This window comes from Cupressus sempervirens, chromosome 5 (assembly GCF_028749045.1).
Source record: "Cupressus sempervirens isolate cs-2001-9-10 chromosome 5, ASM2874904v1, whole genome shotgun sequence".
Classification (NCBI taxonomy): domain Eukaryota; kingdom Viridiplantae; phylum Streptophyta; class Pinopsida; order Cupressales; family Cupressaceae; genus Cupressus; species Cupressus sempervirens.
The window spans coordinates 984,169,769-984,458,126 of NC_143122.1; the positions used below are offsets into that span (position 1 = coordinate 984,169,769).

A 288,358-nucleotide genomic window follows, 5' to 3' on the forward strand; every position below is an offset into this window, starting at 1 on the left:
GAACCAGTTGCTTAGATAAGGTAGATCTAGATGTTATATGTATACAATTACCCCAATTAAGATATAGATGTGAAAGGAAATAAAACTTAAAGACTCGCCTTGAAATATGTAGAGGAAAAAAACATTTTAGCTCCAAAAGTCACAGATCTAAACCTATTTCTAAATATCTAATTACATATTCTTGAAGGAATTAGCAAAAGGAACAAAACTCAAAATTGTTTGTTAGGAAAGAAGAAAGGATTGGGTCAACATAGAGGAGGACGTATTCCTACAAGTTGATGTAATATGACGATACTATAACAAAATTGAACTAACTTCTCCTTGAATATTCCACAGAGTTACTTCTTGATCTACATGTGAAATTTTGCTATACTTCTACACACAAAAAAATAAAGAGTTTTGTTTACTGGGTTGGATGAGGGCTTACCTCGGTCAATCCCTAGGTTAAGGAATTAACCATAAATTGAATAATAACTGATAAAGGAAATTCTTGCATGTATTAGATCTAAATAATATCAAATGAAAGATACAGTTACCTTCAAAGATGCAATTGAATTTGATATGTGATCAAGTCTATAAATGTAATAGCCTTGACTCATAGAAACCAAAGAGGAAATCAAAGAAGCCAAAACTTCATGTATGGAAATGTATGTGACATGGGAATGGATTGGAATGATGAATCTTCTCCTTAGAGCTAAAATTCACTACCATCTTGAAGGAAGAAGCTTGATGGAAGAAGGAGATGCCTAGACTTGAATGCTTAAAGAACAAAAACACCTTGATTAAATTCCTATGGATGAGATAACTTGAGAATATGAGATATGATATGAAAATGAAGCCCCCAAACCTCCTTATATACTAGTTTTTGGGTGGAAAAACAACTCAAACCGTCTGGGGAGTAAATTAAATTAAATAAATAAATTGAGAACGTTCGGGCCTTGAACCCTGCAACCATTAGCGACTAGGTCAACCTTATCCTAGGAGAGGGGACAGGTAGGCCCTAGAATGGTCCAGAAGGCGGTCCAGTTGAAACTAAAATACAAGAAGTTGATCAGAAGATATGGTCAAAAGGGTAGTAAAATGATATCTAGAAGACTATGTCGGAAAGAAAGAGATGACAAAGAAGCATGAAATGGAAGGGAAGAGGAGAGAAAGGTACCAAAACCATGCTAAGGAGGGATAAAAAGATCTCAAAACAAAGTCCATCCATTTTAAGATGGTTTATTTAGCCCTCACTTTAGCAGGAGTATGAGGCAAGTCATACTCATGGTAAAGGAAGGAAGAGAATAAAGACAATGTCACATCGAGGTTGAAAAATCACTAAGCTCAATGACACAAGCCCCCAAACCTAGTATCCTAACTCCATTCCCATGCATAAGAGCACAAAAAAAAAGTAAAAATAAAACAAAAGGAAATCAAAGCCAAGTTAGAATATTTAGAATAACTGAGAGGGGGGGTGAATCAGTTATCCAAGGTCTAGATGTACCAATTGAACAAACAAACACTTAAACAACTTTAGATCTCATCATTCCATATCTCAGCCTCTATTATAAACTATTAGAAACATCAACTAGTTGTTCTTTGTTCTAAATATAAAAGACTTGTAGAATGTAAACATTAATCAGTAAAACACCATAACAACATCCACAAAAGTATGACACTAGGATTTAACATGGAAACCCAATTTGGGAAAACCCACCACCAACATGTCACTAATTTTCACTATTCTGAAGTGAGCTCTATTAGGAGCCAATCCTATTAAAGGTTACAAAACAAACTGTTAAATGTGACCTTGTTAAAGGATTTAATCACCCTATTAGGAGTGGCCTTATTAGGGGACTTTAGAACATCCCATTAGAATGTCACCCTGCTAAAGGATTTACATATGATTGTTAGGTCACTATAACTGTTAGGTCAACCTTGATTAAAGGATTTCAACTATTATTTACAATGTTTAGAAAGTAACAATAGGTTTTGATATATTAAGTATAACTCACTTTGTGTGTAAAGATCTTTGTTCAGTTCATAAACCGATTCATTGTCTGGCTTCCATTGTCATCTCAATCTATGATTTGCTTAGATTCACCTTTCACCCTTCACTTCTTCTTCTTCTCGACTCAATTTAGTCTTTTTCTTAGATTTGTTGGTCAATAACATCAACAAAAACTCCAACTCTCTAGAACATCTCCTCTGGAACTTATCAAAAGTTTGCCCTTGTACCTCCTTAAATAGGTACTTTTGATTTTTGCCACTTAAACATCATTGTAGATCTTAGGGTTCACTATTCAGTCCATCAAATACAATGTATCTAATTGTCATTTTGTTTATCTCTTCTTTTCTAGAAACTTCTCTTGGAATCCATCTCTTAGGTCATTTACCTAAACCTCTCCTGATATTAAATGATCCAACTCATCAATCCTTATCTTCAACATGCTTTCGATATTCCAAGAAATCAATTTAGTCAGCTAGAAATTATGATTCTTCATAAATAGTTAAAATATTGTTCCTTGTCCAACACTATGTTTTGACACTCAGTCATCACTGAGTTACTTGATCACTATTAAACTTCTTGCTCGACACATGTAATGTCACTTGGCTGATACTAATGCTCGATCAACACTGATTTTACTCGATAATTACTGTGGCTTAATTGACACTAGCATTACTCGACGTGTACATTGAAATTCTTTATTCTTCTACTCTATTGCTCAGTCAAGCCTATGCATTTGATCTATCTTTGTTCACGTTTTTAAGACTTGAGCATTACTATCTTCTCCACTTGCAACATGATTTAAACAATCACTTATCTTGTCAAATTCCAACTAATCAAATGTCCATTTGTAGTTTCCTCATCACTCAAACTTTCCTCATCATAACTCAAACTTTCCTCTAGATTCTTTTGTTATGAAAAACTTCTCAAATCCTCTCCATCAATCAAATAGATATGATATTTAGATTAGATAGCAAAATGTCTCACTAATAGGTTTGACGTCAATGACAAAATAACAATTGCTCCAATTGTAAATTCCAAAAAAGGACACAAAAGGGTTAGTAGTAAAGCCCAAATCAATTAGTTAAAGAGACTTTAGATAAGGAAATGTCTTGCTCACTAATATTGCATTTGGAAAGGTATTACATAGCATAAGAGATCACAAAGGAAAGGAAAGTGCATCACAAAGGACTATATCCTTCATGAGTTTGTCCCACCAATGTGAAAGCATTGAGAGAGAGAGAGAGAGAGAGAGAGAGAGAGAGAGAGAGAGAGAGAGAGAGAGAGAGAGAGAGAGAGAGAGAGAGAGAGAGAGAGAGAGAGAGAGAGAGATTATCTTGCCCAGTAAGATTTTATGTTCCTTATTGTGAATCACCAAGAGGGAGGATTGAATGATCTAACAAGTTTGTGTGCATGAGAAGTATCACTAATAATAGTTGAGGATTTAGCAAAAATAAAAAGCAAAAAGATTTGCTTCCTTGAGATGGAAAGATGCCACTTATGCCCATTTAGAATTTAGAAAATGCACATGTGCTACCCATATATATATATATATATATATATATATATATATATCATATGTGCTTGTGTGCGCAAAAGAGGCATGAAGCCACAATGCATAGCTTTGAGGATGACCTAGAAATCATATTGAGAGAACAAGGCTAAAGTACTCCAAGCCATAGTCAAAATCTATATTTTCTACCTCGTGGTTATCAATGGAACTATGTACAAAGAGGGTGTATATATATCCTCCTCCTTAGGATGACTATGGAGCCATAGGAATTGTAACAAAGAGAATCAAGTATAACTGCTTCTATCAACAAGGAGATATCCTTCATCAACAATGTATACTATAAACTTACCAAAGATAACTCTAATAATCTAAGTAAATAGATAAATTATGAAAGGATATATCGTTGATGAGAAGAGACCCTTGAAATGAAGAGATCTTTTATACAATACATCTACCTTCAAGAGGAGTGTCATGAACAAAGATATCGTCTCCAAGACAAAGATATGAAGGAGAACAAGAAAGCACCTATTGACCCCCCTTGTGTATAGGTGGAATAGGGATTCTCAGAAGAAGGATGACAAACTTCAAAGCACATAGTAAGGGCAAATGTTAACTATGAACATAACTTTGCAAATAAATAAAGGGTGATGATCAAGGACATACATCTCTTGTATACACAAGAGAATCATGATCAAGGCACATAAAATAATATCAAATGCCATTTTAGTAAGAAAAGTCGATCCTCAGAGAGAGAGAGAGAGAGAGAGAGAGAGAGAGAGAGAGAGTATACAAAAGGCCTTGACCCCCAAGTGTGAGACAAGAAAGAAATTACATAATAATATTATGCCACAATATCTCATGAGATATAAAGATGTATGCAACAACCAATAGTTGTGCACAAAATATCTAATATCAACAAGAAACATTATAGGAAATTGCCATACCATAGAAGAATAAAATAAGAAACATAATAGGATAGCCTACTCTAAACATCATAAGATGTTAAGACAAGATATCACATGTGGCATAAGCTAGAAATGATTACTAAATGAGAAACATTTGAATAGAAGATATCAAAAGACATTTTTTAGGAAAAAGACCCGTGATCCTACATGTGTCAAAGATTTCACGTCCAAAGATTTAAATTTTTTTCTATAAAATAATACTATATATAGGTAAATAAGTGAAAAGACAAGAAGAAGCATGTTATACCTATAAGAAGAGATAACATGAAGAAATAAGATAAAAATGTCCATCTAAGTGAGATTTTTATGATATGCATAATATAAAGATCAAGTTGTGCAACTAATCAATGGAAATATATTAAAGGATACACACCCAAGAAAGATATGATGTAGTAGTCAATGGGCCATTATAAGTTTGCATAAAAGTGGATTGATGGATTGTGAGAGGGAAAGGGCTTTATTTACAGGCCAAAGGGTAGAGAGATGGAGGGTTAGGATGCAAGGATGGAGGAATGGTGAGGGAAGGCTAGAATGCTTTGAAAGGGAAGCACATGGATTGTGCTTGTTTGGAGCCAATAGGGGAGTGACACTTGTGACAAGGAGGATGAGTGTGAGGGGATGGGATAATGGTTGGTCAAAGGGAGTAATGGGGGAGGATGAGTGAGTGGTAGGTCTATGAGATTTAGGGATAATTGGCAAAATGCATGTCAAAGAGGGGCAAAATGTACACACCTAAATCTAATTACATCACTAAGTAATCTTACTTAGTCGTCTTCTAAGAAATTATTGATTAAATATTTACTATTTAACTAATTAATCATCATCCCCTAGTTAAAAAATTAATTTAATTAACTATATTTCAATTGATAAAATTGAATGATAACCCAAAATCAATTTATCAATTAAAACCCTATTCCTCTATTAAATTAAATAAATCCTCAAATATATTTAATTTAATCCCACATCCCCCATTTTGTTAAATAAACCATTTAATAAATTATCCAAACCCCTAAAAACATCCATAAACCCTACCTTTACCCTAATACAACCCATCCACCCATACTAAGCTCACTTAGCCACCTAACTAACCCATCCCATCAAAGCTAAGACACTTGCCCCCTAACCCCATTTCTAAACTAAGTCTAATCCCCCTCCTAAACATGTGCACAACTTTAAGCAAGGGTTAAGACTTGCTAAACCAAGCCAAAGTCAAAAAGTCTCCCTTATCCTCTTCCATCCCTATCCACGAACATTTATGGCTCTTACATACCATTAATACCTCTTACATGCCATTAAAAGCCTCTTACATCCCTCTTACACACTCATCCTCCCTCATTACTCCCTTTGACCAACCATTATCCCATCCCCTCACATTCATCCTCCTTGTGACAAGTGTCACTCCCCTATTAGCTCCAAACAAGCACAATCCATGTGATCCCCTTTCAAAGCATCCTAGCCTTCCCTCACCATTCTTACATCCTTGCATATAGACCCTCCATCTCTCTACCCTTTGGCCTATAAATAAAACACTTCCCTCTCACAATCCATCAATCCCCTTTTATGCAAACTTATAATGCCCCACTAACTACTACATCATAGCCATTTTGCACCATCACCAAGCTGAAATACATCCACACCTCCATTGTTGAAACCTCCACCCATCTATACACTTGGTAAAAACCCCAACCTATTGGAAGCTTGAGCACATCATGAGCATACATCCCTTATCCTGTCAAGGACATAGCTTCATCATCATATGTTATGCCCAAGGAGCTTACCATTCTTGGTTTGCCTTCTTTTTGGTGATAACCTCGTCCTATCATAAGTGTTAACTTATTTAGTTTTGTGAATGCTTTGTTAGTTAGTATTTCAATATTATACTACTAAACTAGGTGATACATTTTGGCATGCCTGGTGGGTCCCATTCTTGGAGATTTAGGTGTCCCACCGGGTGTGCCAAAATGTATCACTTAGTTTAGTAGTGTAATATTGAAATACTAACTAATAAAGCACTCACAAAATTAAATAAGTTAACGCTTATGATAGGACGAGGTTATCACCAAAAGGAAGCAAACCAAGAATGGTAAGCTCCTTGGGCATAACCTACGATGACGAAGTTATGTCCTTGATGGGATAAGGGATGTATGCTCACGATGTGCTCAAGCTTCCAATGGGTGGGGGTTTTTACCAAGTGTGTAGATGCATGGAGGTTTCAACAATGGAGGTGTGGATGTATTTCAACATGGTGATGGTGTAAAATGGATATAATGTAGCAGTTAGTGGGGCATTATAAGTTTGCATACAAGTGGATTGATGGATTGTGAGAGGGAATGGCTTTATTTATAGGCCAAAGGGTAGAGAGATGAAGGGTTAGGATGCAAGGATGGAAGAATGGTGAGGGAAGGATAGGATGCTTTGAAAGGGGAGTGCATGGATTGTGCTTGTTTAGAGCCAGTAGGGGAGTGACACTTGTCACAAGGAGGATGAGTGTGAGGGAGTGGGATAATGGTTGGTCAAAGGGAACAATGAGGGAGGATGAGTGTGTAAGAGGTATGTAAGAGGCTTTTAATGACATGTAAGAGGTATCAATGGTATGTAAGAGCCATAAATGCTCTTGGATAGGGATGGAAGAGGACAAGGGAGAATTTTTGACTCTGGCTTGGGTTAGCAAGTCTCAACCCTTGCTTAAAGTTGTGCACATGTTTAGGAGGGGGATTATACTTAGTTTAGAAAGGGGGTTAGGGGGCAAGTGTCTTAACTTTGATGGGATGGGTTAGTTAGGTGGCTAAGTGAGGTTAGTATGGGTGAATGGGTTGGATTAAGGGTAAAGGTAGGGTTTATGGATGTTTTTAGGGGTTTGGATAATTTATTAAATGGTTTATTTAATAAAATGGGGGATGTGGGATTAAATTAAATCTATTCGAGGATTTATTTAATTTAATAGTGGAATAGGGTTTTAATTGATAAATTGATTTTGAGTTATCATTCGATTTTATCAATTGGACTATATATAATTAAATTAATTAATTAACTAGGAGATGACGACTATTTAATTAAATAATAATAAATATTTAATCAATAATGTCCTAAGAGATGACTAAAAAAAGGCCAAGGGATAACATAAAAGGCTATACCGATACTAAATATGCACCTTTCAAGAAAGTATATCTAGGTATCAAATAACTAAAATAAATCCCAATAAAAGGTGATCCTTGCCCTCCAATGAAGGTGAACAAGGAGAAAGGCCTATTGTACCAAAATAAGAGCGAGTGGAAACAATAAGGATTATAAACACTAGGTATTTTTATGAAGATGAGAATAAATATCTTGTGCATAATAAAGTTTACCATTTTCAACGTTACCATGAATATAGACAATAAATTCTATACAATCATGAAGAGAATGTTCATTAGTGTAGTAAAAAGGACATTTAAGTATAGCGACAACATTTGAAATCAATGGTTGATATTGTAAGGTTGAAGCTTGCAAAAGGTGACGGTAAACCATTAAGGCTAAAGCTTCCCTTTTATTAATAGGAGAAAAATGTGGAATTGGAAGAGGGTGTAAATAAGGTGAGGGTGAAGGAGGAGAAGAAGAAGGAACATGACCAAGAACTCAGTTATGATGTTGTGTAGGAGGGTCAATAGGGTTTTCAATATCGTGTTTATTAATAAGAAGACCTAAGCCCTTACTTCCTTACCAAGTAATAATGTTATAACCTATAGTATACGCAGAAAAAAAGGTAGAAGGAGAGACTATGGTATCAGAAGATTGCAAGAAAATGTAGTGTAAGGAGTAATTATAAGAGAAGTGTATTAGAATGTTTGGAATTATTGAGGTTGGCGGGGGGTGTGAATCAGTTATCCTTGACCCTATATGTACCAATTAAACTTTCACTACCTTCAAACAACTTATATAAATTCATAAAACCATTCAGTCCATGTAGCATATCATCAACAACTTAACATATCCATTCATCACTTAGTTTTGTGTTTAGGACATTCCAACTAACAGTAACTAGAACAATAACAAATAGCTTGCATCACACATATAACATTCACACATGTTTGACACTAGGATTTAACATGGAAACCTAATTTAGGAAAAACCACCAAGTAACATGCTACCACTTTTCACTCTTAAGAGCCAACCCTATTAAAGGTTACAAAACACACTGTTAGGTGTGACCATGCCAAATGATTTAATCACCCTGTTGGGAGTGGCATGGTTAGAGAAATTTAGATAATTCCATTAGAATGCCACCTTGATTAAAGGATTTACAAAATGATTGTTAGGTCAACCTTGATTAAAGGATTTTAACTACCAAAATGGCTAGAAGGTAACAACAGATTTGGTTTGTTAAGATACAACTCACTTTGTAAATTCAAATCTCTATTTGGCTCATTTGTTGGTTCATTGACAAGACTTCGTTATGATCTCCATCTCTAATCTGCTTAGCAACCCTTAAAGAAATCACACCACCAATCTTCTCACTTTTCCTCTGCTACTCTATTTTTCATAGATTCTCCTCAAAATCACCAATCAACAATGAACCAACCTTAGAAAACATCTCTTCTACCTCCTTATATAGGTAGCTTTGATCTTTTTCCACTTAAACATCATCGTTGATCTTAGGGTTTTGTCAAATTCAAAAAAGTTGTCAATTATTTTGTCCTTATACTCCCTTCTTGATACTTCTAGAAACTTCTCTTTAAATCCTTGCCTTTGATCACAAAAAAATCTTAATTCGTGCATTAAATACATCAACTCATCAATCCTTGTCATCCACACATTTTGACTAATCAAAAATTTCAACTATGTCAGCCTCAAACTTAATTATTTCACAAACTGTTATTTTGTTGACACTCGGTCATAACTGTGTTTTTCTGCTTGGTCAACACTATGTATCTTGGTCTCTATTGTTTTGTCTCTCTTGATCTTCACTACACTTGGTTGCCACTACATTTTTCTTCTTCAACTTTCTCGACCATAACTTTTACTTAGATATTACTCTTTACTTAGCTATCTCTTAAGTTCCTTTTTCTTTTGCTTCATTGGTCATTGACTGACCATGGTTCACTCAGTTTATTTGCATTTAACTCGACACTTCTACACTGCATATGCTTATTAAAGAATACATCATCTTGTGAAAGACTAACTGATCAAGTGCCCAATGTAATTCCAACATACTTACTCCTCTTCAATCAACAACTTCACTAGTTCATCTAGTTATATCTATTTTCCAATCCTCTTCAATCAACATATATTACACTCTACACTATTAGTAAATGTCTCTCTAGTAGGTCTGACATCAATGACAACATAACAATTGTAGTTTCCAATAATCCCCCTCTTTGGCATTGATGACAACACCTCTAGTTACCATGCAAATACAAAAGAAATTCTCATGATTTATCATTATCATCTCCCTCTATGATAATAAATATAGACTCAATTCCACACCAATTGTAATACCAATTATATTGACTCCCTCTTTCACATCTCTTCTGTACAACTGACATATCTTCTTCACTCATTCCAATATATGATGGTAAATTTTTGAATTATTTATTGGGGGAGTCAGAATAGAATTGAGAATAGGAATATGTATTCCAATTTTGGCCCAAAAATGAGCATTTGTAATTCCACCTAAATAGGTGGAATTGGAATATGTATTCCTATTCCAATTTTACATTTTCATATTTAATGAATTTTTGAAGTCCATTGGGTTGATGAAATCAAATTTGGAGCCATTCCTTGGTGTACTTCACATCCAACTAATGACAAATCTTTGTTACCGGACCACCATACATAGCTACGGCCAAAAGACAATAATAGAGGGTTCATTGACACACCACCGTGTTGATTTTTTTTCATTTCTTGTATTTGTATCCCAATTTTTGGATGAAATTCATCGATTGCAACTTTTCACACCAGGCTAAGGAAAAAGGAAGCCCTGTAGTGTTGAAGAACATATTGATGTTGTTCATTGGAGCGATGCATGTGATTCTGACGATTTAGACTTGAATGAGAAGGAATTCGATTGATTCCAAATAAAAATGAGAGATTTAAAATAAGACACATATGTGTGTCTTATTGCCCCACATGATGCAACCTTTTCTATTGTATACATTGTTTTCTTTAGCAACCACCACAAAAAATCACCGAATAGACAATAATCAAAATGAATGCAAAGTCCTTTTGGAAAGAGCAACCAACATTATTTCTGTAGACAAGTCTTGAATAACAACTGACATTGTTCAATAACAAGTAAACATTTGAAATATCATCATTAGAAGCTTCCCTTTGCAAATACACGAAAAAGACTTTGATAATAGATCAGTTACTAGCAAGAAGCTTAGATTGAGCAAAATTTGTGGGCGTCTTATGGCTAAGAAGCTTGTGTAGAGAGACTTATTAGTAATTACCAATTCGATTCAAGAACAATCAATTAATATTTTGCCTAAAAAAAATAAAATTAATTTCAACTGTAATTCCAATATTAGCTTTGTAGAACCAAACAGAGAATATGAATACATATTCTTATTTTCTATTCCAAAATAACAAACCCAATATAACAAATTCTTATTCCTCTATTCCTATTTTAGAGCCAAACAAACCCTAAACACCATAACAAAGATAAAAATAATATAGATAATCTCAAAAGGAACTAATCACAACCACACAATTTAACAAAATTAAAAAACAAATCTCCACAATGCAACTTGTTTTGATTAAATAAGGAAATATAAGTTCATTGTAGACAAAAGAATTTTTCATTTTTTCTTATACTAATGCTCTAACAAGAATCTTGGCCAAGAATTCACTATTTTATAGAGCTCTTTACTCAAAATGCAATGGATAAAACTATCAGCGAAGATGGAAAGCAATTAACATTTGGAATCGTGAAAAGTTTGCATTATGGTTCTTCTATATAGTACAAAGATCATGGAATCAATATATAAATATTATAAGGCAAAGACATCAGATTACCATCATATCTAAGTTTCCTACTCCTTAGCAAAAAAACAATAACTTTTAAAAATGTAATGATATAAAAGAGGGCTTTGACTTTTCACTGATTTAAAAAAAAAACACTTCTTAAAACAAGAGCTCTGTACGAGCTAGAGTCCCTGCCTTTTGAAATATAGAAATTTAAAAAGATTTAAATTTTGATATTATCAATTAAATTATAACAATATAAAAAATGTAAGTAATTGAAAATTAAAATTGTAAAAAATGTATTAGAAAAATGATAAATTACGGTAGATTAAAAAAGTGTTATTAAAGTTTTATTTTTGTTATTTTTTAATTGAAAAATAATTTTACTTCCAACAATATAGATACTAACTACTAATTAATAAAAAAATAGAAATTAATGTATCGAAATATATTTGACAAATAAAAAAAAATATTGTAAAAATTAGAATGAGTAAGAGGTGAATTTGACTTTATTGAGATAATTGAGGCTACAAATTAAGAGGTCAGAAAATTGTGAATGTAGTAAAATCTTTAGAAATATTGCATTACAATTTTAAAGCTTACCTATCTTTTCTATTGAATTTCACTTTATTGAGATAATTGATGTGACAAAATTGTGAATGTAGTAAACTCCTTAGAAATCTTGCACTAAAAATTTAAAACTTGGCTATCTTTCGTAAAAAATAAGAAATAGATTTGTTTGATGGTTAAAACATAATTATCAAGTAATTAAGAGTATAAAAGTTAATAACATAATTTAGTCACTAGATAGTTAAAAACATAACTAAGCATCAAACATTAATTTCATGGTTTAACCAATTTAAATAAAATTTAAATTAGTTATTTTATTAAGAGGACCACTCTTTGTTGAATATATGTTTCTTAATTTAATTATGAGGTTTTTTTTTTTCATATTTATAGTAGAAATAAGGTAAAATGATTAAACAGAACTCAAATAAGGTAAAATCATAGCCAAACAAAAAAGTTTAGAATATAAAATAGAAAAATTAATTAAAATTAATTATATAAAAGTGTTGAACATTTTTAAACTTATCGTAGAATTATTATCTTTTGAATATGTAATATTATAATGAAATGATATTTACAAATATATTATTTATACATATGTACTTCATGCACTTATAAATTGAAAACATCTAATTAAATATTAATATAAATTATATATCAATATTTTAACAAATAATTAATTTTACCACAAATGTTGGAATGGAATGATTAGTGGTACCTAAGAGTGAGCTTTGCAATTCAATACTTGCAATTCAAAAACAATACACCTAAGGCACTTCTCTAATCTTTTTTAATCAAATACATTACCAATAAAATTTAATGAAGCAATATGCATTGAGTGAAAAATAAATAGAGTTCGCATGTGGTAAAATCTCTAATCTTTTTTAATCAAATACATTACCAACAAGAGATGCAATGCATCATAGTTCCTGCCTAATGCTTAATGGTTGTAGAGGTGTAGATGAGTGAGAATAAGGTTAAATAGTTCTAAATTAACATTGTGAATGCATTAATTTTTGCCTATAAATGCACTTGTCAAAATGCACTTGTGATCTGAGAGGATGGCTCATACTTTGTTGTTAAATTCTCATCCTAGAAATGCACTTGTGATCTAATAGCATGGGCCATATTTTGTTGTTAATTTCTTGTGCTATATTATTATATCTTTGACATTTAAGCCCAAGAATAAGAGGCTAGAGTCCCCAATATGGCACTAAGTACCTAATATCATACTACGATCAATACATATGCTTTAGAAAAATTTGCACCTTCTACATTGACAACTTAAAATGTGTGTAATGAGGAAAGATATCCATACCAATATTTGAATTATAGAACTTGAAGAAGTGATGAAACATTTGGAGTATCACATCATATGTTTAAGTATGTTATGCATGCTACTAGAGAACCATAAGTAGTTGGAAAAGCTCCCCCAAATATGTATTATTCTCATCTTGATTATCAAATGGAAGTCACACTATTTTTAATCATTAGACAAAGATAAATAGCAATATAGAACAATAACAATATAAACATATATGCAGAGGAAAAAATGATAGATAATATAGAGGAAGAAGAGGAAGAGAGATAAAATAGTAAGATAGAGTGATACCAACATAAGTTGTGTGTGAGAGAGATAGAATTAAATATAATTATTTTTCTTAAGAAAACAAATAGTCAAAATAAAATCATGGTTATAATAAAAAATTAAAATATATTATATTTTAATTAATGAAACTAAGAATTTAATTTCTATATTAAAACTCACATTTGTATAATAAAAAATGAAATGTATTGAAATATTAAAATATTTTATAAGTAAAACTAATTGCTTAATTTGACACAGTTAGAGGAGGTTTACTATTTAATGTTTTGTATTTCCAATATTTTCATAAAATAAAGTAATTTTTAATTATGAAATAATATCTATATAATTTAATATGCACATTTGTAAATAATAAATAGATGTAATACATATAAATTTGATGTTGATGAATAAATATGATGTAATAAATAAGAAATAGAATATAACTATTTAATTTTAATACATAGTTTATAAAAACTTAATAATAATTTACATATCTTTTAGAATTGAATTATTTATTTTTTGTGGTTATTTCCTTTAGTATGTTTTTTAATATAAAATATAATTATTAATTTAATATTAAAATATATATTTAAGTTTTAAATATATATAAACTAAATTATAAATTGTTTAAATATAAAATATTATTAATAATGAATGATATAATTTACAAATTGTAACACTTATCAATTACACATATTACAAACACTGTTATAAAATATAATTAAAAAAAATTTGTTTAATTTATTTTTACAAAAGTAAAATAATAGTAATAATTTAACTACTTTTATTAAAAAAATCAAAATTTTAAAAAAATTAGAAATTCAAATACAAAGATATAACATATTGAAATTATATTGTTATTGAGAATTAATATTGGTTAGACATGTTGTGTGAGGTGGAAGATAAAATAATTGAAAAAAAAAAATCTTATCAACTTGTCATAAATGTGGAAAAGATAAAGTTGTAATTAATGCATTCATTAATTCAAGATGAAGTTGTTAGAAAATATTTAATTCAAGATGAAGTTGTTAGACAATATTTGTATTTTTGTTGAAGAAAATTAATTTTCTCCCCCACCAAAAATAGAAAATAGTATGGACCAATAGAATGAATGAAAAATGTGATTTATAAAATAATGAAAAATTAGAAAAAGATATAAACATTTGAAATTTCATATAATCTTTTAAATTATTTGATTTGATTGGTCAGTGTTAATGTCATATTAGCACTAACATAAATGCATAAGGATTCCCGCTATGGCAGGAACTAATAAAATTTAATGGAGCAATATGCATAGAGTGAAAAATAAATAGAGTTTTTTTTTTTTTTTTTTTTTCTTCTATTGAAAGAAGCATTTTATTAACAAAAATAAATATTTACAAATATATGACAACAGATACAATGCTGACTACTATAACAACATTAGCTATATTACAACAAATGATCATCTGAGTTAACATCAATATTGAGAATATTAAAAATGAAATAATGCAACTGCTTCCAAATCTCCATCAATGCACTTAGCAGTTCCTTCAAAGTATCAACAACCATGACTGAAGTTGCAACCAAGATGTACATATTCCAGGCTGAAAGCATAGACTTGAACACCATATTGCACAAAACTAATTTATGACAGTGTGATTAGCTCAAATTTTAAACTTTTCTTCAAAAGCACAAAGCTAATGATTTATATGTTCGAGCGACCTTTTAAGAACTATATTGGTCTAAATGGCAGCTTTCAAAGTAAGAAGCATAGGCAAGAAATCTGAAGTAACCCTCAAATACTCAATCTCAGACGAATGGAAAGTGTGAGCAAAGACAACCATACACCTTAACCGTAAAATCTACTCAAGGATAATGTGCCTAAAAGATTGAATGATAATATTAGGGGCTGGAGAAAAACCAAGTAATGCATTTTTCCAAGATTAGGTTTGAGGAAACAAAGCCAAAAAGGTGGAAAGAAGGAACCTCCAGAGTTTCTGGGCATGAGGGCAGAACCAAAATGTGTGCTTAATAGTATCTCTTTTACTGCAAAAGGGGCAGCTTGGAGGAGGGTTAATAAAAACAGAGATCGTCGCCAGTTGGAATTTTGATGTGCAAAATTTTCCACGACAACAACTGAGCCTGAGCATCAGCTTTAAACTTCCAAATAAGAGTGCTTAATCTATTCCAAGAGAATCTTTTGAGATTACACTGCCACTTAGTGTTAAGTCATTGAGAAAGTTGAATGGTAGGGATTAGCTGTTTATACATAGCTCTGAGTTGGGAACTCTGAAAAGTATGAGTGCTAGGCCATCTCCAATCCTTTAAAAAACTATCATGGCAAGGTGTGGACATGAGGCATAGCAATTTGAGGCTCAACAGTTGAAGGATTTGAAGGATTGGTCTTTTATAAGCGGAGGACAGATTGAACTGTGATTTGATTTGCTCCCATGATTTCCAATCAAACCTAAGGGGGTCCCACAAGTCACGAAACATACAAATACCTTTCTTAAACAATTGTCTTCCCTTGAGATGTTTTAAGATAGCCAGAGGGCTATTATTTTCGTGGACCTGTCGGTTTCACCAAATGGAGGAGGAAGCAAAACTTAAACCATGACTTAAAGTCTGATCATACCAACACAATTTCTTTGGAGTAATTTGCTAAGCCCTCCAAATGGAATTAAAAGGCGCTGAACCATGGGTTTGAAAATAGAGGGCCAACAACACTTTATCTTGCCAACTAACCGTGTGCCATGATTTCCCAGTAGTAGTTGTTTGAATATAGTATCAAACCAGATGTTTCCAAGGCGTATCACCTTCTAAGGCCCTTACAATTTATTTTTTGTTGAGGCAAATGCCTTGTGTGTACGGATCAATAATGCCCAAACCACCTTTGTCCCTTGGTTGGATACAATGCATCCAAGAAGTTATTGGCAAACCTTTGGTATTTCCCCATTTGTTCCAAAGAAACCTTCTAATAAGATGAGTCAATTGAGTGTAATAGGTTTGAGAGGGCAGCCAACAAGATGGGATGTAAACATGACTGGCCAACAAGATCTTATTAGCGACTTGGATTCTACCAGCCATTGATAGGAACTTATTGGTCCAATTAAGAAATTAGTTTTTTAATTTATTCATGAACCAAGACCACATCTCTTCGAGTGAAACCCCAATGCCAAAGGGAATGCCAGGATATCTAGTGATGGTTCCATGCTTAATCTCATGCCATTGACTAGGAATCCAAGGGGGTCGGGGGTTTGGACGGGTCATGATGAATTCAGTTTTATGCATGGCTAGTTTGAACTCAAAAATACTGCAAAAAAAAACCAAAACATCCAAAACATAAATCACCTCCTCTGCCAAATTCTGTATAAACATCATACTATCATCTGCAAAATGAGAATTGAGTGTTGTTGCATTGTGAGGCAATGAAATACCATTAATGAGTTTATTAGAATGAGCATGTTGAAGCAAATAACCAAGAGCATCAGCTGCGAGTGCATAGAGAAAGGGTGCAAGTGGACAACCTTGTCTGATGAATTTTTGCAATGGAAATGGCGAAGAGAGCATGCCATTGACAATGACCTGAGCTGAAGCATCATGGAAAAGCATATTGATTTGTTTGTATATTTTAGGTCCAAAACCTAACCGTTGAAGCATATTAAGGATGAAAGGCCAGCGAATGCGATCATAGGCTTTATCAAAGTCAATCTTAATAATAAGGGCGTCCTGAGTAGTTTGTTGCACCCATTCAACTGTTTCCCAAGCAAGGATTAGATTGTCAAGGATAAATCTCCCACCCAACAAGCCTGTTTGCTTCGGACGAACAATCTTTTGAGATATATATTTAATTCTGCATGCAAGAGCTTTAGCAATTATTTTATAAGAGGTGTTAAGAAGGGTGATAGGACGCCATCCATTAACAGTGTCCTCATCTTTGCCTTTGGGAATAAGTTTAATCAATCCTTGATTAATCCCTTCTCCTAATGAACCATTATCAACTCCCTCAAGGTAGAAATTATAGAAATCCTCTCGAATATGGGGCCAAAGAGTTGTAGAATTCTACAAGCAACCCATCAATTCTTAGACTTTTTTCTAAAGCCATGCTTTGGAGAGCTGCATCAATTTCCTCTATTGAGAGAAGGTGGTCAAGAAATTTGCTGTAGTCAAGATTTATTTTATGTGGAATGCACGCAGGTACACTCTCCTCAAGAAAGGGGAAAAGAATATCATCAGTTGAGTCATCGGTATTTTTAAAAAAAAATGATCATAGAAAGTATTCATAATCTCACAATGATTAGTTTGCCTCGTTCCATCAACAGACTTAATAGCTGTAATGTGTTGAGCTTTATGCTTGTGGTTAAGATATTGAAAGAAAAATTTGGAACCACGATCGCCGGAAAAAAGAAAGAAAAAAGAGAGTTCGCATGTAGGTTTCACAACTTTTTTTGGCTATGTTTTCCTTATCAGCTGATAACGATTTTTATTCATAATTGATAAATTTGGAATTAAATACATATCAAAGAGATTTGTGTGTGCAACAGAAGAAACAATTAGATGGCTGTCTGATTTATTAATGACAATTGGCATGATCTCATTCGTCACAGAAAGTTGATCCTTATCATTTGTCTATCGCATTCAATATATGTATGCATACAACTGTAGTTCTGTACAAGTTTTCACCTTTTTTTTTCATCGAAAATCCTGAAAACCCTAGCAAAATACGGTTCAGCCAATCAAAAAAAGAGAAAAAACAACTGAAAATTAATAATTAAATTATTGCACTAGAAACCTTAAGAGTATAAATATTATTTAGATGCCCAAAATTAATGAATCGAGCATCCAGAAACATTAGTTCTCTCCTTTATATAAGGCATGGAATAAAAATTAGTACATTTATATGTCCTAATTTTTTTTTCCAAATTATAGAAAAAGTCTTATGCAATTTATTTTTGAAAAATATATATCACAATTTAATTAATTATTCTCTATAATTTAATTATCTATCCTTTTAAGTAGGATGTTTTTATTTCTTTACAATCTGCCTAGGAAATTTAAACAGGGAAAACGTTTTCTTCCAAATCAATTGTGGAGCTTCCAGCGTTTTTCTAATTTGTGCTGAAAATCTGTAACTTGAATTGGACAGCGGTAACTGAAGCGTTCTCGTTATTTTTTCCCTCCTGGGTAACTGAAGTGGGTTTTTTAAGGGGTACTGTTTTTCGATAAATTTCCCCTGAACTTGTATACGCTGTTACCGAATTTATTGGAAGGGTTTTTGTATGAGATCATTGTCTGAAAATTTCATCAGAGGATTTAGGGTTTCAATTGCGTATTGAGCGGATTTATATTTGAATTGGTTGCTGGAGGTTTTCATCGAGGTTGCTTGTATAGGAAGTGGGTTTTTATCAGATGGACGTGTTGGGTAACTCTGCTTCTTCTTCTTCGTTGATAGCACAACAAACATGGGAACTGGAAAACAACATAGTGAACATGGATGTCCCCAATGCAGAGTGTGATGCCATATATAGATATGATGAGTCCAGTCAGAGCAAAGTGCAACAGGACAAGCCATGGAGCAGAGACCCACACTACTTTAAGAAGGTGAAGGTGTCTGCATTGGCTCTGTTGAAGATGGTGGTGCATTCTAGGTCAGGAGGCACCATTGAGGTCATGGGATTAATGCAGGGGAAAACGGACGGGGACACTATTATTGTGATGGATGCATTTGCTCTTCCCGTGGAGGGTACTGAAACCAGAGTCAATGCGCAGGCTGACGCTTATGAGTACATGGTGGAGTATGCCCAGACTACGAAACAGGTATGCGCGCTATTCGCGCATTCATATTTCCTTTTTCTTTACACTGTTAATTTTATTTATAGTATGCGTGTTGCTCATTGTTAAAGAAAACAATGATATTCTCGTCACATGAATAGTTTGTTTGTTGCCATTTTTTGGTCTATGTTTTAAGAGTAATTAGAATTTCGTGGAATTGATATAAAGGGTTATAGTATGTCTCTGAAGATATAGTAAGGTGCAAAAGCTTATGTGAATACCTTTTTCCTTAAATTATGAAAAATCTCAGACTAGGTTAGCAAAGGCTCAAATGCACTGATAGTTCATAGCTAGATGGCAATAAAATTTTCAAATATAGTATCTAGCATTACGAACTGTAATAGAAATGTAATATCTAAAGTCAGAGCTCATGTAGGAACTATAATTCAAATTGGGCAATTCATAGTGCAGCTTTTGTGTAATTGTAACAAACTGTTTTTTCAAGACAAAACAGGATGATCGTTTAAGAGTTTTCCCAAACAATAACTGAATTCCTATTCATGGAACATTAACTGCTTTTGATTACCAACAGTTAATTGAAATAAATAAAATAACAATTAACTGAAATAACTATATCAATGATCATTTGTAATAATTGGAATAACGATTAACTGAAAGTAACTGTAACAATGATCAACAGAAATAACTGCAGTAACGATTAATTCAAATAACTGTAACATTGATCGTTAGAAATAAATATAATAACGATTAACTATCTTTCTTTACATACAAGTAAAACAAATGCTTAACATGAAAAGAGGAAGAACATACAAGTAATATCCGGTGACTCTTTAGTTGGTTGTGCAAGCCTCGACTTTTGGTAAGAGGAGAAGCATTGATGTAGGCTTAACCTCCCAACCTCGGACCATACTTATCCCCACACAATCTATTGAATTAGAAAGGCCCTCCTTACCTTCGGATCGGGCTTGGGATACTTTTAGTCTAGCCATCTGAGCATTTCGGTGTTTAGAATGCCCGCACAGTTATGGATGGACATGTCTGAATAACTGACACCACTGACATCAAGTGATCATAGATGGCAAACATGCTTTTAAACAACCTTGGCCAAGGTTTTCTGATGGGTTCAGTGTCCCCGATCACCGCTGCTCGACTTGACAATAGGGGAACAATAAAATGGACAAGCATGAGCTATTAAGTGAAATTATTTTAAATTCATTGTATCACATCTGACTTTTATTTTTATGTCAATGCGGATTCCATCTCACCTCTTTACCCTTTTCATGGCTATACAGCCGGTGAGTCCTAGGTGCTCGGATCTCAGAGCAATCGGCTCTGTCTGTTGATTCATGAATATATATTTCCAGCTTATCACAATTTTTGATTTGAAAAATGTGTTTTTCAAGACTTGTAGAAAATATCATTTGATTTTGATTCCAGTGGCATAAATATATCATGATTTCATAACATGGTTTCTTGGCTTTTATTTGCCATAAACAAACTAACATAGAGAAGGTCAATCCTATGATGTTATGTAAAATGATTTGCATCATGTTGTAAACTGTAGCTTACTGCTGTATAATTAAAATGCAATATCAATTGATAAAGAAAACGTATAGCAATACTTGGGTTTCGGTTTACCACATAACCTGGTATAATATGGAAGGAAAGATGATGTCTTGCTGGACACTGTGATTCGACTCTTCCTTGAAATGATCTTCAGATGCCAAAAACTAGTACAAAATATGTCACGTTTTCAGCAAGAAGATTTATACAAGGCAGAAAAGAGATTGGCAATAGACGTAGAGATGTATCAGATGGTATTGCAGAGATATCGGGTGGTAGATGGAAGTTGGATGCTTGGAAAATATAGAAGTCGGGCGCTTGGTAAATAATATGTCTCCTTTGCCTCTCTCTCGACTTCTTAAATAAAAAGGTAATGTGTCTTGGCTTCCAAGAAGCCGTAACATAAAAGGAATATCTTGGCTCTTGAACGCCAAATAAAAATGCCAAGTGTTACAATCGGTTTCAAGTAAGAAAATGAAATAAAAAAGATGGAAAAAGATTTGAAATTTATAAATTGAAAATAATTATGGTTTATATCTATCTACATGCACGTAGATATAATTATGGGGTGACATCATACTATTTTAAATGAAATAATAATATTATGGTGTCATGTTATTCTTATATCTTTGTGTATGTACATAGGTATTTATTATAATTATGTGATGGAAAGGTCAGTCAAAATCTTTTGAGGTACGTATTATATTGTAATTAAATTATTTTATGTTTTAAAATGTTTGCTTAATAGCTCATGCGGATCCTTCAATTGTATCCTGAAGTTCAAGTCGCTAGGTCCTTACCAAGGCAATTTAAGGTCATACCTGTCATCCTGATGATTGGACTAAGCTAGTATCCCATACCATTGATCCCGTTTAGCAATGCTTCCCCCCTTCATTTTCTCCTGCAATCACTCGTGCAACATTTCCATGATAATAACAAGTTCCCTAATAATTTTCATATTAACATTTAAAAGAATTTAATTATTAACCATAATTCCAAATTCAAGCAATTGCTAAACATTACATTACAAATAATGGATAACGACCATCTTCATTAAACAGTTAATACAACGGGTATAAATAACTACCTACTTCACATGATTATGAAAGAGAAATCCGTTCAGTCTAACGGCTATGAATAGATTAAAATTAGGTCAAAATTTGGGATGTAACAGTAATTTTTAACACCTGATATAGAAAAGATTACTGTATTTTATTTATAACATCCATCCTAACTGAGCAACATTTTGTTTTGAAATATTGTGGATTCAAAATTTTAAAACCCATTTGAATTATAATTATAAGAAGGTTTTTGTGTGGCGGCTAGAATGGCTTCTTTTATGCATGTTATATTATTATGTATCCTTCTCATCATTTAAGTAGAATGAACAATCAGCTCTCGAGTGTCTATTGCTAAAGCAAATGCTATGGAGCTCGATAACATTATAACACATTCTACCCGGAATGAGGTTGGTTTTTTCTCACTTAATTGTTCCTATAGTAAAATTCTTATTTTAAAGCAAGGCCAGGATTTATTAGTCATACAATGTTTTCTATTCCTTGAATCTAATAATACTCAACTACAATAAAGATATTTGCCATACTCATGATTGCATTTAATAGATATTTGTATTGTCATTCACCTTTAAATACAATTATATCTGTTCCAAGCTGCATTGTCTAAAAGGCTCAGGCTAAGAGTTCTAGTTGTTTTGTGTAACTAACTGTAAAACGTTTTAGCTTCTCATCTGCAATGAATCTTATAGCTGTTAGTTGACAAAAAGCGTCTATAACAATATTAATGACAGAAGAGATTACAAATTCTGTCTGTCACAGAGGAAGACCCAGGAGATATTGAACTGTAACCTGGTTACTATGAGATATTTGATTGTCAGGGTTCAATTTTTTTTAAAACTATGCTTAGTAACTCTTTTATTTTGGGTGTCTAGACGTACAATGTCTGAAGACTATTTTCATGGTGAAAGGTACCAACTAGAAATGCTAACTAGTGATTTTACACTGCATGTGATGCAAACAGGCTGGACGAATGGAAAATGTTGTTGGTTGGTATCATTCACATCCTGGTTATGGTTGCTGGCTGTCTGGTATTGATGTGTCAACACAAATGCTAAATCAGCAGTTTCAGGAGCCTTTCTTGGCAGTAGTTATAGACCCAACAAGAACTGTATCTGCAGGAAAAGTTGAGATTGGTGCATTTCGAACATACCCACAAGGATACAAACCTCCAGATGAACCAGTCTCTGAATATCAAACAATCCCTTTAAACAAAATTGAAGATTTTGGTGTCCACTGCAAGCAGGTATTTTTGATTAGACAAAAAAAGGTTTATTATCGGAAGACTTCTTTCATATCTAGTTAACTTTGTATTTGGATGTTTCTCTTATTACGGCAACATGTTAATTAGTCGTACTCATATTATTCATATGTTAACTGATTCATGCAGTATTATGCTTTGGACATTACATACTTCAAGTCATCTCTTGATTCTCACCTCTTGGATCTATTGTGGAACAAGTATTGGGTAAACACTCTATCATCCTCTCCGCTCTTGGGGAACAGAGATTATGTTGCTGGGCAAATTTCAGATCTTGGTAAGTACATTCTGTTGGACTTATTTTTCAAGATACCTTTGCTTAGTGTCTTATGCATCTACAATTTAACACTTTTCTTTCTTACTTATGGTAGTATTTTTAAAATTTTGAGTGAAGAATATAAATAGTTGAGAGGATTTACTATTGAGATTTTTTTAGAGATCAGGATGTCCGTTGAAAATGCCAAAGAACCATTTATTTTGGATATGAACAGGGAGGCCACAAACAAAATCAATGGCATCATCAAAATTGGAAACCGGGCTTTCCGTAATCAAGATGGATCAAGCTAAAAGTATAGAAGTCAAGTGGAGAATCCTTGTTGTAGATCACTAAATTCCGATGCAACACAGTAACTAATTAACTCTCAAACTTAAGATCAGGTGGAGAATCCTTGATGGAGAATTCTGGGAACATGTATGAAATTTTCTGTGGACATGTTGGAAGGATAGTTGCAAAGGTTTAAGTAAGACCTGTGTATGAGATAATAATGTCTACTTAACAACCCCAGCTGCTAGCCCAAAACATCTTCCAAGAAAGATAACGGAAAGAATAGCTTGCTTCGACAATGCAAGATTGATTGAATATGAAATATACAATGAAATGCACTTGGTCATAAAGACAAGGTTGAGACGAGATCATATAGGATTGTGACGTGTGTCTTAACCATATGTTACGATACAACTGCCTCAAACAAATATTAGATGACCTTGGTAACTATAATTGAGAGCGATAAGATATGATAAGACCTTATCTAGACAACTAAGACTTCTAGATCAGCTAGGACCTAAGTAAACGTAATTCATGAGAAAAAGTCCTCTAATAGAAATACTGGGTACAAAACCTTATTCACATCAACACTCATGATATATACATCATTAGTTATGCTTTATTACCCTCTTCTTGGGTCTTACTTTGGAGGCTTTGTGTAGCTGTAACAGTACATTTTTGGTATTGGTTCCAATCTAGATACGTTTTACAATATTCTATGATCCAATGATACTTGATTGCCATGATGGAAGCATTATAATTTTTCTAAATTTTAAAACAATTCTTTCTTGTGCACAACAGTCATTATAAAAGAGAAGAAAAGATATTATTTTTTTAAAACGGAATAAATATATTTCAGATATTGATAAAGGGAGAAAAACTTGTAGTAAAAATCTACTCCTCAAAAGAGATAACATGAAAAGAAAAACATGGAAGGAGGATTCAAGAGACCAAGGACAACTTTCTTCACTCTAATTATCAATCATAGTTGACAAATAATGAGGTGATACAACCTACTTCTTAGTGGAATGATACTCGAAGACAAGAACACTATATTGGGTATATTTTGAATGAAATCCATGTGGATCTCGATATGTTTTGTTTGCTGATTCTGGGCATTGATAAAACCAGAGTGAAATAGGGTTTAAGTTTTAATAGACATGTTAGTAACCCACCCCCCCAAGACAACTTTCTTCACTCCAAGCATCAATAATAGTTGAAAAATAATGAGGTGATGTTGAAGGTTTAGTGAAGATGTACAATCAACTTCTTAGTGGAAAGCTACTCCAAACCAAGAAAACCATCTTGGGTATATTTTGAACAAAATCATGTAATCTCGATTTTTTTGTTTGTTGAATCTGGGCATCAATAAACTAGAGTGAAATCGGGTTTAATAGACATGTTCATACTTTGATAATGTGATTTGGTATTTGTGGAAATATAAAAATGGGTGGCGATTAATGAGTGTATATAAAATGCTTTTGCGTTGCAATTAGTCTATGATGTTTTGAAATGGACTTTGTATAAGTTGATATGGATTTCCACCTTATGCTTCAAATTCGTCTAACTACATGATGATTTCCAATTCACCTTACATGTACTTGCCTAGGTACATGGTGATTTCCACTTGAAAATGCATGCACTTGCCTAAGTCCATGGTGATTCCTACTGCACATTAGTTATATAGGGACCACCCCCTTTTTTGCCCCACGTCTCAGAGACGGGGGTGTCTCAAGGACTTGGGAACTCCATTCCCCTTCCCCAATGGCGCCACCGGATTTTGCCACCTCCACCAAGGACAGGGGACATCCCAATGTTGACTATTTTCTGATTCCCAATGTTGACTATTTTCTGATTTGATTATTTATCTTCAATATTCGATATTCCAATTCAATGCAATGTTCACGTATTTACTTTTTTACATCTTTACATCTTATATTGCAATACATCTTTTCATAACTAGCATTTTAAGTACCATATGTAGAGTATATACAACCCCCCCGTCCCCCAAGGCGGTGTAACTATGGTTGTACCTTGCTGGAGTCACCCTTGTTTGCCATTTCACATTGGTTGTACCTTGCCTAAGTCATTAGTGGTTTCCACTTGGCATATGGTTTCGTAAAAGTCAAAGGTGGTTTCCACTTTCAAGATTTTAACTTCTTCCTAAGTGTAGGGTGATTTCCGCTTAGTGTTTGATGGTTTTGCCTAAGTAGGTGGTGGTTTCCAACCCAAGATTAATAAGCAATCTCAACTACAAAACCATCCCACCTTTCATGAGGTTTTAACAAATTGCTTTGAAATGATGAAACTTGTTGGGAGATCAACTTTGTGAATATGTTTGGAGAAAAGTTTTGGTGGTTTGGAATATTGGACGGAGAGTTTGGCAGAATTAAATAAGGGGCCGGACTTAAAATTCTAAGAAGCCTCATCTTGAAAAGGCTCTCATCGAATTTATAATTGGGATCAATTTTAGCATGGGAGAAGAGTGACTTTAAATATCAATGGTGCAATTTCATTCAAACAATGTGATTTCATTGGTTGAGGGAGGCAGAGGGTAATGGTTAGTTATTCATAGGCTGCTGATTCAATTCAATCAACCATGATTTCATTTTTGGTTAAAGAGGCCTTGGTTCCAATCTAAGGTCACAACTTCCATACAAGACAAATTTATTGATGGAGAGGTTAATGGGAGTCATCCTCTTTAATGGAAATGATCAAGATTTAGTGGCAGACAATTTAAATAAATGCCAAACAATTCATTGGGCTGCTTATGAGGGGCTAAACTTTTTCGTTACCATAGTGGTCTGATTCAAATAATTGAAGAACGATTTCAACATACAAGGATCTTTGATTGAAATGCCAATGGAACAGCAACAGGTATGGTTTTAAATGCCAACGGTTTAATAAGCAATGCGATTAATCGGGGGTGTTTTTGATGGACAACAATTACAAACGGTTTTGGGATTCTACTTAAAATTAGAGGCAATCCAAAAACAGAAGATGGGCTCAACTTTTACATAAACAACAATTACAAATGGTTTTAGGATTCCACTTAAAATTAGAGGCAATCCAAAAACAGAAGATGGGCTCAACTTTTACATAAATGGGATGAGATTTTTATTTAAGAATTGATCATAAGTCTGATCAAAATTAGTGGAGAACGATTGCATTAAATAAGGATCTCCAATTTTAATGCCAATGGAACAGCAACGGATGTGGTTTTAAATGCCAACAATTTAATAAACAATGTGATTAGTCGGGGATGTTTTTGATGCACAATGATTACAAATGGTATTGGGATTCGATTTCAAATAAGAGGCAATAAAAAAATGGAAGATGGTGCTCAACTTCTACATAAATGGGATGGGAGTCTATATAAGAATGACCATAAATCTGATTAAAATAATGTTTGAATTTAATGGCAAGAGCCATAAATTTGATATAAATGAAAATCAAATCCAGCATGGGATGTTAAAGAATTTAATATTGAAGAAATTTGAAACCAATTTGAAATGCCATCAATTTAATCTTATGGAATTCAAACACATTTTAAAGGCTGATTATTTAATCTTCAATGGAATCTGAAAGCATAACAAGGTGCCACCAATTTAATCACAATCACCACACAATAGATTGAAGAGCATGAATTTATTGCTAAAAACTAGGTTGGCTACAAAGAAAGGCATGTCTATTGATGGAGTCAGAGCCTATAAATGGAAGAATGAATTCTGAAATGGATTTTAATAACCTATAAATTCAATTTCTTTCATATATAGAGCAGATTGAATCTGAGTGGGAGCAAATTTCTTCAGTGGAGTTGGGTATTTGCAATCACAAATTGCGGAGTGAAAATATAAATGTGGAGGCAATGGCATTGAAATCTGAGATGGAATTCAAAGACTTTTCAAAGACCAATTAAAATTCTAATTTGGTAGGGATATCGAAGACTTCAAGGAAACTTAATTTAGTTTCAGATTTTAGCATAAAAATCATATTAACTTGGCATCAGCAAGGCGAGGCACATAATGACGCTTGTTTAATGTTTCATATGGCATTTAAGGCTGTTATTTTCCAATTCAGAGATGACTTTTAGTTTGAATTAGTATTGGAAAAGGGGAAGCTTTGAACTTTATTGTTTTATGAGCATTATATGTTTCAGATTTAGGATCACGGCTAAGTCTGTAATAGAAGAGATACAGCCCTTAGCAAGTTTGTTAATCTTTCCTTGATCTGAATTGCAATTTACAATTCCAATGCTAATGGATGGCATTGCAAGGCAGGTTGCAAAATGATGGGAGCTAATACAAGAGAAGGTTTCAAGAAATGGGCCAAAAACCTAAGGGTGGCATTGTTGTGATGTGGAGCCTAATCAGACAGGGACGTTTGTTCGATGTAGTTTTCCCCCAAATTATTACCATAGGGGTTTAATGGCACTACCCCTTGCAAGGTCTTGTGGCAATGCCCCTGGTGCGCTCCCTGTCGCAGTACATGGTGGGTTCGAGGGGCAATGTCCCTGAAGCCAAAAATGAATCTACTATTGTAGAAGGCGCTGACTGCTGTTTTCCTATTGTACGACTTATTCTAGCCCTAATTTTGTAAGTGGCAAAAAGTTTGTATAAAATGGCTTAGGGTTAGGGATTTCATAATCTATGATGATATTGTAGCTTCTTGCAGTGGTATTGAGCTGTAGGGGATTGCAGATTGTAATCACTCAATAATAATAATAGTGGACTTGCTATTGGTGGACATAGCCCAGGGATTGGGTGAACCACGTTAAATCTTTGTGTCTGGGTTCTCTTCTGTATGATTCATTATTTTCTGATATTGGTTATATTTGCATGTAATTGTTATTTCTGTCTGTGGTTAATCCTAACAGGCATGACTATGAGATACTAGTGTTGTTTTAGATTTTTGCCTTTATAAAAGAGCTTTAAAAATGACTCGCAATGCCCAGAATTGAAAGACAAGCTCAGCTAATAGTTGGATAGATCTCCATTTGAACAGATGATCCTTTGCTGAATTTTTAGAGGTACCACTCCCTTTTATGATTAATTTTATGGGGTGTGCTTTTCACCTAAAAGTAGGAACGATAAAGCTAACACCTGAGTATAGGCGTATTGCAAATGCAGGTAACAACTTTGAACTCTATTGTTGTATGAGCGTAATACGTTTTAGATTTAGGATCATGGCTAAGTCTATAATATAAGATATACCACCACTAGTAAGTTTGTTAGACCATTTTGTTGATATGAATTAAAATACCAATGCCAACGAATGGTACAATGATGTTGATTCAAGATTTTTGACTTTCTAAAATAGCTTTAAAAATGAGTCATAATGCCCAAAATTAAAAGAAACTGAATCAACAGTTAGGTAAATCTTCGCTTGAACATATGATCTTCCTTTGAATTTTAGAGATACAATTCCCTTTTATGATATGATTATTTTTATGGGGTGTGCTTTTAACCAGAAAGCAAGAAAGACAACTAACACTTGAGGGTAGGCATACTGTAGATGCAAACAACATATATAGAAACATAGGAAAAAGAGAAAATGGCACGTAGTTTTATCTTTCCTTCTTTTTGGTTGAAAGCAATACACCCAAGGATGCGTGGTTCATACAATAAAATGATAACCCACCGAAAGCAATATTCCAAGGACTTGATCTCAATAGTAATCTTGCAATGAACACCCATGATTTCAATGTTGTTGCCAGAGGGAGAATTCACCAGCAGCTACGACCTCCTGAAGTTGTGGATGATCAAGAAGGATTTCTACGTGAATTATTTCTGGATACATGCTAGGTTGTTTCTTTCCTTGCTTCTAATGCTGCAAATTTTGAAAGTTATTATTTTGATTATGGAAGTTTAGGAAGGAAAACTTGCATTTGGATTGACCATATGAATTGCCTTAACCGTTGATCTTGCATGATAATTTTTGCCAGTTTGAAAATGGGATAGTAAGTATTTTTTTAGAGTACAAGGATGAATTTGCTAAATTGAGAACCATTACCCAAGCCTTGTTGCTCCTGAACATCTTGAGAAACCATGTTAGAACAAGTGTATATATTAGTTTGGTTTGTGTCATCCCTTCAGAATTCTCCAACATAGCTAGAGTAAATTTGTCTCAAGCCACTTGGTTCGAGAGGGTTAGAGTAGGTTTCCTTTCTGTTGGTTAGACTGGTTGTTTCCTTGTCGAGCCTAGGAGCTAATTTGTCCCCAAGTCATTTGACTTGAGATTTCTTGGAGTGGTTCGATTAGTTGCTTGGCTTAGTTTGCTTTAGAGAGTTAGTCTGTGCGTTTGTCTTGGGTCACTTGATCTAAGTAGTTCGGTAGTTTTTTTCCGTTAATTGTCTAGGCCTTCTTTAGTTTAGTTGCTTGCTTGGTTAGTTTAGGTAGAGGCATCCAAGTTCGTGAGAAAGGTGGGGGTGTTCGACAACACACTTTGTCACTTTCCCTGTGGACTTATTTGGTTCATCTCTTGGATATCTCTTTGTGAGGTTTCCTTGAATTGGAGATTGGATTCCTACTAACCTTATCTTGTAAAAAGGATTTGTACTAAATTTGAATTGGATTCATTTCTTGGGTTGGAGGCATCCATGTCTTTCGGTTACAACATATTACTCACTTTTTTCTCCGAGTTCTTTGGGGCTTCTCAAGGTGAAATTGGGATTAATAAAAATTATACACCTACTTCACCACCACTATGGCCTTCCAAACCCTCTACAAGCTTCACTATTTATAAACCAACAATATAAGATTGAAAAGAAAGATATAACATCAAGAGAGAAGAGAAAAGAAAAAAGAAAAAAAAGAAAAATGAAATGACTTGGCTTTTGGTGTGCGAATATCTCTACAGGTGCTATAAAAATAATCACTAAAGCTAGAGCAATGTTTGTGGTTGGCTACAATGGGGTTATGGATGCCTAACTAGCAATGAGGCCCTATCCAGGATGCTTTTAGAGTAAGGATATCAAAATAACTATAAGTCTGATGGATTTGAGAGTGTAAGAATTTGCCTAAGGGCAAAATTCACCCAGGAACTAAGAACTCAAACACAAGTACACAGTAGACCAAAGAGAGAAAGAGTATGATCAAAATAACAATGTATTCAATATGCCATGATTAAGAGTACACTAGGAGAGCCTGTATATAAAGGCCTCTTAGGAAGCACCTAGAATGTCTCTAGAAACAACCAGAAGATAAGACAACTAAGCACCTTATCCAACATTCTAGATGAATGGATAAGAATGACAGTGTCATATGTGTGTAGAAGATTCCTGTGTTGTAGACAACATGTGCTTAAAAGAGATGCGGACCCCCTGTGATGTCATCATGACAACACACAAGAGTGCACAAACTCCTAAGTGTCTCACAAATCAAATAACGCAAAATAATTAAATAGCGCATAAACCTAAGTAAACTTAAGTAAGTGTAATAAGTAAATACTTATTTACACCAACAGCCCCCCTTAAGTGCAATTTAGGGGAATGCTCTTAAGCTTACGAACTAGGATGAAGATGTAGAATGGGTCCCGCTACTAGGCCATTTTAGGTACCCATGTACATAATGAAGATGCAATTTCTCATAAAGCGGGGAAAGAGGGAAAACCTCATGGGAAAAACCCTCCCCCAAAAAGAGAGATAAATAAGGATGCATCGATGGATGGAGTAATCAAGACCCCCCCATTATGACATACATCCGGTATATACAAAAGAGAAGGAGAAGGACAAAACCTTTTAAGAGGAAAAAGTCCCCCCCAAAAAGGAGAAGAAGGAGATGAGATAGTCCCCCCTCCCCTTAAAAGTAGTGTGCCGATCAGTGAGAAACGCTCCTATGTAGAAGCTGATCTACGACCTCTATATGATGTTCCTCCCCTTTGGAAGAAACAATGGCAAGGGTACTTGTGAGATGCGTCCCCTGGATGGAGAAGGAATCTCTATGATGACTGGTATCTCTGAAACCTATTCAAAAGTCCCTGTGTCGATACTGATGATGGCTTCCTCCAAAACTGCTGAAGAGAAGAGCAGATCGAATGAGGAAGGAGGTAGAACATGTCTCAGGAAACCAACAGTCTTCTCAACGGATGAAGAGACCTCCTGCAGATGCTGTAAAGAAGAATCCACAATCACGCCAATTTGGAAGGATTGATCATGTAGAGCATGGAGTTGAGGGTGAGAGTGGGCCCTCGCAACAACTGTAGAAGACTCCTCAGCAAAGAGAAGCGAGAAATCATCATAAAAGTCTCCCATATCTGCTGTGTGTGACTCCAAGAATACAGTTGAAATGTCTGGCAAGAAATCATCACCTAGAAGACCATAAGTACCTAGCAGTGCTAAAGTACATGAATCTGTCACTGCGGCAAAAGATGAAGTATCCGCCTCAAATAGAAGACGAATGTCATCAAGAATATCTCCCACATCTTCAATGTGAGACTCCACGAACAACTGTGCAATGTCTGAAAGGAAGTCTTCGCATGAAGGTAGAGTAGGAAGACATAAAGTATCCTGCTGCACTAATTCGGAAGCATTTGTGGCTGAAATAGGATCAGTGGGAGCAATAGGAGCTGGAGGTGTGATCTCATCTAAAGAGGAATCAACTACAATTGGAGGAATGAGATCTTTTGGGAATGGAGGAATGTTTGGATCTCCATAGGTCTCCCAAAGATACATCCAAAAAACATATGGTTCAGATGACTTAATTTTGAACGTCTTTTGCAGAACTTTATATTCCATATGGGAGAAAAGAGTAGGAATAAGGATATTGATTTGATCAACAATATACTCAAGATCTGGCACATATGGCAGTGCATTGTGCTGAGAGAGATATCTGACCATAAGTTGACTCCATTCCTGATAGTTATCTAGGGTCAAGTAGATCAAATCTGCCTCGTCCATGATGGACCAATCAAAGAAACCTCCAAAAAAAAATAACAAAGAACCCCCCCAATGAATGATTTGAGCACTTGATAGCCACTTGCCAATTTAGGGCCAATTTTTGAAAGTAGTATTTCTGTCTACTAAACCTATAATGTGATTGCAGATCTGGAAAGTAGACAAAAAAAATGCACTTTAAAAAAAAACGGAACCTGATTTGGAGTCCAGATGAGCCCGTACCAAGCATTTTAAGTGGCAAAATTCGAGATTTTGGAGTTGCAGAAAATTTCGGAAATAGAGATCTCAAACCACCTCTACCAATGTGTAGATCATGAAATCCTACCCCAAAACAAAAAAAATTGCTCGCAAAAAGGAGTCCGTATGAGGAAGATATCGCTGTTTGAAAATCGCTGCTGTTGTTATTTTTTCTGAATCGCGGTCGCGCCTCCAAAAAACAAATCGCTCTAGATTTTGCCTTAGATGTCCAATTTGGATGAAACAAAATCTAATCTGGAGGTTTTTAGACCTTCTGAATGTGATGCAAATATCAAATATGCACCAACAAGCTTCAATCTTGACTTGCAAAAAATCTCTCTTATGGCCCTATGGCCAAAAAATTTTCAGAAAATAATGCAGAGCCAAAAAAATAGCAAAGATGCAGATGAAAAAAATGTAGATTTGAAAATTAAATATATAGATCTGAAATGATCATACCAATGCTGCAAATCGGTTCTTCGGGTGTCGATTTGCAAAAATTTTTTGCCTCACAATTGACTTTGGCTTAGGGTAGGCAGCTTTGTAGCCAATTTTCACCGATTCAGTGTTTCGGATGCAATGGTGAGGTCAGATCTGGCGCTGGACACTCCCAATTTCTGCAGTACTCCGGATTCGGGCTGAGGTGATGAAGCAAGTGTGGTCTCGAATGGCTATGTGATGAGAAAATCTCTACGCTCTGATACTATGTAAGAATTTGCCTAAGGGCAAAATTCACTCAGGAACTAAGAACTCAAACACAAGCACACAATAGACCAAAGAGAGAGAGAGTATGGTCAGAATGACAATGTATTCAATATGCCATGATTAAGAGTACACTAGGAGAGCCTGTATATAAAGGCCTCTCAGGAAGCACCTAGAATGTCTCTAGAAACAACCAGAAGATAAGACAATTAAGCACCTTATCCAACATTCTAGATGAATGGATAAGAATGACAAAGTGTCATATGTGTGTAGAAGATTCCTGTGTTGTAGACAACATGTGCTTAAGAGAGGTGCGGACCCCCTGTGATGTCATTATGACAACACACAAGAGTGCACAAACTCATAAGTGTCTCACAAATCAAATAATGCAAAATAATTAAATAATGCATAAGCCTAAGTAAACTTAAGTGTAATAAGTAAATACTTATTTACACCAATAGAGAGGTTTTCTAGGTTCTTGTCAAGCAGGAAATGAATACACCTGCACACACGTGTGTAATGAAGGATGAAGATGCTTTAGCCAAATTTCATGGTTTCTTCCATTTTGAGTGCATTTCCTAGTTGTTTGATAGGTGGAAGGGGATTTAATCAAAGGTTCTTGATTCTGCACAAGTCTTATTCTCGAAATGTTTAGGAACATCTCCTTGGGTGGGTGCTAGATGTTGTGTGGTTTTCGCACCATCGCCCCGTTGCAAATGTTGACCTCCTCTTTTTTGTTTTAGCTAGTAGTAGTTGTCTTAGGCGGTTTTGGTTGGCAACATTTTTTGAAGTCTCCAAGTCTAGGGTGAATTTGAGCAATTTTGGGTTGTTGCTTAGTGGTTTTTGCATGGGGTTTGTGCGTGCACTTCAGTGCCACTAAGAGGATTTTTTTTTGTGTGGCCTAAATCCAAGTGGAGAGTGAAATTTTAGTTTGGGAGAGATGGGTTTCTAGGTTTGGGAAGGGGCCCGAAGTTTGTGAATGAACCAACTTCTGGGGAAATTCGACCCTCTTCCAAAATTTCTTTTTCAAAAATTTCAGATCTTCTGAAATATCCCCCTTTTGTGGAAATTTTTGGTCTACTGAAATTTCCCTTTTGTGGAAACTTTGGATCTTCCAAAGGCTTCCCCTTCCTCATTTCTCCCAAGAATCTCAAGATTGGGCCTTTTATTCAGTGATAACTCAAGCATTGCAATTTTAGAACAATGGGGGGTAGAAATTAATAACTTTTTGAAAGAATTTTTCCTTTGGTAGAAATTTTGCAACTTTAGAATTTTCCACTTCAGTGGAAATTTAAGCTCAAAATTTTCCACCAGTGGAAATTTCACGTCTTTTGAAATTCCCCAACATTGAGTCTCTTAAGTTTTGCCATCCTCTTAAGGCATTAGTAGATCAATTTATGGCATGAAGGCAATATCATGAACAAGAGCAGTGCAAGGAACGTTCAAATGAAGAAATTTTAAGAACACCATGTCTGGTGGAAATTTTGCCACTTTGGAAATTTCCATTTTCCCTTCGGTGGAAAATTCGCATCTTCTGAATATTCCCCAGCCAACTATCATTCTTTGTTAATTGCCAAAACCATCCTACCTCTCATCGACAAAATAAAGAAATTTTGAGGAGAGAGAAAGTGACGAAAATTAGAAATAATAATATTAAATGGTTTTGGATTGTAATGAGATTAAAATTTGTCTCAACTTTGCAAAATGGTTGTTTTTAAATTGGGATGAATTTTGTTCATTATTGATGTGATTTTATTTTCAAATTTTTCAAAAACATAATTTTTTCTCCTATATCTTGCAAGGTGAATCTGAGAGGAGAGGCTGAATTGAAATTCATTCTTGGAAAATTAGAACGTTGTTGGTGCACACACTCTCCATCATCACGCCAACAAAAGGAGAAGCTAGAGGGCAAGGTGATGATTTGGGCCTCAAAACTTCAAGTGGGGGTACTACAAGAAGATGGTTTAAGCTTGAGGATTCGAGTGAGAAGGGAGGATTCATGGTCAAGCTATCAATCTGCAAACCCAAGTTGGAATCAAGAGCAAATTTAGGGAAGTACAGAGGATCTAGCTACATAAGGACATGTTCAAGGAGGATCAAGAGAGATCAAGTTCATGAAGACGCAAGTGATTCAAGTCAATTCCATGAGGAAATTTTGAAGGATAGAGAAAATCACAAATGTTGGGAGATACTCTATAAGCCAAGACTCTAAGCACACGATAAGGATGATGAGGTGGCAATTGTTTGTCTCCTCCAATTAGAAAATTTCAGTTTCAAGCACAGTCAATCAAATTGTGCCAAGTATCTGATTTTCTCATTGGCTATCAAAATTATTGTAATTTTCTTATTGGGCCATAAATTGGTGCCTTCATGTAATTGGTTGTAAATGGGGCAACCCTAATTAGTGTTTGTGGGAAGAAATCGATCTTGGCCCTTCATTGTAATTGAGCGATTGTGAAAGGCCAATGCCTTCTCATTTGCCATTCATTAGTTTAGGGGGTGAGATTAGAGAGCTAGGAGATTAGAGTAGGATAGCTAAGGGAGAGACTTGATGAAGTTGTTGCTACAATACTTGTCAAAGTAATTGATAATTCATTGTTGATTCTTCATGTTGAATTACTTGTTATTGCTTGGAAGTGTTGCATGGTTTCCTCAATCTTTCACTTGGAGTAGATTTATTTTCATGTTGAAGTAGTTTAGTGGAATGAAAGTTGTTGTGGATGTTTACCTATTTGACTTCAACAAATACGGGCCACTAGCCTCTTGCTGACGATAAGGATGTTTTGTGTGGTGCGCCGGTGGTTGAATGCACTTCACTTTCATTGATGTTGAATCTTTAGTTTGCATCCATTTGATGGGATTGGAGAGGAGATATTGATTTGAAAACCATTCGAGTGTTCCTTAGAAGCTTGCACTAGGTGGGTGGAGCCGCTGGCGAGATTACCTCTAGTAGAGTCCCAGTCATCCATGATTGCTTGCATTTCTAGTTAGAGATAGAAGTAGTAGTAGAAGTTAAGTTTAATTTTAAGTGGAAAGGTTAGAAGATCAAAACAGTACATTTTTATTGCACATTGTAGAGTCAAATCTTTAGAAGTGCAATAGTTGATATCCCTTGAATGAATAGTATAAGTCCCTTTGTGATAACCAGCACATCACATCATAAAACTTAGTGAAGTCCATGATTAAGAAGGAACCTTGAAGTCATTTCATGATCTTACTTTGCAAGCTTAGCATGAGAGATGACCTTATATCAAGACAAGATTGAGTGTTTAGTGTTTCTCCTTGAAACATTAAGTATTAGATTCTGCATGTTGTAGTGGAACAAAATTCACTTCAATAGATCACTAGCCTATGCTTGTGTTTTTGAATCTCTTCGTATGCCAACAATTCCTTTGTCACTTCCATTAGTACTAGCTTGTCTGGTGGGAACCTAGGGAGTTTCTTAGGACATATGGCTCCTAAAATTCGGATGTAAGTGAATTTGGGAAATTGGATATGCCATGAACCAATTGGATATACCATGAACCATGCTTCTTTACCAGATCCTTTACTTCTTTTGAGAATTTTCTTACTGGGTTTCCTTGCAGTAACCTTACTTTGTTCATGACAAAAACGTCATTACTAATTCTGAAATCACTTTGTTGTTGAGGTGCAGTTGTGGGTAGTTGTCATAAACCATGAATTCCCCTTTCTTTGTTCCTACGGGGTCTAGATATTTCCATCCAGGATATCTGTGGATCCAAGCCATCATGTAAACCAAATAGGAGGGCATGTAGAATGCGTTAGTGTTTGGTATAGTTCTCAACTGCTTATCAATGTTGTTGCTGATCATGACTGTCCAACCAAACATCCTATTCCCATTAAATATCATCTCTCTGTAGTAAGACATCCATGATTCAAAAATTGCTACTTGTGGACTGCCCATTACCCTGTTCAGTATCAAAATAAGATTTCTCACATCCTCTCTAAAATCTGTCCTTGTTAAGTTGGGAAGCTGAGAGCAATTTCGCTTAGGTTCACTGACCACTCTTTGTTGACAAGGCTGATATAATGACCGGATTTGTTCTCATACTCTTTCATGGCTTCCTTCTTTGGTTTGCAAATATCCACCTTTTGCTCTGGGATGTTGAAAGTATTTCTATCGCATCTACTGTAGAACTGCAACAGTTTCCTTTGGTGCGAGGAATTGTCTAGTGGTTGGATTGTAGTTTCTTGCCATCTCTAAGACTAACTCTGTTCATTGATGTGTAGGTTGAAAGACTACCACCTGTACAATACCATTCTTAATCATTGTCTTGATTTTATCTGTTGGGTTGACTCCATACATTCAGTCCTTTGCTAGATTCTTTTCAAATAGGCCAGGGTTCGTGTCTTCAATTCTTCAACATGTGGAGGTGAAACTGGAATCAGATGTCATTTCTTGTGTGTCAGCCTTTAGCTGTGCCAGTCTTTGTGCTTTGGTGCTTTCAATGTTCTTGGCTACATTGCCCTTTGTTATCTGCTCATTTCTTTCCTCCTTCTTCACTACTGGGTCTTTCTTTTCTTGGATTTGGCTTTGGATTTTGAATTTTAATCACCTTTCTACATGGTTAAACCCGCAACATCAACTCTTAGTCAATTTCTAGCTTTATTTTACCTGAATTAAACCAAACTCTAAAGTTAATAGCAACTGGAGTACTAAAATCAGACTTTAAAACTTATACACCGAACTTTAAAACAAGCAGATTTAGGCTTGCAATGGCATAAAAAATCTTAGAAATTTGATCAACTGTCAATCCTAGATGTCCTGTCACCATTACCATTTCTGTTTGAATCCCCGCTGTTTATGGGAAAAGATGACTACGATTATGCTACAGAATCATATAATATAATAATTTTGAAAATGACTGTAAACCTTTATAAACAGTGATATGATAATGTTGTGGAAGGATGATATATTTGAAGTCTTGAACTGATTTGATTTGATTTCAGGCCTTAAATATGTCTCAGATGATTAAGATCAGACCTGTGCTTTTTGGTAACCACTTCAATTCGCTGGTAGATGCCTGAGATCAAAGTATTAGTGATGGTAATTGCTCAGAGTAGAGTCCTGCTGGTAAATGCTAATAATGCCTGAAATTAGAGTTCAAATGTGTAATGTCCAGTTCTCTGCACTAGGCTTTCTGTTAAATTCTGTAACTTAATAATCTTACTGTTCTGATATGACAGATCGTATGGATCTTATTATAGACATGATGCCTTGGAAAAGGCATATAAATATGATAGATTGTCTTCTAGAGAACTGGCGTCTAGCTTAGGTTAATTATTGTTTGTCTAAACACCAAACAAGATTAGTTAACTTGAGTATTATCTTGTTTTAATCCTATAATAGGCGCCAATTTTAGTAAGGACAGTCATGGCCGACTAAGGGACATGTCCCTTCTAGGGGCATGTCCTTAGGTGTCATATTTATAGAGGGATGTTTGTGGATTAAGAGCACACAAAAAACATATTCAAGTCTGCTTCTTAAGCATTCACTACCTCAGCGATTTATATCAGGATTTAAATTATTACTTGCAGAACAGTTATAAGCAAAGATAGATCTCTTACTCATTAAGAAATAGATCAAGACATTCTACATTGAAGGAAAGGTATTAGATCAGACCTAATTGCAGACTTTACTGAATATTTTCATCAGAATTTGCAGAATCTTTACATGGTATCAGAGCTCTGGTAGTCGAACCTAGGCTTTACAAATTCAATTATCAGACTCCATATATATTTTGCAACTATCTTCTATCTTCAATGGCATACACAATCAGACCTGAGGACAGGTTTGATGGGAAATAGCACTTTGATGCTTGGAAATTCAGAATCATGATGATTCTTGAAGAGAATGATGTAAAACAATTTGTTGATGGAGCATCCAAACAACCTCCAGTTGAATCTCACAAATCTATCTGGAGTAGAGGAAATAGAAAAGCTATTCAAATCATTTTAGATGGAGTGAAAAATGATATCGTACCTATGCTTACAAAACATCAAACTGCCTTTGATATGATGAATGCATTACGAAATACATATGAAGTAAACAATGCAACTAGGGTTCTCGAACTAAAAAGGCAACTGAATCACATTCAGATAAAGAAAGGAGAGTTGATAAATTCTTACTTCCTAAGAGTTGTCGGAATTATAGATGAACTATCAAGTATAGGAACTAATATTAGTGACACAAAATTAACACTTATGGCTATGGATGGATTGCCAGATTCATGTTAGACATTTGCACAAGGAATAAGTGCCTGAGATAATCTTCCGGACTTCAATAGACTTAAGAATGATTGTCTTCAAGAGGAATCTAGAAAACTAAAGAAAGGAGGGAAACTGAAAACAGAAGATGAAGAACTTCATGTTCTTAATACAAACTCCTACAAAGGCAAGAAGAAGCATTTCAAAAGAAAAAAGGGAAATCAAAAGAATGGAAAACCCAAGAAAGATCTATCTAAAATAAAGTGTTTCAAATGTGAAAAATTTGAAAACTACAAATCTAATTGTCCTGAAAATTCCAAACAGCAAGCAAACTGTACAAAGGTTACCAGAGAAGAAGATACTTATGATCCTGAGAACTGTGTTTTGTATTCCTCACTATCAAATGAAATTTCAAATAAAACATGGGTAATTGATAGTGGGTCCTCTAGACATATAACGGGATGCAAAGAAACACTAGACTTTTTATTAGAGAAGGTTAACGGTGAAGTTACCATTGGTGATAACTCAGCGAACTCCGTTGAAGGAATTGGAAATTGTACTTTAAAACTAAAATAAGGAAATACTCTTTTTCTTAAAGGTGTACTCTATGTACCAAGAATTAAAAGAAACCTAATCTCAATTACAACACTTGAAGATGATGGGCATAATGTTGCATTCGTGGATGGCAAAGTATTGACTTGGGCAAAGAACTCCATCAAGAAAGCAAAGTTAATTGGTTAGAAAAAAGGATATTTGTATGAATTGAATATATAATCTAGTCGATCTATTCAAGCCTTAGTTCATGAAACTGCAGATATAAATGAAATATGGCACAGAAGATTAGGACATCTAAATTTCAAAACATTATCAACTATGGAGAAGATGGTTACTAGATTACTTAAACTAAGTAAAGGTCACCCAAGTATTTGCAAAGGGTGTGCTTTGGGTAAGAACACCATAAGTCCCTTTCATGATAGTACTAGAGAAACAAATAATGTACTAGAATTAATTCATTCAGATTTATGTGGACCTATGTCTGTTCCTTCTCTTGGAGGATTCTGGTATTATATTTTGTTCATAGATGACTTCTCTAGGAAAACATGGATTTACTTTTTAAAATGCAAGGAATCAAAAGAAATCCTACAAAGGTTTAAAGAACTCAAAACATTAACTGAAAACTTTCCAGGGCATAAAATTAAAACCCTTAGAACTGATAACGGAGGAGAATATACCTTAGATTTGTATAAAAAGTTTTGTAAAGAATCAGAGATTAAGAGGGAGTACATTGTTCCTTATAATCCAGAACAAAATGGCATAGCAGAAAGAAAAAATAGGACAATTATAGACGCTGCTAGAGCTATGATTTTTGACAAAAATCTAGAATATTGTCTTTGGGCAAAAGCCTCTTGTACTGCTGTATATATTCAAAACAGGATCCCTCACTCTTATCTTAAAGATAAAACTCCTGAAGAAGTATTTATTAAAGTAAAACCCAATATAAGTCATCTTAGAATTTTTGGGTGTCTTGTATATATCCATGTTCCAAAAGAAAAGAGAACCAAGTTAGAACCCTCTGGGAGGAAAGGTATTTTTGTAGGGTATAGTGAAACATCTGAGGCATATAGGATTTTCATACTTGGACAGAAAAATATTGAACTTAGTAGGGATGTAATCTTTTAAGAAGAGCTTGCATTCAAAAGAGCCATAAGTTCTGATGAATTTTCTCCTTTATCTAGTTCTGAAAGAAATAGTGAATCTGGGTCCCAGAGGGAGAACTTAGAAGAAATAGAAGATGAAATTCAAAATATGAATCTTGAAGAAAATTCAAAGAAAAGACCACTTTGGGCCATTAAAACAGTTGAAGCAGCTCAAGACTTCGCTGCACCTTCCAGAACAGTTAGAGAAAGCAAAAGACCTAAAAGATTCTCTAGTTATATAATAAACATGAGTGATTTATCCAAAACAGAACCTACCAATCCTTTTGATGCTATTAAACATATAGTTTGGAAAGAAGCCATGACAGAAGAATACCAATCTATTATGAAAAATGATGTTTGAGAAATTGTTCCAAGACCTGAAGGAAAATTTGTTGTTTCTTCCAAGTAGATATTTAAAATAAAGCATGCTGCTGACGGTAGTATTGAGAAGTATAAAGCCAAATTTGTAGCTAGAGGATTTTCTCAGAAAGAAAGGATTGATTATGAAGAAACCTTTGCTCCTGTTGCCAAATATACCTCCGTAAGAGCAGTCTTAGCAATTGCCGCATCAAAGGGATGGAAGGTCCATTAGATGGACGTAAAAAGAACATTCCGAAATGGAAAGATTTCAGAAGAAGTATATCTGGACCAACCTGAAGGATTTGAAACTCATGATCCTAACACTTTTGTTTGCAGGCTCAAGAAAGCTCTCTATGGGTTTAAACAGGCTCCCAAGGCCTGGTATGAAAGAATTGATAAGTACCTCACTGGCTTAGGATTCTCCAAGAATGAAGCCGATCCCAATTTATATTATAAAAGAGATAAAAATGATATGGTAATTCTGATACTGTATGTTGATGATTTACTAATAACAGGTGATGATCATCTTATAGATCAGTGCAAGAAAGATCTAACTAGAGAATTCGAGATGAAAGATTTGGGACTCCTTCATTACTTCCTAGGACTGGAAGTACGGCAGAATTTTGACAGTATCATACTTAATCAAGGGAAGTATACGTCAGACATTTTAAAGAGATTTATAATGTGGAATTGAAAACCTATGTCTTCTCCAATAGAGACTAATCTACATAAACTTAAGGAAGCAGTAGCAGAATCACCTTCCATAGATTCTACTCTTTACAGACAGATGATTGGGTCTCTTATGTACTTAGTAAATACAAGACCGGATATTTGCTATGCGGTTAATGCTTTAAGTCAGTTTATGTGTGAACCAAAGGAGATTCACATAGTTGCAGTTAAGCACATTATGAGATACTTAGTAGGCACTCTTAATCTTGGACTCAAATACGAGAAAGTTGCTTTAGACTTGCATGGATTCACTGATTCAGATTGGGGTGGAAGTGTTAAAGGCAGAAAAAGTACTTTAGAATGTTGTTTCAATTTAGGATCAGCCATGATATCTTGGATATGCAGAAAGTAGTCTTCGATAGCTTAGAGCTCCAGAGAAGCCGAATATATTGCAGCAGTGATGGCCTCTCGAGAAGCAGTTTGGCTAAGGAAGTTACTTGTAGGATCATTTGGGCAAGCCATGAACCCTACGATTATTCATTTTGATAATCAGAGTTCCATCAAGCTTTTAGTGAATCGAGTTTTCCATAATAGGTCTAAGCATATTGAAATTCCTTACCATTATGTAAGAGATATGGTAGACAGGAATTCTATAAAGTTAGAATGCATCTGCACTGTAGATCAGACAACAGATATTCTCACCAAACCTCTATCTAGAGTGAAGATAGAACACTTCAGGAGGAGACTTGGTATGGTTGAGTTGTAATCCATATGTATTCTTTTAATTATTAATAAAATATTTTATATTGTCAGGCTATTGACTGTTATGGGCTCCACCATTTGCATTCATTATTTAAGAGGTGATGGTCTCTGAGATAATGAACAATTATATAAGACATTATGAAGAGATGACGATCTCTTAGATAATGTGCTAAACAATAAAGTTCTACTGTAAGATCTAGTTGAGTTTTAGATCGTATTGTGATATGGATATTGCTATGTCTATGAGTCACAATTTGGATAAAGGAAGAATTTTAGTATTCTTCGGATTTATCCTGTATTCCAGTAGATTTTAAACTCAAGATCTTGTTGTGATATAGAAGAGTCAGTACTTATGAATCACAATTTGGATAAATGAAGAATTTAATTATTCTTCGGATTTTATCTTATATATTGCTTTCATGCAATATCATTATCACTAGTGTAAGTGATAAGTCACATCACAGGTATAGTCATATGACATAAGTATCATATGTTCTATAATACCTCGTGCTTGAGGATTCAGATAGATATAGAGTATCATTTTGTGTGCTTATTCATATTATTTGATGATGCTAGATATGTTATCTCTCAGTATGATTATCAAGTTAAGAGGGAGTGTTAAATTCTGTAACTTAATAATCTTACTGTTCTGATATGACAGATCGTATGGATCTTATTATAGACATGATGCCTTGGAAAAGGCATATAAATATGATAGATTGTCTTCTAGAGAATCAACGTCTAGCTTAGGTTAATTATTGTTTGTCTAAACACCAAACAAGGTTAGTTAACTTGAGTATTATCTTATTTTGATCCTAAAATAGGCGCCGATTTTAGTAACGATAGTCATGGCCGACTAAGGAAGGGACATGTCCCTTATAGGGGCATGTCCTTAGGCGTCATATTTATAGAGGGATGTTTGTGGATTAAGAGCACACAAAAAACAATTTTCAAGTTTGCTTCTTAAGCATTCACTACCTTAGCGATTTATATCAGGATTTAAATTATTACTTGCAGAACAGTTAGAAGCAAAGATAGATCTCTTACTCATTAAGAAATAGATCAAGACATTCTACATTGAAGGAAAGATATTAGATTAGACCTAGTTGCAGACTTTACTAAATATTTTCATCAAAATTTGTAGAATCTTTACACTTTTTGGTGCCTTGTTGGTCTATCTTTCCATCCGGATAGGCTAAAGACATTTATGTTGAGTACGCCAATCAGTCACAGGATTCTATTTGGTTTTGTTGTGGAGATATTTAAGTGTGGAGCTTCCTATAGTTAAGGCACTTTATTTTATAAAGTTGATTTATAAAGTTACTTTATGACTTAAAGTCATTTTATGATAGATGTAACTTAAGTGACTAAAGGACAAAAATGTCTTTTATCCCACATTGCCTAGTTGTGGGTATTGCCCCTCATATCGAGGTTATAAAAGCAAAGAACTACATTGGGATTCACACCATGAAATATATCAATATCTTTGGAGACAAACGTGAGTTGCTTAAATGTGACTGATTTTTTCTTAAGAACGAAACGCCTTAAGGAGAATCGAGAAGTTGGACGTAGCCCCAACATCTCCCTTTACATGCTCAGATTGGAATGAGAAGTGGCACGTTGGAGACAGTGTGAAGGTTTGAGTTTGCAACAGATAGAACACATTTAGTTGAAAGAAAAGATTGCTTGAAACTATTGGTGTACGGTTAGCAGCAACATGGATAGAAGTTGAAGCCGACAACAAGGGTGGACTATCATCCCACAGTCACGTGACAGTGGTAAGAACCACAACTTCACTTTGTCATAGCACGAGATGGAGTGAGCAGAGCGGAGGTCACCTCGCAGGCTTGGGATTTATGACAGAGCTACCACACTCCTGTGACTCTTGTTCATCACATAGCGAGGCTCTCATACCGCATCACAGGGGCATCTACAGGACAATATCCAAACGAGTGGCGGCTCAGGTGAAGTTAGGTGTGCATCGTTTGGAAAATGGCAAACATCTTTAAGGGTTACTGGACGATGGACTTCATGCAATGCAAACCAGTGTAGTTGGACCTCCACAACGACACCCTCCTGTGTTGAAATAGGGTATGTATTCCGTCTATCAGTTATTTATGACAAATCATGTATGTGCTTTGTGAAGTCATCCTTATGAGTGAGAAGTTAATACCATTGTTTTTCTTGCAAACTTGGATTAATATCGTCTACTATTGTTAAAATCTGTAATACTTATATCAATACAAAACTAACATCTCGAATCAATCGTGATGCAATTTTTTTGGAGACATTAAGTCAATGTGTTGAGTAACCATTTCTTAAATTTTTTGGATAATAACCTTAGAAAGAATACTGCAGTAGTATTATGTTCAGCACCCAGATCACACACCAACTGTTTGTTAAAATTCCACGAGTCAAAATTTGATTTCTTCAATCATATTAAGGGGGGGAATCTTATAGTGGTATTAGAGCCACAAGTCTTGCTAACTTGTGGGTAAGCTATTACATTGTAGGCTGGTTTAAACAAGGAAAATGTTAGATAAGCATGAACAGAAAACCTTATAAATTTAGTCACATCCGACCTGAACAGGTAAAATCTTCAGATCACATTGACATGGAGGACAGCTATATAGTGTGATGAGGAGTTAACATTTGGGACAAGCTTACAGTTTGAACAAGGCGAACAAGTGGAATAGGTTGAATAGGTACAAATCATTCAAATGACACATAGATAAAGATCAAGGCACATAGCTCTTAAACAACATATAGAAATAAGGGAGAGACCAACACAATACTTAAGGAAAATTCTGCATAATAATAAAACTTAAAAGATCATTCTAATGTAACATAGATAAAGATATAATTGAATATATACTTTGAAGTCTGAATATATATCCATTCGATCTTTTAAATATATATCTTTAATCTAAGCTTTCACAGATTATTACTTTATATACATATACAATCACTATGCATATATGCCTAATTCTATTCTATTAAATATTAAAGAGAATAGTCCTTAACATAATCATACCTATTCTTTAATGTGAATCTCACCTTGTTATTGACGTAACGGAACCTGATATGTAATCTCACTGTTGCTACTATTGAGGAACCAAGAATTAATAACATTGGTGGGTTTTATTGCACTTCGCACAAACCCACCGAACCCTCTCTTAATGTGTGAATGTCTCCAAATCGATACCAAATAACGTATGGAGTATTTCATTTATATATATATTTTTTGTTTGTACCCTCAGTCTCATATTAGATTTTAGATACTGTTCTTTTGGTGGGACCACATTGCCCACATGGCAGCCACATCTCGAGAGGAGGTGCTACTAAATTTGACACCGTACATGAAAGTTTGTCTCCTCCACATGGTGATATTAACCTAATTACGTGTCAGTGTATAATAAAATTCAAACCATATGAAGTTTGTTTGACACTTCCAAACCAATATGAAAGGCATTCAATTTCTGACGAAGGTTAGTACATGTGCATATACAAAAGCCAATGTGAACAACTCATCTACTTCTAGTACTTAGTTGAGGTATCCGACCATAGAGGTTTTCTGCGAGCCGTGAATCCTCTCTTTCATCTCTCACACCCACAATTCAGTCCATGGGAGGAAACTTTGCACAACCTCCCTAGGTTGCTTCTTGCCTTCAACCATGGCCAAAAGCTCGGCCAAACCATAGAGAAATTACCTCCATTTTCTTACCAGCAATTGTTAGTAGAAGGGGACTCAGATTTGGAGAGGAATGTTGATTTTGGTGTTCATTACACATGCTTATGTATAGGGCACTTCGTCTCCGGTAAGTGTGCTTCTCCGGTAAGTGTGCTTCCCAGTAAATTGACAATTCCATTCTGCAAGGTTTCTTCAAGCCTGGGAATGCCACCCAAAATATATATTCACTTCATATTTGCATGGCCTTAATAGGACATAACATCCTCATTAATATTTCGCTTCATCGATACTGTTTTGCAGGTACGGTTCATCATATAGAGCCACGACTTTTAAGAATATGAAAAGCATGGATCAGCAATAATCAAGAAGACACTAGATTCAATGAGAAATGTTTAGCATGGAACTAAGGGGAACAAGTATTGAGTGACTTAGAGAAGCGAATAAGATAATTAAGATTATATTTGATATCGATTCATAAAAGGTGCATATGCTAAGGGAAAGGCAAGTCAGCAATTAGGGATAAAACCAGAAATCATTGAAAGGAAAATAATTGCCTTAACAGTGATCCAAAAGAACCAAAAGGTGAGCTTAAGAAGGATAGTTAATGTAGAAGGATTGTTAAAGAGAATACAAGCTATAGGGGTGCAATTTAGTTAAACAAGGAGTTGTGATTGTTTATGAAGAAGCATCCCACTTTTAATCAATGTACCCCTATCACCTCCATGTAAAGACGTGAAGATACAAAAGAAGAATGTAGAAGGAAAAGGAGATAAGTGTAAGAAATTTATTTTAAAAATAAGACTAAACCGCGTGCTCAGATTGAGCGACAGACTTGGAAGTCATGGTGCACGATTCCTAAAGAGTGTAAAAACAAAAACATCATATTGTTAGAACATCACATAGGCAACAGGGTCTATATCAGAAATGGTTATAAAGAGGTTCAGTTTGGCTATAATATCAAAACATCCTTTGAGACAGGGATTAGATCATCACATAAATCAGACTAACAAGATCAGGAACATGTGATACATCCTAGCCACCATTAGAGTCAGAATTAGATCATCAGATTTTGATTAAAAAGATTAGAACTGCGATACATATATCAATTGTAGATTGCTGTAAGAGCAATTATACTTGTAATTCATACAATCCTTGAAAAAGAAATTAAGACTCATCAAGCATCTTTATTGTTTGATTGGAATGTCCATATGTTGTGTTTACCTTGCATATTGATTAGTAGGTTGCCATCTTAAGCAATTGCAATTATAATTTATTGCACCATAATACCTTCGATTCATATAGGACCTCCAATATATCTCAGATTAGATACATTTATAGTTTGACTCTGATACCATGTTAAATAACATGGATCGTCTTTAAATGTAATTATGTTGCCATTGTTATAGATCCCAATCTCTTATAAATATAAGAGTAGGAGACATGTCTCACGAAGAGACATGTCTCTATGATTAATCATTATTAGTTAATATATATGTAGTAAATATATCAACATTGTATCTTAAGATTAAATCAATCCGATTGTAGCTATAATCTTAACACATCAAAGCAAGTTAATATGTGGTTTTGATTAATTAAAAACAGGTTTTAAAGGACCCAAAACCTTTTACATAGGAACAAAATAACAAAAGTTGAAAAAATCAAAAGAACTGTGCATCAACACCAAAGAACAGAACTAGATAAAACATGTTGCCATAAAACAACCAGTAGGAAAAGATAGCAAAAAGCAAGCAAAAAGACAACACAAAACCAGCTACAAGGTGTTAAGTAAATATGTTGCCTGGTCTGCAAGAATGTTCATGTTACCCAAAACCTTTTACATAGGAACAAAATAACAAAAGCTGAAAAAACCAAAAGAACTGTGCATCAACACCGAAGAACAGAACTAGATAAAACATGTTGCCATAAAACAACCAGCATGAAAAGATAGCAAAAAGCAAACAAAAAGACAACACAAAACCAGCTATAAGGTGTTAAGTAAATATGTTGCCTGGTCTGCAAGGATGTTCATGTTATCGATGAGGCTTTCAAATTATCCATTTCTTGGGCTTCGACAACCTCTATCTTTTTTGAATTAGCCCTGATACGCTTGCTAGCTCCACGGTCATCTTTCATATCCTTGGAGCCTTGACCTTTCCCCTGTTCAAATTTGTTCAGAAGAGTATTAATGTTGTCTGCCATAGTCTTCAGAATAGAACAATTCTGATCAACCAGTTTCTTAACCATCTTCTCCATATTAACCACTCTGTTATCTAGACCATCCAACCTTTTTTGGAAATCTTTATTTAGCTGATCCAAAGCTCTGTTCTTGGCTTCCAGGGGTGGAACACGTTCCATAAGATTCTTAACCCTTCAGCATTACCAATCACCTCAAAAAGTCTATCAATATGTTGTGCCAGAGTTCTCTCCCCTCTAGTAGTTTTGTTGAGCTGATCAAACTCTCTCAAAATATCCTGGATCTGTTGCTTCAAACTACTAATGTCTATCATCATTAGCCTCAAATTACCAAAGATCCCTTTCAAAAACCCCTGGTCATCATTGTCCATGAATTAGGTAATCCTCATCCCTGCCCAGATTGTCTCTTTCATAACCAGTCTCCTCAGGTCCTTTAACATCAGCCTTCCTTTGAGAAAGTGCATTCTTCCCTTTTCTCTCCATCCTCTTAATCAGAGGTTCATCATCAGAAGGTACCTTTGAGACCCTGTCCGTATTCTTCCCCTTGTTTCTAGTACCTATACCAGCAATGCCACTTTTCCCATTACCCTCTTCCAGCTCCTCTTCAAAATCCGTATCCATCTCAAATTCAACCTCCTTAATCTTCCTTTTCTTCCTAGACGAGCTCCCAGGATCGAGCTTTTTCCTCTTCTTAACCTCAGTCTCCTTAACCTCATCCTCCGTATCCTCATCAAAGCCCTCATCCTGTTCACTCCCCTCAGTCTCACACTCCAGAGTTTTCTTACTATTAACAAGGTCTTTCCACTTTTTTGAATTTGAGGAGGTTCATAACCAGAATCATTAAGCCTTCATGACAAGCATGGTCCCCCTCATGGTCATTCTAAATTGCTAAAATTGTATTACCCAATGATTGCTTGAGGTAGAAGGAAAGATTAAGCCTAACCCTAATGCCTAAAATGGTACCCAAATATCTTAGTAAAGCCGCCATCCAAAGTTAAGTATTCAATTACTACGAACATGACAAACCTCCAGGGACGAGATATGGAACCAAGGCTAAAATAGGAATTACCAATTTTAACCACCCTGTTACGCTCTTTAACTGTATCCGCAAATTCTTCCATTGCCCGATCAAAAAGCTTCCTATCCCTATAAAAATTGATTCCCTCTGTATCAAGGCTTTTAGCTTCCGTAATGATGTCCTCTATAACCTCCATTCTCTGGTTACCCACCAAAATACTCCCATCCTTCCAGGTCTTAATAAATTGGTGGGTAATAGAAGGGTTGCTACCTTTAAGCTTCTTTAGAAAACCCATGAAATTACCCTATTCTAGATCTCCGTCTTCTTCTTACAGTCCTTGTAGCTAGCTGGTTCAACTCTCTTTCTCCTTCCTCTCATCTTCTTTAGGCTGTTACAGATCCACACTATCTTAGAATAAATGTTTATAAAGAAAAACCCGGTGTCGATATCATAGCAAAGGATATTGATAAATAAACAAACCCACAATCCATGTGGCAATGAGTGAAAAGTCCCTACCAATCTAATCATAACTTGCCACAACCCAAATCTGCCCAAATCATAATTAATCCTTATTGCCATATTCATCATTAATAAAACTTTTTTGCCTAATTCTCACCTTGTCATACTCAATCAAGGATAACCCCTCGATAGGAATATTCTTAAGGTTATTACCATTTTGAATAACACTTAACCCTTCCAAGTTTCAGTTCCAAATCATTTTTTCTTCCCATTCATTCTGAGGTTGATGCCTTTTCCCAATAGTCCTCGTATTCTCTATCACCAGATGCTTAATCTTATAGAACAATTGGATAGAATTAGTTTGCTTACTCCTAAACACCCTATCATTTCTTTCCTTCCATACCCCCTAGCAAAGAAAAGGGAGGATGAAATCCCATAACTTCATAATCAAAGTATTATGAGAGGGAGAGTTCCATCCTTTAAAAAACTCTTGAATACTAAGGGGGAAGACCCAAACCATATCCAACAAACCACAGATCCTTTCCCATAAACTTCTAGTATAAGAATAGTGAATAGTTAGAGGATTGACTGACTCTTCCACTTCCTTACAAAGATAGCACCTATTGACAAGATTCATATCTCTCTTCATCAAATTATCAATGGTAAGAATTTTATCCTGCAAAAGAATCTAGAAAAATATGTTAACCTTGGGGGTCATTTCTTTAAACCAAGCTTTAGCCTAGCAAGGCGCTTGATATTCCTCAAAAGCATTGGCATACAAAGAAGAACAAAGAACGGCCCATTGGTGTTATATTTCCATATTAAAGCATCCTCCATTGGAACTAAAAAGACAGCATTCAGGATTTTGTTGAGATCATTAAGATTGTTATCCACTCTATTGAGGTTAACCCAAGTTTCCTTTTCCCAATAATCAGCAACAAAAATTCCAAAAAGGTTCTTGCATTGATCCATAAAGCCATTCCACCTCTAATTAGAATTGAGGGTATGATCAAGAATCCAAATATCATCCCAAAAATGATTAGTCCTACCATTTCCAGCCTTCCATTTGACCTTTTTATTAATAATCTGCTTATTTTTTTGAACTTGCTTCCAGATCACAGAACCCCCTGAGAAGCCTCATTACTAAGGAAGAGGTTAAACTCTTGATTCTCCTAGATATATTTATCATTTCAAATGTCTCTCCATTCTCCCTCCTCTTGATGCCATCTCCAAATAAGCTTAGGAAGCAAAGAATCATTCATAGTAATCGCCCTTTTAAGGCCAAGTCCTCCTTTGTTGGTTGGCATGCAAACTTTATCCCAAGCAATCACGACCATTCTCTTCTTCTTTTCCATACCCGTCCATAAAAATTGTTTCTGAATTTTCTCAATAGCCAAAGCAAACTTCCTAGGAATCTTTAAAACACTCAAAAGCATACAAAGGCATATTCTGTGAAGTGGATTTAAGAACAATAACCTCACAAGCTTGGCTAAGGTGGGATCCTTTCCAACCTGCTAACTTTGAGCGGATTTTGTCACTCAAGGAACTCCGGAAAGTCTCAGAAGGGTCAAGACAGAGGGGTAAACCAAGATATGAGCTCGGAAGGGTACGAATCTCACAACCAATGATTCTTTTGATTTTATTTTTTCTATTCTCGTTAACACTGATAAAATAAATCACACTTTTATTCCAGTTTATAATTTGACTAGAAGCCTACCCATAATCCTCAAGAGCTTTCTTGATGTTTCTCACATTCCTCATAGAAGCTTCTCCCATAACAATAGAGTCATCCACAAATTGCTGATGGGAGCAAGTAAGATTCTTAGAAGAAGGTCTAAGACCAACAAATTTTCCCAAAGTAACCATTTTTTTGACATATCTACCTAAGCCTTCAGCCATGAGAACGAATAGGATAGGAGATAGCGGATCCCCTTGCCTTAACCCACAAGAGGTCCATAAGAAAGGTGTCGGAGAACTATTAACAAGAACAGAGAAGGTGGCAGAGGAAATCAGAATAAGGACCATCTCCAAAAATCTTTTATTAAACCCAAAAGCTTCCAACCCACATGTTAAAAACTTCCAGTCCACCCTATCATAGTCTTTTGATAAGTCAAGCTTGAGAAGGAACCCCTCTTTCTTAGATTTTACTAAGGGAATGGATATTTTCATGCACTGTAATGATAGAATCCAAAACTGCCTACCAGGAACAAACCCATTCTGCTATCTCAAAATCAGATCAGGTAGAAAAGATAAAATTCTGAGAGTAAGAACTTAGGAGATAACCTTGTAAAAGAGTCACAAAGACTGATTGGTCTGAAATGATCCATACAGTCAGCCCCAGGCTTTTTGGGAATCAAAGCTAGAAAGGTACCATTCAACTCCTTCAGGAGTTTTCTAGACCCAAAGAACTCTTTCACACCATTAAAAACATCCTCTTGAATGATATGCTAGTACTTATGAAAAAAGAGGGAGGGAAACCCATCCGGTCTAGGAGCTTTGTCTCCTTCAAAGGAAAATATAGCATTAGTAATTTCTTCATTGTTGGGGATAGCAGTAAGTTTTTTATTCTGTTCATCAAAATTGCTTTTTGGAATACAATCCAGAAACACCTTTTGCTTGTCCTTATCTAGATTAGGATCACCCTCCAACAAATTACTAAAAAAGTTCATGGCTTCCTTTTAATAGCTTCATCATCATCAGTAGGAACCCCATGAACACTAAGCCTAGAAATTTTATTAACCATTCTATGCTTCAAAGTAGTCATATGAAAATATTTAGTATTCCGATCCCCTACTCAAAAAAACTTTTCTAAACCACTGTCTCCAATACACCTCCTTAGTAATTATATCATGCATCTCAATCAGCTTCAACTCTTCCTCCTTCCTAGACACATTGTCATAGCCCTCAGCCTGGATGTTGTCTTGAATCTCTTTTAGTTCCTCAAGAATCCTCCTTTTGCTGTCAAAGATGTTCCCAAAGGTTTCCTTGTTCCATCTTTTGATATTCTTTTTGACATTTCTCAACTTTGTAGCAACTTTAAACATAGCTGTTCCCTCCACATGAATGCCTCACCATTCCTTAATGAGATTTTCCAGCCCAGGATATGTAGAATACCAATCCAAAGAAATGGAGGGTTGACATGTAGAATCAAAGATAGAAAATAACTTAAGATTGAATTTAAATGCACAGAGAATGTAAGAGAATTTTTACTTAACATCATAGATGGAAATACTCTCGAAGACATGCATGTAAAATTTTGTATCATGGCTTATGAATGTGAACTTTTTGACAAGCTTCCTCAAGCAGATGTATTTGCCTATTTAATTTCAAATTTTGCTTATTCACACTTCATCACTCATCAAAGCAAGTTAATATGTGTTTGTTAAATACCAATCCAAAGAAATAGAAAGGGTTGATATGTAGGATCAAAGACAGAAAATGACTTCAGTAAGTGAAGATTGAATTTAAATGCAGAGGATGGAAGAGCTTTCAAACATTGGGATAGTCTTTTGTAATAGTTTTGTGTTTCACAATCTTTGCACAAAAATGATGCCCAATAATATAAGCGATCCTTTCTACTATTTTCAAATAAAGTAGCTATTGAGAAAGAGATGTGAAGACAAAATTAAGCCAAGATATCCTAGCCTAATAGTGTGAAAAATGAAAGAGTTTTCTTAACCATAGATTCAAGTGAAGTGGATTCACAAAAGAGTGAAAAAGCTTGTAATTTGATACCAAGTGAACTTGGTGGTGAATGGATCGAAACAAGTTATGAATACCCAATGCTTCAAAGATATAGAGAGATAAGGTTTTTCTCAAGTACCTATTGAAAGATGGAAGATTAATTAAGGGATTGATAATTATCACAAGTCCGATTTATGTAAAGAGGAGACCTCTAAATATTGTGAAAGGATCACATCATGAAGGTTTGTGAGTTTGTCCCTCTCTATATACTAATTTTCATCATACAATAAATTTGGATAAGTTAGATAGTGGTTTGTATCATGAGCATTTACGAAATCGAAAGGATCGAGATAGGTCAAACAAATTTTCTCAACCTGTATAAAGACTATGAGCTCATTGAAAGAGAAGATGCCTATCAAATGAAGCAGGAGTGTATTTTCTTGAGGGCTGAATTAGTAATACAAGGCTACAAAGTTCCTTCTAAAGGTATTTACTGAGATGATACACAAGCTGTCTTATGAAATCTATTCTCTGTAATAAGTGAATAATCACATTCTTGTTATACAACAAAGTGGAGAAATCTAGACGATGGCCAGCTCCAAGAAGACCTTCAAAAAACATCTATGGCAAAGTGGGCGGAGATAGACAAAGTACTTTGTCATGATCCATGACTTGATTTTTCATCAAAGTTACATGATCCAAAATACCCTATTTATAAATGTGACTTATGTCACTTATTATAACTTATAAATTAGGACTCGGGCCTTATTTTACTAAAGGTTAAGGCTTTAGCCTGGGTTTTATAAAAGTTAAGAGTTAGTTACAAAAAGCATAGATAACTTCTAGACTAACTTTTGAAGTGGTTAGTTAGTTACATTAGGAGTATAAATACGAGGCTTTAGCAATGCAAGGGGATACTTTTGGTAAAGGGGAACACTATGGAGATTTTTCTTTAGAGACTTTTTAAATTTTTATTGTGTATAAGGTGTCTTTGAATTTGTATATCTTCAAAGATATGATGAAGAATGTATTTGGTTGTATGCCCCGAATGTGTTCATGATTTGATATTAGTAGGTTTTCGTATGTCAATGTGGTGTTCTCTTTATGTGTTGTTGGAATCTATTAATCTTTCTAATTTATGTAATTGGTCTGGCAAAATGCATTCGTTTCTTGGTATCTTGATGTGAATGTATCATAGTAACTTATCTATTTGTATGTCAAGGTTTGCTATTCTTATTTTGTGATCATTGCATTTAGGCCTAAACCCCTTTGTAATCATTATCATTTGTGAATCTCAATTAGTATTCATATGCTTACCGTTGATTGTTGTGCTATCCATTTCCTCTAGTTCTAGCTCTATTTTGTTTCCTTTTTCTACTAAAAAAATTACACACACCCCTATTATACGAGGGAGTTGCCCCTCAAACACAGAGGAAGATTGCAATCTGATAGTGATTAATTGTAATCTCTTCGAGTGTTGGCACAGTTGTCACTGCTCACACGGCAATGGGGTCAATTTTGCAGATAATTTCACAATGACAAATTTGTTTACCAACGCACAGTTCAAGTTCAATTCAAAAAGTTTATCGTGCAAAATCAACTATTGGGGCAATTAATGAAGGCCATGGTCAATCCAAATGCAAATTGACTTTTTAGATCTCCATAATCAAAATAATAACTTTAGAGAACTTTTCACATTAAAAGCAGGGAGAGAAACAACCAGTATGCCTTGAGTGGAAATTCTTGCTTAAACTCTTGCTGATCACACACCACTTCACGAGGATGAAACTGACAATGTATCCTCATGCTGGTATTGACATTGAACCTATGGAAGATCAAATAAGGATCAATCGTGAAGTCAAGTCCTTGGAATTGTTCCGCCACTTGTTTATCGTTGTGTAGCACAAACAATGCATCCTAGTGTAATCCTATCATGTTGTCTTACAAAATGATTCGTTGATGATTTGCTCCTCAAACATTTCTTCAAGTTGCTCAAATTTAATATCAAACTGTAGCACAATCCCAAAAGGCATCTTGGTCATTAATTAACATATCATGCATATTCTCACCAAAGATTCTTTGAAGAGAAGGGGCAGCATTTGTGATCAAATGACCTGTAGATTATGTCAAGTCTTCTGTAGGGTGTTAGTAGAATGACCATTGAGGGCTGGTTTTAAAGTAATTATGTAATGTTTTCAAAATGGTTAGTATCATTCCTTTTTGAAATTAGTTCTTATTTAGAAATTCCTTTTCATTTCATTGAAAATAAATTTGATTATCATTTCAATTGTTAGGGACATGTGAAGTATGATATTGTATTTGGGATCTCTTGTATATATAGCATGGAGTGGTTTCCGCAATTTATTATTTCTGTTATAATATGTGAAGTTATTATTAGTTTATACAAGTAGAAAGAACGCTATATGGTCAATACTAGTAGAATGCAATGCAAATTTACGGAGAGACCCTTGTATAAATAGGCAGGGTGTAGATGAGATGTGATCACATAACTTGAGGCAAAAGGTGAATGTGCTAATTAAATGTAGCTAATTAGATGCCGAAAGGATCCAAAAGCGAAATCAATTAGGCAATTGACTCATTTACACCAATATTATGTTCTTACATGTTTGTTTTATAATCCTCGTCAAGACATAAAAACCAAGGTCCCAACAAACGCGAAACCTCCAGGTGCACAAATGTACCCTTAACTAGTCTTATTTTTGTTTCAATCTAACCACATTGTGATCGTACTGTTGGATATATATTTTGAGTTCCACGGTATGCAAATTGTAGTACTGTTTATGTTGATGCCTTACTCAGATATCACATTATATTGACATATTTGACTTTAAATTTCTCTAATGGGATTTTTCGATGACTTGATATTTTCACTGTGAATCAGCGGAAAAGTTGGAGCAGGCAGAGAGTCAACTTGCTCATGCACGCGTGGGCTCATTTATTGTGCCTCCACAGCGCAAGAAAGAGGTACTTCCAATATTATTCATATAATATTGAACAGTTGTGTACTCCATTTCCTTTTGATATTCTGTCTTTCCATGTCTCTGGGTCGGAGTCTGTCCAAATGAGCATAATTTTTCATAGCCTAGTGCAATGCCTGTCACTAATCGTGTATAATTATTTCAGCCTTCCAAACTCAACAGAGCCAAATTCAAAAAACTCAGGTGGTTATTAAAATTTGTACTAAAATCTTAAGACCATATGCCCATTGCTTTCAGTAATGTTTCTACTAATGTGACACTACAGAAAGTAAACATATCTTTTCCAACCCTTTAACAACAACCACTTGAAAAGTATACTGTTAATATGCAATATGATAAACCTCTTAAGAGAAATTTGAATCGGAATTCATAGATTTCTGGAATTGACTGCAACATTTTCTAGCATAATGTTTTGGATCTTCCATGATCCTCCATCACTAGTATGATATTATATGAGGAAAAAGAATAAATAAATTAGTGAGAGACCCAAAGAAAGAGATCTGGGAAGTAGGGAGCTAACCACCAAGGAAGATCCCGAATTGACCGGACCAAGAAAGAGGAGTGAAAAATTATGAATGAATAAGGCCCAGAAACAGGAAAAATGGGAAGAAGAAAGAAGAAAAATTATACAAATTGAAATAAACGACTTAGTCGAAAGGGCAGTAGAGAAAGAAGTGTTGAAAACCAAGAAAAATTGAAGTCAAATATTCAATAATGAAACTAGAAAATAAAAGAAAAAATTTAATACACAACTACAAATATTATGGTCTAATCGATATATAAAGTGGTGCAAGGGGGTGAAAGATGAAATAAGATAGTATTATTTAGGCAATCTATAGGGCAATAGAGAAAAATGAATAATTGAATAGAGAAAAATGAATAATTGAATATAACTAAGATATACATGAAGAAAGGGGAATCAAAATGAAATTAAATAGTACATTTCTAGTGAGAGATATATAGTGAACAATTTATATACTAATAGAGAATAATCTATATGTTAATAGAGAAAACGAAGAATAGAATATAAGTGAATAAAACATTTAACAATAGTAAAAACTACTATATATCAAGTACATAAAGCAAAAAGAAAATATAGAATAACTTAGGCGTTTATAGCATGTAATAAAATAAAATAATAGCATGTAATAGATTGAGGATTGAGAATAGAAAAGAATAAAAAATTAGTGAGAATAGCTTTATCATTATAGAGATGGCTAAATAATAAGAATAAGAATTAAGGAGAAATGATAATGTGATTACACATTTCTGTGATTTTTTTTACTATTCTTGTTTAAAAAGTTTTTTTTTTTTTTTTTTCAAAATTGTTGAACATTTTTTTGTCTAACTTCTAAAGATGTAAATATCACATGGCTTAAAGTCAAAAAGTAATTAGTTATCTTGTGGAAAAACTTAGGCCAGAAAAATGAGATAAAAAATCTTGTATTTATTTTTCAATTTTTTTAGATTGTTAAACACGTTTTGCCTAACTTCTAAAGATGTAAATATCACATGACTTAAAGTTAAAAAGTAATTTGTTATCTTCTGAAGAAACTTAGGTGGGAAAAACTGAGGAAAAAAATCTTGTAATTATAATGCATAGTTCAGCATTCAAATACATTCAAATATAGGCTGAAGATAAAAAATGATAAGATATATTATTAATATTTTTAACATAGAAGTTAAATAATATCATTATAATTTTTTTTATTCGATATAATTATTGTATATTATAATATAATATTATTAAAAATAACCAAAGTAAAAAACTAAACATATAAATAATTATTAGAAAAGTAAATATATAAATATATTATTTAATGTTTTATTATATTGAGTGTCAAAAGTGATGAAAGTAAAATAAATTGGTGAAAATCAGATTAGTTTAATTACAGAGAAGTTAAGTCTGTAGTTGGAGTAGTACTGAGATGGGTGACCTCCTTTAAGTGTTTAATTCATTGTCGTAAAGACAAATTTCAAATATGAGTCAATGTATTTGACTCAAAAAACTATGTAGTTAATCCTGATAGCAATATTACAATTTGACTTCTTGTAGAAAAATATCTCCTACTTAATTAAAATAAATTAGTTTTCAAACAGAATTGGAAAAAAATCTAACCATAAAAAGTTGCATTGGATTTAGGACAAGATAAAGTCATTAATGCACTTACATAAATCATGCCTAAATTTTTTGTATTTTTCATCAACAGAAAATTTAATTTTTAGCCTTTCAAAAATTTTTATGGTCTACTAAAAGTAAATAAAAAATAAATTTATCATTAAATTTATATTTGTGATATGATTGATTAATTCAATTGAAGAATGAATTTTATGAATGCAATAGTATCTTAGAATAAAACTTAATAGAAAAAACTAATGGAAAGTATACTTTAAAGGTTTAAAAGGTTCTAAAAAGTGAAGGATTAGAAGTCTACAAGAGACATGAAAGAGGAAACGAGAAGGCAAGGGGGAAGCTCTATATATTTGAGGTCAAATAAAAGGGGTTGCCAGGTAGGACACAAGTGTCAACCACCATATATTCAGTGACTTCTTATTGATTATTGTATTTTTCCATATGCTATTATCACCAAAATTACTTTATATTCTATTATATTTTTTATTTTCATTTTATTTTAGTTTACTACTGATTTTTTCAATTTTTTCCTAGTTGAATTTCATATTAACTATGGTTTATGTAATATGACCCAAAATATTAATGTTAAAAAATCTTACAATTTTTAATCCGGAAATCTATGCTCTTTGATATTATAAATTATAAAAAAATCATGCCGTTAGATTGGAATCGAACTCCTGCCTATGTAATTGGTGCTTTGTAAAAGTATTAAGAATAATAATTTCATCTTAGTTATATTTTCTCAATAGCCTTAAATACATAGTATTGAAACCTTGGAAGAAAGTTACAAGATCCCTCTTAAAGTGAGTGCGAAGTTACAAAAACCTCTGTAATTTTTAATGTGTTCTCTTTACTCTTGTGGCCTGTTGTGTATCCTACGCTTTGTGTTTCTTTCTATATTCATGAATGTTATTCTTGAGTATGTTTTTCTTCACTCCGATTCTCTAAGCATGTGTCGAATTATGTACAGGAGGAATCACAACTTGCAAAGATTACACGAGACAGTGCAAAGATTACAGTTGAGCAGGTGCATGGTCTGATGTCACAGGTATGATATTTCATATTTGCTTTCATATGTCTACTATGTTGCTTTTCTACGATGGGCATACAAATGGGTGTCAATTTAGGCTCATTCTCAAAGGGACTTATATATTGTTGTATTTACTTTCAAACCAGGTTATTAAGGACACCTTGTTTAATTCAGTTCATCAGTCTGCAAGGAATGGATTGGTTTCTACTGAGGCGTCAGGCCCTGAGCCCATGATTGAAACCTGATGCATGAACAAAATGGCCATAAGTGATATTTGCATTATGTTTATGTCATTATTGACATCTCTTCTTGGCCACAAGTTGACCTGCCAGTTTTCCTTTCTCATGGCTCTCCTCTGCCAGATATTTGATTTTGCTTTATTGTATATTGGGAGAGTGGTGAAGTATCGGCAGCATAGTGGCGTCTGGGATATCGTAGGCAGAATAAGCTATCCAGATTAATTAGTTAGAAATTATATTTCATTGATTTATATGCCTACTTGGTTAATATATTTGTACTTAAGTAGCCTTGCAGCTTTGGTACTGCCATTCAACCAAATTGATGATTTGAAACTAGGATGTTCGCAAAAAATGGTTTGCAAATCTCTGTTTATAAATGGCAAACGGGACGAATGTCTATATCTTTCTGGTTGACGTGCTAGTTTTGAACTATATTTCTGCAATGTCTCGGGTGCTTTATTGTGATCCTATAGCTTGGTAACACCAAAGTAATACGTGTGTATATTTTGAGGTTGATAACAATGTTACTTTCTAAATGCATGTTATAAATAACAGGAGAAACACCAGTTGCCTTGGTAGATGTCAGTATTTAAATATATTCTTTAGCAGTAAGACGGAACTTTAGGCTGCGGTCAAATATTGAATTTCTGGCATAGTTAAACTATGTTATCAAAATACACTGTTGGATAATATACCACATTGGGATGAACTTGGGATGAACTCGGGATGATCTGAGTTCAGTTTATAGATTATGAGGGAGATATAAGAATAGTCTATGGGACAGCCTTCCGACTAAATCAGCTTTAGTAATTCAGATATATTGTTTATGAGACCTTTAACTGCTCATTGTACTCTTCGTTGAATAGATTGTGCCAAGAGCTTCCAGATATAGAGAATGGTCTATAGATGCATTACCTTTATTTTTAATACGACAGTGCATACAGCTTTGAACCTGAATTCTTATGTCAGAAGACATCACTATAGTGGTATAAGGCATAAAATTAATCAACTAAAATAATTCTATATACTTGAAATAATTTTAAAATAGTATGCAAGTGGAATACAATAATGTTAAAGAACCCTACATAAAAATTAAATTTACACCACCATATACACAATTTATATAAATGTTACGATATTTATGTTAGTTTAATGATTTGTAGATGTGTTAACTATTTGAATTTAATTCGCGCGTCTTTGTTTTTGGTAAACTATTAATATTAGTTTAAATGCAATGATTGTCTAGTGGGCCATGTTCATTCTTATTATAAAATATTACACGTGAATTGATGAAAATACAACAAATGTTTGAGTGGCTTAATGCTTTCTTGTAAATGTTAAGTTTTGTTAAACTAGTAAAATATGGATTGGTTAAGATACATTGAATGGTAAGTAAGTGAACCATGTTTATTCTTATTATAATTGGATTTTTGTGAAGCATTTCTTCCAAAAAGAAAAAATACATAATTAGCTACAATAATTCATTATATAATTTGACAGAAAATGTCGCCTAATTTTTTTAACTAATATGGTCTATCATTCACATATTCAAGTTGTTAAAATTCTAGGTTGACATTCTCACTTGATAATTTGAAGTTTGAAATCTAGCTTTTGATACCTGCCACTTAGGGCTCCTTTGGTTCATGAATTTGGACAGGAATTGGAAGGGTGCGTAAAATCAAAATTGGAAAAAATCAGAATTTGATATCCTCTTTCTACTCTCAAATTTGGGATTTAGTATTCTATCTAGATAGGTGGAATTGCTCTAATTCCCATTGTAATTCCACTTTGACAAGAAAATTGGATTACATATGAATTGAAATTAAAAACTTTTGAGATCTGATTTACATAATTTGAGAGGGAGATCATCAATCAACGTTGTCTTTGACTATCTAACTATTGTTTGGTTCAGAGAGGTGTTGATGCACAACGCTGTAAACCCAGTGTTTCTTTCCACCCTGTGCCACGGGAATGGAACAAGCCATCTCAATAAAATGGTTACTTCCCTTAAATCTCCTTTGTGCAACTTGTTATTTTGTGCAGCAGCCATGGCTGCAACCAGCTTTGTGAGCCAGGAGATGAAAGAGAGCCACACAAATGCAACTAGTTTCTTCTGTAACCCTGCATGTGATTTGTAACATCAAGGGTTCAAAACTGCTTGAAAAATTCATCAAGGTGTACAAAATATTTGTGTGATCTGCTGTCAGATTTTTTGGATTTGAACCAAACAAAGTCCAGAATACTAAATTTGGAATATCAAATATTTGAGTTTCTACCTATAAGTCCCAAACTAAATTCTAAAAATTGTCATCTCAATTACAAGTTTATGAATTTTAAATCTAGAATTCCAAATTCCAAATTCCAAATCATATTCCAACAACCAAATGGGTCCCTAGCATGTAGCTTTAATGACATTGCAAGTTATCTTTGCCAATTTCCATACGATGGACTAGTGGACTAGCATTGCAAATTGGATTAGACAAACATGCCACTCGAGTTATAAGTGCAATAATGCACATCAAAAGCTCCCATACTTCAAAAATGAAAGAGGAACTTCGGCGTCAAAAGTTGGTTAATGCATTGATTGTCTAAATTATCATTCCTTAAAGCGCTTATCATTAGTATACGTATGGACGTTATGTTTAGTACAAATCAAGGCTTCTCATATGTGAGAAGATGAAACAGGAACTTCAACTAATGTATAAAGTCATTAATGCGTGTTGAATGTTTGCGTATCATATCGTCATTATTTAAGTACTTTTCATCAAAATTACAGAGCATATAAAAATTAATGTAGTACATAACCAACCTTATTGGTTAAGCAACTTTGAAAATTTACAAATTCTTCAATTTAAGAATGACAAAAACTAGAGACTGGTGCAATCTCTGGTGTGATTAACGAAAATAAAAAGTTTTCTTTTAAGACTTGTTATTAAAATTGTAGGCCCAAGAAAAGAGTATTTTCTGCTTGATAAACACAAGCAGACCAATGTTCGCAACAAATGTAAATCAACAAACATAACTAAATGTGAATCCTGCAACATGCAAAGTTGCTATTCATAATCATTTGTTTCTTGTGTTCAATCTTGTGGGCCTGCTTGGCAACAAAAGTAGCAGAAAGTGACTAACTGCTATTGACAACAAAAAACTTAACGAAAAACTGACCAAATTAAAATTGACAACAAAATCAGTCTAGAAAACATGACCAGATCAACAGTACTAAGAAAACTGTGGCCAATAACACTGAACAGACATACACAAACTAAAGTTAAAAAAAAAATCTTGATAGATCACGAAACTGCAGCATTTTTCAAGTAACTGTTGAGCATCAAATTCCAGAGGCATTTGGAAACGATGATATGGACAAATCATGTTCTAGAGGCAGTCACTTGACAAACATTAAGGAGTACACTCAAACTACAGATTATAATACAAATATGAATTGCACTTCCATCCAACCATGTATTTTGCATGTTGTCTGTAGATTACACTACACACGAACTTCGGTAGGTCCCGCCAAAAGATACACTGTAATCCAGAATTGCACAATATGTATACAATTCAGCTAGACTCTTGAGATCTACCTGAAAAAAAAATAATTAGAACAATCAATCAGGATGGTTTGGTGCTTCAAATTCTTGAAGTTCAGCATATGTAAATTGTAGGTGTGCTATCCCCAGCAATTAAAAAAGATACAGTACTGCAGTAGCACTTAGTATTGCCTGAAGAAGTATCTATTTGTCTTTGTGCCAGTTAGTCTGTCTAGAAACTGATAGACCCTACTTCTTCCGAGCTCTGTCTTGCTTGACCCTTACAATTCTCCGAGTGCGTTTTTCAGCTCCATTATCTGCAAGTTCTTTATCAGCCCCTGAAGTAGGAGTGTCAGATATAGGAAGCTTCTGATATAAAATGCCTGCCTTGGCTTCAATCGATTCTGCATTTGATTGAGAATCAATTAGCAGAGCTGCTGATGTTCGTGAAACAGTTGATGAAGTCTGTTCAACAGAGCCTGAGACAGGGGTCCCTGATTTTTTTGAGGGCTCTTTCGAATCATTTCCGTTCATTTGCCCAACTTTTTGGCCATCCAATAAAGTAGTTCCTAAAAGAGTTGTTTGTTCAACAGACCCTGAGCAAGGGATATCTGTTGATTTTGAAGGTTCTTTTAAATTGTTTCCATTCATCTTCCCACTTTGTTGGTCATCCACCACTGTAATTTCTATTGGTGTGTTCACAGCAGCAGTTGAGCTTGTCAAGTCAATTATTTGTGTTGGTAGCCCTGATGAACTAGGCAACCCAGTAAAAGTCAAAGACCTAACACCCAAACCACATTCAATTGGCAACTTTGTCTCAGTTGTTTTATCAGTTGTAGTTTCTATAGTCTCTACTAACCTAGATGCTTGTTTGTTCTCACCATTTTCTGAACCCCCTGAACCAAGTTGAGTGCTTGTCCCAGAACTCAATGAAGGTGTACTGCTAGTTTTAAACACAGATGGAAAAGCTGTTGCAGCTGACACAGGAGTTATGCTAATACCAGACTGGGCAATCCCCGAGCTAACTTGAGTTGTTGGGATTACACCAGATGAAGTGCTGCTGCTGGATCCAAATATTGAAACATTTCCAGTGCCTGCTTGAGAGCTAATTTTGGTGAAACTGGTAAATGATGCAGGAGCTGAAGCAGATGCACCCAGCTTGCTAAGTCCAAAAGAACTCAATGAAGGACAAGAGGTTGCAACAGAACTGCTGAACAATGGAGAGCCTGTTCTCTGAAATAACGTAGAGGAACTGTTGGTAAATAATGTGGTTGAAAATGGCGAGCTTGACATAGACTTGAATGAAGCAGAAGCCCACGATGAAAAAGATGGTTTAGAATTTGAATCAGACGCTGACTGAGAGGTTGATATTGGATTACTGCTCAATGCAGACAATGGGCTTGATTCAGATGCTACAGCTGCCTCGACAGCAGCACTGGATTAGACATCAATAGTTGGAGAAAGTTAGCAGTGATAGGCTACCAAAATCAACTTATTTTCTTAAAAAACAAATCAATTATATAACCCAGTCATATAGCAGCTAACCTGAATAGCATATCTCCCTTGCTTTGAAACTTGAAATCAAACTTTGGCATGAAAGCATTAGAATTTGTACTTCCATCTGTCGCAAATGTAAAGATGGGGCCTTTACTCATGTTTCCAGAGCCAAACTCAAAAGTTGGATTTTGTTTACTGTTTTGCCCAGCTGCAAATAGAAGGGGTGTGATATTGCAAGTTAGCAGGATGAAAATATAATGTCTTTGCCAGAGGAAACATTGATATGCAACTTCAGTACAATTCCAAATCAGGAATAATGTATTAGTTATCACCATTGTTTCTATTGTCAAAAATCTAACTTGCAGAAATACTTGTTAGAGGCTCTTTCCTTAAACACTTAGTATCAAAAAATATACCATCAGATGCAAGCATTAGAGACTTTGATGTTTGGATGGCAGGGGCAATTAGATCTTCTGTAGTCTCCCAAGCCTTGTTTTCCAGCCCCTGTGTGAATACATAAGTAAAAGGAGATTAGACCCGTAAGAAATAGCATAAGTAAATTACTCATGATACCAGATAGCTTTGTTTATGTGACAAAAAAATTTCACGAGTCTTGCCTCAACAATTTTTGTATGCGAGTCGGTGGTCTTCTCTGATACAGCGGAGCTGACAAAGACAGAACTAGTGCCCTCTGAAGATACCAGTGTCGAAGGTGAATTCACAATATTCTTGCTCTTCGTAGAATTTGCATAGGCAACACTCTCAGTCACTTGATTTGCAATTTTATCTTTCACAGAGGCCAACTGTTGTTCAGAAGGCTTCAAAGGTAACTTCTCATTATTATTTTCCAGGATTTTTTGTGCTGTCAGACTTGATTGTGCAGGCACACCAGAAATTTTTGCAATACTCTCTTTATATGGTGTCGATAATGACAATACATTTCCAAATGACTTTTGACGAGTTCTTCGAACTGGTTCAGTGTTAGCATCATCCATCACAGAACTCCTTTTTAATGTCTTCTCACCACGAATAAAAAGCACTATGTTAGCATTGGTCTCACTTCAAAAATACCATTTCAAATTTCTCTTTGAAGCTGACAAGTTATAATTCAATAAATCTAGGAGACAATAAATTGAGCAAGAATGATGTCAAGTTTCACCTCATATCCACCTGTAACAGGGTGTTGATGTTGTGTGAACCTAGAAGATGTCATATCATCCTCTGCTGCATTATCTGTCCTCTGCACATGGAAGATATAATACTGTCGGGAGCAAAATTCTAAATATTTAATCATCTAGCCAAACTTAAGCAATCCTTGCACAAATTTCTGTACCTGAATAGAATGTTGTGAATAAGCACCCCAATAATATGGGGTTCGTGTTAGACCAGCTCTGGAATAAGGACTATAAGTCAATCTCTCGGTGTTGTTCCATGAACTTGAAGGTGTAGGAGTCCTATATCTTTCCTCGTGATAGCTTTTGCTACCCGACCAGAGTTCTTTTGTTGTTGGAACAAAAGAGCGATTATTACTTAGGTAACCACTTTCAGTTGATTTGCAGGGCAGCACCCACGTAGGTTGCACACCCATATAAGCTTTTGCAACATCTACAGGTGATGATGCTGCATTGTCAGCAACCTGCAAAACCCATTTATAAGGAAAAAAACTTGCATGTATAGATGCATACATAAAGTAAATACAGCCATCCATAAACAAAGGAAACTAATTTTTCCATCTGCTGGGCCTATAACATCCATAATTGTCCACTTACATCTGCTGACAAATCCAGGCCGGAAACGTTGCCACACAAAGCAACATCCCATCCACTGTTCCCCCCTTCTTCCTGTGATTTTCTTCTCTCTTCCCGCCATCTCTGTGCTTCCTCAAGTGCTTCATTCCTCAAATAATTTCCTGAGTGCTCTCTATGTCCATGCTCTTTCAAGCCAGAGCTATCAACTACCCGTGATTGTAGCAACATTGTTAAGTGTATGATCTCATCCCTGATGCAAGGCAAATGCAATAAAAAATTTCAAAAAATATCATCCTGATATATTCCATATTCATAAGCAAGGATGCATATCACCATCATTTGGGAACACAGCAAATGACTGAAATTAATTACTTTCACATTATGCCATAACTGTAGCCTGACCAAGAGATGCGAGAAACTGTTGAATGAAACAAGAACAAACACATTTGTGCAGATAAAAATTCTAAACTTCTCATGAGAAGTATTATTAGGTTGGAATATAACTTTGGACACACAGCTCTGAGATCTCTCTCCCATTTACTACATCCTAATAGATCATACCATGCCACATTTTTTAACAAAGAATGTTAATCTGATGCTTGCAAGTTACCACCATGACCAATGAAGCTAAAGATTCAAAGAATGATCTTTGCAATCTATTGTTAGAGATACTGATGCAGTCCCCATAAATCCAATCATAACAGTGATCATTATTTATAAGATGACTAAAGTAACAAAACACAACTTTTGGATTGTGAGAATTATTTTCATCAACACTTTGGTATGATGTAATAATGAACCAATGACACGAGACAAAATAAACATAAATTATGTCTTTTTTGCCACATCTTGGTATGTCTTTCATATTGTAACTTCTCTCTTGACATTGCCTCATGTATAGTTGTCATGTACCTTTTCAAAATTTTCCAAAAATAGTACTTTGGTAGTCCTAAAATAGCAAATCAGCATCAGTTGATAGTTTGGGAAACAATAATAAATCTGGTGATTGGGTTGAGATTTGAATATTATCTAAACACCTAATATGTATAAATTTACTTATTTTCCCTCTGGCATGGAGCTTTGGAAAGTCACAAGAGCTGCTATTTTGGCTTCTAATAGAAATTATAAGTTTTGCACAGTGTTGTGGAGGTTAAGAGACACTTGGATAACCTAATCAAGAGCTGAGATATTCACAAGATGTATAGTCATAACCCTGAGCAAATATAGAATAAAATGTATAACAATACATTATGGGTTGAATATTGTAGGTGACTAAATAATGCAGGGGTAAGGTTGGACCTATAAGACAGAATGGGAGTTTGAAGATTTCCAGGTGATCTAAGGGTGTGAACCAAAGGATTACCAAGTAATCTAACAGGGAAGTCAAAATTTGTGATAACAATTTCTTTCTGAGGTTATCACTGTGCTGAAAGATTTGGCACGGACAGCAGTTCTCAGTACTTAGAGCTTGCATGTAATTTGTGTAATTTGCAAGATTTAATTGATATTTCAGTTTTATGATGAAATTGTGGAGTGCCCAGACATGGTTTTCCTGTTTGACTTTGCGATTTTTAGAAAGTTCTCTTGGAGTGTAGGCAATGGTTTAGAACCTGCGATTTGGTAATGAGTGTGCTGAAGGTTGCAGAAGTTCATGGCAGCCTCGAGACCGAGAGTTTTCTGTTATTTTATGTATTTTCATGAAATTTTGTCATTAATAGAATTGATTTGAAGTTTAGTGTGTCGTTCCTAGACTTTGGTGAAGTTTGCAGTGAGTTTGTTTTCAATCTTGTTTCCATATTTGTATCAAATTTACAACAGATGCTATGTATTGTTTGCAACAGGAAATTAACTTATTTTCTCGCAGTAAATGTGAAATTATCATTTCACATCAGTATTGAAGAAGCTTCGTAAGGTTTGATGTGAAATTTGTGCTATCAGGTACACATAATTTGTGAAAAATTTGTTATATGCTTGTGGGTTTGAAGAAACTTATCAGAAAGGTTTGAGGGTTTGATTATAATATCATTCTGTATCTTGTTTACTGATTACCCCTACATTTCAAATAAATTATAACAAGATTTTGCTTGGGGATATTCAACAGACACTACTCTCTAATTAGTTAAATTGATTTCTCAAATTATATCTGAATAAAATACAAAAAGTTCACAACATATAGAAGGATCTTCAAAATTAATCAGCAAGGTACATTTTACTGTTTCTTGATTTATCATAATAAAATTAAAATATAAAAAGCTTTTTTAAGAATACAATGGTGCTATTCAGATGAGATTTCTGGACCTCAAAGAAGCTGCAACAATGATGGATTTTTTTTCGAAAAATCTAAGTCTAATTAATTAAAAGAGTTCTATGTACCGGGACATAGATTTTATTGGGCCATATTATTATTAAAAGTAAATGAGGCTTGTATGATGACCATTTAGTAAAGAGAAACAAATGGATAAACATTATGATGCCTGAAGGTGCCAACAAAACAAATAATTTAGTCTACCACACTATATTTTATTTTGCAGAATTATATTGTACCATAGAACAACCATGTTCCACTGGGTTGATGATATGTATTTTTATATAGACTAAAATATGGAAGCGTCAACATTTCTAAAATATTACATAAAAATAAAATAAAACTAGATCAAACTACAGCCGCGTCATCTTATCCATGTACATAAAAACACTTATTTATTTTGACATCCTTGAATTCAAGGCACCCATAAGGAGGAAAGTTGTCCCATGTTTCGGAGATAATCACACTTCTCGTTACTCGATTGGTTCTCTTCGCACAACAGATTCTAGTCATTGGTAAGGACTCCAGAGACGAGCACAACTTACATTGTGTAAGGCAATCATATTCTTGGACACCATTCTGGGCTACGAATGGCATCTAACCAAAGGGGTTATTATGGTTTACAAACCAGTTTGGTTCATAATATTAAGAAAATTAATGACTTTGAGAACCTTGATGTAAATGTGTCGAGAATTTATGTCGTATGTTGACTTAAGGTTTGAAAGCCAAGAATTGATGATGACTACACAAGACTCTCTCAATGGCATGTAGCGTCATCTAGATTCTATACTCAAATCATAAAGACTGCTCGAAGAGGTGAATGGGTTAATATATTAGAGTTGACTTTAAACAAGCTTCCAACTGTCTCATTATGTCGCCTTCGTAAAGCATGGACCAACACTCATATTCTTCATCTTCTTTTGTCTTTTGCTCCAACTGACAGCTGTAACTACTCTCAACATGGTACATTCATCACCAGCTTGAATTTTAACAAACATTTGGAAAGGATTATAAATATTTTGAAGGAGAAACATACATAAGTTTTCTCCTTTGTTCAATTTCAGTTCATATGTTTCTCTTGGTCTTTGCAGCGAAGATGAAGAGGATGTTAATAATAGCATTTGAATTGTTGCTGGGGCCCATTATAGCAGAATGTGGTAGGCGTGACCGTGAAAGAATCTTCTCATCAAGTAATCCGAGCAGTTTTTTGAAGGGCAACTCCCACAAGTGCAATGAGAAACACAACTTGGAATGCTGCAGGTCAGGGGTTCAATAACCACAGTTCAAATGCTCACCCCGCATGACAAAACGAACCTCCAGCCACGCAGACTTTGAATGGGTTTGAGAAGAATGATGACAGTTTGCAGATGTGTACTGGTAGAGAATCAATGGCTGACCTCCAAGAATTTGTTAATCCGAGCATTTGCCGTTCGTGCATCTTTACTGAGTGACAGATTATAGTGACCCAGAAAACAGCTCCAGGGGCATTTAGTTATTTCTTTGGACCAATACATAGTGCTTTTCACAGATTGGAGTGGCAAATGAAAACCATGAAGGTATATGCAGTGATTAAAATTGGAGCAGCAAAATCAGACTATCTACGCATAAACAGAGAAGACCCCACAACTTGTTGTGCATTGAGATTCTAAGAGATTAAAAATCGAACTTCAACTCTGTAGCACTGTGGTTATTAAATAAGTGGAAGATATCATATGTTCATGTCTTTGTTAAGGATTGTACATTTTGAAGGCCAACTGTAGAATCAAGTCATATATTTTTGCTAGAAAGCTTGAATACTCGTCTGCTGCATGCCACACATATGTTGTAGAGCATGAATCCAAGGAAGAAGGCTATGCCCCCATACACTAGCAAGTCCTTTCAATTCAACTTCATTTCTTTACAAGCATGCTAACAAGTAACAACACAAGTCTGCATCAGCTAGTGTAAATTACATAATCGAAGCATATGCAGTGGGTTGAAGTCATCAACGGTGAAGAGCATATTGTGTTGGGAAAAATGATATCGATAATCTTCCAAAATATCTGTAGGACGGTAATGATGGTAATGACACCAGCGATTATGGATTCAAATATTTCTTCAGACCACTGCCATATAAATCTAAAGGAGAATCCGCCAAGTAATTTGAATTTGACAACGATGGGTATATGCATACGACCAAGCTATCTGACAAATACTAGACTTACTCAATATCATAGAAGAACCACTAGGGGTGAGAAAGAATAGATTCTTTACGTAACATGCCCCCCTGCCCTCCTTGTAGAATGATAGGGCCCCTTATAATTTTATGGGGAATAGTAGGACCCTCAGATGGGCCCTACTTTTCTAAAAGCTATGGCCCTACTATTCGGAATTGGATTGCCGTCCACGGACCACATCTCGAAGCCCCTAATGCCCTCCCTCTTCAGACTTGTTAAGCTTAAGACCCAGTTCGCCTTATATTAGCCCAGCCCACCGTTGTTGCTTCAAGAGGCTTGTCAATGGAGATGCAGAATAAACTAAACTGACAACCTAGACAATTATGCGCAATGCTCAGCGCAGAAGTTGGGCCCAACCAACATTCTCGCCCATGAGAACCCGCAGAGCTGAACCATTAGTACGTCACATGCCCGATAGTCGGTCCATAGCAACTATGTATATCGCCATAGATATATCCACTAATCTTGTGATCCTGATCCTGTCTCGATCCCGCCATTGCCGTGTTACCAAGGGCAAGTCCATCCATCCCACCCTATAATCTATATATAATCCCGTGTTTCTGAAACTAGTCCTTCCCCATAGTGATACGGACTTGACTTAGATCTATACTATAGCAAACTTTAGACTTGACAGATTAGATCTATGTTAGTGTCGTGCTCTGTGCGCGGTCCCCGACAGTCTACCCCTTCCTTTAACTGATGGAAAGAGCAAACCCTAACAGTGGAAATTTGTTGCAAACGTAAAAGGGATGTTCTTAACCATCTGAAATAGGGAATCGCTTCCATTCAAAGTGTATTGGCTAACCATTTGGCATGGAATAAGAATGGGCGATGCTCATACATGGATCAAATCTTTGCACCTTGCAAAATGCATTTTCCTATCATTTTTCCAGAACGAACAACAATTCCAATCCCACATTGAAAGATTGGTAAGGTACAGAGTATCAATATGGAAAAGGGATTAAGTCCATACTACAAATACTTCATCTCTAGCAATCCCGTAAACAATATGGATCATTGTATTGAATAAGTTCAATAAGGTTCAATATATTAAATAATTAAACACATAAAACAAGAGGATAATTAAAATAAATGGTGTTTTAGAAAAGTCATACCTTTTCGTAAATGGCAACTCTCTTAGGTTTTAGAATAAAAATATATAACCATATTATTTGAAAAGAGTCAGAAAACATGAGATATTCGATAAGAAGCATAAAAATATTAGAAGGTGAATGAGAGCTAAAAGGAGAAATAAGGAGTAATATATTATTTGCAATTTGGTTATGTAAAATATTGTAAATAAGTAGAGATCATTTGTACCCATTTTATATATTAATGCAAGAACCCTGTTTTGCTTATTCATCTTGAAAATTGAAGTTCAGATCTTTTGTTCAGATTTTTCCTTTGTGATTATTGATTTTAAATCAATTCCTGCTAACGGTGAAGAAGTTTGATTTTAATACATATCTTTGATTATCAAAATTTGCACAAAAAATGTTGTCTATGGAAATTTTGTCTAATTGGTTTTCCGAAGAAATTAAATTCAATTAGTCTAGGATTTGTGTTGCAAATTGAAGTTTTAGCCTATAAAGTAGTAGATGGTATAGTACTGTTTATCAGTGTTGTACATAAGGATCTGAAGAACAAATCCTACTACTTTATAGGTCATCAAACATATAGTCTGAAGCCTTGAAGTTTGATATTTCCTCATATTCATAACTCATAAACATTATTCCTTCCATTCAAATAACATTAATTTCACAAAAAAATATCAAATCATTCATACAAATTTCATTGTGAACAAGTTTTAAATATTTTGCCTACCTAAGAAATCCTAAAGCTTAAATTCGCTATATAAAATCTTGGAACCATGTAATCAGGGTTTGAGGAGTAGGTCTACCCGCCTAAGTGTAGTGAAGCCTAAAGTGCATTGGAAGACTGATTGAAAAATCCTATCAGAGAAGTGACAAGCTCTTGGATTTCCAATCTGTGGTTTTGGGAACGAACATGGCCCTTTTGATTTCATTTTCTTGATTGCAGCTGTTGGGTTCATGAGTGAGAGAGTTTGTTGGCTTCGTTAGGTGATTGCGAAGTATTGAATACAGATTTGAGTGGGTTTAAGGCAGATTTCAACAAGTCTTTCAAGAAAAATCACATTTTGAGTTAGGTTTGCTGAGTTTGTTTCTATGTTTTTTAAATCCTTTTTTGTTGCATCTAAATAAATACAAAATCATTCCTAAGTAGTAAGAAATGATTTTGAATCATTAGAAGAAGATTCAATGCTATTTTTGACGAGTTTTGCTGAATCTGTCACTTTTTTTAAAGAATATCTACTTTTTTTTTTAAATAACAAATCCTAGCAGTTTGTTTAGTTGTTTCTTACATTGAATGATGTCTAAAAATATTGAAACTATTTTAGATAGTTTCTAACTTTGTTCAAGTCTTTTTCTAAAAAAAAAATTTGGTGTTTTTAATTTCTATGTGTAGGGAAGCAATTAATCATTAAATGAGCATGGCAAATTCAAAGGAAGCCTGGCCACTAACACCATGCCCTTAAAGATTTATAGGCATCTGGCCTAAAAATGCTAGAGATAAAGCATGGAGGTATGCCTATAAAGCACCGGATGAACCTTGGAAGGTGATTTGCATAAGATGCAAGAGAGTAATTTCTTTAGGCATAAATCGCCTCAAATAACATCTTGTAGGCATTAGGAAGCATTATACAAATCCATGAGACAAACATGAAGAAAAGATTAAAGGATTTCTTAATACCCTACTTACAGTTAGGGAAGAGAAAACATTGCATAGGAAGAGGGGAAGATTAACTATGAGGGCAGCCATAGCTGAAACTAAAGGTGCTCCTATTGACATTAAAGAAGAAGCAAAACTTGAGAGCATAATGGGCTCTCTTCATGGTCCACACATTTGATGAAGGGTATTCTCCTTATTAACACAAACACATACAACAAGATTGAGAAATAACAGAAAATTGCAAGAACGGGAGATCGACTTCGTATTATCTCCACAAAAATGGAATTACAATATTTAGAATATGACATGCGAAACTGCATGCGGATTTTATTTTACAATATTTTGCAAGCCAGAGCTACCATATACATCCGCAGAGTTGTCCTAGACAACCCTGTGGGCGTTCGTCATATAGGCAATTTTCCATTGCTCGAGAAGGTTCAAGGAATTTTACCCCTAAACTTTTGGGACTCCAAAATTTTTGAAAGAAATTCATTTTCATCCAATTTCAGGTGGTGCAACTTCCAACAACCATAACTTGCAGCCAGTTGCTCTAGTTGACTAATATGCCACAAACCTCTCTATAGTGTCTAACTCGCACCAGCTCTAGTCAACCAAAATTTAGCCCTTTTCGAAGCCTCTAAAGCCTTCAAAATTAAGTTCAAGGTTATTATACCATGTCGCCAATACCAAAATATTATAATAACTTCATAAATATACTTGGTCTTGCAATGAAACTTTACCGACGGTTTGATATATCCAAAGTGAACTTCCACAGAAGAAATTAGAACATTATAAGCTCAAACAACCAACTTAATAAAAGTAAGCTTCTAGAAATAACAACTTTGCACTGAAAATAACCCTTATTAAAAAAGACAAAACCAAATTTTTTTTGGGTGATGCAAAATCACCCTTACAACCTGGATGCTCTTGCATCAATATCTACTCAGCGTGTTTCTTTTGTGTTCTAATTAATTAAATCATTAGATGCATCTTCTCATTGAATTTCGCAAAAAAAAAAAAAAAACATTTCTAATTAAATTTTAGTTGTTTTTAAAGTCAAATCTATCAAATTTGCACAATCCATTTAAATTTTTTATATGAAAATTTGGATTAGATTGTGTAAGATTTTTTAACATCAACATTTCGAATCACACTACATGATCCATCATCAAGATACAAGAGATCACAAGGAGAAGAAAATTTTCTAAAAGACTTGACAAATTTTTCTTGATTTATTTTTTAGTCCAAGTTTTCCAACTCCGAATAAATCATTTTTCTATATTCCTTGTGTAACATATTGTTAAGGCGTGCTTGTCAATCAAGTCACCACTTGCATATTAATGAATCATCTCTTAGTCGATCAACATGCTCATAAGGTCACCATATAGGTCTGGAATCACCACAAATCACCATTACATACATATTACTTTTGACTTGTCGTATTTCTATCTCTCTTTATTCTTTAATTTCAAGCCTTTGTGCATTCTAAATATATAGGCATTGACCATGGAAAGCAAACATTGCAATATAAACTTAATCCTTCTTACATATCAATGTGTAATATTCTATCAAATCTTGTCCTCCATAAAGAATCCTTATCGAATCCTTCTTTGTTGAAACATAAGAATCTTGATTGAACTAATACAATGTTTGTTATATCTTCTTTCTATTGGTCATCGATCAATCTCTTTCCACAATGGCACAAATACTCTATTAGAACTCTTTGGTTAAATTTTATACATCAACACCATTTTCTAATTTGGTCATCCATTGCGACAATAATATTCATTAACTCACGAAACTAAGAACAATAAATGCCTGACTTAGAGAAGTATGCAGATATTCTTATACGCATTAGACTTCCCTATCCACAATACCATAAATTCAAGCATAAACTCCTTTTAATATGCCCTGACGAGATGTGAATATGGTTGCAACCCTCTACAATATTCTTGATGTTAATTAAATTAAACTTATTTATTTATTTATTATTAGAATATTATTATTATTATACATTATTATTTAATAATATATTATTATTAGTTATTAAATTCTCTTTTATTATTATTCTTTACTTAATAAAATCTTATTTATTTAAATAAATTCTATTTCAAAAAGGGGACATTACAGATATTGACATAACACAAAAAAAAAACCATCAAATTTAATTCAAATTGGGAACACAACAACCTCCCTAGACAATGTGGTACTATGGTAATATATGCCTTTTGTTGTGAGGTTCTCACTCCATTGCCCCAAATTCTTTGGGGACCCCCTTTTTGATCGCCTCAGCAAATTTTTGAGTTGTCCAAATATTTTCGAGTTTTGAAAATTTCACGCCTTGGCACCTTCGGGCCAAATCTGGGAGAGGCTTAGCTTATTTTCACTCGGTTTCAACTTGATTTTCCAGAGCCACCAATTTCATCCTTAGGCCGGACAAAATTTTAAAGAACAATACTTGGCAATATAAAATTGTAAATTTGTACTCACATGTTTTCTTTTGAAAATCTGGATATCACTGTGAAAATTTGAACAATCTTTCAAAAAGAAATTTTTTCTAAGACTTAAGTTTTGGAAAATCTCAAATTTTGCTTTGGTGAAAATTTTAATTTTGTTGAAATGAGGTGAAATTGCAAAATCAATTTTTGACTCTAGAGGCAATTTTATTTTTGCCAAAAAAATTCTAAATAGCATAGCAAAATCGATTTGGAGGAAAATTGCAAAAAATTGGTTTTAGTAGATTAAAATTGCCTTGAAAACTTTTTGCCTCTGATGAAATTGGTAATTTAATATTGAAAAATGGCTTTTGGTTAGCCAAAATCCAATTTTAATGACGTATTAATTACTAAATCCTCATTAAATGGAAATATTTAACATATCCAAGGCACCATTTAATTTCTTTTTACAATTTGGGGCTAATTGGCAATTTAAAAGGGCAATTTTCCTTTTGGCAAAATTAAATTTTAGCTAAATATTTAGGTGTGGGCCTTGACTTGGATTTAATTTTATTTTTTCTCTCCTCTAGGACCATGTCGGCTGGCTTAGAGGGAGTGAGAAGTTGGGTATACGAGGAGGCCTCTCTCCCACTTCTTCCTCACTTTTCATTTTTCCTCTCCATTGTTTGGCGAATTTCATTGAGGAGCACATTTTGGGTGTTTGGCGAATTTGTTTCAAGGCAGATTTCCTCCATTCCTTGGCAATTTTCCTCTTGGGACAGAATTCTCATTGCTAGAAGACTTTGAAAAGAGCAGATTTCCCCCATTGTTTGGCGATTTCTGCTAGGGCAGATCTGATTTGAGTGCCATGGGCAACTTATGTGAAGGTCTGATTTTCTCCATTTAGGACTGCACTTTTAACAAAAATCAGACTTTGGCGATTTTTGTTGGGAGAAAGGATACATGAGAAAGTCTGATTTTTGCTTTGTGGACAAGTGGTGGATAGCTTTAGATGTTTACATTTCTGATTTGCAAAGGATTTGAAGTTCTTGAGGTCTAGTCCTAATTCCGAAAAGTCATTGTATGATTATTAGTTAAGGTGAATTTTAATCATTTAGAGTTGAAAGGGGTCCTTAAGCTGACATCCTTCTTTCGTTCTAGTCTAAGGACTGCTTCCCTTGGTTCTACTTGCCTTCTGGTCCACCACTCTGCCATCCCGTAATAAGGCGACGAGTATGGAGGATGTTAGTGCAAGTAAGAATCCCAAGCGGACAAACACTAAGAAAGACAGAGAGGATATGATGCCCAAAATGCCCTTCTTCTCGAAAATGAAGCAAATAACTGACACCAATATCGGTGCAGTGGACATGATACGGATGAAGGACAGACTAAAGGAAGGACAATCCCCCTTGGCAAAGAGGATATCAATGAGATAGATTTTGGATCGAGGTTGGATGAGTTAGGAAAGGTTGCTATCAAGAAGAAGCATTTGGGCATCCCTTCCTCTCTCAATGCTTTTATTGGATTCGCGAAGGAATATGAGAAGGACCATGAAAGGATACTACATGCAGCAAGCGGCGTGGTGAAGTGAGCGGAACCCAAGGCGAAGCACACACCTTGTCCTCCTATTGAAGAAGTTAACAAAAGGCTAGCTAAGTTCATTGCCTTAGCTAAGAAAATGAAAGAAAAGGGAAGAGTTATATTAGAAGATCATTTGATGTAAGCCCAAGAGGCAAATTTCTCTTTCTTCTAGAATAGGACAAGTGTCTATTTCTGATTGACCACCATTTTGGTGCCTTCTCATTGATTGCCACTTTTGCACTTTTTTCATTGGTCCATTGACAAGGTGGTAGCTTTTCATTAGCCTATGGGGTAGCAACCCTAATTAGGGTTTTTGGGATCCAATCTGGAATGTTGATCTTGTTTTGATCTCCACCGTCCATTGTATTTTTGGCCCCTATAAGCCTATTTGCTCTCATTTGTAAAGTGTTGGAGAAATTGTTGCGAAGATAATACCAAAATTACTCTCTTTTTCATTGTTGTGACTTGCATGGTGATTAAGAACATTGGGTGTTATTTCATGTTTTCTACTTCCACATAGTTAGATTTCTTTTCAAGTTGTTGAAGTAAATTGCATTTGAAGTTGTTTAAGTGAGGTTAAAATAGATGGATAGTTGTATGGTAGCATTGGTAAATGTTTGATAGGGATCAATACTAGACCACTAGCATCCTAGCGGCTGGTTGAGAAGCCTTGCGTGGTAAACTAGTTTATTATTCTTTTGAATCATTGCACCTATGGAAGGGAGGCCACTGGTCAGCTCTCATTAGGTTCGATCCCCATCCATTTGCTAACCTTCCATTCGTAGGAGTAGGAGTAGAATAGTGAGTAGTTGGGTAGTCAAAGTTTAGAGAGAGGGAAGTTAGAGAAGTCAAGTAACAGAACACATCCATTCACCTTCCACCACCACCGCTTTCCCATCAACATCATCATTAGCAGACACATCCTCCATCATCACCACCATCAACATTATTTGCCTCCGCACATTTCACAAACCGAGCCACCATCACCTTCATCCCATCAAAGTCCAAGTCATCCTCAACAATTTGCGTAAGGCCACCTACGTGATTACCAACAAATCACATCGATAAAACTGAGCGAGAATCCAACGGTGTACGGAACATTGGAGTTATGTCCCATGAGCAATAACTTTTCAAGAGAGGAGTTGCATGTTTGATATCCCATATCGAATATTCAAATCCTAATATGTTATGTAAGTGATACAAAACTCGCATCAACATTATCTGGCGCTATAAGGAGGGCTGAAAATTTCATTTTGCGGATTTATTGGCATTCAATTATGAAGAAGAATGGTGCTCCCTAGATCAAATCAGCCTAGAGCAACTTGGAGAACACTTCAAGATCACATTGTAGCAAGTTTGTGCTCAACTGCTTGGGAGTAAAGTGAGAACACTAGGGAGTACCTGGACACCGTTGACGTACTAAATCAAGAAGAAAGAAAAGCAAGAGCTAATGAAAGGAGAATTCAAAGGAGGTTAGAATGTCAAAGAGAATAGGAAAGGAAGCTTGAGAGAGAAAGGAAAGCACAAAGACAAGCTCAAGCTATTGTTGAAGTGAACTTGAATTAGAGACAATCAAGTTGGATAGAAAGATTGGGTCTTTTTCCCCCGAAAGATTTGAGAGATTGATATCTAATAGAAGGCAGAGGATATTGAGAAATACACCACACCAAGAAGAGGACTTACTTGTGTTAGAATCTCCCAAGAAACCAAGGAATCGTCGGGTAGCTGATACCTCAAACTTAGCTAGCCCCTCAAGTAATCCACCAGTTCAGGCTCAAGTCAATCCACCAATTCAAACCCTAGTCAATCAGCCAGTTCAAGCTCAAATCAATCAACCAACGATGGCTCAACCACCATGGATCCAAAACAACGCCTCACCCCTCTTATTCCAACAATACCATGATCTACCGAAGAATCCAGCGATATTCTGCTCCATGTTTTTTGTCAATGATCGTATGGCAGAAGAGCATATCAAAGTGTTTCAAGAGGCATTGTGCAATAGAAGAATTCAAGAGGAAGATGTCGCGTGTAGGCTTTTCCCTTATTCACTAGGGGAAGAACATTATTACTGGTTTGTCAATTTACCAACATCATCAATAACGGGATGGGTTCAACTCAAAGAAGCCTTTGTTGCAAAGTTTGGTATGCTCACTACGCCATTGGAGTTACATAGAAAGTTTGTGGACATAAGGAGGCATGATAGAGAGACGATAAGTTCCTTCAATGATCGTTTCCATAAGGCTTATATGAGATTGCAAGCCCCTTACACAATGACGGAGGCTGGTGCATTGGAAGCATACTACAGTGCCTTAGACAACTAGACAGCTATGTTCACAAGAATGGCAAATCCTGCTCCCACAACGTTGACTAAGCCCTACACTAAAGCAATTGAGATAGGAAGGCAATTAGGCCAACAAGGAATGGAACCCCAAGGTGCAAGATATCCAAACAATCCGGTTCCACAGCTTGCATACCAGGCGCCCGCAAATCAGTTAGTAGTACATCTGAGGTCTCCATTATCTTAAGCACCGCCATTAGTACCAATTTATCTACAAGGTGCAAGTTCCTCCACAAGGACACAAGAAGAAAAGGATGAAATGAAAGAGTTGATTGACCAAGACAAGAAGCTGTCTCTGGAAGTCACCTATTTGAGAAACCAAAACAATCAACTCCAAAGTTCCCAAAGAAATAATCAAGGGAATAATTACCAGAATCAAGGTGGAGGTTATCAAGGAGGATATGAAAGGAACCATCAAGAAGGAGGATACCAGAGGAATTATCAAGATAGAGACTACCAACGGAATAACCAAGGTGGTAGTTATCAAGGGAACTACCAAAACAATAACTATCAAGGTAATAACCAGTCACAAGACCAAGGATACAACAATCAGTCCAACCAGAGGAGAACTTGGAATACAAGTCCAAACAATGGAAATGCGGTGTTGCCACTAGATAATCAAGTTTTAGCAGATAGCAAACCGATAGACAGGATATTCTTAGTTGAGTCCGCCATGTCCAAGTATTGCAAATTCCATGAGACTGATCAACATTTGGAGTTAGGATGTGCAGAATTCAAGAGAACATCTAACCTGTTTCAAAACATAATAGATGAATCGAATAACCAGGAAGATGTTAAGGTTACAGGGTATGAGATTGTCACTTCCCCAGGATATGATCAGTGTCTGACTTTTGAGGAGTTTTCATTCCCACCAGAATTTGAAGCTTATGAAGAACCCCAAGGGAGATTCCTCTCGAGTCAGCAAACAGACCAGTTGATGAGGTAATAGATCAAAATGGGTATAACAATGGGTCCGATTTTTCTTTCCCACCTTTGGAAGACACTGTTCTAGTTCAAGGAACAGGTGGGAACCAAACATTTCAACAACCAGCTAGCAATGCAAGGTTCTATCAGAGGAACAACAGGAGAAATGATGGACCCTTCACATCCTCCATACCCCCAAATAATTTCAATTCACCTCCACACCCTGATGCAAGTAATATACCGAATCCTTCGAGGGATGCACTCGAATACAAAAAAGGTAACCATGGCAATGGAAATGGGCAACCGAGCTTTCAACAAAATACACAGCAAAACAATCAAGGTACTCAAAGAACGCAGAATGTCTAGTCGACACAAGAAGCAAATAGAGGAAGAACTGGAAACAATGCTGTGAACAATGAAGAGTTGAAGAGGTTAGGACAAAGCGTGAAAGAGGAGATGAAGGTGGTCAAAATCAGTCTCCCTTTGTTCGAATTATTGAAGGTAGCGAAGATTAGAGACATGTTCCTTGATAGTTTGAAAGATAATAAATCACAAGGATCTTACACTCAAGGTGCAACAACACAGACTCAAGGGAGGCCTCCTAATTCGGTGCATGTAATCCAGGACGCTCCACGAGCGAATATGACAAACTCGTCTCAAGACACTCCATCCGGAGAGATAGGAAGTTCTACACAGGAGATTGCATATGGCAATATCAGCGAATTTAACAGACAACGGGGAACTCAACTAGTTTACGTGGTTCAAGGATCAACGCCAACAGAGCAACAAACTCAAAGGAGTCGAGACCCGTTAAATAATAAAGAAAAAGTGAAGAAGGAAGAGGTCGCTCAATCGACAAATTTCAGAGTGAAGCCAAAGCAAGTACATAAGACACTCGTAGTGTATTATCAAGGAAAGGATGAGCCTGCCCCATTTTTGCTATCAGTAAGGATGTTCGGGAAGTTGCTTCACAATTGCTTGATAGACTCAGGAGCATCAAGTAACGTGATGCCTTTGAACATTTGCAGAAGATTAGGAGTCACGCCTTTGGGATCAAACAGAAGAGTTACTCAATTGGATAAGACAGAAGTACCAGTAGTAGGTGAGCTACACAACATGCATATGCAGTTGGCATCTGATCCAAGAATGGAACACATGATAGACATTTCCGTGGTAGATGTGGCCGATACCTATGGAATGATCCTAGTTAGAGATTGGGCTAGAAGATTGAATGGATATATGGCAATGGACTTCTCTCCCATGTGGCTCCCATGGAAAGGACTAGCCAATCAAATCAGAATCTGAGATTGACAATCATAGAAAATGGGGAATCAAACAAAGTATTGTTTGTCGAAACAAATATGAGCACCTACAGACCAAAGAGGGCATAAGTGTTGACTATGAACATCATAAGCCAAGGGAAGGATTCCACTGAGATCCTGATTGAGTCAGATCCAAAGGCTTCATCTGATGAGGATGAAGGCATGTCTGAGAGCTTCAAGAACTTCGTGACTAGAACTGTACAACAAGGAACGAAGTCAGGGACCCGAATATCAATAGAGAACTTATTATTACCCATCTGGTGCGAAATTCACAATGCATTCCACTCGGAGTTATCTTGCTCCTTGTGTACAGTGGCCTTCGAACAAATGGAAAAGAAAATCCCAGGGGCCCTAAAACAAGAAGATCAACATGACAAACAGAAGATTGAGATTCAACAATTTGACGAGGCAAAAAGCAGCATGATGGGTGAAATGAAGAGCCAAGTTACACCACCTGATGAAGAAATAAAAGAAGATGATGAAACAGATGAGTCAAAGAATTTACAAGAGAAGTATCAAGAAAGTAATGAAGTATGGACTCTAAGGTTCGATGGCTCCAAAACCAAGCAAGGAGTCGGAGCTGGATTCGAGTTAGTCAGCCCAACAAGGGCAACTTATCTGGAAGCACACATATTGCAATTCCCATGCACCAACAACATGGCAGAATATGAAGCATTGATTCTAGACTTGTTGTGTACTATTAAGAAAGGTGCCAAAATACTTCATGTACTTGGGGACTCATATCTAATAATTGAAGAGATAAAGCAGAAATTCGCTTGCCATGACAAGAGGTTGAAGAGTTATAGAAACCGAGTTTGGGATTTGATACAAAGCTTTGATGCCTTCAACATCAAGTTCAGCTATAGAGCAAACAATCAGGTGGCAAATGCCCTCGCACAAATTGCAAGCTCACTAGCACCGATTAAGTTGGATGGCTTGAAGAAGTTTATGGTTGAATTGGCATCGGTTCCATCAGTACTAGACAATGTCAAGAATTTCCAGGTGTTCAAAGATGATAGGCATATTCTCAAATTCTTGACTAACTCAGATATCTTCACTGCACAAATCATATATGGTGAAATGGATGAAGAAGCGAAAATCGCCACAGAAGGAATTATGAGCCTAAAGACCAACACTATTCCAAAAGGAATGATTGAATTGGAAAGAATATTGAAGGCATATTATATATAACCTTAGAATTGACTTAGAGAGTTTGGATTCAAAATATGAAGGGTCAATTTAATATTACAAAGTAGACAAAAAGACAAGTAGAGATAAAAAGAAATGCCAGGAGGGAAGTTGAAGAGTCACAGCTGTGGGGTTAAAAGGAGAAGAGCCTCTTTCATTTGGGCATGCTTGGATTTATTATTTCAGATTTCAGTTTTCTCTCTCGTGAGAGTTACTCAGAAAGCTCAGCTCTCAGCTAGTATAAGGATGTAGCCCCTCGTACCGACAGACAGTGGACAAAAGCCCATTGTCTGGGGAGATCAATTCAGCTGTTTCATATGCGCTTACAGGTCCTTATTCTAGTATTCCAATCTGACTGTTAAATTGTATTTAAGATTGGATTTCTTAGTGCTGGTTATTGTATTGCTGTTGTATAATGCAATAATGTTATTTAAGGAGTTTTATGAGAGTTTTTTGGTTTTATATTGTGGGTCTATAATGCATTTTTATATGCTTGAAATTCTGAATATTATTCTGAAAATAACGGGTTTATATTTATTGGAGAATCTACTAGCTTCTATTGCTGTTCGTAATATATATGCCTATGGTCTAAGTTCTAAATATCAATTTTGAGGAAATAACAGGGTAAATATCTTGGGAATATTTCCTAGGTTTTGTATCACTGGTTTTATAATGCAACTTTATTGATGTCAGTTTTGTACCTCTACATAACATATAGGAATTGAATACTTGATACGGAATATCAAACACTCAACCCTCTCTCAAAAAGTAAATACTCATGAAGGCATGAGAAAAACTCCAATGTTCCTTACATTTGTGGATACTAACTCAGTTATATTAATGTGATTTTTTGGTTAATCACGTAGACGGCCTTACATTGTTCATTCAAGGATTGTCAAACGCTTGTTGTGACGGTGATGGGGTCTGGCTTTGTAAAGTATATGAGCACCAAATAATGTTGATGGTGATGATGGAGGGTGCGTGTTCAAATGACATGCCTTCCTAACTTTCTTCTCGATTGAACTCCAACTACTAAACTACTTGTTGCTTTACTTCTACTCCTATAAATGGAAATATTAGCAAATGGATGGGGATTAAATTTAATGAAAGGTTACCAGCGGCTCTACCTCCATAGATGGCAATGATTAAAGGAAAAAAAGACTAAATTACCACACAAGGCTTCCTAACAAGCCGTTAGGATGCTAGTGGCCTAGTTTATAGATCCCTATCAAACATCCACTAATATCACCATACAACTATCCATCTATTCTTACTCTTGCTTAAGAAACTTTCTTGAAATAAAATCTACTTTAACAACTTCAATGAAATTTAGCTCTAACTATTGCAACTAGAAACCATGCAATAACACCAAGTGTTCTTAATCACCATGCAAGTCACAACAATGATAAAGAAGCAATTTCGGTATTATCTCAAGTAACAATTTTCTTCAACCCTTTACAAATGAGAGCAAATGGCCTTATATAGGGGCCAAAATTACAACCAACAGTAGAGATTAAGATGCAAAATCAACGATCCAGATCAAATTTGAGAAACCCTAATTAGCGTTGCCACCCCATCGACCAATGAGAAGACACCACCTCATCAATGGACTAATGAAAAAAAAGGAAAAGTGGCAACCAATGAGAAGGCATCAAATGGTAGCCAATCAGAATCAAACACCTATCCTACCCAAGAAAAAGGAGACTTTGCCACTTGGACTTACATCAAATGATCCTCTAATATAATTCTACCCTTTTCTTTCATCTTTTTAGCTAAAGCAATGAACTTGGCTAGCTGCTTGTTGATTGCCTTCATGGGAGGGCAAGGTGTGTGCTTCATCTTGAACTCAGCTGAATTCATCATGTTGCTCACCGCTTGCAACGTCTTCTCATGATCCTTCTCATACTCTTTTGCATTTCCAATAAAGGCATTGAGGGGAGGCAAGGGTGCCCAAATGCCTCTTCCTAACGGCAACCATCCCCAACTCATCCAATTTCAATCCAAACTCTGTCTCATTGACGCTCTCCACTTTGATATCTTCAAAATAAATTGCAACCCCAGCATCGCTCATCATGGTTGAAATTTTAGTGTCAACGCCGGGGCTGTGCTATGCAATCCCATTCTTTATCTTTTCAAGTATCCTCAATATGATAGTCAAGGCAACAAACCAAGACTCCACCGTACTCATTCCTCCATCTACCAACTTGGTTCTCTCCAAATATCTCTCAAGTAGCTCGATAAATGCTTGTAGCTTGGGAATGGCTAAGTCCTTGACTAGAGGGAAATCCTTCCACTCCCCTTCAAATGTTTTGAATTTGTCTCTAATAGCCACCAATGACCTGAATGTCGAGATAAAGGAAGGCAAAAAATTTCGCCCATCTTGAATTATATAACTGATCCAATCTTTTACTTTGGGCAACTAAGCCGATATCTCTTCTATGTTGCTCCCGTTGTCTTCCGGAAGGCTTGCCTGATGCAACTGTTGGATAGGCTGGCAATCTCTCTAATACTTGTTTTCGGCCTCCAACTTTACAATCCTGTAGTTTGCCTTCCTCAACCTCTCTGATTGAAACCATGCCTTCCTGGATCTCACATTTCATATCATTCGTGATTCTTCCCAAGTTATGCTCTACTATCTCATACTCCTGGGCTACAATCTCATCCACTGCCTTGCTAACCTTTGATATAGCAATCTGAACTTTTCAGTGACCCTCATCATCGCTCTTGATTACCTTTGCCACCATTTTTGCAATTTGTCTTTGTTTCTCGCTAACTCCCTTTTCCACTAACCCTTGAATATCTTCAACTGTTCGGACAGTCACCACCTCCCCTCTTGGAATAAGCATTTGCCTTAGCCATAGTGGTGTGGTACATCTCCCCAAATCTGGATTCGATTCGACTAGCAAAGCATCACCAATAGCCTTGGGCACTTGGCTTATTTCCTCAATATTAATTGGCCTATCATCTTCTTTACTAGTGGCTGTCACACCATCTCCGTGTTGGTTCTCTGAGAGAGGAGAGTACTCGGTACTGTCACTATAACCACTTGATTCTGAATCGAGACTCACCTCTACCGAGACCCTTTGTCCACTTGTATTAACCTTTCGACTCCTGGCCTCAATTATGCTCTCCCTTGGCGATGCTACATTCTGTCTCTTTGCTTGAGGCTCCTGATGTTCTTTACTTTTCTTAACCTCCAAATTTCTCTTCTTGCCCTTAACTACTCTTGGTTGTTGGCTTCTGGCCCCACCTTTCTGTCCGACTGACTCCATTAGACCTTCTTCCTCCGGTTTCATCCTCTCATAAGGCGTACCTTCCGACTTTGTAATTGCCTTAACTTCTCATTGTACCACTGTGTAGATCAACTATCCTTGTAACTGCCTCTAAGTAAGGATCCTGATGATCATCCCAATTCATTGGACCCAATTCTGTTCCATCCACTGTATCATAATATTCTCTTAGCACATTTTCATCATCTTCCAATTGATTGGGGATATCAAGGCCTCTCCATCTGATTGCCCTCATCATGCCCACTAACAATCTTGAGAAAGCTAGCTTTCTCACATGAAAGTCATCCTGTGCATTGACTTAAAAATCTTCTATAGTAGGAATATGTTTGAATGTGTTTTCGTGAGATGCCTTGATAAGACCATTAGGATCGAATCCCTATCTTGCTCTATACCATCCTAGATGATATAACTCTAACTCACTCTCCGCAGCTGTAAAGGCAACAGCATTGGGGCAAGTATCATTGCCTATTCCAAATGAGAAGGTAATCCATGTCTCACCTTTGAGTTTCATCATCTTGTCATAATACTCAAGTTGCCTGGCCAACTCCATCAAAGCTATTCTGTCAGGTGGGTAGCTTGGAAGTCTCTTGGGACGAACTGTACTTCTTGTCACTCTAATATATGTGAATTGCGAAAATCGGATAAACCAACTTCCATACTTCTTAACTTTTGCTTCCACTTTCGATGAGAGCCTCCTAGTAGGTGTCCCTTGTAATATTCTTACCATCTTCATGGCAAAGGCGTCATAAAATATCTTATAATCTTTGGTGTTGTGCACATGAAGCTATGGATAACACTCATGCACCAAGCATTGCCCCAACCCATTGTCAATCACTCCTAAGGCCTTAAGTCTAGGATTTTCATATAGTCTCACAATCAAATAGAGAAGATAGGATCCCATATAGAATTGCTTTTGATTTTGCACTGCCCTAAGTTGCAACTCTAAATTTTCACTTTTAATTCTAGCCCAATCAAATTTTCTCTTTCCATTTTCAATTTCATCAATAAAATAGTACATCCAGTTCTCGAATTGCATACCTCGAGCCACGTCTATGATTCAACTCAGAAGCAAAATAAGATTGCCATCTTTGATTTGAAATCTGACTTGGTGAGCTTTGACGACTTAGTAACTCCCTTCTTGCCTTCGTATAACCAATTCTGTTTTAGATGAATGAAGTAGGCCTCCTGGTTACCCTAAAAGAACTTGGTTGTTTGATCCATCGTTACCACTGTCATGCCTCTATGCTAGGGAATATTGAATACTTCTTCGACCACTTGTCCGCTGATGTTAGCCAAGACTCTCTTATCTTCATCAAAAATGATGGACTTGGTCACAAGATCAAACTGGGATGCACACTCCATTACCAATTTTGGATAAGGCAAGGTGGGAGGGAAAGCCGCCGCATGTACAATTTTGCTCTTGTAGACTTTCTTTGCCATGGGGGATTGTCCTTCCTTCAATCTATCCCTCAACTATACCATGTTCACTGTGCCAATATTGGTATCACTTATTCACCTCACTTTTGAGAAGGTGGTCTTAAGCATCTTGTCTTCCTTGTCTTTTTTTGGTATTCGTTCCCTTTGGATTCTTGCTTGCACTAACATCCACCATCTCAAACACTTATTTATGCCCCTTTGTTCTAAATGATATGGACTACACTTATTGATCTCTAAACTTCTTTTTATCGATGAAATCTAGCTTATTTCTGCCCCTCCAAATCCTGTCTCTACACTTATCAATCTTCAAACTTCAATCCTAAGGGTGGGACTACCACTTATTTTTGCCTCTTTGTTACCTTAGGATGGATTACACTTATCAATCTCTAAACTTCAATCCTAAAGGTGGGACTACCACTTATTTTTGCCTCTTTGTTACCTTAGGATGGATTACACTTATCAATCTCCAAACTTCAATCCTAAGAGTGGGACTACCACTTATTTTTCTCTCCAAGTGTCCCATCATGAAATCTACACTTATATCTCCCAACTTCAGCCTATCAATGGAAATGATGAAGTGGTGGATGAATAGTGCAAGAAGAAGATAAGGGAAACGAACCAACAAGAACAAGGAATATAATTCGCCTTTAAAACCAATCTTCACCTCTAAAAATGAATAGAATTTTACCTTAAGTCTACCTTTACCAATAGTTGGGCCTCTGCAAGTTCAGATTAGATCTCGGAAATTTCAATCCTCTTCCAAACTATGATGCCCTAACAAATGAAATGCTTGCAAAAATCTGCCTTTTCCACTGAATCCTAACCTCCTTGCCAAAATCGCCTAATTTGAAGAAAATCGCTGCCCTAGGGCAAAAAAAAATCTGCCCTAAATCACAATTTTGGTTCTCCAAATTTTCCCAAAATTGCCAAAATTCAAACCTTAAACCACATTGCCTCTTCACCATATAAAATCGCCAAAGATGAAGAAGAAAATCGCAGCCCTTGGAGGAAAAAATCAGACTTCAAAATTGTTGCCAATCTTGCAAAAATCAGGCGTCTTCACCACAAATTCGAGCTAGGGTAGAAATCGCCCAACTTGCCAAAATTTAGATCTGCTCCTCCAAATCGCCCAACCAAAGAAGAAAAAAAATTTGCTGCCAGAGAAGGCAAAAATCAGGCCCCAAAAATCACCTTAGCTGAAAATTCGCTCATTAGAGGAAAATCGCTCCAACTTGCAAGAGGAGGTGGAAAGAATGAATGAGGAAATAAGAAGGGGGAAGCCCCTCTTATACCAAACTTTTTGCCTCTCCAAGTGGGCTGACCTGCCTGAAGGGAAAACAAAATCAAGTTAATCCTTTTTTTTATGGCCCAAATTTAAATGCAGCATTAAATTGACCTAGCCTGTAGTGCCTGCCCCTAGTTTACATTTTTGCTTTTATTGCTGAACTCTTTTAGGAAAGTTTTATGCATGATTATTAGTAGCATTGTTTATAGATTATCAAATATTGTTTTACATTCAGTTGATTATACAATGAGATTATTTGGTACTTTATACTTCATGTATGCATGATGTTTATTTATACAATGAGATTATTTGGTACTTTATACTTCATGTATGCATGATGTTTATTATAGTGTTTTCAATTATTGATGATGATTAGTTAGACGGATTATCATATATGTTCTCTTATGGATACTTACCCCATACTGCATGTGTATGGTGTGCGTGTATGTTTTCTTTATGTATGGTGTTTCTAATGTGGTTAAGGAAGGGAGTCGTAGTCACCTGCTAGTCGGAATCTACACGATGCACCACTTCCTACCATTGCCTGTTTAGCTTAGAATATTGTGTTTGTACATGCGTGGATTTTATGCAGGTTGCAGGTACCGGGTATCGGCTTTCCTAAATTGTCAGGATGAGCATACCCTATCACATTATCTCAATGGTAAGAGAGCGGCGATAAATTCTTAAGTGCAAATCCCAAACCTTTAAGCCATTTGTCCTAGATAATTAGGACAAGTATCCAAGTTGAGTGCCCTCCGAATGCGTTGAATGACATTAATTCGTGATTATAACCCTTTAGTTTTATTTTGTATGTGGTTTTCTACGATAGATTTTCGTATTTTATTTTATGAGTCTTTGGTGAATTTTCTATTAATTAAGTCTAATTAAAAAATTAAATTAATGATTTAATTTAATGAAAATTATTATGATATTTAATATTTAATTATATTTAATTAATTGAAAAATTAATTAAACGAAAAAATTAATTTTGAAGATAAAAGTTAGAAGAATGAATTTAGAATGTGTTAATATTTATTTAATTTAATAATAATATATTTAGAGTTCATTTTTAAATAAATGCTAAATAATATTATTATTTAAGTTAACAAATAGTTATCAAATTAAACTTCGAAAATAAATTAAGTGAAAATATATTAAATTATTAAAAGTTTTTAGATCGCATGATGTATGCATGAGATGAAAATATAAAAAATTAATTAAAAAGGTAAAACAAGTGAATTTAATAAAGATATTTCATGAGATTAAATTTAATAAATCAATTAAAAAAGAAGTCAAGTGAAAATTAAACAAAGTTATTTAATAATTCAATTAACGTGCATGGAGAGATAAAGAAAAGATTAAGGAAAGTTAATTTAGAGTTGAAGTTTGGTGAGTAGAGAGTTCTCCCGAGTGAACGCACAATTAGTGCCCCATGTTACGAGAGAACTCCATATCACAACTTGGGAGTTCATTTTGAGGGATCGCGAATTTTGGAGAGAGAAGGAATTTTCAAAAAGGAGAGGGTTCTGAGAAAAGGAAATTCTCTACAAACTTCTTGGGTGTAGCGGTTAGCATCAATGGCCAGGTAGACGCTTGTGTTTATTCGCTCAATTTATTACATTCTTTTGTACCTGTCTTCGTCATGACTGTGGATTGATTGTCTGTGTTTTACTGTGACAAATCTTTCAATCTTTTAATCTGAAATTTCTTATATGCATGTTGTTTTCGTTTGTATATGAGAAGATTAAAACATTAGAGCAATCTGCCATCCATAGAATTAAGATTGAGAAACTAAATCTAGGTAGGGTTTCGAAAGAAAAGAAATTCTAAAATGGGAAATTCGAATGGTTGATAATAATTCTTCTATCACACTATATTTGCAAATGATATTAAATATATATATATAAATTTATTCAGGGGGTTATTGTTTTAGAAAATTAATAAAAAATATATATATATGTTGTTTGAAATTGTTTTATAAATTTTAATAAATTTAAATTAAAAAAATAAAATAATTCATTGGGGGGAGGCGGGGCCACCACCCCCCACCTCCCAACCCCTAGCCAGCGCCAACGCCAGCCGTACCTGCTATCCCAGGCCCTGCGACAACAGGGAAGGGCTGCACGGCGATACATAAGATCCAGGGGCTTTAATAAAGCCTACAAGTTATAGTTTAAAATTGTTTAAAATTTTGATTATTATTTTATTTTTAATTATATTTAAATTCCGTTAATTTTTAATTAATGAACTTTATTAATATATATTTTTTAAATAAATAATTAATAAGTATTTTTATTAATATTATTTAATAAATAAATAATTAAATATTACTAATATGGCTCTTTTTAAGATAGGTAATTATTAATTAATTTAGTTAAATTTTATTTAATTAAGATTAATTAAGAATGGAAGATATTCGATTAAGTATTAAATTTATTTAAGTATTATAATACTAATTTTTAATAAAGTCGTAGGTTATTTCATTTGAAAATCAGCGAGTATTATTTTAATAATTTAAATAAATTATTACTCTGGATATTTTGGGAAAATTTACTTTAGTCAAATACAGGTAATTGCACAAATTATTTAAAAATAAGAATGGGTTAACTCGTAAGGTAAACTGAGAATCTCTTTTACTTGAAATGTAATTTGAAACAAACACTGAAACCTTATTGTTTAACTCAAAACTATGTGCTTTCAAATCAAACTAAACTATGAAACCTACACTTTGTTATATGTATGTTGTCTATGTTTTGGAGTTTTGGGGTTGACCTAGCTTTGACCAATTTAGGACGTTTACCAAAGGCTTGGGAGTTATGTGATTGTGATGTTATGATGTTTTGATCTCAATTCTTTTTAACCCAACCATGGTAATGTGTCTAGTATGCTTTATGATGTGTGTTGATCTATTGATTATTATTGCTTTCCAGTGTTCTTGTATGACACTAAGGTGAATGTATGATCTACTTGACTTAACCATTTTTAGTCCTCGATCAATTATATTTGAATTGCTTTCCAGTCACTTTGATAGGCCCAAAGTGTTTGTTTGCTTTGTTCTTGGTGATGTCATGTTGTGACATGTTTGACTTAACCATTTTGATTCTTCGATCAGTTATTTTTGGGATGCTTTCCAGTTGCTCATAGAGAACTAATATGTTATTGTGATTATCTTTTGATACTTTCCAGTCACTTGTATAGGACTGAAGTGATTTTATATGATTATTTGATTTGTGATTTTATGACCCTAGGGTAGGTTATCTATATGTAATGTCGGGAAGTGGCTTGCAATGGGAGTCGGAGCCCTAAGTGGTTCTCACGGTAACCAATTGTAAGTTGTTTAATAAGTGAAAACATTACACTAAACGGGAATAAAATGAAACTAATAAGAGTCTTTGTATGTTCTCGCCCATGCATGCCTCGAGTGCTAATACAGACTAGGATGGGAATAGAGAGAACACTTGGTTGCGACCTTGCATCCGTAGTATGCCTTGTCAGTACGAGAGGATACTAGTGGCCACATAGGGATCACTAGGGAGTTGGGGTCCTGAGAGATTCCCAGGGTAACTCTAGCGTGATTCGTGCGATGATACTTGCCCGCTTACATAATAGGTTTCCTACGTGTCTTTGTCTGCCTATGGGATTAGATGTCAACCTATCTTGTAACCTCTGAGTTAGAATACTTTTAAGATTTCCTGGACTTAGTTTTTTTGATGTTTGGATTGATATCCTATTTGGGACTTGAGACTATCTCCCCAACGCGGTGGGAGTGGGCCATTTAGGTTACACGCGGTCGGGTGGTAGTGCTTTTTACTCTTACCATTGAGATCCGTCTGTGGTCACCGTGGATAGAACTTCTTTGTTTGCATTTCCTTTCATTCTATCTATGTATCATTATGATGGATGGTTTCATTTATTTTATTGTACTTGTATCATGGATTCGAGGAGGATGATGCATTTCTAGTTCTACATATAGTATATTCTTTTAGCCTTTCATACCCTGTGACATGTACAGTGGATGATTGAGCATTCCGAATTTTATTGCCAAGTGGTATTCAGAACAAATGTATATTATTTAAATGGACTTTGGACTTTTAATTATTTTTTCATGAGGATGTGGTATTTGTTAGACTTAGTATTCATTAAATTAAATGTGACTTGACGTCTTGGGATCTTTAAGGAATGTAACCTATTATGTATGCTTATGGATGATTGTATGTTATTGCTTCCACTACTTTATGTTTAATGTTTATGTTATTCTTTCTTGTTAAAAAAAAAGTGTTGGCAAACGTAATAAAACTTTAGGTTAATTTTTTTGGAACCCTTGGCGGTGCGTTACATAGCCCTATAGTGAAATTGGCCCATTTAATTCCTAGTTTGATCCGAAATTGCAAAATAGTAACAGGTAAGCCTAGGAGATGTCAAACTTTTCATTTAACAATGCTTTGGTAATTAAAATATCATTAAAATCAAATTGCAAGCCAAAATCGATTTTGAATTCCAAATTACCAATTTCCCTTAAAATTTCTAAAATCCTCTAGGCAAAATTTCAACCAAATTAATGAGATTTTGCAATTCAATCCAATTTCAATCTTACAATGCAATTTCAATTTCTTAACAAAATAAATCATTTTCGTGGCAGTCGAAATTCAAGCTCTAAATCCAATTTCACTATCAAAATTTTTTATTCACCGAAAAAATTCAAGATTTTCCAAAACGACTAAGTCAAAAAAATTCATTCTGAAAATGCTCAAGCTTATACAATTATATCAAATTTTCAAAATCCATCCAAGTCCAAAATTTGCAAATTTATCCTGCCAAATATTGTTCTAACCATCAAAAAAATGTTGTTGCTGAATTATGTTTGGCCTAAGGGCAAAATTATATGTTCCGGAAAAATCAAGTTTCGCACCAGGTGAAAACAAATCAAATCCCTCTCTTGGCCCGAAGGCATCCAAGGTGTAAAATTACCAATTCAAAAACCTCTAAACAACTCCAAATTCACTAAGGCAACTGAAAAAAAAGGGGGGTCTCCAAAAATTTTGGGGCAATGGTGTGAAAACCTCACAGCAAACTTCACATTTTTATGTTTTGAATGCTATTCAGAGAAAGGGAAATCGAGTAAATATCCGGTTAGGGATATTTCATTAGATTAAGATTCTAATAAGAATCTAATGCAAGTTCCTATCATCATATTTTCCTATTCCTGAAAATTCAATAAGAGATAGTTTCTTTTCACTCCTGTCATCCCTTACCTTATTGTTTTGTTTTCACTCTTACAAGAATAATCCTTAATAAATTCTTTTCATTATGGATGTGTACTCATCAAAATACCTGTTCCAACTCTTCCACAAAGATTGACATTGTTTGCTTCGACCTTTCTTACACAGACTTACTTTGTGTCCATATTCATTTTCCATTGGACTTTTACTTGCTTATAGACCTCGAACTATGTTTCTCCATTGCCACTGCATTCAGACAGCTTTACATAATCTGACCAATCCCAGCATATGGAGACAACGATGAACTGACATTCCACAGAGATTATTCATAATCCAGCAGAGTTGAATCTGAGAATATGAATCTTGTTTCGTTTTCTATCCTGTGGTTATAATAGGGTTGCCTATATACTTGGATTAGTTTGTTTAGCCTTTAGAAACTGTAATCTAGCTATGATCTGGAAATGCGTCCAGTTTTATATTCTATGGCATGTTGTTCTTAGACAGTTGATTACTTGTTTGATGCTTGAGAATTTTTGGGATGGTATGTGACCTACATTGCTGAATCAGAATGAGTACACTGGTATGGTGTGCCATTACAACAAAAACTATTGGGAAGTAGTTAAGTCCATGCAACAAAACATACACATATCTATAAGCAAATGTATCTTCTTACATATATATATATATATATATCAAAAGATGCATGGGTCAAAGTGGACTTCGATAAAGCTTCCAGCAGAAATCCAGGACCATCAAGAGCTGGATGCATTCCCAGGATTAGTTCTGAAACACAATTGCAGGCTGCAGCAGTGGCCATAAAATTGACAGATGGAGCGAATAAAGAAGCAGAATTGCATGCAGCCATGATTGGCTTAACACTATGCAGATGCTTGGGTTATTAATGTCATTTAATATATTGACATTTCATTCTGCTATCCTGATTCTTGGAGGCAGACAAGAATTGCAACTGGTGATAGTGATCCCCAAGCATCCCATGACCAGCACGTTCATCCTATCAATGAGGAGGTGAAAGATTTGCTTAAGCCGTCTGAGAAAACTTATGCAAGAAAAAGGCTGCTCACACTGAGTAGATAGCATTCGTTAGAACTTAGTACCAATGGCTACAAGAAAACGGATAGAAACAATGGAATAGCACAAGCAAAACCTATTGGATAATAGAACTGGCCATTGCAATCACCATAATGCACCCACCTCCCATGCACTTTAGATTTTTTGTTTTAAAAGATATTTATATCGGGTGCGTCCGGCTGACTGCATAGCCAGTGCCTTGGATAATAGCAAAATGAAGGTTTGGCAATACTACAAACACTTGCCTGTGTCCTCCTTTTGCATGTTCCTAGGTTGTCTATCACTGCTAATAAAAGTACCACTTATAGCCTCAAGCTCTTGTTCATTCTATTAAGAAAAATAGAACTCTCTCAAAGACCAAAAATGTTAGTTGTTTTCCATAATGCCATTAGTATTCATGATTGCATGATAATTTGATATCAAGACATACAAAAATGTAATGAGATTTTCAACATAGAAGGTCCAAGCAAATATATGATTACAACATGTTATTAAATTTGTTGATATCAACTTTGTGGACCCAAATGTGGTGCAGAAGCACCCAATTTGAGGTGGCTCAAGGAGGTTAAGAATGATGTCACGAACAATTTTGAAGTTCGTAAGGTCATTTTTGCCATTATGTAAGGCTATACAAGCCATTGGTAATAAGTTGTCCAAATTGTGCTAGGATGGTCCTAATTGTTCAAGGGAGCCAAAATGTCCAAAAAGACCTCATGAAGGGTAAGAAGGGTTTAAAATGTTATTTAGAGTCTATTTTAGTGTGTTAAGAATGTCTATACAATAGTTTGAAGTCATCTATGTAAAAACGCAAAATTTGCCAAAAATGTTGCAGATTACAACATTTTGCAAAATTTGTTAATTGTCAAAAAGGCATAACTTCCACCCCAACCATCAATTTTTCAACTTTTGAAAGTTGTTAGAATCTTAGCTCTTTGCTATGGTACCAATGGTCTTTTCTAAATTTTCCAATTTGACTAAGAAATGCTAGCTGAAAATCGGGTTTGCTTTTTAGATTTGGAGATGTGATAACTATACAATACGAAGTTCAATTTTGTATGTATAGTCAATGAAAAGGTGTTCACCAAACTATACAATAGATCAAGTTTGGAGATGTTTTGATATGAGTTGTTCACCAGTATTTCTACTTTATCTATTCATTTGGCTTCGTTACTATAGTGCTTTGTGAGTTTGTAGCGAATCAAATATGACATGACTTGATATTTATGTCATTGAAACTAACATGTTTATCTTTGACTAGCCTTGTTTAACAAGGTTTCCATTATATTGTTGAATTTATATTTTGCATTATGAGATTTACGTCTTCTGCAATGTTGCAAGTTGTCCATGCTTATATGTTGCATATACGACTTGAATGTGGGTTGTTTACACCCATATATATTTCAATGTGGATGCAAATTCTGATTTATGCTCTGGATTGGTTACATGTTGCATTAGTTTCATTATCACTTCAAGGTGGAGAGATGGTGTTACTTGATGATGTAATACATGTTGACAATGTAATACAAAATTGCATGATGCAATGGGACTTTGATGCCAATACAATTGGTGTAGATGATGATCACATGGATGTTCCTTATGCCTTTAGGAATTTGGCATGACATGATTGGGTCTTTCAATGCGAATCTATGGTAGTGATAGTATGACAATGTTATTTCTTTTCAGATTGGAGATCATGGATTTGCTTTACCCTTTAGAACCTCTTGGTGTTTATTGTGTTGGGACCATGGATAATCTTCAATTAGATGTTTATCATGATACCATGTGTAGCTTGGTATCACAGCTCAATGAAAGCATTTGGCAATTATGTGGATTGATCATTTGATGACGAATGATCTTCTGCAGTGTTTGTTGGTGTTGCGGAAGAGCTATATTGGATCCTGTTTCATATATGCAATGAAGACTAATTAGAATCTTCGTTTCCAATAAAATAATATTGTTATGTGATTTCAAGATGTTGACATCTTGAAACCATGGAGGAGGTATTGGTTGTGATTCATTAGCATGATAGGTTCTCTTAGGAGCAAAAATGTTCATTGCAGCATAAGATCTTTTTTCGAGGATATGCTAGAAAAGGATGTCATGATCGCATTATTGTTTCTACATTTTAAGCCTTGACAATGATAATGTTGGTTCTCTTGGTTTTGAGCACATTGGTCGCTTGGGAGCTTCGTGACATGGTTACCTTGGAAAAGCATTCTCATTCCCCCCACTTTGTCTATGTGGAGGATAGTCATTTGAAAGATATTGCCATTCTATTTTCACATGCATTGTGTTTTAAGCTTTGACTTCTCATGGATATGGAAGTTGAGCTAAGGATATTTAGTTTTCAATACTTCACATAGTTTGGCATATTTATCTCCTTATGCATATGCTTTATTTCTGATTTAATACATTGATGATGGATTATGGAGATGTTTTGGGCTTATTCCCTTGGTTTTAGAATGGATTATTTGATTCATCTTCCTCTAGTTTGAGATGCATACATCTTGGTAATGGATAGATGTAGACAATGAATTTCTCTTTGGAGTTTTAACGAAGATCATACTGACACAACTCGAGCATTTAGAGGTTTGTCATTTTAGGACAAGTTACATGCATATAGCAATATTATAATGTTTCTTTAATAGTCATCTTAGTTACTCTTTAGTTTATTAAGTAATTTCATCATCCTTGTAAATCTATATAAGGAGATTTCATGTCCTTTGTTTAATACATTAACTACAAGGGCAAGGTCCTAGGCCATTTGTGTGCCCTATTTTCCATAGTATGGGCTATGGTGTTGCATATGTGTTTTTCGGCTTACCTTCTGTTTGGGTGATGGATGGGCTTTTGTTTGTGAATCTGCCAATGTGTGGCTTACTGGTTGGGATGTTTTATGTCATTGCCATAGACTCCAGAGTGGCTTTTTGAATGTACTAAAACTTTTTTGAATTAATGAAAACCTCTTTATTACCAATAAAAAAAATTTTGATTTATCATAGCATGGTATCAGAGCGAGTCAATGGGATATCATTAAATTTGACAATGGAGCACCTTCTAGTCTTGATTTTTTTCCCTTTTTTTTTCAATTTTTTTTTAAAATAAAAATTGTTGAGTTATTTTTTGAAATTTGTGGTTTGTCTTAGAAGATTTGCAAATGACCCTTAAACACCCAAAACAAGAAGACAAACTGAACTAATAGTTGAATCAATTGCAATGGTTATGTGCCAGCACTCTCCGAATTTTGATATGAAAGCTCACCTCCCTTTTTAAAAGATATTCAATGAATTAGATACAGATAATATCTTTAACATGTAGACGTGAAGGATTTTCACTTCCACTCATCCCCATGAGACGAATTTGTTTTTAGACTTGGATAAGTGTACAAAGAACTAAGAAATGACTACAAGATCACTTTATAGATTCTCCCTGTTGCAGAGAAATCGAAGGATTAAATATCTCAATCACAGAACATGAATGCACAAACTAATAAGTTCCCTTGCTTGACATGATAACAGAATTACATTTGAATAAGAAAGAGATAACCACAAGATTGATTTCAATCAGAAAGATAAACAATCAAACCACAAGATCTGGAATGTGTAACCTTCCCTTTAATTCAAATGCATAAGAGAAATAAACGTAAGATTATTTATTCCTACAGCTCTATCAAGCTACATGAACTAATCAGAAAATAAAATATATTAAATTCCCCTTTGTTGATGCAAGTTTTGTATCACTTACATAGCATATTAGTAATTGAATATCCAATATGGAGTATCAAACATACAATTCCTCTCTTGAAAAGTTATTGCTCATGGGATATAAGAATAACTCCAATGTGCCTTACTCTTGTGGATACTCGCTCAGTTTATTGATGTGATTCGTTGGTAATCATGTAGGCGACCTTATGCTATTCATTTGAGGATGACTTGGATTTTTGGTGAGATGGTGATGATTTTGTATGAGTGTCAGGTGATGGTGATGGTGATGGTGATGATGGAGGATGTAGCGCCAAAAAATGTTGACTGCGCAAGGAGGAGGCGATAATGGTTCTAATGACTTCTACCTTCCTAACTTTCTTAGAGTGAAATTTGACTACCCACCTACTCGCTATTCAACTCCTACTCCTTCAACTACTCACTATTCTACTCCTACTCCTATGAATGGAAAGGTTAGCAAATGGATGGGGATCGAATCTAATGAAAGCTAACCAGCGGCCCCACCTTCACAGATGCAATGATTCAAAGGAAAAATAAACCAGTTTGCCACACAAGGCTTCCCAACCAGTTGCTAGGATGCTAGTGGTCTAGTATTGATCCCTATCAAACATTAACTAACATCACTATACAATTAGCCATCTACTTCTACTCTAACAACATGAAGTGAAATCCTACTTTAATTTGAGAGATGAGAAGAACCATGCAATACACTAAAATGATCATGTATATCCACCATGCAAGTTACAACAATGAATAGAGAACAATTTTGATACTATTTTGGCAACAATCCTCCAACATAACTCCCTCACAAATGTTACTCTAACTATTTGGAAGTAGAAACCATGCAATAATACCAAAGGCTCTTAATCACCATGCAAGTCACAACAATGAGAAAGAAAGCGATTTTGGCATTATCTTATGCAACAATTTTCTCCAACCCTTACAAATGAGAGCAAATGGCCTTTTATAGATGCCAAAATTACAATGAACAGTAGAGATTAAAGGCAAAATCAATGACCCAGATTGAATCCTAGAAACCCTAATTAGGGTTGCCACCCCACCGGCCAATGAGAAGATGCCACCTTGTTAGTGGACCAATGAAAAAAGTGTAAAAGTGGTAACCAATGAGAAGGCACCAAAATTGCAGCCAATTAGAAATAGACACTTGTCTTATTCTAGAAGAAAGAGAAATTGCCACTTGGGCTTACATTAAATGATCTTCTAATACAAATCTCTTTCATTCTTCTAGCTAAGGCAATGAAATTAGCTAGCCTTTCATTGACTTCTTCCATGGGAGGACAAGGTGTATGCTTTATCTTGAGCTCAGCCGATTTCATCATGTTGCTTGCTGCTTGTAGTGTCTTCTCATGATCCTTCTCATATTCTTTTGCGAATCCAACAAAAACATTTAGGGAGGAAAGGGTGTTCAGATGTTTCTTCTTGATACCAACCTTTCCTAACTCCTCCAATCTCGATCCAAGCTTTGTTTCATCGATGTCCTCTTCTCTGATATCTTCAAAATCAAATGTTGCTCTAATGTCACTCATCATGGTTGTAATGGAAGTATCGACGCCTGGGTCGTGATGTGCAACAGCCTTCTGTATATCTTCTTTGCCAAAGGGGATTGTCCTTCCTTTAGTATGGCCTTTACCTGTATCATGTTTACTATACTGACATTGGTATGAGTTATTCGCTTCATTTTCGAGAAGAAAGTTGTTTTGGGCATCATATCATCTTTGTCTTTCCTACTATTTGTTCCCTTAGGATTCTTGCTTGCACTACCATCCTCCATCTCATCGCCCTATTACGAGATGGTAAAGTCGTGGACAATGAATGCAAGAAGAACCAAGGGAGACAATATCTAGACAAGAACGAAAGAAGGAAGTCAGCGTAAAGAGCCCTTTCAACTCTAAATGATTAAAAGTCACCTCTACCAATAGCCGGATCTGTTATTCACCTCATTTTCGAGAAGAAAGTTGTTTTGGGCATCATATCCTCTTTGTCTTTCTTAGTGTTTGTCCCCTTAGGATTCTTGCTTGTACTAACATCCTCCATCTCATCGCCCTATTACGGGATGGAAAAGTGGTGGACAATTAGACTAGCAGAACCATGGGAGGCAATCCTTAGACTAGAACGAAAGAAGGAAGTCAACTTAAGGACCCCTTTCAACTCGAAATGGTTTGAAATTACTTTTACCAATTGCCGGATCTTGTTTTTGGAATTTAGGATCAGACTTCGAGAATTTCAAACCCCTAGCTCTAGGAGAAAATCGCAGTCCCTCTTGAAAATCAAAATTTTATCTTCCACAAATTTTGGCTCCCACAAAATCTTGCTCCCTCAGAATTTCAAACCCCTTGCAAATCTTGAGGCCCTAGCTCTAGGAGAAAATCGTAGTCCCTCTTGAAAATCAAAATTTTATCTTCCACAAATTTCGGCTCCCACAAAATCTGGCTCCCTCAAAATTCGGCTCCCACAAAATTCGCCTTCCACAAAATTCGGCTCCCACAAAATTCGCCTTGCAAGAAGAGTGCAGATCTGCTCTTGCAAAAAAATCATCCAAGGAAAATACCAATTTGCCCTTGCAAAATTGTCCAAGGAAGAAGAAATCTACCCTTGCAAAAATCGTCCAAGGAAGAAGAAATCTGCCCTTAGCCAAAAATCGCCTAAGCACCAAAGAGGAGTGAGGAATGAGAAAAGGGGAAAGAGTTTCCTCTTATATCCAATTCCTATACTCTCCTTAGCTGGCCAATTAGGACCCTGGGAGCAAGAAAAATATTAATTAGCACACAAAACTGGCCCCCAATTAAATGCTTAGCACGAAATTAACTTTACCATGATGAAATTTACTTTTTTAAATTGCCAATTAGACCAAAATTGCAAAAAAAAAAATAATAATGCCTTGGAGATGCTAAATATTTCCATTTAATGATATTTTAGCAATTAATATGTCATTAAAATCGGATTTTGGCTCGGCAAAAGCCATTTTTCAATATTAAATTACTAATTTTATTAAAGACTCAAAAACTTTCAAGGCAAATTTAATCCATTAAAGCCAAAAGAAATTGCAATTCATTTCAAATCGATTTTGCTAAGCAATTTTAGTTTTTTTTTTTTTTTTTTTGACAAAAATAAAATTATTTCTCTAAAGTCTAAAATTGATTTTGCAATTTGCTTTCATCATAACAAAAAATAATTTTCTCACCGAAATTTTTTTCAAGATTTTCCAAAAAAAAGTTCAAATCTAACAAAATTTCATTTTTTGAAAATTATCCAAATTTACACAATTATATCCAAATTTTTAAAAGAATTTGTTTGAGTACAAATTTTACAATTTTATCCTGCCAAATGTTGTTTTTTTTTATTTTGTCCAGCCTAAGGATGAAATTGGTCGTTCTGGAAAATCAAGTTGGAACCGGGTGAAAAATAAGCTAAGCCTCTCCTCACTAGCCTGAAGGTGTCCATGGCTTAAAAAATCTCAAAAAATTAAAATTGTTGGAAAAACCAAAAATTTGCCAAGGCAATTTTTTAAAAAGGGGGTTCGCAAAGTTTTGGCGCAATGGTGTGAGAACCTAACAACACCCTTCTTCTCTACTATAAAACCATACAAGTCTCCGAAGCTACAGGACTGTTGACAGAAAAGAAGACCTTTTAATTACTTTCTTTGACATATTTAACTCCCATACTTTCTGATGGTTTCTTTTCGACTTTTAATAACTGATTTCTAAAGTTTTCCCCTTTTTCAACTTTATAGAGCTTAATGTTTTATAACACTAAGGCTTATAACAGTAATCAAGAAACTTCTCAAATTTAAAAGGGAGATATATATAAATAATTTGACTTCAAGGCACTAGTCATGGTGATGGTGTATCAATAGCTTCCAAGTGTTCCTCCACTCTGCAGTCCATATGTATAGAATCCTTACCCAACACCACTTTCTTTATAGCAGTCAAGGATAATGTTGTTCTTGAGATATCTACCCGATAGTTTTTAAACACATAACAGGACTTCTAAGAAACTTTTGCAATATACACTGAACCAGATTTGTTGCACTTGCATGTATTAATTTACCAAGATAAACATGAATATGTGATGTTCTTTGGCTCACTATTTCCACACCCACATTGAGTATGGTCTCAACTTTGCATATTGCGGGCGCATTCACATCAAATAATGCTTATGTCTCTCTGATGGACGAAAGGAAACTGACAGTGAGTGCCTCATTTCAATGTATTTCCTTCATGAACTAAATCATAAAAACACCTTTTATCATCTCATATCTTCAAAGAACATGCACCAGAGTCACAAATCATCGAACATGCCTAGAGTTTCGAGAAACATGGCATTTGGCACAATTGAAACCGAGAGATGGATGCATAGACCTAATTGGGACTTGTTCATTGTTGTTCCATTCATATATGACTATTATTATTCACAATTCTGCAATTTTTCTATGCCACAATATTCACTTCTTCATGCCTTGGGTTCTTTTGATACCGATTGTCTCAAGAAACCGTGTAGGAGTTCCTATCATCAATTTTGTCATTGGGCTTAAAGGTTTTTGAAAAGCTTGCGCTCGATATTTAAATGTCTAGGTTTGGCGCATTTGAAGCTATAGAGATGATCATCTTAACTGTGCCAGTATTTTGTCAATCAGCTCATGTGGTCCTCTATATTAAATACATTGTACATTGATTAGCCATAGCATACTATCATTATTCCTGCAAAACCACTTCTTCATTTAGCCATCTGCTAAGCTTTACGAAAGAGTGTACTTTCAATAGCTATTCATTACCACCATTGTTTTTTAAGACTTATGGTAATGTACAAGGGTTATGTATAAGGCTGAGCTGACTCAGTTATTTAACACTGTTAAATATAAGTACATTACTATTTTCATCTTGTTTTTTGCCATTGCAGGGTAGTTCTCTCCTCCCACCCTTCATCTTGACCATTCCAGTCCTTATGGGTGTTTCCTAGGAGATCCCTTGAGTAAAGTTCAGTTTTGGTATCAATTTGCATTTCTAAATCCATATTATTGTACAAGAAAACTATCATATAATCAATTATTGTACTTATCTCAGAGGCATATTGCCAACACCTCTGTATAAGTCAATGTATTTTATCAATATGCACAATAAGTACATTGTTGCTTTGAAACATCATATGCTACACAAATTTGTAAGTAACATGTGCATGGTGGAATACTTGCAGTAACACATTGACAACATATGAAGTTTACATATATGATATCATCAATCAATCCTTTTGTTAAAGCATAAATAAAGGAATAATGTAATGCACAACCTGCTACAAAGAGGTACATTGCCTTGTCCAGGTGTAGGTGGTTGTCCTCGTCCGATAGACGGAAATGAAAATATGCAAAAGTGGATGCTATGAAGGACTTGGCAAGTTTGATACCACAACACTTAGCTCTTGAAAGATATGGAGTTTGCACACAATGCTAACTGCAGTGCTCACAGTCTTTGGCTTATGATTATTACCGCAAGAAAGGAATGAAATCACAGTGCTAAAAACTAGAGGAATTGCTCGCAAGGTTATGGCGAGAAGATATAAAACAATCTGCAAGTGCATGCTCAATTACAAGAAAGCCTGAGTTGGTGGACACATAGACAAGCATCGGTTCCAAAAAGAATTATAATTTCATTGGCTCAAATAATTAAACTCCATCGATTCAAATATTTCAAAAGAACAGTTGAAAAATATAAGCCCAATGAGAAAAATAGGTAATCGCCCAAAATAAATCAAATGGGCCCTTTTTGCCATGGAACAAAAATAATGATAAAGGTTCTCCCTCCAAATGATTTTTAAAATATATCGCCATCAAGGTACCTATGCCACCTTTATTTGTACGTCGACATACGCATGCATGTGTGCATAAACCTAATCATTTATTTCTTTTGTACCATTATATTGATTTACGCAAATATATATACATGTATGTTCAAGTATAGGTATCCTGATATCACGGTGTCTATATATAAAGCATATTGGGAGGCTCCACAATATTCTTACATAGAAAGGTAACAAATTGTCCTATTAATTTAATGCTTAATGTTTTTCTTTAATTGATAAGTGTTATGAACCGACTAGTCAGCTCATGGTTGTCCCTTAGTATACCCTTGCTTGCCTAGCCATTTTTCCTTAGTTGTGGTGCTTTAGTACTCGTACATATTTGCTCAATGGTAGGTGGTGCCCCTGTGCCCAATTCCTTTCTGGCAATGCTTCCCCCCCCTTCGACGTGCTTCTGCAAGAAAATAAATTCTCCACGATAATATCATATTCCTTAATATAATCACAATTACTATAACAAGTTATTATTCATAAACCATCACAATGGTTAACCACCATATCACTTCCCATGAATTTATGATGAATAACCAACTTCCAAGATTTCAACATAACAATATAATAACATCATAATAATTAACTAACATGTCATCTTCATATGAAATTATAACGATTAACCATCTTATCATTTCACATGATCATAACTAATTTTACCTATCAACTAACTTTACATGAAACCTCACCGACTATTTTGACTATATGAATATTTTTAAATTGAGCCAAAAATTGGGATGTAACACACTACCACATGTCTAGGACATTGATCATCGTCTAACAAAATACACGACCTATTGGACAAACAATAGTTAAAAGCTGAACGACACTGGTAGGATCAAATTAGCGGAGGTACCCAGTCGGATAGACTGACAAAGAAGGGTACTGCATGGTAAGACCATTTACTCTATTATTAACTTGGTCAAATAACCCGTATGTGGCATCCACATAACACCCAATGATTCCCAACAAGCTAAAAAGGGTGGGCATTAAGTAATACATTCAAAGTAGTTTCAAATGTACGAGCATTGATATTAAGGTAATATGTATTTTACATTATGGAGACCATGAATATATTATATACGAGCATCTATTTATATTATAATATAATGTGGCAATATATATAGCATAGTAATTGATATTAATTCCACTAATGTTATTTGTAATCATTTAACTACATTGAATATTGGAATAGAATTAATTCATCATTAATTAAGTATAGAATCAAATTTCTAATGTTCTTATAATTTTAAATTATTGCAAATAATTATTTAAGGTGATTTTTTATTCCTATAAGAGCTATTTGCATTGAACTTTTCCTTTGAGAATGTTCTTAAAGGAAAAAGGAGATTGATATAAGATTTAGAGGGAGTCTGACACTTCTTCAAAGGCAACTTTAGATGAGGAGTTCAGATGATTAATATTTAGAGGATCTTTGAAAGTCCATATGTGTGATTGTATGATTTTAATGGACCTACCCCCTATGTACACCATAGAAAGTGACGACTTTCAAATGATCATTACTTCTATTTGCAAAAGTTATTGGAAGGTGACAATCTTACAATAGCTTTAATCATGATATACATTTTATGTAAATGTCGAAACAGATCATGATAAATTATATCTTGCAAATCAACAACTAAGTGTTAGAGTCATTCAATTGGCGGTCTATTAGTTGTTTGTATAGACATATCATAGGTATTTGGTAAATACCATGTGTTGGTATTCTGCAATCCATTACTCAAAGTATTTAGTGAATATCATATGTTAATATTTTGGAGGCCAATAATCAATAATATCAAAATGGTGGAGATCTTCTGATCAAAGGTATCCTTAAAATTTGTCATTCCTAATATTACCAATTCTGTAATATCTATCTTGAGTTTATCCTCCCTAGCTAAGAGGGAGTGATATTGTTTGGTAGCTTCAATTGGATAAACCCATGAGACTAATCTAAGGTTATATATATCATATGTATGTGATATAAATATTTATGTGTGTATAATCAATTGTTATATTAATTAAATAATAATGAATACTCTCCATGGCTCATCCACAATATGAGGGAGATCGCTGCCCTTGGAAAACATAAACCGAAGAGGCAATGTTAATACATTTGTAGCAATCTTTGATGAAACAACAGATTGGATCATAGCAATTGTCAATGATGTTACAGATGTGTAGATGTTTATTTGCAAGCACTCTTTGGGACGTTCTAAAAAGGAATTCTTGAAACTTTTAGGGACTAGATATTCATCATATTTCATTCTCTTGGGGAGAATGCTAAAGATGCAAGAGGCTTTTCCAATAACGGTTTTGATACTAGAATGAAATTGGTGGTCGTTGCCTAAGACAAAGCAAAGGATGAAGTTGATGGATGTAAAACAACAGTAATGTTTTCTGCAGTGATGCAAAGTATATAGTCTCCATTGTTAGCCCAATTTTCTAAGTCATTAGATATGGGGATGTCCGAGTTGTATGAGTGCATTGATTCTATGCTAGATGAAACGAGGGTTGTCCTGCAAAAGATAATCACACACATTAAAACGCTCATTCAGACAATCATTCATCGAAGATAGTGAAAGCTCAACACTCCTTTACACACAGATGCTATGCATTGAGCCCTAAGTAATACAAGCAAAGGCTTGGTACAGTTACATCCATATAAGATGCTGAAGTGAAGGCAAGGTTCACGAGAGCCATCCAAATAAAAGTTGTCCTGCAAGAGATGATCTCAAATTCAAAAGCTTATTCAGACAATGATTCATAAAAGAAAGGAAAAGCTCAACACTTCTTTACACATGGTTGCTATGCATTAAGCCCCAAGAGATACAAGCAAAGGCTTGGAAGAGTTGCACCCATATAAGATGTTGAAGTGAAAGTCAAGGTTCATGAGAGCCATTTAAAAGATGTATGATCCTGTAAGGCTGACATTATTTGTATTGAGCGGACAGAAATTGTCACTCTTAGCAAGTGGTTAAAATCCATGATGGATAAGGCAACTATGGCGCATGAGCACTCAATTTTGTGGTGGACTTGCAATGGACAAAATTCTTTGACTACCACTCTAGCCAAATAACTGCTTTCTAAAACTTCTAGTTCTTTGGCCACAAAGAAGAATTGGTCTACTTATAGCTTCATCCACTCTCTAAAAGAAACAAGCTTTCCTCCAAGAAAGTAGAGGAGCTTGTGGTTAGACATAGTGCATAGCATCTCACTGACCACAAGACACCTATGTACAAAGAGAATCCAACAACACAATAGAATGTAGAGTTAGAGGAGCCAGCACAGTTTGACAAGGACTACTACTATGCAAATAGGGTTGTTTGGTATTACTTTAGAGGAGCTTAACCATGTAGAGTCCACTTCTAGCAGTTCTAGGGATGAGGAAACTAGGGACAGACCTCATTTCACTCCATTTTGATGTCATCCTATGCGTTCTGAAATCTTGAACGCATCCTAAAATCTTGAACATAACGTTAAAAACTTATTGTCATTGTTCAATGTCAAATTGTAAAAGTTAACTTCAAAGTTTAGCAGTATTTACGTTTTACTTATTTGCTAAAGGCTCATCAGCAATTGTTACACATCATTTTATTACTGTTGTTTTTTAAGTACTAAATGTACATTAGTGTGCAACCTCTCCACCGCTCACCCCCCAACTCCCCCTCCTATAGATCCGTCACTGTCCCCCTTTTATCCCCAAATGAATGTCAAATTGTTAATGCTCACTTCAAAGTTTATTAGTATTTAAGTTTTATTAATCTTCTTAAGGTTCATTTGTAAATGTTATACATCTCTTTATTACTGTTGTTTTTCAAGTACTATATACAAAGGGAATCCAACAACACGATGGGTATGTAGAGCGAGAGGAGCCAGCGCAGCTTGACAAGGATGCTACTATTATGCAAAGAGGGTTGTTTGGTTTTACTTTAGAGGAGCTTAACCATGTAGAGCCCACTTCTAGTAGTTCAAGTGATGAGGAAACTAGATATCATCAGAGGTCTCACTTCACTCCATTTTGATATTTTGATGTCATTGTGTACACTCTGAAATTTTGAACTCTCATTGTTCAATGTCAGATTGGTAATATTCAATTCAAAGTTTAGTAGTATTTAAGTTTTACTTCTTTGCTTAAGGTACATTTGCAGTTGTTATACACCTTTTTATTACTGTAATTTTTCAAGTAATATGTACATTAGTGTGCACCCCACTCCCCCTCCCCCCACTATAGATCCTTCACCATCCCCGTCATTCCAAATTAACATCAAATTGTTAATGTTCACTTCAAAGTTTATAGTATTTAAGTTTTGCTAAATTTGCTTAAGGTTCATCTGTAATTGTTATAAATCTCTTTATTACTGTTGTTTTCCAAGTACTATATGTACATTAGTACCGCTCCCTCCCCTCCCCGCCCCCACCACATCCCCCCACTTTCCCACACTCGAAACTCATCTCCATGCCCTTTATTTTCCTTTAGAAGGAACTCCATGGAACACCAAAATAATAAAATATGATTATTGCAACCAATACTACACCCCTCCAATAATAATGCAAAGATGTACAGTCCTTTCTCATGTTTGTAGACTAAATGGAATTTTCATGAAGCAATACAAAGTAAAGCCAGCTACCTCAAAATGAAGAATGTTAAAGCTCAATTGCTCTACTTACAATGATTATACAACAAACACAAAACAAAACTGTTTGCAAGGTGTGGCAACTCTTCAACATGAAAGATTAATAATTAAATCCTGAGTTTACTAGATTCTCTCGTAGACCTGGGAATTCCTAGTTCAATTCTCTCAAAACTCTGGTCCTTGTTAGATTCTGTCAAGAGTCTGCCACAAAGGATCCAAAGCCTGCTTTCCTGGCTTCATTCAGTCTGATCCAAAGCTGCTTTCTTTGAATGATCCAGTACGCTAATAAATGTGTGAAGCTTACAATATGGCAATAATCACAACCTTGGCCTTAAACAGGCCTGTAACATTACTATTTGTGCTTCTAATTTGCAACAGCAGAATGTTGATGATTTGTTTGATAGTTTTTTATGATATTTGATCGTGATAATGTTGACATTATTGTTTTTGGACTAAGACATTAATATTGTGGTATATTTTGCTATGTTGATTTAAATATTAGCCTAGTGGTCTATAAACTTATTTGCTCTGAATGATCCAGTATGCTAATAAATGTGTGAAGCTTACAATATGGCGACAATCACAACCTTGGCCTTAAACGGGCCTGTTACATTACTATTTGTGCTTCTAATTTGCAACAGCAGAATGTTGATGGTTTGTTTGATAGTTTTTTATGATATTTGATTATGATAATGTTGACATTATTGTTTTTGGACTAAGACATTGATATTGTGGTATATTTTGCTATGTTGCTTTAATATTAGCATAGCGGTCTATAAACTTATTTGCTGCTGTATGTATATATATACATATATATATAAACAGATATTCTTGTACAGACGAACCCAAAACGAATCCGAACCCAAACACCAAAAAAAATTGAACGAATTTTGAACCGGAATTCGTACCCAAATCCAAACCAGCAACTTAGATTAAATCTTTAAAATGTAAAGTTTGGACCACAAAAAATAAAATATCAAATACTCAAATAATATCCTGTATACTTTGTGTAACTTTTTAAAATTGTTATTAGAAAACTTAAACCAAAGTTAATTAACAAGAGCTGGGACTGAGAATCTAAACTCAAATATAAAACATCATGAAAAATATAAAATACCTTGTAAACGTTTTGCTATTGACTAGATTCTCAATTTCAGTGAGTTTTGGATCAGTTTTCTCTTTGGCTACCAAAGTAGACCCCCTGCCTTGTATATCTGATTCAACTACATCATCCTGTAACAAATAAATAAAATAAAATTTTCTCTGCTGTAAAAATTAATCCATAAATAATGCCAAGTAAAGTTAATTATACTTAGAGTGCTACAACGTTTTCTTTCAAAACAAACATTTTAAAATTAAACTGGCTATACATCATGGCGATTTTCTAAGACAAATTTGAAATTTCTCATAGATATGTATTCTTACCTTAAGTACAATTGCTCCTAGAATATTTTCTTCCTGTTCCTGCTCCTCTGTACAATTGTCAATCAGTAGACACATTATAAATAAATATGATTCCAATTTTCAGTTTGTCAGTACCCAATACAGCCAAAGAATTAAATGCAGAGTTTTTAAAATCATTTCATTTTCATTTCAATAGATAGACTCAACATCATAGTGTCATGTTCAACTCTTTTAGACCAATAGCAATGAAATTTTGCACTGTGTGAGTTGGTCTATAAGATAACTTTATCCAAATGTTCTTTACTGCTACCTAAAAGCACTTTTTTCAAACAAGAAAGCATGCTAATCACTACCTCCAAGGTGTGCACAAATATAAGAAGAAACAACAAGAAATCGCCTTAAATGCTTATGCTATATTCGAGAGTCAAATACCTCATGGCTATATTGGAACTGAACCTCCATAATATATTTTACAGAATTGCCTCAATAGTTTGATGAGAATATGGAACGTCCCCCAACGTTTATTACAACTCATGGGAAGTGGCCAAATACAGAACATCAAATTTTCACAAATTACTATGTAATTCAAAAAGTTATCATAGCAACTTGGAGTGTCAATATTGTAAAAGCCCTTTAATTCTTAAGACCATCAAGCTTCAAAGAATCGTGGTGTCTCTCAAAACATACATCTCCAGAAATTTCATATAACAAACTCCAAACTGAAGGCCAGGTTGTGTCAACAAAGGTAATGGGTTGGATATAATCAGATTACAGCATGAATGGGCTAATGTATAGGGGAGTTCAATCCCTTCTCATGGCTCTCCTAGGCCAAAGTATGTATTCCGTAAGGTTACACATGGTCTATTTATAATGGAACAAATAACTACTCTTACCAAACAAACCCTTCCGTATTGCAATGAATACTCCAGAATATATCACTAGATATTCATTCAAAAGCCAGGCCAGAGTGGCTATTCCCTAAGGTTAAACACGACATAATTATAGAGAAATAACTTTAAAAACTTAACTTACCAAACAAACCCTACCCTATTTTGACGAGAGACTTCTACAAATATCATTAAGTCTTCAGGCAAGTTTCCATCATAACCTCCTTCAAGCAGAAAAAACAGAATGTTCATGCAAATCACTTCTGTTGAGATGTATACTAACGAGGACCTACTTCATACACACCTACAAAAGAAGGCACAATGCAAAGTCATGAAATGATTGGTTAACCTTTAAACTCTATTGTAATGTATTCTTGAAATACTATAGTCTATAAGCACTTGCTGAGTTGGTAGAATCATGATCCAGAAATGATGGAAATATTTTCTTCATGTATTTGGAATATGGAGTGATGGAGAAGCTGAAAACCAAAACTGCTGAATGACTGTTGAATTGCAAAATTCAAATCAAGGGTCAAACACATACCAAAACCAGAGAGCCTACAACTATAGGGGGATGAGGAAAAACATGGCTAAAGCTTGCATTCACACACGCACAGAAGCTATGCCCTATATAAACCAAATGGACATACTCAGAGATATAATAGTATCCATAATTGAAGACTACATCAACAAAGAAATATGCTTTCTGTATAATACTCAAAGCGGATTGAATCTACTACATATGCTCCTTATCGATAGCTTGTTCCGCCGTAGCCCATTGTTCCTGGTGCATGCAGAGGGCCATTCTTCTATAGTGAGGGCTCAGTCGGTGGGGTGCCCTGTTCCGGGAGAGAGCCATTAGGTGGTTACATTATTACCCAGTCCAGTATCGGTCTGATCTTGTTGGGGAAGCATCTCGCGATCAAACCACAAGGTCTCACTGCCCCACCCCCCCCCCACTCCCCAACCCCAAAACCTTGAGAAAGCATTCACATGGTTTCTATAGTCTCCAAGGTGATCAACTAATCTAGAACAACACTCAAACTCGCATATGTAGTGGGAGGAATCACATATATTCCCAAAAACATGCCAGGTACTCATGGAGACATTAATATCAAGATAGCATTACAGCTATGAAATGTGCATGCTCTTTAAACAGAGAAACTCAACGTGATATCCTCTGAAACTCATAAATACTTGCAGAGACAGGGAACACTTAGAAGAAATCGTTTGCAGTCTCATCCAACCAAATCCAGTAATGCCAAACATTTGATGAAATTTCAGCAGACGTATCCTGAAAGTTCACCCATCCCAGCATATGGTGTACACATGGCTTAGCAAATCATATCAACACAATCAGCTATTCAGTTGACACATTACTGCAGGCAGTTAAGGATTTCATAAAGATCAACGAACAATACCAGATTATATATAAACCAGTGCAGCATTAATGCCAATGAAGGGAAAGAAAATAATAATGAAAGGCTACTCTGCTACACACTAGAGGAAGTGGACTCTAATTGGGCACAGTTGAGCAACACAAAAGGAAACACAACATCAGTAGTAAAGTTTCCAACAACTTTATGTCCATAGGGTATGACTGTACACCTTCAAGTAGATCTCTGTCACAGTAATTGTTGCTATTTTTGCCACCAAGTTAAAAGCTGAGCTGAGCTACCTTCACTATGGGGTAAAATCTGTCTGGTCCAACACGTCGAGTGTGAGGCCTCGCCCCCGACCCATCATAGCATAGTGATACACTACTCTTATTTTGTTATCCGCGACTCGAGATGTCGAGACATTATCTGATGCTTAGAACATATTTTATTATTTCATGTTGTGTGATGTTATTTCCAGATATATTTGATGATTGTCATTTAATGCTCATGTATATGTATGTTGATGAAATCAGTAAAATGTGGGATTAACACATTGAGTTGGAATCTTTATGATTAAGGATATAAGTAGGATGCAAGAAAACCCTGATTTATGTATGTTTCAAATTATGTAAATTTCTGATACGTATATATGTACATGTGATTTTCGGGACTACTGATGTGTGCAATGAGTGTGTAGATATTTAGCCGAGAAACCCTACGGAGGAACAAAACTGATCTCCATGTGCTAAAATTTGGAAACCCTATTGTTCGTAATTATGTTCTTTCAGTGTCGCTTGACACTCGTAAAATGTTATGTGCTTCGGTATGTTGGTTAGGGTTAATTGTTTAACCTTTGGTTTCAAGTTAGTGTCAATTTTCTATTAGATTCTTAATGCGGGTTAGTCATCCCTAATTCGATTTAGGGCTAGATTGCAAGTTAGAGTTGTTAGATAGACCTATTTTATTTCTAGATTTTTATTTGACTCTAACCTCTTCCCTAAGGCTTTAAAACATGTTTTTATTCTAACCTAAGGGTATGGGTATGGGTATGGGTTAGGGGTCTTTTCCAACCCCTAAGACCCTAGCTTTGACTTTTGAGGGCACTCAAAAAGTCCCTTTTTGCCTTTGTGCCAAAATTGCAAGTGGTTGTCATGAGTTGTCTTACCCCACCTCCTTTTAGGGTTTAACCAAGGTGTAGGTTGAGTTAGGAGTTTCTAGTGTGGCTAGTGGGTGGAAATAGTTATTGCTCCTTTTGGGTGGTTGAGTTGGAGGCTTATTTAGAGGCCTTCCTTGGTCTAGTGGTTGGGTTACCCAATCTCTACATTTAGAGAAGACTTCTTGAAGCTTGAAGGAAGGAGGGATACTCTACTCAAATTTGTTCATTGCCATTACCTCCTTGAGAAGGTAGGAAACTCCCATCTCCCTTATTCAGTTTTTGTGTTTTGTTTCATGTTCTTGTTACCTTGTTGTTGTTTTACTATTGTATGGTTGTGGGTATGTTGGGAAGATTTGTAAACCTTGTTTCTTTTGGTTGTTTTCCTTTCTTGTTTATGTTTGCAATTTTGAGTTCCTTGCATGGGTGTTTTGGTATTACTCACCCTAGGAGAGGGCAGAAGTGACCAATTTTGGAAGAGGTCTGTTTAGTTGGACTCCAACCTGTGTAGAGTCTCTTCTCAGGATGAGAAGGGGGATAAAAGGGTAGGGTGTTATGGGCCCCTACCCGTCAGCACAAACTTGGTATGAGTATGGCAAGTTTAAATGGAAGAACAGAAGTTCTTGGTTATTGGCCCCGATTGGGCATTTGAATTGGTGTTGTGCTTGACTTCTCCAGTTGGAAGAATCCACCTCTCCCTAGTCTTGATTCACTGTGAATCTTATTGTGTAAACCATGTATGATTATGCATGCTTGATGTTCTTGTGGTTCTGCTTGGTTGTCACCCGATCAGTTATTGGTTTCTTCCATGGTTCTTGAAATAAGATTTAGAAGACATTACAAACTCCTTGTTTGGATCATGAAAAAAATTTGATAAAATTATTGAAGATTGGGATTGAGATCCTATTGTAAATTGTTTTTTTTAAACCTTATTACATATGGCAACGAAGCCGGGTTTTCTTCCTAATTCTTTCCCGGTTGAGCCTTTAATCAGGTTGATAATAAAATAAGTGATTGAGTAAATTTACTTCTCTTAAAATTTTCGTATTCCATGTTGTCATATGAATGTGTATCAAAGATAAGATGCAACAATGATGTTCAATTATACATGATACAATTTGTGATGTATGGTGTCTTTATCAAGTTTGAAATGATTTAGTTCATGGTTGATTGTGTTGAAAATAAATTTGCAAGAACATGTAGGAAGAATTATGTCAAGAGATCCAAGCTAAAATTGAAACATGATAGAGATATAACTTTGTGTATTTTGATACTCCTTTCAAAAGGAATGGAGCATTATCATTTTGATCTCTCTTATTTTCTCAAATGCCTTAAGACTAGTTTAGTCATTATGTTGATCCCTCAGTTTTATTGGATAGTTAAATGAATACGTAGATGGTTATTTCATGTAATGTGGTATTATTGAAATGCATGGTCATTTGAGGTTCATGGAAATAATGAATTAGAAATTCATAAGAGAATGCATACACCTATTGTGGTAATATAATTGCAAAAGAAAAATATACATTGAGTTTCAAGAGAGAGTCGAGAAACTATCAAATAACCCACCTACAGGATTCTGGAATTTGTATGGCAAACACATATTTAGTTGATTCTATTACAGGCTAATAAAATAATAGACTCCTCAATGAAATAATAATTTTTAAAAAAAATAACAATGCTTAAAAATATATATATATATATATATATAAGCTACTAAAGTCTTTTCTCACCATATAACTTTATGCATTAAGTCCTCCACCCGCTTGAAGCCAGCTCGTAGGAAGGTCATGATGAACCTTTCTGTATTGGTGAGGACGTCAATCTCAGGTGACGTCACCCTGTACTTGTGCAGGGGTCGATTTCCTTTTTGGAAAGCGCTGAGATTTTTAAAACAAACCATAGCATTTATGCTGAAGACATCCTTAGGGTCGATTGGTGGGAGTACCTATGTTCTAGGCGTTGTTGGAGTAGTGTCATCCTATGTGATGACGTCACCTGCCATGCTTTCCCTTTTATGGGTGCCGGTTTTGGGTTGCGTGAAGGTGTGTTTAAAGATTTAACTATGTGTTTCATCCACCTCCCTCACCAATCACCTTCTTAGGGAGCTTTTGGTTGGTGGACTTGCTGTCCCATGTACTTGGGTCAGGTCCACTTGGGTCTGCGTGTTGCAGACCCTCGGGTTGCATGGTACGCTTGGGATTCGCCCAAGCCCTTCTTGGGTGAGAGGTGTGTAGGGTGGAGAGTAGGGTTTAAGGGAAAAATAAAGGGTAGTATAGAAAGTTAGCCATAGGTGTTAGGGGTTAGTAGGTTAGGGTTAACTTGTTAGGTGTAGGTTAGTAGGTTGTTTTTTATTTATTTTAGTTTGAGTTTTTTTTTTAATGTTGTAAACTTTTGTTAGAATGTTAAGGGGTTAAGATAGTTCTAATTAGACTAAGTTAGATTTGTGTTAGTTTATGAGATGTTAATCTAATTTGCTAAAGTTCTAAGTTAGTCATAAATTGATAGAAGGATTAGATAGCTATTCATTATGTTAAGTTAGTTGTATTGCTTAAAGTTGTAATTTTTAGATATATATATTTTTTTAGTTTAGCCTTTAAATTAGTTTAGTTAGTTGTTATATAATTAAATTTAGATTAAATTGGATTTAGTTAATATTATCTAGTAGTTCTAGTTAGTAAGTAGTTATTTCCGATGAGTAAGGTTTCACTACCTAATTACAAGTAATCATGTTAGTTTATCGAGACTTGGTTAGCAATTGTTAAAATTAGATTTTAATTAAAACATTTTAAAATTAAGTAAAATGGATATTTATTTTGGAAGGTTTCAAATTTCGTAATGTAATTAGTAAATTTAATTTCGGTTAGTAAAGTTTTAAATAGGGGAAGATAGTTTGATTTTGATTTATTCATTTTTAGATATTATGGATGTGATCGTCCTCTTGGTTATAATTTTACGACATAATGTAGAGAACCTGTACTTATAATGTTATCTCGATCTCTCCAAACTTAGGGCACGTTTATTATTAATTATTGTTCAAAAAAAAAATGTGTGTGTGTGTGTCTTGCCTCATAGTTTGGGCATGACATCGAGTTTTCCAGCATCATGGGCTATCTGAGACTTTGGTGCTAAACACGCCATGTTATCTTCCCTTGTGGTTGTCCTGCGACCCCACTGTGTTGCCTAATGTTTCCCATGCTAGTGTGCGGAGTCAATGTTAAATAAAAGAGTTAATACCCCCACATTGTGATCTTATGCGGGGTCAGCATTTACCAAGATATATGAGATGGCCCGCAACCCCGCAGTGCTGCCTTATAGCTTTCCTTGATGTTTCGGATGGATGTGCAGGGAAAGTGAGGTTCGCATCCAATAGCCTTGGGCAATGTGAGAAAAATGAAATGTGCAATGTGTGTACATGGGGAACTAGGTGCCAAAAATATAAAGGAGATTCCTACTCTGCATCCCCGGAGAGAATCAACATGCCAAGAAGTGCTTCATGCAGCTGTGCCGAGTGCACAAACATGTTGTATTTTCCGTGTTCACCTTTCTTTTCGAGCAACACAATTTTATTGTTTATGGCCATGACATGGAATCATGACCGAAAATTCAATACCAAACTACTACTTTGGCTCCACAAAAACAATGCCAGCACATCGCCATGCCCATTTACTACTTGCATGATATGGATTGTCCCCTTCATCTACCAGATGCATTCTTTGGGCATTGTCTGTCACTTTATGACTCAGATACACAGAAAGATCCATTTTTTAATCTGATTTTCCTACTTGGTGTCATGCAATTCAGCTCAACCCAGGTCTGAGTTTGAACTCTAATGTTGTGATCAAAGTTAAACTAGCTCTTTAAAAGCAATTTTGTATCTTTTTAAAGGACCTTCCTGTTTCTTTTACAGATTTTGTGCTTTCATGCTATTGTAAACTTGTTTTGTCTTGTGTTTATAAAATTGCTTGTTTTACCCTTTCCACAAATATTTTGCGCAACTCTTGTGACCTTATTTAAATGTGTTTCATCTGTGTCCAAATTGTATGATTGTGATGACATATATGATAGTTTTGTTTGTGAATGTTTGTTTCCTTGCAGAGTCTTGTTAAATCTTTACCTGCATACCGCCTTAGAGGCTGATACATATAGGAATTGTGTAAGTTTGGGTAGTTTTGGTTGACATATTGTGCAGTCATGGGCAGAAGGAGATCAATGTTGTCAACTTGGAGCATCACCTCCCCTTTATTTTATTACTTACTTTCTTCCCTTTCTCTAAGCTATTAGAATAGGCTAGTAGTTTCAAGTGTTGGCTTGGTTCAACACTACACCCAGATTGCAAAGGAAGTCAGCCTTTTCAAAGATTCAGCCTCAAATGTGCAAGGTCCCACACTTAGAAGTTGTTTGCATATTTTAGAAGGTTGCTTGGGGATAACACGTCAGACAAGGGTGCAAACTTTTGTGACCACAGTACAGTAGAAGAGAAACCAAATGGACCAAAAGTTTGCATCTCTCATCGAGAACAAGGTAAGCATCCATCCAATGGTTTTGTCCACCAACAAAGTGTTTTCCTACCATGGTTCAAGAATTTGGTGTTTCAATCAAACGTTATGGTGGTTCATATTAGCTCAAGAGTAAATCCATACATTCTAAAAGTATAATAGAGTGATTTCCAAAGTTAGAACAAACTTATTGACAGGCATAAGGATTGCCATCTCAAAGAATGTAATGTCTCCTTTTTGAAATAGGATTTTAACAATAACCAATTAAAATTAAATCACAAAAAAAATAAAAAGAAAAAAGAAAAAAAAAAAGCATGCCCATAACTAAATTTAGTAAAGCTTAATGAATGGTCAAAAGGCATGAGATGAAAAGATCCGACTCCCTCAAACATGAGATACAAAAGGGAAAAGAGAACTTCATTTGAAAGGGGGTGAGGAAAGAAAAGAAAGGGGAAGAGGCGAATCAAGAAAGAATTAATAGCTAAGTTAGCCTGGGTTTCTAAGACCAGGGGCCATGGGATGAGGAAATAGGCATTTAGGACAAATTTGTTTTTCCTAGACCAAGGGACAGTAGAGGGAAGCAATGTGGGCGACTATATAAAATATATGGAAATATTAAAATATATAGGGAAATTTCAATATTCATATGAAAACATAGATAAAACATGTTTATATACATTATAGAACTTTAAAATATAAAATTCGTGTACAATTGTTTATGGGCTTTCAAGGGTTAATCAAAATAGTGATGTGAGGTCTGTTGTCTAATGAGAAAGGTTGGATAGAGGATGGGTTAAAATTAAATTTGATGGTGCGTCTAAAGTAAAACTCTAAAAATGCTGAATTTAAACAAATACCCAAAATAAATAGACTTACAAACAATATAAAAACCTTAAACGAAAAGCAGAGTCGTCTAAATAAAGACGACGACTAAAAACAGACAGGTTTAAGACAATTCAAAAGTATAACCCAAATGACCATTAACTAAGATTCTAAAATGCTGAGCTAAAATTAGCAAGAATCTAAGATAAAAAAATAGTCTAATACCCTCCCTTAACGTTCATTTTATCAACTACGCCAACTTGCCCCCTGACTTCACAACATTTATGGATTGAGAGACTTGGTAAGTATATCAACAATATGGTCCTCCATGGGGAAATACTACTACATTATTGATCCATCTTCAACAAGCTGGCGGATGTAATGATAATAAGGTCAACATGCTTTGTCCGCTCATGTAAAACTGGACTTTTGGCTAATTTCAGGACTCCCACAGAACAAAGAAGTAGGCCCTGCTTGAGGCATATGCATGTCTGCAAGCATCCATCAAAGCCAAACTGCCTCACAAACTGCCTTAAACGTACCCCGATATTCAGCTTTGGTAGAGGAAAGAGCTAAAGCCTATTGCTTCTTGCTAGTCCATGTGTACCCAAACTGAAAATATACAAAAAAGTAGACTTTATGCCGTCAACAAAACCTGCCCAATCTAAGTTTGTAAAACCAAGTTGTATGACAAAGTTATGGCTAAAAAACAAACTGCTGCTCTCTATAACAAAAAAATAGAACCAGTCAACTACAGACTCTAAGAATAATTTTAATGGTCATCTAGCCACCAGAGAATATTCTAAGAATATTCCCAGTTGCAGGAAAAAGATTCTGTCAGAAAAGCTAGGTCACGAGTATATTCCTTCTGTGTCAAAATGCACTTCAAGAATCTTTCGCCAAAAATAGTTGGATACTGCTAAAAAATTGTCAAATTGGCCGAGCATTTGGTGGGCTCGTAAAAATAAGATGATGGGTTTGGCATGCTGATGTCAATGCCTGCATGGGCAAGTGGTGTGTTAGTACATGCACCTTTTATAAAAGCAAACCTTAAAAAGGATTTCCTAAAAACTTTTTTTGAACTTTCAAAATAAGCTTTATAAAAGTTTTGAAAATCCTTGCAAAAAGTTGATGGGTGTTTTTAAAAATCACCTTTTTTTACTTGCATATTTTTATGTAGTGCATGGCCTGTTTGCTGAAGTCAGCACTGTACCCTTGCTGATGTCAGCAAAATTACTCTGTAAATTGTGCCCTCCAAAAAATTTGCTCCAAATTTGATGATGTCAGAAAATGACAAATTACATATCAATTTATGGGATTTTTTGGGTCTTTTCTGCTCAATAGCAATGTTTGTTTTGCAGCGAAGTGCCCGAACTTTTCAGCTACCCCTAGTTATCACCTTGTTTTTTGTGCCCTTAGTTGACAAAATGACAGTTCATCTTAGGGTTTTGGTACCCTGCAAACACAATCATGAGGTCCATGAAGCTCCAAATGATAGAAAAAAGAATATCCAAATCCAATTCACACAAAAAGGCAAACTTGGAGACCTTGCAATGCTCTTCAGAAAAGAAAGCCTCAAATGTTGAGAAGGGGTTTCTTGAATCCGTGCTCTAATACCTACAAACAAAAAACACCTTCCACAAGCAAGGGTAGCAAAAAAATTCAATGTGCAAGATTGCATGCTTGCATAAAGGGAATCCAGGGGCTTTGGGTGTTGGATGTGTGGCACAAGACATGGAAGGTAATGAATGCATTAGCTTTAGGTACGAGCACACTTGAGGATGGAACAAATAACAATGCAGAGATGAAGGCATCTCAATTGGCGGTCAAGCTTGCTAAGAGAATTGAGGTTGAGCAATTACACTTGGAGGGTGTTCTCAGTCAGAGCATTGTCAATGCTAGCTCAAATGGGAAGGTTCACAAATGAAAGACCAAAAAAATTGTGAACATCAGTCACCAGAAGCAAGGGCATTTCAAAACTACACATATTTTCAGTAGGAAACCACATTCAAAACACTCTTTCAGAATGGGTTATCTCCTTTCAAAAGGTGGGGGCATTTTCAAAGTTTTGAGGGGGTTCAATTTATTGGAGTAACATTGGGTAAGGGGTTCTACCAACAACACCACTACCCACTCAAACATCATCATTATGGCAAGTGGGACATGTGTATGTAGTAATCATTTGTTGGAAATGCCAACTCAAAGTTTTCAAATTGTTAACACTACAAATGCTTGACATGATGTATGCAAAAAACAAGGTAGACAAATAAGCAATTAAGAAACCTTGGTATTCATTTGATTGTGGAGTTTTGTTCAGTTAAAACACAAGCACATGAGAAGGCTTGTAAGGTGAATTTATAATCCACTGGGGGTGTATTTGAGCACAACCAGTCATTTGGTGTTTCCGGTCTAAAAGATATGTTGAGGAAGGTCGTGAGGTGGTTGTGAAAATGGAGGCCAATTTCTCTCTACACACAACAATGTTTCTTAGGGAAAACATCTAGGAGGAGAACGCTAAGTGTATTTACCTTGGCCAGCCCAAATTGTTTGGAGATAATTGATTTCTTATTTGGTGAGGAGATTTTGAACTTCGAACATAGATATAGGGTGAATATTGATACTGCATCTACTTTGCCATCATTAGCACTTGAGCTTGGCACCAAAGACAAGGTTGTTTGGGTAATAAAATCATACATCTAGCTAGAGTAGTATTAAAGTCTCAAACTAATAGTAATTATGTCGGAGCCAAGCAATTGGAGAAAGTTGGGAAACAATTAATAAAGTATTTGTTGTTATATTAATGATTATTTAGGCATATTTAGTTTATCAATTAGTTTTTAGATAACATAGAAACTTTCCTATTAGCCTTTCAAAAAAATCCTATTAATTTTAGTAATTACACATTTATGAATAATGAAATATTGCAACAAGGTCTCAGAGTGGGTCAATGGGCTTCTTTAAGATTTGGCAAATATTTTTTTTTTTAAATTTGTAGCTCTTTTCGTCTTGGAATTTATTATAGAAAATTTTTAATTGGTTTCTAACGAAAAATGACTTTGAAAATTCATAGGTGGATTCGAAGATTTTTTGATGAAAATTGCTAGCCTAGTCACGGGTTTTGGACACATGATTTCCTAGTTTGAGCAAAAGTCTACAAATTTCATGGGTTACAAGTACTTGCACATTGCTTGCATTTTCTTTTTGCCAATTGCATGTTACTTGCATGTGTTGTTTTCACACAAAGTATTTTCTTGATTTACTTGGGATGAAGTTTGGTTGCTTTCTAGGGTATTTTACTACACGAAGTCTAGTGTTTTGGCAGGTGAAGTTTTTGTGATGGGCATTCTAATTTTTTTCCTAACAATATTAGTGCTCTGGTTTTTAATAATGCTTTATCCTCCAAAACATTCTGGGTGGGTTTTTCATAATTTTTTCCTCAAAAAAATCTAGGCTGATTTTATAATTTGCCCATAAAAAATTGTTGGTTTTGTGTGATTCTTTGTCACAAAATTGTTTTTGTGAAAACGGTTTTACCATTTTCCTCAAAAACAAAGTTTTGTATTATGATTTGTGTCTCATATTTTGTGTTGGGTACTGATTGATTTTAATCCTCATAATTGTGTCTGGTTTTGTTTGATTTTTCTGCTAAAAAAAACATTCAGGATGGTTTTGACCATTTACCATTTTTTTCTATAAACAAATGATGCTTGCTTTAGCTTTAGCAATTTTTCCATAAAAGCCGTGGTTTTTTGCACTCGTTCAGGATTGCACCTTGAGTTGCTAGAGCATCAACCTTCAGTTGCTAGAGCATCAATCAGCACACGAGAGTTTGTCAATTTTTCCAAATAATCATGGTTTGGGTTTAACCAACTACTCTCAAAGAGATGTCTTTATTACCCAACATCGGGTTAGATGGATTCTTGGTCATTAATATTTTGCAGGTCTAGGGAGGGTCTCAATAGCAGCAAAATACTCTGATGAATAGGGGCCAGCCTTCTTTGTATTTGTAACCAAAAGACATTGTGTCTTCTGTGGGGCAGTTGGTAAAATGACCATTAAGTGAGGGTAATAAAGAATTTAATGTTATGTTAATGGTCATTAGGCATATCTAGTTTATTAGTTACTTTATAGATAACATAGAAATTTTTCTATTAGCCTTCTAGAAAGTTTCCATTTCGTTCTCAGTTATTCTCTACGTGAGGAGATTATGTCTCCATTTGTAATTACTCATTTATTAATAAACAATAATGAAATATTTCAACAACAATTTGAATTGTTTCTGATCTAGAGTGCCACATCCAACAAAGAGGAAAGGCGTGAAGAAGCAACAACTGGGTGAGAGTTTTTAAAAACCACCTATGGGTGAAGGAGTTGGAGAAAAGAAATTGGTGCTAAAGACTAAGGGCAAATTACGGAAGTCGTAGGCCTAGTTTCTCATAATTTGTTATTTTTGAATAGTGTTTAGATTCCTTAGTCTATATTTTCTTAGTCTGTAGAGCCCATTTTGATATTATAGTATGAGCTTAGGATTTAGAGGTGGTAGCATGTTGATCTTTGTCGGGAAAATGCTAGTTTTGCAGGTGTTCATGCCTATTTTTTTGTGTTTGCAGAATTGTAGTGGTATGGTAGATAGTTGGCAGGGTCGTAGGTCTAGGTTGAAGACATTATTAGGGCTAAGCACTCTTTTTAATGTCAAATTATATTCATAATTAATAAAATGCTTATATTTTACCAAAAAAAAAAATACCATATGTTAAATAATTTAAATTGAGATATCGCATGAGAGTGAAATTAATTAAACAAAATATCAAAACTCAAAACATTAATTTACGGAGCAGCCAATGGGCAGGTTGCCTTAAGTTTCCAAGTTTTCAAGACATACCCATTTCTGAAATGGATCAAATTATACTGTAAACACATCCCCACATAAAACTAATTAATAGTTCATAAAATAGGGAAGTGACTCCTTCAAAAGGAAAAAGTTATGAAATGTGGCGACCCTTTTGCCAATGAAGTATTAAAGAGATCATTCCAATCAATCTAGGATGACTTATCAGTCATCACTCAAGAATTCACAAAAGCAATCAATCAATCAGCAAACCACTCAGCATTCATTTGATTCACTAATATAACAAACCAGCATTGTTCATCATCAATCATTTGTCAATGTATCATCCATATAAATATCAATCATTCAACAATAATTGAACTATCAAGTCAAATCAAGTGATCAGCATAAGATTGCTCGGCATTCCATATCAAAACAATCCGCAAACTCAGCATGCATATATATATATATATATATATATATATATATATATATATATATATATATATATATATATATATATATATGTTGCTGATTGGTATGAATCATAGTGCATTGCACGATAAACTGCTTGACTTGTTAAACATTTTCATTTGATAAATGCAGATATTCTATTGCCTATAATATGTGCACAACAAGTATTGTAGTAGGCATGTAAAATGATGATAAAAGTTCCTCGAGACCTACAACCATTAAATCATCCCATTATGGAAGAGTGATAGGGCACAAGCAAGGAATGAGAGTAGCATAACGTCCATTTGAGTACTAATAACCCAAGAGGCTGTATGGCAAGTGTCATTCTATACACCACGACTTGATCGACAAGTTTGAGATGCCTTGTGCAATCCCCCAAGATACTATGTGATATGGGTGGATTATTTAGGAAGATCTTAATATATTTATATTCGATTGATTATAGTGATTATTAGGGTTCTTTGTACAACATTGTGCAATTACATATATTTGAGTGGTATATGAGTGGTGGTGGGCCAAGAGGCCGAATGACAAGTGTCATTATGTGCTCCTAGGCTTGATGGACATGCTTGAGGTACCTCGTGTGATCCCAAAGGGTACTTCATGATGCAAATGGTCTGTTGAGGAAAATCTTAAGAGAATCCTAGTTGCATATCCTATTCATTATAGTGATTAGGAATTTTTTTATAACATTGTTGAATTACACATCTCTGTTCATCTATTTTTTAAATGATGAACCTAGTTGTAGGCTCTACATCAAGACATAAAGTTGACAATCTAAATTCCTAAATACACTTACACACATCATTTGGCATTCTAGGGCAAGGTAGAATAAAGTCCCAATAGGGGACATTGTGCAAAATCTATCTATCACTAAGTACACAGTCAGTACACCTTTTGTCAATGGGATAAATAGACAAAGCCCATGGATATAAATTCTCGAGGCTCTAGTAGAACCAAGATAAGTGTGTACATACCTCGTCTTTGGTATTTGGTTTGCTTGTGCACAAGTATTGTAAGATTGGACATACATGGCCACATTTAATCTTGGAGTTGTAACCAAAAAATATATTTGTAGTATCTCAAGGATCTTCTCAACCCCAAAGTGTCCAACATGTTTTCAAGGTGATGTACGAGCGCTATACAAGATGTAATAGATCTTTGGGAAGTCATCAAATGCATATGATTTAGCCTAAGTGTCAATCACCATTATAAAACTTGATGGTTTGATATTTAAACAATGGAGAGGAAGTCTCCTTAAATAGAAAACTACAAGTCAATGTTCCTAAATGAAACAAATTTTTAACTGAATACAAAAATAGAAACTAACTAATAAAACTAAACTCACTAAAGATGACCATTAGAAACATTACATTATTATTATAGTAACCTCCCTTAATGGTCATCATACAAACTACCTACAAGACACAATCTATATGTATTTTGGTCACAAATGCATAAAGGTTGTCCGCTTCTCATCAAACACTTTTCAACATGAGCATGTTGTTGAGACCCTCACTGAATCTGCAAAACTTCTGAAAATGACAACAAGCCATCCAATTTGATATTGGGAAACAATGGTATTACAACTTGTAGTTGTGATGTGAGTAATATGCCACTACAAACATTCAAAAAAATTGAATACTTAGCATTCCAAATGAATACCACTCTAACTTTCTCTTGAATAAGGATGCTCATATGCTAGACAATGTAAATGGATTGTGCGATCAATGAGACAACCCCAAGGTACCACCCCAACTTTCGCTCAATTATAATGATGTAATATGTTGGGTGTCACAAAGGGACTTACATTATTTATTCAATGGATATCAACTTGAATTTTAAATTCTTCCAACTCACAAACTAAAAAGGCAAAGGATTCTAACTCTTAAAATGTAAGACAATGTTGATGATGGGATGAGCCTCTAACCAATCCTTGCTTCGTTATGTCAACTATGCATAGGAGGGTGTTATCCTCTAAGGATGTGGAAATAGTTTTGAGATTCTTAATACTCATTCAAATACCCTATGAAGGTGCAATCCAAATGAACATTTCCAATAGAAGTTAAATACTTGCAATTTAGGCCCAAATTAACCTTGCATTGTTACTTACAATCAACAAGAGTCAAAAGGTATGAACACTACTTCCACCACTATTCATCATTCAACAATATCTTCCATTCAACTACTTCTACTTCTATTCAACATGAAATGAAATCCTTATTCTAAATGAGGAAATGAAGAAATCATGCAATACCGCAAAACACCATAAGTAGTCTACCATGAAGACTAACAATGAATAGACAATCACTTAGCATTATGGCAACAATTTCAAATAGGCTCTCTTTACAAATGATAGGAGTGGGGTTTATATAGGAACCCCAAATGCAAGGAACGGTAAAGATTGATTTAAAATCAATGGCCCAAATTAATCATGACAAACCCTAATTAGGGCAAACCACAAATAGCTAGTAAAAACAAGGCATCAACATGTGGGTCAATGAGAAAATTACAATCAATATCCCCTCAAATATCCCCATAAGGATGAACCAATGAGAAAATAGTGTGTTCCACAAGTCCACTTGTGAATCATCCTAATTGGATGATCTTGGAGATGTCAACTTGGAGCTCTTTGATTGGTTGAATGATGATTGGACAACACCTCAACTTGCTCATCTTTGATCCTTGTTTCAATTTTGTTTCCTCGTCATCTTCTTTTAGGAGATTTACTCATTGAACTTGTGCATGAAATTGTTCTTCATATCTCCATTTTTCATGAAATGACGTGTTTCCCTGTATTGATCCTAGGGACTTGTAAATCTTCATGTCCTTGAACCCTTAATCATGGCAATATTTCTCATTTGTAGACCTTTCTTCCTTGCATAATTTGATCATCCTTGGGTGGTGAGGCTTTCTTCTCCCACTGTTTAGGACATCCTTGATACCTTGTCCCTAACACAAAATAATCAGAGTCCCTAACAACTTGTCCTTAAATTGAATCATGTTTATATGGGAAACTGACTTGAATAGGGACAAGTTGGTTTTCCTATAAGATAGTAATTTATTTAATCAAGTGGAAAGTTAACTTTCATAGGAACACATGAATGTCCTTGAATTTGAGCTTGAACTTGTCCATGGACTCCTTGTTCTTAAAATCCTTCTTGCTCTTGACTTAAGACTTGTCCCTATGTCCTTGTTCATGTTGCTATGCCAACCTTGATGTTGGGAATCATCCTTGCATATGGAAAAACTAAACCTCAAACATACTTTGGTGTACATATTTGACCATCATCACGATTTATGTGTATTGCAAAAGCCCTAAACCCTTTGTACTCTACATCTCCAATTCCTTTCTTTGGTAAATTTTCTTTACATGTCTATCTTTATATTGAATCAACTTCTCATTAAACTCGTTCATCCTCCTCCATTCCTTGTACTAATTAATTCTTCCATGGAACTTGTCCTTTTCATGATCTTCACATTCCTCTTGTCCTTGACCAAATTCCTTGAACTTGTCCATGGACACCTTGTTTTTAGATTTGGACGTGTTCTCATGTCTATCCTTAATGAAGGCATGATCTTGAATCCTCTAAGTCTCCATCATTGTTATCCCTAGACTCAAGCTTGAACTTGTCTTCCACCTTAATTTGTTCACATAATTGCAACCATCCCTACATGATTCCTGGTCAAAGTTAGCATCATTAATTGGATTAAATTAATGGACTAATTTCAGACTTTTCTAACCCTTGAATTCAATTCCAACACTTTAAAAATTACACTTATTGGCTGCAAATGAAACATGGAATTGAAAAACGTTTGAAGACAATGCCATAATAAGAAAATCGATCCTTAAAAGTTAAATGTCTTAAATTTCTACAACGAAAATAAGATCTTAAGATAATTGAAGTTGCAAAGTTCACATTTTTTTTGATGTCTTCATATTCCTCTTGTCCTTGAACAAATTCATCCATGGACACCTTGTTTTTAGACTTGGACTTGTTCTCATTTTTGTCCTTGATAAAGGCATGATCTTGAATCCTATAAGTCTCCTTCATTGCTAAATCCTTAGACTTGAGCTTAAACTTGTCTTCACCTTCATTTTCAATTCTTCGCAACTAGCCCTACATGATTCCTGGTTGAAGCTAGCAACTTACATTGAATGAAACATGGAATTGAAAAACATTTGAAAACAATGCCATAATAAGAAAATCGATCCTTAAAAGTTAAATGTCTTAAATTTCTACAAAGAAAATAAGATCTTAAGATAATTGAAGTTTCAAAGTTCAAAAATTTTTTGATGTCTTCATATTCCTCTTGTCCTTGAACAAATTCTTTGAACTTGTCCATGGACACCTTGTTTTTAGACTTGGACTTGTTCTCATGTTTGTCCTTGATAAAGGCATGATCTTGAATCCTATAAGTCTCCTTCATTGCTAAATCCTTAGACTTGAGCTTAAACTTGTCTTCACCTTCATTTTCAATTCTTCGCAACTAGCCCTACATGATTCCTAGTGGAAGCTAGCAACTTGCATTGAATTGAATAAAGGGACTAATTTCAGACCTTTCAAACCCTTAAATTCAAATCCAAAACGTAAAAAAATTACACTTATTTGCTGCAAACGAAACATGGAATTTGAATAAGTTTGAAGCTATGTTCCCCGAGGACACGGACCCGGCCTAAAACTAAGAGTTTCAGAAACGAGGACGTCCCAGGGATGGGGGGACGGGTATGGGATGTCCCCCAACCATCCCCAAAAAGGGCAAATTACTTGGGGACGGCTGGGTAAAAAAAGCGGTACAAAAAGGGGACGCCTAGACGTCCCTAGGCGTCCCCTTTCTGTACCGGGTACGGCCAGCCATCCCCAATTTTAAAACAAAAAAATTAAAAAGTGAATTTTAAAAAATAATTTTAAGGCTCCTTACTAGGTTGCCAAGGTGGGCCCCACCCCTCCAAATCTAGTAGAGGCAAAATAGGAGCAGTAGTCTGCTTCATTTTACTATGTTATGTTTTTTATGTTGAATGTTAACATGCTTACGATACATTGATACTTATTACTTTATGGCAGCCCTCTAGCCTTTGGGCGTATAGCTCTAGGTATATTTAGATTTAGATTTTCAGATTTATCATGTTTATCATTATGATATTGTTCACTGATATTGATATGCATTTTGACAATTGAGTACTGAAATCGGATATTATTTCCTAGATGGCATTCAAATGTTGTGTGTTATGGTTCTATAGTGTTTAAATGACATGCTTTGTGCTTAGTTTCACTTGAATGACATGTATATTTGCAAATTTCAACGTACATTTTAAAATTTCCTTATATATATAGCTGTCCCCCCGTCCCCAAAATCGTCAAAAAAATTTGCAGTCCCTATATCGGAAACTTGGGGGAACTAGGTTTGAAGACAATGCCATAACATGCAAATTGATCCTAAAATTTCTTGATCCTAAAATTTCTTACATTTCTACAAAGAAAATCAGGTCTTTGAAGTCACAAAGTTTAACAAAAACTTTGAAGACAAAGTCTAAAACCTATGTCTGCAACTAGATATAATCATACTTGAAAATCATGAAAAGCATACCTAATTATGACCACAAAATGGACATCCCAGACTTTCTCATTTGAACATTCATTCTGATTATTCCGAGGACTACCCTATAATAAGTCTGAAAACATCCCTAGATCAGTTGTAACACCATAATAAATGAAATTCAATGAATAAGTTCCAATAAGAGTATGGAGATTTTGTGAGTTAAACATGAGGAACGTACCTTTTTGCCATAATATGAAATTCTGGTTGTCTAAAGACAAGACTGAAACGTAACCTTTTTTGACGATTTTTCCCAAACGACAGCAATTTTGTGTAATAATGATCTCCTAACACTCAGGAATGAAGCTTGAGGTGGCTGGATGACTTGACTTTTTGGTGAAAATTGTCCCACTTAGATAAATTACAAAGTTAGGTCTGGAAACACATGCAGTCTCAGCCCAACACATGTATTCTGAAAACAACCTGCAATATATTCTGATGTACCTTGGTGGGTGGGAAATTTCTAAAAAAAAACTGCAAAAATTGACCGCCTTGAATGAAAATTCCAGTCCCAAGTCTGAAAACATTTGTATTTGCAATCAGCCTACTCCTTTGAGTGCTTGCCTTGGAACCAGTAAAGTTCTGATTTTTTCCTCCAGCATTCTGATTTTCCTTGGCCAACAGTGACACCCACGCCCAACTTGGTTCAAACTACAGCGATTTGTAGTTCGACAACTTCTTGCTTCTTTTCTTACTGCCTTCGACTTTTGGAACAGACCCCTCTTGGCTTTATATTTTTTATTGCTGTTGGAAACTATTTTTTAGAGGAATTTGGTTAAAATCTCCCCCCCCCCCACACACACACACAGCCAATGTGGGATTAAAAAATATCACCTTGAATACGACCTTGAAACTTGCACATGATATTTCACCAAGGGGGAAAACAACCAGCTTAGGGACTCCATAATCCTTCAAGTTTTCCTTGTTCCTATTTAAATAATCTTCCTCGTCCAGAGCAGGAAGAATCGACCCTCATAGGAACTAACATAATCCCAATACTTAACATTTTTGCTGCCCCAAAAGGGAAAATGACCTTCATTTTGATTAGAGAGAATTTCATGGTCATCTGGACAAAGGGAAAATGACCTTCATTCAGATTAGGGATAATTTCACATGCATCTGGACAAAGGGAAATTCATCTTCCATCAGGATTTCCTCGACTTTGGAGCTCAAAATCTTTCCAAGTATAAAATAGTGGAAAAAACATCTTCATCAGGGCAAACAGAAAAATCAACATGCATTTGGACAAGGTAAATCCCTTACAATTTTCTAGGTGTCGATCCTAAGGGGAAGATCGATCCATATCTAGACTCACGACTTTGTTCCTTGTTCTTGATATCTAGAAGGGTAAATTCAACTCTTATCTAGACAAATTAGTCCAACACTCAACTTTTTTCATCCCAGATATTTCCTCAAGATAGGAAATTCTATTTCCATCCAAGTTTCATGCATTTTTTGAGGGGAAGTTCTATTTCCATCTAGATTTTATGCATGTTTGAAGTTGAAATTCTTTTACCATCCAGATTTTATGCACTTTTGAAAGGAAAAAATAATTTTCATAAGATTTCTTCACATTTTAAATATCAAAAATCAGTTTTTATAAGGATTTTGACACCCATACACAAAAAAATGCCTTTATAATATATTTTAGACTATTTGCCTTGCCAAAACATTAATGCACCTAGGAATTTTAACTCAATTCATTGCAACTCAGCCCAATGCAACCTTAATCTCAACACTCCAATTTGTATCTACAACACCACTAATACAAAGCAAGGCAGATTTTAAATGATTGATACCATATTTCCCAACAATGGGTGCTTTCACTCCAAAAGGGCAAACTTCAGAACTCTCAAATGACGGAATTCTCCTTTAAAGGCCTCAATTCCCTAGTAGCATTTCAAAAGTAGGTTTTCAAACATGTTTTCCAAGGAAAACCTCATACTCAAAATTTGATCGTCATTCCAAATACCCTTCATGCCACTTGAAAACATTTCAAAATTGCAAATGTGGTTGTTCTTTAACAAATTCCCTTTAAATTAGAAAGCTACGTTGCAACTAGACCTGATTAGGTCTAGCTTACAATACCCTAAGCTTCCAAATCCTAAGTCTTTGACATGTCACATGGAGTCTAAAAACATCAAATTCATCAATTGGATCTATCACCATATCGCTGTTTACAAACCCCTGCATCTACCTAGTCATCTAAGCCTACTACATCGAGATATTAGGCTAGGGCCGCATCAAACTTGACCTGAACTCCATTCCCTATTATTGTCGGTAAAGTTATAAAATAGCCAATGGATAGATAAGCATGTAGTCGGATATTATTAAATAGCAAACAAGTAGAATTAATTATATCTGAATGGGCGCGACGGTTGAGTCACCCCTTCGGAATGGTATATGTACACTGTCCGGAATGGACTTTGTATCATTGTTGTAATCATCATTGGAAGTGCTATGTAATCTCTTCGGCATATATGCGAATAATAAAAGGAATATTGTTGTGTTACATGTTCTTGTCTATTGTCTATATGCATTAATAAACTATTTACCCTATACAGTAAACATTTGGCGTAGTTGCCCCATGGACCAAGAACGATGGCAGAGGAATGAAGACTAATGCCGAATTAGCTTAACAAAAATAAGAATACGCTAAAGGAAAAAGATGAAATATGCACCGCACAAGGGAATTTAATTTTGGCACAACAGGCCGAACACAGATAAAGGTTTCAACAGATTGCCAACAGATTCCGAAGCACCAAGCAATTGTTGGAAGAGACTCGACAGCGGTTGGATTTGGTGGAAGAAACAAGGGAGGCATTTCTTAACTTGTATACGGCGAGGAAAGAGAATCCAGACGAAAGGAAATTAACTCGCACGGCTCGGAGTGCCGAGGGAGCACGAGCGTGAACACTTCGTTTGCGATACACTTCCAGAACGAACAACTTCGCATAACGAAGACCCTTTTTCACCAAGTAATGCAGCTGTTGGAAATAAGACAACTATCTGAAACAGCACAAGTGTGCAAAAATGCACAACTGAGCAGAACAGCGCAGGTGTGCAAAACAGCGTGGGTGTGCAAAACAACGCGAGAGTGCAAAACAGTGCAGGCACAGAACAAGTACCTCCAACTTGAATAGTAATGGCTGGACCAAAGGAAAAATTGCCAAAGTTTGATGATGATGGAACAATCGATCCAATCAGACACTGTAAGACATGTGAAACAATTTGGATGACGAATGACATAACCGACAATTTCCAGAAACCCTAAGGGATGTAGCAATTGATTGGTTTGCCGATGTCGATCCCCAAAAATTAACTCACACAACTCAGAGTGCCGAGGGAGCACGAGCGTGAACACTTTGTCCGCAATACACTTCTGAAACGAACAACTTCGCATAATGAAGACCCTTTTTCACCAAGTAATGCAACTGTTGGAAATAAGACAACTATCTGAAACAGCACAGGTGTGCAAAAATGCACGGCTGAGCAGAACAATGCAGGTGTGCAAAACAGCGTGCAGAACAGCGCGGGTGTGCAAAACAGCGCAGGAGTGCAAAATAGCGCGGGCACACAACAAGTACCTCCAACTCGAATAGTAATGGTTGGACTAAAGGAAAAATTGCCAAAGTTTGATGATGATGGAACAATCGATCCAATCAGACACTGTAAGACATGTGAAACAATTTGGACGACGAATGGCATAACCGACAATTTCCAGCAACCCTAAGGATATAGCAATTGATTGGTTTGTCGATGTCGATCCCCAAAAATTAACTTCTTGGGCAGCAGTTAAAAAGGAGTTTATCACCAAGTTTCAATTGCTACGAGACGACAATGAGATCGTAGCAAAAATCTACACCACAAAGCAAGGGAAAAATAAAACAGTTTGTGTATATGCCAAAAAATTAAAAGAATTAATAAATAAAATGGAAAGTAAGCCAGCAGATGGGCTAAAAGAGAGATGGCTCATTGAAGGACTATGCCTGGAGTTAAGGAAGAAAATGAAGATAGTGCTGCCATTATCATCAGATGCCTCGTCTTCGGAAGGAGATAGCAGTGGTGACAAAAAGGACAATAAGAAGGTCTGAGCTCTCCAAAAGAATATGATCAGAATGATGAAGGAATTTAAAAATATAAAGAAAGAGATGAAGGGAAACAAGCTATGGTGAATAGAATGAAAGACAGCAGGTCACACGAAGGGATCCTATCCGAAAAACCAATTCTATGATATCTGTCAGATTATGGGACATTCCACAAAAGAATGCCCCTTCAATATGAAAACAAGAGGGCATCAACAAGTGCTCCCGACACAAAAGACTTCCACGTCGGGAGGGAGCAAAAACACCAGTAATGACGATGCCACTTCGAGTGGGTACAGAAATAATAGAAGAGGGCAAAACAACAATACCAATGATAATAATGAGGGAAGCAGCCGAATTCAGTACGATGTGAATGGTTGCCCGATCGTTCAATGCCGAGCATGCAATTTGTGGGGCCACTTTGCACAGAACTGTACATCAACAAACATACCAAAGTTGTTATGCAGATGGTGCGGTCCTGGAGATCATGAAGATGCCAAGTGCCTGAAATCAAGAAGGAATTTGATCAACATCGGCACGGACGAAGAAGTCTTGGCAATCACCCGTAAACAAGCAAAACTGTACCCCGACCCGACAGGAGAAAAGCAGAGAAATCACAATTGAAGGACACTACCATTACCTCAACGAGACACTGAGCAGAACAAAACATCATAAGGCAGATATTACAAATTGAAATACCAATCAAGTTAAATGATCTGATCCTCACAATGCCTCAACTATGGACAGCACTCACGAACATAGCCTCCACTGCTAAACTACCAGGAGAACATGGAAAGGAAAAGGAAAGCGAAGCAAGCGCAGCAGACCCAATACTGCTAGCCCTCACATCCGGATGCCATTTGGCGATCGTAGAGATGGGTATATTAGGAACGATCCTTTCAGACACAATTGTGGACAAAGGTTTAGGGGTAAACGTCTTACTAGAAGATACCTAGAAGAAGTTGGGACACCTGACAGATGGCCACCTACATTCCAATTACTAACAACAGACCAACATGGCATCAAATCTCTCGAGGTCCTGATGGCACAACCAGTGACTATTGGAACACAATCATTCCTACTCGATTTCGTCATCATCCCGCTGAAGAGGAGAGGATATAACACCATTCTAGGCCGAGGATGACTTATACAAGCAAAGGTTAAGCATGACTGGAAGAAGAATACACTATCAATGGAAAGCAAAGGACAAAAATTCATTACTGATTTACACACACAAATGGTGGGTGAAGAAGCTCTATCATCTGATTCTGAAGAAGAGGATGAAGGAAAGCAAAGAATGGAACCGGATAAGGAAAGAGTCCTGCGGTTAGAAGGTGGATCGACGAACGATGATTTGGATTCGGTGAACAAATTGTTTCACTGGCAGATAGAGGATTATGAGCTATTCTAAAGCTGCAACATACTAACAATAGAGGAAGGGCACAACGAAGACGGATTTCCAGAAGAATTCAAGGAAATAAAAGAAGGGGATGCACCGCTAGATGAAACACCTGCACATGTATTCAGTGAGGGAAAGCCGATAAAATATGACAAAGCCACAATACAAACCATGAATTTGAGAGATGAGGCCAAACCAAAAAACATACTGGTGGGGGATAACTAGAATCCAGTACAAAAAGTAGCGACATTTAAAATATTTCTAGAATACAAAGATGTATTTGCTTGGATATACAAGGATTCGAAAGGAGTACCGTCGAGGCTGTGTGTTCACCGCATTCCACTGGTCGAAGGTGCAGTGCCTGTACGGAAGCGACCTTACTGGATGAATAAAAATTACACGGCACAAGTTACAAAAGAAATTAACAGAATGTTGGAGGTCGGTATTATTTTTAAAGTTCAAACAAGTGAATGGGTGTCACCAATAGTAATATCCCTGAAGAAGGATACCACTCAAATCAGGATATGTGTCAACTTCAGATGTCTCAATGCAGTAACAATCAAGGACCCCTTCCCGATACCATTCACAGACAGTATATTGGAGGAGGTAGCTGGACATGAGATTTATTCATTTATGGACGGGTTCTCGAGATATAATCAAATTTGCATAACAGAAGAGGACAAACTTAAAATGACATTTGTGGTAGAAGGTGGGGTATATGCATACAACTGAATGCCATTCAGCCTATGCAATGCATCGGCTACGTTCCAAAGAATCATATTGCACATATTCGACAAAATGTCTGTCAAAAATTTCAAAGCATTCCTGGATGACTAATCTATTTTTAGCACCGAAGACAAACATCTGGTGGCATTGGGCGAATGCATGGAAAGATGTTGAAGGGTGCGACTCGCCTTAAATTCCAAAGAAATGCAGATTCATGGTTCCGCAGGGAAAATTACTAGGACATATAGTCTATAAGGAGGGATTGAAAACAAATCCAGACAAAGTCAGAGTAATAATGAAAATGCAACCATCTACAAATGAAATGGAGGTGATGTCATTCCTGGGACACATAGGATATTATAGAAGATTCATCAAGAACTTCGCCAAAGTATCATACCCGTTGGACAAATTGACATGCAAAGGGGAACCATTCAAAGAACAGGACGAGTCATTTGAAGGGTTGAAGGTACGATTGGCCACAGCACCTATATTTGTGTACCCAGATTGGAACAAGGAATTTCATGTTCACATGGATGCATCCAATTATGCAATAGGAGCAAGTTTCGCACAGACAGGTAACCAAGGGTTAGATCACCCGATGTATTTTGCTAGCCAACTACTATCAAAAGTAGAACAAAATTACAATACAATGAAACGAGAAGCCTTAGGAATGGTCTATGCAGTGCAGAAGTCCCGACATTACTTGCTGGCAACACCGTTCATGTTTTATGTAAACCATTAGGCTCTGTTGCATCTAGTAAATAAACCTATCATCCAAGGAAGAATCAGTCAGTAGCTACTTTTGTTGCAGGAATTCACCTTCAAGATCATTGTATAGCCTGGGAAGAATCATATTAGCACAAACCATCTATCACAAATTAAAACAGGGGAACCGACGAACGGAGTGAATGATGATTTTCCTGATGCATAGTTATTTCAAATTGCAGTACTACCGAAATGGTACACGAGTATTGGGGAGTACCTTTCCACGAGATAGCCACCGAAGGAGATGCCACAAAGTGAAAGGCGAAAATTAGTAATAAGGAGCCGTACATTTCAATTGATTAATGGATTACTATACAAAATGGGGCCTAATCACATCCTGCAACGGTGTCTATTAGAGGAGGAAATACCGATAGTGTTGAAAGAAGCACATGAGGGTCCAACAGGAGGACATATGGGACCTGATACCGGCAAGAAAAATATTACTGGCAGGACTATGGTGGCCAACAATGTACAACAACGCACGGGAATGGGTCGTCGGGTGTGACACTTGCCAAAGGGCGAGAAAGCCGCTAAAGAGAGACTTCATGTTGCTTAACCCCTCACATGCACAAGAATTATTCGAACGATGGGGATTGGATTTCGTGGGACCCCTAAAAGTAAGCCAAATGCACCGATGTCGATACATAGTCATAGCCACAGAGTACTTAACCAAGTGGGTAGAAGAATAGACCCTACCAGATAACTCAGCAATTAGTATAGCAAAATTCATATATGAACAAATAATCACTCGGTATGGGATTCCACTTTAGATAACAAGTGATCGTGGATGACATTTTGTCAATCACGTCATTAAACTGTTAACCACGAAATTCAAAATATATCACTCTCTATCAAGCCCATACTACCCAAGAGCAAACGGACAGGCAGAGGCTACGAACAAGATCTTGGTAGCAATCATTTACAAGTCCTATGCGGTCAAAGGCGAATACTAGGAGGAAAAACTACCGTTTGCCCTCTAGGCATATCACACGGCATACAAGGTGACAACGGGACACACACTGTTCCAATTGATGTTTGGACAAGAAGCAGTGGTACCAACAAAATTTATGGTACCGAGTCTACGGATCGCGCTAGAGAATAAGTTAGGCAACATGGAAAACCTAAGGGAAAGGTTGCATAATCTGAACAAACTCGAGGAGAAGTGACTATTGGCACAATGGGCCACAAAGGTGACATAGAACAGGTGCAAAGCGTGGCATGATAAACACCTAAAATTGAACAAGTTCCAACCAGGACAGTTGGTCTTGAAGTATGGCGGACGAAACAAGATCAAACCAGGGAAGTTTAAAGTCAAATGGGTCGAGCCATACCAAATCCGGGAAGTAGGTGATAATGGAGCAATACAGCTATGGACATTGGACGGGCAGGAAATTCAAAAAATGGTGAACAGTTCCAAGTTAAAAATATACCATCCTAGAACTGTTCTCCCGTCAACAAACAATGAGCAGTAGTTTCAAAAAAAAAAAAGCAAAATAAAAATGGAGAAGTTTTAATCACTGTACAACTCCCCAAAAAGTTGTAAGCCACCGTATGGTCCTTGTACTACCCTCACCGTACAATGGAGAAAAGGGAACGCACAACAATTTTTTGTGAATTGTACGACGTACGGAGCAAGGGGAGAAGGACAAACTAAAGACCATATGGCATACGGTGGCGAGATATTTAGGCGTCTTACGTAAGACCATACAATGGTAAGGGAAAAAGAAAAAAATTAAAAAACCGCACGTGCAAGATAGGCATGATAAGGTAACTGTACGGTGTATGGTGAAAAGGGAAGGAGTGAAGAGCGATGGCAAAGGAGGAAAAAGGTATGGTGGAAGAGAATCGTTGGGCAAAACACAAACCGTATAGTACAGCAAAGAGCAAGCGTGTGGAACAGTGAGGACTGTATGACAATTGCAGTGGAAACTTAACCGTACGAAAACCAACAACAAAACACAGAGGGAAGGCTAGGTTGATTGCCGTACGGTGTACGGCTTCAAAAGTAGAGAATTTGAACCGTACAATGTACGACTTCATAACGAAGTATTAAGCCCGTAAGGCCAGTGAGACAAACATCTTGGAATGGGACTAGTCTAGAGGGGCAAATAAGGCCGTTCGTTTCACTACTGGACAATTACAAGAGGGATCTATGAGTACAGTAGAAGCCAAAAGTCGTTCATAAAGTCTTAAAGGATGGTCGTATGTACGCCAGGGAAGGAGAAAATTTTGTGTGTACAAAAAGATAACTGACCTAACTAAGCAGAAGAACAAATGGAGTTTGTAGGAAAGAGGCAGTGGAAGAAAAACTTAAAGAGGAAGAATCTTCAACTGGTATGAAAATGTCCCGTGCAGGTAACCAGAGTGAAGGCACCAGTAGCAACAGCAAGCAGAAGCGTAAGGCGCAGGCAAATGCACCTACAACTGCTGAAATCACACCATAGAACATAGCATTCGAAGGACTGAGTGGTATGGAATGTAGGAAGTGGTGGCTGACAGTCATCCAATAAAAGCTAGCATTAGAAGGGCACAAGTGGAATGGGCAATTTGGATGCCTTTTTTTGCATCCGGGACTACAAGTGTTTCCTACACACCATGATCGAGACTTATGGCAGGGCCTCTCGAAAAAGCTCATCCCCGTGCCTGGGAAGAGACCTGGTAATCTCATCCAAAGCAGTAGATTTCACGCGTGTGTTTGGCATACCAGGGCTGCTAGGAAAAAAAGGTACAACCCAAGAAGATTAACAAAGAGGTAAAAATGTTTTTGATCAGGCTGGTATGCGGAGACATGGTTGAAGCAAAACAAGAAGTATTAGCTGAAACATCAAAAGGTAGGGGACTGAAGAAAACAAACATCTAGGAGGGCTAGTGGTGATGCCTGATGGCATCCAGGAGGGATCGTGGTGATGCCCGATGGATTTAGTCAAGAGCAAACTTACTGGATCAAGTAGAGCATCTGATATCTCCTTTCCATAGGTATCCATGATGATCGGCATAATGAATGGGAAGGTGTATGATTGGGCATTTGTGCTGGCTGAACGCACGAATGAATTTATGACAATCCAGCATAAGACATTTTATATGCCACATTATGCCATAGGCCTCTTTCTTGATGCTACAGCGCGGATGATTCCAGAAGATAGGTTGGAGGTGAGACCTGGATAGGTTGGAGGTGAGACCTGGACCACTAGCCCCTAGGGAACCTCCTATCATGCAGTGGAAACACTTAGACACAGCCAGTGGGCAAGCGGGCACTGCAGGGCAAAAGAGACCCCGGCTAGATATAGGAGGAGATATGGACAGCGGGCGGCAGGAGACATCTTCCAAGGAGAATAGCACAGGAGAGGAGGAAGGGGAAGACGAAGATGAAGAGGTCGAAATTGTCAGAGCCACCCCCTTGTTATTTCCGCGCCCTACACTGTCTGCCACTTCCTACCTAGTCCCAGCAGGTGTGCACATGGCACGTATACCAGGGTTTGGACAGACACAACAGCCAATAGTGATGACTGCAGCACCACAGCAAGTGGTTACAGTAGCTGCACGTTGGCAGCACGAGGTAAGACCTCCCCTAGTCTGACTGATCGGACCAATGGCTGGGTATGTCGTGGGATTTGCACAGGTGGCAGAACCCGTCAGCTGAGAAAGTATGCCAACTCTTGCCGAAGCACAACCAATAGCAGAAACCGTGGCACCTACAACAGAGAGTGTACCGGAGGAGAGAGAGGAGACTACCATGGAGGCACCTGAACTACCAGTACCAGCAATAGCAGAGAGCCAAAATGGGCTTGGTGTGCACTTGGATGTGGTGGGTTCGGATACAATAGTTACGGTGGATTCAACACTCTTAGCATCACTTGAGAGAGATAGGGAGAGTAGAACTCAGAGGTTGAGTACCTACTTAAGTATGCAATTCCATCATACTCCAGTACCTCGAGTGGCCCACATGTAGACACCTATGCGGGACGAAATTCCGGAGGAAAACACTCTGCAGGCACAGGAAGCGAAGCCAGTACAGGATGTAGGACCATCACATAGTGCTTTGGAGCATATGACGGAAGTAGTAGAAAAAGCTGTGGGGGTACAGCAAGAACACCCAGTGGCGTCAGAAGCAATGGAAACATTCTTTGCTGATATGGCTGCTCTAGCGACTCGAGCTCAACAGGTGGTGGCATCTGCGAAGGCGCAGGGTGTAGACTCAGTGGTGAAGGAGTTGGAGGGAGTGGTATCTTTTATGAGATCAAAATGCTCAGCTGCCTTTGCAGTTTGCTTTGAGGAGAGAGGTTGGCCAAGCGTGGAAACTGCACAAATGCGTCAGGATTGGGCCACCAAGAGGAGTCCGAGCTTGGAGAGCCGAATAGAGATATTGACTCAAGAGATTGTGCAGATATACACAGAGGCATATTACACCCTTCAGAGGAGCCAGGAAGATCAAGCAATAGTTGAGAGGAATCGAGACGAGTCAGTTGCCAGGTTAGCCACGGAAACAGGCGGCCTAGGAATCCGAGAGGGCAGCCTTGCTAGAAAAACAAAGTCGGTTAAAGCAATTGGCAGCAGAGAAAGAGAAGCTAGCAGATGAGAAAGAAAAGGAATTGGGAGAGATTGCTGGGATTATGCAGTGAGCTCTGGAGCTTCAAATGGAAGCGGAAGCCGAATTGAAAGTTCGAAAGGAGCAAGTCTACAAGCTACGGGTTGAGCTGAGTGAACTGAGAGCACGAACATCTACCACGCCAAGGACCCATCCCCCTACCTAATATTTGTGTATTGATGTAATTAGTTGTGCAATTTTCAAGTTTTTGAGTTTTGTAATTGTCGTCCGGAGAGGACTTTTCTTTTTGGGGGGGATGATGTTGTCAGTAAAGTTATAAAATAGCGGACAGGTAGATTAGCATGTAGTCGCTAATTATTATGTAGTCGACGAGTAGAATTAATTATATTCGAATGGGCGAGATGGTTGAGTCACCCTTTCGGAATGGTATATGTACACTATCCGGAATGGACTTTGGATCATTGTTGTAATCATCATTGGAAGCACTATGTAATCTCTTCCGCATATGTGCGAATAATAAAAGGAGTACTATTGTGTTACATGTTCTTATCTGTTGTCTGTATACATTAATAAACTAATTACCCCATACGGTAAACACCTGCTCTCGCAAAATCCAAAAACATTAACGACATCCTATCTAGCCTCCATTCCACCAAATTTTTAGAGTTTTCCACCAGTGGATGGGCTTTTATTCATGATTTTCTCAATCAAACCCTCAAAATCAAAGGTTTCCAGCTATTTTCAATAAATCCACTCTTAACTCCCTCCAAACTTTATGAAAATGGATCAAACCATTTGCAAATGATAGTAGATTCAATGAAACAATAAATCAAATGGGTTTCACAACACTTGCAAGTTGTACAAGGCCATACAAATCGCTGCAAACAGCTAGACAAGGGTAAAAACGCAGAAAACAAAGTGGATTTCTTCTTATTTGATCACAAAAACATCACCAACCCTTAAGGTCAATGGAAGATAGCTATTTATCAATTTCTCAACATTTCCCAATAGTTAGTAACCACATTTCAAACTAATACATGACAACATTTACAAGAAAACATTGTTTAACCATTTTAGGAACTTTTTTCAATTTTGCACAATATTGGATCCTCGCGACTTGATGGTCCAACCTAGGTGCATATCAAAAAAGTAAGTGTATCATAAGACCTTATTTCATGAAAGTTAAATAAAAAACCAACTAAATGATCACATAAGCCACTTGGATCCTACACCACCAACAACTTCATCATTTGACCACTCCTTAACTTGTTGAGCTCTGAACTACCCCTTCAACTTCTAAAGCCTAACAACTACGAGCATAAAGAGGGGGTCCTCATTTGCAATGGGATGATGGTGTGAAAACTTTTAAAGAGGAAACATTAGTAAAACCTATCCACTAATTTTTGAAGGACAAAGTTAGAAAACCGATCAACACTATTTTTTATTAGAAATAAAAAATTGAAAAACCCACTGCCATATTTTTCATGGGAAAAAGATCTAAAAAGCCACCACCATGATTTCTAGTGGAAGCAATTAAAAGGCCCATCACAAAAACATCCACATAGCAAAACACCAAACTTCACATGGTACAATACCCCATAAACAGCCAAATTTCATCACATGGCAAAACACCAAACTTCACATGGTACAATACCCCATAAACAGTCAAATTTCATCACATGGCAAAATAAGAACACACTTTGTGAGGAAAAAAATGCAAGCAACATGCAACTTACAAAAAGCACATGTAACCCAAGTAACTCTCGGTCTCCCATGAGGAATTTAGACCCAGACATGCTCTGATACCATGCTATAAAACTTGATGGTTAATATTAAACAATGGATACGAAGTCTCCTTAAATAAGAAAGGACAAAACGGTGTTTCTGAATCAAAATATTGTTAACTAAATAGGAAAATAGGAACTAATAAAATTAAACTCACTAAAGATGACCATTACAAAGATTACATTATTATTTAACTAATCACAAGTCTACATGTATTAAGCACAATGAGGAGATCTTGAACCCAAGTTGACTCAAACAATGTACCACTAAATTGGTAGGTTTTTTCGTGATTTCCTCAAAATGAAGGTTTTTGATGACTTATTTCACAAAATCATGGCTTTCCCTTTCCATCTTTGACCAAATATTTTAATATTTTTTTATAAAATCTAAAAACCATGGTTTCTCGCAAAGTGCTTTGGGTTGTACCTCGAATTTCAAGGGCAAACATTGTTCCTGCAAATGTATTCCAGTATACTAGTGTTCATGGGTGTTGCTGCATTTGATGCTTTTTGGCAAAATCGTGGTTTTTTCAAAATTGTAAAGTTTCTTGAAGTTGATCTCAATGTCTCTAGATAAAGGGAGGGACAGCTTTGTTAATTGACATCATGTTGGACAGATTATGATAAACTTTGTCACATTCAGAAGTTCTATAGGACCAAGGAGTGTCTTAGCAACAAGCTCTATTGCAAAGTGTTATGATGAGAAGGGGGAACCTTTAGATTCATTCATGGCCAAATGACCTACAAATTCAATTTTATATAGGGCAATTAGTTAATAAATTAACTGTTAAGGGAGGGTATTAAAATAATATAGTATTATTTACCTCATTATGGTCATTTAAGTCAATGTATCTTCAGATGTTCTAGGTGACTTAATGTATCTTATTGGTTAGATAGTTTAGTATATCTCTATTTTAATTGTTAGTTCTTTTAGAAATATCGTCTTTGTATTTTCTTATTTAAGAAGACTTCATCTCCTATGTAACAACTCATTCAATCAATAAATCATCATTTCAGTATTATGAACTTGATTCATATTTTCAGGCTACAGTATGTCCAAAAATCACAATGTCAAACTTAAACCAAAAAAAGGCAACTTAGTTTTTAAGTTTTCAAATATAATCTACCATGCGAGACATAACGAAAGCCAAAGATCAATTCTTACAAGATGTGAAACTTTGCCTTAGGTCTTTAATCTTAAAGATGATTGGTTATTTTACCAAATTTACAAGGGGTGTTAATAAGATTAGATTATAAAAGAATTGTCAACACTAGATGTTAAGTACAATTGACAATTATTGTTAAATTCAATACCTACTAGTGGTTAATGTTATGGAAGATCCAATGCTACTTGATGCAACTCTTAAATCTTCTTTTATCAAAAGTTTAATCATTTTATAAATAGAGTTGGATGGACACATATATGAATACAATATCCACATTGTGTACAACCATTTTCTAGGACCCTCTAGTATGGATACAACTAGATGTAGCAATCATTAAGTAAATGGCATATTGATTAAGTGATCTATCTTTATATGATGAATTGGACAATACATTAATATTAATGTATATAGATTTGTATACAAATATTATGTGTATATATAATAGAATAACTGCACATTTTAAGTATAAAACAAAATTACTACTAATTAAAAATATATTAAATTATAATTTTATTATTCATAATATCTTAGCTTCACCAATAGTAAATGTCAAACTAATTGATTTAAATAATAATGAAAATACATAGTATATTTTGTAAATAAATATTACAAGATAGCATTATAAAAAATATGTTACCCAAGGACATGTTTCCAACTCTAAGCCTTGAGTTTCGTAAACCTTCCACATTTCGAGAACTTGGGGATGGTCGAAAATATTTCCAAGCCATCCCCACCCAAGTAAGAAAATCGGAAATCCGCCCTTAAAACTTCGGAAACGGTCAACGCGTTTCCAAATGGTGTTGACCATCCTGGGGACTCCGTAGTCGTTTCCCATCTGTCCTAGGGATGGCTTGAAGTTTCCGATTTTAAAATAAAATTCAACTTTTTAAAAAAATCATTAATAAAGATACTAATATAACTCATGTTGAAAGATTTTATTTTTTTTGGAAGCCATTACAAGCTTAGCATCCAACTATGACTGAAAATTAAATCTTCAACTTTTGTTCAACAAACCGGACCTGAAAAAGATTGTAAATCAGACTTTTATATGATATTCATACTGCAGCCCTGGAAATGATTGCTTTTGGGTTGAGGAACACTCAAATTGTTTTCAACTTTGATAATGCTCTGATAGCAGCAATAATTGCCCAGAAATAAATTGTTGTAGCTGATTACTGCCCAAACAAGATTGTTGTTACGTGTCTAGGAAGATTTGGCACAACAAATTTGGTTTTCCTCCAAAACCCACAAGAAAGGGCTCTAAAGTCTAACCTATGGCAGATTGATTCTCTCATTTGATGTCATCCTATGTTCCAATTCTTAAATAGTGATGCCATTTGATGCTATGTTCTATGTCGATTTGATGAATGAAATTGATAATTTTAAACTATGTTGCTATGATGAATTGACAATGTTATGTAATTTTGAAATTCATTATTATTATATATATATAGTCGTCCCCTATCGTCCCCTATTTGAGCCAAAAAAAAACCGTCCCAAAAACCCGTTTCCTTGTCCACCCGTCCCAGAAACTCGGGGTAACATAGTAAAAAATAAAAAATGGGAGATATCTTTTTCTTTCGAACTCTATTTCTTTGTACAAAGAATAAGTATAAATTTAAATTTAAAAATAATCAATACTAATTTAAAAAATATTTAAAATGTAATTTTGTTATTGATAAAATTATAAATTTTATTAAGAATAAATATTAAACTTCTTAAATTTAAATGCTAATAAAAATACATTGTATATTGAATAAATAAATAAAATTATTAAAAATGGAAAGCTCTTTTTTCCTCTCAAACTCTCTATTTCCTCGGTCATTAGAATTAGATTTAGAATGATGATTCCACTCGCAACTCCTTTTACCTACTTTCCTTAATTGAATTAAGACGTGTCACTTTTGCAACCACTATGACGGTAGGGCCTTCTTCTCAATGTGAGCCATGGGCAAGTTATATTTGAGTTTTATCACTAAGAATTGGTGCTTTCCAATATAGCAGCCAGTGTTCTTTCTTGATTATCTTAGTATTTGGTCAAGGACTTATAGCATGTTTGAAATGGACTTAAGTTCATTCCCACCACTTCTCATGCTTGTAAAAAGTAATTGTATAGCCCATGGCATCTAAAAATGAAAAGAAAAATCGGCAAAAAAACTCATAGACAACCCTAGCCATACAAAACAATAATGGCCCAAAGTAAAAAATGGAGTGATATTGTAAAACAAAGTTAGAATCCATGACCACATGCAGTTTTACCATTTTAATCACAAAAATTTGCAATTATGCAAGAAAAAGTCAGCAAAAAAATTAGCATTAATTTATCTAAAAGGTCTTTGCAAGGACAATGCTGTATTTTTCATAAGGATTCTTCTTGGGATTAGAATAATGGAACTTGACTAGGAGATTTGGGTGCCACATTTGGGTGGCATATCTCATGGATTTTTTATTCCATTGTGCTTTCATGTATTCATTTCTTTATTTAATGGATGCTTGAGATAGAGTTTGTAACATATTTTGTAATTATTATTATGTTATCAATTTACTCCAAATCCAAGTGTTTGTGTTGACTCTTGTGAAAGCTCAGTGCCTATATTATATTGTAACCATCATTGTTACTAATTAACACACTAGTTTGAATTTTAGAAGTTGCTTTATAACCAAAAGAGTTTTCTCAAGTTGCGTCATTTTGTTAAGTGTTGTTTCATTTGAATAGTGGTTTTTACAAAACACCATTTCATTCTAGTACTAAACCCTAGTCCACTCAAATGCAAAGTAGCAGTAATTCACTTCTTTTGTACAAGTCTTGGTTTTTGAGTGGGGGCATGCACAGAGAATATCTTTATTTTATATTTTGTATTAACTTTAATTTTATATTTTATATTTTTATATTTTATTTTATTGACATTTTAATGCATTATTGTTATAATTTTAATTATTATAACCCTATTTTAGAAAGGGAGCATTACAAACTATTATGTTATGAAATATTCATGAAGATTATATTTTAGAAAACAAAACAAAAGAAACCTTTGGGAAAAGATAGGAAAAGATTGATCTTGTGGCCCTTTCATGTTCTTTACGATAGACTTGTGGGGCAACCTACTAATGGATATTGGAAGCACTGTCTCAAAACCAATGCTTGATGAGATGGTGTTTTTCTCTACAAGATATGAGGAGAAAGGCTATTCAATCCACCAAAGAGCTCTTGGTTGTTCATGGGTGATCTAAAAAAGCGCAATATGTTGAACTATGGTGGCACAAGACACTTTAGAAGAAATTACAAGGATGCTAGAGATGCTTTTTAGAGACATTTCAAAAATTCAATGGGTGATCTAAAAAAGGGCAATATGTTGAACTATAGCAACACAAGCCACTTTAGAAGAAATTGCAAGGATGCTAGAGATGCTTTTTAGAGACATTTCAAAAATTCAAATATAGGACTAATTCATGCCATTGTTCAATCATTTGGACTCAACACAAACTTGGCAACCTAAAATTTTGATGATCTTCTTGAAGCCTTGACAAAGGCTCAACAAATTTTAAAACCAAATATACATACAAAATAAACTCAAATAATCCATGAAATGCATAAAGAATAAAAATTAAACAATACAGAAGTCTATTTTGATCATAGTAGCATCACTTGACTTGGGAAACTCATTTATTCAAAATTTATCCAATTTTGACGCCTAAGCAAGAGAGACTAAAATCATAAATTCATAGAATGTAAGAAAATTGTGTTTGTCATTTAAGCCATTTAAAGGGAAAAACCCAACTTTCGTTTAGCATAACCCAAAAAAAATTATTTTTCCTATTTATAACCAACATGAAGGCTAGAGGGAAATTTTCATATTTTTATTTCTTTTAAGTTGGCGTAAAATCGGACCGTAAAGTGTCATCCTTATGGCAATCATCTAAATCATTATAACACTATCAATCGTTAACAATGATAAACAACAATTTTGGTCAAAAATAATCCCATTGCCTTCATAATGGCTCGTTAAAGTTGACACTAAGGGTCCGTTTGGATTGTGGATTTGAGCAGGAATTAGAATTCGAAATCCTAAAAAATTCCTAATCCACTGTTTGGGTCTACAAAATAGGAATTGGAATTCGGGGAAATGTGGATTCGGTATCCCCATTTGACCCCAAAAACAAGAATTCTATCTCCCCTCAAAATAATTGTTATTTGGAATTCACGTTTTAATTCCTATTTTAATTCCCATTTTAAATTGTTAGGTTCAGAGAAGTGTCATTGACGGCCGAGTGTTTCCGAACATCATGTCCTTCATCGTCAATCATCTCTAGACGGCCTGGACCTCCCCCACAGAGCTAGAATAGCAGCTTTAATCTTATATTTTTCCTGTAACGGGTGACTATCTTCAATTTTATTCTTCCAACTTCTTCTGGTCTCGCATCACTCCTCTGTCACGGCCGTGAATACATGATTATGGTATAGTCTCAGGTTTCAACAATCATAATCATTATTGTACTTATTTGTTCTTCTCATCTGAAGACTGTAAATATCTTTTGATGCTTTTAAATTTAAATGTACATAGGTACAGTCTGAAATATGCCCTACAGATTGAATCAATCACTTACTTGTTTAAGTAAAAATCAAAAGAAATGAAATCGCAGTCTGGATTTTAGGCTGGAGTGAAAAGGGGGGTTTCAAATGCTTGAATTCATAATAGATGCATGCGTAATAGAGGGAGGTTTGAATTAGTGATTCTTGTAGGCTCGCATCTTTCATTTTCTAATGAAGACGACAATCATGATTGCTGAGCTGAAAAAAAACTCAAATGGATTTGTTATTTTGTGGCTACAACCAAGTTTGTGAGCCTGGAAAAGAAAGAGGGCCACGGAATGCAAGTCATTTCTTCTGTAACCCTGTATGTGATTTGTAATGTCAAGGGTTTGAAACTGCTCTGTAAATTCATCAAGGTGCAAAAGAGATTTGAAATTCATCAAGGTGTGCAAGAGATTTGCGCGATCCAATTCCGATTTTTGGGTTTGAACCAAATAGTTCTAGAATACTAAGTTTGGAATATCAAATATTTTTGGGTTTCAACCAAACGGTCCCAAATCAAATCCTCAAAATTATACTCTGGATTTCAAGTGCCAGGATCCCAAATCCAAGATTCCAAATGCCAATTCTCAATTTATAATCCACCAACCAAACGGGCCCTAATGTTCTTCTTGCTAGGGATGTAACCTGCCCTCATGTGCTTGTAATAGGCATCTACGTAAAAAGAGCTCTAATCCGCAGTCCATTAATGAAATTCCACATGGACATCACAACGTTCTTCAGAATGCACGATACAGGTATACATATAAGAAGCTATAATCCTGCATCGCTACGCATCATTCCTTGTAATGGTGAGCCACAGAGTGGCCATGAAAGCATCTCCAAAACTTTATCACAATTTTCGTAAAATTTATCTCTCCAAAATTAAGAAATTCAGAAGCTAAGAATATTTAAACATAAGTTAATTCCTGACACAAAAGATAACACCTAATTAGCCCTAGGGTTTCGACCAGGAAGAACACATCAAATTAGCTGAATCCCCTTACCGGAAGTGGTGTCCTCCTCATCGTCATCGTCGCCTGAAGAAGAAGCCGACGACGACGACGTCTCCTCCGGCTGTCGGAAAACAGAGGAAATCAACTTGCCGGCGCCACTAGCGATGGGACTTACAATCCTTGATAACCACGACCTGCTGCTGGAATTGCCATGACGGCTCTCGAGCGGACGGTCGTATGGAGTCCTAGCCGGAGCGTAGCGCCTGCGGCCGCGGAGCTGCTTGTCCCCTGCACCTCCAACTCCATCTCCGCTCCCGTAATAGGGCATCACTTCCATTAGGGTTTCCTCTTCTCGATGTTATGAAAAGAGCCGAGGAACAAAGAAAATGTTCATTACAGTGAACAAGCATGCGCCTGCCAAACCCTACGCAAAAGAGCAGCAGTGGCAGAGAATAAAGAGAAAATGTGGGGAAAAAATCATGGCGTTCGCGTTTTCAATTTTTCTTCTTTTTCTTCAGGCCGCCTCTTTTCGTGAGCGGATGGATATAGTGTGTGTATATGTCGTGGAGTGGATAAAGCGTTGAAATTAATAAGCATGTGAGCTTGGAGTGATATTTGGATGGAGGACTCTGCTTTGACTTCGACGTGCAAAATTTGTTTGGGGTCGACTATATTTTACGGCCCCTAGATTGGGGGTTAATGGGAGTTAAAGCAATTTTTTAAACTATTGTGGTTGAGTTCTCATTGATTTTTGCGTACAGGTAAAAGTACATGTTCCGTATTGTTAACCCATTCAATTTCATTTTCCTTGATTGGTTTATTTTGGATTTAAAAATTATAGAATTTTTTTTCTTTTTTCAAAAAGTATTATGTTGTTTTCAGTGTTGTTTCTAAGGAATTTGAATAAGTTTATAATTTTCATGTTGTTTTTTGAATCAACATATGATTTGTAAACAATCTACATTATAAAAATACTCATATTAATTAATAAATCAAATCTCTACAATCTATTTTGATTATAAAAAAATCTACAATCTAAACATTAGTAATATTTAATATTATAACCAAATTTAAAAGTTTGTTACTTGTAATATTTTATTAATAGATTCGTTAAGGTGCAATTTCTTTTAGTGACTTCTCAATCAACCAATCACATTAGAGTATTAAATTTTGTTTCACAAAAATACTATACCTAAAAACTAGCTATTGCACCTAAGGTTGCAATAAGGACGTCGAAGATAAATATGTTATGTTATAATTTTGGTAAGAAATGACACGGAAAAAAATTAAGTTCATATATTTGAACAAATATAAGTAAAAAAGTTTATGTAGCATACAAACAACTTTCAATGGACTCATTGAATTCGTGTTGGGTATTTCTTAGCTCCCGATAAAGAAACTAATAACACATGCAAGAATCAAAACATGTGTATGAATCATTTGAAGGAAACAGAGCATGATTTGGACAAAAACATATATGTATGTATATATGTATGTACGTATGTATGTATGTACGTACGTATGTATAATCTTCCATATGTTTTAGCTCAGAACTATGTTTAGAGTTGGTAATTAATAATTATTTGGAATCAGAATAGAGAATTTCAATAAAAATTTAGCAAAAACTATTTTATAGTTTGTAAATAATATATTCTTATTATAAATATTGAGACATAAAATGCATAATAGATATAATAAAAATCTAAATTGTAAATAATAAATCATAGTAATAAATGTTAAACCTAATTATAAATCTAATATTAAATCTAATTAACTTCACCTTGATCCTATATTATTCAAGTTGACCCTAGACTAAATTGGGCCCTAAACAAATTTTAAATTAAGCTAAATTGTAAACTAAAGTGTATCCTTCGATAAGTAAAACCACTACTTAAAAATAAAATAAAATCAGCTTAACCAAACTTAAATAAAATTTGAAAAATTAAACAGACAAACAACAAAACACAAATCCTCAACTATCAAAGTTAGATACCCTTAAAAGTGAAAACATTAAAAATACACAAGCAAAGAGAAGATACAAATCATGAGTAAGCAAAAATTGAAATGTTTTCACCGAATCTTCTTTGTAGAGTACTATAAAGTTACAAACTTCACCTCTAAATTCCATATAACATTTCTCCTAAAAATTGTAAAGAACAAATATCTTAAATAATTGAATGAATAATCATATTATTGTTTAATACTAGAGATGATAATCTATTGCACACTTCAATTGTTATTTTTAAGAAACAAAAATACTTTATAAAATTACATCTTTAGATTAAAAAAAATGCAAGATCACCTTACCAAAGTCCAATCGACACGTAAGTCGAAAAACAGTAAACTATTCATAAAAAAAATAGTATAAGAAATCTTCAGACTACTTATCACAAAAGATGGATCAGCCATTTTCATGGAGCTTAGTAAGTGTTGTTATGTTCTTCACAAGAATAAGTTAATGGACTGCTAATTCTCTTATTGAGGGTAGTCTTTTTGCTCCTTTGTGTAGTTTTTTTTGGTACATAAATACATTATTTCAATAAAATGTTAAAAATAAGTTATAGGGAAACAAAGTGATTTCTAAATTAGCAACTCATATTTTAGATTTGAATGTCTTGCTCAGTATTACAGCTCTCTCACTTATACGTTTTATTTTCCTATACATTATTCACAGGCTTCAATCATTTCCCAAAAGTTGGAAGCCATGAGCGGATAACAAATGATTTTTTTAAAACCCTCAAAGAACAAAAAATACTTCAACAACAACCAAAATTTGGCATTATGATCACTTTCTTTCACACAACAAATCTAATTATACTCAAAACCCTCTCAGTCTTGTTTTCTACAAACCCTTGCATCTTTGAAAACTTTTTCGGATGTGCATAAATACCCATGTTGAGGAGCACAATGGGCATCCTCTGAACAAACACAAAGTCCCTCCAAAGCGCACCCATCTTTATAAATCACAACATCTTGATTATGAAGGGACATTACCACACTTGTCATGTAGTGAGAAAATAATTTCAAATTGGACATTCCTATTCTGAAAACACTCAACGAGAAATGTAATAAAATATTCTAAAGGACTACACTTGTCAGGAATTGCATATTTGACATGCCTATTTTCATGTTTTGAAATTAACGATTGAGATTACTTCAATCATCTTGCATCCTATATTAATGAATATTGATTGTTGATTTTAAAATGAATATTGATCCTTTACTAGTTTATTTCGGATTTAAAAATTATAGAATGTATATTTTTTCAAAAAATATTATGTTGTTTTCAGTGTGGTTGCTTCTAAGGAACTTGAATAAGCTTGTAATTCTCATGTTGTTGCTTGAATCAACGTAAGATTTGTAAACAATCTACACTATAAAAATATTCATATTAATTAATAAATCAAATCTCTACGATCTATTTTAATTATTAAAAAAATCTACAATATAAACATTAGTGATATTTAATATTGTAACCAAATTTAAAAGTTTGTTACTTGTAATATTTTATTATTAGATTCGTTAAGATGCAATTTATTTTAGTGACTTCTTAATCAACCAATCACATTAGAGTATTAAATTTTGCTTCACAAAAATACTATAGCTAAAAATTAATATTTATTTTTCAAAATTAAAAAATATCACTTATCCAAATTTTCATTGGTTTGAGTAAGGAGAAAATTCATTTTTTATTACTAAAAATATGAAATTTCCAATATTAAAAGAACTAAGAGAAATTCAAAAGCTTTCTAGAAGCTTCCAATCCTCTCTCCCCCCTTTCCTAAAGCTTCCATCCTTTCTTTGCTCTTTCCCAAAGCTTTCATAGAAGCTGCATAGAAGGATGACAATTAAGATGCATAGACATGCTCTAGCAGAACACCAGTAAGTGTTGTAAGGGTCGCACCAGCGCTCCATAGAATAAAGCACCAAATTGTCGTTCCCTTGCATGGAAAGTTGTAGTTTGGTAATGTGTTAGGCATGCATGTTAATTTATCAGATGACCAGTCCTTTCCGTTAAATTGGTTGCTTCTGATGTGCCACACCAGTCAACTGTTGAAGGTAGCAGCAGTAGAGTAATTGGCCTCTCTATTTGATAACCCCGATGAGGAATAGTTTCTCTGATCCGTCAGCACCTCAAACTATTGAGCATTCATCTATCATATACTACATCCTTTCATATTTTCAAAGCATTGCATTGGCTTCTCTAAAATATGATAAGACTTTCATCTTGAATGAAAACATCATAATCTTCAAGATCTTATGGCTCTTCTCAAGGCCTCGTCTCCTTGATAACTTCTTCTCTAACAAATAATTAAAGAGGAAGATGGGTCTGATACCATATTAGAAAAATAGAATAGCAGATAAAAAATGGAGAGGCTAAACTTCTTGTCTTTTTTTATTCATCATTAGTAATCCTAATCACAATTATATAGAGTCATGTGACTTCCTCAAAATCCTATAATTATGCTAATACAAATTACAACAAACTACTTTATAATTAATAGCATACACATGAACTTGACACCTAATTGGAACTTAATGACACCTAACTCGAACACATATCCTATCTCATTTGATTCCTTTTGTAACGCACTAATTGTTGGAGCATTAAATTCTAAAAATTTACCACAGAGAACAAACTACCTGATGATCCAACCAATGCTTGCTTGTATTTTCCCATAGGTGGTTGCATGTTTGAAGACATGTGAAAATTGAAGCACCGAACACGTGAACTATCTAAAAAGTGTCTCAAAGAAATGTTCTCTTCAGCAACAAAATTTGTACAAATTTTGTTGAAGAGACTTCAAAAAAAATAAAGTGGTTAATGCATTGACAAGTATATAGTTAAATCGAAAAATTTGCACCAAAAATCAGAGAAAACTATGGATATATGTCAAAGTATAATGAAATTTAAATGGTTTCATTTAACCAACATTATGTAGTTGCCAAATATATTGTATAAATTTATGTAATTTACATGTGGCACTATGAGTTTTTTCAATTGTTGTTTCCATTAGATCTAACAAGTAACAAGTCCAAATTTTTTATATGTTTTACTTATTATTATATATTATATAACTTAAGTAATTTTAAAAAAATAATATTTAATTTAATATATTACATTTAGACCCAACTGAGATGGTTTTGTAAATCTAGACATAATCTTGAGCCTTTTGGCCTCTTACACACACACACACACACACACACACATACACACACACGTGTGTGTGTGTGTGTGTGTGTGTGTGTGTGTGTGTGTGTGTGTGTGTGTGTAATATTTTAGAATAGTAAATGTATAATATTATTATAATATGTATTAAATATTTATTTATTTTTAATATTTAAATATTTATTGTATATCTTATATAATATATTATTCAATCTAATCTTATATATTTAAAATTATAATACTATTTTAAATTAAAATATAAAATTAGAAGAGCAAATCACAGTATTGTCATCTTAATCTTATATATAATGAAAATTCAATTTAAATCTAATATAAATACTATAAAATTCAATTTCTATTATTTGTTATACAAATAGTTTATATTACTATTTTTTTGAATTATAAAACAACCAAACAAGGGGGTTGGCCCATACAAAAGATAAATTGGTCAACTACTAGCAGATTACCAACAATAGAATTACCCCCTAAAACTACTTATCAAAACAAAAACATCATATAAAGGAGCATAATAATAAAGTCTACAGGCATTCTACTAAGATAGCCTACAATAGTACCGTAAGATTAAAAAAATTGTAAACATAGGCATAACAGCCTTTAAAATAACCAGGTCCAAATACCAACAAACCATTAAACAACAAAAAAATAGAGAGTAGCAAGCCCTAATTAGGATTTTTCTCATCCTTCCCTTTAAGGAGGATTTTGGCCCAATCTTCTGCCAGGAAATCAAACAACATTTTGGAGTCCTCGTGAGTCAAGTCCTTCTCCTAGTTATCCTTCAGCAGGTGCAGAGTAGTGGTCGTCGCACGAGTCACCTTAATGGTGAACTTAGACAATAGTTTGACCTTTTCCTCTAGAGCCTATAACCTCTCACTCAAATATTTGACCTTCAAATTATGGGTCTCCTCGGAAACTTCTAGTTTACCACCTGGATTACCATCCACCATGTCCATGTCTTTGTCCTACAAAATTGAGGGGTTAATAATAATCTTATCCTTAGGCATCACCCTAGCCGGAGAAGACACCATTGTAAGGGAAGGGGCTTTGTCCACAGTATCAGGAAATTGGTCCCGTGTAAGGTCCACTCTACCCATGGTAATGGAATCAAAGACGTGGGTCATCTCTTTGCTACCTTTAACCTCAACCAAACTAGATGTAGAAGAGTCTGAGATTCCCACCTCCTTCTCAGGTCCTGATTCCCCAAGCCATAGTTTAAAGTCTTATGTTTCACTCTTTGTTTGGGATGGACAGTCTCATTAGAATCTGAGCCCTCTTGCGAGGCATTGACCCGTAACTTCCTTTTCACATTGGATTTTGCAATTCTACCCAACCTTCTATTCCCACCTCTAACCTCATCCTCCGAGTCCTCCATCTCCTTCTCCTTTCCTTTCTCTATTTTAACTATATTATTAAGGGGGAAATCTTCCTCTCCTAAAGGGACCCACTAGGCAAAGATTAAGTGGTAGGGCCTCTAGGGCCAGTGATTCTCAGGGGGATGTGATGGAGGCGGGGGTTATGCAGAGCCAGATATCAACCTCCACAATTCTAGGGGGTACCAAGGCCAAGTGGAATTGGTAGATACGTAACATCAACCCCCAGTGGAGAATAGTTTAATTAAGCCCTTTTTTAATTTTTTCCTTAACATCGGACATAATATCGACTAATTCATGTAACAGGAAGAACAAAATAGAAATATAGTCATGATGGCAAAAGCGATTTAAAAGGGAAAAATGATAGTAGTAGAAAACACCATACCTCTTTTCCAGATTCAAATATTTCATCAACACCAAACAAACTTCATTCCATGGTTTAGGAAGCTTATAATGTAGAAACCCTCCATGATGGTGAATGGGTTCTTCACCATCTTGGAAAAAGTGATTAAGGCTAGCATTGTCTATAACCCAGGTCACCTTCTACTAATTTATCCCTTTCGTTACAAGACCCATCACTAAAGAAATAATTTCCTTAGACACCTGAAACATAATACCATTAACCGTAACCTTACGATTATCCTAGGAATTCACAAATTGTTGGGAATAGCTCTCATCAAACCCATTCAACACCTCCATAAATGGAACCAATCCCCCCTCGTTAAGCATATACTAGGTTAGTGGTTTATGAGCACTGTCTTCTATCATCAAAGGCTCAATACGCAATAAATCTCCCCCTATTAAAGCAACCTTCACCACAAATCTCACTCCTTTCAAAGCTCTAGACTGGAGGAAATTTTTAAAAACACAGTCACACTTATGCGAAAAAACAAGTTGCACTAAGTATTCATAAAGGCCTTTACTATCATGAATACTCATGTCACATTTTTTATTTGTTCTCACGTGCCAACTGCCTTTATCCCAATACCACTCATTTTCATCATTTCCAAAATGCCAGAACCTTTTTAAATTTGAATTATTACTCGACGTCTAGTGTGAAGTATTGATAAGGAAAATTATAAAAAATACACTCAAATCGTACTTCAATTTGGTTTCCCTTTTGAACCATATGAATTTATTATTGAAAGTACCCCTTCCATCCTTCCTTTCCATCTGTCCATAGTGAACTAGCCCCATTAGTCGACTCAGCACTGAGTTGTCACTACAAGCCATAAAATCTTTCTAAGTAGACCCAATCATAGGATATTATATTTTTTCACTAAAGTCTTGCCAAAGTTGGTAACACTCCAATTTCTCTCTAGCAACATAATTCATGCACTCTCAAACCCAATGTTGCCATCACGTTAGCTGTCGCGTTGCCCTCCCAATATGTTAGATTTCTTCTAACACCATTTTGATCTCCCAACCCTCTCTCATGTTGCTATTCACTATTTCAACCATAACCTTCGAATCTCCTTCAATCTCCACATTCTCCCAATCCACATTTATTACCATTTTAAATCCCCAAAGGAGGGCCATAGCCTCCACCACATTATTCAAGACTCTCCTTGGATTACTAGCATATGCCAACAACATTCTACCATTACAATCTTTGACCATTCCCCCTCCTGTCGAACCCTCCCTTCTTGTTGCACTGTCAAAGTTAAGTTTAACTCAAATCACCTTGAAGGAGGCACCATCTCGTCCTTGCTCTTGCAAGTTGTTTGGAATTATCAACCTCCATGAACACATGTTCAAGATTCCACCATCTGGCAATCCTTTGTTCCGCCATGGTGGGAGGAATAGACAGTTTCTACCACTTATAGTTCTGCATATTCTCCACGATCAGCTTGAAAATCAACTTAGTTACAACCTCCTCACTTCTTTCTTCATTTTTGAAGACCCTATTATTTCTCTCCTTCCAAATGCCCCAACAGACATGGGGGGATTTAGCTTCCACATTTAGATGAGGAGCGGGTGGAGGAATGAACATTACCAATTCACAACAAATTGATCAATCTCCTTATGGAAAACCCAAACCATCTCTAGTTTCTGAAACAACCTTCTTCGGATGTTAACAACAAAGCTACACTCCAAATACACATGGGGGATACTTTCTTCTGGACCTCTACACAGATAGCATCTATTAGGTAATTGGAATCCCCTTTTTCTTAAGTTATCAATGTTGAGATAATGGGTGTCGCACGCATTACATAATATTGTTATATTGTATTGTTTTATTTTATTATGTAATGTTTCATCTAGATGGATGTGCAACATGTAAAGATTCCCATGAGATATACTTGATGAGTTGTATTATAACATTGTGATAATATTTCATGTAGTTATTTAATATTGGGCAAAAGAATTAAATTTCCAATATTAAATGTGGGGTCAATAGATTAGGTAGCACATGGTTTTAGCATACAGTTTATGTAATACCATTTAGTGGTTTTGTGGGACTTGCTACTATATAAGCAACCACAAGGATAATTGTTGTATGACAAGATAGAAGGCAAAGAGGCAAGAGTCAAGTGGGACAAGGTTTGACAAGTTAGCCAAGCGAGCATTTGTGAAGGTTAGAAGCATGGCATGGGATTTGTAGATTCATACTTGTTCACATGGATTGCTTGGTAGTGGCTATGGCTTTGAAAGCTTACATGGTTGTATTACAATGATATTTTTGCTGAATAATACATGGTGATGGATGCTTTTAGAGGCTAGATTTTTTTCCCTCAATGAGGGTTTCTTAGGGTATATCTTGTGTCACATTTTTGTGGGTATGTTGTTAATTCTCTTGCATATGGATTTCAATTGCATATTTATTTCAGATCTATTATGGGTTATGTGGAAATGGTTATATATTTTATTGCAAGTTTCCTTCAAGTGGTATTAGAGCTATGGTTGTGTTGTTGTAACCCTATATTGAATCCATGGGAATGCATGAGAGGATAAAATAAAGGGCAAGATATAGGAGTTGTTTATTGCAGATTTGAGGGTTTTTGAGTTTTCTGTTATGATGGGATGTTAGTAGATTTTGGGCATGTGAAATTGTTGGACAAAAGGGTTTTTTGAATATTTCATTTAAATGAGAGTTTTAGGTGTAGCTTGCAAAAATGACCTCCTAGGCAAAAACATGCCTCGCCATTGGATCTGGGTTGATGTTTCCATAAATTTTGATATATAATATGCCCTAGTTTAGCCATGTTCAGATGAAATGAAAGAGTTTTTTAGTTTCAGCCCGTGATGTCAGAATTTTCACCACAAAAAACAATTAAAGGTGAAAATCACAGTGAAAATGAAAAATGTGTCTTAGTAAAATGTCCATAACTTTCTCTCAGGATATTGGATTTTAGACTTTTTATGGCCATTGGAAAGCTAATTGAGAGCACTACAACGTAGTGTAGATTTGATTTTGTGATTTTGATATTTTGTTAGGTTTTAAGAGCCTGAAAGTTAGATGTTGTTTATTTTGAGCATAAATTAGGGCATAACTTGGGCATACAGAGTCAAATTTTGGACTTCAAGTAGTCAATAGAAAGCTTTTGGAGAGTTCTAGACATTGGTTTAGATTCGGTGCAGGTTTGACATGGTTTATTTGGTGATATATTGATCTAAACAATATATTTTATATATATGTATGTATGTATGTATGTATTGACTATGGTAACATTGTGAGTGTATGACATTGTATATTTTGGAGATGTAAGATTTGATGTCATTGTATACTGAGTTCATATTTCAAATTGGTCTCATGATGATATGGTTATCATTATTTGGTTTGAATATGTATGATGACTTATTGAGTCTATAAGTTGTGTAGTGTTGTAAGTGGTTTATACTTATAGGTTGCATTTATAGCTTGGGTATGGATTGTCTTTGCCCATTGATCTTTCATTATTGATACATATTCATATTGGTGGCTTGCATTTGGGCTTTCTATGCCCTAAGCCACATAATTTTCTGATTTTTCTTCATGCACAAGGGATGAGATGTTGTTATTAGGTACAATCGTGGTTGAGGATTGTGATTGAATATTTTATGCTAACAAGTTGGACATATTGAGTGTCAGATGCTCAGTTATGGATGTGATCATGGTGCCATGGATTTTGGCATGACGTGATTGGATATATAGGTACATCTTTGATGTTCATTGGCTTGGACTCCTAATTTAGTTATGGTGGTATATCTTCTTGGTTGAGGATCATGGTTATTTGATTTCTTTTGAGGAACTCGTGATGTGCACTTTGAGTTCTTTGATTTTTTGATGCCTTGGTTGATTCTCATGGTTAGAGAAAGATTTTTTCATCATGATGTCATGGATAGCTTGGATACACAGTTTATTGGGAGCTTGTGACAGTGATGAGGTGATAGTGCAGTATTAGTTCCTAGTTTGGTTTGTATCTTTTTGGTCTGGAGATCTTGGTTTCACTTGGTATTGACACTTTGGTTGTGTGTATAACCCTAGAGGATCTTCATGTAGGAGATGGGCTTTATGATGCCATAGGTGACTCGGTACCACAATTAAGTGGTAGTTTTTGGCATTGATATATTATTGAGTGTTTGCAGATGTTGGAGGTTTGTCTTAGATTCTGTTGCTGCAAAAACATCTTTGACATTTCCATGGTGCACTTATTATCTTCATGGTGTGTGAAGATGGTTAGATCTTGAGGACTCATGGGGTTCTTGGTCATCTTCATGGTATGTGGAGATGGTTCTTATATCTTGAGGAATTGTGGAGTTTTTGGTAAAGGTGTGGTTTATGCTTTCATTTGACATGTTATCCTTGGTGTGAGGATGGTTTTATTTTTATGTCATGGTATGCTCTTCATACACGTTTAGAGTTTTTAAATGTTGTCATATGTTCATATGGAGCATGTTATCTCTTTGGTTGAGATATTTTAGATTATGTTGTCATGTTTATGTTCCTAAGGCCATGGTTGGAACTTTGACATTGATCTTGGTTTAGTTTCTTGGTATTGAGTACATTGACCATTTGTTGGATACTTCATGATATTGCTATGTTGCATTTGGAGTTGGCATAGATTGATTGGTTATAGGTGCTAATGAATACTTAGAGACGATGGTGATGTTGATTTCTCTTGGATTAGAGAAGTATTTGTTGGGACGGTTGATGGTTTCAGTAGGAAGTCTGAGGGGCATTCACCTAATATGGACTTGAGAGGAGATTATTCTTAGATGAGTCTTAGTTGGAGACTTGGATATCTTATTGAGCATTCTCATTCCCTACTCTTGGTCTACTAGGCGATTTTCTACTCGAGAGGTATAGCCCATTGTTTCTCTCGAGTGCATTATATTTATGTTTGTCTTTCATGGATATGGATCTTGAGCTATAGTACAAGAGTTAGTTTTGGAGGGTTCATTTGAGAGATGGATTAGCATTGGTTATCTCCATGTGCATATGTTGTTATGTTGGTTAAGTTTGGGAGATGGTTTTATATTCGATATATTCCTTGGATTAGGAATGGTTATTCCTTTATTTAGGAATGGTTTATGAGTTTGATATTCTTGTGAGAGGCTTACATCCATGATTAGTTATATGGTACTATTTGGGTGTTGTCAAGGCTTCTTGTTGGGGTTTTATGGAGGAGATCATACTTGCACAGTTTACATCTAGAGGTGTGTGTAGAAGGACATGATACAGGTTTTTTATTTGCATGGTTTCTCTCTGGTCTTGGTTATCTTCCTAGATATTCAGTTTCACTTACATTGGATTTGAGATTGGTTGGAGATTGTGATCATTGGTTTGTGCTCATGTATGTCATGTGAGAGATGACATGGTTATTCATTTACCTCTTTCCTCTGTTGGTTGTGGAGAACTTGGGAGAGTGTTGGATTTTTTTTATGAGAGTTGTTCTTGCAGGTTATCAGTTTATGTGTTGTGGATGTCCTTGATACTACATGGATTCACTTCTTTGAGATGTTGTGAGTGGATTGGTTATATATTTGACATTGTCTTTTGTAGTGGGAACTTCTTGGTATATATGTAACAGGTATTGCTCTCAAAGCCTGTGATTGTAGGTTACAGATTAGATATGTTGGTGATGTAAGATTCACTTGTTATACCTTTGGAGGTATGGATAGTTGGATGGGTTAGCACTTGCTATGGGTGTTATTTCAACTATGGATATTTGACAACTATGGATACATAGGAATACCTTTGCAACAGGTTTTTTGTGCTTGGAATTTCAGTTGGTATAGGATTTCATGATCTTCTAGTGCAATAGGTTGGGTGGTTGTTTCTTTGGATGGTTTCTATGTATGTCTGGTGGTAGTGGTATAATAGGAGGTGGGATCATTCATGCTTGAGAAGTTGGATACTTTGATTTTGTTGTGGGTATCAGGACAGAGCACATTGTGTACTTTGAACCATGATGGTGGATGTGCTGGGAGGGATTGTTCCCTTGCTCATATACGTGGCTATAGATTGACCCTATGCAATGTATATAACAAGTGGGAGATTGTTGAGATAATGGGTGTTGCACACATTGCACAATATTTTTATATTGTATTATTTTATTTTATTATGTAATGTTGCACCTAGATGGATGTGCAACATGTAAATATTCCCATGGGATATACTTGATGAGTTGTATTGTAACATTGTGATAATATTTCATGTAGTTATTTAATATTGGGGAAAACAATTAAATTTTCAATATTAAATGTGGGGTCAATGGGTTATGTAGCACATGGTTTTAGTACACGGTTTATGTAATACCACTTGGTGGTTTTGTGGGACTTGCTACTATATAAGCAGCCACAAGAATAGTTGTTTTATGACAAGATAGAAGGAAAAAAGACAAGAGTCCAGCGGGACAAGGCTTGATAGGCTAGCCAAGGGAGCATTTGTGAAGGTTGGAAGCATGACATGGAATGTGTGGATTCATGCTTGTTCACATGGATTGCTTGGTAGTGGCTATGGCTTTGAAAGCTTCCATGGTTGTATTGCAATGGTGTTTTTTCTGAATAATACATAGTGATGGATGCTTTTGGAGGCTAGGTTTTCCCTCAATGAGGGTTTCCCAAGGTATATTTTGTGTCACATTTTTGTGGGTATGTTGTCTATTCTCTTGCATGTGGATTTCAATTGCATATTTATTTTAGATCTATTATGGGTTATGTGGAAATGGTTATGTATTGTATTGAAAGTTTCCTTACAATCAATAGTTAGAATCTCCTCATGCATATTAACTCACTAGAAAATATTGACCTTCAAAATTAAATAAGTGAACTAAATTTTCCTCTAGCAAATTGGCTCCAAATCTTTCTCAAAAGTCATCCTATAAGCAGAGCCTATAGAGAAATCCCTCGACAAGCTTGCCTTCCAAATGAAGGTGTCATCTCAAGCCACCCCCAGGATTTTGTAACCTTTGAGTATCTCATCTAGTTCCTTCCTTAGGCTACCTCCATCTACATAACCCTGGTGCAATTGTAACTTCTTCCACTTCCTACATGGCCCAATGAAGTTCCTCACCTTACTTCCTGCCTAAAGTTGGACATACTCTCTAAGGATATCAAACTTCATTTTGACCAAAGGTTTGCTTATTAACCAAGTATCTCCCATAAATTAACTTGGCTACCCTCACCAACCAACCACCTCACTCCTTCTCTTAGCAAGCTTCTATTTTTTTAAATGTTACCCCATATCCTGGACCCCACACGAAGGTCATTTCTCCAGATACAGTGAATATAATTCAAGTTCCCTAGGCACTTAGCTTTGAGAATCCTGCACCAGTTGGCTTCATCCTTCACCAATTTCCAACCAATCTTAGTAAGGAGAACATTATTTAAGTCAAAAATATTTCTTATGCCTAAACCACCTTTGTTTTTTGGTCTACACACAATATCCCAACTCACCAAACTCGTCTCCTCCCCCCGACCAAAGGAAGTTTCTTTTGATTTTCTCTAGTTTTTTAGCCATCGTCTGGGAGATTTTAAATAGAGAAAGGAAGTAAACATGGATTCCCTGAAGTGAAGAAGTCAACAATTGGAGCTTGCTTACACTACTTAAAGCTTTACCTTTCCAGCTAATCAACTTCTTTTGTATCTTTTCCAAAATAATATTCCAAAAGTGATTACTTACCTCCCTAACAATCAAAGGGAGTCCCAGATATGTATCAAGAAGGGAGGCAATATTGCAACCAAGAATATTTGGCACCCTTCTCTAGATATTTGGCTTAGTGTTAAAAAAGAATACCTTGCTTATATCCAAGTTTATCTTTTGGCCTACATTGACAACATATGTCTACAGAACCTGTTTCCAAGCTTTAGCTTCCGATGCTAAAGAGTCCCCACTAAGGAAGGTATCATCCACAAACTATTGTATGACCTCTGCTAGGAGAGAGTTAGCTAGTTTAATTACTTTGATCTCTCCTCCATCCACCTTTCTCAATAATGCTCTACCCAAAACTTCAGCAACCATGATAAACATATAAGGAGAAATAGGGTCTCCCTATCGTAAGCCCCTTTCCCCATTAAACTTTCCCTAGGGCATACCATTCACCATCACTAAGTAGTTGACAGTCTCAACCATTGATCTAATGATATTAATAACTCCCTAACTAAAACCAATTCTCTCCATAACTTCATATAGGAAAGTCCAGCAAATTTTATCATAAGCTTTTTAAATGTCTAACTTTAAAGCCATACCTAGATTACCACTCTTGTCCATCAAGTGTACCACCTCATGAGTAGTGATAGCTGCATCAAGAATCTATCGACTCGAGACAAACCCATTATGAGTTTTCCCAATGAATTTGTAGAGGAGTTGCTTTAGGTGGTTCACCATTATCTTAGAGAATATCTTATATGTAGTGTTACATAGGTTGATTGGTCTAAAGTCAAAAAGAGCCCCCATATCCTTAATTATCAGGATCAGAACAATGTAAGTTTTATTAATTCTCTTGAGTAGCTTCATAGTCCTGAAGAAGTCACGTTTAACTCTAACCAAATCAACCTTTATAACCTCCTAGAAGTGTTGGAAGAAGGTCGGGGGGAAACCATTAGGACCTGGAGACTTGTAGGCTTTTATGGAGAAAATAGCTTTGCACACTTCCTCCTTAGTGACCAAATGAGTAAGCTCCTCATTCTCCTCCACTGAGATCACATTAGTCATGGAGTCAATCAACCACTGTCTATCCTCCCTATTGAAGGCCCTGTGTTCCTCCTTATAAGAATTTTTGAAGTAGTTACTAGCCCAACTACCTATCTCCTCCATTTTTGTTAACTTCATATTATGATCATTCGTGACTGAGTCAATAGTGTTTCTCCTTCTATGGATAAAAGTTGATCTATGAAAGAATGCTATATTTTGATCTCCCAACTTTAGCCATAATATTCTTGATCTTTGTTTCTAGAATGTTTCCTCTCTATTCATCGTATCCTTCCACACATTCCTACTATTTTCCTCTTCAAGGATCATGTCTTTAGAAGCCCATCTTTGCCCCATCACCTTTTGGAGCTCATCCAATTTCTCTTCTGCCTCCTTCTTCATCTTAAAAATATCATCTATCTCTTTTGCCAAGGTTTAACCTTCCTTCTCGCATTGTCTAGTTTAGTTGAGAGTCTGAACATTGCAGTTCCCTCAATAGTTATATTCCACCACTCCTCCACACAAGTATGAAAGTCTGGATGAGACTACCACATAATTTCATATCTAAAAGGTCTTGGCCCCCCCTAAGTCTCCTCTTTCCAATTAAAAATGATGGGGGCATGATCTGAGATCATCCTGGGTAATCCTGTGAGAGTGGAAGAAGTCATCCCATTCCAGCCAGCCAAGACAAGGAGTCTATCCAATTTGACTTGTATGAGGTCAACCCCCTTCCTAGTATTTGACCAAGTAAACTTGACACCTTTCATCTCCAAGTCCAACAAATCATTTTTGTTTATGAACTCAGCTAGATCCTTTATACTTTCAGTAAAATCCATCGCTCCTCTATAATGGGGAATTAAGATCTCCCATACAGAAATAGTTCTTGGACTTGGACAAGAAACTAGATAACTCATCCCAGAGCCAACAACTACCTTGCCTTGAATTTGGGGCATACACATTAATAACATTCTAGGTCTCCTCATCTTTCTTGTGCTCTATGATGAGATAGTGTTTCAAACTATGAATGAAGTTCCCCTTTCCTGCACTAGAGTTCCAAAAGGTGGCCACACCCCTGGACACTCCCTCTACTTAACTATAACAATATTTAGCGCCTGGCCAAATATAACCCACAATATTATCCAAGTTAGCCATGGTCATTTTAACTTCTTGAATTAGAAGGATATCAATCCTTGTATTAGACAGTTGTTGCTTAAGCACAAACTGTTTTTGGGGGTTATTCAATCCTCTCATATTCGAAGATAGAATAATCATTTTCTACCCTTGGCCATAGACTCCAGGGTAGGTTGCCTTCTACTAGCTACCTCCCTTGCCATCTACTTTGTCCTTCTATTTTGCTTCCCTGTCTTCCCCATTCCAACTTCATCTCCTTCCCCCCCTCAGGTTTCTTTGAAAATCTGGTTTGTCTTCTTTGAGTTTGCCATTTTCCCTCCTCTTCCCCTAGAAGGGATGTAGAAGTAGTGGATTTTTCCAACAACTTGGAATATAGGGGGCAGTCATCACTCCTACTGAGCACACAAGCCACCACCTTATCCTCCAAATCATTCCCCCCTAACTTTTGAAATTTCTTTACATTTTTCCTCCAATCCCCCACACACCTCCTCAATCATCATATACACCTCCTTAATCACCATATTCCTCAATTTCTTTACTATTGCTAAAACATATAATATTTTCAAACTTATTTTGATAAATAATCTACAAATATAAATATGAGTAAACTGGGTAGTGAAATATTTCACTTATGTAAATATGCTTAAAAATCTATTACCAAATATTAAAGGGTTTGCCTTTTACCAAATATTAAAGGGTTCACCTTTTTAAAATGGACAATATGAAAAAATATCTTATTTAAAGGCACAAAAGGATATAAATAATCTATAATTGTACTATTTTGTTTGATGGTTTATATGGCTCGTAAATTTAAACTTTATTTCATTTCACAGTTTATATAGCTTTCAAATTTAAAGTTCCTATAAAAGGAGTGAGAGTTAACTGCTATTAGTTTTTTGGAGGGTTCTTAAATTAGTACAGAAATGATTTATGAACTAACTTGAATCCCTGGTAATTTCAAAGGCTCGTAGTTTTCATTATCTAAAATTAGTTACTACTGAAATATAATAAACAATTGTTAAAAATATTGTATGTTATACTCGAGTTATCATGTTTCTTATTTCATGATAATTTTTGTTATTTTTATCAGATACAAATTATTTATTTTTTTGTTATTGATTTTTTTTCTTTTGAAGAATAAGAATGCTTATTGGGTATTATATTTTAAAATGTTGATGTTTATTATATGAACAATGTAATTCATAAATTAATAGATTAATATTCTTTAATTTTTAGATATTTGTTTTATACATATTTGATAGTTATCCAAGTCATTAAAAAGTATAACATTACAAATGCATGTTTCACATTCTAAAATTGAATAGAATATATTATATTTATATATACATTTTTGTAACACTTTAAATAAAATTTCTATGAATCTTTTATTTACTTTTCATCCTAGATTATAGATATTTAGACAAGTGTTATACTATATTAGAGATCTCATAATAAATATATCATCAAAATTCTTATTTTTTCACATTTGCTTTATATGTATTTTAATTATTCAAAGATTCCATTGTAGGGAGGGAAGCGATCAGTCCAAATGATTCAATAACTCGACTGCTAATTACACTACTCTCCACCCAAGTTGAGAAGAGATGCCCTAGGATTTGCTTTGATCATATCTCTGATGGTTCAATACTGCCCTGGCACTAAAACCCCTACTATTCTAAGGAATTTGCTTGTAGTATTTTTTTTATTACAAATATAAAAATTCTTTCTTCCAATTTTATTTTTTTCCACTTCTTTTTATCTCTTTATTTTTTCAACCTACAACACTATAGCTATTATGAATATGGTAGGAAATATGTTTTTTAATTCTAAATATTTTCTTTTTCTTTTTCTTTTCAAATTATTTGGGATATCATTTCTATTTTGGGATTGGGTGAACCCATGATTAATTTTTTGGGGGGCTAAAGGTTTAATTGTAATCTTTTCCTACAAAATAAGAGCCCTAATATTTTAGCCCTCTCAATTTGAGTGAGTGAAAACTGGGTGGGGCTAGAAATAGCCCCACCACCTTAGGAAGTTTTTTGCCACATGGCAATAATCTATCTATTATTTAAAAAATTCTATTATAATAGTAATAAATAATTACACCATAAGTTTAAAATCTTAAGGTGACTCTAAAATTCATGGGACGACTAGCTTCCTTAAATTTAGGAGCTAAAATTTTAAAATCAAACAAACTAAAAAAAACATGTGACCATTCACTTTTAAATATTTCTAAAAGCTTTCAGTAGCTACCCGTTCTTTTAGTAGCTATATCTCACTTTGAAATATTACTTTAGTTAGTCAACTACAACTCATTTAATCACTACTTAAAATGAGCAAGTCATAAAATGATACAACAATACTTAGCCTACTAGCAAATATTAATGATGCCTAAAAATGTTGAGCCTATTAGCCAAAATAGGGCCTATACCCTTAGTGTAGTGTGGAATTCCTTATCTATATCATATATTTAAATTCTACTTATTTTATTAGAATGAAAACTATTATTATTCAAGGCAAAATTAAAGATTTTTAGAATTATTTTAACTGCTAGAATCTTGTTAAAATGTCTTCTTTTCTATAAACTTTAAACTTTGAATTAGAAGAGATCTTTATTAATGTGGCCTATAATGTTTGATCTATAAGTGACAACTTTTGACACTGTCACGGAGATGCATGAGCAATATCTAGAAACTTTACATTATTTGCACTTTCTTCCTTCATATTCCTTTCAAGAATGGGAATATGTTCTTTGTAAATATTTGATGTTTCTTCCTAAGGGAGTAACATTGTTTAACAAACATGGTCCATCTTCTACATCTAATTTTGAGCATTAATGATTGTTATAATTAACTACTTGGAGGAAGGATACATAATATATCTCATGCTTTCTATTTTGGAGGGGTTTTCTTCCTCACATGGGATTATTTCTTGTATTGTGGGGCTTTTTTCTCTCTCGAGAAAGAGTTTTCTCTTGCTTGGTTTTCTCATTTTCACTATTTTCTAGGTATTGTTTTGTTTGTATGGGTGCTTAACATGGCCTCATAGCTAAGACCCATCTTTGTGTCTTTTCACTCACCTAAGTTTTTTTTCCTCATGTTAGTAGGTATATTATTTAACCTACACACATTAGTAAGCTTTCTTAGGTTATATTATAATGTTTAGGGTGATGACACACGGCATAATCCTTCAATTACATATTGATGATAATTGAAATGAACAATCCAAAACATGAATCAACTAAACCCAACCATAAGCCCAAGATTCAAAAAGCAAAACCAACATCATATGTATCACTTCCAAATGTATGAACCTAAAATAACAAAAAAAGTATACTGGTACATTCAGGATATGTTTGACTCTATTGTCCTTCTATCTTCAAGGATCATGTATTGACATTGTTGGTGCATTAATTTTTTAGTGCACAAGAACAAGAGCCTATGAAAAAATAGAGATTGGTTGATTGATGCAAAGTTATGAGGTTATTAAGGTGATAATTTTAGAATTAGGAAGCATCAAGGTGGGGGAGAGGGGGTGAATTGACGTAACCATATTCTTTAACTTCTTAAACCAAAACCACAACTTAAATCTATGAGCAACTAAAAGTAAACCAGACGAGATAAACAACATGTACTAGTACATTGAAGACCAATTTTTAATGAGCATTTGTCAAAAGTTTGTTGAACAACTGTCGAACTTTCAATGAATAAGGGAAAAGTCCCTTGTCACTATTTATTCTTTGGAAGTTCTGACTAATATGTAAGCATCAAACTTCTAATGAAGTGAACACCAAAAATGATTGACCAAAACAAGTTATTTAGCTATCAAAAAATTGCATCTTTCGTCAAAATTCCAATGAACATTCATAATGCCACCAATGGCATTGGCAAACTTGTGATGAATTTTTTTTTTTTTTGGTTTACAAACCTCATTTATGGTTTGATTAATTTTATTTGGTAGTGTAAAAGATGTTCATTAGAATTTCTATGAACATTACAATTTTTTTAAAGAAAATATCTACATGGTATCATGTTGCATCTTGGTATCAGATTTCTTTTGAAAACCAATAAACCCCATCTTGGTATAAGGTCATTTGAGGATGTAATTGTGGCCTATAGTGTCATCACAATATAGTTGGAGTCAAATTGTGTCCATGGGTTTGAAATTGTAAAGATGTGTTACAAGACCCTAGTGGGTCACTATACGAGTTTCATTAAATGTTTATGTAAGTTCAATATAAAGATGTATTTGGGCCTTTTAGAGCCACTTCAATGTCATTGGGTCAATGAGAGTCAACATTAGACAATAAGGCCTACAAATACTAATGTAATGGTTCAAGGTTTTTGTTTACGTTTAATAGTGGAAATGTGTTAGAAGGTAATTAAAAGACCATATTGAAAGTGTAATGGGGGAGTATTATTTTATAGTTGTCAAGTTGACAACATTGTAGATCCATGTAATCAGTCGTGATAACAATCAGTTATGAAGGGATGGTTGGTCGGTTCCTAGGGTATTTAGGAGTTGATTGTCGATTCTAAAGAGTGACAAGAGTCTATATAATGTGTAAAATCTCAACCATGTAAAAGAGAAGCCAGTGCAAAAAAATTTCAAGGCAATAAAAATTGATCTCTACAAAACTCCATGATTGTGTCAGCAAAACCAATAAGAGTTTCAATATTTTCTTAGGCTTACAATGATATATTTTTTAATCCTCCATTATGAATGTTTGAGGATTAAGTCCAAAAATATTCGCTTTAGAGGTAGAAATTTTCATTTCAATTGGACAAAGATATAGTATATTTTGTATTAATTGTCAAAGCCTTTACTTAGGGTATCTAGATATCTAATAAAATTTAATTTCTATATTTTCCACATGCAATAAAGTCCCAAAAGTGGTAGTGTAATGGGGGGAAATATAAATCATATGTTTGTATCCATGTAGTCTTCCATTCAATAAATAACATGTGCTTTTGATGGAGAGTTGAACTATTATATAAGACTTTAGAAAGCAGAGACCCTCAGTTTGGGTATGCATTTGATCAAGGGGGTTATTTTCAAGGGAAATAATGGATTAAGAAGGCGTAAAGAGGAGTGTATGATATTTCCTAGTCCTTAGAAGGGAAGGGGTACATCGTAAACATGTGATTGTCTTAATGTTAGAAGAGGATTATCATCTTGATAGTGAACTTGTATTTTTTTCCTTATATTATGAAAAAGGTCTTTGTTTTTTATTAGAACATTGGAGATGGGTGCAAGAAGAATCTTAGGGGTTATGGAAGGGGTTGGATCTATTAGATAATGGGGGGGATCACTTATATCCAATTATCCCATAGGCCTTAAAAATATAGGAAAGAAATCCTAGATCTGATTTAGGAGAGGAAAGAAATCTTGGATCTGATCTAGAAGTGACATATGTCCACTTGAATTTCCATCCCCTACTATTGTAAATAATCTCTCTTCTCTCTACAATCAAAATCTAAAAGGAATCTCATCATTGTACTCCAACAAACTCAAAATATCTCCTCTAACTAATGAGACATATTATTATGAGAAAAAGATCATGTATGCATCTGGAATGCTGATAAACCACTAATTAAACTGATCTAGAGTTGAAAAAATCTCACGAATTGCATTCTTACCAACTTTGGTGCACATTTAGTTCATTGTTTTTGCCAAAAACCAAATATGAACTGCTATAATAGAATGTAGTTGAAAAATAGGCACTTGGTACAAAACCCCAAATATCTAGAACATATGGCTTTCTGTGCAAAAACAAACTTCAAATTTGGAAAGTTCATTTCGAGAGCTTTCTGACGGTATATGATAGTTCTATACCTGCTCATTGGAAATGCCTAGAATGTCCATCTAAAGATCAGGTTCCTATCTTGGCTTTGAGGTCTGCACTTCATGACAAATATGTAAATATTTTCTTAAGTCCAAAATTTATTATATAATCTTTGTTTTATTTAAAAAAAAGCCTATACATTCAAAAATAGGAATAATAATAATAAAATATTTTTCTTGAACTTAGAAATTGTACTATCCTCCCCTAATTTGAACTTTGACTTGCAGAAATTTAACTTAAGGAATATTGTCAAACACTTTGTATGCAAACTCATAAAGCTGATTTCCTCAATAAATTGCTTTCCAATGAATAGATTTACGAACAACTATGAAGTGACATTAAAATGCATAATACACATCATAACATTTTCATAAACACTTGGCACACATCCAATAGTATATGAAAAATTTGGAAACTCTTTCAATCTGCTAATAAAGGGTGATTTTTAAATGTAGATGTGCACTTACAGCTGCCTTAAAGGTTGCAACAACTATTCAGACTTGTATTCAACAATTATTATGCAAAATATCAAAATTTGACAGAAGAAACCTGGGATTAGTGGCCGTAGTATTTTGCAGATGTAGTCGGCCAGCCCTCCAAACTTCTAATCAGCTGGAAAAACAAGTAAACTTGATACCAACACTGTTCACGCCGTACTGTAGAAAAATACTGTTCATGCCGACTGTAGCAAAGTACTGTTCATGCGGCACTATAGCAATAACTAACTTCAGATCTGCACCTCAAACCCTTGTAAATTTCTTTATGCAAACGCCCCAAATGAAACCCAGTGTGTTTCCTGAAGTGAAAACACCCTTGATCCTCCTGACTGTGTCTTCCAACAGCAAAGAGAATGCTAGCAAAGAGGGATTCCGTCCTCCAAGCCCGATAATCAGATATCCAGCAACATAACATTAATCTTCATCCAAGCATACAAAAAAAAAAAAAACTCTTCCATTTCTTTTATAGTGTTCTCACAAGAGCTCAATCCTTCGTTTTCTCAATGTGGGATAAAACATAACTCCCTTTATGTACCTTATGTCTCCAATGTGTTATAAAAATAAAGGGAACTCTTTTAATTTAAATATTTCCCACAAACTATAGTCTATGCATTAATAAAGTTAAATATTTAAATTTAACTTTATAAAATGACTTTATCAATGCACAACAAATCTTATCAATGATAAATAAGTCTTCCTGTCGATTTTAAACAATTACCATCGACATACCATTGTGATTGAATGTCCGACCATGTCCAAGATGACTTACTATAAATAGTAAGTATGCCCAAAGTTGCCTCAGAACCCCTCAGAAAGACCTGCAACTGAAACTGTCTAGGCCAAATGGCCTCTAAGCCCCTTTAATGTCCTAGTTAGCCTACGGGACTGTGGGGAAATAGGCTAACGACAACATCATGCTATGAATGCTAGAAAGGGGATATTACAGTCCGCCCTTCCCAAAATTGCTTGTCCTCAAGCAATTTCAGCTCTGGATGCTGCAATATCTGCTCATTTTCCCAAGTAGCATCCTCGACAGGTAGGTTCCTCCACTTCACTAGATACTCCCTGATAGTCCTCCTGCGAAGCACCCTCTCCCTAGAGTCAAGTATGGCCTCGGGAACCAAGATAAGCTTTCCCTCATCATCAAGAGGTGGCAATACTATTGAAGGCACCACATTGTGACCCAATGCCTTCTTAAGGCATGACACATGGAACACATTATGCACTTTACTGTCTGCAGGCAACTCCAACTCATAAGCTACTTCGCCCACTCTCCTGATTACTTTGAACGGTCCATAGTAGCGTGGTTTCAATTTCTCTACTCCACTCTTCTTGAGAGAGGACTGTCTATACAGCTGTAACATGAGGTACACCATATCTCCCACCTCAAAAGACCTCTCAACCCTGTGCTGATCAGCATATTGCTTCTGCTGATTTTGTACCTTTTGCAAATTTTCCTTCAAGGATCGCATAATGTCCTGACACTCCTGCAAAGTATCCTTGGGCTTAGGCACCCTGCTGTCCCCAAATAACAAATCCAAAAAATTAGGAGCATCATACCCATACAGTGCCATGAAAGGGGACATTTGAATAGACATATGGAAAGAGGTATTATAGCAGTACTCCCCTAGATGTAGCCACTTCACCCAAGCCTTCTGCTCTCCTACAATGTAGTTTCGAAGGTACCCCTCAACCCATTTGTTCACTATCTCTGTCTGCCCATTAGTTTGGGGGTGGTAGCTGGTACTCGGAGTGAGCTCTGTTCCACATAACCTGAACAACTCCTGCCAAAAGTGGCTCATAAATCTGTTGTCTCTGTCAGTGACTATGCTCCGTGGTATCCCATGTAGTTTGAATACCTCTCGAAAAAATAGTTCTACTGTTTGTGCTGCTGAATATGTAGACGAAATTGCAAAGAAATGTGCAAATTTCGTCAATCTATCTACCACAACAAAGATACAATCCCGACCCTGTGCCTTGGGGAGGCTTGTGATAAAATCCATGGAAATGCTATCCCACTTCTTCTCTGGTATGGGTAGGGGCTGTAGTAAACCACTTGGAAAAGAATGTTCCTGTTTGTTCTACTGACACATAGGGCATTCCCTAACAAACTGAAGCACCTCTGATTTGAGTCCTTTCCAAGTGAAGCGCTCTCTCACCTGCCGATATGTCTTAAAGAATCCGGGATGTCCTGCCATTGGTGAATCATGAAATGCCCTCAAAATCTTCTGCTTCATAGCAGACCCAGGTACTAAATAAATCCTTTCCTTGTAGATGATCAGATCATTTACGACAGTGTATCGACTATCTTGAATAGCTCCCTCAATAATGCTAGATGCCCAACTATCCTTAGCATGTTCTGCCAAGATCATCTCTCTCCAATCATCCATGACTATCCCAACAACAAGCAAATGAGGCCTTCTAGATAAATCATCTACAACAATATTTTTCTTCCCTTTGACATAGGCTATGTCAAAATCATAGGCCTGTAATTTACTCACCCATTTCTGTTGCCTGTCATTAAGGTCCTTCTGTCCAAGGAAATGTTTCAAGCTATTATGATATGTTTTTACTGTGAACCGGCTTCCCACTAAGTACTGCCTGAACTTAGCTAGCGCGTGCATGATTGCTAACATCTCTTTGTCGTAGATGCTGTAGGTTCTCTCCACACCTCGTAATTTTCTACTCTCATATGTGATGGGATGTTTCTCTTGCATGAGAACAGCTCCTATGCCCTCTCCCGAGGCATCACACTGCAGCTCAAAAGGCCTAGTGAAATCTGGAATGGCTAAAATAGGACATGTACTCATCAGCTCCTTAAACTTGTCAAAACAATCCTGAGCCCTCTCTAACCACTTGAAACTATCTTTCCATGTCAAATCTATAAGTGGTGCTGCTATCTGTGAAAATCCCTTCACAAATCTGCGGTAGAACCCACAAAGCCCGAGAAATCCCTTGAGTTGTGAAGTGTTCCTCGGTGGTGGCCAATCCAGAATGGCCCTGATCTTGTCTAGGTCAACCCGAACACTTCCTGCACTAATAATATGCCCTAGATAGAGCAACTCTATCATCCCAAACTCACATTTACTCATCTTGGCATATAATGACTCCCTCTCTAGAATATTGAGCAATGTATCAATATGCTTCAAATGTTCCTCCCAAGTACGGCTGTATATCAGTATATCATCAAAAAATATCAACACAAACTTCCTCAACTAATCTCTGAACACTCTATTCATACAGGACTGGAAAGTGGCAGGGGCATTTGTCAACCCAAAGGGCATGACTAAGAACTCAAAATGTCAATAGTGGCATCTAAAAGCTGTCTTCTCCACATCCACCTCTCTAACCCGTATCTGATGGTAGCCGGATCTCAAATCAATCTTGGAGAAGTAGCATGCACCATGCAATTCATTAATAAGCTCATCGATGCGCGGGATAGGGTATCGGTTCTTGATTGTCTTCTTGTTTAGCTCCCTATAATCAATGCACATCCTCATTGTACCATCCTTCTTCTTCACCAATACTACTGACGAAGCGAAAGAACTTTTTCTTGGCCGTATGTGCCCCATGTCAATCAACTCCTTAATTGCCTTTTCTATTTCATCCTTATATCTCTTCGGATGGCGGTAAGGTGTGATGATAACTGGCTTAGCCCCTTCCTCTAATTCAATAACATGCTCGATTCCCCTATCCGGGGGTCTCCCTGGAGGTATCTCACCAAACACCTTAGTATGTTTGGTTATTATTTTTTGTACATTAGGTGGATACTCTAGTTTATGCTACTCTGTCATCTCAAGCATTACTCTAAACTCTGCTGCCCACTGCACCTGATCATGTCTAAAGAAACTCTGCATCCGCTTGAGTGACACCACTCGAAGTCTCCCATATGACAAACCTCTAAGCACTATCTTCTTACCATTTGCCTCAAACCTCATTTCCATTTTCTCAAGGTTAAATGTAAACTCTACCAGAGACTTCATCCAGTTCATCCCAAGCACCATATCCTGATCACCAATGTTGACCACAAAAAAATCTCATGTCACGTCATAATCTCCCAAACGAAGCTGCAAGTTGGAGATTTTCTTGGTACATTCAATTTTGAAGCCATCAACAACCATCACCTTAAATCTCGTATGCTCCTCTGTATGTAGCCCTCTGCGTGTCACAAACTTCTCATCAATGAAGTTATGTGTCGCCCCTATATCAATGAGTGCCACAACTCTCTGTCCATCCAAGGTTCCCCTAACTCTGAAAGTGACGGCCTCCTGTATACTTGACAACTGAGCTATTGTGCTATCACCGCGTGCTTCCTCCTGTGAAGAACTATCATCATCTCCATCTGATTCAGATGACTGCTCTGAATCTCCATCTACTGACTCTTCGGCTGAAAAGTACTCCATCTGCTTAGCTTTTGCTTTCAATGAACACTTATGTGACAAATCCCAAGGCTCCCTGCAATGAAAACAAAGCTTCTTCTTCCTGAGATCATTAAGTGTCTCATTGTCCAACCTCTTACTTTCCTCCTTAGTTGGCTGAACCTCTTTATGAAAAGGTTTCCTGTCCTTATCTTTCCTTGAAGGGAAACTCTTTGCCTGGAATTTATTTTTTGAAGATGAAGAGGAATCCATGTCACGAGCTTTCTTAATGGCTTCCTGCAAAGTGGGAGGGTTGAGAGCTTTAATCCACCCTCTCAACGGATCAGCTAACCCACCCATAAATAGAACTAGTATCCTCCATTCAGATACATCTGTTACTAACACTACAAGTTTCTGAAACTCTGAAATGTATGTTTCCAATGATCCCCACTGTTTAAGCTAAGCTAACTCCTTGAAATGGAGTTCTAGATCCTTCCTATCAAAACGTTCAATCAGCCTCTCTGTAAACTCCACATATGAGGTAATGTGTGCATGTCCCATAGTGACCATACCATGATGCCACCACTCATGTGCTAACCCATCCAGATGAATTGCTGCATACTTAATAGCTTCTTCCTCGGGCATAGGGTTCAATTGAAAGTATGTGTCAAGCTTTTGAACCCAAGCTCTTGCTGTAGACTTTCCTGAGCCATCATAATATGGTAACTCAAGTCTCCCTACTTTCTTCCGTAGCTCATAGCTCTGGTTCCTGTCATGTTCACGTGGCATATGTTTCATCCGCACATCCATATACTCCCTAAAGGTAATTGCAGCAGTAAAATCTGGCCCTCCGGCTTCCCAATCTCTCCTCAACTGGTCCTGTATAACAGTAATCTGGGGCTCTGGAGCTCTAGGAGGAAATGTAGGAATCATGGGCCTTGAACTCATTGTCCTAGCTCGCTGGGGTGCATGACCGAAATTGTTCCCAACTTGTTTGTCTCCATTATGTGTCCCATCCTGATCATTTCCATTCTGATTATTTCCTCCACCCATGTTAGCATTCAACCCCATTCGACGAGCCATCATCTGCATCATAAGATCCAATCTCTGATTCTGTTCCTGTGCCCTTTGTTCTGCTACTCGCTGACCCTGTACCAAGGTCTCTAATAACTGTAAGAATCTTTCCTCTCCAGGCTCTGGACCGGCATTCCTGCCTCCACCTAATCTTGTATTCTTGTCATCTCGGTCACCCATATTGCTGTCTTGATCAAAGAATACCTCTGCTGTGTCTGTATGACTGGATTCTATACCCCCCTGTACGGATGAACTAGACTGTTTGCTTTGCAGGTCTGAACTCCTACTTTGTCTTGCTTTGGTATTGCAGAAATTATAAGGCCCCTGTCGCATGCTCAAACATAAATGCTCTGATTTTAGTGTTTTGACATTTTATCAAACACTTTCCTCTCTATCCGCTAGTTCCAAATTTCCTATAAGACCTCCACAGGATGGCAGGACTTATAGCTCTGATACCACTGTACTATCCTCCCCTGATTTGAACTTTGACTTGCAGAAATTTAACTTAAGGAATATTGTCAAACACTTTGTATGCAAACTCATAAAGCTGATTTCCTCAATAAATTACTTTCCAATGAATAGATTTACGAACAACTATGAAGTGACATTAAAATGCATAATACACATCATAACATTTTCACAAACACTTGGCACACATTCAATAGTATATGAAAAATTTGGAAACTCTTTCAATCTGCTAATAAAGGGTGATTTTTAAATGTAGATGTGCACTTACAGCTACCTTAAAGGCTGCAACAACTATTTAGACTTGTATTCAACAATTATTATGCAAAATATCAAAAATTGACAGAAGAAACCTGGAATAAGTGGTCGTAGTATTTTGCAGATGTAGTCGGCTAGCCCTCCAAACTTCTAATCAGCCAGAAAAACAAGTAAACTTGAAACCAACACTGTTCACACCATACTGTAGCAAAATATTGTTCATGCCGACTGTAGCAAAGTACTGTTTATGCGGCACTATAGCAATAACAAACTTCAGATCTGCACCTCAAACCCTTGTAAATTTCTTTATGCAAACGCCCCAAATGAAACCCAGTGTATTTCCTGAAGTGAAAACACCCTTGATCCTCCTGACTGTGTCTTCCAACAGTGAAGAGAATGCTAGCAAAGAGGGATTCCGTCCTCCAAGCTCGATAATCAGATATCCAACAACATAACATTAATCTTCATCCAAGCATACAAAAAAAAAAAAAACTCTTCCATTTCTTTTATAGTGTTCTCACAAGAGCTCAATCCTTCGTTTTCTCAATGTGGGATAAAACATAACTCCCTTTATGTACCTTATGTCTCCAATGTGTTATAAAAATAAAGGGAACTCTTTTAATTTAAATATTTCCCACAAACTATAGTCTATGCATTAATAAAGTTAAATATTTAAATTTAACTTTATAAAATGGCTTTATCAATGCATAACAAATCTTATCAATGATAAATAAGTCTTCCTGTCGATTTTAAACAATTACCATCGATATACCACTGTGACTGAATGTCCGGCCATGTCCAAGATGACTTACTATAAATAGTAAGTATGCCCAAAGTTGCCTCAGAACCCCTCAGAAAGACCTGCAACTGAAACTGTCTAGGCCAAATGGCCTCTAAGCCCCTTTAATGTCCTAGTTAGCCTACGGGACAGTGGGGAAATAGGCTAACGACAACATCATGCTATGAATGCTAGAAAGGGGACATTACAGAAATTTCCCTCCACTTCTCAATCTAGGTCAAACTACTTTGACTAATTTGTGACACATGTCACACTCTCATTGGTTGGGTGCTACTTTGTCATCTGCCACCCTACCAAGTGGCAGATTCTCATTGGATCTCCTACTGCATAGTCACTACCATGTCACCTACCTGCTAGGCATCCCACCACATCATCGCCATATGGCACTTCCTAATTTGTTAGATTTGTCACATCATCAAGTGGGCTCGCAATCATGTGTTAGCACATCACTTTGGTTAACTTCCTCACAACTTCATATTCCGACATAGTGACAATTGTCAATTTTGTACCACGTGGAAAAATCCTGTGCGTCTATCTCAAACATGTCATGTCACTGCCCTTGCCATGCATCATGATGTTGCATTGTCACATCCTAGTTAGTAATCTGCCATGTTGCTTGCGAGAATGCAACAATGCGACACCTATCCTACCTCGCCACATCATCACCTTGTTTTGTGTGCCAGTCCTAGGGACATCCACCATGTGTCTCTTTGTGAATCATCCACCTACTACCACATGTTAATTCTTGGTTCGTCCGACAGTCCACATCAAGGGTACACATCATTCAAAATTTCTTTACTCCTCTCTTCTAGCTAGTTGGGTGGGCCCCTCATGCATGAGTTTGAGGCTTCAAAAGTCAAATGCCTTAAAGAAATTTAGATATTGGGTGGTGAGATACTTAAACATCAAAAAACCTTGTTACCTAGCGAATGTTATTACGTTTTGAAAGCTTTCACTGTTTAGACTCCTCATCAAACTTCTCTATGGCCTACGACTCTTCATTACACTCCTTGTTTCTGACAAAGTGGTCACTCCACCTCCAAGCAATCAAGAATAATCTTAGCAACAGTTATGGGGTTTATGATATATTTTGGAAGTATGTGAAGTAGAAATTGATAGCACTACACAAGGCACATGGAGGATAGTAAAACACTCCCTATTTTGGATTTCCTGCATAGGAGCTCTTGCCTCCCATTATTGGCAAAACACCTAGCTAACACTTTGCTCAGCTTCCCAAACGAGTTTTAATGAAAAATACACTCATTATTTCCTCCAAATTGATCATTCTAAGCAACGTGAACCATAACTATACCATCTCTAACAATGTAAGCTCTTTCTGTCCATGGAGCATTTAAAATAACCACCAAACCTGCCTTCTCACGTTAAAACCATACAACTTCCACATTCTCCCAATATTCTCACTAGTTCAATGCATCACACTCCAAAATGGGTTTGATGGAAATTGAAAACATGATTTTCCTTCCACAATTTCAATTAAATTGGTGTGTTATACAAGAAAATGAAAGTTGTTACAAAGATTATCTCCCTGTCTACTCAACTCGTGAATCAAATTTGACTTGAAACGACAAAACAAGAACTCACATTGCGATGGATAAATAGAAAAGAAACCTTCCATCCAAAGAGGAAAAATCTTGAGATGCCTTTTTTAATACTCACACTCCATACAAACTTCATTCAATTATGCCAGTCATTCCCAACTAATCCTGAATGCTTTTAACATCCCCAATTTTACAAAGATTTTACCTTTTAAGGTGATTTTGGAAGGCAAAGTTAATGTAGTGGTATCCATTATCATCTATTGTAGGACCTTTAAATCTATTACACTAAGATAAAAATGATTTACTACTACCTTTTGAGTAATGGTCACCATGTTTTTGTAATGTCTTCCTAGTTTTAGAGCACGCCAAATCTTAAAGATCAATGCTAATGGTGATGAAATCATGGTTATTTCCTCCCTAGTTGATACAACCAAACGAACATCATGCAAGCAATGACTTATATCCTAGAATCACTATTTAGCAACTTTTTGATGGGCCACATCTACGAATATATGAGATATATCATTAAATTAAACAATGAGCCTAAAAGGCCCAACACACTTTGAGCAAAGTAACGAGCTGCTGACATGGGTGATTGGATTGATTGTGAAAATTTCATCTCACATGACTTGACATGCCCTACTTCCACATACACCAACAAATGATCACATAATATTACTCATCACCATGATAATCCTCATAAGCCGCTCCTTATCTATCACATAAGAAAATCTTAGATAGAGAGAAAACCATTTCTACATGTACATAAGCTCTGAGACTTCACATGCATTTCCTCTTGTTCATTGTGTATTGTGACTTCTTCTATTGCCCTTTCAAAAGGTGTCATGCATACATTGAAAGCCCTTTAAAAATATTTAAAACACTAAACCTCTTTAAGCATCTTGAAAAACCCATAATATTCTATCAAACTGACATAAAAAGTTGGGCCCTCAGATGGGTTCGGCTAATTTTTTTTTTTTGAACTAAAACAATTGGTACCTCTACCTAAACCAATGAACACCTGATATTGACTAGACTCAAATTCAAGCACTGAATCATCATTTAGAACTCATTTACCTTGTTATTTGCAAACTGTGATTTGTTGATAGGAAAGCCTACATACTGGCTTTAAAAACTGATCAATACACCTAATTGAGCCTTGGGATTTGACACACTAATTCCTTGCTCCACATTCTTGTACCATATCATATTTTTTCTCATGATGACTCCAGGGTCAAAATATATTGACCATCAAAGTTGCCTTCTCAAAACTACCTACAAGAAAACATATTAGAAAACCATAAAGCACATTCAGTTTTGGTTTTGAAAATAGGTCAAACTGACACTTGGGGGCACAAAAATTGGGGCATTGGTTCACTGTCATGAGGAGAGTATAAATCTATGATTTGGGCTCATGATAAATAACTGGGAAAATTTAGCAAATGTTCAAAGTGGGGTACTCAAATTTGCAGGACTAGGAACAATGGCAAAATTGTAATTTTTGCAAACGGAATGAACCTTGGAAAGTGTGCAGGCGGATTCGTCAAGACTTGCAAACTAAGACACTTAAAGAAGTTTTAGAGTAAAACAAAATGGTACAATCCATTTGGTCTCATTAATCATGGATTCAGATTTATGACATCCCGAATAGGGGTACTAATCAATCTACACTTTTTGACACTAGTACAACTTTACAAATTTGCAAATGGAATCACGCTCGAAAACTAGTCAAACAGATTTTTCATAAGCTCAAATCTGAAACATAGCAAGTGTCTAACCTCTAAAAAGCACTTCAAAAGGAATTTTCTCATTAGGATCAACTGGGTCTAAGTTACAATTGGTCAAATAGGGCCCCCCAGAATTCTAAACAATTTACATCAACATGACAACAATAAACAACCGGTTTTGAGGGATTCAAAACCTAGTCAGAACATATCAAAATGACTTGAAAACAAAAACATAAGTTCTTTGATATTCATATTAAATACTCCCAAAGTAATGAGTCATGAAACGTTACTGGGTGCAAGATATTCAATTGCAAACTAGGCTTCTTGCATTGATTGACACTTGGGCAAAAAGTAGATCTGAACATTGCTTAAAACGAAACCTCACGAAATAACTCAAAATGGTAATTTATCATTAGGGAAAGCATGGAAATGTTGAATGCAAGGAATTAGAAAAGATAAAACACCTCTTAGGCATCAAAATGATAGCTAGGTACACATGCATTAAATGCGCTTATATGGGCTTAAAATGACTCAAAAGTTTGAAATGGTACTCAAATCGGGGATGCAATTTTGAGTCCCAACATATATCTCCCTCATAATATTACTCTGATCTCTCCTTTGCTATCACCCTTTAAATTTTTGACTAACTGACTTTCTCTGATTATATCTCCCTTCCTGCTTTTCAAGTTATTTCTTCCTCTAAGGTAACTCTCCTTCTTTCAAGGTAGATTTTCTTCCTCTGTATTTCTCAGTGTTCAGGTATTCTATCTCTATCTCCCTCTTGAATTTTTTTTTTTTTTTTTGAGTATTCTATTACTATCTTAACAATTCAGGTTCTCCCTTTTTCACCTTACTTGTGATTGATCTTCTGTTCCAACTCTTTGATTACTTTAGGTAGCTCCTAAAGTAAGATCCACTACATCAATTTGTAAAAGATGACGTTCAATGCAGATGGTATAGAGCACTTCTCATGCTTCTTAAATGACTTTGGATTGGGGTAGCACCCCTAGTTTACCTCTTAGATACTCATGAGCATCCTTAGGTAAAGCATTGGTGAATATATTAGCTATCTATTCTTTGGTATTCACATATTCCATCTTTACTTCTTTGTCTTGAACCAACTCTCCCAAGTAATGATACTTGTTAGCTATGTGTTTTGTCTTTTTATGCATCACAGGGTTCTTAGATACGTATATAACACTAGTGTTATCACAATAAAGTATCACAGGTTCAGTAACTTCCTCCTTCATTCCTTTGAGTAGCTAGTTGATCCATACAATATTTGTACAATTCACTGCAGCAACAAAATATTCAGCTTCAGCAGTAGATTGTGATACACAATTTTGTCTCTTACTAGTCCATATAACTAGTCTGTTTCCCAAGAAAAAACCTCCACCACTTGCAATCTTTTTGTCATCAACATTTCCAGCCCAATCAACATCTGTATAGGCTCTCAATTCAAACTTATCATTTTTCTTGTAGTATAGACCATAGTCCTCCATTCCTTTCAGATATCTCTTAATCCTTTTTACAACCATCAAATGATTCTCTTTAGGATTTGCAAAAAATCTTGCAACAATCCCAAAAGATAATGCAATGCCAGGTTTGCTATGAACTACATATTGATATTTTCCAATCATAGACTTGTACAAAGTTTGGTTCACTTTAGCAAAATCATTAGTCTTTGATAGTTTATGTCTTGTGACCATAGGTGTGCTAATAAGTTTTGAATCCTCCATACCAAAAGTTTTCAATATTTCCTTCACATATTTGGACTAAGTGATGTAAATACCATACTACATTTGATACACTCATAGATCAACAAAGAATTCAATTTCTCTAAACATGGACATCTCAAATTCTTTCATCATCTCATTAGTAAATGTCTTGCACAATGCATTTTGTCCTCCAAATACGATATCATCAACAAAAAAATCAGCTAGTAAAATACCTTTACCATATTCAGTCTTCAAGTACAGATTACTATTGTCATCAGTTCTCTCAATACCAATTTTCACAAGATAATTATGGAGTCTCTCATACCATGCTCTAGGTGCTTGCTTTAAACCATATAAAGCTTTGTGTAGTGTACATACCATTTCTTGTTTTTTGCATCGACAAATCCTTTAGCTTGTTCAATATAAACCTCTTCTTCTAGTATACCATTTTAGAAATACAGATTTTGCATCCATCTAATAAACTTTGAAGCCTTTGTATGCAGAGTAAGCAAGCAGAGTTCTTAATCCTTCCAATCTTGCAACAAGGGCAAATGTTTCTCCATGGTCTATTCCTTGTTCTTGAGCATACACCTCGCAAACCAATCTTTATTTATTTCTTGTGACTTCGCCATTCTCATCTAGTTTATTTCTGTAGACTCACTTGGTTCCAATAACATTCTTGTTCTCTAGTCTTGGTAAAAGTGACTAGGGTTTGTTCTTCTCAGCTTGCTCAATCTCTTCTCTCATGGCTTGTGTTAGTAAACAATTTTTCTCATATGATTTTATATGCAAAATAGAGAAAAATGTATACCAACAAATGAATTCCTATATAGGACTTAGGAATTCTCTGCTGAAAGTTTCTTCAATAAAAACAGGTGCAGCTACCTTTATTGTAAATAAAGATTTTTTGATCTTTAAACTCAACAGAACAATCTTTTCAGAATGCAATTTGCTGACAATGTTGAACCAACTTATTCTATCCCATCAATAAAAAACAAATTTTTATGCTAAAGAATCGCTCGATTTTAATTATCAATATTATCCACATAACTAAAAATGAAGTAATTGAGTAGGCAGATTTAATAAGACTTACTTCTCACAGCACCCCAAATTTTGAATTGACAAGTTCAGAATTGATAACAAATACAACTAAGAGCTTTTATATAGATTGTATCTTTAGAAATATTGATTCAAACAAGCAGATAATAGTATCTACTTACAAAACCCTTAACAAAATCAAACTGCAGAGTTTTTTTTGTATTTGTAGAATTTTGAAATGCTACTTTTAAAACTTGACATTAAACCACAAACAAAAATAGTTTTGTCTATTGATCTGCTGGAGATTCACCCTATGCCATACTAGCTATTACATATTTATAAGGCATGGGCTTGGACAGTTGCCAAAATTACCCCGCCAGGAGTAAAATAGTCTTTTGGTTAATGTAACTACTAACCGGAATGCAAGAAAAAGCAAAATGACAAAAAAAGAAAAGAACAATCAAGCGACCATATGTAACTGCTTCTTTTAATCAGGTAGCACCATCTCCACTGGCCATGTTTCTTGCCACCTTCCATGTTTCATAGGTAGTTGAAAATGCTGAAATAACTAATTGATGTGGCAGACCAATGTAGGTTAGCCGCTGCTTCCAAATTTCCTTTTCTCTCTTCAGTTCCGTTGTCTTTTCTTCATGCATTTCCAAGTGCTTGAGATTAATTATTAGCATGGCTTCAATGTGTGCTACATTTAAAAAATCTTTCTTGGTGCTTTCTTGTCTTGAAGTTCTTGGAACTTCTTCTAAAATTCCTTGATCACTTCCTCAGATTGGGCAACAGAGTCCTCTTCTTTACCTGTGAACTGCTTGACAAACCATTTAAGATCTCCTTGAATTATCTGATGTATGATCTTAAGTTCTTCCAGTTTTTCCTTAATTTCAGTTACACCCTGTATTAATGCTTCATTTCTCCATTCAATATAGTCTTTGATCACATACAAGGCCTTCTCATCTAAGCCTACCACAGGACATTCGGCCTGGAATTTTTGTAGTCCAAATTCTTGGATCTCTTCCAGCCATATCACTACCTTCGCCCAATTATTTTTCTCCTTTCCATATCCTTCGTTACTCAGTTCCACCTTTTTAGTAATGGTTGATATTTCTTTCGAAGCCTTATCTAGGAGACCTATATGTTTCATAGTGTCATCCAGCCCTACACCCATTCCCCTGCTATTTTTGCAACTGATTTTCATTTGTGCAAGTTCTCAAGAGATTGTTGGTTGTTTGCAGAGGACACATCAACAATTGCTGACATTTCACTGATCAATTTTGCCTCAGGATGAAGGATGGCATTGATATATTGAGCCATAATCATTATTGTTTCCTTCATCTCTTGTTTGTCTTGTCCAGCCTTCCATATCCTATGTGCAATCTTCTTATTAGAGGCTTCGGAGAATTCCATATCCACCTCATGATTACTTTTCCCCAGATCAACTTTTGTTATCTAGTAGTCTTGAGGAGCTAGAGATTCGTGTGAACTTGCATCTGGTGGCATGGCTATCTCAATTGACCAATGCCCTAATTTCTTATCAAACTTGATCATTGTTTCAGTCTTTGCCTTCTTCACCTTAGGTGTTTTTCCTAGACATTTACTAACTAAATCATCAATCGACATGGAAAGAGGAACCATACTCCTCTTCTTCTCAATAGAAGTCTCCAACTATTTAGGTGTGACTGGTTCTTTATCGATGGTAGGGGAGAATTTGGCCAAAGCGAGATTACTCTCTCGACCTTCAATATTTATTGGCGACTTTTGAGGCTCAGGTATACTATCTGCCATAGGTAGTTCTTCTGCAACCTCGAGATCTATTGTTATTGTGCCCTTGCTTTTGATTTTTGATGCCTTCCTTGTGCTTGAACATGTCACCCTTTTTGTCTTAGGAGTGCCTTCTTGAACTTGAAGTTGAAGTGGTTCTAGAACTACTTTGGCTTCAACTTCAACTAGACCTGCAATAGGATCATGAATATCTTGATTAGTGATCTCTTTTTGCTTTTTGGGAGCCTTTCTACTTTTTCTTTTTTGGAAACTTTGCAGTCGGGTCAGGGGTGACAATAGTTTTTGATTTTATCCAATTTGCGATCCTAGCTAGCACATCCTTAGTGCAAGAGAAAACATCATCTTCTTCTCTCCTTCCCCAATCAATTTCAGGAATAGGCATACATTCAATCTGGTCAATGTAGAATGGGTCAAGCACCTCTTCATAATCTTCTTCTTTCAGCCCACATGTATCAAGATCCACATTAAACATATTAATTTGTTTCATAGTTAGCCGTGACCACAATCTTTTCCTTCAAATTCATTAGGGCAATTCACCCAATAGTCTTCTAACTGCAAAGTATGAACCAGGGAGACTGCATTCTTAACATTATTTCTGAGAAAACCTGTATAATCAAAATCTTCCTAAGGGGGAAAGGGTTGAAAGCACAGACGAGTCAATGATGCCTTTGTTAACATAGCTTGCTTTAGGCTAGGACATCTATAGTTTCCAATTTCAATAGGAAAGAACACATAAGAGGACCTCTTAGAAACCTCAAAAGACTCTACCACAGAGACAAATTGTCTGTACATTTCAGATAGAACTATAGAGTCTAAATAGTAACAAGCTAACTTCAATGGTTCACCAGAAAAACCACCCATTCTAATATATGTGAACCTAGGAAATTGGATGTAAAAGCAACCATAGGCTTGTATGGTTTGCATGGCTTCTTTAGACAATTTATCATTTTCATGACCTTGAAGTTCAAAGACCAGTCTTCCCAAAAAGACATCATTCACCCTTCTGAACTCCTTACACAAAGTAGCTTCCTGAAGATCACTGTAATACTAGTAAATAGGCATTTCATCGGTCCAAGATGAATGTGGGAAATTTTCCCATTATTTAGATGCTACTAGGATACAAATCAAATAGGAGGACAAGAAAAATGGACCAAAGTTGTTGACAACTACTAAACCCTTGTGCAAATTCTCAGCAATCAGGCAGCCTAATCAATGAACTTATTTCCCTCAATAATCTTTTGGATGAAGAAATACATCCAAGACTCCCAATGAAATGCATGTTCATTTCCCTTAATTCTATTGAAAAGAAGTACAATATTTGCAATCTCCTTTATGAAATGCTCTATGGTTAAAGGTTTTGGCAACTATGAACCACCCTTTGTCGATTTCAGGAGCCAAGACTGGGCTACCTTATTATTGTAACTACTTTTTCTTTTGACATATAGGCACTCAGCTTCCTCGAATGTCCATGGTTCATAGGGTTCTCTGTGAGGAATTCTAACGGCCGAATAGATACTGGTTATGTTGATCTTAACTATTACTTCTCCTGAAACTTTCTTGTGCTAGGGTCATAATGGTTTGCACACTCAATAACAAGCTTCGGGCATGCAATTGCTGCGGGAAAGGTAGTGGCTTCAAGCAACCCACTATTAGCTACCTTTTGGTAAATGGGACCTAACTAGGTTTTTTTGGCTCTCTCAATGACATCAGTTAAATTTTTATTAACCATAAATGTGTCACGGATTTCAGGCAAAGAACTAAGCAAACATGGCTTTTCAAACTTGGGCATTTTGAGATGAAATAACATCATGACTCGTTATGAAAGATAGGATAGAAAAGATACAAATTGAAATATTTCAAAACAAAGTGAGGACAAATGAAATTATAGAGGGTTATGGCAACACACTTACAGTTTACAGAGCTACCACCTGTGATTCGTTATTCCTACTCGATGGCACTGGGATTTCTTTTGCAAATGGCGAAATGAGTGGTAAAAATGCAAAATGAGTGCATTTAAGTAGTGACTTACAAAGGAAATCATAGTACAGATATGGCAAGTAAATGCAATAATTACTATTTGTGTGCCACGCCTCAGAAAAGAGCCTCTGAGTGATTTGTTTTAAATGCCCATCAAATCCTCATGCCTATTAACACTCCATGTCATCATGAAATGGAAAATTTGCTTTTTTCCAAATCCTACCATATCTGAACACTTGCCACCTTAAAGTTCTTATTTATTATCTCACATGCCTTGGGAAGTGTCTTCATCGAGACTTATAATACCCCAAAATTGGCTCATTGCCATAATCACCAATTTTGATCTATTCTGATCAATCCTAAAGTCCTATCTCATTAGGCAATTCTTATTTTGCTACTTGACTTAATTGTTAAATGTATAAGACCCTAACCTGCATTAATCATTCTGTTTATTTAATTCCTAAAGTATCAACTCGTATTAGTCGCATTAAACCTATTGATTAAGATTTAATCTAATTTAAAGTATTTATACTTTAATTAAATTAAATTATTTCCTAAGACTAATCTACTGAGGGATTAAATTTATTTAATTTAATAATTATGCTTATTTTAGTTAATTGAATGTAATTATTCAATTAAATAAAAAGGGTATTTATGAGATCATATCTCATTTTATTGAATTAAATATCTTTCCTAAATTCTACTCCTCAGTTCAAAATGGAAGTTCTTAGTTAAAGTACTTCTTGAATTAGAAGTGACTCAAATCACTCACTCTCATACTAAAGTAAATTTGAGTTAACTATTTCTAGCACTCAGGATCTGAGGTAGTTAACTGCATCTGAATCAGGAACCTTCCATTTTGACTAAATCTTTGCTTCAATCCTGATTGTCAATTCGAGTTGATCTCACCTATTGATGGATTCCAAGAATTCTATTTAAGGGGATCATAATTCCTCATTACGGGGGTTGAATATTATTGCTATCAAATTGCTGTTGAATTGCATACTCATATAAGCTTATTACATTTTTAATAGATTTTCATTTCCTAGCTTAATATCATTTAGATTTAATATCACATACATTTAGTTAATCTTATTTCATATGCTAATAGCTTAATCACATAATCATTTAGATTATCTGCACATTCATATAGATTAATCATTTTAAAACCTTAATTCTAGATGGTTTGATTGCCTGTACCTCAAATCTAAGAGCATAAACAGGCAAAATCCACCTAGATAGAAGGCAATAGGTCATCTTGCAGGACTCCTCTTGGGTGAACAATCTCATGTTCATTCTAGGATGAATCCGCATACAAGGACCATGTTGAAGTGTCCATGTTAAACAAAGGCCACATTTACACATATACACTTTTGGCACCCACTGTGGGGCCGAGAAAGACAAATTTTTGTCCTCATTTATTTCATTTTCTATCATTTTTATTATTCTATCCGTACTCTTCCATACAAATTCTTGAATTTTTCGCACGAAGATTTGAAGGGTTTTGCACATGTCTGAAAACTTTCTTGCTCGAAAAAGTGCCTGATTGCGTGAGCCTTTGTGCGGCACCTCATTTTCTTGCGCGGGTCTGTGAAAGAGCTCACGCGGACATGTGCATGATTTCATGCGGTGTACATCATTTCTTCGCATAGGTCTGTGCATGATTTCACATAGGTCTATACATGATTTCACGTGGGTTTGTGCATGATTTTGTGCAAGTTTGTGCATAATTTTGCGTGGGTTTGTGCATGATTTCATGCAAAATTTTGCAACAATGATACAAAATACAATTTTCTAGATTTTATTATATATAAAAAAAAAAGAGAGTATAAAATGAATTTTGACTTTTGATGTTTTCATAGGTTTTGAAATTTTCTAAGCTATTTTATGGGTATAAAAAAGAATAAAAAAAGTTAAATTTTATTTTCCCATAGTTAAGCTTTCGTTTGACTAATGTGTTTTCTTTGAAGCATCTTTATTTCAATTTTTTTTCTGGTTTTCTATACCCTAACAGTTGTCTGCAGGACGTTTGATAAAGACTCCTTATACAAACTCTCCAAACATGAACTAACTATGTGTTTGTAGGACGCTGTCAAAGATATGATTGTCGAAGACTACTCTTAAAACTCACAAAACAATGTGTTTTCTTTCTTGGTTTCAAAACATAGTCTAATTAGGGCTTGTGAACTTCCTAGGGTGCAAAATAGAAGAATAGGGGATTATGCTCTTCACCACTTGGATGTCATGACTAAGGGTGAATCAAAAACCTAGACGCTTTTGAAAGATGACATTCTAAAGAAGGCAAGCAGCTTAGTGTTTCTCTAGTGCTAATCCTTTTCTATGATGAGATGATGGTTTCCTTTCAAGAGAATCAAAATCTTTAGGAAGGGTGAGTCTAGATTGATTAAGCTAAGTCGGTAATTAACCTGTTCTACATGTTTGGGTGAGAAAGTAAGGTAGAGGAGTATGCTCTTTCCCCTTGAGGGAAATTAGAAACTTTGACCCTTGTGTTCGAACCACTAGTTTGAGTCAATCCTTTAGAGGGCCTTCCAGAGTGATCCAACCTCCGGGAATGACCCAAGTGAGCACACTCCTTTCGCCAGAGATTCAAACTCACTATAATCAAGATACTTTGTAGAGCAAAAGACTCCAAAGTTGGATTAATTTCTTTTCCTTGATTCTTGATATCACTTATCAAGGGGAAGCTCTATCTATTGCACTGGCTGGCGCTGGCCCCAATTTTGCTAAGCAAGTGTGTGCACTCTCAGATGCTGGTGTGGGCTGCTGGTCTCAACTCTGCTTGTAGAGCCACTAGGGATTAATTCGAATGGAAGCCAAGTAAAAACCTCTTAGTTAGAAGCTACTCGGTTCACCTCCAAAAGGAGGCATAATCTTTGTGCAAGGAGGGGGAAGAATCTCTCTTGTAGAACTCACCATAAGCATGCTACTAGACATTGGAAGGTGGTATATGCACTTATCCCCTACCACAAGGGTGCTCATTCAATGTATAGTATTGAGTCCTTTGAATACACCAAAAATACGAGCACCCTCTGGGGGGTGACATGACTATGTGAGGTGCACGCATGCACATAAGTTGTGAGACAAAGGTTTTTCCTTCTTTACCATTTTTTATTTTTAAGGATAAAGCATATTTGTTATCAAGTCCTAAACATGTCCAAACCTACCTAAACAAACTGTAAGTCAAGACTCCCCTATCCCTCTGAGTTGCTTTGTCCTTAGTTGGATTATATTCGACTACTGCTTGCTTCCCATGTCTTGTTGAAAACACTCACCTTGTTCAAAACCAAATGTTATTTGAACACTTGAAAATCAACCTTGCTATCTATCTGAAATCTGCCAAATGAACCAACAATCTATCTAGAACTATCTAAAATCTTCAAAGTCCTTTCAAAATCTAGTTTCAGTTATTAGTCTGGTCTCCATTTTCGTGCACAGTTTTCCAAAATTTTGTGTGAGTAGCTTTTTTCCTGTCACTTCTTCACGTAGCTCTATCCAGGTTCTTGTGTAAATAGTCGCACATCTCCGCGTGAGATCTTGCCTCAGTGTCCTTGTTTTGTTGTCAAACTTTGCACTTCTTTGTGCGGCTTGAAGCACATCCTCGCACAAAATCTTTATGTTGTCTTGAGTCTTTGCACGGCCCTATGTACTTTCTCACATGCCTCCTAGAGGATCTTCACGCAAGATCTTGAGTCTAAACTATCAAGTTGGTCTATTAGAGCTATCTGCGCTCTACTCCAGGTATATTTCCTGCATCAGTTTATTGTTTCTCTATCTGAAAATAGTCCCAAATAGCAACATTTTACTTAGCTAAAGATTTGTGATCCATACTGTGACTAGTCTCATCTTTTAGTTGTCATTGATTCTCGTTCTTTAGTGCTTTTCATACTATGTGTTATCATAGTCATAATCTTTGGCTATTCTAGCCTTCAAATCAGACTATTCGTGCGTTAGTATACAACACTCTTATCTTACTTTTTTGAGACTATGTTCTAGTGTGGTTCTTATCTAAGCTTTTGCTTTTTGTCATTATCTATGATTGTGGCAACTTGACTTATGTTCTAAAACTTGGCTATCACTACTTGAAACATAGTACATCAAAATGGCTAACAACACATGCACTAAATCCAATATTCCTAGTGAGGAAGAAGAGCTCCTTATTACAAACATGAAGCAACAAATCCAATCGATGAGCACTCAACTTCAAAGACTGAAGGAAGAAGATGAAACATCATTGAACAAATTATCCTTGAGAGAAAACTTCCCTTCCTCCTATGACAACCAAAAATCAAATTCTTGTGATCTTGAATCCAAGATATCTGAGAACACTTCACAAACACCCAAGAAATCTATAAATATCTTTGAAGAAAAACCTTGGGAACCTAAACCAAAGCATGATTTCACCCCTTTGGGAAGATCTTATGAATCAACTTTGGAAGAAATTCTTCAAAAGAAACTCATTGTGTTACCTAAGGTCACTTTGGCAAGAGTTTCCTTTATGAGTAACTATTGTATCATAGACATAATTTACATAAAACTTCACATTGTAAGGAGCTGAAAAATGAGATCCAAGATCTCTTTGACAATGACATAATTCAAAAATCTAAGCTCTCATCTACTATAGATTATACTCTCAAGAAGGATCAACCTCATGAAACCATGTCTAGTAATGGTTCAATTGCAACTTCTACTTCTTCCAACATACAACCACCTTCTAAATTGTCCAATATTTCCAACACATATTCACCAAAAGAAGAACTTGCTACTCCCCTTGTTGACTATGTGTACCTCAAGGACTACCTTTGAAAGAAACTCAAGCCAATAGATACTAGGCTGCAAGTCTTTTCACTACCTTCACAAATCATACTTCTTCATGCCCTGCTATTCCTATGAAGTCCATTCCAAGTAATTTTCCTTTTGACTTCAAGAGCCTATTATGCAGACTCCAGAAATAGATTCAAATGCTCCCTCATCCTCAGAATTGGTTTCATGTCAAGAGGACTACTTAACTGATGAAGAAACAAGTGTTGATCAAGACCAAGATTCCTTCATTCCCTTTCAAATCTTCCAAGATCTCGTGCCTCCATCTCAAGAGTCACATAGTCCTCCATCTCCCATATCATGCACCTCTACTAAGCAAGATGAGGATATTCCTTCCACCATCTCCAAGGAGATTATTAAAGACCAAGAAAAGGATACATTTCCTATGATACCTAAAATTCCTTTTGAAGAGAAAAGTGTTCCCTGACCCTCTTGTTCTACCTTGCTACATTCAATTCAAAACTATGCTCAAGCTTTAAATACTCCTGTCAAAGGTATTGCTCCTATAACACTTACTCATATATCTATTGATGGCATTGCTTATGTTGCTCACTCTAAAGATGCTGATATCCCTACTCATGGTCCATTCACATTTTCTAAATCTATCTTTGGTCCCTACCCATCTAAGCTAAATCCTTCAAACCTTCCATCCATATTGGGACCTTGTGTTCCTCTATCTCCTACTTCCACTCTTAGCTCATTACATGTTCCTCCTACCCTACCCCAAGATCAACAAAGATACACATACTTGAACTCTTCACATTCACCTTTCCATCTGAACCAGTCATATTGGCCTCATTCATCCACAAGTCCCAAGTCCTTTGGAAGAAATTTGGATGATCAACTCAAACTCAAGTGCATGAATCCATCCTCAAATGTTCACTATGTCTCCTCTAATCGATATGTGAATGTCAAGAAGGAAAATATGCAAAAGAGACCGCAAAGGTCCACTATTCAAAGAGCTCAACCAAGGAAAGTGTGGGTTCTTAAATTTGTTATTGAAGAAATGTGTTCCAAAGCATCTAATGAAAAATCAAAAGCTATATATATTCCCAAGTCTCTTTTGAAGGACTTGAATATTGAAAACAAATCAAAGTTGACATTCAAGCTTCCAAAGGCTTCCGCTCCATCTTCTTCCCAAAAAATTCCTAAAAAGGTTTCAAAACCTTCTACTCCACCCCTCTTCAAAATGGCTTTGCCACCTCATACATCTAAACCTCATACTATTTCATCCATATTTCCTCCATCATTCCACTACAAGGTGTGTGTCAATGTTGATCTTGCCCACTATTTCTTCTACCCTTGCACATCCCTTTCAATACCCTATCCACTCCACCTTCTATCCTCCACCTTTTATCCTTCCATCCCATTTATCTCATCCATAGCCTAAAACGTTATCATCTATCTTTTCTACTATCTCCTTTCCATTACCTTATGATCATCTTTGAGTGTACCTTACTATGGCCTTGGCTTATCATAACTTATCTTTCTTATAGGAGTGCTATCTAACTTGAGAAGGCTTGAATTCTTTCCAAAAATCTTTAAAAAAAAAAAGAAAAAAAGAAAAAAAGAAAAAAAAAAAGTACCTCAGTGAAAACCTAGAAACAGGCACGTTGGTAGCAAAAGTAAAGATAAATAAATTCGTCCTATGGTGAAAACCACTTCTTGTGGCACCTTGGACAAGTACCATGATGAAAACTTGGTAAACAGGTGTCATGCATAATTCTTCCATCCATGACATCCTATCATGATCTTGCTTATTCTTTAGATGTCCTCATTCCCAAAGTCATTCACTCATAACCTCCACAAAAAAACTTGGCTATCCTATTCAGTTAACCCTTTGGTCTTGATCAATGAAAGAAAGAAGAAAAATCAGTTCTTAGCAATCTCTTGACATGGTCATTTTCTTGGATTCCTTATGTGACACCTTCATTACACCATGAGCTTATATTTTTATATCTTTTCCCTAGCTTGGGTAATCTTGTGAAGACTTTCCTTGAGGGTAACATTCACTGCTTCATACTCTTTGCCTATCCATCTCCATTTATCCACCAGCTTGCTACTACATCTCGTCCTACACCTTGCTAGACACTGAAAAAAAAATCAAGGTAATCCTTCTTGAGAGCTAGTAATCTTTGGAAAAGTTCTAAAATTTTTAAAATATCCTAAAAAAATCTAAAAATTGCAAAAAGTCCTAAAAAAATTATTACCCTGGTAAAAATCTAGCAATAGGCACCTTGGTAACACCAAAAAAAAAAGAAAATTCCAAAAAACACCAAAAAAATCATAAAGAGAAAGAATACAAAAAAAAAAAGAAAAAAAAAAAAGTGCTACTGGTGAAAACCTGGAAACAGGCATCATGGTAGCAAAAAAATAAAAATGAAAGTTCTGCCAAGAAGGTGAAAACCTAGTAAACAGGCGCCTCTTGTTTCCAATGCTCCATCTTGCAGCGCATTTTTTGGCTTTCTGTATAGTTTCTTTACTGCTTTTTTGCTTTCTGTTCATGTATCCATGGATTGAATCTTGTCACAGGTCGAGGGCATTCCCCTTTAGTATCCTTCTTCAAGATTCTCCTCATAGAATCTCTTGCGTGATAGTCACCAGTGGTCCTCACTGCGTCTGCCTATTGTTGCTAGTGTCACTCTTGTTCGAGATTCTCCTCATAGAATCTCTTGTGCAACAGTCACCAATGGTCCTCACTACATCTGCCTACTGTCACTAGTGTCACTCTTGTTCGAGATTCTCCTAACAGAATCTCTTGTGTGACAGTCACTAGTGGTCCTCACTACATCTGCCTATTGTCGCTAGTGTCACTACTTTTCGAGATTCTCCTCATAAAATCTCTTTCACAATAGTCACCAATTGTTTTAGCTGTGTCTACCTACTGTTGCTCGGGTCACGTTCTAAGATTCCTTTATGGAAGATCTCTCTTGTGTCAGTCACTAGTTGTTCTAGCTATGTTTGTCTACTATTACTTGGTTCTCTTAGGTTCTTCACTTTGAAGATACCTTTTTGACCTCAGTCTCTAGTCATTCTTACTGCGTCTACCTACTGTTGTCACCCTACTGAAGAGATTTTTTTCAAACATGTTTTGGACACTAAAACTTGACATCAATCCCATGACAGATATTGAACTCAAAACGACATACTTGTTTGGATATGCTGAGCTTTTTTATTTGTTTGCTTTGTTTTCGCTTTATCATGTCTCCTCGAGCAACTTGATGATGTCATTTCTGACTAGAGAAGTAATGACTAGGGGCATGATCTTTTCTTTGCTTTCTATCTATGGTTTAGTTCCAATTAGCTAACATATTCCTATAAGAGAGGTGTCCACTATAAGAGCCTCCATCTCATATTGGATGGCCGAGTGTACCTCAACTCCTTTTATACAAATACATCAATAACGTTGGTTCTTCTCCTTGTCTATTGGAGTGAACTCTTCATGCTATAGCAAATACTAATACTCATCCTGCTAAGTGAATGTATGGGTCACTGCAAGTATATCTAGCACACTTCTGTCTCAGGTTACGAATGCAAGGGTCATTGCGGACATAATACTTACTGAATACTTAGCATAAGATGGATCTCTCATGTGTTTGGTGTGTCTGCCATGCAAGAAACATTTTGGTCATCTTAACATTTATGTTTTGATGATTATGTTAACTTGCTACAATAATAGGGACAAATCTTTTGGTCATTCTGGCTTCTTGTGCCTCAAATGCTTACATTTAATCTCGACAAACCTATAACATATGTCCTATTCATATTCCCATGATTGCACTGTCAGCGGGAATTGTAGGACATATTGGGATTTTTCTACATGCTCAGTGATGATAATTGTCGAGGCTTGGTAACCAAACCTAGGGTTGCATCTAGTTTAAGGTTGCATCTAGCTTAGGGTTGCATCTAGTATAGGGTTGCACTGCATGAGCACATGGTTCAATTACAGATCTACTTGCATCCTTTGTGATGAGGGATTGTCAGCTTCTTAAAAGCATCATGTTCTTAATGACTGCACAAATGATCGATTAATCACCCTCTTGGCTTTTTTGGCTACTTTGAACCCATTTTCAGGATCGAATTTGAAATTTGACACACTGAAAAAACTAAAAAATGCGTTTTAAAATTTTGGGACCAATGCGATCGAACGCTTGTGTAGTCCAAATTTTTTTGATACTTTGTGATTCTTGGAATCTTTTCAACTCAAAATTCTTCAAATATTCAAAATTTATTTTGGAAAAAAATCAACTCAAGTCAACTATGGTCAACTTTTGGTCAAACTTGGTCTTTTGGACCTCCAAATCACTTCAGATCAACTCTGAATTTTCTTATGATCATTCTGATCTCTTCTACATTTTGTTGAATCTTAGATTTCTTTTGCATATCTTTACCTACCGCTTTACATCATATTTCGGGTGTGTCATCTTTCGATTTCGCTCCTAAGGGGGTAGGATGATTACACCATTGAACTTGAAATTCAAATAAATCTGAATCCTTATTGCTTGGGACATCTCGTTCCCATCTCATGTCCTAATCACTCGAGGCATCTCATCACTCAGGGCATCTTGTTTCCCCCTTTCTGGCATCTTTGTCATCTATTTCATCTTGTCATTAGTTGATTACAGGTATTGGGATAGTCTAAACCCCGACTCTTGAGGATCAATCCTCGTTCTAGGGATGGTTGTACGACTCATATATCAATCTTGGGTATCTAGATGTTCTATCTAGATCCTTAAAGGTTGAGCTCCATTCTGGAGATAATCTTTAAAATGTTATCAATCTTAGGTATCTAGGTGTTCTATCTAGATCCTTAAAGGTTAAGCTCCGTTTTGGAGATAATTTTTAAAATGCTATCAATCTCAGGTATCTAGATGTTCTATCTAGATCCTTAAAGATTAAGCTCCATTTTGGAGATAATCTTTAAAATGCTATCAATCTCAGGTATCTAGGTGTTCTATCTGGATCCTTAAAGATTAAGCTCCATTTTGGAGATAATCTCTTAAATGCAATTAATCTCAAGTATCTAGATGTTCTGTCTGGATCTTTAAAGGATAAGCTCCATTATGGAGATAATCTTTTAAATGCTATCAATTTCAGGTATCTAGATGTTCTATCTAGATCCTTAAAGAGTAAACTTCATTCTAGAGATAATATTTTAAATGCTTATCAATTTTGGGTATCTAGGTGTTCTATCTGGATCCTTAAAGGTTAAACTTTGTTCTAAAGGAAACCTTTAAAATGCTTATCAATTTGGGTATCTAGGTGTTCTACTTAGATTCCTTAGGATCAAGATCCATTCTAGAGATGGTCCTTAAAAGCTCATCAATTGGTCTTCGTATCATCAATTTCAGAACCAATCTCATTTCTTGATCCTCTCATCATACTTTCCAATTTTCTTTGAATCGAACGTGCCGCTCACACATTCATTCAAAGAGGGGAAAAATTTCTTATTTATTATCTCACATTCCTTGGGAAGTTTCTTCATTAGGACTCACCTCGCCTTTTAACTCAAAGATTTAAAGTTTGCATGAAAACAAAGCATTAGTATACAAAATCGACATCGAAGTTGAAGTTGAAGTTTGGGTTGATCAGGCTTCAACTTCAACTTTGACTTCACCAAGACTAACTTGGGGAACGAAAGTGGACCTCAACACATGGAAGACAGATGGGAGCTCGAACTTGAACTTGAAGTAAATTGAAACTTCAAGTTCAACTTCATGATTAAGAAAAGACTCATGACTGAACCTTCCTAGAACAAGGGAAAAATATATGTAGTAACAATTGGCTCTAGCTGGGGAATGAGATTGGAAGGATTATAGATGAACCTAGGATCTTTGGCTTTGCAGACTGACTCAAAAAGACAAAAATAAAAGAACAGGACAAGGAAAGAACAAAACCCAAAAAGACGGTATTTACAATGAGACAAAAAATTGAATTAAAATTGGTACAACTTGAGGTCCTGCCCATTATAAGACAAGGGAAGATCATCTCCATTAAGATATTGCAGCTTGAAGGCATTTGAACCCAACTCCTCAGATATTAAAAATGGGCCTTTCCATAAGCTCTCGAATTTGGTGTGGGCTCCTTTAGGTTCCTTCCTTTTATCCCATAGTAGTACTTGATCTCCTTTCATGAATCTTTGTGGCCTTGCTCTTCGATCAAAAATTCTTTTGACCCTTGCTTGATGGTTGGTGATATGATCTACCAATTCTTTCCTTTCTTCTTCTATTTTCTAGAGGTACAATATTCTCTTCTCTATGGAAGAATGAAAAATTTCATCTTCAATGACTTTTTGTAAATTCAAGGTAGCGAGCTCCAAAGGTAGGGAGAATTGTGCTTCAACTCCATACACTAGTTTAAAAGGTGTCATGCCGGTGGCTCTTTTGGGAGAAGTTCTATCAGCCCAATCTGCTTCATATAACTTTTTATGCCAATCTTTTCCCTTTACATCTACTAGCTTCTTCATAATATTTATCAATTTTTTGTTAGTGGACTCTACCTATCTATTGCCTTGAGGGAAATAATTTGAAGCATGGGATAGTTGGATACCATGATCATAACAAGACAATTGAATTTCTTGGGATGAATTTTTTTGTGCATTATCAGTCACTATTTTATTAGGTGTACCAAAACAGGTCAAAATATTTTTTGTCAAGAATTTACACACTACCGGTGATGTTGTTGCTTTAATAGGAACTACCTCAACCCATTTAGTAAAGTAATCAATAGTAGTGAGGATGTGTGTATGTCTTGCACTTGAATTTGGATTAATAGGCCCTATAAAATCCAATCCCCACTGTTGAATGGGTTCTTCTATAATCATAGGTTTCAGAGGAAGAGCAACTAATTGTGGTTTCCCAGTAAACAATTTACATTTCTCACAATTTCTCACCCAATAATAGGCAGCCTTGAACATACTTGGCTAGTAATATCCACTTCTTAGGATTTTGAAGGCTGCCACTATTGATGAAAAATGTCCTCCACAGGCTCCATCATGGAAAGTTTTTAGTAGTTTCTTCTATTGGTCAGTATCAACACATCTCAGAAACATCCCATCCAAGCCCCTTTTGTATAAGATATCATCAATAATCACAAACTTGGCTACTTTGAGTTGAAGACTCCTTTGGTCTTTTCCTTTTAAATGGTCAGGGCATCTCCCATATGTCAAGAAATAAGCTATGTTAGAGAACCATTCATCTTTCAAGCCAACAAACAAACAATTGGGATATGGTTCTTCTTTTTCCCCTTCTGCAATAAGTTTACACAATCCTTGCCCTCAAACCAATTTAGTTGACCAGATATCCAGGTCAAATTATTGCACTTTTGCTACCCAAGTTGCTTGATTATTGACTGCTACATCTTGCTATGTGAGGATACTCTTGATTGCAGTGGATGGTACATAAACTAAAGAATGTGAATGCAAAATATAGTACCAAAAGTATTTTACTGCTTTCACGACAACAAAGGCTTGTTCTTTAGACAAGGAGTAATTTAGTTCATGTTTCTTCAATGGGACACTCATAAAAGAGATAGGCATCTCTTCTCCGTTGTCATTCTTTTGAAGCAATATTCCTGACATGGTATGTTCTGATGCATAGCAATACATTATAAAATCTTTTTTGAAATCAGGATGAAAAAGTGTTGGAGCTTTAGCAATAGCTTCTTTTACCTCTTTGAATGCTTTAGACACTGGTTCATCCCATTTGAAAATTTTCTTCTCACTGAGGAACTTGGCCATTGGTTTGACAGTCTCTGCAAAATTAGGTACAAATTTCCTTAGGAAATTGATTTGCCCAAAGAAGGATTTAACACCAATACGATTTACAAGAAGACACAATTACTGAATAGCTTTTACTCTCTCTGGATCAATTTTGATTCCTTCTTTTGAAACCACGTGCCCAAGTAACTTTCCCTCAGTCACAGCAAACATTGATTTCTTAGGGTTCAATGAAATCCCATGTTCCCTACATTTTTTGAGCACTTTCCTTAGATCTTTTAGATGTTTCTTTCATCTTTTGGAAAACATTGTCATGTCATCAAGATACATTATGATACATCTATCCATTAAATGACCAAAGGTTGAATTCATGGCTCACTAAAAGGTGGCACCTGCATTTATTAAGACGAAAGGAATTCTTTTATAGGAAAAAGCACCCCAGGGTGTTGTAAATGCAGTTTTGTGTTGATCTTTCTCAGCCACTTCTATCTAATTATATCTAGAGAAACCATCTAAAAAGGACATCATTTCTAAACCAACAACTATTTGAAGAATTTGATCCATTATAGGTAGAGCAGAAGTATCTTTCAGACTTGCTTAATTAGGGTTTCAAAAGTCAACACAAATCCTCATTTCTCCATTCTTTTTTCTTACTGGTACTATGTTGGTCACCCAGGTAGAATGGTGAATTGGAAAGATGATGCGAGCTTTAAGCATTTTATCTATTTCTTTGAAAATTGCATAAAAAACCTTTGGATTATATTTTCTTAACTTTTGCCTAAAAGGAGTAGTACTTAGTTTTAAAGTGATGTGATGCTTGAATTGGCCATTTCTAAAAGTCTTTAAGTCTTCATAAGACCAGGCAAAGACATCTATATATTCTATAAGAAGCTTGATGAATCTTTCTTTCTCACCTTCTTCACAATAGGTTCCCAAGTTGATAATTTTGGGATTATGTTTATCTCCCAAATTCACCTTTTTATAATTGACATTTGGATCTTCTTTAGGTGATAAATCTTAAGCTAAGAAAGTATCTCGCCTGTTAAAGAATTTTTCAAGCTCAACTAGGCCTTTTGGTATTGCATTTTTTTTTAATTGTAACACATCACTCTCATTAGTGAGATCATAAAAAAAACTCTCTACATTCAACATTCGAGCATTCAAAATAGTTAGTAGAGAATTTTTCAATACTTTGGAAAAAAACATTAATGTGAGCATCATCTTTAAATACTTGCCATGAATTGCTGTTATCAAGAACACTTGGCCTATGAAGGATCTCAACTGAATATTTATTATTTATGAAGTCTAGATGAGGGATTAGTAAAGAGGCTGATACTGCTAGGGAGTTTTCTTTACTATTAAGTTCTCTAGGAATCGCTTCAATTGCAAAGGCTTCAAAACCCTCAATCTCATCCTAGACACGAATCCTGTAATGTTTCAATCTTTGATTCTTTACTAAAAACATGTTTTTAACTTGCTTTACTATTAATTCAATATCTCCTCTTGCCTTTAGTAGCTTAATGTTTCTTCTCTTGGCTTCTTCTATTCCTAGAAGCAAGGCTTCATATTCTCCTGTATTGTTGGTGTTTTCAAAAGCAAGTTTGTAAGAGTAAGGAAAATTTTGACCACAAGAGATATTAGCACTATGCCAGCCCTAGATCCATTAGAGCAACAACTTCCATCAAACTCTAAGGTCCATAGTGAGTCTTCTACTTCTGATTCCTCACTTGTTTTTTCATTTTAAGACAAAATCAAATAGTTAGCAAAATCAGTCTCTTGACAAAGGATCTAGGATTTGGGATCATTAGATGGAAAGATTGTGTATTTGGACTTGGATTTAGGTAACAAGGTTACTTTTTCTTTCCCCACATGTATAACAGCTTGAGACCAATCCATTTTGACTTCCCCTCCCAGGTCTTGGCAGAAAGTTTGGCTAAGAAGCATACCATAACTGGTAGGAATATCTGCCACTAAAATAGTAAGCTTAATTCTTTTCTGAGGATAAGCTGCTAGGCAAACTTGGGCATCTTTGATCTGACCTATTAAAGGAACTTTCTTGGAATCCATAGAATAACATGTACCAAAGGTTTTGGTTAAAGGGAGATCAAGGGCCTTAGCTACTGCAACTGGCATTATGTTATCAGAAGCACCTGAATCTATGATTCAATTATTTAGCTTAAAACCATGAAGGAATAGGGATACACAAAATGGGTCAGGTTTTTGAGGAAAAGGAGCCTCAGGGCTAACTTTGTCTAGTTGAAGTATCCCTTCTTGGTTATCAGATGTTTGGATTTCCCTTTTCTTTGCTTAGGGAGTTTCACTTGTTTTCTTAGTAGACATTTCATTGTTCTCTGAGACCTTGGTTACATTTATTTGCTTAGTTGCTAGATCAAGGGAAGATTGATTAACATATTCAATCAGTTTATTGAGCTCTCAAGGGTTCATCCTTAGGTACTTAGTTGGGGAAATCTATATTTTAGATGCTTTACAAAACTCAACAATGTCAAATGAGGAATTAGGATCAGACCTTTTCAGGATTTGGGTGTATTTGATTGCATAGGTGATGACTTATTTTCTTTTTATTTTTATTTTTATAAAGAGGGGTAAACGCTTTGACCTGGAGCTATGAACTAGTGAGGCCACAAACGGGGGACCTCATCCCCATGAGATTTGAACCTTGATGGCAAGGATAACAACACAATAACTTAACCATCACAACATGCCACTATTGGCAGGTGATGACTTATTTTAATTTTCCCCTTTTGCTTTTAATTCTTTTGCCTAAGTAGGGATTGCATTATTTTTAGAATCATCAGCTTTAGCGGCTCTTTGCCCATGGGTTAAGATTGAGCATGCTGATTCTTCCAAGGTTAAAAGGATATCACCACTTCTTTCAGAATTAGATTCATATTCAAGATAATAGTTTATAGAGTCGCCAGGTTCTTCCTCTATTTTTACATTAGTAGAGGCTACTTTTTCTACTTCAAGTTGTTGATATCTAATATTTTTAGGGCAAGAACTTCCTTCATGATCATTTCTAAGATGAAAAACACACATTATTTTTATTGGGTGGAGCTTCAATCTGCAATCTTTGCTGATTTGGGGGAAAATTAATTTGTTTTCCTTGAAAACTGCTTTGACTTGGATATTTTCTTGAAATATCTTGGTATTGAGTATTCATTTTAGGAATTTGCTTCTTAATAGCCATCACATCATGCATGAGTTTCTGCACTAACGGGTCTAATTTTTCTTAAGTAGATGGTTGTGACTTGGAAGTCTGCATTTCTCATTTCCACTTTCTTGTAGCTAAAAGGTCATCCTCTAATTCAATAACTAATCTTTGAGTAGCATAAACATCTACTACCCTGTCTCTCCTTAGATGAAAACTGATATTTGGAGGCATTGCATTAACCAAAAAACCTTTATGGTTTTCTACATTAGGTCTTTTAGTAGCAGGGATTTTTTGTAGTATTTTATTGAACTTTGCTACAAAATCTCTCATGGGCTCATGTACTTCTTTCTTTAGTTGAGTCAATTGGAGGAGTAGAGTATGTCCATCATCAACAGATTTAAACCTATTTTCAAAAGCATTTTGCATTTCAACCCAGGTGGTGATGGATCCTTGTGGGAGATGATGAAACCAATCATCAACATTATCAATTAGAGTTTGCACAAACAACCTTATAGCTACGTCTTCATGAGCAACAACTAGAACTACACACACAATGTTAAAGGCATTGAGATGTTCATCAGTAGATTTCTTCCCATCTCCATTAAATTTGGATAGAACTTCTTTAGCACCCTTGGGAAGAGGATTAGGGTTACCTGCAAGGGCTAGGGGACCTACTTGTGCATCCCATGGGTTTGTAGCCAATCTTGGTGGAATGAAATTAAAAGGTTGGGCATTAAAATGAGAGGGTACTAATGTCCTTGTTAAGATTAAGGCTTAAAGGTTATGTTTATAGGGTTTGATCTTTGAGGAAATGTTGGTCTAATTTTGCTTTTAATAGAATTTTTACGTTTCTTAGAGAGATCAGGAGAAAAATTAAGACTCTTCACAAATTCATAAGACTGATCTATAAACCCCTTCCTTTCTTCACTTCTAGTGTACTTTTTACTAGCCAATTTTTCACAATTTAAGCTAACATTTAACACTCAGAATGGCCTTGGGATTAATCGGTCGACTACTGCTTCTTCATTAGCAACTGGTACAGCTCTGATGAGTTCAACCCTTTCTTCTTCCCTTTTGAGCACTTGGTTAACTTGTGTATACTGTTCTAGGCTTGTTTTGAGTTTCTAGGCTTGTGCACTCAGATTTGAAATAATGTCTTCTTGAGTATTATCAAACCCTAAGCCTAGTTGAAGTACTAGGAAAATTTTGTGATGAGGTAAAACCATTTCTAGTCTTTCCCCAGTAGATTCGCCAAAAAATGTTAGTAAATAATTTTTATCATATGATTTTAAATGCAAAATAGAGAAAAAATGTATACCAACAAATGAATTCCTATACAGGACTTAGGAACTCTCTGCTTAAAGTTTCTTCAATAAAAATAGGTGCAGCTACCTTTATTGCAAATAAAGATTTTTTGATCTTTAAACTCAATAGAACAATCATTTTAGAATGCAATCTGCTAACAATGTTGAATCAACTTATTCTATCTCATCAATACAAAATAATTTTTTATGTTGAAGAACCACTCGATTTTAATTATTAATATTATCCACATAACTAAAAATTAAGTAATTGAGCAGGCAAATTTAATAAGACTTACTTCTCACATCACCCCAAATTTTGAATTGACAATTTCAAAATTGATAAGAAATATAGCTAAGAGCTTTTATATAGATAGTATCTTTAGAATTATTGATTCAAACAAGCAGATAATAGTATCTACTTACAAAACCCTTAACACAATCAAACTATAGAGTTTTCTTTCTATTTACTGAATTTTCAAATGCTACTTCTAAAACTTGAGATTAAACAACAAACAAAAGTAGTTTTGTCTATCGATCTACTAGAGATTCACCCTATGCCATACTAGCTATTACATATTTATAAGACATGGGGCTGGACAGTTGCCAAAATTACCCTGCCAGGAGTAAAATAGTCTTTTGGTTAACGTAACTGCTAATCAAAATGCAAGAAAAAGAAAAATGATAAAAAAAAAAAGAACAACCAAGCAACCATATGTAACTGCTTCTTTTAATCAGGTAGTGGAGATGGCCATGTTTCTTATTGCTTTCCATGTTTCATAAGTAGTTGAAAATGCTGAGATAACTAACTGATGTGGCAGGCCAATGTAGGTTAGCCGCTACTTCTAGATTTCCTTTTCTCTCTTCAGTTATGTTGTCTTTTCTTCATGAATTTCCAAGTGCTTGAGATTAATTATTAGCATGGCTTCAGTATGTGTTACATTTGAAAAATCTTGCTTAGTTGGTGCTTTCTTGTCTTGAAGTTCCTGGAACTTCTTCTAAACTTCCTTGATCACTTCCTCAGATTGGGCAACAAAGTCCTCTTCTTTACCTATGAACTGCTTGACAAACCATTTAAGATCTCCTTGAATTATCTGATGTATGATCTTAAGTTCTTGCAATTTTTTCTTGATTTCAGTCATGCCCTATATTAATGCTTCATTTCTCTATTCAATAAAGTCTTTGATCACATGCAAGGCCTTCTCATCTAAGCCTACCATAAGACATTCAACCTGCAATTTCTATAGTCCAAATTCTTGGATCTCTTCCAGCCATATCACTACCTTTGCCTAATTATTTTTCTCCTTTTCATATCCTTCATTACTCAGTTCCACCTTTTTAGTAATGGTTGATATTTCTTTTGAAGCCTTATCTAGGAGACCTATATTTTTCATAGTGTCATGCAAGAAACCCTGCACACATTCCCCTACTATTTTTGCAATGGCTTTGCATTTGTGCAAGTTTTCAAGACATTGCCAGTTGGTTGCAAAGGACACATTGATGATTCCTGACATTTCACTGATCGGTTTTTCCTTAGGATGAAGGATGACATTGATATATTGAGCCATACTCTTTATTGTTTTCTTCATCTCTTGTTTGTCTTGTCCATCCTTCCATACCCTATGTGCAATCTTCTTATTAGAGGCTTCGATGAATTCCATATCCACCTCACAGTTACCTTTCCCCAGATCCGCTTTTGTTATTTGGTAGTCTTGAGGAGCCAGAGATTCACATGAACTTCCATCTGGTGTCATGGCTATCTCAATTGACCAATGTGCTGAATTCTTATCAAACTTGATCCTTGATTCAGTCCTTGCCTTCTTCACCTTAGGTGTTTTTCCCAGACATTTACTGACTAAATCATCAATCGACATGGAAAGAGGAACCATGCTCCTCTTCTTCTCAACATAAGTCTCCAACCATTTAGGTGTGACTGGTTCTTTATCAATGACAGGGGAGAATTTGGCCAAAGCAAGATTACTCTCTTGGCCTTCAGTATTTATTGGTAATTTTTGAGGCTCAGGTACACTGTTTTCCATAGGTAGTTCTTCTGCGACCTTGAGATCTACTGTTATTGTGCCCTTGCTTTTGATTTTTGATGCCTTCCTTGTGCTTGAATGCGTCACTCTTTTTGTCTTAGGAGTGCCTTCTTGAACTTGAAGTTGAAGTGGTTCTGGAATTGCTTCAACTTCAAATTCAATCAGACCTGCAATAGGATCATGAATATCTTGATTAGTGATCTCTTTTTTCTTTTCGGGAGCCTTTTTACTTTTTCTTTTTGAAAACTTACCAATCGGGTCAGGGGTGACAATAGTTTTTGATTTTATCCAATTTGTGGTCCTATCTAGCACATCCTTAGTGCAAGAGAAAACATCATCTTATTCTCTCCTTCCTCAATCAATTTCAAGAATAGGCAACATTCAATCTGGTCAATGTAGAATGGGTCAAGAACCTCTTCATAATCTTCTTCTTTCAGCCCACATGTATCAAGATCCACATTAAACATATTAATTTGTTTCACAATTAACCATGACCACAGTCTTTTCCTTACTTCAAATTCGTTAGGGCAATTCACCCAATAGTCTTCTAACAACAGAGTATGAACCAAGGAGACTGCATTCTTAACATTATTTTTGACAAAACTTGTATAATCAAAATCTTCCTGAGGGTGAAAGGGTTTAAAGCATATATGAGTCAATGATGCCTTTGTTAACATAGCTTGCTTTAGGCTAGGACATCTATAGTGTCTAATTTCAATAGGAAAGAACACAGAAGAGGACCTCTTAGAAACCTCAAAAGACTTTACCATAGAGACAAATTGTCTGCACATTTCAGATAGAACTATAGAGTCTAAACAGTAACGAGGTAAATTCGATGGTTCACCAGAAAAACCACCCATTCTAATATATGCGAACCTAGGAAATTGGATGTAAAAGAAACCATAGACTTGTATGGCTTGCATGGCTTCTTTAGACAGTCTATCATTTTCATGACCTTGAAGTTCAAAGACTAGTCTTCCTAGAAAGACATCATTCACCCTTCTGAACTCCTTACACAAAGCAGCTTCCTGAAGATCACTGTAATACTAGTAAATAGGCATTTCATCGGTCCAAGGTGAATTTGGGAGATTTTCCCATTCTTTAGATGCTGCTAGGATATAAATCAAATAGGAGGAAAAGAAAAATGGACCAAATTTGTTGACAACTACTAAACCCTTGTGCAAATTCTCAGTAATCAGGTCGGCCCAATCAATGAACTTATTTCCCTCAACAATCTTTTGGATGAAGAAATACATCCAAGACTCCCAATGAAATGCATGTTCATTTCCCTTAATTCTATTGAACATAAGTACAATATCTGCAATCTCCTTTATGAAATGCTCTATGGTTAAAGGTTTTGGCAACCGTGAATCACCCTTTGCTAGTTTCAGGAGCCAAGACTAGGCTACCTTATTATCGTAACTACTTTTTCTTTCGGCATATAAGCACTTTGCTTCCTCAAACGTCCATGGTTCATAGGGTTATCTGTGAGGAATTCTAAAAGCTGAATAGACACTGGTTCTATTGACCTTAACTATTACTTCTCCTAAAACTTTCTTGATACACCTTGTGCTAGGGTCATAATGGTTTGCACACTCAATAACAAGCTCTAGGCATGCGATTGCTGCGGGAAAGGCGACAGCTTCAAGCAACCCACTATTAGCTAGCTTTTGGTAAATGGGACCCGACTGTTTCTAGCTCTCTCAATGACATCAGTTAAATTTTTATTAACCAAAAATGTGTTGCGAATTTCAGGCAAAGAACTAAGTAGACATGTCTTTTCAAACTTGGGCATTTTGAGATGAAATAAGGTCATGACTTGCTATTAAAAATAGGATAGAAAAGATACAAATTGAAATATTTCAAAACAAAGCGAGCACAAATGAAATTATAGAGGGTTATGGCAATACACTTATAGTTTGACAGAGCTACCACCTACGATTCATTATTCCTACTCAATGGCACTGGGATTTCTTTTGGAAATGGTAAGATAAGTGGTAAAAAGGCAAAATGAGTGCATTTAAGGAATGACTTATAGAGGAAATCATAGTACAGATATGGCAAGTAAATGCAATAATTACTATTCGTGTGTCGTGCCTCAGAAAAGACCCTCTAAATGATTTGTTTTAAATGCCCATCAAATCCACACACCTATTAACACTCCATGTCATCATGAAATGAAAAATTTTCCTTTTTGCCAAATCTTTGTATATCTCAACACGTGCCACCTTAAAGTTCTTATTTATTATCTCGCATGCCTTGGGAAGTGTCTTCATCGGGACCCACCTCGCCTTTTAATTCAAAGATTTAAAACTTGTATGAAAATAAAGCGTCAGTATATAAAATCGACATTGAAGTTGAAGTTGAAGTTGAAGTTTTGGTTGATTAGGCTTCAACTTCAACTTTGACTTCACCAAGACTAACTCAGGGAACGAAAGTGGACCTCAACTCATGGAAGATAGATGGGAGCTTGAATTTGAACTTGAAGTAAATTGAAACTTCAAGTTTGACTTCATGATTAAGAAAAGACTCATGACTAAATCTTCCTAAAACAAGGGATAAATATATGTTGTAACAACTTGACTCCAATCATCATTTTCCAATGCATCCTTAATTGACTTAGGCTCATGCATGCTTAGCAAACATGTATCACATCTCAAATTGTTTCTTTTCATAGGTCTAGCCTCTTTATTTTCAATAATTTGTGTAGTAGGGTGATGTCTTCTGACATACTTTGACAATCTTTGTTTTGCTCTATTTTCTTCAATGTATCTTTCCACTTCAAAATCATTGTGTGCTTTTCAATTAGTAATTCATCATTTCTTTCATGTACACTTATCTCATTACTAGAATGTACATCAACTTCAGATTGCAACTTGGCTCTTGAATGCAACTTGATTTCTGAATGCAACTCAACATTCATTATATGTGACTCGACAGTCATTGACTCTTGCTATTGTTGATTTGCAACTTGGTTCACATCTTCATCATCGATCATGTCATCATAGAAATACACAAAAGATTTGTAATCTTCAGATTCTTTTGCAGGTTTAGTTTCATGTACCTCTGTATATTCATCAAACTTCACATTTGCACTTTCCACAACTTTTTTAGTATTAGTATTTAAACACTTATAAGCTTTTCTTCATGTGGAATAACCTGGGAATATACCTTCTTCACTTTTATCATCAAAATTTCTAGTCCTATTATCCTTAAGAATGTAGCATTTTCTTCCATATACCTTAAAATATTTTACATTGGGTGAGTATCCATACCATAGTTCAAAAGGTGTGGAATTTGTACCTTTCTTGACTTGTACTTTGTTCAGGGTATAAACAACTATACTTACAGCTTCTCTTTAGTATTTCAAAGCAACATTCTTCTCCATCATGAGTGTTCTAACATAGTCCATCACAAATCTATTTCTCCTTTTAGAAATCTCATTTTGTGGAGGGGTTCTAGGTGCAAAAGTCTGTCTGTTGATTCCTCTATCACTACAGAACATGTCAAACTCATTTGGTGTGAATTCTCCACCTCTGTTAGATCTCAGACATTTCAAGCTCTTTCCAATTTCCTTGTCAACCCTAGCCAAGTACCACTTAAACATTTTAAATGCATCATATTTTTGCTTCAAAAACATAACTGTCATCATCCTAGAATAGTCATCAACAAATAATATAATATACTTGTCATCTTTGCAGCTTTGTATATTTATTGGTCCACATAAATCAGTATGAACTAATTCAAGAATTTCTTTTGAAGAGTGAGTCTTACGTTTAAAACTTGATTTAGTCATCTTTCCTAACTGACATTCTTTACAAATTACATTATTTGGTTTCTTCAGTTTTGGCAAACCTCTGACTCTCTTCATCTTATTGATACTGACCAAATTATCAAAATTTATGTAACATAGTCTTTTGTGCCATAGCCATACATCATCAAATTGTACAACTAGACTAGTAGCATCATTCATGTCAAGGTAGAAAAAATTACCTCTAGTTTGATCACCTTTTCTAATTAGCTCTCTATCAGCATCATAGATCTTGGCTTTTTTATTTCCAAATTCAACTTTACATTCAACATTATTCAATTGTGACACCCTTAACAAATTATAGTTTAGTCTTTCTACATAGTAAGCATTGCCACATATGATCTTATTTATCAACTTAATTGATCATTTTTCTTTGATAAGACATGGTGCATCATTTCCAAATCTAACACTATTACCATCATAATGCACAATGGAATTGATCTTACTTTTATCTCCAGTCATGTGATTAGAGCAACCACTATCAATAATCCATCTATCACTCTTATTCATATAGGACACCAGTTCAGTTGCCTCATCTTCATTAGAATCATCCTTCATTGCAACATAGACAATTTCAACATCATGATCATTAGAATCTTCATTGGATTCCTCTTCAACAATGTAGTAGGACTTCTTTCCTTTGTCTTTATAAACTTTCTTGTTCTCATCTCTTTTGTATCTAAATTTGTCTCCACTTATATTGTTCTTCTTATCAGGATACCTTGTAGCAATATGACCAACTTCATTGCAATTGAAACATATGATAGGCATCTTACCTTTGTATTTTCCTTTGCCTCTGTGAAATCTCCTAGCCAACAATGCTCCAAGCTCTTCAACATCATCTTCATTTGTATCACTATCACTAGAAACATGTTTGCTCTTTTTCTTTTCCTTAAGTTCTTTCATTGAAAATTTAGCTTTGAAAGTAGATTCAACATTTTCAGTTATGAAATTATCAAAATTAGAGAGTTCAAAAGTATTCAGTCTACCCATCAATCCTTTAAGGGTCAGATCATTACCAGGTGTGTATCTTAGCTCTTGTATGGTAGAGACTCTAATAGCATAGATAGGTAGTAGTGTTCCCAGTACTCTGCTTATCACAATCTCATCTTCAATCTTACCAGTTGCTCCTCTTATATAATTTACAAATTCTTTTACTCTAGCACAATATTGCACAATATTATCACCTTCTTTCATTCTCATATCATCAAACTTACCTCTTAGACTTTTAGATTTGGTTCTTAACACATTTTTGTCTCCCAGATAGATCTTTTCTATGACATTCCACATCTTCTTAGTAGTATCACATTCCTTGATGTCATCAAAATTAGTGTAGCTTAAGGCAGATGCAATCTCCAACATTTCCTGTTTGGTCTCTTTCTTTTTTTTCTAGATCTTTAGTAGTAGGGGCTTCATCAGGGTCAACATGCTCAACAAAAATGGTAGTTTGTGCATAGTCTCCAAGTCCTCCTAGATGTAGCTTCATCAAACTTTTCCATGCAAGAAAGTTCTCCTTGTTAAGCTTGGGTACCTCTCTCTTAGACATTTTCATCTTTAGCTTATAGTACCTTCAAACTATTCCTCACAAGAAACTAATGCTCTAATACCAATTGTTGGAATACTTTAGAATAACTAAGGGGGTGGGGAATCAATCATCCAAGGTCAAAATGTCCCAATAAAACTTTTTAGAACTTAACAAAACTCATATATATATATATATATATCCTTATCATGTATCTTGCATGCATCCATTAGATCATCCAATACTTAAACTTGTAGGTTACTGTCCTAGATCAAAATCACTTTGCAGAAAATGTAAACATGAAACATAACAAAATCATTCACACATATGACACAAATATTTTACATGGAAACCCAATTTGGGAAAAACCACTAGTAACATGCTACTAGTTTTCACTCTTCTGAAGTGATGCCCTGCGAAAGGCCAACCCCGTTAAAGGTTACAATACACACTATTAAATGTGACCTAGTTAAAGGATTTCAATCACCCTATTAGGAGTGAGCTTTGTTAGAGGACTTTAGAATATTCTATTAGAATGTCATCCAATTAAAATATTTACAAATGACTATTAGGTCAACCTTAATCCAAAGGATTTATCCTAAACTAATACAATGATTAGAATGAAATAGTAGGATTTGACCTGATAACAAATCACAGCTCACTTGCAAATTATAGATCACTATTTTAGTCATCCATTCAGATTGGATTCATTTACTTTAGCTTTGACAACTTGTTCACCCTTCAAGAATTCATCCTCTCAAGCCTTCTTTCTTTGCATGCCAATTGTAGACTTTCTTATTTGGCCACCATATGAAGCAACACCCTAGACTCCTTGTCTTCCTTGGGTTCTCATACATGCCAACTGTTGCTTCAAGCCTTGTATCCCCTTATAAAGAGAATTTAGGTCTTTTTCCACTCAATAACACTCATCCATTTTAGGGTTAGGTCAGATTCATTGAATCTTCCCTCTTTTCCCATTTTGCTCCCTTTAGCAAATTCTTCTACAATCCTCTTTCAATTGGCCTCAAATGATTTATCTTGAATTCTATGCCTCCATCTCATCAAGCTTTTATCTTCCACACACTTCATACAATCCAAGAAATCAACTTTGTTAGCTTAGATTTAGCAAATCCTTGATCTAACTCATAATGGTGTCACTTGGCATTAACTAACCTTTGATGCTCGACACACACTATATTGCTTGGCATCCATTAACATTCACTCGACAATAACTAACTTTTATTGTCACTTGGCACACACTAGAATTTACTTGGCACATACTAACTTCACTCGACATACACTGGATCCTCACTTTTCTCGGCATTAACTAATTTTTTGCTCGACTTGAACTAAGTTTTCTCAGCACCAACTGATCACTCGGTCGAGCTTAGCAGACTCATTTTTCTTTCTTTGTTCTTCCAGAGTTAGCTAGTGTATCCATCAACTTCAACTTTAAGTAGATAAACAATACAACATATCATCCATGTCTCACTTGGTCTTAGTACTTCTTTTTTGTACCAAATAATTCAACCTTTCCTCTAGGTTCTCTTGTTATCACATTTGATCAAATCCTCTTCATCAATCAAACAAATGATAGCATTCAGACCAAACAAGCAGTTGTCTCACTAGCTAGTAGCAGATTTGACATCATTGACAAAATACTGATTGTCTAGATTCCATACAAACAATCTTCTTTTCAATAGTATCAAGTGGATTAGCTTGTTGTTGGATAACATTTAATATTTTATCATGATCATCAATATTGAGCCTCCACTTACGTATTCTAGGTCCTTTGACTAGATGAAGAGTTAGACTAGTGACAATAACATGGTTAGTATACTGATATACCTTGTTGTTAGGTTGATAATCTGTGAAATGAATCCCATTTTAAGTACTCTTATTTGCTTCAAATATGTTCAATGTACAACAATAGAACCTTCATAGAAATTTAAAAAAAAACCATATAGATTAATTTACTGAACATATGTACACATATCCATATATACATCAATCAAATAATGCAATAAATTTGAATTCATAAAAAACATAGATGTATACATGATTCGACTATACTAACATGTGGGAAACATAATTCCATCACTTATTTTAGTCTTTGTTAGCTTCTCTCTTTTCTTGTTGCAACACAAGAAATAATAGGTAACACCTTCTACATGTTCAAATTCTGCCATGACTGCAAAAACATTGCTTACACAAAGTATATGTATAAATTTCATGTACATGAGTATATATTAAAAATTAACCAAAATTATGAAACAAATACATACATACATACATACATACATACATACATACATACATACATACATACATACATACATATATATATATATATATATATATATATATATATATATATATATATATATATATATATATATATATATATATATCTATATATATATATAATATTATATATATATACATATGTATATGTATATATGTATATACATATACATATATACATATAGATATGTATATACATATATAAATATACATATGTATACACACACACACACACACACATATATATATGTATATACATATATATATATATATGTGTGTGTGTGTGTGTGTGTGTGTGTGTGTGTGTGTGTACATATGTATATGTATATATGTATATACATATGTATATATATATATATAAATATGTACACACACACACACACACACACACACATATATATATATATATGTATATATGTACGTACATATATATGTATAGACATATATATGTATGTACATATATATATGTATACATATATATGTACGTACATATATATATATATGTATACATATATATGTACGTACATATATATATATATGTATACATATATATGTACGTACATATATATATGTATACATATATATGTATATACCAAATTTGTTCAATCCTAAAATTATTTTATAATCACTAGGAATTAATGGAAGATCATCATAGTTTTCATCCTCAGACTCATTTGCATTAATAACATCTAGTGGAACCAAAGTCCATTCACCCACATATCCACATTCTTGATTAATGCAACCACCATAGTTTTGATCAATGTAATTAGGACAAAAATATGAGTATTCTCTAGTGTGAAATGACCACACATTACTATCTATACTCATAATTGAATGTAAATATCATGTCTTATCTACCCTCTTGCATGCAAACATTGATCTTCTATCAACAATAGAATGTAAGGTCCATACATACATATAAAAATTGAGTTAAACATGTACATAATAGTTATCACCTAACATATTAAATATAAATTGATTCAATTGAAAGATTCAAATTAATTTATACTTGATACCTCCCAAAACACTTTGAATGGTATAACTTAATCCATTTTTAATGACGTGTTATCTATATTTGTTGGCATTGTAAAATGTGTTTTGTACCACTTAACCACATCATGAGAATTATTAATGTGATATCCTTTCTAGTCCATTTAATACTTTCTTAAAGCAGGTTTGATACAAGAACCTGCATCATCATGCTCCCCCTTTCCATGTCCACTTTCGTAAAAACTCCAAATGTGTGGTATATTAAGGTATCAATGATATCTACATAATGAATAAAATGGTCTAGCTGATTTAGATTGTGTTGCACATCCATTTGACCTTACAATCTTTTTTCTATTTAAATGTCTTTGTTTTTTCAAACATTCAAAAAAGGTCTTAAAACAATGTTCCATAGAATGTGTGTTGTGCTCTTTGCAATCACTATTGTAAAAGTGATACTCTTTTTTAACAACTCATGCTTGATTTGTAATTTCCACACCATCCAAATTGATTTGTGCATGTCAATAAGACACCTAAACCATAATAATAACCTGCTTTGTAAAGTAGTATTCCGCTTGAAGTTATTTTTGGGAAACAATAGAGTAATTCTCAGCAAAGTCAACAATGGATAAAATTGTTCTGAGTGGGAATGTTTTTCTTAGTATTTCAAACTATTTTGCTTGCCACTTAGGAAAAAAAGTATGACACATATATATATATATATATATATATATATATATGAAAATTTGACATAAATTCTCCAACAGGTATCTTGTCCTCTACATATTCCAACCTTGTTGATTCTTTTCCAACTTTTGTTTCTAACTTTATGTACTTATATCTCTTACATTTTACCATCCTCATTATATCTATATCTTTATCTCTCAAAGGAAATTTACTTAGGTTACCACATGTTTCACAAGGTCCTCTTATGCAATCTATTTCACCTAGATTACATGATCATCTGATTTGTCACATAAGATTGATGTTATGAAATGGATCGATCATTTATGAAAAGAATTTTGAAAACCACCACTTTCTTCTATCATCTTTTAGATCCCTTGATAGCACATATCAAATTCAACATGATATCGACGAAAAAAAGTTTCAAAAGATTTATTTATCTTCGCAAAATAGGGCTTCAATCTTTCAAACATTGTTTGTCCAATCTTTGTGTCAGGATTTAAATTACAAACTAAGAGATACAATTCATGTTGTGTGACATCCAACCAATGTTTTGTGTATTGCAGATATTCCTTAGGCTCAATCCTCTACTTGATGATATCTCCTCTATTTGCTAAAGGACGAGTATTATCAATCCAAAATTGAATAGCTATGTCCTTAACCGTTTCCCCAATCCTATCAAATTGAGGAGCTCTCACATTATTGCCCAATTTCCTTCTAATGTACTATCATCCAAATTGTTTCTCCTTTTTAGATAATGTAAAGCTCTCTTCTAACTATACCTGATATGAGATGATAGTGAAGAGAACTTTTTTTTTGGGACATTTTCTTATTTTAAATAGATGTTAGTATCGCTCTTTATGCAACAAATTTATCTATAGGTCTAGTTTTTTCTCAATGGAATGTAATCCTAGTTTCAACAATATCTTTTTGTAGTTTAGAAGTCCTCATCTTTTTTATACTTGTATCTATACCCAATAGTTTCAATGGTTGTTTTAATTCATCTTTAAGAAGTGAAATTGATAATAATTGAGTTTTCTCCACTCAAATTGTGCAATTATTTCCTTAGAATTTTTATTTAATTTCCTCTTTATAGTATTTGTAGGTTGACTAGCATATTCTCTCATTTTTTCCACATCCATTTCAATTAAATGATATATGTTTCTATGATTATATTTTCTCTTCAATCTTTGAGCTACATTAACATTTTCATTTGTTGTTTCATCTCGAGTTGCGAGAAAAATTCAAAAAAGTCTTAAGATACAATATTTTTAGCGGAAATATATGTATATAAATAATTTTAAATATTATATAATTTCATCTAAATCCCAACATCTACAAATATTATAAATTTTCAACTTTTAATATGAACTTAAGAGCTTGATGAACATCTTTCACCTTGGGATGATCCTTCTTCAATATCCATTTCTTCAACTTCAATTTCCTCATGTTCAACATTTCCATCATCAACTACTACACAAACGATATAACAAATAAAATCAAGCAAGTTTGTGAGGGGAAATGTCTCTAAAATTAAAAATTAAAGTTATAAAGTTCTCCTAGATCTAGAAATCCAGAGAGAGATTGTACTTGCAAGAGATGTGTGTACCCGTTTGAGCTTGGGATGAACCTTCTCCAACCTCGGTAAGTTATCCTAGTTGACTATGTCCTAAATATTCATAATTTAAAAAACCATAATTTAATAAACCCTAATCCTAAATATTCATTATTTAATAAACCCTAATTTAATATTTACCATATTGCTAATTGAACAAATCTTAGAATCCTAACTATACAAAACTCTATCTAATAAGATTGTACACTATAAATTAAAAAATGCACTCAAAAAATGATTGTACATATGTACCTTTCCTCTAAAAGTATCTTACTAAATTTTTTTGATGATTTTCATCTTGATCTTGTTTCTCTATTCTTTTTTGTGCATACTTATTTTCTCTTTTTTCTTTATTTCCCACCACAAATTCTTCTCCCAGAATTTGAAACCAAAAAAGATGAAAATATTTCCTCCCTCCTAATTGAAGTGTGAATTATCTAATTTTTTAATATTCTAAAATGAAATAAATCAATAATTATTTATATGACAATTAAAAAAAACCCTAAAAAGGCCGACTATAGTTTTGATTAAAACTACTTAGGTAGTTTCGATTGAAACTGCTTAGGTAGTTTCCATCGAAACTATCTATTGCCCACTTAACTTGAGGTTAAGTGACCCTTATAATTTTGATAGAAACTATTTAAAAAACTATAGTTTCTATGAAAACTATTTAAAAACTTTTGATAGAAAGTTTCTATCGAAACTAGAAAAGTAGATTGCTCTACAAAGTCTATGAGATTTTTAGTTGTTTTCATGGCTTCTAGGCTCAATTGCTAGGTTCAAATTTAACACTAGAGACATGCCATTTTGCATGAAACTAGTACTTAGAATGGTATTTATAATGAGTATAGATTTGATACATTTTGAAAATTTCAGGTATATTTTTTTTATGTGAATTAAATAGAGGTTTGTTATAAAAAATAAACCTCTATATTGGATGCTCATAGAAAAAAGTAACTAAGGGAATACTTTTTTTTGAATAATAACTACGGTCTATGTATTCAAGTCCTCTTTCAATAAAAAAAAGAAAATTTGAAATCAGGTAAATATATAATAATTTACATGTATCAAAAGCCATGTATGTCCAAGTTAGTGTTAGGTCAACTTTAAATTCTGATAAAATATCATTCACTAAGGATAAGGAAATCAAAACACCTCCATGGTTTCAATATGGATGTTAAAAAACTAAATTCAAAAGAATCACATTGATATCTATTGTAGAAAAAAGTTTTGTGTCAAAAACAATGTCACTCTTTAAAAATTAGGTTTTTTATAACATAACAATTTTCGTGGGAGAAAAAATAATTAAATCAAATCAATTTAAAAAAAAGTAATAAAATGTATTTAGAATCTACATAGAAAATTATAAAAGACTTTAATTTACTTCATCTTCATATTCCTAACTGTTAAACAACAATTTGCATCTGAAAGTGAATGTTTTTTTGATAATTCACAGTTTAGTGTCAATTTAGGCAAAAAAGTGTAACTAACCCATTATATGTGATCAGAATTTTATTTGATAGCACTATTTATGATAAAATATCATGACAAGGATAATGAATGTCGCAATGCCTTAGTTTAACTGAATATGCACGTGAACACGATATAGCCCAAAAGCTATATCAATCAGTGCCTTAAGTAAATTGTGTCTATTTATGGTAGACATCTTATTACATGTTCCTCAAACTATGCCAAGGAGATATACATGGTTTCTATATATAAAAGGCGTATTATTACTCGATTCTAACAACTTACCTAAGATGTATTAGCCTTGACTTTTTCTCTACCATCACTTCCAGTTCCAATTATTTGTCTCCTAAAATCTAAGAGATAATATAATTGTCTACATGTTCATAAAATTTAATTCATATGATTTATATTATGTAGTGCTATATTTAAATGAATTCTATGATTCATTGTCTTTAAATTTCTAGGATTACACATTAAAATGAATTTGATAATTTATGTAGAGGTTTAGACAATTAGAAAATAGTTGAACATAACATTATTCCCTTTTGAAATAAAATGCTTAAGGTTTATATAAGATTCAATTATACATTAGATTATCTATCTGGGTTATATGTTAAATAATTCTTTTACTGGTGTATGTCAAAAATGTGGACACACTTCTATAAACCCTTATTCCCAAAGAATCTCATGGAGAGAGAGACTTAAGAGGCAGATTGTAGCTCTCTATATATGATGTGCAAAGGTGCAAAATAGTTGTGTGGTGGCTCTCAAATGATCCAAGCTATGCAACCCTTGTAAGATACACCATATAATGAGAGATTCAAAGATGAGAGCAAGAGTGCTAACATCCAAGAATCACAATGAGAATGAAATGCAATGCAAGCTAAACTAATATGATGTGCAAGCTAAGAAAGAGAGTTACAAAGCCTCCAACTTAAACTATGTGATCTAAGCTAGAGCATAAAGAAAGACTAAGCTAAAATGCCATGATCCAAGCAATGAGAAAGGAAATACAATAATGCTCCAAGTCCTTCAAAGCTCCAAAGTCACCAAGAAAAACTACAATATAACATTAGCATGAGAGTGTAAGAATTATAGAATGATGAGAGAGCCCTCCTTTTCAAAGAGAAATGGACGATTGAGACTAAGAGGAAAAAGAGGCCTAATCAAGGGTGGAGAATGATCCATGTGCACAAGAATCTCACCTAATCAAGATGAATGGTAGGATTTAAGAGGAAAAATATGTGTGGAGGAGAATTAAAGTTATTTTAAAAATAAAGATTCCTCTCACATAGGAAATTGTGCCCTACATGTGAGACAAAAATACATTTTCTTTTATTTTTAAAATAAGAATAATGCTTTATGCGCACGCACTTAGGATAAGGGAATTTTGGGGACTTTATTTAATTAAAGGGTTGCAAGTTCTTTCAATTAAATAAAAGGCTTAGGATAAAGTGGTCAAACCATAGGTTATAATCGATTAAATAACATAGTGATGATTTGATCAAGAATAAGCAATATGTAAATTAAGCAAAAATGCTAGAAAAGGGGCTTATAGGCTAGATGACCATTTTTGGTGATTACATTTGCCCCTCTTTGACTAATGTGTGATCGATCTGGGAACACATTATGTCAAAGAGTGAAGATAGAAAGTAAGTAGTAGATACATAAATTTGACTTGGAAGAACGTAGCAAAAAGAGATAGTAAATCCTGAATGCACAATCAGTTAGCAACACAATTAAGCATTAGGGGAGAGCAAAATACAATACCAATACCCAAGATGAGCATTAATATGTCAAGCCACGTAGCCAACACAAGCAAATGAATAAAGACCCAATAGAAAAATAGATAACCATAGCAAAATCGATATGCAATATACAACAAAGAAAATAAATGATAGCGTAGTCCTGCCCCCTTGAGATCAAAATCAAAATGGGATAGAGGAGATGCATAAATGAGCTAGATTTGATCAAATTGAAACAATTCAAAGTCCATGATGACAAATAAATGATTAAGATCAAATAATGACCACAAAGCAATGAAGATATGCCCCAGTAAAAAATTAGGTCCAAGCAAGAAGAATGGTGAGATGAAATGAATTGGAATGAAAGAGAAGATAGATGAACATAATAGAAATTATAAAAAAATAAAGAAATGATGAATGCCCCAACAAGATTTAGAGTTTAAGCCTCAGAAAGCCAACTAACTACATAAAAGAAGGAAGAAATTTTAAATGTGATTTTGACCATCAAGATGAACCCAAATTTTGATTTTGATCCAAAAAATGGATCCAGGACATCAAAATTAGGTAGGGTTGCAATTTTTGTGTAACTACGAGGAGTTCAAAAATTAGGTCAAAATGGGGTCAAGAGGTTATATAAGGGGACCAAGGGGTCATTTTCAAATCATTTTTCTTATTTAATTTTGAGATACACACCAATTTGAGCGTAATGGACTGCACAACCAGCCTCCATAGTATGGTACACTAGAAAGTATTCAACATCAGAGCATTTTTTTGAGTGATTTTTAGCATTCTAACACATTCTTCTAGGGTTTTAGTAGGTTTACACAAAATATTATACGATACTTTAGGAAGCATTGTATCACTATTAGAAAAACCATTGTACGATATTTCTAGCACCCAAATTTTATCATATGTTTGTTATGAGAACCATTGCATTGAACCCACCCATTTATCATACGATACTAGATACAATATCGTACCATAAGAAAGTCTTCTATGGGTATTAAAAAAATATCATACAATACTTGTACAACCACTTAATGAATTTTATGTAGTCGTGATGTTGTTTGTTGAGTTTAGGACTTAGTTGCTCGTTTATGTAGCTGAGTTGTGCCCTTTCTAGTTTTATTATGATTCTCATTTGATAGATACTGACATGGTTGTGTGTTTTGTCTATTTAGGTGGTGTTTCTAGCATTGTTGGTGGTAGGACTATGATTTTTGCCTCAGCTAGACGATGCTAAGCAAGGTATACTGAGGTCCATGGGTTTTGATGGCTTATTGTGATTGCTTCATATCCAAGAAAACCATGAATTACTGCCAACATTAGCTAAGAACTGGCATAGCGAGCATAACACCTTTCATCTTCCCATAAGAGAGGCCACCGTCACACTAGAGGATGTGTATTGTATCCTTCAAGTTCCATGCCATAGGGATCTAATGAGTTGATTGAGAACTTGTTGTTGTCACGTTTACTTAGTTGTATGGATATTAGTGTTGAAATATAGATTTTGTATCACATGTGTATTTTGATCAGTCTCCAACAACTAAGAGAGTGAAATTATGAGAAGTGTTTAGAGATGTCATTGTCTTGGAAAGATACATAGGCTAGGACCATATGATAGCACAATATGGGGACTTGTTTCTAGTGGTATGCATCGTATGCTCCCTCATAGTACTAGTGCTGATCACAGATAGGAGTTAGTGAGAGTTCCCATGTGGATGTGGGAGAATGGTGATGGACTTGATGGGGAGGCTGAGATGGATGACATGGAGTCTGCTCATATTAGCAGATATGTACCACAAGATCCACAAGATCATATATAGGGAGGGAAAGAGCTAGGGATGTAGAGCCATTTTAGCACAGGTGTGGGCATGGGACTAAATTGTAGCGATCCATCTAAGAGTGAAACCATAAGAGATGGGATTCCTCTTTATCTATATATACTTAGGGTTTACAATGCAATCACACAACAGGGATGTCATGTACTATAGGCAAATTTTTGATGAGTTTTCCTCCTTTGAGTGAAGGCCATATGCAGGTTGCGAGGGTTGGTAGGAGGCACATGATGAGTTGGGGTATATGTATTGCTATTAGGATTAACCTTAGACATAAATAATAGTTACATGCAAATATAACCAATAAAAAAAAATAATAGATTAGACATAAGAGAACACAAGACACCAAGATTTAATGTGGTTCACCCAATCCATGGGCTACACCCACCAACAAGTCCAATATTATTATTATCTAGTGATTACAATCTGCAATCCCTTATAGCTCAATACCATTGCAAGAAGCTACAATATCACTATTATATTATGAAATCCCTAACCCTAAGCCTTTTTATACAAGCTTTGCTGCTCGCAAAATTAGGGATAGAATAAGTTGTCCAATAGGAAAAATAGCAGTAGACACCATTTACAATATAAGGTCATTTTTGGCTTTGGGGGTGCTACCCCACAAAACCCGCATGGGGGCATTGCCCCTTGACCTCACCCTATACTGCGAGAGGGAGCGCACTAGGGGCACTGCCCCTTGACCCCGTCTTGGGGGTGCTACCCCCAAACCTTTGTAGAAATAATATGGGGAGAAAACCACATCAAATAAACCTTCGAGTCTAATTAGGCTCGACATCACAACAATTGCAATAGGCCTCTATTATGTAGGCACACAAGGATAGTGGAGCAATTCATCATTAGTTGTGTATGGTGACAATTTGGGTAGAGGCAGTGGGTACCCACAAAGATTACCATGTATACTAGGTTGTGAGAGGAGTAGGACATGGGTTGGCTACCCATATTGAGCTACACAACGTGTCTCCATGAGATATAGGGATTATAATAGATAGTGTGGGATTATCACCCAACTACAATAGATGTGGTGGTTTCTCTTGATTATGCACGAGAGATGAGGAGACAACCCTTCCCCAGGTTCACGATTCTTGATGCACGACAAGGAGATGATGGAAGAGGAGGGTATGATGACGATGATGATAATGGGGATGATGAAGGAGATGGAGGGAGAGGTGGGAGAGGGAGATACAAGACTAGAATCTCTAAAGGTCTATCTAGTAGTCATACTAGGTCGATGAGTAGTGCCAGAGTAGAGGATGTTGAGGAGGAGGAGCAGCTAAACAGAAGACCTTAGGTAGAGAAGAGATAGGAGTAAAGTCAAGAGCCACCCACCTTAACTAAGGAAGATGATCTTAGGGATCAGAGGATCAAAGCACTAAAGGGAGAGGTCCAATAGGCACACACCACCATTTTCGTGGGGGACCAATAACTCATAGATGAGAGTGCTCATGGCAAGGAGTACAAGAGGAAGAGAGATGCAATGAGGTGAGAGGTAGAGTGCCATGGAGTGAGAGCTACTTATTACTATGCAAAATATAAAGTTATTATGCCTCTAGGGCATAGATTACTAGATTATTTTGAGTGAGAAGGGAGATCAGAGGCAGCAGTACAACCTCTAGATAGGACTTGGGCACCACGTCCACAACCATACCAGACATAGGAGAGAGGGAGTCAGTCCCATGGTCTAGTCTAGGATTCTATGTCCTTGTGACAATTTTGATGTATCATTGAGATAAATTTGTCCAAATTTTGTATTTATGTCTAGGATTCTTGATTTTGGATCAACATTGTGTACTTGTCTCTTTTATATGCTCATGTGATGGACGCATCTCTATGTTTCAACACTTATGTTCATGGTTACATGTAATGTTGATATGTATGCTCATCTTATGTTGATATGCTCATGGATGTATTGATGTTGTCTCTCTCATATGCTTATCTCTATGTTATGATATAGACTCATGATTGAAAACTTAGCACTCAGATATATTAGATGTGGTGATGAGATTAACCCCTTTTGATGATTGGATAGTGAAGTGGTGAGTGAAATCCAAGATCACCTACTTAAAATTCTCTAGGATGAACCTTCTTATTGTAGCTGGTAGAGATTCATTTTTGGTAAGCCCTTACATTATAAAAATAAACCTTATGTATTTCATATAGGACTTGATCAATTTCATGTATCCTCATTGCTCTATATTCTTCATTGGTATTTAGCCCTTTCAAGAAGACTCACAAGGAAGGAATTTCAACCTTTAAAGGTAGAACCACCTCAGAACCATAAACAAAAGAAAATAGAGTGGCCCAAGTAGGCACACATATGCTAGTCCTATATACCCATACCATAGGATTGATCTTCAAATGTCAATCTCTCTCATATTTATGTATCATTCTATGCAATATTTTCAGCAGTGTTTTGTTTGAAGCCTCAAATTGACCATTCCCTTGGGGATAATAGATAGATGATCAATATTTTTTGATCTTTAACTTCTTACACAATTGCCTAAGGTCCTTATTTTTGAATTGTACTTCATTATCAGTAACTATGGAGGAGGAAATTCCATGGTGATAGATGATGTGGTTCAATATGAACAAAGCAACATGTTTCTCAATAGTTGCAGAAAGTGGGACAACTTCAACCCATTTAGTGAAATATTTTGTAACCATGATAATAAAATTATGTCCACTTCAAGAGATAGGATGTATTTTGCTAGCTAGATCAAAGACCCACTGCTGAAAAGGCCAATGTTAGATAAATGGGATCAATTCACGTCCAGGAGCATGAATCAAGTTACCACATAACTGACACTTTTTGCAGGGCTTAGCATAACACATGACATCTACTTGAATAGTAGGCCAATAGTAACTCCCTAAGTAGTTTTGGCGAAAGTGAAAGGCCACAAGAGTGAGACCCACAAATGTTGTGGACTTTAGCTAATGGCCGTTCAGACTCATCCATCTCTAAGAACCTAAGGAGCATTCCATCTAGATCCTTCCTATACAAGTCACCAAAGACAAGGGTATAATGGGAGGCATTGTGAATGAGTTGGTTATTTTCATTACGTGTGAGGTTATTAGGAACAATTTGATCATGGAGGTAGGAGTAAATGGTAGCATAGTGAAAAGATCCATGACCAATGACAGTGCAAATGTCTCAGTTTCTAGGGGAATCATAGGCAGGGTAACATGGCTCTTCCACTAGGAATTTGAACCAAGATTCATGCTCTTGAAATTGTAGGATAGATGCCAAAGTAGCCATAGCATAAATAACCTTATTTTTAGCCGTAGGTTTTTTTTGAAAAGTGAAAGGTGAAATAGCTCCAAAGAGAATAAACCAACAGTTTGTCTAGAATCAACTTGTCATCCTTGGTTTGATAGTCATTATTGATTTGATTTATGACAAGATAGGAGTCTCCATAAATGTTTAACTTAATTATCCTCCATTCAATAGCCAATTTTATACCATTTGTAAGAGCCTCATATTTCGCTATGTTATTGGTGCAAGGAAACAACAACTTGTATGACTTAGGGATTGTATAGTCATGAGGTATAATGAACAAGATACCAACACCTGCACTATTTGCAGTATAAGATCCATCTAAGAAAATTTTCCAAGTTCTCTGTATGACATACATGATTGATAAAATTTGGAAAATCTATCTGCATAGGGGCATCATCTTGGAGTGGGAAATTAATGAGCTAGTCTACAATAACTTGTCCTTTAATGGCTTTATGCTCAACATACTAAATCTCAAATTTGGATAGAATCATCATCCATTTAGCAAGTCTACCCATAAGAACAACTTTACTTAGAAGATACTTAAGAGGATCAACTTTTGCAACCAAATATGTAGTATGAGCTAGCATGTAATGTCACAAATTTTGAGAGGCAAATACAACAATAAGATGATCTTTCTCAATGTTATTATAATTGATCTCTTAAGTAACTAGGGCTCTACTTATATAATATATGAAATATTTGAGCAAATATGAAAATCAAATCCACAAGCCCTCGAATACTTGCATGCAGAAACCTGTCATGGAGAAGAAAAAGACAAGAAGAAGCAAAAGGTTTGCTCTGAAAACATGAAACTGTATATTCAAATGAAGAAAAGATTATGAAATACAAAGAGATCAATCCTTATAAAGGAGATCGAAACCCAAAAGGGTAACCTAATAAGTTACTAAAGGTAACCTAATAAGTTACTAAAGGTAACCTAAAGGTGAAAGCTATTTAATAATTATTAAATAGAGAAAGCTTAAAAATGCATAAAGTGAAATCTTAAGAAGGGAGAAAAGGTAATTTAATAAAAGAAATTAAATTATCCTTTTTCTCTAACACCCCCCCTTAAGATGAGCAACAATGTAGTTACAAACAATGCAGAAAGAGCAAGGAAACTACAATGCTGAAAGCAAACTTGGGTCCCGACAATAAGGCCTGATGAAGTACCCAATCATAAAAAAATCTCTATGAAATGGAGAAATAGAGAAAACCCAGTGGAAAAAACTCTACTCCAAAAAGAGATAGTTGAAAAATCTAGTGAAGGTTTGAAGAAGCCTCGAACTAGAGGAATGCCCCAAAAAATAGGAACAAAGTGATCATAAAGAACATCACTGAAGCATGTAGAAGCTACAAATTTCTATCAAAAGATGATTACTAATCTGAAGAACCTCGACTGAAATAGAACCTAACTAGGTAGAGAAGACTGTAATTTGCATCGAACCAAGAGACAAACGACTAAACTAAAAAATGCAGATGACATAAAACACCAAAGCCTGAAGAGTTGATCAATCAAACCAAGGAAGCATGAGAAACAAAAATAGAATCCCCCCTAATGTAGACAGGGTGAGGTGACAAGCAACTGAGAAAGTGGGCCAAAAAGAATTGCAAGTCAAGGAACCATGATCAAGATATAATAAAAGGAGAAGAAAAAGACAAGAAGGAGCAAAGGGTTTGCTTTGAAAACACGAAAATTATATATTGAAATGTACAAAAGATTATGAAATACAAAGAGGTCAGTTCTTATAAAGGAGATCGAAACCCAAAAGGGTAACCTAATAAGTTACTAAAGGTAACCTAAAGGTGAAATCTCTAACACTCCCCCTTAAGATGAGCAACAATGCATTTACAAACAATGTGAAAGAGCAAGGAAACTACAATGCTAAAAGAAAACTTGGGTCCCAACAACAAGGCTTGATGAGGTACCCAATCACAAAAAAATCTCTATGAAATAGAGAAATAGAGAAAACCCAATGGGAAAAACTCTACTCCAAAAAGAGATAGCTAAAAAATCTAGTGAAGGTCTGAAGAAGCCTTCAACTAGAGGAATGTTCCAAAAAATAGGAACAAAGTGATCATGAAGAACATCACTGAAGCATGTAGAAGCTGCAAAGCTCTGTCAAAAGATGACTATTGATTCGAAGAACCTCCACTAAATAGAACCTAACTAGGTAGAGAAGACTGTAATCTGCATTGAACTAAGAGACAAACAATTGAACTCAAAAATGTAGATGGCATAAAACACCAAAGCCTGATGAGCTAATCAATCAAACCAAGGAAGCATGAGAAATAATAGTAGAATTGAAAGATTTGAGTAAATACACAAATCAAATCCACAAGCCCTCGAATACCTGCATGTAGAATCTTGTCATAGAGAAGAAAAAGACAAGAAGAAGCAAAGGGTTTGCTCTAAAAACACGAAACTTGTATATTCAGATGTAGAAAAGATTATGAAATACAAAGAGACCAATCCTTATAAAGGAGGTCGAAACCCAAAAGGGAAACCTAATAAGTTACTAAAGGTAACCTAAAGGTGAAAGCTAAAAAATGCATAAAGTGAAATCTTAAGAAGGGAGAAAAGGTAATTTAATAAAAGAAATTAAATTATCCTTTTTCTCTAACACCCCCCCCCCCCTTAAGATGAGCAAAAATGTAGTTACAAACAATGTAGACAGAGCAAGGAAACTACAATGCTGAAAGCAAACTTGGGTCCTAGCAACAAGGCTTGATGAGGTACCCAATCACAACAAAATCTCTATGAAATGGAGAAATAGAGAAAATCCAATGGGAAAAAATCTACTCCAAAAAGAGATAGCTAAAAAATCTAGTGAAGGTCTGAAGAAGCCTCCAACTAGAGGAATGTCCGAGAAAATAGGAACAAAGTGATCATGAAGAACATTATTGAATGTAGAAGCTACAAAGCTTTGTCAAAAGATGACTACTAATTTGAAGAACTTCCATTGAAATAGAACTTGGCCAGGTAGAGAAGACTGTAATCTACATCGAACCAGGAAACAAACAACTGAACTTGAAAATGCAGATGGCATAAAACACCAAAGCCTGAAGAGCTAATCAATCAAACCAAGGAAGCATGAGAAACAACAATAGAATCCCCCCTAATGTAGACAAGGTGAGGTGACAGGCAATTGAGAAAGTAGGCCAAAAAGAATTGCAAGTCGAGGAACCACGATCAAGATGCACAAAAAAGTACATAAATGTGTATTGAGGTGATCAATCTCAGACATGTCATTAGGCTAATGTCAAGGAAGGGACACTCACTTGGACAAAGGAAGATGACAAACAAAGGAAAAACATCAACATGTACTTTATTAGAGTAGTGCATGTACAATAAGACACAAGATATAATGAATCCCAAGAATACAGTAATCTATATGAGTGTCCTCAGATGACACTACTCGAATTAGAAGGCAAAACAAGGCAAAACTACTGAAACAAAAATACAGATGCAGTATGGCACTTTATCTCAGTGTGTTTGCAAGAATGCATACAAATGATGTCTACATAGATCATAAAAGGCATACAACTAATACAAAAGATAGTACAAGTCATGACAAATCATTTGAAGCAACAAAATCAATCCTCAGACTTGAAACAACCAGGGTATCCACCATAATGCAAAAAAGAAAAAGACTAAATAGAATGTGCTTGGAGAAAAATCTGGGACAACAACTAGCATCATTGAAAAGAGTGCGGAAACAACTTTCCAATGATATAAATAAATCCCAAATCAGAGATCAGATGCTCAGTATATGTCTCCCAGAGTGCAAAATAGAACATCTGGCTTTGACTACCAAAATAGGCAACCAAACTGCATCAAAACCCAAAAAAACCTACACTAATGCCTTTGTCTTAGAACCAGCTTTTTGGTACATTTTTTAGATCAAAAAAATACGTCCGTATGCTTAAGTTACGAAAAAAAACCTACAGGACCCTTGAAAGATGCAAAAAATTATTATTAAAAAAAAAAAAAAAAAAAACTCACCACCGCCAGCGGAGTAGTGATCGGGTCGTTGGGCGGACTGCTAGTGGTAATTGCTAGCGGTGATCGGAGCGGTAACTGCTAGCGGTTTTGTTGCAGCTTAAAACTATGCAAAATGGATTTTTTTGCAATTTTTAAATTTTTTTTTGCCTCAAACTACGTGCCAAGGACTGTACGACCTTGTCAAGCAAATTTTTTTTGCCTCCTGGGTCAATGTTGTCCAAAAATGGACAAACTTTATATGGAAAGGGGGGCTTTGATGCCTTCTAAATCCATCTGTGACATTCGTTTTCCCTCAAGCAGCTCTAAAAATCAATAAGCCCCTATTTTTTATATAAAAAACCCAAAAAAACACCAGATCTAATCTGCCAAACCCTCGTTCTATCTTTTCTCCAAATACTGAACAAGCTATAGCAGATCTGGCTCTGATACCATGAAAGATTTGAGCAAATATGTAAATCAAATCCACAAGCCCTCGAATACCTGCATGAAAAAACCTATCATGGAGAAGAAAAAGACAAGAAGAAGCAAAGGGTTTGCTCTAAAAACATGAAAACTATATATTCTGAAGTAGAAAAGATTATGAAATACAAAGAGATCAATCCTTATAAACGAGATCAAAACCCAAAAGGGTAACCTAATAAGTTATTAAAGGTAACCTAAAGGTAAAAGCTATTTAATAATTATAAAATAATTATTAAATAGAGAAAGCTAAAAAATGCATAGAGCAAAATCTTAAGAAGGGAGAAAAAGAAATAAATAAAAGAAATTAAATTATCCTTTTTCTCTAACAATATATAGCCCACTCCTTTCCATTCTCATCATGCTGTGCTAGTTATGCCCTTAGGGAAGTAGTTGTAGTTTAAGTGTATAGGATCAAGGGCTTCCTAGGAATAAGAGGCATGAGAATAGGTGGTTTAGCCAAATATTCCTTATGCAAATTTTTATTGAATGGTTGAGATCTATTAGCTAGCTAAGAGATAAAACTCCTAATAGATTGTAGATGTCCTTGAATTTTTTTAATTGACTTATGTTTCTAGGAGGTGGCATTTCCATTATTGTTCATACTTTCTCGGGATCAACTTCAATACCCATAGTGGATATGGAAGACTCTTGTTGAGTGGGATGGTAGAGGAATGAATCTTAATGATGTTACTAATATGGAGATAAAGTTTGGAATTCATATAATTACACACAAGATATACAGTTCCAATCGACTAAACAATGTCCCATGTGAAGCTGTGGACTTGGCTTTTAAGGTAGTCAAAAATAATCTTTCTTTTGACCTCGCCAAGTTGCAACTAAACTAGTTGAGCAAGAACGTGGAGTGCATCCTAGCATCCAAGACAAATCCATGTAGGATTGGTTCACTTTTGGCATGTTTATTCTTTACGTTCAATTTTTGTTTTCCTTTGAAGGGTAATGTAGTATGGAAGAAGGATAGATCCATTGTATATCAAATCAATGAATTTATAGCTAAAATGGGAGATAAATTTGAAGGCATCATGGATGCATACTTTGAAACTTTCAAGGAAAGGATGTAAAGTAGTTTCAGAATACCTAAGCAACTAGTGGATAATTATGAACAAGAGATATGGTTCCTTGTAGACTGTGACAAGGTACATATTTAGGCAGTTAGACCTAGATTTGCATGGGTAAGACCTCTTAGCTATGAGGTAAATATTCATGATACTAAGGAAATCATTGAGGCTATTGTCAATTAGCCTGTGGACCCTAAAGCACCTTATTTTGGAATCTATGATGAAGCAAAAACTAGGATTTCTCTTGAAATCAAGATTCCTTAGATTCTGAAGAGAGGAAAGAAGGTAGAAAATATTCAAAAGGAGAATAAGAAATCTAATTCTCTTCTTCTGCTCACAGAAGGTAAGGTGATGATATTGAAGAGGAATAAGAAGAAGAAAAGAAGAGGATGAAGCATAAGAACCTCCAAAGGAAAAGGGAAAAACAACAACAAGGAGAGCTAGAAGGTCATCATCTTCCTTTTCCACTAGAATACCTACCAAGTCAACAAAGAAGCTCAGACTTCAAGATGAAGAAGATGATGAAGAAGAAGAGAAAAAAATATCTTTCAAGAGGTCTACTCCAAACTTTGAAGAAAGACTAAGAAGACTCACAGAAGGTGGAGGTTTGGAAGATTTCAAGTTTCTTAAATATGAATCAAGAAATAAGGAAGAGAAAAAGAAGATAGAAGAAGCCTTAGTGGAAAAGATGGGAAAATGAATATACTCTCTGAGTGAATTAAATAGTCAAGTTCAAGATATTCTACTTAAGGTAGTAGCACATCATTGGGATAATGCAGTAATGCTTACCAAGGATATCCATGAACAAACCTTGAGGACGTAATGCCAAATATTTTAGACAAGGAAATGAAGGAAGCACTGAAAAAGAATGAAGAGAAATTAACTCCTAAGTTCAATGCATTCCTAATTTTATCAAATGATATTGAATCTATTGTACAATCCAATACAAATGCATGGAAAAACATTTATGGATCAAATGTTATAAAGCCCACTAAGGAAATTGTGCAAGTAGATGATATGGAAAATGATGAAGAGGACAAGGATGATCAAATACTTAGTGAGGATCTACCTGAGATTCAAAATATTCAAGATTCAGATCCTAAAAATATTGTAGCAGAGCTAATGGCCTCCCTCCCTAATTCTCTGAGAAAAGCAATAGTTACAACAAGCTTAGTGAAGACTACATTTGAGTCACATAACATTGAGTTAAACATTGTCCAATCAAGAACTCAATTGGTTGTTGGAGCTATCTTACCGAGTGCAGAGATGAGTACTATTACCAACACTCCATCTACTAGGTAGTAAGATCCATTCATCACAACATCAAACTAGACTAAGTTAAAACAAGGAATTGTAAGTACTCCTGCTATTGTTGTTGTTTCTCAAATTAGTCATGCTATTTCTGTTGTAAGTGATTCCACAACAAGTGCAATGACAATTGAAGTTAGGCTTCAACCAAGCATTATGTATACAAGCAAAGGTAAGGAAATCATTCCTTCACCTATTTCAAAGGAAAAAGGAAAAGAAATAGAAGTTTCTAATGATGAAATTGATCTAGAAGAAGACATAGTAATTCTAGATTGGGATCTCTCCAATCTTACTCCTGATCAAATGGACACACTTGGAGAACTTTGGAAGAAAAGGGCCAAACCATAGAAACAAAAAATAGAGAAGAAGAAAAGAAATCAAGTGCTAGAAGATATCAAAGGTATATTCATTGATGAAAAGAAATCTATTTTGGACCAACTTGTTGACATAGTTGACAAGTTCAATGAAGATGCAAATGGTCAAGAGAAACTACTGCAACAGGGAGAGAGAAAATTTGATAATAACATTTTGGAAAATGTGGCACATAAGATTGCCATAGACCAAGTGGAACTGTCCACTATTCTTATTTCCTTTGAGAGTACTATAAATAATGTTGTTTCCTTGTTTGTAAAATTAAGTGATACTATAAACTTTACCAAGGAAATCAAGGACAAGTTGTCAAAAATTGATACTAATTTGAAGGCAAGTGCAAATCAGTATTCACTTGACCCTAGCACTAGATCAACACATTTTGTCAAGATTAGATATCTAACAGACTTGTAGGTAGAGTTACTAAGAGAAGAAGCAAGAATCAAGGCTACACTACTAGAAATTTAGAGCTTGATAATTCCAAACATGGATGTAATGAACACATTTTTCATGCAAAAACATTATTCCATGATAAAAAATTTTCTATTGTTGATCATATGATGGAGTTATTAGCTAAAGTTCAGATAGCTTTGCATACTTCTAAACTTTTTCAAGAAAATTGGGACAAAACCATGTCTCTAGTTTTGAAGGTACATAGTGATTTCCTCTCACATTTTGGTGTTACCTTGTAAATATGCATTTTTGGCATTTGTGTCAAAAACAAGGGGGAAACATATCTATAAGGGGGAAATATGGTTATACAACATATAAGGAGTCTTTTGTATAAAGAAGGAGGAATTTATGTACAACAAATCTACAAAACCAATTTTGAAAAATAAAAAACAGAGTCAGTGTCAGTTGAGTATTAGCACAATAGTGAAAACTAAGCTACAAACCCAAGTTAATTGATAGGGGGAGTTTTGACTTGTCTTTTTGAGTATTCAAAATTTTGGTATGATAAGTGTTTTTGTCACTAATGCCAAAGGGGGAGTTATTTGACCTTATGGTCAAGCCATTTGTCAATTTGTGCCAAAACACTTAATTACTTGGTTGGTTACATTGTTATTGAACTTCATAGTGTAAACTGAATTTTTGTAGCATCAACCAAGCTTCACAGCATAAACCAAGATGTCATAGTGTCAACCAAGCTTCACAATGTAAACTAAGCTGTCACAGTGTCAATCGAGCTTCACAGTGTCAACTGAGCTCTATAATGTTTGCCGAGTCAAGAATATTTTTTGAGTCATCAATGTTAACCGAGTTCATGCTTACTCCTAAGTGATCAATGATGACATGAAGAAATAGAAGTTTTATTAGCCCTTTTTGTGAACATTTGTCTATAACATACTGAACTTTATCATCCTCTAGTGTAAATGTTTTGAACTTTTGATGTATAAAGTATGGACATAGGGCATAAAATGATAATCATAATTATATTTAAAAAGGGGTTAATTTTGTGGTAAAAATCTTTCTCCATGAATGTTCGATATGGGTAGATCTTCCTGTAGCTGAAGAGATTGCAAAAACTGTTAGTTGAATAATTAATGCGTTTGTTTTATAAACTAATAAATGAAAATAAAAGTTTGCGGGTGTAGACGCTTAAAATTGTCCCTAAACACGATATTAATTAATTTTAATATTGCCCGTGACATTGTAATTAATTATTAATTAATTAATTATATTGCTCACATTCCTCTACTTATTTAATTAAACTAATTAATTAAATGAGTTCATTCTCCTAAGTATTTAAATTATTTAAATACCTCTAGCCTTAATGTGTTAAATTAATTTAACACATGATCCTCCATCTTTCCCCCCTTTAAAATAAATTTTATTTATTTAAATCCTCACATCCTATTAATTCCTCTAAACCCATGATTAAATTAAATTTCATTTAATTTAATCTTAAGCCTAGCCTATAACCATCATTTTCATCCTCTTAAGGCTACTTCTTCTCTAATCCCACTTAATCATTCCTAATCAACTCCCTAATCCCCCTCATTAGCCTAAGAGTGTGCTCACACATGTGTGAGATGGCATGCCTACACACTCTTGTCTCCCACTCTTCTTCTCAAGTTTGCTTACACATGTGTGAGCAAACTTTGAATTCTTGACCATTTGCATGGCTTACATGTCACCTTATGTGGCACCTACTTGGATGCCACCTCACCAAGCCCTCCCTCAAGCCTATAAATAGAGGGCTTGTCTCAAGCATTTGCATCTTATTTTTATTGCATTGTTATCATGTTGGTTTGAGATTTGAGTTTGCATTCATAGTTTGAGCTCTCATGGTAGTTTGACCTTGCATTGGTAGAGTTCTCATAGTGATTTTGTAGGTTCATGCTAATCATTTGGTAGCTGATTTAGTTTGCATCTTATATTGTTCATTTAGTTTTCTTCATGCATTTACATTTCCATTCCATAGCTTACATTCTTAGTTAGTTTTCCTTTATTGCATATCATCTTCATTCTTGAATGCTTTCAAGAATGGCTTTCTCCATAGCCATTTCTTGAAGTGTTCTTCATTCCACGTAGTTTAGGATCTTAGTGCATTTTCATTCACATTTGCATTCACACTTGCACTCAAACACTCAAGAGATTCGTTTATTGTTGTGTTTGGGAGAGCACACCAAACATACCCCTATCTTAACACACCAAAAAGGCCTCTCATGGGTGCCTTTGTTGAGCTGTAGAGGTGGCTGGAAGGTTGGATTTTTTGGTTGCTTAGGGTTGCAAAACCCAAGCAACCATTAAGCTGATATTTATTCCTTGCATTTTGATGAATGCTTGATGCATTTTGAAGGTTTTAAACTAGTGTTTGTTTGTTAACCCATGCTTCTTGCAGGTCACATTTTCTAGCACATAGTGGGAAGAATTGTGTGTATTAAATGTTGATCGCAGGATACAAGCTGAGCAGGAGTTAAACAAACTATGAAAGAATAGCGCTAAGGCATTAATGACATTAAGAAGAAGTATTATGACACCGTTGCAGCTAGAAGACTTGGCAGCAAAGTCAGAAGGTGCCTATTTTAATGAATAACAAAGCGGGACCTCATAAAATGGCTGAGCAAGGAAGCAAGCATCAAGGCAATTAGTTAAACATGCAACACACGATACTTGGATTCCTGGAAAGCTGTTTGAAGACAAATAAAAGAGCAAATCTAGCATTTGCTATGATCTATATTTGTGGGGAATTTAAGGGATAATTAATGTCTTTCAGATTGCATGTTTGCAGTCTTAAGTTGTAACTGACTTTCCTTCATGAGGAAGTCGTAGTTTTAAGAGTTTGTTGTTCTTCCTTATAAATAAGACCTCGTCTGTATCTATGATATATATAGTGAATAGACAGACAGAGTTGATAGGCATCTTATCGTTTTTCCAAGTTATTGTAATACTGCATATTGAATGAATACATGCCTTTGCTGAGTTTTTACATTTTTATCTGAGTTTGTCTTTCCTTCATTCTTTCATGGGGGCCCACGCGGAAGGTGGTGTTTGCTTTAGTAAGTAGAAGTTAGACTCAATTTTCTAAGTTAGAGTTAGAACTGTTGTTCCTGTAGCCACTGGAAATAGAACCAGTCACTGTTCCTACAGCAATAGGTGCATAGATGTATGGCTAAATACTTAGAATTTCCTTCGAAGTATTTGATAGTTGTCTTTCCCTTGGATAAAATAGATTTCCTCAATGGATTCAAAGTAATAGTGACTTTTAGTGAAAACTAGAGCATATACTTTGCAGACATCATCTCAAGTTCATGCTCCCGGATTGACATTTAATGAAAATCAGTATAGTACTTTGGTGGTAAGGTATGTCCAATCCTACAACTAAAAGGGTGTTATATTGGTTAGACATATTTTTGGCATCGTTGCTGGGGATGGTGTCAGTCTGGTATTTACTATTGAGTCATTTAGTTTCATTTTCAGCATTCTTGCATGCATAGAAGAAGAGATCACCTTGGAAGATTTCTTCCCAACTTCAATCAGGAAGATCCTTTTTATCCCGACTCTGAAGAAAGAGAAGAGAGAGAAGAAGAACTGTTTGAGAACATATTTGCAGAAGTATTGGAACAAGTACAATCACCGACCACATCTGAAGAATCTTTTCATTTGAATAATCTTTTTGCTGAGCCAGAATATCAAGATAATCCATTAGCTCTAGTCATTTATCAGCCACCACTAGGACATCTACAAATGGCAGCAGCTCAGTCTACCTTTCCTTTTCCAATTCCTCCTCAGCAAGGTAATCAAAATTTGAAAAATATACCCTCAGCTGCCCTGCCTAAATTCTATGGCCTTATTACTGAAGATCCAAAAACTTTTCTCTTTGAGTTCGACATCCTTGTCGAAGTTATGACTACACAACTGATGCCCATAAGCTGAAATTGTTTCCATCAACTCTAAAAGAAGCCGCTTTGAGATGGTTCATGAGTTTAGGTGCCAATGCTGTGACAGATTGGCCAACTATGAGTAATTTGTTCCTTAATAAATATAAGGAATATTGCAGAGGCCATGATTTGAAAGGAGATGACATTTTTAAAATGTCACAAAAGGAGGATGAGACTTTGGAGGACTATGTTGCCCGGTTCATGTTTAACCTATAGCGCAACACACAACATCAGCTGAATGAGGAGTCTCAAAAACATCTCTTTCTGAAAGGAGTACATGACAAGAGTATGGAAGCTTTAGACTTAATGGCTAGAGGTGACATTACACAGAAGACGTGGGTTGAAATTTGGAATATTTGTTTGAACTATTCCAAAGCAACAACAAAAAAAGGACGAGGTTTGAGGGATTTACTCCAAAAGACTCCTGGGGCAAGAGTATCTAAGATAGAATTGTCAAACCTCTTGTTGGATTTCAAGCCAAACATCATTAATGATGTTGCTACACAATTGGATACCATGCAAGCACGCAGGAAGAAGGAAGATGCTGATAGTATGTTGGCAGAATATTGCCCCCATTGTAGAGAAAAGAAACGCAACTACCGATGTAAGCCTATTGCTAGCTTGGAATCACAACATGTGCCTACTGAGTTCAAGGCAATCGATGAAGATGGAGAAGTCTTTTATGTTGCTCAACGAAGGCCATGGGCTCCAAGATCAGGTATTCCTGAGACCCACTCCATAATTACGATAGTAATAATCAATGGCAACAATAGCATGGTAATTATAATTATTGGTAGCAACCTTACCAAGGTTGGCAACAACCTAACCCAGGGTGGCAGTAGCCTAACCAAGGTTGGCCACAAACCAACCAAGGGTGGCAGCAACCCAACCAAGGATGGTAGCAACCTAACCATGGTTGGCACCAACCTCAGCAGGGTTGGCAGCAAACCTAGAATTGGCAGCAGCACCAGCAGCAACCGGCTTTGACTCAACCTCCTCAACATCAAGCCTTAATGTCTTTTGCAGCCAATAAAGCCCCTCCAAAATAGCCACAGTTACCTGCACAACGTGCACCTAACCCTAATAGTGCAAAACCTTTAGCCCAGCAACAAAGTTATTCCATCACCCTAAATGATATCCATCTAAGATCTGGAACAATGCTTGCCTCACCTCAGCAGCCCATTATAATAGAAATAGATGATATAAATGCTGAGTCAGTTCAAGACCCTGCCACCATTGTTTCTCCTGTAGCCAAAACACCACCATTTCCTAGTAGATTAACAGAGCAAATACTGCCAAGTGAAAATCAAGCTGCACTAGATTTGCTTGAGCAACTTAAGAAAATAACGGTAAAAATTCCCCCACTTGATGCAATCAAGGAAGTACCTATATATTCAAAAGCCATCAGAGAAGCCTGTGTTAAAAAACTAGGAAGGAAAAAGAAAGACCCAAAGACTATCCATGTCCTTGGACAACTTTCTGATCTTATGCTTGATAACTGCAAAATGCCTAAGTATGCAGACCTTGGTAGCCCAGTAGTAACCCTCACCATTCAAGGGGTACAAGTGCAGAATGTCTTAATAGACCTAGGAGCATCCATCAATGTAATAACCAAGCAAGTAGTGTCCAAATTAAGCATCATTGGTCTTAGGTAGACCTCAACAATCTTGCAACTAGCAGATAGTTCTACCATCATTCCTGATGGTATGCTAGAAGATGTCACTATCATATTACATTCATGGGAGTATCTAGTTGATTTTGTTGTACTCTCTCCAAAAAAAAGTACTGGGGGCTACCCTATCATTTTAGGACAACTATGGTTAGCAACATCAGATGCTTATATTGCATGCCGATCAGGGAAAATGACTATTTCAGATGGAACAAACACTAAAAATTCGACCTTGTATTCTCCTGCTCAGCCTTTGCTGCAGGATGATCAAGTTGTCTAGCCAAATATGGATGACTCTAATATGGACATAGATTCTATTCAGTAATTGATAATGATCTCACGAGACTCATTTGTAAACATTAAAGAAGAAGATAATGTCATTTCTTCTATCATAATGAATGAGTATGGAACACAACCTGCGACATCTTCTACACAAGAATATGTCTTAAAAAGCATTTTGCCTTTATCTGATGAACTGCATTATTCCAAGTCTGCACAACTTATGCATTCACTCCTGCCACATGAGATAGATTCACAACCAATTGTGCAAATTTCAATGGCTAAAAAAGTAGTCAAAACAACAATCATTCTAGGAAGAGAATTAAATATAAGCAAGTCCTTATCTCAGGCACAACATCATGATACCCTGCAACTGTTACAAAAGCATCAAGATGCTTTTGCTTGGGAGTATACAGATATGAAAAGATTGGATCCTGCACTCTGTACCCATAGAATTTATATTAGTCTAGATTATAAACCTGTGTGACAACCTTAGCGTAGGATAAACCCAGCATTAAGGAATATTGTCAAAAATGAATTGCACAAGTTACTCAATGCTAGCTTCATATATCCTATTTTTGATAGCCAATGGGTGTCACCATTGGTTATTGTTCCCAAAAAGGGGGGAAAATGGCGAGTCTACATGGATTATAAAGAACTTAACTCGGCTACCAAAAAGGATCATTTTCCATTGCCCTTTGTCGATCAAGTCCTTGATAATCTTGCAGGAAAAAAATACTTTTCATTCTTAGACGGGTTCAGTGGTTACAATCAAATTCAGATAGCACCAGAAGATCAGGACAAGATAACATTCACATGTCCATGGGGAACATTTGCTTATTCTTTCCTACCATTTGGTTTGTGCAATGCACCTGCAACTTTCCAAAGAGCTGTTATTAGCATTTTTTCTGACATATTTGCAAATTGTTTGGAAGTATACATGGATGACTTCACCACATATGTGCAGACATTTGAAGAAGCCAAGGAAAACTTGGACAAGGTTTTACAAAGATGTAAAGACTACAATTTGTCTTTAAATAGTGAAAAGTGCTTTATGATGATGCAAGAAGGAGTGGTCTTGGGACACTTTATTCCTCCTAAAGGAATTGAAGTAGATCCAACAAAAATAGAAGTCATACATACATTAGCTGTACTAGCCAAATTGAAAGAAGTTAGGAGTTTTTTAGGATACGCGGGATATTATCGACGTTTTATCAAAGATTTCAGTCAAATTGCAACACCCTTATGCAAATTGCTTCGAAAAGATGCAGAGTTTGTATGGGATTCAGAGTGTACAAAAGCTTTCCTGCAGCTTAAGGAAGTCCTCTCAATAGCACCAGTGTTTTGAGGACCAAATTGGGAGTTACCTTTTCATATACACATAGACGCTTCAGATCATGCCATTGGAGCGATACTTGGCCAAAAGATAGATTTAGTAGAACATGCAATTTACTATATCAACAAAAATCTTCAGGGAGCCGAGTATAATTACACAGTGATAGAGAAAGAACTGCTTGCTGTAATTTATGCTCTGAATAAATTCAGACATTACATTATAGGATACCAAATATTTGTACATATAGATCACTCTGCTATCAAATATCTAATGAACAAACCAGAAATCTCTGGACGATTGGCTAGATGGTTGTTACTAATGCAAGAATTTGACATCACCATTATTGACAAACTAGGTAAAGCAAATGTTGTAGCTGATTTCTTGTCTTGTCTTCAAACACCTAATGATCCTGCAACCATAGAAGATAGCTTTCCTGATGAACATCTCTTCCTTTTGTCAACACAAAACCCTTGGTATGCTAACATTGCCAACTATCTAACTACTGGCAAAACTCCTTTACATTTTTCTGCAAAAGAAAAATGATTGCTGGCAGAAAAGAGTTTTAATTTCTCATGGATCTCAGGATTCATGTTTTATACTAGACCAGATCAGGTAACATGACGATGTCTCAGAGAAGATGAAACATATGATGTTCTTCGTGCTTGTCATGATGAGCCTTGTGGTGGATACTTTGCTAACAAACATACTGCATTAAAGATTCTGAATACAGGTTATTATTGGCCTACACTTCACAAAGATGCGGCTTAGTATACAAAAAAATGTGATAAATGTTAAAGAATGGGTAGATCGACAAAAATAGGTGAAATGCCCCTACAGCTACAGATAGTAGTAGAACCATTTGATAAATGAGGAATTGATTTTTTTGGCCCTATTGAACCACCATCAGAAGGGAAAAGTTACATATCGGTTTGCACTGATTATGTTACTAAGTGGGCTGAAGCAAAACCCATGAAGTGTCCCCATGACAATAATGTTGCAAAGTTTCTGTACGAATGTATCTTTACCAGATTTGGTGTTCCAAGAAAATTACAATAAGATCAAGGGCCTCAGTTCACATCTAACCTGATAGCAGCACTCATGGAGGAATATAAAATTCGGCATGGCAAATCATCTCCATATCATCCACAAGCCAATGGATAGGTAGAAGTAACAAATAGAGAGCTGGAACATATTCTCACTAAAATAGTGTCTTTGCATCGTAGAGATTAGGAAGCTAAACTTCCTAAAGCCTTATGGGCATACAAAACAACATGGAAATCCACTACTAGGTTTATGCCTTTCCAAATCCTATATGGGAAGATAGCTGTTATGCCTATTGAATTTGAACATAAAACTCTGTGGACAGCTTTGGAACTTGATATTACCCTTCCTGCAGCACAACAGGATCACATTCTGCATCTCAATGAGTTGGATGAATGGCGAAAATCAGCTCTTCATAACACAGAATTAATTCAAAGTCAAAGAAAGCAATGCCATGACAAATTCATTAAAGACAAAGAATTCTCTGTTAGTGATTGGGCACTCCTATATGATTCACAATATCAGCATCACCAAGGCAAATTTCAAACTCAATGGCTTGGTCCCTATGAAATCATTACAATTTTTAACAATGGAGCAGTTCAACTATCAACAATTGATCCGGTTAAATTCAAACTCCTGGTTGATGGGCATCACCTAAAGTTATATCATAAACCAACAACTAGGGAAGAATTTCTTCAACAGTTCACCACAACAGAAACATCTCTTCTTGCAGCCACTTCATCTGAGGCTCCCACTCAGACACCTGCAGCCCCTTGAATTTATTTTCAAGGCCTTCATAATAAAATTTTTTCGCGCTCATGCAAAAATTCATTCCTTTTCCACCTCATTCCATCCCATCTTCTTGTCTTTCCATCATCATTCCATCTCACTTTCTTTCTCTAATAAGGCACTTCTCGGTTCATCCTTCCTATCGCACCTCAGGTCAGTCACACTCGACCCCCTTTGTTTTTATTTAATTTATTATTTATTTAGGAAAGCATGATATTTCAATTTTTGAAATTTGCAATCTTTACAGCCTGGTGGGACCCAGTCTCTGCTAGGTTGGGGGAGGGGAAATCGAAATCATGAATGCATACTCAAGGAAATCTTAAGTTAGCATATAGGATGTACGGGGAAGGCTCATTTCAGTAATGAGCTGGCAACCCTTTGTACTTTTGAAATGTGTGAAATAATATTAAATCATGATTTCACATAACTCCTCATTAATATGGCATATGTTTTTGAGCACGATCTTTATTCCCATTATGATTTGGTGATTAAAATGCCGTCATAAAGGATGTGATGTTTGGAAAGTATTGAAGTATTGCAATTTCTCTTTGTAGAAACCCCTATAGCTATCACCGCCCATACTCTCAAAATCATTTTCAATGAATTTTCTTACACTGGCATATTTTTTTTTTTCAAAAATATGGGTGGAGAACCTCAACGGCATGAACCAGCAGATCATAGAGTCTTACTGGCAGACCCAACAACATGTAGTTTATTTTAGCAATGATGATGGCTGGCTTATTGTCTTAGTTTGAAGCAGTTTGATCAAGAAATTGTGCTCCAATTTCATAATACATTGAGGGATGGATATGCAACTGTTAAGGGCATTCGGGTAGAATTCACCGAAGAAATGGTGGCAGAATTTTTTGGGTTACCCACAAATGGAGAATGATGGACAGAGGATATGGATGCATGATAAGCAAAAGAGCAATTCTCAGTACCGGGAGATCCTCGGCTAGAGGAAAACAAAAAGCATGGTACATTACAATTATCTCTCCCTCTGTAATTCATCCACCCTGCTGAATTTATCATAAGATATTTTACCTGTGAAGGAAGATATTCCTATTTGCATGCTGTTCATTTCAAAATTCTGAGTGGTTTGAAGCATGGGGATTGTCCTATAAATCTTCCAAGTTTTCTTTATAATATCATCAAAAGAAAAGCTACCTATGTACAACAAGGCAAAACCCAGTTGGTATCCCACCATTGCTTGATTAGGGCTATAATTGAAAAGGAGTTGACTAGGCAGCACTTGGGAACATGGGATGATTTTGTAAAGCTAAGGTTAGACGGACCTAAAAGGGGTGGACCTAAAGGGCAAGGAGTAGGTATTGTATATGAGCAATGTTAGTATGCTAATAGAAACCAAATTTAAATAAAGCTTCTACAAACTAAACAAAATTCATAAACTTCAAGATAGACTAAGATGAGCTCTCAATTGAGAATATGAGCCATTAATGGGCTCTCTCAATAAGAAGCTCTCTTGTTGAGTGGCTTTGTCTAAATAGATAGGATGTATGCTCAAGCTTATGCTTCACAAAGGGCTTCAAATGGAGTTGGAATTTGGGTGCAAGTGTATGGTTTTGATGTAAAATGGCTTCTTAAAATGGCATTATGACTTTACTTCATGGATTGTGTTGTTTTGCAAAGGAGAAGGATCCAATTTATAGGCAAGAGGCTTGAGGGATTGAGGGCTAAGATGCAAGGATGGAAAAAAGCTTATGGAGGGCTCAGATTGCATGAGAGGAGAGCACATGGATTCTGCTTCCTTACAACCAATCAGGGAGTGACACATGTCGTAGGGTGAGAGGATGGAGGAAAGGGGAAGGATGAGTCAACAAAGGAGGCTCAAGGGATAAAATCTTCGTAAAGACCCTCATAATGGCTTGCAAGAGTAATGAAAGGGCTTTGGAAGAGTCATTTATGGCCTAGTGGGCTTCATAAAGTTTTATAGTTGGGATATTTTGAGGGAGATGAGAGGAATTTTGACTTGGGCTTGATTAGGAAGGTTTTAAGCTTGCTTAGGATTGTGCAAATGATTAGAGGATGGATTAGTATGGTTTAGGATTAGCTTAGGGATAGGCAAGTGGATGACATTTAATGAGGGTGGGTGAAAGAGGAGATATTTGTTAACTTTGGCTTGGGTTAGTAAGTCTTAACCCATGTTTAGGGAATGTGACAAGGTTAGGAGGGGATTAGGATTAGGTTTAAAGACATCTTCTAGAAGAGTCTAGACTTTGGATGAGGGTAAAGACTTTCTAGAATAGTCTAGAACTTCCTAGGATGAGGATGAAGACTTTCTAGAAGAGTCTAGAACTTCTTAGGATGAGGATAAATTAGATTTTTAGGAAATAAATAAAGTTTTATTTATTTCAAGGGTTTGGGTCGAGGAGATATTTATTAAAACTTTTTTAATAAACATGAAGATTAATATTTAATCTTAATTAAATATTTTGAGTTGAGATTAGGGGTAGGAAATGATGGGATTAGCCTTTAATCAAAATTAAAGAAGGATTAGAAAATTTTGGAAGAGGTTAGTGGTCTTAAGGAAATTGGCCAAGTTTTGGGCAAAAAATAATTTTTTTATTTATTTTGGATTTTTTGGTCAATTTATTAATTCAATAATTAATAAATAAGGAAATAATGTTTAAATAAGATTTAAACATTTTTGGGAGAGATTCTTTAATTAAATATTTTAAATTAAGACAAGGGGATTTAATGGCATAAAAATAAATAAATAAATAAAATAAATAATTAATTAATAAATGATGATGTCATCAGGGACTTTTCAGAAAATAAAAATACTTTATTTTCTAAAGGATTTTAGGTGTCTACATTTTGCCCCTCTTTGACATAGTGTTGAAACAACACTATTTCAAAGAAGTTCAGATATAAACGACACGAGGAAGATGTTTTAGCAACAAAGTTGTCCTAGTCTTGGATAAGAAGGAGAGACTAGACTATGAGATGCCCTCTCAAGAAGGTGGCGGGGAGAGAAAATGAGGCTCGATGGCTTCTTGAAAAAATACAAGAATTTGAGATGGGATAAGCGAGGAGACTCAGATTGGCAATAAGAAGGGGCTGAATTAGCTTAAACTCTCACTACGGGAGAATGATAAAGGGAGGTAAGAGGCACAAGAAGAAGCAAGCTTAAGACTTCAAGGAAGGTGGAGGGATGCAAGAGTGGAGCGCTATAAAAAGGAATCCAAGATAGGGAGATGGATGAGGGGATTATAAAGCTGATGCAACAGGATTTCAAAGAGTCAGATTGGTGGAAGATGGGTTTCAAAGATCCCTACGACTAGAATTGTGGATCTCGAAAGATGAGGCTTGGTGGATTGATTGGATTGGTGGATTCCTAATACTAGGATTGTGGATCCTTAAAGCTAAAAGTGTAGATTGATTCAAAGAGATACTGATGCATAAGCTGGGGTAGGAGAGATAGATGCTGGATATGGATGGGTGATAATGGAGATGAAGGGAAACCATTGAAGCTTTTTTGAGCAGGGGGATACTTCAAAGAGAAGTACCACCATGTAGTTGAGCACTAGATTTTCTATAGGACTGTTGGTTAATTGCCAAGGTTACAAAGAACATCAAGGCCTTTTCACCAACTGTCTAGAGGACTGACGTACTGACTCAAAAAAAACACGCAAGGATTGCCCCAGCATCACACATGAATCCCAGAGGAAGCAGCGTGGAACTGACACTGGGTAACCCACAAGCAGAAAAGAAAAACAAACAAAAGACCAGATCAAGACCTTACGCTCAGATTGCCCCATTCGGGGTATACCATGATATGGAAGATCGTGGCAACCTCGAGGAGGGAACAAAAATATTGTTTGAAAAAGATACTTCAAGACCCAAAAGGGAAGATTCCAAATAAAAAGAAAGTGAAAATCTAAAAGAGAACCGTTTGCCAACGAGATGGGCCGGACAAGGTACTAATGGACCAAAATCAGACATGAGGAAAGCTATATCCTACAAGGATCTATCGAAGAGCACCTAAGCTGATGGATCTGGATAAATGATGCGTCTGGCAAGCTGAACTAAGAAGGATAACACTTTGATGATAGGAGATCTAGCTAAAGGATGCATTGGAATAGCTAACCAAGGGTTGTGCGATGTGTGCAAGATGCTAATCAAGGAGGAATTGACACGAAAGCTGGATAGATACAATGGTACTAAGCTAAAGAGGATGTACAAGCTGACAGACCAAGATATGTTACAAATGTACAAAGTTGTTCATGTTTTGGTTTTGTGAGATGGAAATGTTCGTGAGGGGTGGGATGTCTACAATAGTTGATAGGTGGATAGGTAGATGGTTTGCGAAAAGCTTAAGAAAAATGAGATTCTTTCTGTGCATGTGATAGGATACAAACTAGGATACAAGATTTGGCATATAATACAAGTTGGAATATGGTACAAGCTTTGGACAAGATTTGGATATACAAGCTATGATACAAGAGATGATACAAGTTTTACAAGCTGGGGTACAAGATTTACAAGCTGAGGTACAAGATTTACAAGCTGTACAGGAGGTATTTACAAGCTTCATAAGATTTTGGATATTTGGTTGGAACACCAAAGGAACAAGCAGGTGTGTTATGGGATGGTGGGTGAATGGATGAGGGATATGATAGTGATAGATAATGGATTAGTCTTAGTACACAAGGTGTGTAAATTACCAGGTTTTCACCAAGGCACCCATCCTAGGTGCTTGAATTGCCAAGTTTTCACCATTGGACGCTTATTTCTCTTTACTATTTTTTTTTGTATTTTTCAAAAGCTGGGTATACCAAGGATCTTCAAGCATAGAACTTCTTGAGATGAATGGTGTTAGTAGGATCATTCAAGAGTTCTCCTTCTGGTGTAGATAGCTAATAGGCTCCAGAGCCAAAGGAGGCAGTGACAACATAAGGACCAAGCCAGGTAGGTTCAAACTTGCCTTTCTTTTCTTGATCTGCTTGGACTTTCATGTTTTCTTTGAAGACCATATCACCCGGCTGAAAGTGTCATGGAAGCACCTTCTTGTTGAAATTCCTTTTGAGATGAGTTTGATAGACTGTGAGATGATCACAGGCTTGTTGTCGCTTCTCGTCTAAGAGATCTAGTTGGGTGATCCGAGCTACTATGTATTCGTCATCTGATATTTTTCCTTGCAAAGATATGCGCAAGGAGGGAATTTCAACCTCCATGGGTAGTACCGCTTTGGCACCATAGACTAGGGAATATGGATTTGTGCCTATGGATGTACAGTAGGAGGTTCGATAGGCCCATAGGGCTGAATTATTTGTAGGTGCCAATCGCAACCAAAATCATTGACAGCTTTCTTTAGGATATTGAGGAGGGTTTTGTTAGTTGCCTCTGCCTGGCCATTACCTTGTGGGAAATATGGGCTAGAAAAGTGGTGATGGATGAGGAGGGAAGTGCATAATTCTTCCATGTTGATATTTTCAAAGTTACCTCCATGGTCGGTGAAGATGGTGGATGGGATGCCGAAGCGGCAAAAAATGTGGTACAAGATGAACTTGGAGACCTAAACTCCTGTAGCTGAGACTAGGGGGATTGCTTCCATCCACTTAGTGAAATAGTCTATACCTGTTATTATCCATTTATGTTCATCAGATGAGAGAGGTGTGATAGTTCCAACTAGATCAAGGCCCCAACATGCGAAGGGCCAAGGTGGTGCAATAGGCTGTAGATCCTGTGTTGGAGCATGCACGAGATTTGCGTGCTGCTGACATGGGAGACACTTTCTGACAAAGTCACTGGAGTCTTCTTCAATGGTAGGCCAATAGTAGCCTGCTCTAAGGATTTGTCACGCTAGGACAATACCACTCATGTGGGCACCACAAAGTCTAGAATGTACTTCTATTAATGCCATCGCGACCTCATTTTTATCTAAACATCGAGAGAGAGTATCGTGATAACCCCGATGATATAGGGTATTGGCTATGATTACATAGCTAGATGATTTTCGAATGAGGTTCTGGCGTTGGGTATGTGTGAGGTGAGGGGATATGATACCATCATTAAGGTAAGCATGAATCTCATGGTACCAAGGGGATTGGGGACTAACCAAGATACAAACACGGTTTGAATCCTCATTCGCATAGGTGGGTGTGAGGAGCTGCTCAACTAAAAACTCATACTGTGCAGCTACTTGGGGAATTTTCAAGAGTGAGCCAATAGTAGCCATAGCATCTACTACTTTTTTCTACATTTGAGGTACTTGTGTAAACTAAATCTTTGCAAAATGCTAGGTTAGCTGATCAACTAGCTCTTTGTAGGGTAATAGCTTTTCATCTTTGGTTTGATATTCATTTAGGGCTTTCTTGATGATGAGATGAGAATCACCAAAGATTTTTAACTCAGTGATGTTCCATTCTGCAGCTACCTTTAATCCTACTATGAGAGCCTCATATTCAGCTACATTGTTGGTGCTAGGGAATTGTAGCTTGAAGGCTTTTGGAATGTAATCTCCTTGAGGTGTGACCAACAATATTCCTGTCCCTGATCCATGAGATGTGTGTGAGCCATCAAAATAAAGTTTCCATGGGGGCTGTTCTTCAATTAGACAGACATGTTCATCTGGAAATTCTATGATCAAAGGATATCTATCTACTAGAGGCGCATCAGCTAGGTGATCTGCTATAGCTTGCCCTTTGATTGCCTTTCTATCAAAATACTGGATGTCAAATTCGCTAAGGAGCATAACCCATTTGGCCAAACGGCCAGTAAGTGCTGTTCTGGAGAGCATATACTTGAGAGGGTTGATCTTGGAGACTAGTTGGATGGTATGACTTAGCATGTAGTGGCGAAGCTTTTGAGTTGAGAAAATAACTGCCAAACAAGCTTTTTCCATAGGAGTATAATTGAGTTCATAACCAACTAGGGTTCTAATGATGTAGTAGATGGATCTTTCTCTATCATAGTCATCGAGCTGTGCTAGAAGTGCCCCTAGAGCAGTAGGCATCACTGATATGTACAAGATCAAGGGACGACCAGGAACTGGTGGAACCAAGATAGGGGGATTGGTGAGATACTGCTTGAGCTGATTGAAGCTGCGTTGACATAAAGGATCCCACTTGAAGTTTTCATCCTTCTTCAGTAAATGTGCAAATGGTGTACACTTATCTGCAAGCTGGGAGATGAAGCGCCAGACGGATTGAAGCTTTCCCTAAAGAGAGTAAAGCTATCACAGTGTTTATGGAGGAGGCATGTCTAAGATAGCCTTGACCTTCTTGGGGTCAATCTCTATACCTCGTTTAGAAACTATAAAGCCTAGAAGCTTGCCAGATGTGACCCCAAAGACACATTTCTTAGGATTCAGCATGAGATGATATTTGGCTAACCTATCAAAGACTTTCTCCAGGTCAACAAGATGATCCATGAAGGTGTGAGATTTAACCAAGATATCATCCACATAATCCTCCAAAATGCTATGGATAAGATCATGGAAAATGGCTGTCATAGCTCTTTGATAGGTAGCTCCTACATTCTTTAGGCCAAAAGGAATCATGTTGTAGCAAAAGGTTCCCCAAGGGGTAGTGAATGCTGTCTTATGCTGATCCTCTTCTGCAATCTTGATTTGATTATACCCAGAAAATCCATCCATGAGGGACAGAATTTCATGTCCAGCTGTAAGATCTACAATCATATCTATGTTGGGCAAGGGAAAATCATCTTTTGGACAAGCTTTGTTAAGATCTTTGAAATCAGTGTAGATTCTGATGTCATCAAAAGGTTTAGTGATGGGGACCATGTTGGAGATCCACTCTGAGTAGTCGATAGGCTAGATAACCTTAGCAGCTAACATTCTTTCTAATTTAGCTTTGACCAGTAATGCCACCTTGGGGTGAATTTTCTAAGCTTTTGTCTGACGGGCTTGATCTTTGGATCAACTGCAAGATGATGAACTACAAGCTTTGGATCAAGTCCTGGCATGTCCTGACATGACCATGCAAATCAGCCAATGTTCTCTCTTAAGACCTCAAATAGGAGGTCAACTTTGTCTTGTGATAGGGATGCAGCAATGTGAACAAGTCTAGGGATCTCTAAAGAACTGATGTTGACTTCTCTAGTATCCTCAATTAGAATAGAAGACACCTTTGGTCGATTATCTTGAGGAGGCAATTCTAAATCCTCATGTTCTGCTTGTGGCCCTGGATTTTCTTGCTGAGGGGTTTTCTTTGTTGCCTTAGCTAGTCTCGGATTCACCTTGTTTCCAATTTTGGGTGTATCGTAGCTAGGTTGGGGATTTTCTCCAAAATACCCCTTGGGATCTAGCTTATAGATATAGGCAGAATCTAGATTTGTTTGCTTGTGAGTAGTTTCGACTCCCTTGAATCTTAGGATCACTTCCTCTAATGTGAACTCATCAACGTGTATGATGCTTGGTTGGTCCCAATCTATGAGTTGTGGATGGGCGAGTGGTAGGTCAATGAAATGGATGGATAGTTCTTGGAGAACAGAGTCTCTGAGGGATATTTGGTCTAGGATATCGTCGTAGGCTCTCTTTTCAACTTCCACAGGAATGTCTTCAATTTTGACAAGGTCATGGTGAATGTTTGAAAAAGCGTGACCATTCTCATTGGTGCCCCTAGTTGTGGGTATGCCAAAGCCAAGACCTGACTTTGATTCCCACTTGTGTGCGTCGATGGGGCACTGCATACCTATTTCTTTTGGTCCTAGACCACCACCTTGATAGTTCCATTTGTTAGTGATGAGCTTATGTTCTTGGGGATACTTCTGGCTGAAGTGATCAAGGCATGGTTGATTTCTTGGAGGTGCATCCTTATGTAACCAATTGTTGATATCTGGAGTGAGCTCCTCATGAAGAGGGATTTTCGAGGATACAAAGGTTGTTGGGCCAAAATGTTTGTATCGAGGAGGTGGAATCTCCTTAGCTTTGTGATATGTTGATTGTCCATGGGCATATGGATCAAGTGGGAGTGCTCGGACAAGAAATGCATCTGACAGACTATACTCTCCACAGCCTTTGTTATGGATCTTCATGGTAGATAGGGTGGAGGAAAGGATGGTTTATGGGTCATTACAAGTGTGGGATGAGCTGGCGATGGCTGTGCCGATATCAATTCTAGGGCAATGATTTGCATATGAAGCTTCAACCACATTGTAGTAAGCAAAGGGTTCTAGATTGGCATGAATGGTTACCTCAGTGCCCTAATGCAAAAAATTGATGCACTGATGGTAAGTGGATGGAACAACTTTCATGGCATGAATCCATGGGCATCCAAGGAGGATGTTAAATGGTAGGTTTAGATCAATAACATGGTAGAGTGTTTCTTCGATGACTAGCCCAACCTTGATTGGTAGCAAAATAGTTCCTTCTGTGGTTCTTTCCAAGTTGTCATAAGCTTTGATGGTGATAACCTCATTGATAATATCTGCCTCAGTATACCCAACTTGTTTTATGAATTTTAGGGTGCAAATATTCAAGGCTGATCCATTATCTATCATTACTCTTTTTATGGCAAAATTGGATACCATAATGGCTATGCGAAGCAGAAGGGTGTGATCTGGCTCGACCACAGGTATGTCAGTGGGTTTGAAAGATAGGGCACATGAGGAGGATAGGTGTCCAATGAGATTATGAAAATTAGTAGTGTTGATATCTAAAGGGACACGAGATTCTATGAGAGCACTGTCAAGGATGTTTTTCTACATAGGACTAGTGTGGAGAAGGTCTAAAATGGAGATTTGGGCTGGCATGTTCCGAAGGTGTTCCAAGATATTGTACTGGCTTTTTGATGGAGCTAATGGTGCTGGTGAAACGGGTGGGCCTGCGATGTTAAATTGAGCTCTTCGAGTGGTGACTACACACTCATTGTTTGGTCCTTGGATATTGATAACATTGATAGAAGGCTCTTTCTCGAATATACAACCTATGAGGCTACCATAGTCTATATAGGATGAAGTGTGGTCATTGTTCTTCCCATGCTGTTGGTTTGGCTGATGATTGTTGGTGTTGTTGTTGTTGGTTTGGAGAGGTGCTTTTCCAAGATTTTGGTTGTTGTGATGAGGAAAAGCATTTCGATAGATCTGTAAGCCTGCATTGGGAGAGGTTTGGGCACCAACGGTGATTTCTTTCCGATCAATGAGGTCCTGCGAATAATCTTTCAGTTTCATACATCTGAGGGTAGTGTGACCTTTTACCCTATGAAATTTGTAGTACTCATTATCTTTGTACCATGCAGCTTTGGATTGGCTTGGGTCCATTTGTTGTAGGAGGAAATTTGATGAGGTTTTCCTTAGTCAATTTCTCAAAAATGACATCCAATGGCTCACCAAGGGGTGTATAGTTTCTAGGTGCAGGTTGGAATTTGGCCTTTTGCCCTACAACTACATTGATGGCATTAGCTTGATTGTTAGACCTTTGAAAGTTGGCTCCTGGATTGTGGCTTTGATAGCTTTGGTGATTCTGCTGTTGGTAGTTGATAGCTTGTTGATTGTTTGGTTGATAAGGTGGGTTGGATTGATTTTGGGAAGGACCAACAATATTCACATGTCTCGTATCAGTAACCCCATCTGTTGCAACGTGCTTGTTTTTGTTCCAATACCTAGACTTGTCATTTGAATGTGTTTGATTTTGGTTGGCTTCTTTGTAAATCTTGACCAGACCATCTTTAGTGAGTCCTTGCTCAAGGATCATTCCTTTCTCTTTGATATCTTTGTAGGTCTGTAAATAGTTCATGGTCATGTGGTGAGCCAAGCTAGGATGGGCATTATCAATAAACATTTTCACCAAATGGCGCTTTGGCAAGGTGCAAGATATGCGGGTGGTAAGGTTTTGCCATCTTTGCAAATATTCGAGAAGGCTTTCTCCACCTTTTTGTTTAGTGTGGACAAGATCCACTACTGATAGCTCTGTTTCAACAAGATGGGCATATTGGGCTACAAATGCCTTAGACAATTAAGCAAAGTTTTTAATTGTGCCATATGGTATTCTATAAAACCATTCAAGAGCTGGTCCGGCCAAGCTTTTGGGAAAGAGATGCAAGAGGAAGATGTCATCGTATGCCGTGCATGTAAAATTCTTTGATATGTGTGACAGGGTCTCCTTTTCCTCTAAATTTGTCAAACTTGGGTGTCTCAAAATGCTTGGGGAATGGAGTCATAGTAATGGCTCTGTCAAATGGGTAAGGACACACATTCTCAAATTTGAAAGTTTTTGGATCATTTCCCTCTTGGATGTTCTTCAAAGCTATATTCATGGCTTCCCATTTTGAATTAATGGGTGATGGCTGGGGTGCCCCCAATATAGGAGTGCCCTGAGGTAGGTATGTGCTAGATGGGGCAATGGAATATAGATGGATTTGAGGTATGGGCTGGTAGGGATTGTACATGGCTTGGGCAACTGAATGGTGGATGATGGGTTCTTGTGGTGGAGGTGGCACATATTGTTGCATGTGTTGTGAGGCTTGCTGTTGATATTAGATTTGAGGTTGGGATTGAGGAACATAAGCTGGCTGTGGGATAAATGGATTGCTTTGTGGAGGTAAGGTATAAGATGGTTGTGAAGCTTAGGGAAAGGATTGGGGAGCTTGTGGAACTTGACTTTGGATTTGAGGAGTTTGACCAATATATGTGGGTTGTGCCCCCATTTGGGAATGTATTTGCATGGCAAAAGAGGCCAAGTAATTGGTAGTTGGTGGTGGTGGATTTCTTCCTAGAAGTGGCATAGAAAAATAGTTGGTAATAAGAGGTAATGGATTAGTTGGTGGTGGAGGTGGTGGGAATTAAAAGCTTGGGAATGGAACTGATGGGGTTTGATAGCTTGGTGGTTGGATTTGAAAGCTTGGTAGAGTGGTGGAAGGAGCTTGGGTCACTTGAGAGCTTGGTAGAACATTGGTAGTAGCTTGTGGGGTTTGATAGCTTTGTGGAGTGAGGGTAGTAGCTTGCGGATTTGTGGCTGATGGCATTGAGCTCCAAGGACCTAGGGGAAATGATGGAATTGTGTTCTGAGCTAAGGTAAACAAGTTGGGGGTGATGAAGGGTTGATTACTTGGCCCCATGGGTGGCATCCCTGTTGTATATTGCTAAGGTTGGCCAAAGATACTAGCACTGATTTGGGAGATGGGTGGATTTGGAAGGCTGGGTTGGGGAGCAGCAGAAGCAATAGTGAAGGGAGTTAATGGTGAGGTGTTTTGGGCAAAGGGGGTTTGGGATGGAGTGGTATGGACCAATGGTGGAGTGGTGGTGGCTGGATTGGCTTACAGAAGGGAGATTTCAACTTGAGTGGAGGCTGGTATGTTTGGGTCAGTTGGATCATAAGGACTGGTTCGAGGCTCTTCTTTTGGCTCATATTTAGGATAATTTGAACCATAAGAGCCTATTGGGAGTGGTAGTTGCCCAAACAATGGGTGAGATGGTTTTGATAAGGGAGGAGGTCTTCCAAAGTTGAAGACTCCTATGTTGTCCCTTCGAAAGTTAGCCATGATTGTTTCTTTGTTTTTGTCTATAATGACATTCACTAATATTGCACTTCCTGGTTGGTTCATGAAAGCTTCGATGTCAGTAGGTGATGATATAGTGTTCTCTAGGCTGAAGGATGGTTGACTGCTCAAGGGGAGTGAAGCTGTTTGATCCAAATGATAGGGCTCCATTATTTCCTTCTTCTTCTTGCCTAAGCGAGTGACGGGTGGCATGAAAATGCAGAATGTTTCCTAGGGATGAGATGCAACAATGCTGATGGATGCAAAAGAGGAAGGCTTTTCTATGCGAATGATTTCCTAGGTTGAGGCAAAGCTATATGACAAAACCTAAGGAGGATTGGGTTGGGGATTCTAATCTTCAAAGATATGTTGCCAAATTATGAAAAGTCTGCTTTCCTATGAGCAAGCTTGGTGGTGATTGTGTCAACTTAAGGATAGACTGATGATCTTTTAGGAAGAACATGAGATTGACCACTTGTGGATCCCAACCTTTAGCTCAAGGTGATGAGGGATAACAAGTGACAAAGCTAGATTACCCTAGACAAAGCTCTGTCAAAGGGATAACCTAGGTGAGATTGGTGGATTTGGAAGATGCTAGGAATGGCAAACTTTTGGCAAGGTGACAACAATTTTGAAGGCTTGGATGTGAAGTTTTTGGATTGCTGGCTAGATCGTTTGGTTCTAAATGAGATGGATGAGCTAAAATGCTTAAGGGGAGGACTAAAGATGGCTGGCTTACCTACAAGGATGACTCTAAATTGAAGCTTATGCAAGAAGATGTAGAGAAACAAAGGGGTCTAATCATAGAAATCATGCCTAGTTGGTAATGCATAAGTAGGGTTAACTCCTGGATGTTGGTTAAGTTGGATAGTGTGATCTTACCAGGCATCTTGAAGGGCTTCATTGGCAGCTTTGTCCTCTGCTTTGTGGAGTTTGGCAATTCGAGGGCTTGGTGTTATTTCCTTTCTCTTGGCTGAAAGTTCTTGGTATGCCTGAGATGGCTTGAGTTTTACTTTGTGAAACTTCTGTTTTGGTTTGGGTTGTTCTAACATAAATTCCTGAATGTGCTTGGCTTAGAGAGATTTTGGTTGTTTTTCTTCAACTTGTTCAACTTCTAGAATAGGTAGTGACTACGCTAAGTGTGCCCTAAGCTAGGATTGACCAAGTTTGGCAAACATTCATTCAACAAGTAAAAAATCAAGCAATAGATAGGAACAACCAGATAGAAGTTTTTGATTTTAAAAATGTGATACTTGTGTCGAGGAGTGTGTATGTTTTACAAATGTTTCGATCAGTCACTTCAAACACATTAACACCCTAGATGGTTCTCTACAAGGCTGACAGTTGGTTTAGCTAGGGATTCCTTGATATACCCAAGGTACGTGAGGCCAAAATCCGTAGATGAAACCAAAAAGATGTCACACAGCCGAGAGGAGCGGTAACCCACTTCTTCTCTTTCACTTCTCAAGGGTATAAAGTTCCTTGAGGCTTAGCCTAAATCTTGATTCCAAGAGAGGTGTCTCTGGATTCACCTCCCGATCTTTATACTCTGCTGGAACGTTGGAGTTGAGGTCATCCAAGGGGTGATGAAATCTCCAAGCAAGCCTCCTAAAAAGAGAAACAAGGTTTTGGATCCTAGTCTTATGCACCCAAGATAGCCTTGAAAGACGACAAGGGGAGAGAATATTTGGATGACCTTGGGCTAAAAGACAAAGTTCTTTTCCAACTGATGCTTAATTTTTTTGATCTATACCTTGCAAACACACATGTTTAGGATGCAAATGTTCAATTCCAACTTGAAGCATTAACAAAAGTAAAATTGATCGAAGAATGCAAACAAGAAGAAGAGTTAGGGTCAACAAGAAAGTAAACCCGCGCGCCTGGAGGCCCTCCACGTCAAGTATCTATTGATTTTTCTTTAAGGCATTCAAGATTAAGTGTGAGTTTGTGTTAAGCCCAAAACAAAGATGTGTGAAATTCGATTTCAAGTGCGCACCCAGAGGCCCTCCACGTCAAAATTTGTTCAAATTTTTTTATGCCCAAATGAAGTGTTAGCGAGACTAATGTGCATTCAAAAAATTTTCTAACTTAGAAAAACAAATAAAAACTTAAGTGAGTGGAATTTGATTTTTGTGGAGCACTTAACACTTTCTCAAGTAGACCCATCCCCATATATGACACTAATATTGCAACCAATGGTTAGAATGATGGGTGATTAAAGAGGGTGAGTCCAACAACAAATTCACTCAAAGTGTCTTTATTTGTTTTTATAACTTAGAAAGTTTCTAAAATGTAGATTCTTTTTATGCCCCGAAAGATGAAGTGTGAGATATTGTAATGATTAATTGACCTTTTGCATTAAAGATTGAATTTGTTGTTTTAATCATGCATTCATAAAAAAAACAAACTTGATTTTAATCCATGGCACTCAAGAGTGATTTTAGCAACATGCATTCAAAGACAAGTGATTAAACATTCAATTTTTTTTCCTTTGAGCATTCAAGATTGAGATTTTGTGTGTTGTTTTAAGAACTTTGAAGTGCTTTGTTTTAACCTTAGATCATTCAAGATTGTTTTGGACTCAAAAGTGAAAATGACTCTTCGGACTTTGCTTTTCATTCAAGATTTTGTGCTCTAGTTTGCATGTTTTAAGCCCAAAAATGATATTCCTAGATTGTTTTGATGTATGAAAAACCTAAGAAACATTCAAGATTTTGCAACAAGACATTTGTTTGGAACAAATAACAAAGCTTTTAGGAAAATTTTGGCAACCATTTAGGACTCTTAGTTTTCATGAGATTTTTAAAAGAACTTTAAAATATTTGCAAATGAGGTTCATTTTATCCTTGATTGATGCTTTGAGTTTGATTTAGATTTTAGTGTGTACTTAGTCTTGATTTTGAACCTTTTGAAATGGAAACTTGAAGTTCTTTTTAAATTTCCAAAAATGAAGTGTTCCTAACTTTGCATGAATGCATCTAAAACCTTGATGTTGCAAGGATGCAAATGATTGGATTGGTTTAGTTTCACTTGTTAAAAGTTTTTTTTTTTTGCAAATTTTTAGTTTTTAATGGATTTAAGTATGATTTGGGGGTTCATTTTAAGCACTAAAAAGAAGTGTGTATGATTTTGCTTCCTTAAAAAAAAATGGCCAAGATCTCCCACAAGAAGAAGAAGTAGATGGAATAAGAAGAATATAGACAAGAAGAGGAAGAAGAATTCCAAGTGCTTTGTCCACCTATAAGCTTGAAAAATTTGCAAACACTATGAGATAGACTATGAGTTCCTTTGTCTTCTTCATGCTCATGTGGACCTACAAAACCAATTTATAGAATCCTACCAATCACAAAAACAAGAAAAATTAGCCAAAATTAGCAAATGACATACAAAACTTGACTAAAAATCTTAATGAAGATGACCCATGCGGAGTCCCACCGGGCGTGCCAAACTGTATATGAGCAATGTTAGAATGCTAATAGAAACCAAATTTAAATAAAGCTTCTACAAACTAAACAAAATTCATAAACTTCAAGATAGACTAAGATGAGCTCTCAATTGAGAATATGAGCCATTAATGGGCTCTCTCAATAAGAAGCTCTCTTGTTGAGTGGCTTTGTCTAAATAGATAGGATGTATGCTAAGCTTATGCTTCAAAAAGGGCTTCAAATGGAGTTGGAATTTGGGTGTGAGTGTATGGTTTTGATGTAAAATGGCTTCTTAAAATGGCATTATGACTTTACTTCATGGATTGTGTTTTTTTGCAAAGAGGAAGGATCCAATTTATAGGCAAGAGGCTTGAGGGATTGATGGCTAAGATGCAAGGATGGAGAAAAGCTTATGGAGGGCTCAGATTGCATGAGAGGAGAGCACATGGATTGTGCTTCCTTACAACCAATCGTGAAGTGACACATGTCATAAGATGGAGGAAAGGGGAAGGATGAGTCAACAAAGGAGGCTCAAGGGATAAAATCTTCATAAAGACCCTCATAATGGCTTGTAAGAGCAAAGAAAGGGCTTTGAAAAAGTCATTTATGGCCTAGTGAGCTTCATAAAGTTTTATGGTTGGGATATTTTAAGGGAGATGAGAGGAATTTCGACTTGGGCTTGATTAGGAAGGTTTTAAGCTTGCTTAGGATTGTGCAAATGATTAGAGGATGGATTAGGATGGTTTAGGATTAGCTTAGGGATAGGCAAGTGGATGGCATTTAATGAGGGTGGGTGAAGGAGGAGATATTTGTTAACTTTGGCTTGGGTTAGTAAGTCTTAACCCATCGTTAGAGAATGTGACAAGGTTAGGAGGGGATTAGGATTAGGTTTAAAGACATCTTCTAGAAGAGTCTATACTTTGGATGAGGATAAAGACTTTCTAGAATAGTCTAGAACTTCCTAGGATGAGGATGAAGACTTTCTAGAAGAGTCTAGAACTTCTTAGGATGAGGATAAATTATATTTTTAGGAAATAAATAAAGTTTTATTTATTTCAAGGGTTTGGGTTGAGGAGATATTTATTAAATTTTTTTTAATAAACATGAAGATTAATATTTAATCTTAATTAAATATTTTGAGTTGGGATTAGGGGTAGGAAATGATGGGATTAGCCTTTAATCAAAATTAAAGAAGGATTAGAAGATTTTGGAAGAGGTTACTGGTCTTAAGGAAATTGGCCAAGTATTGGGCAAAATTTTTTTAATATATTTATTTTGGATTTTTTGGTCAATTTATTAATTAAATAATTAATAAATAAGGAAATAATGTTTAAATAAGATTTAAAAATTTTTGGGAGGGATTCCTTAATTAAATATTTTAAATTAAGACAAGGGGATTTAATGGCATAAAAATAAATAAATAAATTAAATAAATAATTAATTAATAAATGATGATGTCATCAGGGACCCTTTCAGAAAATAAAAATACTTTATTTTTTAAAGGATTTTAGGTGTCTACAGGTACAAGAGAGAAAACTGCTGTAGGAGTCAAGAAAGTAGTATATAGAATGGCTTAAGGAGCTTCGGCTTCTGCTTCTACGCCTAAAACTGCAAAGAGAAAATTTTTGACTGTAGAAGCCTCAACTTCTAGGAAGAGAAAATCACGCACAGTTGCCGCATAGAAAGGTTAAGAAAAAGTATCTCCAGTATCACAAGAACCTGCACTTAACCTAAATAAAGGGGAATCTTTTGATAAGGGCAAGAAACCAATTTCTACTCCATGGCGAGTCACTAGAATGTCTGGGGTAAATTTAAGAACTGAACCTCTTGCGCCACCTGTTGAGCCTCCTATACCACCTATAGATATTGAAACTGTAGTACCTACACTTGCACAGTCACCAAAGCACACAACACCTACTCCTGAACATAAAAATAATCCTAAGGAAATCCCTGCAAAACTGAATAGTCCTATTAATGTTGATAGTGACACAGAGTCCTTAGAGGAAATAGTGTTAGGATTTGAACAACCAGTGGGGGAAACTGATAATCTATCATCAGAAGAATATCCATCTGTTGCACAAGAAATGGTTCAGGAAATTGTTAAAACATTTCAAGATAAAACGACTATTGCACCCTATCCTACAGCCATTGCCCCTTCAAAAAAAGTTGATAACACTGTTGCCTGTCAAAATAAAAGCTTTGTTAAATGTCAAAATTTTCAGGATGACAGCGCTGCTGACCACCATCATCCTGAGCACCACCTTGAAGATTATAGACCTATTGTCCGTCGTCATACACCACCGGACATTTCCACTCTGTTAACATCCAGCTTTAGTTTGTACCAACAGTTTCAATGGGAAAAAGCAAATTGGGATTTAGAGAAGAAGCAAATGCTCAAAACTATCAGGGAACAAGCACAACAAATTGAAGAAAAGGATAATGAAATTAAGATCCTACAGCAACGTGTCACAAAGATCACATAGCTCATTCTAGAGCTTGTAAATTGCAGGTCCCCATCTCCAGTTTACACACTGTTCCTAAAGGAGCAAATGATTAATTTTTAGTTGTCTTGAATTACTTAAGGGTTGAACCCTTCCTTACGTACTCCTTAGGAATTTTATGCAACATTCAATTCAGTTCCAATGACTCTGCAGAATCTCCTCTATGAATTATATGTTCATAATGTTGCTGATCCAGATGATAAAGATTGGTATTCATTGTTATATGTGGGAGACGTATAGTTTAGGGCCGTTATGTCATGGATGCAGAATGAGATCAGTCGAGAGAACCAAGCTTCTCCCTATAGGCAGAAAGAAATGTTTGAACCATTGTACATTCGGCCAGAAATAAAAAAACACTTACAAAGTATTCTTCGATTGGCTTTCTGTTAACAATAATCGAAGTGCTGTTACCAAAATCCACCCTGTCCGCGAACAGGCATTTCTAGATTGGGAGCAGCATTATTCTACAAATGCCACTGATGCTATACAAGCTTCTCTTCAAAGATGGATTCAACTACCAGAAGACCTGAAAACTAGGGAGTTGCACTCTCCCCAAAATTTGGAATTAGCCATCAACAGGATGCCCAGGTATCTGACATTGGGAAGAAATCAAAAAAATTATTGGGTACCTTTTCGTTTCCAACCGCCAATACTTTTGCATCCTATGCTTGGAAAATATGATTTGTTTGCTGAATATAACATGACTGCTGAAGAACAGAAATGGGAAAGGTTGAAACAAAATCATGGATATTTCAATTATAGAGCTCATGAATCAGGGGAGAAAATTGCCAATGACCTCATACTGCAGATGAGGATCAGAAACCTATAGATGCTGAAGGGACCAGCCTCAGGACGGTTGGGGGGAAAAATGATGACATGAAGAAATAGAAGTTTTATTAGCCCTTTTTGTGAACATTTTTCTATAACATACTGAACTTTATCATCCTTTACAGTAAATGTTTTGAACTTTTGATGTATAAAGTATGGACATAGGGCATAAAATGATAATCGGAATTATATTTAAAAATGGGTTCATTTTGCGGTAAAAATCTTTCTTCATGAATGTTCGATATGGGTAGATCTTCCTACAATTGAAGAGATTGCAAAAACTGTTAGTTGAATAATTAATGCCTTTTCTTTATAAACTAATAAATGAAAATAAATGTTTGCAGGAAGACTTGTGAGTATTAAATGTTGATCGCAGGATACAAGCTAAGCGAGAGTTAAACAAACTACGAAGGAATAGTGCTAAGGCATTAATGACATTAAGAAGAAGCGTTATGACACCGTTGTAGCTAGAAGACTTGGTGGCAAAGTCAGAAGGGACTTGTTTTAATGAATAACAAAGCGAGACCTGATAAAATGATTGAGCAAGGAAGCAAGCATCAAGGCAATCAGTTAAACATGCAACACACGATACCTAGATTCCTGGAAAGCTGTTTGAAGACAAATAAAAGAGTAAATCTAGCATTTGTTATGATCTATATTTGTGGGGAATTTAAGGGATAATTAATGTCTTTCAGATTGCATGTTTGCAGTCTTAAGTTGTAACTGACTTTCCTTCATGAGGAAGTCGTAGTTTTAGGAGTTTGTTGTTCTTTCATATAAATAAGACCTTGTTTGTATCTATGATATATATATAGTGAATAGACAAACAGAGTTGATAGACATCTTATCATTTTTCCAAGTTATTGTAATATTGCATATTGAATGAATACATGCCTTTGTTGAGTTTCTACATTTTTATCTATGTTTGTCTTTCCTTCATTCTTCTGTGAGGGCCCACGTGAAAGGTGGAGTTTGCTTTAGTAAGTAGAAGTTAGACTCAGTTTTCTAAGTTAGAGTTAGAATTGTTGTTCCTGCAGCCACTAGAAACAGAACCAATCACTGTTCCTGCAGCAGTAGGTGCATAGATGTATGGCTAAATACTTAGAATTTCCTTCCAAGTATTTGATAGTTGTCTTTCCCTTGGATAAAATAGATTTCCTCAATGGTTATTGCATTCAAAGTAGTAGTTTCTTTTAGTGAAAACTAGAGCATATACTTTGCAGACATCATCTCAAGTTCACGCTCCCGGATTGACATTTAATGAAAATTAGGATAGTACTTTGGTGGTAAGGGATGTCCAATCCTACAACTAAAAGGGTGTTATATTTTTTAGACAATGAATGTGGACTGAGCACTAGTGTCAACTGAGTGCCAGAGTTTGTTGAGTTCACTATGTTGCCGAGTGTCAGTACATCACTTGAGTGGTCTTCAGAACCTGAGTATTAGCATTGAGCTGACTTGGTGAGTATTATTAAATATGATATTGTAGCCTAGTCCAAAAGATAATTATTTGGATTGATACAAATGTAAGATATCTTGTCTTATCAAAATGTGTGTAACAAGTAAGAAATAAGTATGAATGTGAATTAGAAGAATAAAGGCCACAAGTAGTATAAGGAAAATAGAGTCTCATCCATAACATTAAGGTGATCATTCTACATCAAAGGAATCTCATTCAACAAACTGAGTTGCAGAGTAGAGATCAACTACTGGTTCATCCTAACAAGTGCATCAGTCAAATCCTCTAACAAGGTGGACTTAACAGTCTTATGAAAAATCTCCTAATTGAGTATGTACTTCATTGTATTGTATAAATCCTTTTACAAGGTGGTACTAACAGTCTTTATTTCTCCTAACAAGGTAGATCACCATGAGTGATCAATTTTAAGCCTTAATTGGCCAACTTTATACTGCAGTACTAAAGCTTGTGGGTATCATCCCTACCCCAGTTTTACTTTCTATTTGGAAGGTTTCTGGGTTACCAATTATTGTGTTAAGTGTTAAGAATATTTTTATTGCTTTCGATCTTTCATGCATGCAATTAGATTATATTAGTTTTTGAAGGATTAATTGGTGAATTGAAGTAAAAGTTTTATTGGTTCTCAATTCAACCCTCCCCTCTCAGTTACCTAGTCTATTCTACATTTCCAACAGAGGATGACACCCACAAATCTTCACTAATGTAGTAATAAAGTTAACCTATTAGGGTTACAAGGTATGATCATAAAATATGATCTACCCTATGTGGGGTCTACCCTATTAAAAGCATTTGAGATTGCTAGGTTTCACCTTGTTAGAGGATTTAACACTTACAACAAAGTAAGGAATCTATTAGGATATCTACAAAGATCTATTAAGACTACTATGTTAAGAGATTTACCTTGATTCAAGTTGATTAAAAATGATTCAATAATTGACTCTTGGTATGCTCTATAAGTTGATTTTGAGTCTTCTCGTTGTAAATTGATCCTCTCTTCTAATCTGATAAAAATTTTCTTTCCCTTCACTGCTCTGATTAGGTCACTTGCTTTGTTAAGAGAAAAAAAAAAATTCCACTAACGTCTAATCTAATCTCGATCTTTCACTTTACCATTCACATATTTCTCCTTGTTTGCATACACACTCTTCTCTTATCATTCCATCATTGATCTAGGTTAAGATCTTCTCTATTTAAAGAGTTTCGTAAAGAGTTTTCTAGATACTTCCATATTTTTCCTTTTCATCTGAATCATTGATCACAAAATATAGGGATTTGTGATCCACGTCATAAACACATAAAACTCTCCATATCAACCTCTACATATATTAAATATTCCTTCCATGTCGGATTGAAAATGATTTACCTCAAAATCTATATCATTCCTGACTTTTATGTAAACTCTACATTGCTTAGCCTTTACTATTTTTTGATACTCAACATTGCTGTTGCTTGGTCTATATTGTGCTTCACACATACTATGCAACTCGACACTTGTATGCTTTGAATTTCTTGGTAGGTGTTGAGCTCAGTTTGCAGACAAATACTTGGTGACCATACACTTACTCGACTCCTATACAACTCGATACATACATACTTATGTACATGACTTGACCTATATATAGTAGCTCAGTCATAGTGATGACTGTCTGACTCTGCCTTGTAAATGACTAAGTGTTTAACACTAATAGACAACAATAGTTAGAGATACCAACATAACTACAACTGTCATAAAAGAGCATCACCTACCTTGCTAGATCACAGATATTTGTAGGGATAATACCTATTGTCTCACTTCAATAATTAGAGAACCTATCCCATTTCTTGTCAAAAGATAATTTCTTAAACATTAATATAAATAGGAAGATGAGATTAGGGTGTCTATTCCCCTTTGGTTGTACCATATGTACAATTATTTGTAAATATTACTATGGTGCACCTCTGGGTTTGCCCTATAAATTTTTCTTTTCCATTTCTTTTCAACTTTCTTTGTTAGCCCTTGTAAATAGTTTGGTTGGGTATTTGTTTCTTGTTTTGATTTTGGTTTTGGATCTTTCTCTTTTCATGGGTTTTGTTTCTTATTCCTCCAACTAGTCAAGTATGCTTTGCATGAAACTATGCAACTTAATGGAATTTCTCTAAGGGTATTCCAGTACACTTTTTCCCATCTTGTGAATCCCCTCTTGCACTATTTTTGTAAGTAGACAATTACAAGTGTGAACTTAGGAAATGACCAACCTTTACTAAATTCGAGCAACTTTTCTCCTATCTTAAGCTAATTCAATAACCAACTAAGTTGGAAAAAAAAGGGAAGAGAAGAATCATGATAAGAATGGAACAAATGCATCGCCCCTACTCAAACTAGACAAAATTAAATTCTAAGTGGTATCTTGGGAAGAAATTATATTTTTCCTTCCAAAATAAGAAAATACTTAAGGATGGGATGATGAAAGAAGTACCCTGCATGAAAAAATTAATTTGTTTGTCTAGGGAAAGAAGTACCACCTCCCACACCTTCAAAATGGAATAAAGAATGATGATAGAAGAATATCCCCGATTCCAAAATAATGCACAATATCCTATAAAATCCAAAAGAAAGTCTTGAGAAAGCTTAGTTTCTCTATTTTCTTCGAGAATTAAGTGATATACCCCCTTTCAAAGAAAACACTTCATTGTTGGACATCAATAAAGTTCATGGATTATGGTGAGTTAGGATGTTTAGACCTAGAGTTCATGACTAAAGGGGTTTTCTTTGCAATTATAAGGAATTAGTGATTTATAAGGCTAAGTTCTATAGTTCTCAAATGCAAGACATTTTCCCAATTGAGTTACCATTTGTTAGGCTCTACATACTTGTCCCTACTTTTTGTGAGAAAAAGTTGGGTTCCCTCTTCCCCCACCTCCCCCCTTTCTATTTTTTTTGATATTTGGTGTTCAAGTCCCTGTATCCTATCCAGGTTTCTAGTCTCTTTCATGTTTGGATGAGGGCAGGTCCTAACACCACAACATCTCTACATTTTAGTGATATAGGTTGGGGTTTCGCTCTTGTTTTTTTCTTTTTGTTTGTAGGTCATGTTTTCTCTTGTTTCCTATGTGATTCATATTTTCTTCTTCTTCTTCATCTTGCTGGTGTTATGATTTTTATGGTTGTGCTATATTTTTGCTACTTTGGACAATGTTTTGCTCATCGATGTTCAACTTTCCTTTTGGTCTTATTCATTGTTATTGTTTCCTCTAGTCATCTATCATAAGGCAGATCTTCTTCAACTTTACCCTCATTAAGTGTAGGGTAGGCTAGCATTCCTTTAATGGAATGGACTTGGTGGTCTGAGTTTTGGCCACTAGATGGTGGTTCAAGCTTGTGCAAGGTAGACTACACCACAAGAAGGTTTGTCTAATTTTGTGGGTTTTTTTAGTTTGGTGGTGTAAGTTTGCTTCTTTTAGTTTTTTTGGGGTGTTTTCCCTGGTAAAGGAGTGGTTTCACCATCTGCATGCTTTCTAACTTATTTCACTTGAGGTAGGATCTCATAGGTCAAGATGGTTTGGTTGGCTTTGTTAGGAATAAGGTGTTTCAACCTCGTATAATTCCTATTCTTATTATTTGTTTTGTAAAATGTATTTCTTGAAAATAATGTTGATGTGTCGACATCTTGAATTGTGTATAAGGAGATCATGACTAAAATGGTTATGACGAATTCCTATGACACGTAAGAGCTATGTTAGGAAGATTCAATGACAGGTGAAGACATGTGGCAACTAAGATATTTGAGTACTGTACACTCTACCCCAAAATTTTTTTGGGGTTCCTATTTTCTCGGAGAATGGTAAAACCCTAATACGGTTTACCTTTGGGAGTAGCCCTAAAGTGAAGCGCATGTTATAAGCATTTTTAGGGTTGTGAAGAGATGTGATGCGAAAAAGGCGTATTTTGGTACTGCGAGTAGCTACTGGAGTCTTCTGTTGTTGATGTTGAATTTGCATTGCAAGTGTATTGTAACCTCGTGTTGAAGATAATACATTGTGCAGGTTCTGAAGGGGTGGGGTTGTTTTACCGAAAGGTTTTTCCCCACTGAAAAATCCTTGTGTTATGTGTTCCTTTCTTTGTCTATTTTCTCTATGCATGGTTGGCTGCAATATTGTTGTTTACAAGATATTGAATCTGTAAGTGTAGAAGATTTTAATAGGATTTGCATCATACTTTCCTTATGAGATTAGTGTAGGAAGTTATTTCCGCACCTGAGTTTCCTTAACGGCTTGGCCAAAGATTTGTACACATGCTTTCATGGGTGTTTGCTTGGTGGCTTTAGCTCTAAAAGTTAGGGAGTGTGGGATATGTTATCACTATTATGAGCACATGTGCAGTCTCAGTTTTGGTAGATTAGTGGTGACTTTCTAGCATTTCTCTAATGGTTTTATCCATATTCTTTGGTGACTGTAAAAGGTGGTTTTCACCTTTGATCATCCACCAAGATGTAATTGCCACCCTCGAGTTGAGTTCCTTGTGTCGTTAACAACAAGTTGGCTGGTATTTCAAATTTAAATGACTATCACATCCAAAAGTACTTAGCATTTATTGATCCCATTGTTAGAAATGCTTTAGAATAACTAAGGGGAGGGGGGGGGGAGGGGGGGGGGGGGGGTGAATCAGTTATTCAAGGTCCAAATGTCCTAATAAAACTTTTCACTAAGTATAGTGAGCCCAATTAAACTAACTATGCATCCAAGCTAAACAATTATCTTAGCAAGTTACTAAAAAATCAATCATGCAAGAATAACACATGAAGAATCAACACATTGCGCAATGATTTACATGAAAATCCAATTTGGGAAAAACCACCAGTAACATGCTACTCAGTTCTCACACTTCTAAAGTGATGCCCTATGAAAGGCCTGTAGACACCTAAAAATCCTTTATAAAATAACGTATTTTTATTTTCTGAAAAAGTTTTCGATGACATCATCATTTATTAATTAATTAATTAATTAATTTTTATGTCATTAAATCCTTTTATCTTAATTAAAAATATTTAATTAAGGAATCCCTTCCAAAAATGTTTAAATCTTATTTAAACATTATTTTCTTATTTAAATATTATTTAATTAATAAATTGACAAAAAATTCCAAAATAAATAATTAATTTATTTTTTGCCCAAAACTTGGCCAATTTCTTTAAGACCACTAACCTCTTCCAAAATCTTCTAATCCTTCTTTAATTTTGATTAAAGGCTAATCTCATCATTTTCTACCCTTAATCCCAACTCAAAATATTTAATTAAGGTTAAATATTAATCCTCATGTTTATTAAAAATATTTTAATGAATATCTCCTCAACCCAAATCATGAAATAAATAAAACTTTATTTATTTCCTAAAAAACCTTTTATCCTCATCCTAGGAAATTCTAGACTCTTCTAGAAAGTCTTCATCCTCATCCTAAGCCTATCTCTAAACCTCCATTTTAGCCTAATCCACCCCATCCACCCATACTAACCAAGCTTAGCTACTAACTCACCCACCCTTATTAAATTCCATCCACTTGCATATCTTTAACATCCCTAATCTAAATCCTAAATCACCTCTAATCCCCTCCTAACCTTGTCACATTCCCTAAGCAAGCTTAAGACTTTCCTAAACCAAGCAAAGTCAACAATCTCAACTTCCTCCAAAATATCCCAACTACCCAACCATGAATGCTCTTACAAGGCCATAAAGACTCTTACAAGCCCATTCATTGCTCTTACAAGCCATTTATGAAAGGTCTTTATGAAGATATTATCCCTTGAGCCTCCTTTGTTGACTCATCCTTGCCCTTTTCTCCATCCTCTCACCTTGTGACATGTGTCACTCCCTAATTGGCTGTAAGGAATCACAATCCATGTGCTCTTCTCTCATGCAATCTGAGCCTTTCATGAGCTTTTCCCCATCTTTGCATCTTAGCCCTCAAACCCTCAAGCCCTTAGCCTATAAATTAGATCCCCTCCCAAGCCATTTCATCACAATCCTTGAGTTAAAGTTATAATGTTAGTTTGAAAAACAAAGCCCTTAACCATACCCTTATAATGCCAAATTGAGAGCTCACAAAGCTACCAAATTGCCATTACCCATCCCCACCATTGAAGCAAACTTGAAGCCCTTTAAGCATACATACCAATCTTTTACTTAGACTCATCTACAAAGCAAATAGCTAATTCCTATTGGGAGAGTCCATTCATTTGGCTCACATTCTTAATTAGGGGTTCCTCTTTAGTCTCTCATATATGTTATATTGATCTTGTTAGTTAATGCTTTGTTTCTTTAAATATATTAGTGTTTCTTGCTAACATATTAATGTATACATTTTGGCACACTCGGTGGGACCTCACTATGGATCATTCATTCATCCATTTCAATCCATGTTTTATTGTTGTAAACTAATAATCTAACATTTTTTGTTGTTTGAGTGGGTTGTAGGGTGTTTCTCTTATTTTTGCAGGTTGAAGAACGCATTTGGGAAGACAACTTGCCTTCTAAAATCCAAAAAAAAAAAAAAAAATTTTGAAAAAATTTGCGCCCATAAGTTTTGTTCACACGTAGTGTCGTCTCCACAGATTGGCGTCTGCGCCTGGAGAACTGTCGTCTCTGCCAAATCAACTGTCATCTCTGCTTGACAAACTATTTTCTCCGCAACCTCAACTATCGTCTTCGCAACCTCAACTATCGTCTTTGTAGTTCAGTGTCTTCACTTGCTTTTTGGTTGTCTGTGCCGCCAACTCAATTGTTGTCTCTGCAGTTCAGCGTCTCCGCCTACTTTTCGATTGATTGCACTGCCAAACTGAACTGTCGTCTCTGCCTCTTTCTCTGTCGTCTCCACAGATTAGCGTCTCTGTAGTTCAGCATCTCCGCAGTTTGGTGTCTCCGCCTGGTGAGCTATCGTCTCCGCCTGTTATTGTTGCCTATCTACACCATCATCATTTCTGTTTTAGCATCTCTGTTCCTGCACTTTTTATTTAAAAAAAAAGAAAAAAGAAAAAAGAAAAAGAAAAAGAAAAAAAAAAGAGAGTATAAATTAAATTTTAACTTTTGGTGGTTCCATAGAGTAGAGGTTTTTCTAAGCATTTTTACGCCTAGAAAAAAAAACAAATAAAGTTGATTTTATTTTTTTCATAGTTAAGCTTCAAATTTTTGAGATTTTTGGGTTACTAATCAAATTGGCTTTTGTAGCTTTGCAAGTTGGAGCATCTATGAAACCACTAATCATGTTTCTTGCAGGTTCTCCTTACATAGTTTAATGCGCTTGAAAAATGAACTAGCATGCTTAAACACATTGTCTTTTGAATGAATGTTGCTCAAACACAATCTTGAATGCCATGGATTAAAATCAAAGTTTTTCTTGGAATGCATGCTTAAAACAAACAAACACAATCTTGAATGCAAAAGATCAATTAACCATTGCAATATCTCACACTTCAATTTTTGGGCATAAAAAGAACCTAACTCCACATTTTAGAAATTTTCTAAAGTTATAAAAACTAATAAAAATGCTTTGAGTGAGTTTGTTTTTGGACTCACCTTCTTTAATCACCCATCATTCTAACCATTGGTTGCATTCTCATCGCCATCTATGGGGATGGGTCTACCTAAGAGGGTGTTAAGTGCTCCACAAAAATCAAACTCCACTTGTGTTTTTATTAGTTTTTCTAAGTTAGAAAATTCTTTGAATGCACATTAGTCTCGCTAACACTTCATTTAGGCATAAAAAAATTGAACAAATTTTGACGTGGAGGGCCTCCAGGTGTGCGCTTGAAATCGAATTTCACACATCTTTGTTTTGGGCTTAAAACAAACTCACACTCAATCTTGAATGCCTTAAAGAAAAATCAATCGATACTTGACATGGAGGGCCTCTGAGCGTGCGAGTTTACTTTTGTTGACCCTAAATCTTCTTGGTGTATTCATTCTTCGATTGATTTTACTTTTGTTAACTCTTCAAGTTGGAATTGAACATTTGCATCCTAAACATGTGTGTTTGCAAGGTCTAGATCAGAAAACTTAAGCGTCAGTTGGAAAAGAATTCTATCTTTTAGCCCAAGATCATCCAAGTCTTCTCTCCCCTTGTCATCTTTCAAGGCCATCTTGGGTGCATAAGATTAGGATCCAAAATCTTGTTTAAGTTTTAGGAGGCCTACTTGGGGATTTCATCACCATTTGGGATGACCTCAACTCTAGCGTTCTGGCAGAGTATAAAGATCGGGAGGTGAATCCAAAGACACCTCTCTTGAAATCAAGATTTTGTCACTTGGGCTAAGCCTCAAGGAACTTTATACCCTTGAGAAGTAAAAGAGGGAAAGTGGGTTACTGCTCCTCTCGGCTGTGTGACATTGTTTTGGTTTCATCTACGAATTTGGGCCTCACGTACCTTGCATATATCGAGGACTCCCTAGCTAAACCAACTATCAGCCTTGCAGACAATCATCTAGGGTGTTAATGTGTTTGAAGTGACTGATCGATACATTTGTAAAACATACACACTCCTTGGCACAAGTATCAAATTCTGAGAATCAAAAACTTCTATCTGGTTGTTCCTATCTATTGCTTAATTTTTTATTTGTTGAATGAATGTTTGCCAAACTTGGTCAATCCTAGCTTAGGGCATACTTAGCGTAGTCACTGCCTGTTTCAAAAAGTTGAACAAGTCAAAGTAAAACAACCGAGATATCTCAAAGCAAAGAAGATTTAGGAATTTATGTCAGAACAACCCAAACCCAAACAGAAGTTTCACAAAGCCAAACTCAAGCCATCTCAGGTATACCAAAAAATTGCAGCTAAGAAGAAGGAAGTAACACCAAGCCCTCGAATTTCCAAACTCCACAAAGCCAGAGACAAAGCTGCCGATGAAGTCCTTCAAGAAGCCAAGTTAGATTGCACTATCAAATTTAGCAAACATCCAAGAGTTAACCCTGCTTATGCCTTACCAATTAGGCATGATTTCTATGATTAGACCCCCTTGTTTCTCCACATCTTCTTGCATAAGCTTCACTTTAGAGTCATCTTTGTAGGAAAAAAATCCATCTTTAGTCCTCCCCTTAAGAATTTTTGCTCATCCATCTCATTTAGAACCAAACCATCTAGCCAGCAATCCAAAAACTTCACATCCAAGCCTTCAAAATTGTTGTCACCTTGCCAAAAGTTTGCCATTCCTACCATCTTGCCAATCCACCAATCTCACCAAGGTTATCCCTTTGACAGAGCTTTGTCTAGCGTAATCTAGCTTTGTCACTTGTTATCCCTCACCACCTTGAGCTAAAGGTTGGGATCCACAAGTGGTCAATCTCGTGTTCTTCCTAAAGGATCATCAGTCTATCCTTAAGTTGACACAATCACCACCAAGCTTGCACATAGGAAAGCAAACCTTTCATGATTTGGCAACATATCTTTGAAGTTAGAATCCCCAACCCAATCCTCCTTAGGTTTTGTCATATAGCTTTGCCTCAACCTAAGAAATCATTTGCATAGAAAAGCCTTCCCCTTTTTCATCCATCAGCATTGTTGCATCTCATCCCTAGGAACATTCTGCATTTTCATGCCACCCGTCACTCGCTTAGGCAAGAAGAAGAAGGAAACAATGGAGCCCTATCATTTGGATCAAACAACATCGCTCCCCTTGAGCACTCAACCATCCTTCAACCCAGAGAACACTATACCATCACCTACTGACATTGAAGCTTTTATGAACCAACCAAGAAATGCAGTATTGGTGAACGCCATTATAGACAAAAACAAAGAAACAATCATGGCTAATTTTCGAAGGGACAACATCGGAGCCTTTGACTTTGGAAGACCTCCTCCCTTATCAAATCCATCTCACCTATTGTTTGGACAACTCCCACCACCCATAGGCCCTTATGATTCAAATTATCCTCAATATGTGCCAAAAGAAGAGCCTCAACCCACCCCATATGATCCAACAGACCCAAACATACCAGCCTCCACTCAAGTTGAAATCTCCCTTTCACAAGCCAATCCAGCCACCACCACTCCACCATTGGTCCATACCACTCCATCCCAAAACCCCTTCGCCCAAAACACCTCATCATTCACTCCCTTCACTATTGCTACTACTACTCTCCAACCCAGCCTTCCAAATCCACCCATCTCCCATATCAGTGCTAGCATCTTTGGCCAACCTCAGCAATATACAACCGGGATGCCACCCATGGGGTCAAGTAATCAACCTTTCATCACCCCAGCTTGTTTACCTTAGCTCAAAACACAATTCCATCATTTCCACTAGGTCCTTGGAGCTCAGTGCCATCAGCCACAAATCCACAAGCTACTACCCTCACTCCATAAAGCTATCAAACCCCACCAGCTACTACCAATGTTCTGCCAAGGTCTCAAGTGACCCAAGCTCTTGCCACCACTCTACCAAGCTTTCAAATCCAACCACCAAGCTATCAAACCCCATTAGTTCCATTTCCAAGCTTTCAATTCCCACCACCTCCACCACCAACTAATCCATTACCTCCTATTACTAACTATTTTTCTATGCCACTTCTAGGAAGAAATCCACTACCACCAACCACCAATTACTTGGCCTCTTTTTCCATGTAGATGCCTTCCCAAATGGGTGCACAACCCACATATATTGGTCAAACTCCTCAAATCCAAAGTCAAGTTCCATAAGCTCCTCGATCCTTTCCCCAAGCTTCACAACCATCTTATACCTTACCTTCACAAAGCAATCCATTTATCCCATAGCCAGCCTACATCCCTCAATCCCTATCCCAAATCCAATATCAACAACAAGCCTCACAACACATGCAGCAATATGTGCCACCTCCACCACAGCAACCCATCATCCACCATTCAGTTGCCCAAGCAATGTACAATCCCTACCAGCCCATACCTCAAAGCCATCCATATTCCATTAACCCATCTAGCACATACCTACCTTAGGGCACTCCTACATTGGGGGCACCCCAGCCATCACCTATCAATTCAGAATGGTAAGCCATGAAGACAGCTTTGAAGAACATCCAGGAGGGAAATGATCCAAAAACCTTCAAGTTTGAGAATGTGTGTCCTTACCCATTTGACAAAACCATTACCATGACACCATTTCCCGAACACTTTGAGATACCCAAGTTTGACAAATTCAGAGGAAAAGGAGACCCTGTCACACATATCAAAGAATTTTACATGCACTGCCAAGAAGTGGCATACGGTGACGTCTTCCTCTTGCGTCTCTTTCCCAAAAGCTTGGCCGAACTAGCTCCTGAATGGTTTTATAGAATCCCATATGGCACAATTAAAAACTTTGCTGAATTGTCTAAGGCATTTGTAGCCCAATATGCCCATCTTGTTGAAACAGAGCTATCAGTAGTTGATCTTGTCCACACTAAGCAAAAAGGTGGAGGAAGCCTTCCTAAATATCTACAAAGATGGCAAACCCTTACCACCCGCATATATTGCACCTTGCCAGAGTGCCATTTGGTGAAAATGTTTATTTATAATGCCCATCCCAGCCTGGCTCACCACATGACCATGAATTGTTTGCAGACCTAAAAATATATCAAAGAAAAAGGAATGATCCTTGAGCAAGGACTCATTAAAGATGGTGTGGTCAAGATTTACAAAGAAGCCAACCAAAATCAAACACATTCAAATGAAAAGTCTAGGTATTGGAACAAAAACAAGCATGTTGCAACAGATGGGGTTATCGATACGAGACATGTGAATATTGTTGGTCCTTCCCAAAACCAGTCCAACCCACCTTATCAACCAAACAATCAACAAGCTATCAACTACCAACACTAGAATCACCAAAGCTATGAAGGCCACAATCCAAGGCCCAACTTTCAAGGGTCTAGCAATCAAGCTAATGCCATTAATGTAGCTGCAGGGCAAAAGCCCAGATTCCAACCCGCACCTAGAAATTATACACCCCTTGGTGAACCTTTGGATGTCATTTTTGAGAAATTGACTAAGGAAAACCTCATCAAATTTCCTCCTACCCAGAAAATTGACCCAAGCCAATCCAAAGCTGCAGGTTACAAAGACAATGAGTATTGCAAATTTCATAGGGTAAAAGGTCACACCACCCTCAGATGCATGAAATTGAAAGATTATGTGCAGGACCTCATTGATCAGAAAAAAATCACTGTTGGTGCCCAAACCTCTCTCAATGCAGGCTTACAGATCTATCAAAATGATTTTCCTCCTCACAACAACCAAACTCCTGGAAAAGCACCTATCCAAACCAACAACAATAATACCAACAACCGCTAGGCAAACCAATAGCATGAGAAGAACATTGACCGCACTTCATCTTATATAGACTATGGTAGCTTCATAGGTTATATATCCGAGAAAGAGCCTTCTGTCAATGTTATCAATATCCAAGGACCAAACAATGAGTGTGCAGTCACCACTCGAAGAGCTCGATTTAACATCATAGGCCCACCCATTTCACCAGCACCATCAGCTCCATCAAAAAGCCAGTACAATATCTTGGAATACCTTGGGAACATGCCAACCCAAATCTTCATTTTAGACCTTCTCCGCACTAGTCCTGTTTACAAGAACATCCTTGATAGTGCTCTCATAGAATCTTGTGTCCCTTCAGATATCAACACTACTAATTTTCATAATCTTGTTGGACACCTTTCATCCTCATGTGCCCTATCACTCAATCCCACTGACATACCTGTGGTCGAGCCAGATCACACCCTTCCGCTTCGCATAGCCATCATGGTATCCAATTTTTCCATAAAAAGAGTAATGATAGATAATGGATCAGCCTTGAATATTTGCACCCTAAAATTCATAAAACAAGTTTGGTATACTGAGGAAGATATCATTAGTGAGGTTATCACCATCAAAGCTTATGACAACTTGGAAAGAACCATAGAAGGAACTATTTTGTTGCCAATCAAGATTGGGCCAGTCATCCAAGAAACACTTTGCCATGTTATTGATCTAAACCTACCATTTAACATCCTCCTTGATCACCCATGGATTCATGCCATGAAAACCATTCTATCCACTTACCATTAGTGCGTCAAATTTTTGCATTAGGCCACTAAGGTAACCATCCATGCCGATCTAGAACCCTTTGCTTACTGCAATACGGTTGAAGCTTCATATGCAAACCATTGCCCTAGAATTGATATCAGCACAACCATTGCTAGCTCATCCCACACTTGTAATGACCCAGAAACCATCCTCGCCTCCACCCTATCTATCGTGAAGATCAATAACAAAGGCTATGGAGAGTATAGTCTGTCAGATGCATTTGCTGTTGGGGCACTCCCACTTCATCCACACGCCCATGGACGATCGACATATCAAAAAGCTAAGGAGATTCCACCTCCTCGATACAAACAGTTTGGCCAAACAACCTTTGTATCCTCAAAAATCTCTCTTCATGAGGAGCTCACTCCAGATATCAACAATTGGTTACATAAGGATGCACCTCCAAGCAATCAAGTATGCCTTGATCACTTCAGCTAGAAGTATCCCCAAGAACATAAGCTCATTACTAACAAATGGAACTATCAAGGTGGTGGTCTAGGACCAGAAGAAAGAGGCATGTAGTGCCCCATTGATGCACACAAGTGGGAATCGAAGTTAGGTCTTGGCTTTGGCATACCCACAACTGGGGGCACCAATACAGATGGTCACACTTTTTTGAACATTCACAACAACCTTATCGAAATTGAAGACATTCTTGAGGAAGTTGAAAAGAGAGCCTACGATGATATCCTAGACCAAATATTCCTTGGAGACTCTATTCTCCAAGAACTATCCATCCATTTCATTGACCTACCATTTTCCCATCCACAACTCATAGATTGAGACCAACCAAGCGTCATACACATTGATGAGTTCACATTAGAGGAAGCACTTCTGAGATTCATGGGAGCCAAAAATCCTCACAAGAAAACAAAGCCATATTCTGCCTATATCTATAAGCTAGATCCCAAGGTGTATTTTGGAGAAAATCCCCAACCTAGTTTTGATACACCCAAAACTGGAACTAAGGTGAATTTGAGACTAGCTAAAGCAGCGAAGAGGGCCCCTCAACAAGAAAATCCAAAGCCACAAGCAAAACATGAGGATTTAACATTGCCTCCTCAAGATAATTGACAAGAGGTGTCTTCTATTCTAATTGAGGATACTACAGAAGTCAACATCAGTTCTTTAGAGATCCCCAGACTTGTTCATATTGCTGCATCCCTATCACAAGACCAAGCTGACCTCCTCTTTGAGGTCTTAAGAGAGAACATTGGCTGATTTGTATGGTCATATCAGGACATGCCAGGACTTGATCCAAAGCTTGTAGTTCATCATCTTGTAGTCGATCCAAAGATCAAGCCTTTCAGACAAAAGATTAGAAAAATGCACCCCAAGGTGGCATTACTAGTCAAAGCTGAATTAGAAAGAATGTTAGCTGCTAAGGTTATCCAGCCTATGGACTACTCAAAGTGGATCTCCAACATGGTCCCTATTACTAAACCTTCCAGTGACATCAAAATCTACACTAATTTCAGAGATCTTAACAAAGCTTATCCAAAAGATGATTTTCCCTTGCCCAACATAGATATGATTGTAGATCTTACAGCTGGACATGAAATTTTGTCCCTCATGGATGGGTTTTTCGGGTACAATCAAATCAAGATTGTAGAAGAGGATCAGCATAAGACAACATTCACTATGCCTTGGGGAACTTTTTGCTACAACATGATGCCTTTTGGCCTAAAGAATGCAGGGGCTACCTATCAAAGAGCTATGACAACCATTTTCCATGATCTTATCCATAGCATTTTGGAAGATTATGTGGATGATATCTTGGTCAAATCTCATACCTTCATGGATCATCTTGCTGACCTGGAGAAAGTCTTTGATAGGTTAGCCAAATATCATCTCATGCTAAATCCCAAGAAATGTGTCTTTGGGGTCACATCTGGCAAGCTTTTAGGCTTTATAGTTTCTAAATGAGGTATAGAAATCGACCCCAAGAAGGTCAAGGCTATCTTAGACATTCCTCCTCCCCAGACACTATGACAACTTCACACTCTTTAGGGAAAGCTTCAATCCATTTGACGCTTCATCTCCCAGCTTGCAGATAAGTGTACGCCATTTGCACATTTACTGAAGAAGGATGAAAACTTCAAGTGGGATCCTTTATGTCAATGCAGCTTCGATCATCTCAAGCAGTATCTCACCAATCCCCCTATCTTGGTTCCACCAGTTCCTGGTCATCCCTTGATCTTGTACATATCGGCAACGCCTACTGCTCTAGGGGCATTTCTAGCATAACTCGATGACTACAGCAGAGAAAGAGCCATCTACTACATCAGTAGAACCCTAGTTGGTTATGAACTCAATTATACTCCTATGGAAAAAGCTTGTTTGGCAGTTGTTTTCTCAACTCAAAAGCTTCGCCACTACATGCTAAGTTATACCATCCAAATAGTCTCCAAGATTGACCCTCTCAAGTATATGCTCTCTAGAACAACACTTACAGGCTGTTTGGCCAAATGGGTTATGCTCCTTAGCAAATTTGACATCTAGTATGTGGACAGAAAGGAAATCAAAGGGCAAGCTATAGAAGATCACCTAGCTGATGCACCTCTAATAGATGCATATCCTTTGATCACTGAATTTCCAGATGAGTATATCTATCTAATTGAAGAACAACCCCCATGGAAACTCTATTTTGATGGCTCATACACATCTCATAGATCAGGGGCAGGAATATTGTTGGTCACACCTCAAGGAGATTATGTTCCAAACGCCTTTAAGCTACAATTCCCTAGCACCAACAATATAGCTGAATATGAGGCTCTCATAGCAGGATTAAAGATAGTTGTAGAATGGAACATCACTGAGTTACAAATCTTTGGCGATTCTCAGGTCATCATCAAGCAAGCCCTAAATGAATATCGAACCAAAGATGAAAAGCTATTACCCTACACAGAGCTAGTTGATCAGCTAACCCAACATTTTACAAAGCTTCAGTTTACACAAGTGCCTCAAATATAGAACAAAGCAGCATACACTATGGCTACTATCGGCTCATGCTTGGAAATTCCCCAAGTGGTTATGTAGTATGAGTTTTTAGTCGAGTAGCTCCTCACACCTACCTATGCAAATGATGACTCAAACTATGTTTGTATCTTGGTTGGTCCCCAATCCCCTCGGTACCATGAGATTCACACTTACCTTAAAGATGGTATCATCTCCCCTCACCTCACACGTACCCAATGCCAAAACCTCATCTAAAAATCATCCCGCTATGTTATCATAGCCAATACCCTATATTGTTGGGCTTATCATGATACTCTCTCTTGATGTTTAGATGAAAATGAGGCCGCGATGGCATTAAAAGAAGTACACTCTGAACTTTGTGATGCCCACACGAGTGGTATTGTCCTCGCACGAAAAATCCTTAGAACAGGCTACTATTGGCCTACCATTGAAGAAGACTCCAGTGACTTTGTCAGAAAGTGTCTCCCATGTCAACAACACGCAAATCTTGTGCACGCTCCAGCACAAGATCTACAGCCTATTGCACCACCTTGGCCTTTTGCTTGTTGGGGCTTTGATCTAGTTGGAACTATCACACCTCTCTCATTTGATAGACATAAATAGATAATAACAACTATAGACTATTTCACTAAATGGGTGGAAGCAGTCCCCCTAGTCTCAGCTATAGAAGTTCAGGTCTCCAAGTTCATCTTGTACCACATTGTTTGCCACTTCGGCATGCCATCCACCATCTTCACTGACCACGGAGGTAACTTGAAAATCTCAACATGGAAGAACTATGCACTTCCCTCTGTATCCATCAACGCTTTTCTAGCCCATATTTCCCACAAGGTAATGACCAGGCAGAGGCAACTAACAATACCCTCCTCAAAATCCTAAAGAAAATTGTCAATGATTCCGGCTGCGATTGGCACCTATAAATAAATCCAGCCCTATGGGCCTATCAAACCTCCTTCCATACATCCATAGGAACAACTCCATACTCCCTAGTCTATGGTGCTGAAGTGGTACTACCCATAGAGGTTGAACTTCCCTCCTTGCACATATCTTTGCAAGGGAAAATATTAGATGAAGAATACAGAGTAGCTCAGCTCACCCAGCTAGATCTCTTAGATGAGAAGCAACAACAAGCCTATGATCATCTCATAGTCTATCAAACTCGTCTCAAAAGGAATTTCAATAAGAATTTTTTTCCACGACACTTTCAGCCGGGCGACATGGTCCTCAAAGAAAACATGAAAGTCCAAGCAGATCGAGAAAAGAAAGGTAAGTTTTAACCTACATGGCTTGGTCCTTATGTTGTCACTGCCTCCTTTGGCTCCGGAGCCTATCAGCTATCTACACCGGAAGGAGAACTCTTGAATGATCCTACTAACATCATTCATCTCAAGAAGTTCTATGCTTGAGAATCCTTGGTATACCCAACTTTTGAAAAATACAAAAAAATAGTAAAGAGAAATAAGCGTCCAATGGTGAAAACTTGGCAATTCATGCGCCTTGGATAGGTACCTTGGTGAAAACCTAGTAATTTGGGTGCCTTTTGTACTAAGACTAATCCATTATCTATCACTATCCTATCCCTCATCCATTCACCCACCATCCCATAAAACACCTACTTGTTCCCTTGGTGTTCCAACCAAATATCCAAAATCTAATAAAGCTTGTAAATACCTCTTGTACAGCTTGTAAATCTTGTACAGCTTGTAAATGTTGTACCTCAGCTTGTAAATCTTGTACCTCAGCTTGTAAATCTTATATCATCCTTTGTATCACAACTTCTATAACCTAATCTTGTCCAAAGCTTGTACCATATTCCAACTTGTATTATATGCCAAATCTTGTATCCTAGCTTGTATCCTATCACATGCACACAAAGAATCCCATTTTCCTTAAGCTTTTTGCAAACCATCTACCTATCTGCCTATCAACTATTGTAGACATCCCACCCTTCACGAACATTTCCATCTCACAAAAACCAAACCATGAACAACCTTGTACATTTGTAACATATCTTGCCCTATCAACTTGTACATCCTCTTTAGCTTAGTACCATTGTATCTATCCAATTTTTGTGTCCTTGATCAACATCTCGCACACATCGCACAACCCTTGGTTAGCTATTCCAATGCATCCTTTAGCTAGATCTCCTGTCACCAAAGTGTTATCCTCTTAGTTCAGCTTGCCAGATGCATCACTCATCCAAAATCCACTAGCTTAGGTGCTCTCCGATAGATCCTTGCAAGATATAGCTTTCCTCATGTTTGATCTTGGTCAGTTAGTACCTCATCCTACCCATCTCGTTGGCAAACAATTCTCTTTTGGATTTTTGCTTTCTTTTGATTTGGAATCTTCCTTTTTTGGGTCTTGAAGTATCTTTTACAAACAAACTTTTTGTTCCCTCCTCAAGGTTGCCACGATCTTCCATATCATGGTATACTGTGAATGGGGCAATCTGGGTGTAAGGTCTTGATTAGGTCTTTTGTTTATTTTTTGCTTGTGGGTTACCCAGTGTCGATTCCATGCTGCTTCCTCTAGGAATCATGTGTGATGCTGGGGCAAACCTTGTGTGTTTGTTTTGATTTAGTTCGTCAATCCTCTAGATGGTTGGTGACAAAGGCCTTGATGTTCTTGGCAACCTTGGAAATTAACCAACAGTCCTATAGAAAATCTAGTGCTCAACTACATGGTGGTACTTCTCTTTGAAGTATCCCCCTGCTCAAAAAAGCTTCAATGGTTTCCCTTCATCTCCATTATCCCCCATCCATATCCAACATCTCTCTCTCCTACCCCAGCTTATGCATCAGTATCTCTTTGAGTCAATCTCCACTTTTAGCTTTAGGGACCCACAATCCTAGTCTTAGGGATCCATCAATCCAATCAATCCACCAAGCCTCATCTTTTGAGATCCACAAACCTAGTCCTAGGGATCTCTGAAACCCATCTTCTGCCAATTTGACTCTTTGAAATCCTGTTGCATAAGCTTTTATAATCCCATCATCCATCTCCCTATCCTGGATTCCTTTTTATAGTGCTCTGCTCCTTCATCCTCTGCAATCCCTGAGATATTAGGCTTGCTTCCTCTTGTGCCTCTGATTAGCCCTTTATCATTCTCCTATAGTGAGAGTTTGAGCTAATTCAGCCCCTTCTCTTTTCCAATCTGAGTCTCCTTGCTCATCCCAGATTCTTGTATTTTTCAAGAAATCGTCAAACTTCACTTTCTCTCCCCGTCGCCTTCTTGAGGGGGCATCTCGCAATCCATTCTCTCCTCTTTTGCTCTAGCCTTGGGCATCTTATTTTCTTATCTTTGATGCCATGGCACTTGCGGCATCACATCAAAGAGGGGCAAAATGTAGACACCTAAAAATCCTTTAGAAAATAAAGTATTTTTATTTTTTGAAAAAGTCTCTGATGACATCATCATTAATTAATTAATTAGTATATCATTAAATTCCTTTATCTTAATTAAAAATATTTAATTAAGGAATCCCTCCCAAAAATGTTTAAATCTTATTTAAACATTATTTCCTTATTTATTAATTATTTAATTAATAAATTGACCAAAAATCCCAAAATAAATAAATAATTTATTTTTTGGCCAAAACTTGGCCAATTTCCTTAAGACCACTAACCTCTTCCAAAATCTTCTAATCCTTCTTTAATTTCGATTAAAGGCTAATCCCATCATTTTCTACCCTTGATCCCAACTCAAGATATTTAATTAAGGTTAAATATTAATCCTCATGTTTATTAAAAATGTTTTAATGAATATCTCCTCAACCCAAACCTATGAAATAAATAAAACTTTATTTATTTCCTAAAAAATCTTTTATCCTCATCCTAAGAAATTCTAGACTCTTCTAGAAAGTCTTCATCCTCATCCTAAGCCTATCTCTAAACCTCCATTTTAGCCTAATCCACCCCATCCACCCATACTAACCAAGCTTAGCTACTAACTCACCCACCCTCATTAAATGCCATCCACTTGCATATCTCTAACATCCCTAATCTAAATCTTAAATCACCTCTAATCCCCTCCTAACCTTGTCACATTCCCTAAGCAAGCTTAAGACTTTCCTAAACCAAGAAAAGTCAACAATCTCAACTCCCTCCAAAATATCTCAACCACCCAACCATGAATGCTCTTACAAGGCCATAAAGACTCTTACAAGCCCATTCGTTGCTCTTACAAGCCATTTATGAAGGGTCTTTATGAAGATATTATCCCTTGAGCCTCCTTTGTTGACTCATCCTTGCCCTTTCCTCCATCCTCTCACCATGTGACATGTGTCACTCCCTGATTGGCTCTAAGGAAGCACAATCCATGTGCTCTCCTCTCATGCAATCTGAGCCCTCCATGAGCTTTTTTCCATCTTTGCATCTTAGCCCTCAAACCCTCAAGCCCTTAGCCTATAAATTGGATCCCCTCCCAAGCCATTTCATCACAATCTTTGAGTTAAAGTTATAAGGTTAGT

General features: G+C 35.9%; 2 protein-coding genes across 3 annotated transcripts; one reads left to right on the plus strand and one right to left on the minus strand.

Moving 5' to 3' along the window:
* Positions 1 to 18,590: 18,590 nt before the first annotated feature.
* On the plus strand, positions 18,591 to 61,190 carry LOC149559228 (COP9 signalosome complex subunit 5-like). The gene is made up of 6 exons (XM_089833157.1): positions 18,591 to 19,364; positions 22,941 to 23,222; positions 23,367 to 23,514; positions 57,277 to 57,359; positions 60,478 to 60,555; positions 60,684 to 61,190. Exons 1-6 carry the CDS (start codon positions 18,957 to 18,959, stop codon positions 60,780 to 60,782), a joined length of 1,098 nt encoding a protein of 365 aa, XP_089689283.1. The 5' UTR covers positions 18,591 to 18,956; the 3' UTR covers positions 60,783 to 61,190.
* Positions 61,191 to 63,799: 2,609 nt separating this feature from the next.
* LOC149559229 (uncharacterized) lies at positions 63,800 to 152,753 on the minus strand. 2 transcript variants are annotated; one of them, XR_016365130.1, is made up of 11 exons: positions 152,245 to 152,753; positions 112,578 to 112,624; positions 112,270 to 112,385; positions 67,573 to 67,801; positions 67,137 to 67,439; positions 66,963 to 67,043; positions 66,421 to 66,819; positions 66,220 to 66,307; positions 65,852 to 66,011; positions 64,499 to 65,741; positions 63,800 to 64,360 (listed from the first exon to the last, which is right to left on the minus strand). XR_016365130.1 is itself a non-coding variant. In XM_089833158.1 (10 exons), the coding sequence occupies exons 1-10, from the start codon at positions 152,528 to 152,530 to the stop codon at positions 64,556 to 64,558; spliced, it is 2,895 nt and encodes a 964-aa protein (XP_089689284.1). In that variant the 5' UTR covers positions 152,531 to 152,753; the 3' UTR covers positions 63,800 to 64,555. The 2 variants fall into 2 exon arrangements, 1 of the variants encoding a protein (XP_089689284.1); XM_089833158.1 differs by having other exon boundaries at positions 63,800 to 65,741.
* Positions 152,754 to 288,358: the final 135,605 nt, after the last annotated feature.

Bases quoted from the DNA above. Each gene is read 5' to 3' on its own strand.
- LOC149559228 (XM_089833157.1), top strand. From the start codon at position 18,957: ATGGACGTGTTGGGTAACTCTGCTTCTTCTTCTTCGTTGATAGCACAA. The intron at 23,515-57,276 runs GTAAGTACATTC...ACTGTGAATCAG, and splicing joins TGGGCAAATTTCAGATCTTG to CGGAAAAGTTGGAGCAGGCA. The intron at 57,360-60,477 runs GTACTTCCAATA...AATTATGTACAG, and splicing joins CTCCACAGCGCAAGAAAGAG to GAGGAATCACAACTTGCAAA.
- LOC149559229 (XM_089833158.1), bottom strand. From the start codon at position 152,530: ATGGAAGTGATGCCCTATTACGGGAGCGGAGATGGAGTTGGAGGTGCA. The intron at 112,386-112,577 runs GTAAGAATACAT...TATTTGTTACAG, and splicing joins TAGGAGCAATTGTACTTAAG to GATGATGTAGTTGAATCAGA. The intron at 65,742-65,851 runs GTTAGCTGCTAT...TGTCTAATCCAG, and splicing joins AAGGGAGATATGCTATTCAG to TGCTGCTGTCGAGGCAGCTG.